We start from the raw sequence: 281,272 nt of genomic DNA on the forward strand, positions 1-281,272 counted from the left end.
TGCTTTGATGCTTCTATCTTGTTCTATTTCATCTGAACAAGCCCCCCAAAAAGGGGTGCTAACCATAGCTGTGTAGCTAGCCACCTTGTAGCACATTATTATATACTAGCTAGCCCAAATTCAGTAGCCCTACAAACACCACTGCTGTTGAGTTTTCTCTCTTCATTTATGTCAGAAGTGCTAACAGAGCTGTACGTTTTAATTTTTGCTGCGGCGATTAAGCTGCTGGATTTTTGGCTTCACGACCCTCCTTCGTGGTTTGTGCATGTCAAAGCCCAGTTTGTTCTTCGTGGTGTTTCAGCCGACGTGTCGTCGTGTCGAAATACCATCATGTGGTGGCCTCGCTGGATCCGCTGTCCACCCGCTGTGTGATGACCCTCCTCCCAAATCCCCCCTCCCAAGGGAAATACACCGTTCTCAAGGCACTGCTGCTGTGGCGCTACTCCCTCTCCAATGCAGAGTGGGCCGAGAAACTCCTCTTTCTCAGGCCTGGGTGATGGTATCGCTCTCGAGCTCATGGAGAGCATGCTGTGATTGCTAGGATCGGATGACAGCGGATTTGTCTTCACTCACCTCTTCCTCTGACAGTTGCTGCTGGCCGCGAAGGATTACCGCTAACTCGCAGAAGAAGCAGATCGCATTCACCTGGCTACCAGAAGCTTTGGCATCCAGGCAATAGTTCACGACTCACTGACGGCATCTTCTTCATCCCCACCGATACTCCCGAGGACCACCAACTCATCGATGGTGCCTGAGATTTTGGTACGGTGGGAAAAAGCTGTGTTTTTTCCATCAGCGTTTTGGCACCTTTGCATACCTCCGCAATGGTATATTATTTAATCTTAAATTTTGGGGGGGAGATTTCCCGCATACCACTACAGGGAGCCCAAGTACCACCAGTGGTATGCATACCACAGTTTGAGAACCACTGCATGTGAACAAAAACCATAAACAATGAAAAGTGGATATTGACCATCAATGATGGAATATTACAATTTTTGCAGCATTCACTGACAAAGTCAGCATACTAGTTGCATGATCACTGCAGCCTCCAGCATTCGTGGCATTACGCTTATGGTTGGTTAGGTGTTAGGATTATGGGTTTAAGGTCAGCATCTTACCTTATGTGAAATCATCACTTTTAATATAAGACTTTACAGGACAGCTTGAATTTTTACAAATATTTTAATTAGCCAAAACTCAGACAGTTTTTCATATAAATGTCCCAAATTACAGAAAAGATTCATTTTCATGCTAAGACCAGGTAGTGATCATTCCAGGCCTTTATCGATCTTGGTTTTTCAGATATTCATGTTAAAAATAATTGCCTCATCCGGTTATCAGTCATTCCATTCACGTTCAGACTTTGCCTCTGTCCACTCAAGTAAAACAGGGTGGAAAGAGGCAATGTTCAAAACTATTTCTTATATAAAACTGAAATCTGCAACAATCATTATATATATTCAGACTTTGGACCATAATAATTTTATGCAAATCAGAGATGGTCAACAAGAGAATGTTCAAAAACGTTGCTGATTGGAGATAGAATGACCCTAATAACTTTTATTTTATTTGTTTGATTAGGATATTGGGGACTGTGCAGCGTTGTATCGCAAAGCAAACTTCTACAAGACCTGGAACGTTGTTCTGTGTGTTACCCAAATTAAATGCGAAATAGCAACAAAACCACTGAGCTAAAATATCTGCAATAATGCATCACAATCTTACATGAACACAAGTTGCTATCAGAAGAAATTCTCTGTAAGCATTTAAGAATTTTTTTTAGCATATTAGTAAATCTTCCAGCTAACATGAAAAAGCATTATTCAGCACATTTATATAAACTGCTGTTTAAAACAAGTTTTGCCCATGTGTGCACGCTGTATTTATCTACAGCAATGCTACAGTAAATTGTTAATTTACATTGCATACAGACTTACAGTGTTTTACATTATTAACACAATATTATACCAGTATGTCTGTTTACACCTCATCTGCTGATGAACACATTAAGAAACACTTGTGCCTGGTAACAATTAAAACTGCAGCTTTAATAACCTGTTTCTTTTAGCAGCCTGTGTACAAAAGGAAAGATGATAAATAGAGAGTCAAAGTCATTATTTATACTTTAGTCAGTATTTTTAACTGTAGAAAATATTTTGGAAGGCTAATAACATATTTCTGGAATATTTATTTAAATTATATAAGACTTCAACTTAACTGGGTTACTGGATAATTTAGAAACGAGCTCAAGCATGTTGGTGAGCATCTGAAGGGATAATAAGTGAATTTTGTGGCTGCTTCCTGTTATTCATTTTAGGCCTGACAGAGTAGCTGCTGTCCATCACGTGTACAGCGCATGATATTATCAGTTTACTTCTTTAAAAGAGTTAGAATATGTTCCTCTAAAAATCATAACTTTTGAAAAACAGTTTCTAAGACAAATGTAAATGTCAGAAACAATCTAAATAAAGAGAGAGCACATCTGCAGAGGGAACTACCTTGGACATATTTAATTAAATATGTCCGTATTTTGTGGTTTAAAACCTATTCTGCCAACCGATTTGAGATCTACTCAATCTGAAGCAGTCTGATAACTCAGGTAAACATGATACTAAGATGCAAACTCAACAATTACAGACAAAAAGTTTTCTACGCAAAAATAAACACAGTAAAACAATTAAGAGTAATAAAAAAGTGATCATTTCACAAGAGGTAGTCTGATACAAGATGCTGACCTTAAATTCATAAGCCTGGAGGCTGCAGTGATCATGCAATCAGTAAGCTGACTGTGTGAATGAATGCTGCAAGAATTGTAATATTCCATCACTGATGGTCTTTAGCTGCTCAATATCCACCTTTCATTGTTCATGGTTTTTGTTCACATGCTCTAGTAACTTCTTGTCCTCCTCTTCAGCTTCGATCACATCACATCTGTGTGTTTGTGTCTTTAATGTAAAATATCCAACATCAAACTAAACTTTGGAACAAACAGCAGTTCTGATCAAAACTCACCACATTAGCATGTTTCCATGAAAGGCTCAAAATAAATTTCCAACATGTAAAATCCCCTTGTCCCCTTATATAGTTGCTCAGCGTTCATTTTCTTGGTAGTCGGACATTGTGAAATTCTACAGAAAAGGGAAACTGAAGTTGTATTTTTGTCACGTAGACTGTCATGGACACAGTTATCCCAAGAACTCCAACGACTACCAGCAGAATACCATTCATCAAATAAATGGAAAGCGTTGATTTACACTTTTTACACGCTAAAATATGATAATTATCATAAATCTTACTTTAAAACTATCATCAGGCTTATAAGTAACAAATTTAAAGAACTTAAATTTTCTAGTAAGAAACTATAAAATAACATTAACTCATTACTGAAGACTACAGGAGCTATGAGTTTGAACTATTAAATTATTAACATCTATTTTGGTGAAGAGAATATTTCATACATCCCTCACCTTTGTCACAATTATGCTGCCCTAACACACTCAGAAATTATTTTTTGAATGTGAAATATACGATTCACTAAATATTCTCAGACACTGTTTTAGTCATTGCATTCACTTTCAAACATTGTCTCTGGCCACCCATTGTTGCCTCGGGGTTAAAATTGGTGGATAGAGGCAGTGTTCAAAAAATGAATCCTAAAAATATTTCATATATGAAACTAAAGTTTCACAGGAGTCAATATATGACTTCAAATGCTCACTCCAAATAATGCTACAACTTGTTTTTTTGGGACACCACCTTGAAGTTGCCCTATGACATTGTCCCAACCCAGATCAGTCAGCCATGGCGTGCTATGTGAAGTCCTCAACTGACCACTGTAGCAGGGTCTATGCTCACAGGTACTGCTGATCAGGCACCAATCAATGTGCCTGATCAGCAGGTCTTCTGCGCTCTTCTGGACAGAGATCTCGGATGTCATTCCTGGGATCTGCTGGAGCCACTCGCCTAGCTTGGGAGTCACTACACCGTGTGCTCCAATTACCACTGAGACCACTGTTACCTTCACTCTCCACATTTTCTCAAGCTCTTCTCTTATATGAATACTTTTTACGTATTGTCTGTTACATTCTACCTCTGGTTATAGCTTTCGACAATTACATTAATCAACAGTTACAGCCAATTACTGCAGAACTGTAGTTTTATCAGTTAAACAGGTAAAAACGATGTATGGATGTTTTATTAAATGCATAATTAGCAACTTTTTTTTTTTTTTAAATTCCAGCGAGCCACAATTTTGCAACTCATAAAAACAAAGTACTAAACAACATGTCATAATGTAACTGGGATTATAGGGGTGATAATTGTGGATTAATAGTTAATTTATAAATTAGATGTTAATTAATTGCATGTATAAGTGGATTTTGTTGTTATCATATAAAGCTGCACTGTCTGTTTCCTGCTTTATAGCTAAGGTAGAGTAATTTATTGTAAGATGTGCTGTCAATTTACTTCTTCAAAAAAAAGAGGATATGTGTTTCTTCGAAAAAATTGCATCATAGTATCTGTTAGTAGTTTCTTAGACAAGTTTTCAGAAGTCAGATCTAGAAAAACAAAACAAAACAAAAAAACATAAGAGCACATTTGCAGAAGGAATGAAAATTTGAATTTGTGTAATAGCTTGTATTTTTATTATTCTACTAAAACAGTGTGATTTGAAAAATATAGTGAAATCTACAGTCTACAGTCTACAGTATGTCTACAGTAATCTACAATCTATACAGTATGTGGTTAACTACATCTGTACAATAGTCATGACAAAAAACTAGCACTGGTTTAAACTTTTGGAAGCATCAGGATAACTGATTTATGAGAAAATGTCATTTCAAGCAAGTCCCTAGACCAGGGTTCACCAACCTTCAACATCAACAGGGACATTTTAGCCCCTCCGACTGTATTCTGGGACAAAAACAGCCGCATGCACACTCGTGCTTATGTGTCTGTAGTGCAGCCGGGGGGAGGGGGGTGTGTGTGTGTGTGTGTGTGTGTGTGTGTGTGTGTGTGTGTGTGAATAGTCCGTTTATACCTAATACAAGAATAATAAGATTTCTTAATAAGATGAAGAGCTTTTTACTTTCAAGAACTGTTTTATAGATGCTATGAAGAGGAGGGAAAAAAATTGGAAATTGGAAAATTCATCAAATAGAAAATAGTCCACTTTCAAATAAATAAAACGCAGCAGTGGCCGAATAGTTATAAAGTAAAAAGAATAATCGTGATAACTATTTGTCTGTAATTATCACTTCAGTTCATTTTAATGTGCTGTCATCTTCTGTTTTTCATCAAGCCGCAGGCAGCAATCAACCGTCCAGCCCTGGGCGTAAAAAAAATACAAAAGCTGATGGTGGAAAATATACATAGATAGTTATTGAAAAACACCAGAATATTCTGTAACAATCCAGCTCACAAAACCTTAAATACATGTGGACGAATCACCGGATACACACAGCTCGCGTTGCATGCCCACGTGATGTTTCGATGCACATTTAAGGCTGCCAGCTTCGCACAGATCCACAAAAGTCCTAGTATGAAACAAGTATGTGCAAATCTTTGCTTGTGGGTCATATCGTAATGGCAGATTTAGTGCAGAGAACTCTGGGAAATGTGCTCTGAGTTTGGCTCGTAGGTGGTAACTAGCTGTCTGGTCTGGGTCAACTTATCGCAAAGTGGAGAGATGGAGAGAGGCATCGGAGGGTTGCACCAGCAGAACTTTATTCCTGGATGCGCTAAACACAGTTTGCAGATTATTGCTAACATTTCGCTCACAACTGGGCCGGTTAGACTCTTTTGGCTGCAGTAGCTCCAACTATAAACATACTTTTCTCACTCTTTAAACTTCGTGCTGCAGATGTAACTCGCACTCACTTGTGCACAGAGAGGCCGTCTCTGTTTTCCCCACAACATTCAACCTGTGGCACGGAATACATTACCATCAGACTGTTTTCTTAAAGCAGGCTATCCCTGTAACATGCAAATTTTTCTTACTTTTATTTTTTCCGCCCAAAACTTGAGGGAGCCACAGCTGAGGACGAAAGAGCCACATGTGGCTGCCGACCTCCATCCTAAATCAAATTACTGGTTTTCACAGAAACACGAACAGATGTCAATGGCCCAGAATTCAAGGCAGAACTGATACACCCACAGCAAGCATTACGTATTCAAAGTCAGTTTTTTGAGGCTATAAAAGAGAAGTCAGACAGATCAGTAGGCATTACAACCAACACTGCAGTCATGGATAATCCACAGAGAAGGCCAAACGAGAACAATGACACACCGTCCAATGATATATTTAGGCAAGGTACGAGTTTCTTCCACAATGACTCGTTTAGCCATCACTTTTTCTCCTCTTTTCTTTCCATTTCATCTTTTTTTTCCAGGTAGTTTCCTGAAGTCAGTGTTGCCTATTTTAGTGGAAGAACATTAGTTGAAATCATTCTTAAATATTTGCTAAACCTGTGTGCTTTTGTAGGATGCTTGCATATGAAGTTGTATTTGTATGAGGTCAGATAAACCTAAATATAGCTACAGTAAATAAGATGTGTTTTCTAATGTAGCTGGTTTGTGGCTTGACCGCAAACTCATTGCAGCTGTGAGGAAATACAGTTCACTTGTTCAAGCATGCCTACAAAGCAGAAGAAGCTAAGAAGGAAAATGTAAGTCAATTGTGTTTTCTGCCAAACATTGAAACATTACAATATTTTTATGTTTATTTACTAAAGGTGGATCAACAAAGTACCCACCGATTATACCGTTCCTTGGATTGCTGAACGCTGTGCTGTTGATAACGGCTGTTGTTATTGGAGTTAACTGTGAGTGTGAAAATTCACATTAAGTTTCGTTTCCCACTTTTTTTAATTTGGAAACTTACTGATAAACTGCTGATAACACACTTTCACTATAAGATTTTAGAGTAATCATGTTAACACAAGCAGTAACACATCTTTTAAATAGAAAATGTTCTAGTTTGTTGATTAAAAAACTATTTTAGTTCCTTCTAAACAAAACTGTGTCAAGATTATTTTCCAGTACTTTGAAATGTGATTCAACTATTGATATTTTGACACAAACATTTTCAGGTGCCAAAGTCAAAGAGGGCTCCTTGCACATTTCCAACCCAGCTGTAACACAGCTCTTCAATGAGCTCGACTATCTCCGAAGCAACCACAGCGATGTGATCGAAGCTGAAGAGGAGGCCAAGAAGGCGTTAGAGAGCGCGATCAACAACCACAAAGAAGTAAAGGTGAAAATTGAGCAGCTGAAGACCGTCAATGATGGTTATCAGAAACAGATGCAAGCACTGCAAGTGGAGAAGGCAAACCTGAAGTCCAATGTATCAGCTTTAGGTGAGAAACTTTTATCCTTATTTATGTTTTCCTGAAATGTGTTAACTGGAAAAGACGATAACTCTTTGTTTCTCTCAGAGGGATCTTGTGGCGGATGCCTCCCTGGTTGGGCTCTTTTCAACTCGTCCTGCTATTTCTTCTCCTACACCGAGTCCTCTACTGTCAAAAAGAACTGGCATGAGAGCAGAGAGGACTGTGTTAGTCGTGGCTCTGACCTGGTTGTGATCGATAACCAGGAAGAGCAGGTGGGTTTAAAACAAACAAGGATGACTGTAAAAAATAGGTGAGATAGACAGAAAGTCTACATGAGAGAGTGATTAACATGGATTTAAATTCTGCTAATCGTAGAGCTGATTATAAAGTTCATATCGAGTATGTTTATCTTCATTTAGATGTTATTACCCAAGAACCAGCTGTTCTTTCTGGGTCACCTTTTAACAGAATAGACATCCAAAACTCAAACTACATGCAGTCAACAAATAAATTTAAAGAGAAATATATGTTATTAAAAAATCAAGTAAACAATTAGCAAAAAACAGCAAACAGTCATGTCAACATGCTATAATCTGCTTCCTGTTAATAAACATAAGGTACAGGTGATGGAAAAATTAAAAAATGTTATGTAGTTTAGTTTATTTATTTATATAGCACATTTAATTACAACAGTGGTGTTGACCAAAGTGCTGTACAAACATACAAATTACACAATAAAATAATGAATATCAATTAACATCAATGCCAAATAACAAATAAATAAGTAAATAACTCTCATGCAGCATTAAAAGCCAATGAGTAGAGCTGTGTTTTAAGATAGCATTTAAAAAGATTGAGGGTAGGAGCCTGTCTGATGTGGAGAGGCAAATTTAGGCAATTTAGGCACTGAAACCTCCCGAGAACAGGGTGACTGTATAGAAATTGCAGCTGAAAAAATACATTATTTTCTAAAATTATTGACAGAAAGGGAAGCTTTGAAAGAGGCCTGAAGCTTGCAAGAACAGAGGAATCGAGATTAGTTTCTTTAATCACAGGCTGCACAACACCTGAGTTAAGACTGCTATTAAAACTGACCACCTTGAGAATCTTTTTTAAGAAATGTGTTGGAACAACATCATTTGGACAAGATGATGTCTTTATGTCATTACAAAGTTTTTCCACCTGATCAAATCACACAGACTCGAACTGCTCAAAAACAGTAGAGCAGGTGAATGTAATGTAGCCACAAACTGGCACTGTACAAGTCAAGCCCTGAAAATGAGTTAATTTCTATATTGGTTGTTATAATTAGGTCATTTGAAAACTTTATTTTAGGTGTTAACTGATTCTTTTTTTCTTTTTTTTCTTTAGAAATATGTGAGTCACATAATCCAAAATATGAAAACCAGTAATAGTAAGTGGGAGAATGGATTCTGGATTGGACTCACTGACATGGAGAACGAGGGGAACTGGACATGGATTAATAATGTCACAGAGGTGCAACAAAGGTGAGAACAGCACCAATCATTTCTTCATACTTTTATGTTAAATAAATTAATTATATTATATATATTATCAATCAAAAGCTTTAGACCATGTCATGGTGCTGGGTTGGTGACCCAGCACCATGTTGTTATTCTTCTTGTTGTGGTTATTATCTGACGATTTGATGTTTTTTATGTATTCTAGTGCAACTGGAGGTTTTCTTCCTGTGCTTCCATTGCTGTGTGCCTAGTTATCTGTCAGTGTGCTCCATCTGTGCTCTGTTTCATTTCCCTGAGTCTGTGTCATGTCCCTATGTCTGTGTCTGTAGTCCAGCCTGTGGGTTCCGGTTTTACTTTTAGGGTCTGTGTCTCTTGTCTCCTCATGTTAATTAGGATCAGCTGTGCCTCCTGTTTGCCATTCCTTGTTGTTCCTCTGTGTGTGTACTTATAGTGTGAGGTTGCCTTTGCTCGTTGTCGGTCCGTCTGCGTTAGTTGCTGTTTCTCAGCATGTCTCTGCTCAACATTCTCCTTGTCATCCCTGCCTGTCTCGCCCCATGTTCCCGTGCCTTTTGTCTCCTCATGCTTCCAGGTATCCCAGTGTTTAACGTTTTGTGTTTCAGTTTGGGTTTGTATGAGGTTAGTTTTCCCAGTTTAGGTTTTGGAGCCCCCCGTTCCATTTTTCCTGTTTTTGTCACTTTGCCATCACTGTAAATAAACGATCACTCGCATCACAGCCTTTGCCTGCATTTTGGGTCCTTCCTTCACAAACACCACATGACTGCCGTAGCAGCCATTTTTTTATTGAAAATTATACAGTTTCATGTGTCATTGCACTCTGAAATGAAAGCATAGTATAAATAAGCCTATCACACAAGCTGTTAACTCTGAGAAACATGTCCTCTGATTCAGTTGTGGCTTTGAGTCTGCCAGACCTCTTCCTGTCAGAGTTTTCCTCAGTTTCTTGCCTTTTGATGGTGAAGCAAACTGTACTCACTGACACCTTGACTTTCTTTGCAGTTTCTCGTTGGGAAAGACCTACATTTTTAAATGTTATGATGATCTGTTTCTCTTCCATTGTTAATTGCCCTCTTCTCACCATTTTTGGAGCAACACTAATTTCTCCAATACAGTACTGTTCAACTGATGCTCACGAGGTAATGATACCACAATGTGATCCAACACTGCTTTTATGCAGACAGAGGTGGTTGTAAGTAATCCAGAAAAGTTGGAACACCTGTAGGAATTAGTAGCACCAGCTTCCAAGGCTTCATCAACCTCTGTTTTGGGTTCCCTGATAAAGGCCTTTCTGTATAATTCTAAAATGTACATTGGGTAACCTTTTTTTCTTTTTTTTACCTCTGACAGTTCACCTGATGTGAACCTTTGTACCAATCCAAGCTATTCATTGGACTTGAATGACTTGAATTGCAATAAATAACTGAAAATATTGGGTGTTTTAAAACTTTTGACCGGTAGTGTGTGGTTTGAAGTTAACAATACATGATGCAATTTTCTTAGGTACTGGATGGATGGAGAACCAAACAACGGCGGAGAGATTGGAGAACATTGTGGGGTTGCAGTTCACTCCGCCTTTAATCCCTGGAAGACCCGCTATGATGGAAATTGTGACTCGAAGCAGTTGCACTGGATGTGTGAAATGTAAATAAGAAAAACTCTTTTCACTCCTGATATGATGCTAAAAAAGCATTTTTAACAAGAAATATTTTATCAGTTTTTGGGTTATTTTTCATATTCAGAGTCTACAACAGTGCAGTTAACATTCTAATTACTTTAGAGGTCTGTGTGAAAATTATTTGTTATTAAAAGAAATTCCACTAAACCTAAAGCCAGCCTGGTTAGTATCAAGAAAAAAACTATTATAATAATAATAATTAACATTATTTTGGAAATTAAAGCATATAGAGTAAATGCTATGCAATAGACAAGTTGACATTAAACTGTAACACGTATACCATATGTTTTTTATGTGGATCTACTTTTTTTGCTATGGTAATTGTTTGATATGCTTGTTCTTGTGTCTTTTAATCGTGTATTTCTGTTATTTTTCTAAATAAATAAGGACAAATGTGGAAACATAAATATGGATGGTTAGGTTCATTGGAATTTGTAGGCAGCACAGAAAACATCTGTGAACTAAATCTGATTTTGCTAAAAAACTTGGCAAGTTGCTCTGAAGTCATGGCAAAGGCAAAAAAGAGAGACTGTTATTAAATGAATTTGATACAATCAATGTACACCCTTCACAAGCTTCCAGTCCATAACTGACATAAAGAGAGAAACAACCCTTCACACTCTGCTGATCTAAACCAGAGTACCTGCAGAACAGGGACCGCTGCACTGTGCTGTACCCAAAGTGGACTATGTATGATCATTGTATTTTATTATAATTATACAGCACAGAAGAAGGATCCTTGCACCATGAAAATGGCCTAGGATTTTATCAAAACTAGGCCACACAGCCATGGCAGCAAGACAGGTGCAGATAGAAATGCTAATTAAGAAAAAGTTTATTAAAGAAACATGAAGAAGAAACTCAAACTCACAATGTAACTGTCAGTGGTGCATGAAGAGTTGGTGGATGCAGTGTTAGGTGCACAAGAGCAAACCAAACAGCAACCAAACTGCAGATGTTGCTCAGGGAGGAGAGAAAACTTAGCGCACGTTTGAATTCATGGCACATGCCAACAATTCATTTTTACATGAACATAATGTACTAACCAGTGCTGAACGTGGGCTTCATTTCTTTTGGACTTACTACATCTTATCTGTAGAAAGTACATTTCGTTTATGCAAAGATATTTTGACTTCTTCCTTTAAAAAATTCTAACTAAAATTTAACTAAAAAGGAATTTATCATTCAGCTCAGCAGTAGTGCCTTATTTTAACTCAGGGAACTTTGTCAAGGTCACTAGAACTCTTGCACTATCTCACCATAAACGTCCTGTTTCCATGAAGATTCATCCCATTTTCTGTATGTCACACTTAAAATCTTTCAAGTGCAGCTGACTGTTAAATCTTAAAAAGCGCAGAGCACTGAGTTTACAGAAGAAGTTTCAAGGCACACAAATAGCCTTTAAATCTAATCATGTATGATAATTATTTTAAATGACTGATCATTGATTATGCAGCACTATAGAATTGACTAGACTTTCAGCACATTCCTTGATTTCTTATAGAAAGTCAGCATATTACGATCTTGTGTATCATCAAATTAAAGGTTACACCAGAGATTACTTTACTTTTATTTTTGATTCACTTTTGTCACTGATAAAAGTTTGAACTGGAATTCAGTGATTAAGAATTAATCAGCAGTGAGTTGTGTCGACACAGCAAAGTGTCTTGCCAGGTATGCATGTGACTGATATCAACTACTGGTTGTAATTTTAATGGTGGATTTGATTCACTCTTTTATCAAGAAGATGTGTGTGCCATCCTCCTTACCTCTTTTTAAAGCCATTGTTGAAAATTTATGGCAGTTACATAAGAACACAATTAAAATCCATCTAATAACATTCATATATTTGACGGTCTGAGGTGTAACCCGGAGCGGTCCTCAGCAGGAAAAGGGTGGAATGCCCACTCCTGGTCAGGAACAAGTCAAAGATCCTCGTCACCTCCAAAGCCCACCAGCAGAGCCTCTGCTTCACAACAGCAGCTGTTATTTTTAATTTTTAATATAATTGTTCTGTCCTGTTTCAAATTAAACATTTTATATGGAGATATTACACTCTGACTTTTCTTCACCCTATACTTCATTCTGCTCAATAAAATGTTAATATTGTCTTAAACAGTAATGATTTTATTTTTTATACTATAAAATAAAGCTATTATCTCTATATGAATACATATTAGCATCATGAAGAGAGCTGTGCTGTGCAACCGATTGAAAGCAGAAAATGTAATGCTAGGTGGTTGTTGCCAGTGTGCCCTCACTCGATGATCTTGTTCTGTATTTAATGATGCGTTTGGCACCAAACTCAGGATGTTGATCCAACCGTCAGTAAAAGTGTTTTCACTTGTTCCCAGCAGAGGGCAGTGCAAGACAGTCAGAGTTTATGTGCCTCTTTCCTCTGTTCCCTTGACTATGATGCTTTAATGCAGATCTTCCCAAAGTGTGGGGCGCAGAGCCATTGCAGGGGGGGGAATGAAATCACGGACAAACAGTATTCCACAGTTGTTTATGTTGTTGTTTATGTTTTTAAGCCCATTTTTCACAGAGAGGTATTTTTTGAAAAATGTATTGACATTGACATTTGCCGTGTTGTGGCGTTAACGTCATTTCAACGAGATTAACGCTGACAGCACTAGTGGGAACACAACGAATATGACTGCACATTTACACCGACATCATCCTAGTGCAAAGACAAGTGGAAGCAGACAAAAACAACAAGCATGCTACAAACTTTACCCGAGTCATTTAGACAGCCGTTAGCACATGATTCTCCTTATGGGGACCTGATATGTTTAATATTGTGGCGAGCTCAGACAACGAGGAGACGGAGGTATCGTTTGGTCTTGCTTCCCGTGAGCTAGCCAGGGAGCACAGCCGTTTATTGACATCTGCAGAAGAACACTGCCGCTAGCTAACTGCTCAGCGCGGCAACCGCACAGCAACAACAACACACAGAGCGCCCTCTGACCCCGGAAGGACACACCGTCTCAGCGAGAAGGCGTCACCTGTCACTATGGCAACATAAACAAAACATAACTGTACAAACAGAACCCTGAACAGCCCTGACCCGCTACATAGCCCCCACCTAAGGGGTCAGTCGTCCCCGACGACCCCATTACCCCACACAAAGTCCTGCAAATGTCCAGGTGCCTTCTTTTGGCGCACCGGCCGGGGTCACTCGGGTCAGAACATGGGGTGCCACCATCATCCCACTTCTGACACCAATGTGGCGAGCTCAGACAAGGAGGAGACGGAGGTGTCGTTTGGTCTTGCTTCCCGTGAGCTAGCCAGGGAGCACAGCCGTTTATTGACATCTGCAGAAGAACACTGCCGCTAGCTAACTGCTCAGCGCGCCAACCGCACAGCAACAACAACAACACACAGGGCGCCCTCTGACCCCGGAAGGACACACCGTCGCAGCGAGAGGGCGTCACCCGTCACTATGGCAACATAAACAAAACATAACTGTACAAACAGAACCCCGAACAGCCCTGACCCGCTACAATATGCTGCTGAGAATATAGCCCAGAAGAAGCGTATAGTATAGCTTTTATTTTGGAAAGAGCCATTTCTCTGTAATAAACTCTCTTTTCCAAAGATGAGTGATTCCTCAATCAGATACAGGTGTTACCGCGCCAGATCCCCGGGCCCGAACCGTAGTAAGAAAACCTCTGGCAGTTACTTGAAGGTTCCGTAACTGACTCGTAGCCGGCAACAGCTTACTATACAGGTCAACTCCGCTAGCAAAAAGATCGAAGGAGGCGTAGGAAACTGCTTCACCGAACTTTATTTCTTCTCTAAGGCACGAACACCGCGTACAGTGGGCTGAAACAGTTTACTCACAGCGAGCATCGCCGACACAACTCTGGCTGTCGAGGGAGTTATTATATTCCTTTTATTTATTTTCTTTTCGTCTCTTCTGTAGCTAACCGTTACTTTTTCCCCTTCTCCGCTCTCTCTCTTCACACACACACCAGGCAGTCCCGCTACACACATCCCGAATACATTTCCCATCAGGCTTCATCCTTAAAGGGCCATGCCTGTAACACAGGGCTTGCAAAATCGCTAGCCCGACGTCCCGGGGCTAGCGATTTTTCCAGTCGTACTACCAAAATCTATCTCTGCCCTGCCCGTCGGGCTATTGTAGGAAGGAAAAATATATGTCAATGCTTTTGCATTCTTTCGGAAATGTAGCTGGGTAATTATGTTATTGGCATCGGTGAGCCACTGTCAATATGTGACATATTGAAATCGCGTTTGAATTTGCGCTTGTTTTTTGCTTCCACTTTGCAAATGTCCAGGTGCCTTCTTTTGGCGCACCGGCCGGGCACGACCGGCGGGGGAAAAGTCACTCGGGTCAGAACATGGGGTGCCACCATCATCCCACTTCTGACACCAATGTGGCGAGCTCAGACAACGAGGAGACGGAGGTGTCGTTTGGTCTTGCTTCCCGTGAGCTAGCCAGGGAGCACAGCCCTTTATTGACATCGGCAGAAGAACACTGCCGCTAGCTAACTGCTCAGCGCGGCAACCGCACAGCAACAACAACAACACACAGAGCGCCCTCTGACCCCGGAAGGACACACCGTCTCAGCGAGAAGGCGTCACCTGTCACTATGGCAACATAAACAAAACATAACTGTACAAACAGAACCCCGAACAGCCCTGACCCGCTACATAGCCCCCACCTAAGGGGTCAGTCGTCCCCGACGACCCCATTACCCCACACAAAGTCCTGCAAATGTCCAGGTGCCTTCTTTTGGCGCACCGGCCGGGGCCACTCGGGTCAGAACATGGGGTGCCACCATCATCCCACTTCTGACACCAATGTGGCGAGCTCAGACAAGGAGGAGACGGAGGTGTCGTTTGGTCTTGCTTCCCGTGAGCTAGCCAGGGAGCACAGCCGTTTATTGACATCTGCAGAAGAACACTGCCGCTAGCTAACTGCTCAGCGCGCCAACCGCACAGCAACAACAACAACACACAAGGCGCCCTCTGACCCCGGAAGGACACACCGTCGCAGCGAGAGGGCGTCACCCGTCACTATGGTAACATAAACAAAACATAACTGTACAAACAGAACCCCGAACAGCCCTGACCCGCTACAATATGCTGCTGAGAATATAGCCCAGAAGAAGCGTATAGTATAGCTTTTATTTTGGAAAGAGCCATTTCTCTGTAATAAACTCTCTTTTCCAAAGATGAGTGATTCCTCAATCAGATACAGGTGTTACCGCGCCAGATCCGCGGGCCCGAACCGTAGTAAGAAAACCTCTGGCAGTTACTTGAAGGTTCCGTAACTGACTCGTAGCCGGCAACAGCTTACTATACAGGTCAACTCCGCTAGCAAAAAGATCGAAGGAGGCGTAGGAAACTGCTTCACCGAACTTTATTTCTTCTCTAAGGCACGAACACCGCGTACAGTGGGCTGAAACAGTTTACTCACAGCGAGCATCGCCGACACAACTCTGGCTGTCGAGGGAGTTATTATATTCCTTTTATTTATTTTCTTTTCGTCTCTTCTGTAGCTAACCGTTACTTTTTCCCCTTCTCCGCTCTCTCTCTTCACACACACCAGGCAGTCCCGCTACACACATCCCGAATACATTTCCCATCAGGCTTCATCCTTAAAGGGCCATGCCTGTAACACAGGGCTTGCAAAATCGCTAGCCCGACGTCCCGGGGCTAGCGATTTTTCCAGTCGTACTACCAAAATCTATCTCTGCCCTGCCCGTCGGGCTATTGTAGGAAGGAAAAATATATGTCAATGCTTTTGCATTCTTTCGGAAATGTAGCTGGGTAATTATGTCATTGGCATCGGTGAGCCACTGTCAATATGTGACATATTGAAATCGCGTTTGAATTTGCGCTTGTTTTTTGCTTCCACTTTGCAAATGTCCAGGTGCCTTCTTTTGGCGCACCGGCCGGGCACGACCGGCGGGGGAAAAGTCACTCGGGTCAGAACATGGGGTGCCACCATCATCCCACTTCTGACACCAATGTGGCGAGCTCAGACAACGAGGAGACGGAGGTGTCGTTTGGTCTTGCTTCCCGTGAGCTAGCCAGGGAGCACAGCCGTTTATTGACATCTGCAGAAGAACACTGCCGCTAGCTAACTGCTCAGCGCGCCAACCGCACAGCAACAACAACAACACACAAGGCGCCCTCTGACCCCGGAAGGACACACCGTCGCAGCGAGAGGGCGTCACCCGTCACTATGGCAACATAAACAAAACATAACTGTACAAACAGAACCCCGAACAGCCCTGACCCGCTACAATATGCTGCTGAGAATATAGCCCAGAAGAAGCATATAGTATAGCTTTTATTTTGGAAAGAGCCATTTCTCTGTAATAAACTCTCTTTTCCAAAGATGAGTGATTCCTCAATCAGATACAGGGCTTGCAAAATCGCTAGAGAGCGACAGCACTGATTGGTGAGTGATGATAATTTGTGCACCAATTCCTCTGACATCGTCTTATCAATCGTTAGCTTACTATGCAAACATGACAAGTGAAATCTCCCGCAGCAAGCTTAAACATATGAGAGGTTGATCGCGCAGAGAATCGCTGAGCGTTATGTGTGTGTGTGTAAAAGCAGCAGGATATATATTTTAGTTCTGCTGAGCCAAATAAGACAGGTCAGGGTGAAGAAGTGACAGCCAAAGAAAAGCTTACCACAAAACGGAAAAGTTATGAGAAATCAGACTATGAGGCAAAAAGAAAGTGCAGCTTTATGGTTTCATGGACAAAAGAATTTCTGTGGCTGCAATATGACGAGCTATATAACCGGGGCTGCACATAAGTGGTCCGCAGGTGCGCATTCGCTGTCCAAAAAAAAAAAAAAAAAACGCGCACAAGATATGAAGTTGCAACGCCTGTTTGCATACATAAGATTTTCTGGAGGAGGACAGACTCTTAAAGTTTAGAACTCTTAAAGATGTCGAAGAAGCTCCTTTAAGCAATTACTTTGGTGTTCCTCTACCTCCAAAGAAATGTCAGAAGGAGTCCGAACCACAAAAGAAGCACGTATTCTCGGAAAAGTGGTTGCAGGAGGTGAGCTGGCTTCAAACAAATGATGAACGCACAGAGATGTGGTGCGGAATGTGCCGTGAAAATCCCACTCTAGCGGACAAAAACACTGCTTTTTATATGGACGCAAACGCGCGTTGCAACTTCTTATCTGGTGCGTCTTTTATTTTGACAGCGAATGCGCACATGCGGACCACTTATGTGGACCCGTGTAAATAACATAATGTTCTGCCGGGTGTGTTGTTGGTTTTCTCTCGATTTCTGAGTCGACAAGCGCCTTTGTTACTGGGACCAGTCACATTAGAACCCATGAGAAATGCATTATTGCTCAGTCTGCAATATCTTTCCCAGAACAAACACCAATTGCAAATAACATACTAAAAATAAACCTGAAAAATCTGTTTAGAACAGCTACTATGTTGCAAAGAGTGAACTACCATGGCAAAATTTAGCAGTCTTTGCAAACTTCAAAAAGCAAACGGCCTCGATCTTGGTTCCACTTGTTTCTTACCCGTGACTTCAGTGGAAATTTCAAATCCAGGGTCTGACACAGACGGATTCATGTCCTACACAGTTCTTACAAGTTCATAGAAATTTCTGTTCAATTAGAACCAAGTATTTGAGTTGATGATTGTAATTTTTATACAATGTTGTAATTTGTTTTTCAACAATTTTTTGATTAATGTTTTGTTTCCTTTACAATATTATACTTTAATGTATAATATTGTAAAGGAGACAAAACATCAATCAAAAAATTGCTCTCTTTTTTATTCGGGCTACTTACATTTATTTTGGGCTACCAAAAACTGAAGAGTCCCTGCCCGAAGGGCTACCAGGGATTTTGAAATTTTGAGAGCCCTGAGATATATTTATTTTTTTTAATTACTTTTGTTTCAGCAACATTAAATTTAAAAACTGTACTTTTGAGTTAAAATATATATTTATAATTTTAATAAATGACAAATTAAAAAGGCATGAACATTTTTTTGTATCGAAAAAATATCGAACCGTGACACCAAAGTATCGAACCGAACCGTGACTCTTGTGTATCGTTGCACCCCTAGTAGTTACATATGGTTAAAATGATTCAAATGCAGTAAGTATACACATTTTTTCATATAAATAAAGTCTATAACTTAATTATTGTCTGTAGCCCACATAATTCAACACTTTAGTTACATAAAACATGTGAGTTTTGATGCTATGTACTGTATAGCCTGTATGATAAAATAAATATGTAGCCCAATAAGTATAAAATCCAGAAAGCTACACAACCCTGGAGCACTTCTGTTGTGTTTTGTACGTGCTTCTGAGTTTTTACGTGTTTTGGAGTTTGTACATGCTTTGTCTGTAGGGGCCACATAAATATACTTTTATTTATTCACTCCACATAAAATGTAATAAATAAATCATATAATACAAAAACTAACTATTCACAGTTCAACTTTTAACTATTTAATTTTTCTGCTTTTTCCTTTTAAACAAATTTAAAGTGAAACTACACAAAACACTGCAAACCACAACACAATTAAATATAAATTAAAATATGAAGATGATGCACATTCTCTGTCATATGGACCTGCATGAATAAACTTTCTGAATCCTTTATCATCCTCAACTGAAAATAGTTGTGGATGATTACTGGACCTTTCTAATGAGACTCTCTTTCTCTCTCTCTCTCTCTCTCCCTCCCGCTCTGTTCCTGTGCTACTGCCAGTGTAACTACCGCCCCTCCCCCCTCTTCCCAGTGCAAAGCACAAGGCTGTGGCTAATATTTTTCAATTTCATCCCTAATTTCTTTAATTTCTGGAAGCAGTGAAGGGTCTTGTGTGGTCTTGTGTTGTTGTTCGGTTAAAAAAAGGTTCTCCTTCTCTTTTTTGTACACCTCCTCTCTGTTGTTTTTTTTAAAATTTACTAAACTTCTTTAGTTCCTCCATATTGGACTTATTATTTAATATTCCCACATTTAGCCTCCATAATGTATTTTTCTCCTGTCCTTTCAAATTAACTATAAGGTGGATTGCACAGTGGTCAGATACATCTGCTTGTTGAATTTCACACTCTTTTACCCTATTTAAATCATTATTATTCATGAAGAAGTAATCGATTCTAGCATAACTATTGTGGGGGGGGAGAATAGTGAATAGTGTGTATAGTCTTTTTTAGAGGGGTGAAACTCCCTCCATATATCAACTATCCCGGAGACAGAGGAGAAAAAGGAACAAGATTAAAAACAAAAATCGTCTCTGCCTGCTTGTCTGACAGGATCTTTGGATGCTCCTCAGTGAGGGGCAGCAACATCTTGGGATCGAAACAAAACAAATGGGTTTTCAGTTACACTTAAAACTGACATATGGATTTATACTGTAATACGGGCAGATTCAATTACTCACTTATCATTTCAGCTTTTCACTGGCTATCCAGTTTTTCCACCTCTTCTGTTTTGGGTGAACAGGAGATCTGCCAATACTGACAAGATACACAGGGCCGGAATTTGAGGTGTGTTGCATCAAGAAAAGAGTAATACTGACAACGAGTAACACTCACACAAAAACTTAACTCATCATCCTCTGTGGGGGCATGAAAGCTAAGAAAGGACAAACAAATAAAACATGAAGAGATAAGCCAATGGAGAAAAAAGGCAGACGGTGAGGGGACAGCAGAGCAGACTGTTGTTAGCTGTTCTAATGTAGGTAACACAAAATACCAGTAAAATTTCCCTGTGACTGTACTCGGGGTAAATTGTGAGTAATCCTTAGGCTGCCATCAGCTTAATGTCTATAGTGACACCATTTGAAATCATGTTTCAGCAATAGTTCTGTTTAATTTGAGTTCACATTGACATAAATGTGTGGAAAGTGCTGAGCACAGGTATAAAACTTCATGATCACTTTATGGTTTGCTATAGAACAAACATTCAAACACATTTTGAATGTAAATCCCCTTATTCAAATCTATTCAAATATCGCTATGCCTTACTGGCAGACACAAGACTATATCTGGTAAACATCTGTTTCTTTCCTTTAGTGACCTTAACATTTCCATATGCAGATAACAGAATGCAAACTCTGCACAGCATCACATGAGTGAAATCTTTTGGTGTGATTTCCAGTTTTAGTTGGATGGGTTTCCATAAAGTTGAGACTGTACTTAAAGAAAACAACAACAAAACGCCCTATTGGTTTTTTGTACAAGTATGTTTTTATGACCAAATTGTGAATGAGCTAAAAAAAAAAAAAAGCCCTGCGTTTTTTTTTTTTGTTTTTTTTAAAGAAATAAACGCTTTTATTTAAAGTAAAATGAAACTAACTAGAAAGGTTGGGATACATCGGTTTGCAAATTTCTTAGTAGACTAGAGTCCTGGAATATCTTAAATCAATGAAACATCTATTCAAACCATAGTTTACATTCTGGTTCTTGTATTATAAACTATTACTTATAAACTATTATAAACATTGTTTCACCTTCTTGACCACATTTCATATTTTGAGCAATAGCGTATTTTCATGTACATAAGTGCAATTTAAATAAAATTGCTTCACGTTTATACTGAAGTACAGTACTTAAGTAAGTGTAGCCTTGAGTGCATTTAGGGCTTCTTGTAGCAGAAGAAGTTCCTTCTCAGCTGGCAGTTTCTCATGCTGAAGGATGCAGTACCGTTCTTCTCAAGGACGCCACAAAAGCTGTGAGATGGGCAGCTTGGAATATTTTCATATTGCATCTGCTCTCCACTCACCCACAACCACTTACCAGCCAGGTTACACAGGCCTGTCCACACCTGCCAACATTAAACAGAGAGGTCCACATACAAAAACTTGTAACAAATAAAGAGTTTCTCAATACAAATACAATGTAGGAAACTGGCCAACCTCATCAGTGGTAGCCTCTTGTGCTCTCTCTCGTGCATAAGTATGTTCAAATGGAGAGATCAGCGTGACCAGGTCGTAGCGGTGGTTCCAGTCTGAAAAGGTTGGATTATTTGTGTTGACTCTATCCAGAGACCTGCAGTGATCCAATGCCTCCTCCCACGTCTTATTCTCCTTCACCAGAACCAAAGGGTCAGTATAACATGTGAAACGTCGCTCCAATCCACAATCTCTGGCTACCCATTTTCCATTTCTCTTAAAAACACAGTTTCTCTGTGCATTTGCTTCTGCAAGAACAAGGAGAAGTAAAGTAGTGAGAATGCACTGAGAAGTTTTCAGAGAAGGTTTGAAGACCAAATTGTATCTGAGATGTTGCATCTGTATGCGCTCAAATATTCATCTTTTATTGTTTGCATCAAAAAGGCCTTGGCATGTTTCATAAATGTACTGTAGATAATAGTATAGGCAAGATATAATAGATACAATAGATATAATAGATTTGAACTTTAAAACAAATAAATGTTAGCCTAACAGAAATACTGTAATACAGTTATACAAATATAATTCAGTTACATGTTCCTTACCAGTTATATGTTCCCACATGGTGAAGGTGGCTATCTCATCATCTTGGGACCATTTCCATGGACTTGCTGCATCTTCTCGGTATAATCCGATCCAGCCGTGCCGAATAAAACGTTCATTTTCTTGCTCGTTTCTGACAGTGACCAAATCAGTGTACTTGTGCCTGCAGTATGCCTGTGCATCTCTCCATGTCATGATGATAGAAGGGGAGTCATATGCAACTTTCAATTCCCCACAAACAGGAGAAAGGAAGAGCAGCAGTTGAATGAAAATGCATGTCTTTGTCATCATGTTTTCCAAAGGAGGATGACACTAGAGCAAGAAAAGCATCCACAGACAGGAAAGAAATTGAGAGAACTCTATAGTGAAGCTCTGCTTTATTCACTATGTAGTTTTACTCATATATACATATGATGTGAAAAGCTGATTATAAACCTGCATTCATGCACTCTACCTAACTTAAAGTAAGAGAACTTACCTTGCATGTGTTAGGAGGGAAGCTCTGAAACTTAGTCTGATGATGACATTTCTTTGTCAAGTCTGGGAATTACTCATTTTACTAAGACATTTTACTAGTAAATTGTCCCTGTTGAAAAGTCTAACTACTTTTCAACAGGAAGCAAAGCAGCAACATTCAAATGCTTTATGATAAATCAAATGTGTCGCACACGTTTACTCCATTTCTTTTTATTGCCTTCAGTTCCCACTTTCTGCAAGTTCTCACCACTTGCAAGCAGCAAACTATCAAAGTGGATGTTTTTTGTGTTTACGTTTATGTGTCCAGGCATGCTATGTATGAACTTGTGTGTTTATGTGTGGCTGATTGGGACCTGATGTATGTAAAAACAAAGAATTACGTGATTAAAAAAACCAAAAAAACAATTTTACCTGATTTTTTTTCTGAGGACATTCGTTTTAAATTTCCATAGAACAGTGGCAGAATAATGTCCTCGTAATATCAGGCCCTTGTAGAACAAAATTTAGTATTTTGGTCTAGAATGAGGCATGCTGTATAAAGCACTTTGAGTAGAAAAGCACTAGATAAGAACCAGTCCATTTACCGTTATAAATACAGCCTTTTTGTGTTGTTATTTGTCTTGTAATATTCGAAACTACCAGACTGCGGCTGCACACAGCAGACAAGAAGAAACGGTTAACTGTTCCACACAGCTGAGACACTATTACCCACAACATTTTAACACAGCAATACAAACAGGCCTAACTGGGCACAGCTAACTACAGTCTATTACATTTTGCATATTTCAGATAGATAGATAGATAACTCTTTATTGTCATTGCACAGTCATACATAGTACAATAGTTCAATGAGATTGGAAAACTGTCCTATGTCGGCACTACATGTAACACAACACGACATGATATGACACATCACAACGCAACACAAACAACACAACACAGTATATTAACTTAGTAATAAAAAGAAGAAGAATAAGTGTATTGCACACTGTCATTATTGCACATTAATTATTATTGCACCTTGTTATAAATATAAATATTATTATTGTTATTGTTTTAAACATTGTTACTCCCCCCCCCCCAAAAAAAAAGTCCAGGGAGGTAGCCAGTCAGGTCAGCTATTTGCATTGATCAGGGCTGTTGCCCTGTTGTAAAAGCTGTCATTGAGTCTGTTTGTCCAGGACCTCAGCAGCCTGAACCTCCTGCCCGACGGCAGCAGCTTAAACACCCGGTGTCCTGGGTGTGTGCAGTCCTGTAGGATGCTGTGTGCCCTCTTGAGACAGCGAGTGCTGTACAGGTCCTTCAGGGAGGGAAGAGGATGTCCAATGATTTTTTGGGCCATATTGATGACCCTCTGGAGTGCCTTTCTGTATGCTGTGGTGCAGCTGGAGAACCACACACCGATATAATATGTCAGCACACTTTCAATGGAGCAGCGGTAGAAGACGGTCAGCAGCTCCTTCTTCAGGTCCATTTTTCTGAGGATTCTCAGAAAGTGCAGACGCTGTTGGGCCTTCTTTAAAACCGCAGAGGTGTCTCCATTGGAGGTCTGTGTCTATGTGCACACCCAGAAACTTGAAACTGGAGACCCTTTCCGCGCACTCCCCGTTGATGCTGACAGGCTGCAGCTCAGACTTCCTCCTTCTGAAGTCAGCTACTAGTTCTTTTGTCTTGGTGGTATTTCACCTGACTCAAAAGGCAGATTTGCAAAACATGCAACGTAGCCAATTGCCCTTCTGCAGAAAGGGCAGTAGTGTTAATACTGCTTAATTCAATGCAACCCTACAGGGACAATTCTAAGAGTTTCCAGGGGGATCAAACCTTTTAATGTGCTGTTCCTCTGTTGTGCTCCGTTTTTAAGCTGGTAGTTAAATAAATATTTAAATAGAAAATAATGTTTTCATATTACTGCCATGGCTTATAGGTAATGGGGTTAGGTCATTTTGAAAAAACTGACTGGGTGCTGTGATGCTTGTCTGGAAGTATTAACTTTTTGTTATCGTTTTTTGGCCATAAAAACTGAAAAAGCATTAAATATGTAGTCTTTAAAAACTGGAATTAGAAGAAATGCAAATGTGTTACACCATAATTTGGAGAGTTTTTGTATTCATATATCAAATAAACAACAATTTTTATTCTATGAATAAAACCTGTGTGAACTTCATCTCACATAAAATTATATTACTTAGTGGAGAATAAATTTGTCTATAGTATCGGGTGTTATTTTGGGGTTTAATGAATATTATGAGTTCTATTGGTCGTTGTGGATCGTTTATGGTTGTTTGTTGATGTGATATGCCCCCGGTCCCTCGTCTTCCTGTGTACGCATTTGAGTGTGTGTGCTGTGGTGTGTTAGTTTTGCTGCCACACCAGGCCTGGAGAGTCTCCCGTCTTTGAGCCAGCCACACCTGGGATTAATCACTCAACTGTTGCCGATCTGAATAATCAAGAAGCCCTACATAAGAGAGTAGTGGCGCGATATTGTTAAACTAGGAACACAGTTAGTGCTCATGCTTGTGTTACTGCGTTCTCAGTTATTCTCCTGTTTGAATGGTGAAGGCATATTTGTCGGCTGGTGGATGGGAATGTAGCATAGCATAGCATAGCATCTTTATTTATAACGCACTTTACATCCAACAATGTTGACCAAAGTGCTACAAATATAAAACAGAGAGGAAACAGTTTAAATTACATATAAAATATCTTAAAATTAAAAATAATATAATTAATAAGAAACGTATTAAGAGACATCAACAAGTCCTGCTGTGCTAAAAGCCAAGGTAAATAAATATGTTTTAAGACGTGATTTAAAAACAGATAAGGAAGGTGCCTGTCTAACATGTAAAGGCAACTCATTCCACAGTTTTGGTGCTGCCACAGCAAACGCCCGATCCCCTCTGAGCTCACGATTAGTCCTGGGCACGCTCAGGAGGAGCTGGTCTGCCGACCTGAGGGACCGGGAAGGTATGTATGGATGAAGAAGCTCAGAGAGGTACACAGGGGCAGCATTGGACAAACATTTAAAAACAAATAAAAGCAGCTTAAAATGGATCCTAAAATGCACGGGCAGCCAATGAAGTGAATATAAAACTGGGGTGATATGCTCGTATCTACGAGTGCCAGTTAAAAGGCGTGCAGCAGCATTCTGGACTAACTGCAGTCGAAAAACAGAAGATCGACTCACCCCAAAATAAAGAGAATTACAGTAATCCAGCCGAACGGTTACAAAAGCGTGGATTACTGTTTCAAATTGCTGTCTCGTAAGAAAGTGCTTAATTTTTGCCAGTTGCCTCAGATGAAAGAAACTAGACCTTACAACCAACCCGATCTGGCTTTCAAGCTTAAACTCAGGATCCATTTTAAAACCCAGATTAACAATCTCTGGTTTACAGAATGATTTCAGGGATTGCAAATCAACACACGGAACAGCAGTGGAGGCAGGTCTGAACACCATTACTTCAGTTTTAGAATCATTAAAACAAAGAAAGTTTAGCGCCAACCACGACTTGACGTCCTCCAGACATGTTTGTAAACGATTTACAGACGACCCATCTTTCTTTTTAAGAGGAACATAAATCTGGCAGTCATCTGCATAATAGTGAAACGAGAGTCTGTGCTTTCTAAAAATTGAGCCCAATGGAAGTAAATAAAGTGAAAACAGGATAGGGCCCAGAATGGAACCCTGTGGTACTCCATGAGACAACGGAGCACGGGAGGACTCACAATTTCCTAAGCGAACTGAAAAGGTTCGGTTTGTTAAGTAAGACCTGAACCATTTCAGAACCTGTTATACCGACACACTGCTCCAAATGCGAGATTAAAATTTCATGGTCTACAGTGTCAAATGCAGCAGTTAAATCGAGTAAAATAAGAATGACACTTTCACCAGAATCACATGATAAAAATATATCATTAAAAATTCTTAAAAGTGCTGATTCAGTGTTATGCATTGCTTTAAAACCAGATTGAAAAATCTCCTGAACATTTTGTGCATTCAAGTATGTGATCAATTGGTCATATACAATTTTTCCAAGACTTTAGATAAAAAAGGGCAGCTTAGATATTGGTCTAAAATGTACTCACTGTTGCGTCTCTTGTTTCCAGGAGGATTGCGGAAACATGTGGAGGACACCAAGGAGGACAAACACAAACACAGGCGCAGGAAGAACACACACACTGTGATCGTTGGCACTGCTTTCTGCTCTCTTCACTGTAAATAAACGCACCATCTTCATCTAAAAGTCCTGCATTTGGGTTCTCTTTCAACCAACCCTGACAGATATTGTGTTACACAGTTAAACCCAGTTCATCTACAGGACGATGCTGTAGTGTGTTTTTTGATATGTCATATACACAAATTTAAAGTGTTTGACATTAACATAATGTTTTACTGTGTTTTTTATACCCCAGCTTCAGTAATATATTTTGACAAATACACTAATGAGGAGTTATATCTGTTTACCATCTACACTGCTGTGTATCTGGAACAGTCCACTTGTTAAAAATGATTTATTAATGTTTTAAGAATCGTATAATTAGCGGTATCAAAGGAATTCTTGGTTTTAATGACCTGATTATTTACCATCCCTGGTACAGATGGAAAGGTTAGTTTATACAGGTTAAGATGAAAATACTAACAAACACATCAAATTTTACTTTGTATTACTAGCTGTAGAAGACATCTTGGAATGACTGATAATAAGCTGTTCTTCACATTTTGTAACTCACAAAAAATACATAAGTGTAGCAAAATGTCATAATGTTATTGGGATTACATGGACTTCCTCTGGACTGGATTAATGATTGAGTTAATTAGTTGCACTGGTAAGTAGACTTTATTACCATCACACAACACTACAGTGTCTATTTCCCTTATTTATTGTTAAAGCATCCTGAGCCACCAGGACAATGGAAAGTTAAATAAAATTAGAGTTTGGTTCACAAGAAACATACTCTTATTATCTGCCCAACTTTAATTTTAATGCAGTTAACATCATTATGTGTGTAAAGTGTAATCAACGTGTTAGCAGTGTTGAGTGGACTATTTCTACTTTCTGTGCTTTGAGGCACTTCTGAAGCTCCACAGCCGAAAGTTACGTCTTTGTTTTAAGATTTAATTGGCTGTGGTTTGATCTTAATGGCCCTGGGCAAATATCTGCTTACAATTAAATCTGCAGTGTTTTAAAAAGTTTGTCTATTGTTAAAATGATTTATGAGTGCTTTATAAAATCTGCACTTTGAAAGAAATTGCTTTGTTTCTAAATTTTATAATCTGAATGCTTAGCAGCCTCTGTCTAGAGGGAAATGAGAGGATTTACAGAGCATGATAAAAAGCCCAAGGAAATTACAGCAAAGCCATTCATTATATTTTAGTCGTGATTTCTAGCTGTAGAAAGTATGTAGGAATCATATAGTATTTTGGATTGATTGATAACCAGATGTTCCTCCCAAATGTTCCTCACAGCATTATTGGGATTGTAAGAAACTGACTGAGCTAATGAATCATTTCTGAATGAGCATTAAGTGGATTTTGTTTAGTCACAGAAAGCTAGGCTGGGTGTTTCCTGTTTTTGTGATAAGCTAGGCTAACTAGCTGCTGTCCATAAATGTGACATATAATATTATAAATGTGCTTCCTCAAAAGAACAAAAGAATATTAGCAAAATTTTAATTAATTGTATATTTAATAATCTAGGAAGATTTTGAACAAAAATGTAATTACCCAGCAGCTTATGCTTCTTCCTGCTCCTTTTTGAACATGGACGTTATTTGGAGTTGTGGTTGCTCGTTTTCCTTTTGTTTGCTTTGTTCATTTGTCTCTTTTAATTCTATTTTTTTTATACTTTTTCAACATGTTCAAAATAAAGATGCAATCAATCAATCAATTACCCAGCAGTCTGAAAACAAGTTTACATGTGCAGCATCAGTCACAGTATTATTACACAGTATGCTAATGTTTTTCAAACGTTAGAGCGATATTATCTCATTCTTGTAAAAGGCATTACCTCAACATGCAGACCAGGGTTCAAACGCACACACACATAGACACACACACCTTATCGCTGGTACAACCAGGAGAGACAAACAGATCAATAAGCGCTACCTGCACCAGTCAAGAACTCACAATTACCGTCGGTGCCTGAGGAGAAGATGACATTTGAAAAGATTTCTCAAGATTTCAGCACAGATGGCCATTCAGTCTCTCACCGTCAAAGATTTCGACAAGGTACAGCTCACTTTACAATCAAATTCCGAGCAGTTTCTTTTCTGCTTTTTTTTATACCACCGCTTTACTCCCTCCTTGTGAAATCTGACCTCGTGGAGCTTTCACTCGTTTACTCATTTTGGTTTCAGATACATGTAAAACATTTGTAATAAGTGTGTTACATTGTTTAAAACTAAACCACATAGCAGATTGCTCTGTCACCTATTAGGAAAGTCCCCATTATAAATTTATTTGATTTACTGAAGACAAAATATTTTATTAGGATTTTTAACTGAGAGGAACATTTTCAAGGTCTGTTTGCAGATGGAAGCAGACCTGCGTTTCCACACCACCGACTGGTTATACTGAGTCTGAGCCTGCTGAATGCTGTTCTGCTGATAGCTGCTGTTGTCACTGGGATCTATTGTAAGTATGAGAGTCAATAAGAAACTCCTTAATCTGAAGTATAATCCTTGTTCTGTATGATATTAATCGCACAAAGTAGTAGAACCAAGTACGAACGATGGTATGAAACTGCAGAAATTCATATAATTTACTTTTACATATATGAATATCTGATTGATTAGAGTTTATTTCTAGACCAGAGTTTCTTAATGTTTTCAGTGTGCCAAATGACACAGAGCCACACTCAAGAATAATACTGTATTTGTAATGTTTCATTTTGGACACATTACAAGCACAGCATTTGCGGTTTATGTTGGTATATGCCATTTTCACTATCATGAAACAGGTATGTGTTGCTTTGCAGTTGCTTTGGTCGCTACATGGTTGCAAGTTTTGCTAGTAGTATGCATGGAAGATGCTAACTTGTCTGCTAACCCTCACTAATTACTTACCGAGCAGTATTAAACTGTGAAAAGTGCAACTAAATGAAAATCGTTTGCCTTCAAATCAAAACTTCTGCCTGGAGAAATGTGTTAGTTGCCGCACAACTTTTACTTTGAAAGCAAATGTCGTCTGTTTCTGCGTTTTGGCACACTGCACCTAGAAGAGTAAATGGTTACTGTTTGTGTGTACAATAGTGTCTTTCATACAAATTAGAGGTAATCAAAGCAATCTGCTGGCAAGGTTTTTCACTCAGCCATAGTCAACAACCTGAGCTCAATTCCAGTCACTGGACCTTTCGGTGAATGTAGTTCTTTGTATAGTTATTTGTATATATTAGCTGGTATCTGTGTCTGTGACAAGCACTCATACTGTCTATAGATGCAATACGCTAACAAATCTACTTTGAAACAAATATGTGGAGCCAACATGACATCTGGAAAACTGAAGATCACAAACCAATGGCTGACATCACGGTGATTAGAGCAATCTTTTATATTGACCCTCTTTTCCTTTCTTATCTTTCAGGTGTCAAAGCCAAAGACTTTCAGGTTTCAGATTCATCTGTTTCACCCTTGTTGATTGAAATGAACCATCTCCGCAACCACAGTGGTATCATCAAAGAGAGGCTGGAGGCCCAGGCAAAACTGGTGAAAGAGCGCACCAACCACGTGCAGCTAAAGCTCCAGGTGAAGCAGTTGAAGGTCGAAAATGATTTGCTTCAGCGACAAATTGAGACACTAAATGCAGCGAAATCAAATCTCCAGACAAATAAAACTCTCTTAGGTAAGTTCAGCCTCCAACCCGTCTTTGTGAACATGCAGCATGCTGTGAATCTGCACGGCTTATTGTGAGATAGTAAATGGTTGTTCGATCTCTCTTGGAACAGAGGAAACCTGCGGCAGATGCCCAACAGGATGGCTCCTTCTTAAAACATCCTGTTATTATTTTTCTCACCATGAAATAAACTCCAGAAAGAACTGGACGGAGAGCAGACAATACTGCATTAATCAGGGCGGTGACTTGCTTGTCATCAATAACTTGGAGGAGCAGGTTGGTCAGAAACGAAGTCTTTTCTGCTTAAATAGTTTATTTTGTAGGCCTCTGTGTCTGGTTTTAAAATGCCAAGAAATTCGAGCCCACCATGTGTGAGAAAGTTATCTTCTGTTAATGATTAAGATTCATTTCAATTTCATAATCTTGGTGCATAAAAAAGTAAAGTCACAATAATATACGTTTAATTTTGGCAATTACTCATTAACTTGTACGTTATTAAGAGCTTTACACTCAAAAACTTTACCATCTCTGCTCGTGTGTGGGTCTGTGTGGGTGGGATTTAATTAGACTGAACTTACTTTAAACTGGCAAAGTAAGAAAAATAGTACTCGTCTAACTTCTTAGAGCAAATATGTGACATCTTGATAAAGGCTAACCACGGGGAGCAAATGTTTTATATTCATGATAGCATTGCTCAGCTATGCCTAAACGAAAGGGCTTTTAAATTCTGTTTGATCACACCATACTTATTAGTCATCATTTAAAAATCAAATTGAATGTCTGCTTTCTCATAGCTCCTCATAACCGACAACTTTCAAAAAGTGAGCAGCTCTGGCGTATGGTGGCAGAATGGATACTGGGTCGGCCTCACTGATGTGGTGACAGAGGGAACGTGGGTCTGGGTTAACAATGTGACCGAGGTGGATTCAATGTAAGCGACTCGTGAAGCGCTATGATTCATTACTGACAAATGTACTGAAAACAAGTTCCTCTCTAAGCGATTGTGCTTTACTCAAGGTACTGGAGAAGTGGGCAGCCCGACAGCTCTGGTGAGGAGAAGAAGAACTGTGCTGCTTTTCTTTTCTTTACCGATAATGTGAAGACGTGGTACAATGTAGAATGTAGCAGCAAACAGCTGAACTGGATCTGCGAGATGGAGCCAAAGCAAACCACAAGGGGACCTCAATGATGATGTTTCAAAATAATAATAGCAATAATGTCATAAAATCTCTCAAATAAATTAGCTGTAACTTGACATGTGAAAAATCGTGTTATACACTACTGTAAGTGACACGTTTTCGGTTTTTTTGTTTTTAAAGTATTTTGACAAAACTCAGCATATTCAGTTGTATATGGGGGGAAAATGTCTGCAGTATCTGGTCTGTAATGATTTTAAGATGTTTAATGCTTAACTTGATAAAATAAAAATTCATCCTTAAAGAATATTTCTGATCCTAATCTTGTTTAGATGATCTGAAAACTCTGCTGTTCCTTTACCTCCTGTAAATGGTTAACAAGTAAACTTGATTTTCTGTTTGCAATGTTACACACACACACATGCGCAAACACCCGCAGGGCAATGTCCTAACAAATACTCTCTCTTTCTCGGGTGATCTTGCTGCACTCTTCTCATCTCGTCGATTAAAATGGAGGACAACGGAAATAATGCTGGCTTTTTTGAGAGTACTTATAACAAACTGACTTATCCTGAGGACATTAGTGAAGATGACCACTCTTTCAACTTGAACCAGGAGAGGCAACAAGGTAAATGACAAGAAGATGAATGATGATTAAGGAAATATGTTTAATGTTTCTTCTCTGCCAGAAACTAGCTTTGCTCTTCACAGCACTTTTTATAACTTGTGATTACACATCCACATTTTCGCCCACCACTTGGGTGTTATTTTGATGTTGCTGTATTGTGCATGGCTCTGATATTTATCCACCACTTATCTGTGTAGTGTCCCTGTCCACAATGGGGCCTGGATCCTGTTTAAATCGTTACAAAGTGCTTGCAGTGAGCCTGGCAGTGCTCGCTGCCTTTCTGCTGGCAGTTGATATTGGCCTGGGAGTCTATTGTAAGTGATTACTGCAAGCTGCAGTTTTTGTTATATTGAGAAATTTTTTAAATCTTAAAAAAAAGGTTCAACAGGAGGGAAAATAATCATCTCTTGTGGGAAAATCGAGGTCAACAAAAAGGGATTTGATTTATTCTCACCTGACTCTTTTTATCTAGTTTTAACTCCCTGGTTTGGTTTTCCACCCTGTAGCTTCACTGCTTATTCACCTGTGTTTGTGTCCTCAATAGGCCGCTAATTTTACTGAAAAGTCTCCAATAAATACTGTTTCACTACCTGCCTGCCACTAAAGAGTAGCTAAAGTTAGCAGGTGAATACAGAAGAAACATTAGCATCTATGAAACCGGATGTTATCCCCTCAAATTCATGGAAACCAAAATAATAAAGCCCAGTCTTTTTTTCATAAACTGTATAAGGTTGTTTTGTGTCAGCTTTCTAAAACGTTTGTTTCTGCTGCCCCCAAGTGATCAAAAAAGAACAAAACAGAAAATGCAGGTTTAATTACTAACATTACAAATGTACCTTAAATAACGGTCACTAAAGTAGCATCAGGGAAATTCAGAGTTTGTATTCCCTTAGAAAAACATATTAGTTGACGCGTTTTTTTCACCTGGTTGCAAACACAGAAAACTTTCTATACATGATTTAAGCTACAAAATATGAGGAGCGCTTGATTATTTGATTAATAAATATGTTAATTTATAAAAATGGTTATATGCTTTTGCATCAGTGACTATTATATCAGGTTTTGCCCACTTTATTGGCTAATATTAGATTACTACAGATCACTCATGCCAAATGCCAGACTAATTTGAGTTTTAATTTAATTGCAGTATTTCTGTTACATAATTTATCCATATAAGAGGACCAACAAGCTGATGACTCAGTTGTAAATACCTGTTACTTCTTTGTTTAGAAAGGGTCACCAGAGCAGGTGGATCAGCAAACGTGGCATATTTAACCAGGATTTTTGTTTCCAACCTTGAACTGGGATCTTTTAGTTGTTAGGCAAATGTATTAACAACTATACTAAAGAGCTATTCACTATGTTATTTAATTATGGGACAATTTAAAAAAAGGAAAATGTGTAAACTGTCTTAGCTGTGACCTAAAAACTGCCTGTGTTCTAGATAATAAATAAATATTTTTAAGTGAGGTTTGTCTGCTACTGCTCTTTTGTTATTTCCGTTAGAGTTCTTTCTTCAGCTGTACCAACACCGTAAAAATTGTACAGTTTTTAAAGTCTTCCTTTTCTCTACTTTCAGACTACAGACTTACTTATGGGAACCATTTAGTAACAGACATCAGCACTGAGATTGCCAAATTGCAGGCTACTTACAACGCTGCACTCCAAAGCAAGACTGAAGCCAAACAGGAGGTGGCGAAAGAGATCAAGTCACAGCAAATTACCAAGTGGGAGCTTGATCATCTGAACAGAAGGAAAAAAGATACCGAAAAACTAATAGACAGAACTGAAACGGAAATAGCGATGTTGGAATCCCACATGCCAATGCTCAGTGAGAGGCTTTTTCTTTATTTATCATGTTAATAAATGCTCTATAATTGTTTTGTCATTCCTTTTTTTTGGTTTTTGTCGACAGAAGAGGGCTGCAGACAGTGTTTGCCAGGCTGGACTGTCATTAATTCCATGTGTTACTTCTTCGCTTTATCTGAGGAACTCTCACGGAGATCGTGGATGGATGCCAGACATTTCTGCAAGAGGCAAGGAAGCGACTTATTGGTCATCAACAGCAGAGAGGAACATGTAAGACTCAACATTTAAACAACACAATGAAACTTACTGACAAACTTACAAGTTCCACTTCTCATGAACAGCACTAGCATATATGAATGTTTGTGTGTGTTTTCACGTACATGTGTATTTCCTATATTGTCAGATGGCCCTTGCTGAAATTGTAAAAATGTCTCGAGACCCCTCGAGATCGCTTGCCCACAGTGGATTCTGGATTGGACTGAGAGATGCAGATGTGGAAGGAAGTTGGACATGGTTGGATGGGACAAGGGTGGAAGAGGGGTATAAATTCTCCTAAAAATCTTAATCCATAATGACAAAGTGAAAGAAGTTTTCTTGCTATTTTTTTTTTCCAAATCAACATTTACATAAGTACTCACAGCCTTTGCCATAGCACTCAAAATTGAGCTCAGATGCATCGTGTTTCCACTGATCACTTGTCAGAGGTTTCTATTAGTTTTTGATTGGAGTTCATTGTGGTAAGGATTGTATCAATGCACAGATCTGGGAAAGGGTACAGAAACATTTCTGCACCCCTGAAAGTCCCGATAATGGCTCCATCATCAGTAGATGTAAGAAGTTTGAAATCACCGGGAATTTTCCTGGAGCTGGACGCCCAGCCAGTCTGAGCAATCAGGGTGTAAGTGCCTTAGTCAGCGAGAACTCGATGGTCACTCTAATAGAACGACTCTCAAAGTTGTTCAGGTCATGTGCAAAATGCTCTGGACTGATGAAACAAAGATTGAACTCTTTGGGCTGAATGCCAAGGATCAGCACCTAGCTAATTCTATTCCTACAGTGAAACATGGTGGTAGCAGCATCATGCTGTGGGGATGTTTTTCAGCAGCAGGAACTACTCAAGACTACTCATGGTCGAGTTGATGATAACTTGCTCCAGAGCACTATGGACCTGGGACTGGGGTGAGGGTCCATCTTCCAACAGGACAACAACCCTAAAGGTGGCAAAAGGTGCTTCAACAAAGTATTGAGTACTGAGCAAGGGCTCCGAATACTTATGTACATGTTGTATTTTTGTTTTTTGCTTTTAATGCGTTTGCAAGAATTTCAAGCAAATCTTTCTGACTTTGTAATTATAGGCTGTTGTGTAAAACTTTGAAGTGAAAAATGAATCAAATCCAGTTTGGAATAAAGTAATGTAATGTGACAAAATGTGGAACAAGACAAGCGATATAAATTCTTTCTGAATGCCCTGTAACCATTATCCACTTGTGATAACGTAATTTAAGTATATGTCAGTTTATTAATTTAAGTATATGGTAATTTCCCATATATCTCTGTCAGAGCACACATAAAAAAACTAAGCAAAGTTACCCATCTCTTGTTTCAGGTACTGGGATAATGGAGAGCCTAACAACCAAAACAATGAAGACTGTGCTGCTATGTATCCCAGAGAAAACCCCTTTCATTCATGGAACGATGCTCCATGCAACTGGAACCTGAAATGGATTTGTGAGAGGACACCAAGACCTTTTAGCTCTAGCTTAAATGTTTAAACAGAGAGTCAAGTCTGGCTTTAAGGCATGGACGTGTCTTCTGAACTTTTTTTTTTCTTTATTGTCATGTCTTTTGCAAGAGACTACAAAATGTCCAAGAAGATTAAAATAAGAAAAATACATCTGAGTTATAAAGGCATCTACAAAATGTATGCAAATTCTGTAACTGTTACAAATAAAACCTTTACTATGTACACATATTTTACCACTGTACAGATTTGTACACTAACATGCCAGTGTTTCAGGAAAACCTTTACATGCCCTCTATAGGTCATGTTAGTTAGAGCCCAAACATTTACCATTTAATGGGCTATGACTGAAACACTTGACCTAGACATTTTAGACCTAGCGTTGCATCAACTACAGCCTTTTGAAACTCTACTGAAATAGAGTTTTACAGAGAACAGTGAAAAAATCAAAGAAACCAATGAGCTTATTCTGTACACAACAATAAGTCTACAACAGCTCAAGCTGGAATCAAATAAGGACAATCACATCACTTTTCAACACTGAAGTGTAGAATTACAGTTAACAATTAACACTTCAAAGGGTCACCACTCATTTTGCTAAAGAGCTTCAATTGTAGATGTATCTAATAAACTGGCAGTTAATAAATAAACACAAGCCAAAACTAATCCCACTTTGTCCATTTCCAAGACTAACCTACCAAATTATGACTTTTTTAAAGACTGGGTTAAAAGAAAACCCGGTTGTTTGCAGTGCTGTGGTCCCTCACAGCACTGCAAAGTGCTGTCGAAGTTGCTTGAGAAGCTGCTGAGTGTCGACGTGTTCTGGGAAAGCGTCCTCAGATTTTTGGGCTGCACTGTAGCTGCTCTGAAGGTCCCCAAGCTGGACACAGGCAAGAAGATGTAAAGATCACACTTTGTCACTTTTAATTGCACTGCATGATTTGGTTGGACCTTGATAGCGATAAATTACCTTTTCAGAGAGAATGGAGAGATTGAAGTGTGGCTCGTACATATGGGGGGCCAGTGATGCAGCAGTCTGAAGGAAGCCTTTAGACTGGATTAAAGGCAGGGAAACAATTAACACCTGTCATGAAAATGTATATGAAAATGCAGTGTTTACAGATTTAAAGTTTTATTTTCTTTAATTGGAGCAATCCTTACATCACGTTGCCATCATCATTATCACTATGAAAAAAGCTGGAAAACCCTGAAAATTTAACCTTTTAAATCATGTTGGCAGCAGAAGTGTTAAGCAGGTGGATTGCTCATGCTCCTCCTGCTACTGGAAAAATAAAATCCCATATATCTCATGACGCTTTGTCTCATATCAAGCTATTATTGCTAAATTGCTTTATTGCCTAGCTCTTTGTTGGAGTAACAGGGGCTTACTGAATATTGGATTTATATTACGCAAGTATAATTTGAGAGATATCTTTTGATAATATGAGCTGGATTACAGTTTATATGACGCTAATAACTACATTTTAGTGATTTTCTTATAATGGGCTGTGTTATATCACATTAGAGGTCGAAAGGATCACCATTATGATTTCATTACTCATATTTTAGCAGCTTAACAAAGACAATGATTCAAAACTATGTCTTTACCTGTTCAATGTGACCTTTTCGCAGCTCCAGCACAGCCAGGTTGTTATAAGCTTCAGCATGGTCATTATTAAATGCCAAAGTCAGTTTAAAGCACTGATAGGCCAGAGTCAAGTCCCCTATTCCCTGTAAACACAGAGCATATTCTAAATTATACAATGTAAGGTTGTCATTTCAATTAACTAAGTGTCAAATTATGTTAACTGTGAACCATATATGGAAGTGAAACATATTAAGTAATTTTCTGTTAACTCACAACAGCCACGTGTCCTATGTTGTACCAGACATCAGCCTGCTCTTCATCATTGGCCACCAGGGCCAGAGCCCTCTCAAACGAGGACAGAGTCATATCGTACTGCTGGGCGTAGAAACAGCACAGGCCCAGGTTGTTGTACAGTTGGCAATTATACACTCCCATCTGGAGCAGCCGTCTAGCAATGGGTGAAACATATTAAATCACAGATGGTAAATAAAATCTCATCAGATAAATTGTAACAACACATTACACAAATTGTACAGAAAGTTTGTCTGACCTATAGAAGCGCAGAGCAATCTCAGGCTGATCTGTATAGAAGTGATTGCTGCCTATGCAGGCTATGGCCTCCACGTGAGTGTTGTCCTGCTTCAGGACGTCTTTATAGTACTCTGTCGCTGATGAAATGTTGTTCATCTCCTGTCAAAATACCATTTTAGAGACAATTAATGAATGGACGGATGGATGGATATCTTTAATGATTCATGCAACTGTTAAGGTTATACTCCATGCAGCTATGGTGGAAAGTTTACATTAGTCCAGTGGTTCCCAAATAGCTTGGAGGCAAGTCGTTAAGATTTTGTGTCAACCAAACACTATTAGTGTAACTGAAAGCCCTTTTGTCTTTAACCTCAGCAATTCAAGTACTAAGGTTAATATTGCAAAGAAGCTGGGAGTGAAGCTGTTGTTAAAGCTGGCTTCCTTTAACTATGACTGCTTGCATTTCTCCACTTCAGTGACTTTGAAAATGTTACTCATTCCTTAATTTCGTCCAGACTTGACCATTAACAGTCTGCTTTCAGGTGTCAGCCTGTCACTGCTTGGCCAACTAAAGCTGGCCAGCTCTTAACTGGCAAGTGTAAGCAAGACCACACATCACTCATATTAGCTTCCTTTATTGGTTGTCAGTAAGTTTTAATTTTTTTTTTCTTTGATTTTAAGTGATTGCAGGGGTTGGCACCTCCTTAGCTCTCTCATTGAGCAGGTCTGCTGAGCAGAGGCTTTTGACTGTCCTGTGGTCCAGATTAAAACAAAGAGGAAATCAGAAACTTAAATGTACCTTCTCCTACATTGTGGAGCAAACTGCCTATTTACATCAGGGGCATTAGACATTTTTGAAAACGGTCTTTGGTTATTACACCAGACTAAGTCCTGATTACTTTGAATTGTGCTTTTACTGTTTTTGTTTTTTCATTTTGTTTTTTGTTTGTTTTGATTGGGGCTGCAGCTGCAGTAATGCGGACGCTGCACCGGTCCGTCGTGGTGAAGAGGGAGCTGAGTGTAAAAGCGAAGCTCTCAATTTACCGGTCGATCTACGTCCCTACCCTCACCTATGGCCACGAGCTGTGGGTAGTGACCGAAAGAACGAGATCGCAGATACAAGCGGCAGAAATGAGCTTCCTCCGAAGGGTGGCTGGCCTCTCCTTTAGAGATAGGGTGAGAAGTTCGGCCATCCGGGAGGGGCTCAGAGTAGAGCAGCTGCTGCTCCACATCGAAAGGAGCCAGCTGAGGTGGTTCGGGCATCTGACAAGGATGCCCCCTGGGCGCCTCCTGGGCGAGGTGTTCCAGGCATGTCCCACCGGGAGGAGGCCCCGGGGCAGACCCAGGACACGCTGGAGAGATTATATATCTCGGCTGGCCTGGGAACGCCTTGGTATTCCCCCGGATAAGCTAGAGGAGGTGGCTGGGGAGAGGGAGGTCTGGGCCTCTTTGCTTAGGCTGCTGCCCCCGCGACCCGGCCCCGGACAAAGCGGATGAAGATGGATGGATGGATGGCATTTTGTTTTCTTTATTTAAGCAGTTTTATTGTCTTATTATTTTATGACATTTATTCTTTTAGCTGTTAAGCACTTTGGGATACATCATAAAAACATTCCACTTGACTTAACGGCACAAAAAACAACAAATTTAATTTAATTTTAATATACCAGAACACATCAGCGTCCCTGACTGAGGAGGATAAAATTTGTGATGATGTAAAACTGAACAATTTCTTCTGAAAGGAAAACCACACAAAACCATCTAAAAGGAAAATAACTGTGAAGAAACTACATCTTTTGGATCCAGCTGAGAGTGCCAAACAAGCTAAAGAGCCACTCTGAAACCCGAAAACACTTCTAAGAGACACTCTGTCTACTGGAAAAGAGCTTTTGAAATGAACCACAGGCAGCTAGAACTTGTCTGAATTGTGTTAAAGTGCCTGATAAGGAGTGGTTATGTGATATTCGACAATGCAATTAAATAAAAAACTGACTATATTCGAGATGATGATGGCATACTGTACCTCATGGATACGAGCTATTCCTGTTAGAAGGGTAACCTCTCCAGGGAAGTGATCCAGGCCTTGCTTGAAAAGACTGAGAGCCGTTATTGGCTGATCCATACGCTGATAAACCTAAAGGAAAATGAAAACAAGAATAGTGATTTCAAGAAAAACATTGCTTTAGAGAGAGAACCTTAAAATGTACAAACCCTTGGCAATAATCACTACCTTTGCGAGATAGAGATACGTATCTACCATCTCTTGGTGGTTGAGAGCTGATCGAAACTGTTTTTCTGCTTCTCTATATAAACCAAGCCTAAGAGGAGAGAAACAGACATTACATAATTTCATATACATAAATGTTAATTTAATCAAACATTGCAGTTGAATAATATGAAGGATGGTGTGTTACTTGCCTGTAGTAGCATTTTCCCAGCTGAACTTTCCACCACCAGTCTTTGAACTGTGCATGTTCAGTAGCTTGAGCAGCTAAATCCAAAGCCTGTACAAGGAATATAATATTTCTTTACATACAGTCCTGTCATCTAATGTGTGGTAGTTTTCTTTACACTGCAGATTTGTGTATCGCTTACATTTTTCACATCATTTTCATGATGGAAGATGTACTCAAATAATGTCTGTGGAGAAAGAAGATTGCTTCACATGCAGGAAAAACACAATAGAAAACAACTGATAAATGTCTGGAAGTCACAGTTTGAGTCTTACCCTGGATAAATTGGGTTTTTGGGAATACTTGGCCAGATTTAGTCTAGACAAGTTTATAAATGGTCCTTCGGGATTTGTTAGCATTGAAGCCTAGAAAAACAATAAAAGAAATAGGTCATGCTAAGAATTTCAGGCTTTCAGTGTAACATAATAAATAATAAAATGACTGTTGCTATCAGTCTTACATTAATATATTGTCTGCTGCATAAATTAACTTGAGAAAATGCAATAGAAACAGGCATGTGTCAAACATGGCCTTTAGTAGGAATACTCACTGTCCCCAGACGAATGAATCTACCAGAAGAAGCGGTGACAGGACGAGCTGTGCTTGCAGTACGTGGGGTTTTGATGGCCTGCTCCATTGTCCCAGGGCGCCCGGACTGTGTGCTGGGTCTCACAAATCCTGTTATAGGGCGTCCTGATTGTGTCATGGGCCTAGATTTCAGGAAATAAAATATATCTGATTAGAGATTAATCACGAAAGCTTCATCAGTTTGGTTTTTTGTTTTCGTTGTCTTGAAAAACCTACCTGACAGCTGGTGTGGGACCTCCACCATGACATGTTCCAGGAAGTCTTAGTGATGTACCAGGTCCTTGCAGAGATCAAGTGTTATAAAAAAAAAATAACTAATTAAGAAAATGTTCAAATTATTAATTTAATGAATTGTGGAATTTGGAGCAAATGCTTAAACTTACGTGCAACTTGAGCAATAGAGCTTTCATCCAGCATCATCTCAGCAATCCCCTCCTGGTCAACCTCGATTTCATCTATGTAAACCATCTCTGTAAGAGCACGGGTTTTCAAGCTCCATGCAGCCTATGACGCAAGTACGCGCGCGCACACACACACACAAGCAAGTTTTAGTCATGTGAAATATTTCACATTTATGTAGAAGAAGGCATAAAACAGTCTGGAGCTACAACACAAATTATCCATAAAAAAGAACAAAATGAGATGGAAAACAGAGACATGTGCAGTCATGGTTACCTCTGAGATTAGCAAAGATGAGTCCTTAAGATAGAGTGCAGACAGTTAGCGAGAGAGTAAAGAGATTTAAGAAAAATGTGAATAAATGGGAAGGAAGCAGAACGAACATAAGACACGATAGAAATGAGACTTGAAAAGAAAAGTAGCGTATAGCAACAGCTACTAAGTTTATAATAAACTGAATAAGTATGATGAAATGCTACGTTAGTGAGATATAAACAACACAGACTCGACTAATCGGGATTATGCAGCAGGTTGTCCAGCTGTCCATCGTTAGCAAGCTAGGCTAACCCTGCTAACTTCACCACAGTACCTGGTCGTATGGGTTGTCTTGTAATATTTTCGTACAAATATCAGAACATTGTTGGAGTTTCCGCCTCCTGAAATAGCTCCACGCCAGAAACAATGGGTCCATCGTCACTTCCATTGCTTTTGCTAATCAGGGAGAAATAGCGTAGATCTAAAAGTCAGTTAGCAAGCTGCTAAGAGAAGCTGACTTGAAGGCGAGACCGAGGCTTCCTCTGTCGCTCGGCAACAGCCTAGGAGGGCGGTCCTTCACTGCCGCAATTTCCTCAAAAGAACTGAATAAAATAAAAGAAAGTTAAATTAAATTAAATTCATGGGACATCACTGTTCTTTTTTAAATTAATTCATTAATTCAAATTTGATTTACAAGAAATATAGATCAAATAAAATAAATAAAAATATAAATCTGTGGAAGCAGTTAATTTAGGTGAGTAAAGAACTTTCTTACTCATAACTCTTTATATAAGTCATGAAACACGCCACACTTAAATAAACACTTCGAATACTTGAATGGACTAAGTAATACATCATTTTTAAACAATTAAAATTTCAATTACCTGCTTTTGGTATTTTTTTAATTATATGGTTGAAAAGAACACATTAAAAGCACAAATGCTGACATTAAATAAAAAATATCCAGAAATAGGGTCTAGCACCCGGACTGCTTGCTTCTTGGTCATGACGGAGTTGTCCTCTCCTGCTTTTTCCTCCTGAGTAAGTCAAAGCATCTGATTGGGTAACGGACTCCTCCGTCATCTTTGTAGGCGGTGCTTGTGGAATAACAGTACAGCTCCATCTTTGTAGGATTTGACAGGAGCTTTGACCCAACTCGAAGAGGACCGCGAGCCCGGGGCTGAAGTACAAGTAGACTGAATGAAAACACAAGCGTAGAAATCAGTTTCTTAAACAGAGGCAGAGGGCTTTCATATTACCAGGCAGCGAGTCTTTTAATTCACATAACCCGCAAAGATGCCCGATTTCAACGCTTGCTCTTGACTCTGGTTGTTTCCAGTGGAACTAGCCTAATGGGACACGCGGGCTTCAAATAAATCCTTTTTGGTGAATGACACTATATCCGAAAGCCTGCGTGATAGCGACAGAGAGACACACACGGAAGTGCGGACATGGCTGACAGGACTGCTCCCAACTGCCACCTGAGACTGGAGTGGGTGTACGGATACCGGGGACATCAGTGCCGCAACAACCTGTACTACACCGCCGCCAAGGAAATTGTCTATTTCGTCGCCGGTGTGGGAGTTGTGTATAACACCCGGGAACACAAGCAGAAATTTTACCTGGGGCACAACGATGACATAATCAGGTAGTAATGACATGTTTATATAAACATATAAATGCATTTCAGCACCGTGGACAGCACCAGACTTGAAACGTGTACTGAAAGTGTAGAGTTGTCATTATTGGAGCTGGTGTCACCTTGTGCAATGTAATGCGATATTTTTCAGCTCCACGGGGAGTGCACCCCTACTTAGCAGCATCCCTAGTTTGCTGTGGGTTCAATATTTTGCTCAAGGGCACTCCAGCAAAGCAAGGGGTCCTTTGAAGACTGCTCTTGCTCCCATGTTGGAAGGAACCACTACACTAACATTAATTACTAAACAGAAACTAATATTTTAAAAATTATTTTGTTGAGTTCATGTTTATGCTTTAAAATTATTTGTCACTGACAATCTACTTTTAAACAATGTCATCCTGGGAAAAGCAGCAACCCATTCGTACAAAAAGGACGAATGGGTTGCTGCTTTAATATAAAATGTGGTTTAATGTAAAATATTTGACATTGATGCTCAACATTTAGTCATTTTTAAAAGAAAGGTTGACAGTGTAGACAGTAAAGTGGGCATATTTACCTCTGTGCAGTCCAATACTAATGTGCAGTATCTGAAAAATGCACTTGAACAAAGCTGTCCTTGAAGGAATCCTTGAATTGGAAAATTGAGGTAATAAGGGATTTAGTAGCTCGACCTCTGCATCTCAGGGAAAATGTTGAAACCTTTTTTTTAATAAAAAGTTATCATTAATCATTATATCACTCATCTTTCTCAGCATGCTGCACAACAATGACCTGTGACCAGTGGTTTAGTGCTTGTGTTGACATATGTGCGTCTGTGTGTGGGTTGGCCTGGAGATGACTAGCTTTATACTGTGTCGGTCGTCAGCTGGACTCCTGCTCCATTATTAATCGGACAGTAGAGATACTAACCCTCCGCTGCCCTGTGAGTAAAGTGCCTGAGTTCAAATGGTGAGCAGGAGGAGTCACAGACTAAACAATAATCTGATATATGATCTGCAAAACTGTTGAAAGTACAAAAGTGGTAAATTGGTGTAAAATCTGCAAATTTGATCAGAGTATTTCAGTGTGAAATGCAGAAACCTCTCATAGCGTGACCATGTGCTTTTTGTGCAGCCAGGTGGTTTGAACTAGCGCTATGTATTTACAGTGCAAGCTAAATAGGTCCCTTAAGCTGTCATTTATTAAATGCCAAGTAAAAGCCATTTTAAAGGCCTCAAAGGAGTGCTTATGAAGCTCTTTTAAATACTGCCTTTGAATATGACTTCTGCGGCACAACCAGGAGCAGTGCTCGCCACATTCAGATCTGAATTATCACGTTGCACAAACTCATGTGGAAGAGAAGTGGCTTCTTTAGAGGGACTTAAAATTCAAATACTGCTTCTCTTCATTTTCTTGATGCACTGTTGCTGTAGATTCGTAAGCAATTTTTACATTAATTTGTACTTTACAGGGTCATTGCAGCACTCGTTTTGGGTAATCCTGTAAAAAGTCAATGAATGCCTCTCACCTGACCCACTCATCATCACCTGATTTTTTTGTACAATGGCGCCATCAAACCCACCATGGCGCCATGGAAAATTTAATGGCATTATTATTATCAAGACTGGGCGTGCTGCTCATATCAAGGTAAAAAAAAAAATATATATGAATTTAAATAAAATCCTGTAGTAGCTTTGTATACATGTTGTATACATGTGCTCACCCACTCAACTTCATCATGGTTTTAATTTCATGATTTTAAATAGAATCTCTAATTTAATATTTCTCAACTGTTTAAAATTACTGTATTACAAATACATTTTTGGCACAGCAGGAATCAGACATTGAAAGATTATACAAGAAGTTTTATCCAGACAAAAATGGATTCATGAAGGTATGTTGTGTCAAAATGCTAAAATATAATAATGTGAATTAAAAAGTGCAAAATTTCAACCTATCCATATATACCTAGGACATTTATAACTCTGAGTATTTTCACAGGTTAAATTTTTCACAGCTCACTTTGACGGGGTCACATGGGAACATTTGTCAGATTAAACTGATTTTACCCATTTCTCCCACTTTTTTATTCACCCTGAAGTCTGTTTTAACTGGTCTCTGAGTAATGTGGAAGAGCTAATTGGCAGGTTTACACATGAATGAAAGACTGAGCAGACAATGATGCAGTAGTCTAGCCTTCTTTTGGTTGGCCTTTTAGGCGGTTTTAATGCTTTGTTAGAAATGTAAATAAACATGTTACTGGGCGATAACAGAATAGACCTGGGAGACAGTTAACGACCTCCAGTTAGAGCAGAGTACTGTGAGGCACATCATTAGAGTCGGTAGCCTTGTTAAAACTGTTTTTTGCTATTCTTTCCTCATATCTGCCGTTGTTCCAAATGGCTTTTATTCAAGTCAGAAACTCTAAGAGCCCGAGGCTCCTGCTAAACCTCAGCAGAAACAGAGTTTTTCCTGCATATAAACAGTCTTGGCTCCCACTCAAGAAAAATCATTAGGACTATGATTAAAAATACTCTTCACTCTTCTTAATATCTTTAATAACCTGGGTTGAAGTTACACATAAATACTTTTTTTCTTTATCAATTGTCCAGAAACATGAGAAAAATGAACAGAATTCTATCAGGAAACTTAATACAGTTAAGTTTGGCTAACTGTATACAGACCAATCATGCTTATGTGTGTAGGAGGCATGATTGGTTGGATTGGTAAGCAAACCCTGAAGAGAGGAAACACCCTGGGAAGGTTGGCTATACTGCTGGAATGCACCACTTTAGAAAACCCTTAGTTTTTTCCTACCAATCATTAACATGGTTAACACATTCACCTTACATGTGAAAGATCCCTGGGAGATCACAAACCCTGCCTCAGGGTCGCAAGCTAATGCACTCCAAGTGTCGGTGCCAAGCCCTGATAAAAAGGAGAGTTGCATCAGGAAGAGCCAGTCGGCATAAAATCGGTGCCAAATCAAATATGCTGATCCATCCACCGTGGTGAACCTTAGGAAAATAAAGCAGCAGCTGAAAGCACCATTAACGGAAAAATAAAGTTTGTGGAAACTCTTTTTGACTTTAGTCTCACCTCATATTTTTCACCTGGTTGTCTGAGCCACAGTTTGAGACCCACTGGTCTATACTACAAAGCTTAAACCCCGACACTCAGAGCACATACTGTCCACGCAAAGACCGATTCACACGAATACATTCAAAGCAAAAGGAACAGCTGGCTACACTTTTAACTCATAGGAGTCTTACTCACTCCATCAGCCTTATGGGAAAAAAGAGGCTGATCTTTATCTGCCGTGTTCAATGGTAGTTCAGTCAGTAGCTGACCGGGAAGGGGGTGGGGGGAGATAAATAATAAAAAATAAACAAACAAAAAATACAATGGTACTGAAACAAGCTAAATTTTTAGTTTTAAAGCACGTGTGCTGGTATTGTTCTAGAATTTCACAGTGGTTTTCCAGTTGAGTTACCCATGACCCAAACCTAACTGCACACTCAATTCAGGGATAAAGAGATTGCTAGGAAAGCACGTATTTGCAGGGTTTTTCCTGTACTTAAAAACCTTGGCCTCCACCAAAGAGGTTTTAGCCTCCTCTACCAAGGAAATTCACAAGGGTTTTAATAAAATAATTTAAAATCAATAATTTTTAAGTGGGGTTGGCCAGAAATAAGAGAGATCTACGCAGATTCTTGCAGACCAGACGTGCTTGCAAAGTCAACTCCAATGGCCAATTTGAGGCAGAAACATCCCTCTTTTGTTACATTTTATTTCATTTGTGGGTGTAAATTCACAAAAGCGTGGGAAGATAGAGGCATGGCGGCCTTCTCCGTGTAGTCATTATTTGATGGTCTAGCCTTGAACGCGAGTTTCATCATCACTGTGACATGAACAGCAAACGCAATAAACAGAATACAAGAAGCTGCCTTAAAATGCAAGCAATAAAATAGGCCTGTAACTTACACAAGCTCTGTATTCATACTGAACATATGTACATGTGACCTCATGTTTCAAACTGAATGTAAATCGAGCAATGAGAGAAAGCACAATTACTCTCTGGCTGGACAATAACAGGCTGATAAGTCATTTTTTGTTTCTGCACTGTGATCTTTTCTGCATGTTTTCTTGTTTTGATCCTGAGAGTTAATGAGTTAACGAGAGGGTTTCATGAACACAGAAATAAAAGGCCATCTCCTGTTACTCAGAATATCATGTTACCTCTATGATGGATCACGGCCAGAATTATGGATTATAGATGCCAGAGTGAGGCTGGTCTTGTCTCGGTGAGCTTGGAGAGATGCTGTGAATACATTTCCATTAATACTGCTGCAGGGTTTGTACAATAACAACGTGTCTGGCTTGCAGAGAAGAGTCTGTCTGTCCACAAACTAATGATATGAACAAAAAAAAGCATTTAAAAAAATAATAAATACAGTATTTTGACTACTATTGAACAAGTTAGAGCTGTGCATGTGAAACAAATCACTGTGATACACTAGAGCAGTGTGTGAGAATGTGCTTTCAGATAGTTTTACTGCTGACAGCAGCTATGAGAGCTGATATGATTTACATATCCATCTTTGCGTCCATCTTCCATTGTCTTAGTGTTGATTAATATGGATGGTTTGTGATGATCTACTTCCTAAGACGTTATCTTTAGCTTATTTTATATGCAGGCGCCAGCCTCAGTATAATATCATTCTCTATGGTAATTGTTCATTTTGCTTTTTCTAGATCGCATGCTGGAAATGTTCAGCCACCATATCCACAAGGAAAAAGCCTTATTGGAACACTAGACTAATCTGTTACCAATAAGACTGCCTGCTTCATATCTTTACATGCATTTCCATATTGCCAATGAGTGTATTTGCATGCCTAAGTATTATTATTCTTCCCAGGTTTTGGGTTAATTTTGTTAATTGTGTTCAGTTATGTTCTATATTTTTCACTATCACAGCAAGCACCTTGCATTTACATAGCTATTATCATGGGGTGGTAATAATAACAAGGTTTTAAATACATGTGTTGTTTCAGTCCTTGTGTTGTCCCAGTGTTGCATTTATTTTGTATATATGTGTCTCCCTCACACATATATACAGAATCATTTATCAGTTCATCCCACTGAGTCACGAAGCAGGTAAAAGTTTCTGCATTTAGTAATAAAAATATTTCTTTGGTTTCAGAGTATCAATAATTGTTGTCACAGTGTATTTTTATATTTATTTTTTGTCCCTAATTCTATTGAAGTATTCCAGGTAGGATATCTAAGTTTCTTAAAACCAGGAAAAGACTTTATCCAGATGGGTGCGTGTGCAACACATAGCCAGGATACTCTTAAAAAGTCCCAGCACAATCACAAATGCACTCACTGTTAGTAGCTGCCAGGGCTACTCTGTAAAAGGAAGCTTGTTCTCTAAAGAGCTCATCTGTCGTACCCAATTAAGATCCTCCAGAGTTTCATACAGTTACTTAGCACAATGGTATGATTCAGCAGTGTTGTCACTGGGGTTAAAAATATATATAACTGACTGTTTTAAGTGGCATTATGAATGTTTTACACTGATGAGGTGGAAGCGGCTACACATGCTCAGATACCCTTATATTATACTTCACCCTTACCATAAACAGCCTAGATGTCAGTGATGCCTTTTTGACTATTATACTACTTTAAGTATTGTTTAATTGATATATGAAGCATATATTGCTTCTGTGAATCCTCACATTCAAAAAAATATCATTTACAAATGATTAGTGGTTTCTTGATAATTAAACCAATTAATTTCTGTTCCTTAACTAATCATTTGAGGAAAAAAATAAAATGACAATTTTGGTTCTATTTTTGTAACGTCACTAAATTTCTGTAAGAGAATCTTTGCCCCGATCATCATCTATCTAATCAAGAAGAGCACTACTCTACATACCTGCTGCTTACTTTATCTTTTCTATTTTTAGTTTTTGGAGCAAGCTGATGGATTAAAAACACTTTGCAGTATCCTGGGAAATATCCTCTACTATATAGACCTTCTGAAATGTCCTAATCCGCTGCTTCTTTTTAATCCAGTGTAGGGAAAATCAGACAAAGAAAACTACTGTTGCATGTGTCTCGGGAGCTTACTTTAAAATGAGGATCAATTGTGGCCTCCTGTACTTTAATGAGCTCTGTTCATGGGGTTTCCTATCTTTCTTGCAAACCAAGCGTGTCGTTCCTGTGCTCTATTTTTGCATTCTCACTGTCAGAAATCAGCTATATCTATAAAAAAACAGGGAGTTAAATCGCTGCTCTGTTTGCCGTATAGCTCGTTTTGTACTACAGCATTATGCAGATGGAGGACAGATGCATCAAACAGCCGTAGCCTATATGAAACAGGAGAACCGTGGAAATGCACTGCAGGCAGAGTCATTAGTGATGGCATTTAACAAGCTCTTCAGCTGACAGGAATGTAAGGGAAACAGTCTGGTTGTAGCTGGCTCGAAGACTGCATTTGATTTTCACGCTGTAAAGGGGACCTACCACATTTTAACTACAGGTTAGGAGTTATAAGTATCAGCACTTCCTTTTTTTGGTGACTCCAAAGATGTTGGAAGTTTTCATCTTCATTAATCATGTTTTACGTCAACACACCAGACAGATTTACCGCAAAGTACCTGGTCATGCCAAAGCAGTTTTCTCTGCTGTCTGTCTGCATCTCAGTATTTCTCTCTTCCTCTGAATGCTATTTTTAGCCGCTTTGCTCAGATTATATAATTCATAAAAAGTAAGATGAGAAATTGTGCCAAGTTGGAAAGAGGTTCAACGAAGTCGGTGGCGTAGCCGGGGCAAAGGGAGAGAAAAAGCAGAGAGGGCTGAAGGATGACAAAGATCAGGCTTGTCACATCAGACCCACCTCAGCTTTCAGAGACGTTACACCACCAAGCTTTATCTGCTCTGTGATGACAGCGCATTACGGATGCAGATAAAGTGTCAGCAGTCAGGCAGAAAGATCCACACTGAAAACTTTGAAGGAGAAAGATGAGACAAAGTAGTTTAGAGAGTCAAAGTGGGCTATTTGTTGGGAGCCGCTTTCACTCAGCAGGTTGATGCTGCTCGGTTCGTGAAGCCTCGCTGGCCCTGCTGTCTGAATACACGCCAGGATTACAAATGCTGGAGAGCAGTTGGCAAAACAGGCAGTCTGATTATAATGGAGGGAGCTCCATCGCAGCGTGAACTATATAGGCCAGGACAAGGTGAGAGGAAGCCTTGCCCAGTAAATCACTCAGGCCTGCCTGGAACGTGACTGGGGTCTGGTGAAAGGATGGGTGGAGCGGGAGAAGAGAGTGACAGCTTTATACAGCAGGCTGTTGCTCAGCTGTAGAGTGGGATAGCTTGTAGGTGGGGGAGGTACGAGTGGAGCGAAGGGGGTGGGGGTGGGGATTATGTAACAGTGTTACAAACATATGCCCAGTGATGCGAGGAAACCCCATATGAATTAAAAAAGGTGAAAAGCGCAAAAAATAATTCAAGGGAGGTTATGAATAAAAGCTGAGAAAGATGAAATTCACAGATTTGCCAGTGTTGCTTTTTATACTTTGATACCACACATGAAGCCAGGCTAAGTGTGTGTGTGTGTGTGTGTGTGTGTGTGTGCACTGAGCATGACTGAGTTAACTGAACCATGTCACTTCATCAAGCTGCCACTCTGTTTCCATTGGAGACTTAATGTGTTCATTTGCTGGGAGGGTGAATCCCTTGTCTGCACACACAACTACACACTCACACATGTACATGCAATCACGCAAAATAGCTATGCTAACCAGGTGTTTTCTCTGCCCGTTTTCTCTCTGCGCAGCTTAGCTCTCCATCCGGAACGAGTGTTGGTGGCCACGGGACAGGTGGGCAAGGAGCCTTACATCTGTGTGTGGGACTCCTACACTGTGCAAACCGTGTCCATCCTCAAGGATGTGCACACACATGGCATTGCTTGCCTGGCCTTTGACCTCGAGGGACAGGTACTGTTCTTGCAGAATAATGCAAATGTTAAAAGACAGTAAGAATCTGTCACATTAAAAGATGAACAGCGCTGCTGTAGTTTTAATCTTTGCAGTCTTTGTCCAGTGCCATAAAATTTGGGGATGTTTCTAGGGAGCCAAAGAGAGCTGGAAGTGTCACCAGATAGCAGATCTGCAGAACTGTATGAGCATTTTGCAGCTGTGAATGCCATATTTCCTATTACTCCAACTGAGATTACTGAGCTACAGTCGTATTGCATCACAGAACTTGTCAGTTTGCAGTGTTAAAGTGAGATAAACTTTCCGTACGTAACAGGCTTGCATCCAGACAATTTAGTTTTTATTCTCTGACACAACCAACTTTCCAGCAACCTCCTTTTTATCTTTTTTTTTGTCATCGTCTCAATCTTTCTCGGACTTGTCACCAGTTAACGTTTACACACTGCAACCTTCAGATATCATATTGATGTGAACTGTGAAAATCAATACAGAACAGGTTTTGTATTTACACGCCTTTCAAAGTGGACTTTAACATCCTATATTTTTCAGGGAAGGAATATGACCCTGTGTTACTTTCCTGCTCGGGTCATGAGCTGGGGACTTAGATGAAAGGTGACAGTTTTTAAAGTCAGAGAAAAATCCATCGCTTATTAGTTTAGCAGCTCTATTTACCCTCCATCGCTCCCCCTTCCTGGATCAGAGGAAGTGAGAGCTGAACTCAGAGCAATCTAGAATAAATCCCTGGTGCCATTACCCTGTCCATCTATTATAGCAATATAAAAAAAGTACACTGATATTTGACACTTCCTTCTCTCCGAGATATTACAGCATTACTGATATTACTGACTCTTTTATTCTGTTTTAGACAATTTCTGCATGCCAGATTATGCAGTGATCAAGGGTTTTTGCGAACAATTATTATGTGGTTTCATCCGTGATTTGAGATTTTAGGTGGTTGCTAGGGGATGTGATGATTTCATAATATATAACACATCATTTTGTGGATATAAATTAGATACTTTTTTGATGAAAAAAAAATCACACAATTAGTTTTTAAGGTTTTATACATAAATGTATAAATGCTATAGATTTTAGGCCTGGGTTAGTGGTTGCTAGACTTTATGATTATGTCATAACATCTGACATGCCTGAGAGACTAAGATGTAACTGTGAGCCAGTTTTAGTTGCTCAACTAAAATAGTGATTTTGTCTCACAGTCACACTATTAGCATTTTGGCATGTTGGAATGTTTTTTGGAGCCAGAAATCACTATATTTAAGGAAGAGGGTGGAGTAGAAAGTTCAGCAAACAAGTTAGCAAGCTGGAGCCATACAATCTAACACAAAGACACTCACTGAATAACAGTATCATTATTAATATTAGTAGGAGTGTCAAATTATTTGATTAAAAATTCTCCACAAGACAAGTCTGTGTCTTTTTATGCAATCTACGTGTGATCACAGCGTTCTTGCAGCAACCATAAAGTTGTTTGGGACAGCATTGTATACCTCCTTGCTACCAGTTTTACCTAGCAACAACCAGCAATCTTTGTATGCTGACATCCTTTCAGTATCAATATGGGGAAATATAGCTGGTATAATGTTAATCATCTTAGCCGTCTTACCTTAGCATGCTAGCATGCTATAACATTTATGAACTTACAGATTCTTTAAAATATCATTAATACCAGATATTTGGGCATAAAGGATTTTGAACTATGTCCCAAAAAAGGGATTGAGTTACAGTATTTAAAAAAAACTAATTTAATTACCGTCCATACCAATAAGAACTATTTTAAAATGATAAAATGTTTGCCTCAGTCCATGTTGTTATGTCTCATTAACCCCAAACCAGCAAAATCTGTGTTAGTGTTGTGAAGGGATCCTTGCCAAAAAGGCTCCAATAGCACCAAAACTTTTGCTTTGCTTTGATGATCAAAAAAACCCAAAATCATTCTAGTTTTTATTGTTATGAATGAATATCTGTACAACTATTCACAGAGATTCATCTAATAACTGCTGAGCGAGACCCGTCGACAGAACATCCCTAGAGCTACGCCACTACCGCTGCTAAAACATTACTTGAGTTTGAATGCACATCTCAGCCGCCTTCATCTGCACGGTTCCACTGGGTTTCAACACTCGGGGCCTCTTTCCTCATCATTAAAACACTGGCTTTTCAAATTCAGTTAAAACTGTGCAAATGCCTCACCAGAGACTTCTGTCCATAGCCAAACACTGATTCAGCACTGCATCGAAGATGTAAACCAAGCAGCAGAGTAGTGAAGGATTTCCATGAGAGTTGCTCTCTTCTCTTCTGCTCCACTGCTGCCGCTGCCTACTCACTCAGTCGGCTATAGGTGGCTCCTCCAGCAAAAGCACTCAAATGTGCTCACTGGAAGCGCCAGAGGCTGGACAACTGTTCTCTTCTGCTCTGTAGCCATTATTAGCCCTTTCACTGTGACCTACCATGCTGCAGTGGAGCTAGCTAAGTTTGTTTTGCAGTGATTAGTGAGAGTCTGTGATGTCTCTGTTTTTCTTTGCTCTCTTTACAGTGTTTGGTGTCTGTGGGTTTGGACTCGAAAAACACAATCTGTGTGTGGGACTGGAGGAGAGGGAAGGTTCTGGCAGCCGCTCCCGGTCATACAGACAGGGTAAACACTTTCCTCCTCCCCTTGCTCCTCTGTCACAAGCTCTGTATTGACCGCCTCAATTAGCTATAAATGCAGGATGGAGCACCTGCCCAACAGGGACATAAACAAGTTAGGCCTGATTGATTGTAAGCCTTCCAGAGCCCATCGGAGAGGAGTATACGTCTAATGAAAAGGAATTTTAAAAAGATGAAACACAGGCAGCTGTTGTTTTCTAATTCAGCCCACACACGTTATAACACAGGCAGGGTAAACACACACAGACACACCACACACTTTTTTTTCCCTTTTAATTTCCTCCTCCTGCAGCGAATGTGATTATTAAAAGTCCAGACTTGAAGGTGGATGTTGTGGTATTTAATGCATTGTGTGTTTTCTCCCTGCAGATATTTGACATATCGTGGGATTTGTACCAGCCGAGCAAGCTCGTAAGCTGCGGTGTCAAACATATCAAGGTACAGCCATTTCCTGGTCGTTTTATGCAGTGTACTATAGATGGCTCAGGCTTGCACAATATATGAAAACAGATTATGATTTTTAGAAGTTTTCATGGCGCCTCGGTTCTCCCCGCTTTATCGTCATGGCCACATCAAAGCCTTAAAATAGATCTATGCAAATTCGTTTTATTTCATGGCTATAAGGCACTTAACATAAGTAGGACAGGCAAAGACTCACTCTCTCTCTTCTCTCAAATTTGTAGTAATCTGCACTGCAGAGAGTAAAATGTTTCTTTTTCTTTTTTTTTTGTTGAAGACCGTGACTCTGCTACTCAGCTCCCCCTTTCAAAATCCCCATTCATCCCCATACTCCGCTCTACAAACTGCAGCTGTGCTCACTTCCCTTTCCAGGCCTATCTCTATCACTCTTTTCAAGAGTGGCGCTCATAAATCTTCAATGAGTTGATGCAGGGTGTCTGTCTTCGCCAAGCCGTCCCTTGGGATGTGTAGTTGTAGTGTTCAGAGGAGGCTCATTTCCAAAACATTGGGAAAAGAATGAATCACGCTCAGATAGGAAATGTACCCTCTGGCTCTGCAAGGCTAAGTATTCAGGCACGCTTAAGTGGGCAATGCAGTCGAGAGGGGGTGTGAGGTCGGGGGGTTAACCTACTGTACGTTTTTCTCGGTGTGTAATGTTCTCTCGTAGTAATTACCCCCTGAACTCTTTCTCAACTGCCTCGATGCAGAAACTGCTGCGCCCAACCCCCCCAGTCTTTGCAGAATCCTTTGGTCCTTCTCCGTCCTCCTCATCTCCTTTCACCCCTTCGGGTTGTCTGATGCCAAGGCAATCCAGCAATTGTCCCACATAATTCCCCAGCCCTTCACCCTGCAGACCATGTGACATCTGCTCCCCTGGCCTGTTTTCGCTCTGTGATTATAGCACTCAGAGCATACAGGAGATTTAGCCCCAGTAATCCACTCACTAGCGGGGAGGAGGAAAACACCACCTCTGTGGTGGGGACGCTTTCCTCCACATGCAGCTACTCATCACTTTGTGTTTTGAATTCACAAACATATACCCCACTTATCCAGCTTTTTCAAAGACTGTTGTACATTTATGTTTTGTGTGTTGTCACCCAGTTTCTCCCAGCTGTTTGACTTCTCACAACAAAGCATTAACTTCCTGTGACGCCAAATGACTGGGTCATTTATGAGGAAAAACATCTTAAAATTAGAATTAGAATTCAACTTTATTTTCATTGCACATGCACAGGTACAGGGCAACGAAATGCAGTTTGCATCCATCCAGAAGTGCTTTAGTGATATAGATATATTACAATATATATTAGCAATAATATAGATATGTGAGTATATTACAGAAATGGGTCTATTATGGTATGTTATAATGTACACGGTATGAAGTATGTTGTGAATATTCTATAACTATAAGTATGTACAGGCTGTAGTGAGTACAAGCTATGTACAGGATATAAATATGAAAAACTATACAGAATATGAAATAAATAACTTTACAGAATCTGAGATATACAGCTATACAGAAATGGGAACTGTGCAAGTTGTAAACAGTTGTAGGATTAAAAATTATCGTATGTACAGAATGATTATTTACACAGAGCTATACAGTAGTGCAGTTAAGATAAGTGAGGGTGTAGATAGTTTCTACAGAGGCTATATAAAGTGCTAGTGGTTGTGAGTGGTGGTTCAGTCCATGTTATTATTGTGTTTGAGGGTACAGTTGTCCATTGTGGGTGTGTGTGTGTTCAGTCCATGAGTTAACGTGGGTCAGATGTCAGGAGGCAGAGTTCAGGAGTCTGACAGCTGTGGGGAAGAAGCTGTTCCGGTACCTGGTGGTCTTAGTCCGGAGGCTCCTGTGGCGCCTCCCAGAGGGCAGGAGGGTGAAGAGTCCATGTGATGGGTGACTGGGGTCTTTGATGATTTTCCCAGCCCTTTTCAGACACCGCTTCCTGTAGATGTCTTTTATGGCAGGAAGTGGTGCTCCGGCGATGCGCTGGGCAGTTTTCACGACCCTCTGCAACGCCTTCCGGTCCGAGGCAGAGCAGTTCCCGTACCAGACTGTTATACAGTTGGTCAGGATGCTCTCGATGGTGCAACGATAGAAGTTCACCAGGATGTCTGAGGACAGGTGGTTCTTCCTCAGAGTCCTCAAGAAGAAGAGGCGCTGGTGAGCCTTCTTGACCAGCTTGGAGCAGTTGGTCGTCCAGGTGAGATCCTCGGAGATGTGGACTGCCAGGAACTTGAAGCTGCTCACACGCTCCACAGCCGTCCCACGATGAGCTCCTTGGTCTTCTCGGTGTTAAGCAGCAGGTTGTTTCTGTCGCACCACTCAGCCAGACGATCCAAAATTAAAAGAAACTCAGAAAAAGTTACCTAATTTTTTCAGATCATTTCCACCAAATCATATAACAAAAGCCCCTGGTTGGGAATCAGAACCACAGGTTGGCCACCAACCTTAAACCTGTGTACATAACATGAGAATTTCATAATTTCAAAGTTTTTATTTGTCTGGAGTTAACTACCAACTCACTTGTGTATTTTAAACCCACATGGTGATCTCACTCACATGGTGTTCATAGCATATAATAATCTCAACACATTATCACACCACTCAGATATAAATAGAAGCAGACTCACGTGCCTAGAACAGCATAAAATATATCCACAACTCACGGTTAGTAAAATGTCATGGGTACATGATGAAAACAGCTAGCGAGAGAGGTGTTGTTTTTGTGTTTTGGTCATCTGAAAGCCACAAAGCCACAGAGGTCGGCTTGAGTTCAGGTCAGTTAGCTGTCCTTACAGCAGGCTGCCAAATAGTTGACCTCTGTTAGTGCAGCAGCAACATTTAGGGTCACTGTATTTGGGCAAGAGGGGGAATTGTGAGTGGGATGCAGGGCGTACAGGGACGATGACTGACCTTTCTATGTTAATTACACTTAAAAGCTTTCCCTTGGGGTGATGGTGGAGGTAACCGAGCTAACGACATACTACTAATCCTGTGCTAAGAGGACGAGCTCGCTCAAAAGTGTCATTGCCAAGACTTGATTTTGACTCAGAGGAGTCTCATTTTCAGGGACCTTTCCTCCATGTTGTCCCTACCCCTGTGTGCCTTCCTCTACTGCTCATGGCCTCATCATAAACCTCTCCAGCATCCAGTGCTCTCTCAGTAATTCTGCAGCGAAGGGATTAGCCAGCGCCTGTGTCTCGCAGCCTTATCAGTTGCGGGCAGGGAGGTCTGTGCAGTCACGCCGCATCCATCCCCACTGCTTCGGCAACAGGCTGTGCGACAAAGCCCCCTCCCACGAACCCTTACCAAACCCAGCACTTGACACACTTTCACCTGTGTGTCCCAGTATTCATCACACATTTATGATTTCCACTATTTAACCTTCACCGAAACCACAAAAGCTCCCTAACTCGCAAATGCTCCCTGAAATCTCAGTGAAGAGCTCAAGACCAGAAAAGTCCTGTTCTGGTACGGTGTGTGCAAGCCTTAAATGACTGATGGCATCTGCGATGCTTGTCTATGATAATCAGTCCCTCCTCTTAGAGCGCAACAGCTCTATCAGTCAGGGCAATGGGTGTTAGCGAGGGTGTGACAAGCTGTCACTTTCAAAGAGCTCATTTGTTTATCCTGTTAGTCCCTATCAAGCTGCTGTGCAATCATTCGTGCATTGTCCGAAACACAAATATCCATTTTGAGTCAAGCTATAGGTTTGAATACGAAGCAGCTGTCAAACACATGATCAGGTGAAGCAGAAAATGGGCTGTCAGCGTGTCATTTTTCTGCCGCCTGCCGGTGATGAGTGTCTCGGTTTCACGTGAGGATGGCTGTGTCTCAGTAGACGCCTTTCCTGAGCTTTGTCCCTGTGATCTCATCTCCATGCAGACAGAGCGTCTCATTTTCACTCTCTCCCCCTCCGTTTGATGGATTTCGCCCTCAGACGAGGCCATGCCTGTGCATCCCAATGACCTTGTTCATAAATCATGAGCATGCGTGTATGTGCGTGTGTCTGTGGATGCTGATCAGGTGATTACAACACAGCCCCCACCCCCCAGCGAGAGTACCCAGTATGGCATACAGAGACTTGGGGTGAGGTGTGGGATTAGGTATTTTGAGTTTGACTTTTCTTTCAAGGTCTGTGTGCGTGTGTGTGTTTTTTAATGGTGGTTGTACGTGCGTGCCAAAACACACGTATTTGGTCCCAAATACTGCGTAATTGTGCCTTTGCCGTTTCAGGACAGGATTACACAGGGGATTATTAGCCACCATACTCTTCCACTCTTTCTGTTTGTGTTTGCAGTTCTGGAGCTTATGCGGTAATGCTCTCACGCCCAAACGTGGTGTTTTTGGCAAAACGGGGGATCTCCAAACAATCCTCTGCCTTGCTTGCGCTAAGGACGAAGTCACCTATTCAGGTGCCTTGAACGGTGACATCTACGTGTGGAAAGGGATTAACCTGATGAGGACGGTGCAGGGTGCTCATGGGGTAAGTGTGTAATCAGGGTGCATTGTGGTCTTTCGCTCAGGCGGGTTTTGCCTGCACACCTGCAGGTACATACAGAGCAGAACTAAAGTAAAAGCAGCTAGTAAACTTAACGGGGTTCATAGCTATGCTCGCTGGATTTATTTGATTCTGCTCTGTAGAAAAGGATCAGCCTTTTCCTCCACAGGATTAAATGATATCTACGGGATCAACAGCTGGGTGAGGGGGGATAGGCGAATGGGGGAGGGGATAATAACTACAGTACATGTCCATTCCTGCTTTTTGGATGACCAAATATCTTACTAGGGGTTGAACAGGGCCAGACCAGACAAACAAGGGCATCAGTAGAGCTTTCCACTTAAGCTATAATAAAAGCAAACATGACAACTTCCTTTTCTCAGTTTGGTTTTATCTCGAGGCCGCTGTAGCCAGTTTGTAATTGCAAAAGCCTTGTTCAACAAATGCCTGGCTGAGGAGCAGCACTATGGAGTTTGTAGCTGAGGCTGGTTCTGTCGTTGCTCATTTCCTGTGCAGATCCTCACTGACAGCCTGTCATTTCCTCCAGTCAGGGATTTTCAGCATGAATGCCTGTGAAGAGGGCTTTGCCACCGGGGGCCGAGACGGCTGCGTCCGGCTGTGGGATCTCAACTTCAAACCAATTACTGTCATTGATCTCAGGGAAACAGACCAAGGATATAAAGGTGATGTCAAATTTGCTCTTTTTTCCCATTAATTTGGGTACAGAAATAATCCAGGTTAAAATTTAAACAACATTGTGAATGAACAAATACATCTGGATTTTTTTAAAAGGCATTCTTTATATTATATATTTTTAATTAATTTTCTAACATTTTCTTCTTGCTCTCTATTTTTCCCCATTTCCTATACTTTTAATCTTGGACCTAACAGTAGCTAGAGGTGAAAATAGCCGAGGTGGGTAATGTCACTGAGGGCGGAGTTAACAACCATGTCAGTCTGTTTGTAGCAGTCTCCACATTTGTTCTACTGTTCCTCTTGTTGTTAGTAAGTTCAAGCACTGTTGCAATTTTTGCTCTGTATACAGACGTCTTCTACAGTTCTGTGCAAACGTTTTAAGCTCGTACAGTAAATCGGTGATGCTACCAATAATAGCCTAGTGAGTGTTTTTATTCAGTTTAGTTCCCAAAGTGTCCAAAAACAACTGAATAACATTCAAATGTCACCATGTGGAGAACTCAACACCTGCTCTCAACCTGCTGATTTTGCAGATTTTAAATATGTGTTTTACAAACTCAGACGCCATCAATTAAACTTTCTCACTCAACTGAATTTATTTCCAAATTTAGGCTGAAATGCCGTTTAAAGGAATATGTTATAATTTATAATTCATGTTTTTCTCTTGCTTGATGATACAGAAACACAATCACCAGCTAATAATGCAGCAGTACATCAGCTGTTCTGTCATAAAAAAAAGCAGAACTGAGAAGAAAGCGCAAGATTTAATTAATGTGTTTAACAAAGCACAGAAGGTTTATTTGAAAAAAGCAATTAATTCATGCAAAATGAAGCAAACAAATAAAAGACTAAATAGGATCAGTCTTTATCTTAAAGTCATCTTCAGTGAGCTGTTCCGAGCATCGTGGAGAAGTCGTCACATTTTTTCCATTCATTCATTCATTCATGTCTCAGTGTCTTCTGTCTAGTTATGTAATCCCAGACTGACTTCAGTATGTTAAGGTCAGGGCTCTGTGTGGGCCTCACCTTTGTGTTGCTGAAGATAGTTCTTGATGATTCTGCCTGTTTGTTTGAGGCCATTGTGATGCTGCAAAATGACTCAAGGACTGCCTCTCTGATGACTAAGACACCAAACATCAAAAGTGGCTGAAACTTTTGTACAGTACTGTATGTAAAGAGCATTTGCATCCTCCATCCTATACTTGCTGTATTACCAAAAGTCAGTTGCAAATCGGCTTGAAAACATGTGCCATCCTTGTATTTCTTGTTAAAAAATCCGTCCTAGCTTGCAGATGGGTATTATCACCTCCTGTTTTTATTATCCCTGTTGCGTCTTTAATAACGGCTGCCTTTTATAAGTGGCAAATGTCTGTCTGCTTTCATGTTTGCGTGTTATTTCGTTTCATTTTTGGTTATGTTTACCATTTGTGTTTCTGACAGGGCTGTCAGTGCGTAGTGTGTGCTGGCGAGGAGATCACATCCTAGTGGGCACACAGGACAGTGAGATCTTTGAGATTGTGGTCCACGATCGCAACAAGCCCTTCCTCATAATGCAGGGTCACTGTGAGGGAGAGCTTTGGGCGCTGGCTGTGCACCCAACGAAGCCTCTAGCTATGACTGGAAGTGACGACCGCTCAGTCAGGTAAAGCCTCAGCTTCCGTTCGTGCAGTATTAACTCGTGCATGCAATTTGTGTGTAAAAAGTTAGTCCCCTCCACTCCAATACAAGTTAGATTTGTAATGATGTTGATCTTTTGGAGTAATTGGAACTGCCTGGGTCCGGTTGTAAAGTTAATGTATCACAGGAAAAAGGCCAAATATCATTGACTCTTCAATTTGCACTTTTTCATTCTTCTCCGGTTGTTTTTACCTCTGCATTTTTCCTGCTGTTATGTCTGTACAGGATATGGAGCCTTATAGATCATGCGCTGATAGCTCGCTGTAACATGGAGGAGCCTATCCGCTGCGCGGCTGTAAGTACTGATGGTATTCACCTGGCACTGGGGATGAAGGATGGCTCATTCACTGTTCTAAGAGTCAGGTGGGTATACAATTCGAAAGTTGGATGGAAAATTTAGATCTAGCTATAAATCTCCTCTAAATGAAGAGGTTGCATTATTTGGTGTCCATTAGCTAATACATTCCTCTGCTTCCCTCCAGAGACATGACTGAGGTGGTGCACATCAAGGACAGGAAGGAGGCCATCCATGAGCTGAAGTACTCCCCCGATGGGGCCCACTTGGCTGTAGGCTCAAATGATAACTCGGTGGATATCTATGGTGTGGTGCAGAGGTACAAGAAAGTGGGTGAGTGCATTGGCTCCACCAGCTTCATCACCCATATGGACTGGTCCACAGATAGCAAGTATCTGCAGACAAATGATGGCAGCGGCAGGAGGCTCTTCTACAGGATGCCAAGTAAGTACAGGAATATAGACTGCAGTATACACTGTGACTTAGGAGATAGAGTAGCTCGTCTGCTTACTGGCAAGTTGGTCTCCAATCGGCATTTTGAAGCATCCTTGAACAAGATTTCAAATTGAGAGTGCATGTGTGTGATCAATAAAACACAAAGAATAAAGTGCATTAAATAAATTTCTGTATGATGTTGATCGGTCAAACAAAATATAGAAAAATCCTACAGAACTACCAGGTTATTTATTAAAGATGCTGCTTTGTGAGATAAAATGTTGCTCTCTTTTGTTGAGGTGGGAAGGAGGTCACCAATAGGGAAGAGCTGAAGTTGGTACAGTGGGCTACGTGGACATGTGTTTTGGGCCCTGAGGTTAATGGACTATGGCCCAAATACTCGGACATCAATGACATCAACTCTGTGGACGCCAACTTTAACAACCAAGTCTTAGTAACTGCTGATGACTATGGATTAGTCAAACTTTTGCGATATCCATGTGTAAAAAAAGGTAAAGACTATCTCATTTTATCACAAAAATGGCATTTAGGTAAAACTTTATACTCTTTTTCTAATGCATTGTCTCTTGATTTCAGGTGCAAAATTTAAAAAGTATTTAGGCCACTCGGCTCACATAACTAATGCTAGATGGTCACATGACTACCAGTGGGTAGTAACTATCGGGGGTGCTGATCACTCAGTGTTCCAGTGGAAGTTTGTTCCCGAAAGAAAGTCTAAAGAAGCTCTGCATATAGCACCTCAAGGTACAGTATTGCCCTCACTCTGGCTTTATTTGCATCACTGTACTTACTGTAATGTGGCGCTTTATGTCCTTCAGAACTGTAGGTTTTACTTCTGATCAATCCATTAAGGAATATTGCAGCGTTACATTTTAATGTAGGTGATGACTTGCATTACGGCTATTACTTATTTCATAAAATCAGTGGCTCCTGCCAACAAGACATCAAATTAGTCTGAGTGTGGAAGCCGGATGTCTACTCAATCTCCTCTTCAAACAGGAGGAATACTGTGTACAGCAAATTCTGTCTTACGTACTGTTCATTTTCATTTTACGGAGAGTTACACAAAAGCCCTTAGTCTCATGACAGACATTTTTAAAAGTTATCGAAGGGAAAGCACGAATATATTATTGATGGCTGAATTCCACTTATGGGAGTTCCTGCTCTTGTACATGCTGTTTTACAGTAATGGCTTACTAGGATACTTAATGGACCTGTGCCATCATTAATTCTGCCTGTGCTTGTCCTACTCCAAATGTCTGCTGTGATAACGGTCTGTGATACCACTTTCTTGTCTTTGTGGTATAATTTTAAAAAATGGAGTCAGGAGGTCATTACTTTGCTTTCAAAAAAACGCTGGGAAAAGAGAGATTATTTGGCTTGGCTCTGTCAAAAAATACTGCTGCAACACTCCTCCCACTGTCTTCCTGTGGTCCTAGCCTGTCTTGGAGGTCAATAGGTTAACTTCCCAAGGTGTTCAGCTAATGCAGCTCACCTGAGTGTTTCGACCCATTACAACTGGCCAATGAATTCATTTGATTCCGTTTGCGTTTATGCCTAACAACTCCATGGCACATGTGCTGATATTACTAGCTTCGAACAACATTTGTTTAATTTTCTGATTTTCCGTCTATGTATTGCGTAGACTACTTGTCATTTGCTTTTCGCCAGTTTGTGGAAAAATTGGGGGCTTGTCCAGGATCTTTTTTTGCTTGCAGACAGCAAAAGGAAACAGCTTAGTTGGGGAGTTTTTGTCTCACAATGTGGTCATGCTACACTTAATTGTAACATAATTGCCTTTACTCTCTGGCTAGCCTCACTCACACTGGATTTATTAATCGGGGCTAAGCACACTTCATTTTGACCTAGCATCTTCAGTTCTCTCTCTCTCTCTTTTATTCACACAAGCTTTTGAAAAACACTCTTGACAAGCACCATGGTCCATGAGTTTATGCATTTTGTGGCTTAATTGGGGAGATTTTGGAAGCATTGTTATTTTGTTCTCTCAAAGTCAAAGTCAACTTTATTTGTCGATTCTGCCACATGTACAGGACATACAGAGAATAGAAATTGCGTTACTCTCAATCCCTAGATAAATAGCAAATGAAATGCGTTATAGAGCCATTAATTACTGATTATAGGGATATTTAGGGATCCAGCTGTTGTTGACTGTGCTGATAGTGCGCAAGTCTAACTGAGCCATGCTTGGGGCCACCTTTGTAAGCCGACTGGGCTTAAGGTTCACCTAATCATGCTAGGATACAGTACCTAGTGCTCACACTAATCAACTGAACTAGATTTTGGAGTTGTTGTGGACATCGTTGGGCACGTAGTTTGTCTAGTGCCTACGCAAGAGCCAGGTTAACTTTCTTTGATCTTCCAGTCTTTATGTTGTCTTTATGTGAACTATTGACCCTCTTGGCTGTGGCTCCATATGCACATACAGTACATGGAAGTGGTATCCATTTTCTCATCTGATTTTCCTAAATGCTTCGGAAAAAAGTGTGAAGCTACGACTGTTTGTCTGACTTAAACATTGCCTTTGCTAAATTCAGAGATTTATCACCATATATGTCATTCCTACCAATAATGGGTTTTTGAATGTAGTTTTTTGTCACACAATTAATATACTCCTCACTCTAACCTCATGAACTTGATGTGCTAACCCACGAGAGAGCAATGTGCTAGATTTCTTTCTTCTTGAACTTTTTTTTTTTTTTAGCAAACCGTCATTTCTATAAAGCTCTGCAAAGGAACGGCTATCACATTAATTAAGACAAATCCAATAAAAGTGAATGAACCTTGGAAAGTATAATTGCATTGTCGTTCCCAAGTCATATTTTTTCCAGAGACAGACTGCCTTGTGCTCTCTGAAATTAAACCACATACTAACTGCCTTTCCTTTTAATTTTCCTAATGGATCTTGTGAGTAGCCGCCCTTAGCTGCCAGTTCTGCTTATTGCCATGTCTTGGCACGGCTTTACTGTGCTGCATCAGCATTATTGTACATTTTTCTTCACTGTTGTCACTGTGAAGCAGGACAGTCTAATAAATAGGAGATGTCGTAGTGTTATTACATGACTGACCCTGACTCCCACTGAAACAGGATGGTTTGTAGTAGGATATTTTTCTGATTTAGAAGCGGGGGGAATTTTCTGGCAAGCTGTAATGTAACCTTGTTTCTACCTACAGAGATACTGGCAGACTCTAACAGCGAAGAGTCAGACTCTGATCAGTCAGACGTACCTGAGATGGACTCGGAAATTGAGCAGGAGACGCAGCTCACATATAGACGACAGGTTTGTGTTAAAATCAAAAGCATCTCCTGGGAAAATATTACTGTGAAACAAGCAGTATGTGAACACTTTTCCACATGCATTCAGGTTTATAAAGAAGATCTACCTCAGCTCAAAGAGCAGTGCAAGGAGAAACATCGAGCAACAGCTATGAAGAAGAGAGAAAGAGCACCAGGGAGTGGAGTAAAGCTGCACTTCATTCATGGGTAGGCTCAGAAATTGCATAATCCCACACCATCCCAGCATTAGAAGAATTTCAGCTAGAGAAGTCTCTTCATGCATAGTGATTAAATAAAGCCCCCTCACCCCCTACCCCTTTTTTTGTTTGCAGCTACAGGGGGTATGATTGCAGGAGCAACCTGTTCTATACCCAGACTGGGGAGATAGTGTACCATGTTGCTGCTGTAGGGGTTGTGTACAACAGACAACAGAATACGCAGCGTTTCTACATGGGCCATGATGATGACATCCTCTGTCTGGCTCTGCACCCCCTAAAGGATTTTGTAGCTACAGGCCAGGTAGCCGTTAGACTCCTAACATAAAATATTCAAGGTTTTGGGGGTTTATGGACCCCTTCAAAGCCTTTAAAAACCTTTCAGCTGAGCTATATCTGATCCAAAGGGGTTCACTTGGTAGATTTGTGATATTTGTATGTTTTTTGTTTACCCAGGTTGGCAGAGATTCCTCGATCCACATATGGGACACAGAAATGTTAAAACCCATGTCTGTTTTGAAGGGGTTCCACCAGCTTGGAGTGTGTGCTTTGGACTTTTCAGGTAACACACAGTCTTGCTTTGTCAAACTACACGTATGTAACCTAGACATGCTTTTAATACTAACAAATTATTTTAGACATCCTGTTTTAACAGGGAAACAAAAAAGTAATTTCACACATAAAAGAAATAGGTAAATTCGCAAGTCACCAGTTTTTCAGGCAGCAGTGAAGAACCTTATTCTGCTGTCTTTTAGTCGCAGCAGTCTGACAGCATCAAGGGGGAACTGTGCATCTGACTATCCCTAATTGGCCACAGATAGAGGCATGGTGGTGATCTGTATGTCATAGTCAGTGAATCACCTGCTGTAGATCAAACCCGCTATGGTGCTTTCATGTTGCTAATAAGAGCCAAACTTCACTCACAGACTGACTTTTCCATCCACAGCGGATGGCAAACGGCTGGCCTCTGTGGGCCTGGATGACAATCACACCATTGTGCTATGGGACTGGAGAAAAGGGGAGAAGCTCTCTGCCATGCGGTTAGTACAGTTTTATTACAGCATTTGCACATCTGCAGGGTGGTCTTTCAGGAGAGCTTTGACAAACCTCCCTGTTAATTCTACAGATTGTTTGAGCACTTTTGCTTTAAATATGGACATTTATAGATGAGAGCTAAATTGAAGCCACTTTGCTTTGCAAGGCTGACAATGTGATTGATAGAACAGAGGAGAAAAAGGGAATTACCTTTTAGATTACATGGCGGCTCCTCTGTAGACGTAAAGCCTGCCTGACTCTGAATGGCTAGAGCATGAGTATGCCCCAGGGCCTTGGCTGTAGATCCATAATCAAAGAGAATTACTTTTAACTCGTATACCAGGAGCTGCGTAGATGAGATCCTGGTGAGTTTGAGCTGCTTGATATGTCAGACGCTATTTGCACAAGGAAACGTGTTTGGAAAATGAATTAGAAGACAGTCTTTTGAGATGTACCCTGTTTCCCAAGGTGCAAAACGTACATAAAAGCAAATGGATTGCTAAAACAATCAAGCAATGAAAAGGAAAAGTGGTAACAAGCAAGCAGCGAAAACAATCATATGTCTTACGATGCCTGAAACAAACTGAACAATAAAGACTACAGTCGACAGACTGAAGTCTGCATTTTAAAAATGCATCCGATAACTGAAGACTTGAGTATCCAAGACAAGCATGATACTCTGGTTTTCATCATTACCGTGGTACAACTAATCCCTATATATGATAATAATAATAATAGATTGCATTTATATAGCGCTTTTCAAGGCACCCAAAGCGCTTTACAATACCACTATTCATTCACTCTCACATTCACACACTGGTGGAGGCAGCTACAGTTGTAGCCACAGCTGCCCTGGGGCAGACTGACAGAAGCGAGGCTGCCATATCGCGCCATCGGCCCCTCTGGCCAACACCAGTAGGCAAGTAGGGTAAAGTGTCTTGCCCAGGGACACAACGACCAGGACAGAGGGATCGAACCGGCGACCTTCCGGTTACAGATGCGATTCCCAACCCCCTGAGCCACGGTCGCCCACGATGTATGTGAACAACACATAATTATTCACTCGCCAGGCTTGATACAAATGAATTAGATTACCAGACCTGAATTATGGGTTTATTTAGAGCATTAAAGGTGTCACTTTCTCCAAAAAGATATGGCAAGATTTCCAGTTCTAAAAAGCCGAAGGCACCAGAAATAACTAACAGGAAAGCATCCGCATCCCGAAATATCTCTGCTTTTGTTTTGTTGCTCATCCTACTTGATGTTCGTATTTAGTATTTACTCCAGTGAAATACCCTGTGGCTACTTGGGAGCGGTGCATTGCGGGTTGCTCTCCTGCGTGCTGCTTGCCAGGCTCTCACTGGAGCTTAGGGACAGCTAGAGCAGCCTAATCTCTTTTATAGACACTGGTGGGAAATACAGTGAGGTGGACAAAGAGAAATGGGGCTTGACAGAGCCTGGCTTGTACAGCACCGCTGGCAGAGGGGGTATGGGATGGAGAGCCTAAAGAGGGTGCTTTTATTAGTTTCACTGTTGGATTTAGCTTTTCTTTATTACAGTGTAACTGTATGGGCGATGTTTGTCAGCAGCGAGATTTAAGAAGTTCAGAGCAGCACAATAATAAGATGCAACAATGGAAACAGTTGGCACACCCTTATGTAATCATCTCTGTCAAAAAACATGCATCACAGCTTCCTCAGGGTAGCTGTGTTGACTAAATTTGATCAAGACTAAAATTAAATACATTTTCTGTGTGTTTTTGTTTTAGTGAGATTTGTAAGTACACAACACTTTTCAGTTAGTTTTTCTTTTTTCTAAATTAGCTCTGTTAAACATATTTTGTCACTCTTGGTTTTCATTTTTACTTTTAATTAAAGATAAAGAGAGCTTTGTTTCTTAGATCGGTAACATTATGGTGTCTTATTTTGCTCATATTTTTAAAGTAGTTGATGTTTCCTCATAAAAATCATAACATCTTTTTCAGAACATATTTTTTAATGGATCCAATAGAGGAATACTGCATCCATCCAATTTTTTAACCACTTATCCAAATTTAGGATCATAGGGGGGCTGCAACCTCCTTCAGCTGTCACAAGACAAAAGGTGGGATACACCCTGGATAGGTCCCCAGTCTCCTGCAGAGCCTCTTGAATTACACTAGACAAAACCACCTTTTAATCTTTGAATTCAAGTGAATAAAATAAACCACCTAGCCATGCAGTCTGCCTTGACTTGTGAGAGAATGGATCGCTCTAAAGAAGTGAATCCATGCCCGACATTGATGTATGTCACTGCTCACTGCAACGAGTCAGTTTGTGAATGTTTTTCGTTTCTTCCACTGTAAGTGGTGTTATTGAGAAGTGTAAGCGTTTAAGAGCCACAGCATCTCATCCACTAACTGGCAGACCTTGTAAAGTTACAGAGCGGGTTCACCGAGTGCTGAGGGGCATACTGCATAGAAGTAGCCGACGTCAGTAACTACAGAGCTCCAAATCTCCTGTTGTATTAACATCAGCACAGAAACTGTGTGTTAGGAGCTTCATGGCATGCTTTCAATGACTGAGCAGCTCCTGTAAGTGGAATATGTATGCAGCCTAAAATGTTTGTCCACATAGTGCATAATGATGTAACACACATTACACGTAACTACACAAATTAAATATTATTTATCTTGTGATCTAGATATAAGCATTTTAATTTTGCAGCAGTGTAAAAAAAACGTGCAAATTAAAAGTTTGTGTTGACATTTTAAAATGTTGTTTTTCAGGGGAAGCAAGGACAAGATATTTGTTGTCAAAATAAATCCCTACCTTCCTGACAAGCTCATCACAGCTGGTGTGAAACATATGAAGTTTTGGCATAAAGCTGGTAAGACCTGCATTTCACTGTTGACTAGCAGAACAGCCTCTAAAAAGCAGAACTGTGGCTCAGCCGTGACACATCTCATCGTGACTGTCTGGGTCTCTTTCAGGTGGTGGTCTAATTGGGCGCAAGGGAAACATGGGGAAGACGGAGACTATGATGTGTGCTGTGTATGGCTGGTCAGAGGAGATGGTGTTTTCAGGCACATGCACAGGGGACATTTGTATCTGGAGGGACATGTTCCTGATGAAGACTGTCAAAGCCCACGACGGACCTGTTTTCAGTATGCACGCTCTAGAAAAGGTATAACACAAATCCAGGAGGAAAGGCTCTTCCCCTTATCAGGCGAAGTTTTGTCTTTAACTTGCAGATCATTAGATATTGTTCTTCTGTCGTCATTTTAAAGGGATCCTGTTGTGCTTTTTCTTATTTTATGGTGAATGTCCATTTTATGTGAAAGTAATCCCTCAGCTCAAACCTCAAGCTTCAGTCTGCTGATATTTGTTGAGATGTCAGTGAGAGCAGATATTTTTAATATGCTCATCTCAGGCACACAGCTCTGGCTCTGAGTATGTGCTGTAGATTAGAAGAAAGTCGCCTTCAATGGTGAGGGAGGGAGTTAAAAGATATGCTTTCATACAATTGAATGGATTTAAGGCCTGGGCCAAGACACCAAGGTAAATTAGGAGTTACTCAGTGTCCAAGAATAAAATCATGCAGTTGGAAGCAAGCACAATAGATCCCCTTTGAAATATGATATTAGAGTTCCCAGTTACATCTGTTTAGATCTCATTTTAGAGATCATTGCACCTTTACATGTTACAATATTTTGGCCCCGTAGGGATTTGTGACTGGTGGAAAGGATGGTATTGTAGCGCTGTGGGATGACACTTTCGAGAGATGCCTCAAAACCTATGCCATCAAGAGAGCAGTCCTAGCTCCAGGCTCCAAAGGTAAAAAAGGTCACCCTGTTCTCAACTGTCTGCTGCTGCCCTTGGATCATGTTTGTCTAGCCATTATGTAATGCAAATCCATTTAAAACATTCAGTGCGTTTAACTGAAATGAAGATTGCATCCTGTAGCCTGGTCCCTGCTAAGGTCTTTGTGACTTCATTCTTTATTTCACTGACTCTGCAGGGTTGCTCTTGGAGGACAATCCCTCCATACGTGCCATATCTCTTGGCCATGGCCACATCCTAGTGGGAACCAAGAACGGCGAGATCTTGGAGGTGGACAAGAGTGGTCCCATCACTCTGCTCGTCCAGGTAAGAAAAAAATCACATAGCGAATAACATACGCAGTCATCAGCTTCAGCCTGTACCAGCCCAGTCAAGATATTCAGGAGGATGCTATTTTCTCTGCAATATGATGAGCTGGAAGTCTTTAACTTGACACAAGTAGTGGAGTCGAACGTCTTCTGAGCCAGTAAAGATTTCAAAGGTGGAATATGTGCTTTATTTCACAGATAGAAAGCGGATGCATGATGAGGATTGTGATGTAATACATTTTCCTTATTGTTGAAGCGTTCTTAACAACATAATACTGGTGCCATAGATTACTCATCTGTGCAGGTTAATTTTCAGCATGGCGCCTAAATTGAATTACTGGACCAAAAATGAAGGGTCTTTTAGGAAGGTGGTGGAAGGATTAGTCTAAGGTAATGTGTGTGAGAACCGATGGCATGTTTCACTCTATCTTAACAGGCATTAAGGTTGATGTGAAAGTGCCTCTTTATGGGTGCAAAAATCTAAATAAAGATCGTCACAATATGTTACACTTTGTAAACTAGTCTGCAGTAATAGATGCATATTATAGTATGGTTAATAGTCTAAAACATGCAAACTTACCAATGCCGATTCACAGAGGAAATAGTTGTAAATGCTGATGAATTACTGGCACTCAGTGGGAGGTTGTTAATTTGGTTAAGTGCTCCTACAATTTCTCCTCATCTGCCTTGATTTTAGGCAGATGGAGCAAATGCTATTGATTGCCCTTTAGATCGCACAAGAAGCGATCAATTGACGAGAACGAACGGGGACGGTTTATTCTACAAGCTAATGAGGTTAACTGTGTTAGATGAGCAGAAACTCCATGAATACTGGTATGTATAGGCCAGGGGTGGGCAATTCCAGGCCTCGAGGGCCGGTGTCCTGCAGGTTTTAGATCTCACCCTGAATCACATGATTAGTTCGTTACCAGGCCTCTGGAGAACTTCAGGACATGTTGAGGAGCTAATTTAGCCATTTAAATCCGCTGTGTTGGTTCAAGGACACATCTAAAACCTGCAGGGACACCGGCCCTCGTGGCCTGGAGTTGCCCACCCCTGGTATAGGCAGTAAAGAAAGAATACAACGATTTATGTGTGTGCAAGTGGTATTCTTGTTTATTGCTGACATCAAATAAACACTGCTCAAAAAAATTAAAGGAACACTTCAAAAACACATCAGATCTCTGGAAAAAAATCATCCTGGATGTCTATACTGATATAGTGTGGATGTTGGGATTTAAAGGAAGCCACATCAATTTACTGCAATGACAATTTTAAACCTACAGAGTGCTGAATGGAAAGATACCCCGAAAATCAAAGCAAAAAAATGTTGCACCAGGCTAGTCCATTTTATCAAAATTTAATTGCAGCAACTCAAAATAATCAGTTGTTTGTATGGCCGCCGCATGCTTTAATGCATGCCTGACAATGTTGGGGCATGGACCAGTCCCTCACAGAGCCCCTGAACAGTCTGAGGTGCAGACCATTCCAGACTGACCCACCACCAAACTGGTCGTGTTGAATGATGTTACAGGCAGCATAACATTCTCCATGGCTCCTCCAGGCTCTTTCACGTCTGTCAAATGTGTTCAGCGTGAACCTGCTCTCTTCTGTGAAAAGCATACTGTATCAGTGGTGGACCTGCTTATTCTGGTATTTTATGGTAAATGCCAGTCGGGCTCCATTGTGCCGTGCAGTGGACATAGGCCCCACTTAGGCCACCCTGATGAAGTCTGTTTCTGATTATTCGGTCAGAGACATTCACACCAGTTGCCTGCTGGTGGTCAGCAGGGCTCTGGCAGTTTTCATCATGTACCTTCAAAGGAGCAGATACTGGTCCTGCTAATAGGTATGTTAAATACTTGCCCGGCTCTCCTAAAGTGACTGCCTGTCTCCTGGAGTCTACTCAGTACACTTGAGACTCTGCTGGGTGACACAGCAAACCTTTGGGCAAGGGCACGAATTGATGTGCCATCCTGGAGGAGCTGGATTACTTGTGCGACCTCTGTAGAGTCCAGGTATTGTCTCATGCTACCAGTAGTGACACTGACCTTGGCCAAATGCAAGACTAGTAAGAAAAAAAAACAGACAGAAAAGATGAGGAGGGGGAAAATATCCGTGGCCTCCACCTGTAAAATCATTCCTGTTTGGAGGGTTGTTAATTTCATTAACACCAAAGCAGCTGATAGTGAACAATAACCCACTCTGTTATTTAACTGACCAGATCAATATCCCAGCAGTTTAACTGACTCGATGCTCTAAATAAAAAGTGTCTCTTTATTTCTCTATGTTTAAGTGTCTCTTTTAACATCATAGGCTTTGATTTTTCACTTCTAATCACTGCATTGTAGTGTTTTGTAGTGAAGCATGGTGCAGGCTTAGAATATCAACATCAAGTCCTAATGTAGATATTGATTCCCACAGGGATATGATGAATTACAATAGAATATTTATCGCACATAATGGAAACTGTAAAGCCATTATAAAAAGTTTTTTTGTGTGTAGTATTTAGTCATAAATGACTAAAATAGTTCATGAGGACCCCTTGTTTAATTGTATAGCCAGTGTACCCATAAGCAGACACAAAATGAGACAGAGTGGACCAATATTAAGTGAAATTATATTTACTGATTCACAGAATACGATAAAGGAAAAGTGCTCCCTTAAGAAAAATCAAGTTTGATCAAATCAGTGCTAAAGAGCTCAGAAGGAATAGGCAGGAGGGAGGTAAGGCAAAAAAGATGTATGAGGTGAGCCTTCAGAATTAAGAAAACGCAAAGAGAAAAATAAATTAAGTCAACACAGAAACAGGGAATAAAAAACACAAAATCAGACACAAACAATATGCATATATATTCATGTTGAATCATTTTTCAACTTTTTTTTCCTCCATCACCTGTTGTAAAAGTGTGTTGATCACTTAAATCAAATATTTCTGCTTTTGTGTATTGGCAGGGTCACATGGAGGGTGAAGTGTGGGGCCTGGCCACTCATCCCCATCTCCCTCTCTGTGCTACCGTCAGCGATGACAAAACCCTGCGCATATGGGACCTGTCCCCGAGCCACTGCATGTTAGCTGTACGCAAACTCAGGAAAGGTGAGTCACTGTTGAAAAGCTAACTGATAACAGGAAGTGGATCGTCCCAGGCATTTAACAGACACCTTGTCCGCCGCAGGCGGCCGTTGCTGCTGCTTCTCCCCTGATGGCAAAGCTTTAGCAGTGGGCCTGAACGACGGCAGTTTCATTATTGTGAACGCAGACACCCTGGAGGACCTGGTGTCCTTCCACCACCGCAAGGACATCATCTCAGATATCAGATTCTCTCCAGGTCTGTCTGCTCACCTCCGCATTTCCTCACCGATACAAAACTCTGAGAATAAAATAGACTTCTAAAAGCCATGTGCCCTCCAAAGCATCTGAGTTTACAGTACGTAGGATGCTGTGCAGTATTTCAGCTGGTGTATATATTTTCCTCCCGCTGTGAGTCGGAGAGATATTGCTGCAGGCATGACCCAAATTAATGGCTTTCTGTAATAAGGCCAGACAGAGAAACAGCAAGAGAGGAATGAGAAACAGTGGGGGTGGACAAAGTGAGAGCAAGAAACTAAACTCTCTTTCTCTTGGACACTTAACCTTAATCTACAATGCAAGGGATCCTGTTTCTCTACCCAACACCCATTCTTTACTGAGAGTGCCTTCCTTAGATTAGAAGGCATTATACAAAGTTGTGTAGTAATATTTATTATTATTATTATTAACCTTTATTTAACCAGGAAAAGTCCCATTGAGATTAAAAACCTCTTTTGCAAGGGAGTCCTGGCCAAGAGGCGACAACACGTTGAAATTACAAAGTTACATACATATTATAAATAACAATTACATTTTAAAAACATTTTTCTCTGGCTCTCTCAATCTGGACTTAAAAGCATTTAATGAAATAAGATCTGCTATCTTCCAGTCTTTTTGCATCATGTTCCATGTGAAAGGGGCAGCATAAGTAAAAGCCCTCTTTCCCAGTTCAGTTCTGGCAAATGGAACATTGAGCAATAAAAGATCGCTTGAACGCAGGCTGTAAGAAACAGTACTTCTCCGTGTGAGCAGATCGCAAATGTAGGTGGGCATTTGTCCAAGCAGGGCCTTATAAATAAAGATGCACCAGTGAGCAAACCTCCTGGAGGACAACGAAGGCCATCCCACTCGAGCGTACAGATCACAACAATGGGTCAAGGCCCTACAGTTTGTAATAAACCGTAAGGAGGCATGATAAACTGAGTCAATCTTATGAAGACACTGGGCGGAAGCATTCATGTACAGCAGATCACCATAATCTAAAACAGATAAAAATGTAGCATTTACAAGACGCTTTTTTGTCTCAAAAGAAAAGCAAAATTTGTTTCGAAAGAAAAATCCCAATTTTAGTTTGAGTTTTTTCACAAGATTGTCTATGTGAGGTTTAAAGGTCAGAGAATCATCAATTAAAAAGCCAAGATATTTATACGTATGCACCACTTCTATGAGGTTTCCCTCAAGAGTGGACACCAAGGGGACAGTTTGAGGAAATCTCTTCATGTTTGAAAACAACATTAGCTTTGTCTTTTCAGCATTGAGAACCAATTTCAGCTCCAGAAGTGTGTGCTGAACCACGTCAAAAGCTTTCTGCAACGATTCTATTGCCTTTTCAAAGTTTGAGCCAAAGGAATAAATAACTGTGTCATCAGCATAAAAATGCATACTAGCATTGGACACATTTTGTCCCAAATCATTTATATACATGATGAACAGCAGAGGTCCTAAAATTGAACCCTGTGGCACCCCAGTGTGAATATTCAAAAGTTCTGAGCACAGATTTTCACATTTAATGCATTGAGTCCTGTCACTCAAATAATTAGTAAACCAGGAGACAACATGTCTAGACAGCCCCAAAGAAAGAAGCCTATGCTTTAAAATGGCGTGATCCACAGTGTCGAAAGCTTTTGACAGGTCAATAAAGAGAGAAGCACAGTGCTGTTTTTTATCAAGAGCAACAAGTATGTCATTTATCACTTTTGTGGCAGCCGTGACAGCACTATGCTGTTTTCTGAACCCAGATTGTAGTTTTGAAAGAACTTCATTAGAGTACAAGAACTCTTTTAATTGCTCACTGACGAGAGACTCAAGGACTTTTGCCAAAACACACAAGTTTGATATTGGCCTGTAATTAGTCAAAATGGCCGGGTCGCCTCCTTTTAATATTGGCGTAACAAAAGTTTGTAGTCCTTAATTATGCTATTATTTTTTCAAGTATGTAGACCTTTCTAAACAGCAAGATGAATAATGAAACATCTGATTACTTCTTGTTAAATTCAGTTGTGTAAATCCACAAAGAGCAGTAAACCTCACAGTAGCAGCTGCTGCAGCAGGTCAGCTGATCATAGCCTGTGCACACAGAAAATCTGCTGGAGCTGTCAATAGAAATGATTGTGAGTGATTTTAATTCCCCACACTGAGTCACTTCGAACAATCTTAGGGTTCATTAGAATTTAGAATTAGAATCTAGAAATGCACAAAAATAACTGGTAGAAATGTTCTCCAAAGAGCTACGTCTTACTTTCTTACTTCTACTACAGGGCCTGTACTTTTTCACTTTTACTTGAGTTAAAGAAGTTGAATCACTACTTCTTTTAGATAGTATTTTTTAACATAAGTATCTGTACTTCTGCTCAAGTAAAGAAGAATTATGGAAATCTAGACTTTGAGGTAATCCAATATTTTCTTTGTGGGACTAGAAGAGAAGACAAGGTAGGGAGACTAAGGGGCCGTGTTATTGTTTATTTATATGCCATATGTACATTATTCACCTGCTTGTGATGCTATATGAAAAGTCAGGTGATCACCTAAGTTAGAGTGATTTGATCACAAGGGGACAACTTTTGCGATAATTCAGTCTGGACTGAAACTAACTTGCCCTTTTATCCTCCTTTCTTATTGGCTCAGGAGCTGGGAAGTACCTTGCAGTGGCATCAGGAGACAGCTTTGTGGATATTTACAATGTAATGAGCAGCAAAAGGGTAGGAGTGTGCAAAGGATGCCTCAACTACATTACCCATCTGGATTGGGATCGGAGGGGTAAGCAGGTTCTTAAAATGCTCACTAAATCTCTACAAATGACTGTTTAGGAACCAGTTATAGATTCAAAATCTCGCTGTTAAAAAAATATTCACCAATATACCCACTGGGCTCTTTAATTAACAGGAAAACTACTTCAAGTCAACACGAGTGCTAAGGAGCAGTTTTTTTTCGAGGCTCCTCGAGGCAAAAGGCAGACCATCCCAGCTACAGAGGTAAGCAGTGAAGAAAAGGCACAACATGGTTATGGTGCTGTTGGCACACATTTTCCCCTCGGGATCACAGGAGGCTTGGGGAAGGGCAGTGAAGCATTAAGACGGCCCAGTTTTCACCAGTATCATTCTAATTTTGGCAGTGGAAGTGGGATAGTGTTTAGGGTCACTTTAAAACATTGTGACATTCACACTGCTTGTGAGGAACACAGAAACAGGGAGCGTTAAGAAAATAAAGGTCAGAGATGAGAGATGTCACTAGGTCACGTCTCAGTGGAGCATTAGACGTCCTCCCTTCTCATTTTACCTCATTGTGATCCATTTGTCTATTATTCCCTAACATTCCTAGTGTTAGTCCGCAGTAGTTATAGGATTGTAATTGAAAGGTTAGGTCTGCTCTTGCCTGGCTTGTGTTTTGGTTGGTTTTTTTTGCCTTTTTCTTTGTTTCTATTGATGAGATAGTTTGTGCTGTGGAGAGCCTCAAGGCTCTGTTCGTGGTCCTATTTTATTTCCTGTTTATTCACTAAATATTTAAATTTGTCATTTTAATACAGCATGTCATCTTTATGCCAAAATCCGATGTTATGATCACATTAATTTGTGCAAAATCAGATCAGAGAAACGTAATAAACGGGAAATACATACAACAGGCAACTATAACTATGAATATAAATATAAAAGAATACAAATATTAAATGTGTCTGGGATATTATAGGTGCACAGGTGTGTAAATACACATCGTGGCTTACAATAAGTAATGGAGTGCAGTGAGGGGTGTTTAGTCCTGTTCAGTATGGGTAGGTCTGACCCAGTTAGAAGAATTAAAGAGTCTGATAGCAGCAGGAAGGAACGACCTCGTGTGTTGTTCCTTCACAAAGCGGGTTGAAGGAATGTGTTGCTGAAACGGTCAGTGTGTCCAGTGTGTTATGAAGGGGGTGGGAGTCGTTGTCCGTGATTGCCAGGACTCTTGCCAGCATTCTGTCACCAACCACCTCCTCCATACTGGAGCCAGCAGAAGTTAGCATAGCTTAGCTTAGCAAATATACTGGGAGCATGTGTAAGCAGCTAACTAGTTGAGCCAGGTCTGTTAAACTATTTTCCAGTTCTTCCTTTAAGGCAAGCTGACCATCTTACAGCTGTAGCCTGACATTTAACAGACATCCAGTGTTATTTACATAGTGGCAGAAGCACAAAATAATAGGGAGTGAATTCCACCAACCATACGATACTCTCTGACCAAACAATGATGATGGTAGGAAACCCATCGTCTGATAGAACTTTTAGCAAAAAAAGGACAATGTCAATGTGTAGTTTAAAGGCAACATGGTGATCCTTTGACGATCCTGCAGTGATGAATGTTCGTATTAAATATGACCCTAGTTTCAAATAATTAGGTAATCGTGTCTCTAAGTGAAACTTACTGTGAGTCTAAAACTCAACCTTCAGACTGCCCTAAATGCTCAGTTTCAGACACTTTTTTCCACTATTAACAATTTATGACATCAGTCAGTGCTGATTTTCCTAATAAGGCTTAAGAAGCCCCACCTGCCTGCTGTTTAAACCTTTTATTTGCAGCGGGCAGTATATCACAGCTTGAGTTTTTACATGGGTAAACTAATGTGCTGCAACAAAGCTTCTCTGCTTGAGTCCTGGAATAAAAATATAAAGCTATAAATGACCATAATAGGTCCACTTTAAGCTGTGCACTAAAAGTCTGTCACATCTGACTCTGGATTTTTCTTTTTACATTAAGAAATTTGTGCAAAAGCTTTTCCAAGCAGCACATAATTATTCATCCAAAAGATATATTCTTATATTTTAAATCATTTCCTTTGGCAGCTGGTGTATTATAAATTATCTTCCTCCAGCCACTGAAGATTACAGATGGTTCCAAACGTTGAATCTTCTAATAAAGGCATGGTGTGGGGTTCTGTAGGGTTTAGAATTCAATATAATATTTTAGTTTTACCTGTGAGGCTTCTTGGAGTAAAACCCTCAGACTGTATTTCTAACCTATGTTAATGTCCTTCCAGTTTGACATTTGTTTTCTTATTTCCTGGCTTTATTCAGGTGGAGAAGATCGATTGGAGCACATGGACGTGTGTCCTGGGAACATTTGTTGAGGGCATCTGGCCTGTGATAAGCGAGGTCACTGAGGTGACCGCTGCCTGCCTTAGTAATGACAGGAAGGTGCTAGCAACAGGAGATGATCTAGGATACATCAAGCTCTTCAGATATCCTGTCAAGGTTCGACACAGTGCATAATTCTCTGTATTATCTTGTTTAAACATCGCATGACTCGAGTTATAAGTTGTGCAAATTTTATGTTAATTATGTGTTAATGTCACAAATGTTAAATAGCGTCCTTCTCCCCCAGGGGAAGTATGCAAAGTTCAAACGCTACGTGGCCCACAGCACACATGTTACTAATGTGCGATGGACCCACGACGACAGCCTCTTGGTGACTGTCGGTGGGGGTGACACGTGCCTCATGATTTGGGCCCACGAGCCCGAGGGCCACCGCGAAATCAGACAGTGTGACAGCGAGGAGTCGGATATTGAGAGCGAGGACGATGGAGGCAAGAAATTGAGTTCTTCTAAGATTTTTATTTGTCAGACGTGATCCTCTTGTCGAATGAAAAATCGAGTTTCCTTTTGCCCCACCAGGTTATGACAGTGATGTGACGAGGGAGAACGAAATCAACTACACCATCAAGGCCTTATCCACCAACATGCGACCAATGACAGGCGTGAAACCCCACTTGCAGCTGAAAGAGCCCTCTGTGGATGAAAGGTATTCCTCACTGAAGCAGTGACGCAATAATAATAACGAGGCTTTTGTGTCAAGCTAAAGCCAAACCTGACTTCTTCACACAGCCCTGTCCTGTCCCTTTCCTTTTGAAATAACTCTGCCTTTTCTGCTCTTCTTTCCTTTAATGGCTGTCCATCTGTCACTATCCTGCTCCATTATTTTATTCCACTTGAAGACAAGGGGTAGTCAGGTAAGTTCTTGTAATTATATAGAGCGATTCTGCTAAAGCAATAAGCATAGGCACATAGGCAAACTGTATGTAACAGCAAAAAAAAGAAAGAAAGTGTGGCCTTGATCCCATTACATGTTTTCACACATGCACCATAACCCTTAGTTTTTGTAGACATTACCCAACTGAGATGCACAATATTAACTTTGCTCATATAGCAGCTCTGAAATAAAGATTATAAACTCTTTGAAACTCACTTTGACAGACAAGCAAAAAGCAGAACACAGTCAATCGTTAAGCCCACAAAATGGTCAAATTAAAAGGTTAATATAAGGAAAAGGGGATGGCAAAATGCACAAATCAAATTTTCATTATAAAAAACACCAACAGTTAAAAAACAAAAACACAAGAAAAGATAGGATTACATAAAAGCTGTGCTACAAAAATATGATTTAAGAAGTGATTCGAGGAAAATCTGCAAACCTTATCTTTCAAGTCAGGTCATGCTATATCCAAGCAAAGCATTATCACCTTTAGAGTTAAGCTTTGAATCTAGAGTGGCTCCTCTTGTGAATCTGAGAATCTCAACATTTCTGCTGTGCAGCCTGGGGTACGACACAGACATGTGTTAAATGTACAAATGTTAAAAATGGAAAGAAGCCAGAGTAGGGGTAATGTGCTAAAACTAGTCAAAAGATTGATTTGATGCTGATTCTGAACTGGTTGTAGGCAGGTGAGTGAGGAGGGAGTCACTACAGTGAAGCCTTAAGAAAATAAAGTGCAAAATAAATAACTTTCCCCAAGTCAGAATTAATGTAAGAAAACAAATGACAAAATCAGTAGGAAAGGATGTGAAACAATCTTACCTACAAGCTCCTGAGTACAGATTGAGTGCAACGCTTTAATGTGAAAAAAAGTGCAGATCTGTCTTGTCTTTGACACACTCCAGTAACAGTTTCCAGTTTCCGCTGGAAACTGAAGTTGTAAAATCTTAGTGAGAAGACCCAAAAGTAGAAGGTGATAAGAACAAGAAACAGGCTTCATATGGTAATATGTTAATGCAAGCAGGGATCAAAACACGGATCAGAAGCACAAAGAGAGAAGCTTGACAAAGATGGATGAAGTAGGACTATATGCACAGGTGATTGACAGACACAGGTAAAGATGATAAGGTGTGGCACACAGTCATAAAAGAGGGAAAAAACAGGAATTAAAAGCAAAAATGATCAATGACTTGGACTTATAAAGTGCTCTTTTACTCTAATTGAACACTTGAGCACTTTTAAGTACAAGCCACAGTACTTACAGCGCTTTCTTCTATGGATTTATGCACTAACACACACACGCACACTCATACAGATGAAGTGAAGCCAACTTGGGTTGGGTATCTTTCCCAAGGACACTGAAGCAGGACATGTGAAAAAAACAGCTATAAGTATTGCTGAGACATGAACATGTACAGAGCCCTGCAGGGGACATTGGAGAAAAAAACTGCAAAGCACTGAGTTAATGTCTTTGTAGTTGATGCCAAGCTCAAAGAAAAATCTCTGAATCTCTCTCGCAGGTGTGTGACAGGTTTCAGTACTGATTTGAAAGTGCATGGACTTAAATGAAAAACTTTTGCGCGATCTTGCAAAAATATATCTTCAATTTTTCCTTCTCCAGTGTCCCTTGTAGAGCTCCTTAAACATGAACACCAAACATGGTAAAAAAAGAAAAAGATGAGGGAATACAGAAGAGTGCGAGAGAAGGGACATGAGCAAGACAGAGAAACACGAGAATTAGAAAGAATCACATTAAAAACAACACATCGACGGATGATTGTGTTCATTTTTCGTTCTTGTCTGGAGTTCATGTTTGAAAAAAGCTGGACAAATTAAATCCCTGTTTTGGGCGTTCTCACTACCAGGAAAAAATGGGGCTTAAAGTTCAATAAGACATTGAATTATTTTGCTGCAGTGTCCTGTCCTCGTTCGTAGTCATCGCAACAGAATCTGAACAAGTACTAAATCTTTTCAACAGTCAGCGACTCGGGGAGAAATGGGAGGATTATAGTGATATCAAGCGATAAGAAATATTAACATTATACATGATCATCCCTTTAAAAGTCTTTTAGACGATCAGTTTCTTATTGTTCCAGATCATGCATTATGAACTTTCCCACAATTATAAAACATCTCGAATGCATCACCGACTGTCGGTGCTTCAGATTTGTTCTTTCACAGATTGATTGATTCATTTATTTTTTTGACATCGACGCAACCAACCACGCAGCATCTTCTGGGTAGCGGTTGTCATAGAAATGGACTTTGGTTGTCATGGTTACACGGCAGCACTGACTCTTGTACTTTATATCCTCAGTGGCTGAGGTGTTGCTTTGCACGTGTCCGCCTGGCAGCAGTGAGCGCTGTGGGAAACCTTTTTTTCTAACTCTTGTTTTTTCTTTGTCATTGCTGCCATGAAGAGGATCGAGGTAAGTTCCTCACTGTGTTTTTCTACTCTTCATTTTCTCCTCGCTATCACTTTTGTGGTCTTTTTCTGACCTGCATTAACTACGGTTTGTTCATATAAAGTTACAGGAGTTGGCTTGTAGAAATCTGCTATTTTTGGATTGTTGGTGGTCCTGCTCTGACCTCTTGCCTCTTACCCTTGACCTCAAACTTGCACAGAATTTCAAGAGAAGCCTAACTTTTAATACACAGCAGGGGTTTCAAATATTTCAATATTGGCTCACCAACAAGTCTAATTCAGCCTATTGGATGGCTTTGCAAAGTGTGAAAACTGCAGTAACATCATTAATTACACCACTGCTCCCTGTGTGGGATGCTAGCTTTACTTTTCCATAGTTTGAACTGTGAATAAATACTGCTATTGTTTAGTCACTAAACCTCAAAAAGGGCACTATTCTAAGATAAATTTTTAAAATAGCTTTTATTTTAATTGCCACATTTCAGACATTAATCTAGTTTAAACAGGAGTCTTTAACCCTGGAGAACCCATGGGGTCAGATCCGACCCCATTGGTTTACTAGGGAAACCATGGGGTTAAATTTGATCCCATGGGTTTTCCAGGGTTAAAGTTTGCAAAAAAATTTATAAATTTTGCCCGAGTGGGGTAAATTGTGTCTTTCATTTGGGTTTGTGTTTCAGCTTTTTTAAACTCTTTGCTGTGATCCAGGTGAACATTATTAGAATTCTGTTACTTATTAAAAACAGAAAATTTGGTGCGACATTGAGATTGAGACTGAATTGAGTTTGACAGCCCTGATTTAAAGAAACACAAGAGCTGAATTGTAAATGAGTAGTTTTCTATTGGAGTTTTGTTTGGTTGTTTTCATCGCCCACAGGGTTGTGCAACATGAATTTGTCTGCCAGGGTGAGGCTATCGTTGCGGTGACATCCTGACCTGAACTGTGCTTTGGTCACGCCAACACAACTTTTCGCCTCGTCAGCCCCATTTCCCAGATTCCAAAGCAACTTTTGTGCACACTGGAGGAGATCCAGCACACTTCGCATGGGAACAAAAGAGGGACAGAACAGGACCTCAGAGAGATCTAAAAATAGCAGCCAAGCTGAAAGCTGTCAAGAGAAGCCTGAAGAGATGATCCTGAAGGGGAAATCATCCAAATTTAAACCAGGAAACGATTTCTGTTTTGTCAAACGCTTACATTAAAAAATGATTCTGTCACCTAAGTGTGCTCGAGGCAAACGAGGCAAGGTTTAACAATTCTTCCTTGTGCTAACTTTTGTATGCACAAAATAATGAAAATGAACAGGTCTAACTGTTGGTTTAGTCCCACATTATGGAAGCATAGTGGTGGCATTCCTATGACTGTTAAAGTAACATCAGTAATATGACCAGTGCACTGAATTGATGTCATGCCACTGCGTTCATATATATTCATGGTTTTTATGGCAGTAGTTACTACTGACCGCACATGTTTATTACTCCTGAAGTCTCTGCTTTATTTGGTGGTGTTCAAGACGTTCATTTGTCCTGGATACTAAACCTGTCGTGATCCTCTTTAACTTAATTTATAGCTTTCATTCTCTTCTTCTTCTTCACACACTACAATAACTTTTGAATTGTGATGGATATTGAGCCAGTTGAGCTACTACGTCATTGATATTCCAGTTTATTTTGTGTTTCAGCTCGAAAACAGTAGAGAGGCAGCTTGCTATTGATATTAACCACTAATTACTTACTAAAATATACTATAAGAAGTGTAGTGAAGTTCTTAGGTGGAACCAGTTGCTGACACAAGTTAATAATTTTAAAAAATGCTTGAGGAAGATGACTCGTCGATCTGACTGAGTACGCACCAGGGAGGAGGCTAATAAGACAGCAGTAAATTAAATCAGACAATAATGAAGGCACGATTGGAAACATAAGCAGGAAACTTACCCTGAAAATTAAACAGGAAGTAACTGAAAGCGATAAAGAAGAGCTCACACAGCCAAATACAGGAGACGCAGAGTGCTGTGAAGAGTAAGCAGTGTTATATTCATGTAACAACGGTAGTGCAATGATCCTTATTATGTTCGTCATCATCATTATTGCTGTCAGCATGAAAAGCAGCTCTACGCCAATTCTCTTATCACAGCTGTCTGTTTCAGGCCTCCTGTCAGCAGAGCGCTGCCACAGCCAGAGAAGCTGCAGACCAACAATGTCGGCAAAAAGAAGAGACCCATCGAGGTAAGGACCTAATGTCATGAGTGCTGGTTTCATTTGAACCCTGGCAGGGGTGCTGTGATCGTCACGTGGAAGATTTTGAGTGTCAGTCACTTCTTTTCTCGTATTGCAGTTCTTTTCCTGCATGGATTCATTGTGAAAATGAATTTATTAAATTAAAAAATGGGCACTCCAGCCTTCTGGACTTTCATACAATTAATCTTATGTAATGTAACACATGTGTAGGTGTGATGCACTCTTTTGTGTTTTATTTTTGCCTGGTTTTAGATTGGAGGGTAAAAGATTAATGAGTTTCCAGTTGTGCCAGATATTTTCCTTTTGCTTGGGGATTTTGATAAGTACGTTTATTTTGATGAAATGTCACAGCCGTTATGTGTTTCTGCGAGATTTCGGCTCGTGCTCTCTGTTCTGGGATGTTTTTAGGAAATGTGTGCACCTCAACTAGCATGCAGGCTGAAAACAAGGTCAGGGAACAATACGTTAAGATTTTCATCAAACTGGCAGCAACACTTTAAAGCTTGGAAAACGCTTTAAAGCAAACAGTACAACGTAATTCAGATATTTTGAGAAAAAAGGCTTTATTGTCACATGATCTCCTGTGACCTTCGTGGTTAACAGTCTGTGTGCCCACAGATTCAGAGAGGTGCCACAACCACTCTTAACTGTTTTATCAGAGGAGACAAATGCATGCATTGTAAATATTGAAGGACACATGTCCCCTGCATCTGCTGAAATCTACACTCATGCCTCATATTCTCACCTGAACACATTAATACAGATACACAAATGATGTATTTATGTAGACCCAAGAAGGCTTGTCTGTCTTAGATTAGCAGATGATTGAGAATGCTGTTTTCTAATGTGATCATTTTAGCCTAAGACACTGCATGCTCGTCCTCAGTCCACATAGCCTCTCTGTGGATGAGGATGATGATGATGCTCTAATCGAATGATGGCGATCTTCAGCGAGCAAGCTGGCCCTGAAGATCTTGGTTGTCATGGCGTTAACCTTTCTGACTTTCAGATCGCCTTTTTTTTCCCCCTGACTCTCCCACAGGACCTGGTGTTAGAGCTGGTGTTTGGTTACCGTGGCAACGACTGCCGCAACAACGTGCACTACCTGAATGAGGGGACTGACATAATCTACCACACGGCCTCCGTCGGTATTGTCCTCAACTTGACGACTTGTAAGTCGGCAGAAGATCGACTAAACCATCAAAGCAAAAAAAAAAATCACGTATTTAATGTAATGTGTGTATGTGTGTATTCACACAGCCTGCCAAAGTTTCTATGTGGAACACAGTGATGACATTTTGTGCCTGACCATCAATCAACACCCCAAATTCCCCAACGTGGTGGCAACTGGCCAAGTAGGTATGTTTGTGAAAAGTCGCCCTCCTGTGTCAGCAGCTGCTTCTTTCTCTAGTCTCTGTCCTGTGTTGGATTACCATACATCTCCCTCTTATAGGCTTATCAGCACAATTAACCAAATCTCCAGATCACCATTTTTAAAACATGAATACAGATGAGGACAACATTATTAGCACTGCTATGAAATTTTACATTTTTGTTGAAGTTTTTCCAATGCCACTTGATGCCAAAATATAAAAGAAATCAGTTTAGACTTGAGAAAACATGTCAAGAAGTGGACTGAGAAGTGTCATCAAGAAATTCAAAGGAAGCCACGTTGTACGTAACAAGCCTGGCAGAGTAAGGAAGAGACAGATTTCAAAGACTCGTGGGAGATGTGCCTAAAGACCCCAGAACAACTGCCAAGATTTGACGTAGCCGAGTCATTCTCCAGAGGACAATCACTAGAGCTCTGCAGAGGAATGGACTGCGAGGTTGGAAAGCAAGAAAACTGCACTTCTGCAGAAGAGACACCTTCAAGTCAAACTGAAGTATCCTAAGGACAACCTGCAGAAAGATTATGGATACTGGAAGTGTGTCCTTTGAGCATATGAGATGAAACTGGAGCTCTTTGGACACAGAAGCTGCTTATGTTTGGAGAAAGAAGGGAGAGGCCTACAACACAAAGAACGCCATCCCCACCGAAGCTGTGCGGACGCTGCAGTGTGTCAGGAACTGGGAATCGGGTCAAGGTGGAAGAAAGTCATGACGAAAGAAGGAAAGTAAAGATTTGGGAAGAAAACAGCAAAAGCGTGTCTGGGTCGTTGCATTGTCTTCCAATACGACAACAACCCAAAACATCCATCACTCCTGGTGATGAACTATCTCCGAAAGGACAAGATGTTATTTACTGGCCTGCACAAAGCCCTGACTTGAATCCCACTGAAAATCTGTGGGGTGAACTGGAAACTACTGTTGACGTCAGCGGATAATAAAAGCGAGATAAGCTGATTTCCAGAAGAAGAATGCGCTCCGATTTCAGGAGACATTTGATTAGGGTTGCCAACTCCCTGAAAAATAAATAAGGGACACCTCGTGGCCAGGGCCGGGCGACCCAGTTGTCTTCACCCTTCCCAGTGTGGTGAATTTTCTAGCTCTTTTTTTGTGTGTGAAATTATTTTTTTAACCCTTTGACTTGAAGTTGATTTAAGTAGATGCATATTCTATTCTTTGTGATATGAACACATGTGAAACAAATGATCATTTAGCCATTTATTTTTAGCTCAAAATGACAACATTAACACAGTAAAACAGGTCTCTTTCTTAAACAGAAGCCTGTCATGCTTAACTTTTGAGAATATAAGTAAATCTTTCTTTAAAAGAACTCTGTCCTGCTTAACTTAAAATAATAGAAAACAATAGAAAGAAAAATATTCTTGTAACAGTGCACATTTAGTGCATTTAGTACAATTGGCTTCAGTTGAGGTATTATTTCAGCTTTTCTAATGCTAATCAGCTGCTCCTGTTTGTAAACCCGCTTGTTCCCATGATTACGCATCATAACTCATCATCATTATTCATCTATGTATTACTTTTATGTATTAGTCATCAATTTGTTGTAATCATCTATCCTTGCAGTTGTTTATTACACAAAATAAATTATATTATCACACTTCTGGCCACATAGCGCTGATATTCACTGCACATGCCCATATTAACTTTTTCCAGCCAGGTGTTTTCCTTTTCCCATTCTTCCCTTTCTCTGAGGGGAACAAACATTGCTGCTCTAATGCTGGGCTCACACTGTGCGGTTTTAGGCCCATTTTGAGCCGATTTTTGAGTGATCGGACCGACTTTGGCCTTCATCGTGCGTCGTGTAGTATACGTGGGGTAACGAGAAGTGATTAACACCTCACGACCAGCTCCCGATCATCAATCGCTCGTGAGGGTGTCACCACAGGCGCTCACACTGCTCACGCGCAAACGTAAACGTTGGTGAAAAAGATGGAGCAGCACGGCAGTGCAGCGTGTGATCTGGACACAAGCGATGGAGGCACAACTTGTAGAACTTTGGAAAGCTCATTGGAGTCTTTTCGATGTGGCCTCACAAAATTATCACGACCACAACAACCGTGAAAATAGTTGGATTTACACTGCTGCTCAATCACAGCTGCCTGATCATGTTTTTCATTAGCAATTTAGCAAAGTTGATGGTGGTGGTGTGTCTGTGTGAGTGAAAGACAGAGAGAGAGCGAGCGACAGATTTTCTGTTATAACCTTCATGTTATGGAGGCACAGTGTGAGCACTCAGGTCGCATCAGAGCATCGGGCGGTATAGTGTGAGACCTGCATCGTGACCTATGAACTTCTAACCCCTGCGAGTCAATCGTGCAGTTTGAGCAGGAGCTGAATAACGTGACTGAAAAAATCGCACAGTGTCTGCCCAGCTTTAGGTGTACTGTCGTCCGAGACTTGCACCGCAGAGTCGGCGTTTGTTTCCCTGTTGGCCATGCTTCTTGTTGTGGTCATCTGTTGTCTTCCGGTATTTTCTCCGCAAGCGACCTTTCCTCGACCAATGAGATGAGCGGTAATCTGAATTGTCATACTCGAATTGTCATAAGTGTGCTGTCAGCTCATTGGTCACAAAGCAGGAGAGGGGCTGGGAATTATGTTTTCAAACAAAGTGTTAATTCCATAAACATTTATAGACTACTTTTGATTCTCACTGTATTACGGGACAAAGTGCGTCCCTTATTAGCTCAATACGGGACGATTCCGTATTTTAAGGGACGGTTGGCAACCCTACATGTGAGACTTGATGAAAACTGCAGCAAACGACCGCAGGCAGCAAAATCCAGCAAAAATGATTCACAAATTGATATTAGCATCAGAGGGGTAATAATTCTGACCCTTGTAGTTTTTAGCTTTTGTAAAAGTAAGTTTGAAAAAGCTGTGTTAAAAACTTAACACTTAGGGAAATGCTTAAAGAAATGACATTTTCAAAGTAAGGCTACTAATTCTGTCCTCATCTGTACCTGTAGGAATTTATTAAAAGTATATTTTTCTCACATTGTAAAAGAGAAGTGACAAAGGAGTTGTGACAGGACAACTGATCTCTTTTTAATTTGCAGATCACTTTTGTTAGCTAGTTTAAAGGCTAATGGTTTTGTTGAAGTTTTGGTTACCACTGCTGCTCAAAAGCCATGTTTTTGTCAATAAAAGTGTTTTTTTATTTTGGTTTACAGGTGATATCGGTGACATGTCAGGTAAGAGTTTAAACATTCAACAACTGTTAAGGATCTGACCACTAAGTATGTGAAGTCACTGCCATCTAGTGGCAATATCTACCTTCAAAAAGTTGCCAAATAAGAATATAAAATTTGTAGAGAGCAGTGTATAAAATAAAACAGAACTTTGAGGAATAGAAAATCATATCTAAAGGCGTAATTAAGAATTAAGAATAACTGTGATAAAATGTCTGTTTGCTTTCCCTTAGCCACGTCTCCATCTATCCATGTGTGGGATGCCATGACCAAGCAGACGCTGTCGGTGCTACGCTGTTTCCACGCGGGTGGAGTTTGTTCTGTTAGTTTCAGTGCCACAGGAAAACTCCTGCTGTCTGTGGGCCTGGATCCCGAACACACTGTCACCATCTGGAAGTGGCAAGAAGGTAGGAAAACAAAAAAGCACTTCCCTGATTTTGCTGCTGGGATTTTCACTGACAGAACAAACACGCTTGCTTTCAGGTGCCAAAGTGGCCAGCTGGATAGGTCACACCCAGAGGATCTTTGTGGCCGAGTTTCGGCCGGACTCAGACACACACTTTGTGTCTGTGGGCATCAAGCACGTGCGTTTCTGGACATTAGCTGGCCGAGCTTTGCTCAGCAAGAAAGGCGTGCTCAGTACCCTGGAGGACGCTCGGATGCAGACCATGCTTTCTGTAGCATTTGGAGCTGTAAGTCAATCCCGTGATGCCTGTTCTGCCTCCAATTTTAACACGCTGTTTGTTTTTACCTCGTGAATCAAGTCTAATAATATTTACAGCTCGACAGATGCCACACTGTATGCTTGAATGTGCTGTGAACTGTTTTTGTGCTGCTTGCTCTGCTCTCTTAGGCCACTAGATTAGTGCAGATTTGTTTTCTTTTCAGAATAACTTGACATTTACAGGTACCATAAGTGGGGATGTGTGTGTGTGGAAGGAACACATTCTAGTAAGAATAGTGGCCAAAGCTCATACGGGCCCCGTGTTCACTATGTACACCACACTGAGGGACGGCCTCATCGTCACCGGAGGCAAAGAAAGACCGTAAGTTCTTCTCTGTTACATTCATATGTTATATTCCATATTAGTAAGATGTCAGGTGTCAGTTTATTATAGGCATGTATAAACACTGTGCCCAGGCAAAATATAGCTTGAGGAAACACCTTGCAGGAAATAATATTAAACCTAATGTTGAAAAATGCATATTAACAGGATTAAATACATGTATTTATTTAAGATATGAATGAAAGAGATTCCCATGGTTATTTTCCACAGGTCAAAGGAGGGCGGTGCTCTGAAGCTCTGGGATCAGGAGCTGAAACGCTGCAGAGCCTTTCGGTTAGAAACCGGACAAATCATAGACTGTGTTCGCTCTGTATGCCGGGGAAAGGTAGGTCACAAATCACACGGTGCTTGATTTAAAAAAATTGTCCAATTTTTTTAGAGTACGCTAGACCAGTCTACAAATAATGTTTGTGGTTTGCCACTGGGACCTTTAGGCCAGCTCTTAATCTAGTCTATTACAGGGATTTCAGATATGAGTCTGAGATATTCTGGTGCTCATTAGCTGATATGCTTTCAGCTGTTCTCTACAAGCTCAGTATAACTCTCTGCTCTGTGATAGCCAAGAGAATACTTCCCATGCTGCTGATTCAGATGACTTTCTTTTTAAATCATCATCAAGACAATCACAACTTTCAAGACCAAAAAAATAAAACCCTCCTTAATTATGCCTTCACTTTTCTCAGGACCGAACTTGTTTCATAAATGCTGAAGTTACCGCTGTTACCGTGGTAATAGTTATCTGATACATCATAACTAAAAAAAAAGATGACAACGGTTTTCAGATTTGGAGTCGGCAGGTGAAACTTTACTAAATGCTGACCAGTGTTATCTCTTTTGATGTTCCAGGGTAAAATCCTGGTGGGGACCAGGAATGCAGAGATCATTGAAGTAGGAGAGAAGAATGCAGCGTGCAACATCCTGGTGAACGGACACATGGACGGACCGATATGGGGTTTGGGCACGCATCCTTCTAGAGACGTGTTTCTGTCAGCCGCAGAGGATGGCACTGTTCGTCTGTGGGACATCCCAGAAAAGGTCAGGTCTTACGTTGAACAGAGCAGCCTCAGATTTATATCAGTTTGTCAAGAAGTTAACAGAAACTCTGTGCTGGTTTTTCATCGCTATGTGGGGGGAACAGAAGATGCTGAATAAGGTGAACCTGGGCCACCCGGCGCACACCATCAGCTACAGTCCTGAGGGAGACATGGTGGCCATCGGCATGAAGAATGGAGAATTCATCATCCTGCTGGTCGCCTCACTCAAAATCTGGGGGAAGAAAAGGGACCGGCGTTCACCTATTCAGGATATTAGGTAATGCACACAAAGCACAGTCAAACTTTCCTTCAGTAAAAACTTTCTGGTGTGTCTAAAAGTCTTTTCTTATTTATAAAAGAACATTTTTGTAATGAGGAAGGACGTTAGTGAGGTGGACCGTCTTGCCAGTTTTGTCATTATTTACACCCTTCAGCAGCCACTGCCAAAAAACAATCAATTTTTGGTTTCAAGCTCCCGACAAAATGTTTGTGTGGATCTCAAAGGATTAGGGCTGAAGTCAGCGAGTGCCAGCTGGATATGGATTAAGAGTAAGACATTTGTCTGGGACACATTATGATTTGCACTGTCCAGAGCAAGGTTAACTAAAACTAAACCAAAAACTATAATTAGATGTGAAAAAAGACATTTTAGTTAACCAAAAACTGAAACCTTGTGAATTAGAAAACTAAAATCAAATATAAGCCTTAGTTTTAGTATCTGTCAAATATTTTCTTACAACTTGCCTCATGAGTCACTGAAAGACACATTTATTGAGACTCTGGATGTCTACAATCGCCACACTATGTGAATAGATTCTATTTTTATTTTATTTTTTATATTTATTGACATTTAATATTTTTTTGATGTGATTTGTCACTGTGATATGTTTAATGAACCATCTAAACTGGAGTATACTCCAACTGTACTTGGCATACTGTTAAACAAATCTGAGGAGAATTGTGATTTCATCTCCTCCTTCGCAGGTTCAGTCCGAATTCTCGCTACCTGGCTGTGGGCTCCAATGAGTGCGCCGTTGACTTCTACGACCTGACGCTCGGCCCGCAGCTGAACCGAATCAACAGCTGCAGGGACATCCCCAGCTTTGTGATGCAGATGGACTTTTCTGCCGACAGCAACTACGTCCAGGTGTGGCGGGCTCATTAACTTGTTGCAGGAGAGAGTGAGACGCTGGCGAGCTGATACTTCTCTAACCTGCCATGTCTTTAAACAGATATCCACGGGTGCTTATAAACGACTCGTGTACGAGGTGCCATCTGGGAAGCAGGTCACAGAACAGTCTTACATTGACAGGATCACCTGGGCCACCTGGACAAGGTGAGGGTCACACTAATAAGAGTAACAGAAGGCATCCTTATTTATTTGGAAACTAAGGAAAATGTCACTGTGTGTGTACCCAGTGTCCTTGGGGACGAGGTCGTAGGGATCTGGTCCCGTAACACTGACAAAGCAGACGTCACCTGTGCCTGCGTGTCCCACTCGGGCCTTAACATCGTCACGGGCGATGATTTTGGGATGGTAAAGCTGTTTGACTTTCTCTGTCCAGAGAAATTTGTAAGTATGATTGCATAATTTTATGATTGCGATTGTGTTTGATGTATTAGGGCAGCACCTGTTTTCTACTACCGGCATTTTTCTGGCAGTTTTAGTAACCCTTTGGACATTTTTAGGTATTTTTTGGCGGTCTGTGCTGCTCATCTTAATTCCAGTCTGTGTCTCCACCGCCCCCTAGTGGCAATAACAAACAAAAAAATAGTAATACATGCAAACCTTAGGTCTGAGGGGATCAGTGAGATAAATGGTCTGAAAGAAGTGCACAGACTCTACTAATACTTGTCAGAACTTGTCAGAACATTTTTCAACAATAAAAACTTTTTATTTGATGCCACAAATCCATGTAAAAGTGACACTTTGCTAGTAGCCTTCAGAGCTGCCTCAGTTCCTGTGGAGGTCACTTGAGTACAGTGAACTAATTGTAATGTTAAACAAACCAGATATGATATGAGCTCTGTGGCATCGTGTGTTATCCTGCTGGAAGCAGCCATCAGAAGATAAAGACACTGTGGTCATAAAGGGATGGACGTGGTCAGCAGCAATACTGCGGCAGGCTGTGGAGTTTAAAAGATTCCCATTTGGTGCTAAGCAGCCCAAAACGTGCCAAGAAAATATCCCCCACACCATTACAGCAGCAGCAGCCTGAACTGTTGATACAGGCAGGGCAGATCCATGCTTTTATGTTGTCTATACTAAATTCTGACCCTACCATCTGACTGTTGGAGCAGAAATCAGGACTCATCAGACCAGGCAACAGTTTTACAATCTCCCATTGTCCTATTTTGGCGATAGAAGCTACCACCAAGTTTGTTTTTCTGTTGATGTGCTGGTTCAGTGTGAAGGTTCAGTGTGTTTTCAGAGATGCTTTTATGCATGTTAGTGAGTTACTGTTAGCTTTCAATCAGTTTGAAGCAGTCTGGCCATTCTCCTCTCACATCAACAAGACATTTCCACCCAGAGAACTGGATATTTTCTTCTTTTCCGACCATTCTGTAATCCCTAGAGATGGATCTGTGAAAAAATCCCAGAGAACTAGACATATATATATATATACTCCTGTCAACATGTGATTTTATGACATATTTGTAATATGAAGCAGCTGAACAGGTATACCTAATAAAGTGGCCATAGAATTTCTTTTTATAATCATTTGTCAGTTAACTGACAAATTGATCACCTAGAAAAATTAACTTTATATAATTGTAATATATAATATAATTTATTCAAGCCTAATAGACAATTTTGTTTATCAAGTGAGCAGAAATAACAGAAAAATGCAGATTTCGGTAAAACACAATGGCACACCCATTGCTTTGCTATAAGCTTACGCATGTGATCCACGTGTAGATAATATATAAATGTGTTACTGCACTTTAAAAACTATCAGTAGCAGTTTATATAAATACTTTCTGTGTTCTGTTTCAGGCCAAACACAAACGATTCCTGGGCCATTCTGCTCATCTGACAAACGTACGCTTCACAAACGGAGATCGCTTCGTTGTCAGCGCCGGCGGGGACGACAGAAGGTATGACCGAGAATCCAAATTACACCATCGCTTACAAGTGTTTCAGTCTCAGTGTTAAGTGATGCAAGCCTTTTCTTTTATGTCCCTTCCAGCCTCTTTGTGTGGAGGTGTGTCCATGCCCCGCATTGAGGATCACACTGGGATCATCCAACATCAGAAAGTCAGGGGTCAGAAAAAAACAGAAAAGAAAACTAAAGGAGACATTTAAACAACGAGGAGGAGGAGGAGGAGGAGGAGGAGGGACCTGGCAGCTTGTAAATGAGATAAACCGGTGATTCGACTTACTGCCTCAAAACTAGGTGCATGCATATGTGCAAGGCTCATCTTCATCACAGTCCTTGATTGTGAAAACAGGCAGAGGGCATACAGCCCTGCTCTCCTAACATCACATCGTCACTGAGGAAGAAAAGAATAAAACACCTAATATGTGCATATCATTTCAGTGATGCATTATTTCTTTTTTTGAAAAACAAGCTTATCTGTGTACGTGTCCCAAATAGCAGTTTTGCCATGTGGCAGGCCTCTGAAATTGTGTTACTGACAATGCCATTTTTCAAAAAAGGAAACAAACATGTAGCAAACTGAATTAGCCTTAATCTGAGCGTTTAGAAGGGTTTGGATTCTTTTTGTATTGTTTCATTTTATTTATTTATTACCTTTTTTTTTATTTATTTTTTTCATCCGTTTATTCTGTTTTTAACTGGTAATTCCAAATCCTGTGGCCTTCCTCCTGAATGTAACATCCACTGTTATGTTCTGGATGTCAGCATGCCAAAGCATACTATGCACTGTACACCTGACCTGCTCACTGTGTCGCCCTGGTGGTTCATTTAAGACGTGATAACGTGGTCGTGCTGTTGACTGATTGACCTCAACCCCCACCCAACCTACCCCACCCGCCCTCTGCAGTGTTCCCCTCATGTCATATTAACGTCCGTGTTTGAGGATTCGTTTGTGATTTATTAAAGGGTGTGTGCATGGCTTACGGGAAGACAATCTGTCTGAACCAAATTCCTCAGAAAACAAAAAGAACAGCTGTAAATTGAGATCTCGTTGCACTCGTTGCAGTTCCAGTGGTCACTTTTTAGTGTGCTGCTACGATATGTTGTTGTTGCATTTTCATGATTATGAGCGGTGTGATGTTTTTTCAACAGTGCGTTGATGTTTCGTGAAATAAGATATTGCTTAAATGGAATGTTTATCAGAGAATATTAAAAAAAGTGCAAAAGATTTCCTCCTTGCATTAAGACTAACTACTAAAAAAAAGTTGCTGCATATTTTGATTTACATTTCATCAGTGTATATACCATTTGTAGATATTCTTTTTGTATATTTTTGTGAGATGTTTCTTAAATTCCACTTTATTAAAAAATAATTAAAATAAAACACAACCATGATCTTTGAAACTTGGACTCATCCGTGTTTATTGAGACTGATGATGCTTGAGAATTGCTCAAATATTCCCTAATGCACTTATTTTTAGAAAAATTATATTGCTACAGTTGTTTTGCAGTTGGGTGAATTCTGACAAACCCATCCCTGGTTCAGGTTGTTTTACAGTAGCCAAAGCAAGAACTGGCTCCACACCAGCATCATGTAGGAACTTAAAATGTGCTTGGCACTTTGTGAGAACCAGGTTTGAGAATTAGTGCGTCTTGTTGAATTTGCACTGTGAAACTCTACTGAACTTTCTTGGTCTCAAACCTGTCCATGTGAAGGTTGGTTCCCAAAAGACAAATAGGAAAAACTGACTGCACTGACACCATGGCAGTAAAAAAAGTTAGATTAGCAGGAAGCTTAAAGATTCCTTTATTTGTGTTGTGATTGTACTATATACAAGGGTATCTCTCAGTTGTCCTTCATTCTACTGCCTGTGACCTGGAAATCAATTTAGCTTACCATGTTAAATGAGATCTCAGTTCATAATATGGGACTGCAGAAGAGGAGACAGAAGGAGATTTTAACCTCCTAGGACCTGGCATCCACATATGTGGACATCACATTTTGGGACGTCTAGACCAAAATACTTAATTATTTTCTACAAGGGCCTGATAGCCACTTACGAGGACATTATACTGCCACAGTTCTATCAAAATTTGAAACAAATGTCCTCATATGTGGATCTCATTTTTCTCAAAAACAAAAATTAGGTTGAAAAAAATAATCTGGTAATTCTTTGTTTCTACATTCTTTAGGTCCCAATCAACCCAAATAGCAAAGAAAAATTCAAAATGCATGCCATGAAAGAGTTCGGGTCTTAGGAGGTTAAAGGAGGATAACCAGGTGAATCCTAACTGGAATATACAAATTGACAAAAGAAAGAAGAAAGGGGGCCATCGTCTTTGTACTTAAGCCTACCATGGTTGATACCTACGAGCGGCCCAACATAACAGATTTCCTGGGATCACTGAAACACTTGAAACACCTCCGCTAAGCAAAGGAGGCTTTTCATGGAGCTGTTGTGTTTCACGAGATTGTGAAAGTAACAAATTAAAAACAACAGAACAGGTGAAAATCTTAAATGTGCTTAATTTATTACATATAAAACAAATATACTTTAGAACTTTATATTTATCGCCTATTTACATATTTTACAAGAACTGAATACTCACATACTTCATGTCAACCTTTTTTAAAGTACTGCTAAATATTGACTGTCAGTGAGCATCATCGTCTCCTATCTTGTACACAATTTGAAATAGAATACTGTTTACATCTGTTGTTCATTCAGTTCAAGTCATTTTCACAGCAAAAAAGACTAATTTTAATCTACTAGTTTTCATGTCGAGCTGTTAAAAGTGAAATGAATTATGAGCGGGTCCAATGTGATAAAATGATCTGACTTCTCAGTTTATTAGGTAAAGTTATATATATATTAGTTATATATTATTATTATATTAGTTATCTTATGCACTCAAATGAGAAATATCTCTTCATATTTTATCGTTTTGCACATGTGCACCCAATAAACTGTGAAATCAGAGTGCTGCATATTACTGCTGCAGGTGTCGGGGAATGAGTTAGGCAGGATCATAGTTTAACAGAAAAGGAACTGCCACAGGAGCAGCCATGATCAGCTTGTGGGTTCTTGAGCACTTGGAAGGCGGAGCGAATAAGCTCCTGACTGAAGTCCACCGTGGATCCTTTCACAAATTCCAGGCTCTCCTGGTCCACAATAACGCCAACTCCTCCTTTCTCAAACACTCTGAAATCACAGCAGTGGCACAGCTGATAAAAAGCCCATAAGGAAACAACAACAAGGAACATGTATCACTAGATTATGCAATAAGGAAATCTTGATTCGGGGTTGTTTACCTGTCGTCCTCGTTCTTCTTTCTGTCAACCGAAAACTTGTACTGAAACCCGGAGCAGCCTCCTCCCTCCACATATATTCTCAGGTACTCGCCCTTTTCCGTGATCTCCCCTAGTCTCTGTATTAAATAAGCATATTAGATATAACACATGAGGTACACATACTCATTTATCAAAACAGAGAGTGAATGATAACCAATTTTAGCCAGCTGGGGTCTTCCTGTGTGGAGCATTTTCCCACTAAACAATTTGGAAATAGAATATTTAGCAGAAAGATCAAAATGATAAAAACACTGATATCTATTTCTGAATTAAAAGGCATCATAAGGAATGTGGTGAAAAAGATGTGGTTGTCTTTCCTGAGCTGCTGCCACTGCTTTTTGTTCTGGGTATTTGTGTATTTTACATTACATTTGCTGTTGCTGCATTTCTGATATGTTAGGTGTTTGTATGGCTGTTAGCTCATAAAAAGGATTAGATCTAAAAGCACATGGGAGTTCCTGGTAGAATAAAAGTAAGTTTGAAGGAAGGAAAACATTTTTAATTAAGCCTCTCAACGTGTAAAAAGTGTCTGCAGTTTTCTGATGCTGGTGTTTGAAAGTTTGAGATCAACTGTATCTCGTTGTCCATGAGCTAATTATTGTATACAGTATATTAGTGTGTAGCTCTGTGTTCAAACATATGTTCTCTGATTGGTACAGACCTGGGCCCGTATCCCTAAAGAATCTTTGTGCAAAAAGTGGCTCCTAGCGGCCAAATTCTAAGAAAATTCTCAGAGTCATGACGTTTTCTTAGAATTTCCCCTAAAAGTGACACGACAATCCCAGTTAATATAAAAGCTATTCCTCAAGATTCCTAGCGCTTAAAAGGGCTCCTAAGGCGAGATCTGCTAAGAGCAGGGAAGAGGACTTTTAGTGGCTTAGGAGTTCCCCTAAGCAGCTGCACAAAATGGCCAACAGAAGAGGCAGGAGAGATGTCCTGCAAACACTGGATGACAGGGAATTATTGAGATGCTACAGATTGGATCGTGCAGGAATCATGTTTGTGGTGGATCTCCTTAGAGATGCAATTACTTCACCAACTCGACGCCACAACGCTATTACACCGGAGACGAAAGTAATCACAACCCCGAGGTATTTGGCAACCGGGAAAATGCAACAATGCAGCAGTGATGACTTGGGTCTGCAATCACAGACATTGCTAAAAGCTGAGCCATGTTACCCTCGTTAAGACCACACTGGACTTGTAACGTTGTGATTTCTACTTCATTAAGGACAGCCTCTTGAGATAGGCCATCTTGTTTTCAACGGGGTCCATATGGGAGTGAAAGTACAAAATATGCCAGCTAGGATATTTATATGAGCAAATAAGACACGAATCATTATTTGAACAGGGTGTAATGAGTTTAAGTTTTCACATATTTTAGATTCTAATGTTAGGCTATAACCCCTACAGCTTACTATTCATTTTCCAGATATTTTCTTGAATGTGAAATATTATTTACAATTACAGTCAGCATAAGATTAGAGTATATAATATGTTTATTGATTTGAGGGTACATCCTTTGCTCATTATCACCAAAAGCTCATTTCCATCAAACTTGTAGGATCAACCAATCACGGCTTTTGAAATGATGACTCATACCTAGCAACGGGGTCAACCACACCTCCTCACTAAGATAGGATTTTCCATCCATTCCTTGCTCAGAGTTCACTGAAAATGTTCTGGAATCACTTCTAAGCTAAAACTCCTGGCAAGGAATTTTTAGGTTAAGTTAGGAGCTCTCTGAGAGGATTCTCAGAATCTTTAGGGATACGGGCCCTGGAGTTTTTCAGGGTGGACCTACAACCTTAGCATACTTTGAAAACTCAAGTTTAAATGCATTTTGATCTGAATAACTTTTCACCTTGATGAACTCTATTGGTAAACTTCAGAATCAGAATCAATCAGAATCAGAATACTTTATTAATCCCGAAGGAAACTTGATTTCTTGATGATTTTTTTTTAAAAATTGTGTGTGTTTTAGTATTTACAAAAATTAAACACTAGAAAAACTGAGTGTCATGGCGTCCCCAAACAACAGGGTTAAATAAGCTCAGTCTAATTGGTCTCTAAAGGAGTCAAACTCTTAGCCTGAATTATGGTGACTTGGTGTTTCAGCTTTTGAGGTTTTAGCAGAAAACAGCAGTTTAAGAGTGTGTCCTAACCTTCACGCATGACTCAGTGAGGTGTACTTCAGATGAACCTGACACCCCTGGCTTCTCCTGGGTGGAGGCGCTGCTGTAGCACCGAAGCCCGGCTACATACAGCGACTGGGAGTTGTGAGGAAGACGGTGTAATTGCTCAGTCACGTTGAGGATGTTTGGGAGAGTGGATGCCCTGCAAAACAACAGATCACACTTGCAGCGTTGCTAACAAGCCTTCTAGCTCGTTAGCATAACGTTACTTATTGGTAGCATTGAAGGCTAACCTGCTAGCTAGCTAGCAGTAGCTACATTTTTTACACAATCAGGACTTTATTAGTTATTACTTTTTTAGAGAGACGTTTAATATGTCCTGCAATTTGTGAGAAATTAACTTTACCTAGCGAGAGTCAATAATCTTGACTTCGACGCAGATATCATTGCTCTTGTCACGAAGGACATCTTCCATAACAGATGTTGCTAAACCCCGCCCCTACATCGACGTATATTATCGTGCCCATGTTAGCCATTTGATTCGTTGTACTAGCTGCCAATCATGACTCATTGGGTATTCGATACCTTAGTCGTGGCTTGCAGGCATATCTCTTCTCAGCTCTTTGCCCTTGTAGGTGGAGCTTAGAGAGAATTTGTGCGTTTCACGTCTGATGTTTTGATCCTCCAATTACAAGGCAGAAGGCGGGGTATTAAGAAGGGGTTAGGTTCCTGACAGGCTCACCGTCGGGTGGAGGATACGCCAGGAACCTTTTAAATACGCGCCGCCTCTCGTAGCTGACAGTGCAGGAAGAAAGGTGGTAGCTCTTACGACGTCGTCAGCTAAAGGTATAATTTATAGAGTTTATATCGTGGTTTTCAACAAAAATTATACGTTTTATTTTGCAATTTTACTAATTTTCCATCAAGTTTAAGTAAATGTCGTTGTTATTAAGCTTTGTACTCAGTGCTGTACTAGGGACGTCCGCGGGACGAGCAAACAAGTCATCTGACTCAAACACTGACTGCGGGGACTGAGTTTGTTTTCCTGTGGAGTAAAGATTTTTTTTGTTCCTTAGGCTCACACACAGCAAAGGGGAAAACATGGACGCCCGGACCAGTTTCATTGTGTTGTGCTTGATTGGATTCAGCTGCGCGGAAACGGTGAAATTTTTAGATTGCGGTAAGTTACGAGTCACGCTGATGGTGATGATTCACTTCTCCATTTAAATGCTAACTAAGAGACTAATTTTAACCCGTGTGATCCGTCGAAACTGTTGAATGTGCGATTAATACACTTGTTTGTTATTAAACTTATTGAATCTCTTTAATCGGTTTCATAGACTAGTTTTCTGTCACTTATAGTCTTGGATATTTTAATTATTTTTGATTTTCGTCCTTCAGTTCAGATTCCAGGATGGGTCTCCATGATTCAGCTTAAGTCATGTGTTTTTGTAATATGAGTGGTATTTGTCAGGAACAAGACTCAAGCCATTCAAAACTGGTATTGGAGTGAAAGTAGATGACTCATAGATGTCTCTAACATGTACCAGTGCTTCCTCATGCTGCTGTATCAAGAAAACAGGAAAGCTGACTGACAGAATTGTGCACTTTGTTTTTTAAGTTCACTATATGCTTTCAAGTTATTCAACCTGTCCTCCTCCACCACGCTTAAACAGAGGTAGCACCGTTCACGCCTAGATCTACATGCGCGCACACACACCCCTACATGTCCATAATATAAACAGCCACACAAGCTCTTCTTATATATTTTGAACAACATTTACCACACAATAGTGAGGCTTTGGTGATCTAACCAGATGCCACCCTGAATATGACCTAGACCTGTATTTGTCTTGCAAAAGCATGAATCTGGTGGTTTAGTTGCACTTTGTGATGAGTTCACTTCAATTTTAAACTTTTTTTTTTTAAGGCAGAACTGTAAGCATGCACACTATGAAATCCCTCCAATCCTGTTTTGTTTTTCTGTCTCTCTTCAGGCTCTGTTTCTGGGAAAGTGGTGACGGTTGAAATCACCCCTTGTCCCAGTCAGCCCTGCAAGCTAAAAAGAGGAGACTCCTACACAGTCAATGTGACATTCACCTCTGGTGAGTGAGCCCCATCTTTTAGAAATGTTTCTCCCAACGTCCAGAATATAAATGCATTTCTTTTACAACTAAAGCTTTAATCACATTGTCATGTTTGCTTCAAGCTGTGCCGAGCCAGGAGAGCACTGCAGTGGTTCACGGCGTCATCGCTGGCGTTCCTATCCCCTTCGCTATTCCGATTGTAGACGGCTGCAAATCTGGAATTGAGTGTCCCATCCAGAATGGGCAGACTTATCACTATGTGGCTACATTACCTGTAAAGGACGAGTATCCAGCTGTAAGTAGTTCATGCCACCCTGGCAACAGTCGTTTGCTCCTCGATACTGGTCATTATCAGTTTCTTTCCTGTCTGCAGGCTGTTGTAATGTGACAAATCTGCATTTAAAGGTCTCTTATGGTTTTATTCTATGGAGATTTAAACAGTAATTGACTCCTTCAGGTCATGGCAAACTGTTAGCTGGGAAAATGTGTGCAAGCATGACTATAGTCTCTAATATTCCATCATGATGATTTTGTTAATGTGTACGACTAGTTTTGCTTTAAGTTTTCAGCCTGTATCAGTAATTCTGGACTCTGCTCTTGTACCCTTTATTTCTCTTTTCATTGACATCGAACATGCACTCTGTTCACTGGCTACTTTTTTCTTTTCTTTTTTTTCCCCTCCAGCTCAAGCTGGTTGTGGAGTGGGAGCTACGAGATGACAACACGAAGGATCTCTTCTGCATCAAGTTTCCAGTTCAGCTTGTGTAGCAAACAAGTAAATGCCTCTGAAAGGGAACTAGTTTTGACAAGTGTTCTACTAACATTGAAAGATCTTGTTTTATATCGATCAAACTGATTTTTAAGTGTTCACTAGTTTGCAAGACTTTATCGCACATCTAAAATTCTGCTGAAATTAGAGGCTTTTGTTTTTTCTCCCCACGGTCTTCCTAATAATCAAATTACGAGTTGTGGATGTGTGATTGACCCTGAACTACATTCCACTGCTGTGGAACTGTCTTGTCTTACTGGCTGCTGTGTAGTCAGAAGGTACATGCTGTACTGATCTTTACTATGAATTTTGTAATATTTCTTGTTGACCGTGTGCAGCAAGATTTAAGGAAGGGAATTGTTAAAGAAAATTCTAATGGAGCTCTAAATGTGTGCCCAAATGGCATTTTTGTTACATGAATGTGTGTTTTCAATAAAACTAACTTTGTCAAACACCTAAGGCCTGTATTTTAATATTCAGGGTATCCTTCCATCATCTGGGTTCACTTACCCGAGCACTGTCACAAAAGCCCAGGATTTACCATAAGTGACTGTAGAAAGCTTGGTTCATATGAAAGGCTTGACACCGGCAGCATCTGACCAATAAAGACTAAAATGTCAAATGCATAACAGCTGATTCTTTAAAAAAAAAAAAAAAAGGAACATGAAACTTTACTATACGGGAACTGAGGTTAAACATAAAAGCAAGAAAACGGTAGTATGAGTGTGTAAGAGGAAGAGCTTTGTAGAGTGTTATAGTTGGATGTTCAAGAATTGATTCATATTTCATTAAATTGTTTGACTTTTTTTTTTATATAAAAATGCTCTGAGTTAAAGAGTAAATATAAAAGTGGGCTCAGTCTAAGTACAAATAAGGCAGGTTTTATAATATACTGGGACTTTATAGAATTTGTTTTTTGCAGCTAACAGAGGGGGGGGGACAAAAAAACAGCAAGGGATAATCACAAACGCTGACATGACACACTACTGAAAAACTGTCAGCCCTCATAATCTGCACGCAGGCCTGAGGAGGAATCTTCAAGGAATGGTGATGCGGTTTTCTGGTGTCATTAGGTGATTTCATACCTGCTGATCTCTATTCTGAGAAACTACCCTGCTCTGCAGAATAAGTTGCCATGGCAAAACAAGAAGTGAGCCAGACTTCTGGATAAGAGAAAAACCTGTTTTGTAGTTCAGGCATCTGGTTACCCGTCGGGGAACTTCCATAACAACTTGTATAATCAAGTTATATAGTCAGACTGGTACGAGGCAATTGCTTTTATTTATTTCCTTTTATTTCTTTTGGCTCAACCTTTTTTGGTGTCATCAGGTCTAATCAGGCAGCTCGGAAAACACGTTCTTCAAATGAGGAATGAAACTACACTAATAAAAAACCAATAAGGGAAAGCTCAATCATCACAGTTTAATGCAGTTAAACTTCCGAGATATCAGTCTGTGCAGTAAGGAAGTGTAAACTGTTGTGACTCCATTTCACCTGCCTTGGTACAAATGAAAGTGACAAAAGGTGCACTGCCGAGGCAACAAGACCACCTTCAAGAAGGGAGCCAGCCAGTGGCAGCCACAGGTCATCGCTCTCTCCTGATTCCTCTTGACAAATTTTCTAGTTTTGCTTCCCCCCCCCCCCATGTCCTTGTCATTGCTGATAACATTAGACCATATCTGCAGCCCTCGCAGGTTACACGCCAAGTTAAGCTTCTCCTGGTTTACCAGGGATTCAAGTACTTCTGATTTGGGCCTTTTTCAGAGGAGCTACAGTATCCAGAGTCATACACAGTGAAGTTGTAATACTATTAACAAGATAATCAATGTCTGTGGGAGGAGGGCTTCTTGTCTGTCCTTGTATGCTGCATGCACATGCTTAAGGCTCTACGCCCCTGGGTTGCTTTGTGTTGTTTTACTGTTCTGTTTTTGAAAGAGCAAATTAAACCATCTTTTTGAGTGGTTGGATGTTTTTAATTGGATCTATAAAAAAAATTACTGCCCGGATAAAGGTTTTTATGCTGGCTTTAAAACTGAAAACCATGACAAGGCAGAGATGTGCGAAGTTTCCCACTAGCTCCTTGGGAATTACCTTGTTGGTGCAAAAACCCTCACTCATGTCTGGCAAAGCAAATTATGTGTTTTTCTGACAGGCTGTAAGTAACAAAGTCCATAAAGATACAATTTAAATTTGGTTCTTTGCCAATGTCTGCTGGGGTAGTTAGTTGCCTTTTTATGGTTGAATGACTCATGTGTAAAAGAATAAATAATTGTAAATAATCCCTCTGAAAATGGTCAAGTAAAAGGACCAGATTAAAAATGAGGGGAAAAAGCAGCCAATGTAAAGAAAAACTTGCCTGGAGCCTTGAGAACTATTGTACAAGACCACTTTAAAAAAAGGAAGAAAGTCTGTCTCCTTGGAAGCACAGTATAAAGAAGAAAGGGGTGACTCAAGAGTTTTGCACAGTTCTATTGTAAAATAAATGTAAAAATAGAAAAAACTAAATCTGTAAACTGCTGGTCATGAGACAAACTCAAAAACTGCATACTTCAGAAATTTTATTGGTCTGAACAAAGGCCAGAAGCAAGGAATGACAGTATGAATGCACAGATGTAAAGAGTCTGTAGATTTGATAATACTGATGAAGAAGTTTAACCAGGTCACATGCAGAGAAAACCAGCGTTTTAAAGCAGCTCTGGAAATCCTCGCTGAGCGTTAACACAGGCTGTGCAGTTTGATAAAAAGACCAAAAGGTTTGAACAGCGAAATATCTTCAAGCCTTTCACTTTTACAGCTAAGTCTGAAATGCAATGAATTGTGCAGTATGCAAGAAAACCCCCCAAAGCAGAATAATAAAACACAACTTGATGAGTTAGTAGATACTCAAATTACAATGTAGTTAGAGCTGTTAAAATAAGTGCTGTCCCTGACCTAGTTAGATATATATATATATGGAAAATGAGATTAAGGCAGTATATGCTTGGAACAAAAACAGTTTCAGCACTTTCACAGCTGAATAAAAGCTAGTTGAGCATATCTGAGCATCAGGTCACAGGTTTAGTGCAAGCAGGGCACGGGGGGTAAACAGGACCAGTATTAACGTAGCTCGCTGCTTCTCTCTCTTGACATTTCAAAGGACCACAAACTTTGCAGAATTCTTAAACAATGTGTGGCGTTACAAATTTTTTGAAAACACAAAAGCTGCAGTCTTTCCACAGTAAAGTCAACAACACTATCGCCACAGAGCCCTATACAGCTAGCCCATATCAGCCACTAAACCTAAGGAAATAACATGAAGTAATTCAATGGCATGAAACTTAGAACAAAAGCAGTCGTAGTTGGGTATCCCTTATTGTATGGGAGCTAAGCAGTTGGATATCACATAACCGGATAAAGTATATGAACAAACTTAGTGTTGGCTCATACTCAAACATTGCCGTCATCATCAACCCCCGTGTCACGTGTACAATGTATGCAGCATCTTGGTCCTTTTCATTGTCCGTTTTGCTTCAGCCTCTCCAGCCGCTGGAGCAAAGCATTCCCAAAGGCTTCTCTGTAACCCGGACTGAGCGTGTCTAGGAGCGAGTAAACAGTCTCGTGATACTGAGTCGTCAAATTCTCGTTCACTTGATCGAATGCATAGCCCACCACCTGTTTGGGAAGAAATCAGTGATTTACTGTAAAACCTCTGCACGGTTTGAAGTCTTAAAAGTGAACGCATGTGGGTAACGTGTCACTGCATCGTCTCACCCTCAGCCCAGCCTCAGTGAGCTCCAGACAGTAACGGTTTCCCTCTCTTGTTTCCACATTTATGTAGGCCACGTCGGACGCGCTGTTGAGACTTTGTGACACGTGCATTTCAGACACAGCAAAGAGGACGTCGTTGACCACTGCTTCAGCCTCTAGTCTCATGTCCTTGACGTCACCGAGCTCAACAGACTCTTCATCAAAAGCAGAGACCATGGACTCCTCAGCCTGGCAGTCTACCTCCATCCCCTATAACACGTTAAAACAACAGCATTGGTTGATTCAAGTGTGATGGGCATAAAAATTGAAAAATGGTGGTTTTTAGAGGTTACATTCAAGATTTTTGAGAAGATTAATTAGTTTCAGACTATGCTAACAAAAAGAAATAAAAAAAGACATTGAATAAAATCAGAATTCTAGAATTAATCATTTGATATCATTGTGAATTGAATATCTTAAGGGCCTTTACTAACCTAAACTGCTAACCAAGATTTTGACCCGTGAGGATCTCTTTTGCATTTCAAAATACCAGATTAGTTTAATTTAAAAAAAAGAAAAAAACTAAACAATCATAATGAACAAAGGAAAAAAAGGCTTTAAAAAAGGAAACGGGATGCTAATTTATAAACAAAAATTCCAGTCACATAAATGGGATGAAATATGCAGTGAAGCATAAACTCAAACTCACGGAGAGAAGTCAAAACGTCCAAGGTATCCGAAATATCTTCTGAAGTAAATGAGGTACACAAACTGGGACTGACTGGTCACCTCCAAAATTAGATACATAGTTCACCAAAAATGTTGTAAAAGGGACAAAGTTTGCATTGCTCAGGTGAATTCCAGCAGGTTTTGAAGGATTAGCTAGTAAACGTCTGTTATGATTATTTTTGACAGCAGCAATTAAACGCATCATGATTATAAAGTTAAAACTAGATCTGCCAACATACCATATGGGGAATCTATCTGATAAAAAAATAACCTTGAGATCCTAGAAAGATTTATTTATCTAATGATAGAGCCATATTTCTATGATATTTAAACAATGAAGTGTTTAGCTGTTAGCATGCAACCTTCATTTCACGTATCCGTCTCTGTGCTTTGGCCCCCAGTTTTTGTGTCTTTATCTGATTATTAAAAACAGTCTGTCATTGGTGGAATCTGTACAAGCTGCTTAGGTGTTAATAAAAAATTAAGTTCTAAAGAAAAACAACCTCTTTATACAGGATATAACTAAACCAAAGCCAAGTCTGATCATGAGCTGGTGGATGTTAAAAGGTTAAGAGATGCCTAGTCTTACAATTCAGTTTGGTTGGTTTTAGACTTTAAGACTTTTTTAGGAAACACAAAGCTGACCATCCACCCATTTTCTTCTACTTATCCAACTCAGGGTCACAATGGGACTGGGGCATGTCCCTGCATAGGGTGAGAGGCAGGTTACACCCTGGACAGGTCACCAGGGCTACAGACAAAAACACATCTGTGTGTGTCACATCTGATCTTCCTGTGACAGTGTATCTCACCATGTCTAAAGCAGAAGTGAAACATGAGGATCTGACGTGTTTGTTTAAAAAAAAATGCAAAGTAGACTATTTTGAATACTTAGCATCCTGTAGGAGCTGACTGTGTGACTAAAGGTTAAACCTGTATTTTTTGGAGCAACCACTGGACAATTTTAAATGTTTGCTTCACTTCCAGAGTTCAATACAGCTCCTCTGAGAAGGAAAACATTGCACCAGACACGTATCTGAAGGGGATTTCTCAATCTGTTGTCAGCTGAGGGAACTTTAAAACACTCCCTCGACACAAGAATGGTTGTGTTGCTCCCGGCAACACAAAACAGCAAATTTTGATTGATGGTGGTGTCAGTGTTTCCCAGTGCTCAACTGGACAGATTTACAAACTTTTACAGGCTTTTATTTTAATTTTCAAATTTGACTGAAAGCTGAAACCGTACCATACGAATCAGTAAAAACTACTCAACGTATCACGTGTTCGACTTGCTCCGTGGCAACAGGTATTTGTTGCGCAAGTTCGGTTTTGTCACACCACGTTTACGTCAAGCTGCATAACATTAGGAGCTTTTTTTCCTGCATATCTTGCCGTCTCGTGGTTCCTAACTGGTTTTTCATCATTCACACGGGTGGCTTGATGCCTGTATGGAAAGCAGCCTTGACCTAATCCATACCTTCGATGTTAAAAACACAGAGAATGATTTTTATGGGATGAGAAAGTAGAATAATGGACATTAAATACCATTCTTGAACCAGGAAGAGTACAGTTTTTTAGTTTTCTGCTAACCAAAGTGTTTTAAGACTAGGTTTTTGGCAAAATATCTTATAAACCTTAGATTATAAGGTTTATCCACCAAACCACTGAGGTAGTAAAAATGCTAGTGATCAAAAATTATTGGAATAAATTCTAATTGTGTACAAACAAATTAGTGTATAGTCCTATTTGCTTATAAAAAAAATGTCAACAGATGTCTACAGCCACTCCTCATTTTTCAACAGTTTGCCAGAAAAATGGGAAGGTGGAGTGATTAATTGAAACATGTGCAAAGACACATGGAAATGCAGTATATAAGGTGAAAACAAGTTTGAAAGTCAATATTTTTTTGTAATTTCTTTAAGTAGTAGAACAGGCTTCTTAAAGGGCATTTAAAGCTTTTCTCTCTATGTTGGCTGCCTTTTGTTCTACTCTCTGTCAAGATGATCCCAAAATGCTTCAATTATGTTGAGCTCCTCTCTGGGGAGGCCAATCCTTCACTGACAGTCTTGTAATCGTATGTTTTTCTATTCAGGTACGCTTTTACTTCATTGGCAGTGTGTTTGGGATCACTGCCATGCTAAAAAAAATGAATCTGTTAAAAAGCTAGTAGACCAAAATCTGCAAGTACTTTTCTGTGTTCATAATTTCATGTATTTTGACAAGATCCACAACACCACTGGCTGAAATGCACCCCCCAAACCATGACAGAGCCTCCACAGTGTTTCACAGATGGCTGTAGATACTCACTGCTGTCCTTCTCTGATTTAAACTATCATACCTCATAGGGCTGAACGATATATCGCATTTGCGATAATATCGCGACATGATCAAGTGCAATTTTCTAACCGCAAAGGCTGCGATTATACTCTGGACATGTCCAAATTCATGGGCTGCATCCTCCTGAGGCCGCATTTGTAGACCGATTACGTCACAGCGACGCGCCGAAGGCTGTCCAAATTACTACCATATCCCAGAATTCATAGCGCGGCCCAGCCAAACTCCAGTTTCCAGCAATGGCGGCCGCTACTAAGTTTTAAAATTACTCATACTAATCTTTCTGGGTCACAAAATAAACTTTTAACATATTTTCAGGCGAGAAAGTAGCTGTGTAAACATCAAATATCTGCTCGGTTTATCAAGATATCCCATATTTGCAAAAGTGCTTCGACGTTTTCAGAGGCGTCTGCTACCCACCAGCTCGACAGCTAGCCGGGAGCTCGAGGGTTACTGATGCGGCCGAGAACGGCACAACTCCCGGCACATCATTTTCAGATCACCGCGGAGTTTCGCTGCTCGGGTTAAACGTAATATATAAGTCACTTAGACAACCTAAAAATGTTATTGTTGGGCTTTTTTCAGTGTTTTGTTTGTTCGTGAGTAAATCGGTTTGGCTGAGATTAAAGTTATTAGATTAGATAAAATAAAACTTTATTAATCCCCCGGGTGGGTTCCTCCTTGGTTTTCACACAGCTGACTAAACGTCAAACAGAAAACTTATTAAACAGAAGTATGAGACAGTCGAGAATTTACACCAGTGTCTGGTTATATTTTAGATAGCAAGAAGCAGACGGCCGAGTTTATTAAACTCCACCGAGACAGCGGTGACGCTGATCAGAACTAGACCGTCCAATTTCACGCCTTTAAATTTTAAAGGCGTGTTTGTGTGTGTGTTTATACAATTGCTATTATGTTTGCACTTTATGTGTAATGTTACTGACTGCAGAGATCAGTAAGATGTGTGTATTTTTTATTTATTAGTTTTATTTATTTAATATTATTTTTTAATTGAATGACTGTCTAGTAGTTCACAGATGTCGAAAAACTGAGTGTGGTAAAGCCACTGATTTTTTTTATGTATATTTCTGCAATCTGCACATTGTACTGACTTTCATTTTAATGTTTACACCAGGGTTCCTTGTCAGCACTTTATGCTCAGATGTTTGTAAGCTAAAAATAAACTATTGTGTATGTTCAAATATACTGTTGTGATTGAAGAAGTTAAATAAAAATGTCAGTCATCAATTCATGCATCACCTCATGTCATCATAACAGAGGTCTGTCTTCCAGGAAAGAACAGTTTAAAATTAATGTAATATAGTATTGGCCATACTATATGATGTATTGCTTGTCTTTGTTTAATAATACAGAAGACAAAGACCTTAAAAAATAATCGCATATCGCATCGCAATCGCAATATTGGGGCAAAAAATCGCAATTAGATTATTTTCCATAATCGTTCAGCCCTAATACCTCAGCAGTTTTCCCTGTTTGCCTTCCTTAAGAATGGCCTCTCGACAGCCACACTTCCACTGAGATAATTTCTGATGACTATGTGTTTTCCTGACAGACTGCTAGCAGCAAAGAGCCTCAAGATACAATTTAAAATTGGTTCTTTGCCAAGTCATTTGTTATGTGCAGCCAGTTATGTCTGCTCTTTAGTTAGTTCATACCTTGAATTATGTGCATTTTTATGGTTGAATGATTTCAGAGTCAGTGTGAAATGGTTAAGTAAAGAAAGAAAGAAAGAAAGAAAGGAAGAGCAGCCAAGTGTCAAAAGAAAAATCTGCCTGCAGACTGAAGATTTTTTGTTCAAGACCACTTTAAAAAAGGAAGAAGGTCTGTCTCCTTGGAATCAAAATATGAGAAAATGAAGGTGACACACGACTTTTGCACACTACTGTAATATAATAAATGTAAAAATAGCATAACATAGAAATGATCAAATACAAGGAACTTAGAAATTTAAGTGGTGGTCATGAGACATACTCGAAAACTGCTTACTTCAGAAATTGTATTGGTCGGAACAAAGGCCAGCAGCAAGGAATGATAGTATGCATGCACCACAAAGACTTTTAGAAAGCCTGGAAAACTGTTGCTCAAGAAAACTTTAGAGAAACACAGAAAACTCTGAATAAAAAGAATCTGAATGAAAATCTACATACTGCCAACGGAGACATGCCAAACTGTGTTTCATTGTTATTGTAACAGTTACAATAAAGATCTATTCTATTCTTTTGCATTAAAAATAATTCACTGTTTAAAGCGAAAGCGCCAACATAAAAGCAAAAAAATAAAACAAAACGTGCACCATCAGCATCTTGTCCTGTTATATAGCCATTATAAAGCGTTCTACTTTCCATTATCTGATAATTACTGTTGCACCACAGTGTGTGGTATCTGATTGTAGTAATAAAAGCAATGTAACAGCGACATCTCGAGGACTGTGAGTAACCTTACCTTATTGCTAGCTGTGCCCTGTCCACAAACAAACATCATAGTCAGTGGTAATGAATAAGTGTGCGAATTTAAAGCAGCTATTATAAATAAAGTCCGATCAGCTGTGGCTAATTTAAACAGCTAACAGTTGCTACATTTTGGGGGAAACTCGTAACTGAACCACTGCCCGCCATACCATACTTCTGCCACTTTCTTTAAAATTATACAGCGAGTTCTAGCTTAGACCCTAACTGATGGGTTTACTCAGATCACGAAAAAAAAAATCATTTCTAACTAAAGTGCGTTTATTTTTCTCACCTCCTCGCAAGCGGTGTTCTTCCGGCTTGTGGAAGCTTCCAGCTCTCCGTGGGCAGGACAGTCCAATCAGCGCCACCTCACGTTAAGCTGCTATCTTTTGTTAGTCTAATTTATTCACAGCCGGATAAAAGCACATAAACCGACGCTATCTTTCTTTTTTCAGCGTATTATATTTATGTTAAAGTATATTAAACCTTGGCCCACTAAGTGCCCGGTGGACTACACAGCTCCGCCATGTTATGACATCACTGCCTAATCCCACCCCGGAGCGTGTAGTTGGTGCGGAGTCATGAAAGTGTTTGTAAACAACTCAGTCAGAAGGTAACTTAACAGCTCTACTAATATCCTCAATTTTTTTTAATTATCCCACGCGTGACTGCTTATAGAATCAGTGTGTATTTAAGCAGCGCTTTGGTCAGTTTGCATCTGACGTGTGAGGGTAGATATCTTTAGTTAGTGTTGGGTTTTAGGGTTAGCACCCATGCTAAATGCCAAGCTTGACGTTAGCCGGCAATGCTAATGCTGCCTCACTCTTCCCACAGAGGTGGTAAGCTAGCTAACGTCATATTTGCTAGCCGGCTAGTTAGCTCAATGACTTGCCTTTGTCTTGCCGACAATAAAAGCGCAGTTCCTGCCGTTGCGTGACAGCTTTGTGTAGGTTAATATAGCCATGGGTAAATGTGTGCCATCAAGTTTGTGACATGCTGACAGGTATTTCCAAGGCCTGCACCGGCTTTAAACGGGGTCAGCGTACGCTTAAACAAAAAAAAAAAATCGACAGTCTAGATTGCACTACATTACAACGCTCATTGCTGCTAGCAAGCAATTTAAAACTACCTTAAACTAAAGCATTAGCATTAATTTAACTTGCTGTTTTCGAGTATTTTATGTTAAGTCACTTGTTGTGTCAAGTGTCAAATTACACAGGGGGGTGGCACCATTTGCATGTTTTTCCTGCAGGCGTAGCAAACTGGAGTCGGACCAATCCCCATACACATCTCCGAGTGTCATCACATCCTCCCAAGTGTACCAGATTGGGGGTGATGAAGGATGTTTGAGGTCACGCTTTCTCGACGGGTCAACGGGATGACACAGCTGTAACGTCACTGACTAATTTGTAGCTGTTGAAGCAGCTGTAGGATTGCACGTGCAGAGCATCAGGGCGCCTTACACTACCTGTGTGTTGTTCACCTGCTGAAGTTAAGATGCCTTGGCCCTTTTCTGAGTCCATTAAAAAGCGGGCCTGCAGGTACCTCCTGCATCGGTACCTGGGCAACTTTCTGCAGGAGAAGCTTAGTCTGGATCAACTCAGTCTAGACCTTTATCAAGGCACTGGGTCTCTTGCACAGGTTCCACTGGATACATGGGTATGTGTAGTGCATGTGTGTTGCTGAAAATACGCCAGATTAAATTATCAGTTAAATAAACTAAGAGGTCCTCTAATGTTTTTTTTATTTTTTTTAAAAAAAAATTAAAATTTTGTTCCTCAGTCACTCAATGAGCTACTGGAGACTGCAGATGCTCCTTTTGAGGTAATCACAGGGTTCATCCAGACCATCTCTCTGACAGTCCCTTGGGCAGCACTGCTGCAGGAGAACTGTGCCCTAGAAATCAAGGGTTTGGAGATGGTTCTCAGACCAAGACCAAGAGTGGGTAAGGATATATATATATATATTTGTCCCTCTACAACACCTGAGAAAAAGCTTAAAATTAGTAAAAGTAAACAGTTTTATTTTATACATATGAGTAGACAAGTAAGGTAATCACTGCTGGTTATACTTCCAGCATCTGGCGTTGAACCCATGTACTGGTCCAGTTTCATGACAAGCAGCATGCAGCTTGCTAAAGAATGCCTGAGCCAGAAACTAACCGATGATATGGGAGAGAGCTTCCAGCCATTTGAAGGACTGGAGAAGTTTGCAGAGACGATAGAAACAGGTAAATTGCTTCTGTGTTTTTTGGCATTCAGCAGGTTTACTTCACAAATACTGTGTAAAGCAATGTCTTTTAAATTTCTTCTCTCACAGTTCTGCGAAGAGTCAAAGTGACATTTTTGGACAGTGTTTTTAGAGTCGAACACATTCCAGAAAATTCTAAAACTGGAATCGCTCTTGAGATTCGAATCAAAAAGTAAGTTTTTGACAGTCAGTGGCACCTCAGTTTCCACAATAAGATAATATACTTCAAATTGGTGTATATATGGTCAAAGATTTGAACACATTGAGCATGGGGAGGTACTGGTGCTGATGTTTAGTGAGAAGTTTGTATTTTAATACTTGATCTCCCCTGACAAATACCGTCTCTCTTCAGGATTGTGTACTGCGATGAAACAGGTGAGGAGAGTTCAAGTGTCAATGTGCATCAGCCAACCACGTTTGCACATAAAAACGTGCAGATGGAGGGAATTACTGTATTCTGGGACGAGTTCTCTGATGCGTCTCGCGCTGCTTGTAAATCGTCACCTACTCCATCGGTTAGTGTAGCAACTTTCACATTGTAAGACTTGTATATATGCATGTGGCCTTTTTAATCAAGTCTTTCTGTATTTTGCAGGAAACTGAGCCAAAACTCTCACCTAGCTGGAATCCAAAAATAATATGCGAGCCGCATCCCCAGTTCACAGAGCCTGTATCCTCTTCAGCGCCTTTTGAACCTGTGCAGGTTGGCAGCCTCTGTGGCAAAATTGAGTTGTCCCTCACTCTCAAAAATAACCTAGCGATGCCTGGTGCAAAGGTAAATTATCTATTTTTGAATCACAAAGATTTACGAGGAAAACAATTTCCCACGTTGTTTATCCAGTATCAGACTTTTGGGGTAATATCCACAAAATTTTGCCAACTTTTCTTCTCAGCTGGATGTTGTTGGACAGATCGATACACTGATTATTCTGCTTTCCCCACGGCAAGTTCACCTTCTTTTGGACTTATTTGGAGCCTTCTCTGGTGGAGGTGAGAACCACTCTCTTTCGAGAACTTTGGGACCAGATGGGGTCTTACGGGGTTATTTAGAAATTGTGAATGTAAGTGTATTTCTAACTCTTCATTTAAGGTGCACAGGAATGGACTAAGGATAGGAAAAATCGCCCAATACAGCAGGAGGATGAGTATCGCCTCCATATGGAACTGAACCGGTGCCTAAAGAAGGATACTGCCGTCCCAGGAGCAGATCCTGACCTCTTTGAAAGCCAAACAACCAGAACTGTGTCGAGTCGAGGTTGAGTTGAAGCACCATCCTGTAATGTCTACATTTTCTTTGATTTTGGTGATTGATTAGCTCTTCTGATGAATATTTTTCTGTTTTTTTGTTTTTGTTTTTATCTTTTTTGTTTTGCTAATGTAGACGACGTGTTTTTCTCCATGGCTGACATGGACATGTCTCATAGCTTGTCATCCCTGCCTCCTCTGGGTGAACCACCCACTGTTGATTTGGACTTGTCACTCACCAGTAACTACTCTGCCTCACCAGGAGAATCTCCCTCTGGAAATGCAACAGTAAGCCTTCATTTGTGTGATCATGCTTACAGAAACGTTCAATATGGTTTAAATCAGGTGAGATTAAGGACTCTGAATGGTCTGGAAACTCAGTAGTTAGTGATCTCATACAGGAAAAATGAGTTATACAAATAAATATTTTGAATAGTAGTGTTTCATTTTCATCTGCGTTTTGTAGGCTCTGTGGGACGAATATATGGACGTACCACGACAAAGAGAGAAGCAGACTTGTGAAACTCCCCTCCAGTCACGGGATTCGCACCTGCCTCAGAAACTGTTGAGGCAAACTTGTAAGCACTACAGTAAATTAATAGATACATAAACATATATTATGCACTCACCCTCAGTTTATCCAGTGTGTGAAACAAACAGTTTCAGCAGTTGTTGAACAGGTTATGTTCAATCAAAAGACTTATGCTGAAATATTCCCAAGATCAGTTCCCCCTTTGTGTTCATGTACATGGTTGTAGCTGGACATTATTTGCTGTTTGTGTTTCAGCCCATTCGTCCAAAACCCACAGTGATGAGTCAAGGCCAGAGTTAGTGCTGAGGTTGACACTGGGCAGTTTGGCTGTCTCAGTCCTCCACATTGACCCGCTGCCGCCACCACATGCTGCTCCCAGTCCTCTTGGCCCCATGGCTGCACACTTCTTCAGCATGGTGGGCCCAGGACAGCTTGAGCCAGCCGCTTTCCTTCAGTCTCGGGTGGTGTTTAATCAGGCTTGTCCTCATGACCACCTCAGGTGCACTTCTAATTTTAACAAATTCCTGTATTCTGAAGGAATGAGCATGTGAATGAATCAGATCACCTGAATCACCTGGGCTTATGTTTGCAGGTTTGTAGGCCAGGGTCTGAAGTTAAACTATGATCACTGGCAGGGATCCAACTTAAGGACTTTTAGCACTGACTTTACCCTGAACCAGATGGAGTTTCTAGAGTGTCTGTTCACCTCTGAGGCTGTTATTGGTGGCTCGCAAAAAGGAGTTCAATATACTGAGGTGAGACCTTCAAGCCTAAGCTTCGTACATCTCTCACTGCATAACGCTTTGGATGTTTGAACACTGCGTATATGTATTTATACAGAACACTTGAAAGGTGCAGCTGTCTTGACATTAGTGTTTCACTTTAGTTTTTCTCTCACACCTCAGCTGCTGACATTTGACACCAAAGCCAGTGCTGATGCGCCGCTTACCACCTGCCTTCACCTGCTTTACAAACAGGCTGAGCGCAGAGGTCCTCAGGTAACTGCATCCGTTAGCTCAATATGAAACCACAACACTCTAACAATCAAATGCCGTTCCTCCACAATGAGTGTCTGGCCTCTACTTCTAACCCTTTGCCTCGCTGTGCAGGGCGGCCAGGTGCGTCTCAGCACCATTCCCAGGAAAGCTGAGATCCAGGTGGAGCTGGGTCCTGTGCACTCTGAGCTGGACATCAGTATTGTAGACCGCCTAAACTCACTACTGCAGCCTCAGAAACTAGCAACCACAGAGGCGATGGCCTCCCACATGTATACATCTTACAATAAACCTGTCAGCTTGGTAAGTGTGGTCCATCATGTAAGCCTATGCTTTTTGTGTATATGTTCTGACATTGAGGTTTTAGTGTAGGCACAAACTGCTTTTCTCCTACAAAAAACAAACAAACAGTAAGTCGGTACATAGAAAATTCACATTTCTTTGTACTTGGCATATATGAAAGTCATCTAATCTACATCTTTGGCTTTCTTCATAAATTTCACAGCACAAGGCTTTTACAGAGGTTTTCCTTGATGACAGCCATACTCCTGCCAACTGTCATGTGTCACTGACAATTAATGCACCAGTGCTGGGCATTGCTGTGCGCTTCCCCATCCCTGATCTGCGTTCAGATCAAGAGAGGGGCCCTTGGTTCAAGAAGTCGCTACAGAAAGAAACGCTGTACTTGGAGCTGGAAGAGCTGGAATTGAAAACCGAATTCATGGGTGGCAATTCACCTGACCAAACCAAAATGGAGCTCACTTTTAAGGAACTCACTGGTGTGTCAAGATTTCAAAAGCTCCTCTGAAGATTTAATTGTCTGTTGACTTGGACTTTAATTGTTTTTACTTTTACCCGTTTGCACAGGGAGGTTCCAGGAAGAGGACGATCAAACAGCTGCCCGGTTCCTCAGAGTGTCACACACGATGGATGGAGACATGACAACATCTGAAAGTGTAAAATTTGATTGGCCAAGGTAAGATCACATAACCAACCAGTATACATATCTCTTTGTTTAGCAGTGTCAGTAATACTACATTTTTCTGGGCAGGGTTGTGCTCAAGATGAACCCAACTGCAGTCCACTCCATCCTTGAGCGTGTGACAGCTGAAGATGAGGGGGCTGAGGACCATTCTCTTGAAGAAGAGGAGGAGGAGGAAGGGGCTGCTCATTCACTGAAGGATGTATGTGACTTTGGGAAGCCAGAGCCATCACCCTTTTCTTCACGTAGGGTTATGTATGAGAATGAAGAGGTAGGTTATGGGTCAACAATGTCCAGTTAACCTATTCTTGACACGACTGTCTCTTTGATTTTAACTGTTCATACTGTAGCATCTCAAATCTGCATTGTAGCCCCTGCACCTGAAAACTACAGTGAATAATTACCAGACAACCTCACACTAAACAGCTGCTTTCTGACGCTTCTGCAGAAAGCTGAACGTTTCTCAGCTCACATCTGTCTTTAAGATTTATATCTCCAGATATTTGTTTGACACACATGTTATCTGGAGGACATTCCTAATCTGATTCAGTTTAATGTAATGTGGAAACTGAAAGCTTGTGACACGTGTATGCTGGAAAGACTCAATTATATCAGACGAGCTGTAACCAGTGGGAAAACCCATTGTGTATTCATAGATTGTGGAACATTGTATCAGAGTTTCCACAGTCATTAGTCACAGATATATATGTATATATACATACACACACACACTTGCATGTGAGGCCACATTTTTGTGCTGCTTTTTGATGTTTCCTTGAAAGAATTGCCAGACTTGAGCAACAGGGAATAACGTTCAACAAGGTAGTTTTGGAATAATTCACTAATGTTTAATTTGAACTATCACTATAGGTCTGTATCACTATAGTTGCAAGAAAGATGCTCAAAGTGATGTTTTGCTGCTGTGCATGTTATTGCAATGCTAAATTATGAGTTTTAGATCTGTTGCTTTAAATCTATTCTTATGACACAGCTACAGTAAACGTGTATATCTTGCCTAACTTTCTCTCAGAGTGATCATCTTACATGTAATATGAAATCACAGCATCACCACTCCTTCCCCCACAGCTAAAGTTTTGAATGTTCACTGTTGAAGCTCCAGTAGCGTACCTTCTGTGCTTCTTGCCCCCCTCCCTCATCTTTTACATGCAAATCTTTTGCTGTTTTTCTCCATTCTGTCTCACTGTGTCACTCTCATCACCTTCACCAGTCAAGCACGTATTTCATTACATTTACTTCTAATCCACAAAGTTGCTTCTCCAAAGGCAGTAAGTGATGTAGGCATTAATACACTGAAAAAATACTATTGAAAGATACATTTGATGTCCAGAGTCCTTCATGTGTTTTGTTTTAAATACTTTTCCAGTTTTCTTTGTCAATTGAAAGGTGTTGCTATTTTGTTAATGGCATTGGTCCAAAGCTGGAGCAAAATGTACAGGTTGATTTATTTGCATTGGGAAGCGAGGATATTTGGTAATATATTTACATGTGTGGCAGGTGCATCTTTATGCAAAGGTGTACAATAGCTCTGCTTTGCGTACCTAACCTGCTGACAAAACAGGTGGTGACAGAGTTGTGTTTACATTTACTATTATAATCTTGTAATTCCAGATGGTCATTCCTGGTGATGTCGGTGAGATGACGGTGTTCCAGGAAAAAACGATGAATAACTCCCGGTTCGTCCTTGAGTTGTGTTTCCCTAATGTGCAGCTAACACTCCCCAGCAAGGCATTTTATGAAAAACTACACAACAGGTAGGTCACTTGGCTTTCACCCAGAGCAACTTCATTGCCTCTTATTTATTTATCTTTAATTTAACTAATTTATCTACAACACACATCTTTAACAGCCTGTTAACATTGCTTATTACTGGACCTGAGGTTCACCAGCTACTGTCATATCAGGGGAAAACTTTTTCAGCTGCATATTCTTCTCTATGCATTTAATAATTCTTATCCATATTCTAAATATTTTAGGATAAACAATGACCTTCTGCTGTGGGAGCCCACTGCTCCATCACCAGTGGAGACTGTAGAGAACATGCCATATGGAGTTGGACTCTCTGTTGCCAGTCAATTGATCAACACTTACTCCAAGGACAGCTTTAGCCAGTTCCGCTCCACTGGTCCTGAGGGTGCGACAGAACAGTGTTTTCACCTAATTCTTTAGTCACTTATGATGTCATGTTTAAATTACAACTTATCTGCTCATAAATGGGTGTTTTGTTGTCTTTGCAGAGGAGACCAGTGGATCAGAGGAGGAGAACATGCACTATTACTCGCCTGCCGCTGACCTGGGCTTCAGATCTCGAAAGAAGAAGAAGCCCAAAGCCCACAGCAAGAACTCCCAGAGCCTTTTCTCTGTCAATCTTAGTGTCAATCATGGCCTTATGTGTCTTCATGCTAATGCCAAGGTAACCTTCAGTATTTTCCACACGCAGGCTTTACTTTGGCTTGCTGGCCAAATATATTTGACGTCAGTTTTATTTTATCGACAACATCCATCACTGATTTAAAAGTGGACAGTCCCCTCACTCCAGCTTTAAAAGTTCAGTTGCTGCTAACCAGCCAGCTGGGCCCCTCCCATTGTGTCTTTCACTAAAGACAGCATGGACAGGTTGCTGCTGTGGTAGTCCTCAATATCTGCAGCGACTTGACCTGACTTAATCTCCCCTGTGTTGCACTTCTAGTGGTCACCCTTGTTCTGCCTGGGGAAAAAATAAAAAGTGCACCAAAAAAACAATGAAATTTGTGGATAGCTTGTTATGTGGACATTGGAGTTGAGTTTGTTGTTTTTACAGAAGGAGGATAAAACCACACTGAAAAACAAACATGGCGAGTTCTGGCTGGAGGTGAAAAATGCAGTTTTGTTCAGCGTCACTCAGTATGAAGGCTTTAAAGATCAGCACTACATCTGCTTTCACACCAGCAGCATCTGCATGTATCACCAAGGTAAGCTGCTTCCTGTTTGTGTGTAATATCACTATTGTCTTAGTCTTATGATGTTATGAGTGATATGTGGTGACAATGGGACCTAAAAATATATAAAAGTATAGGTAACGGTCTAGAACTGTACTAACTGTACGACTGTATGCGTTTTCACTGATGACTCAATCTGTTATTATCCCCAGGACTCATAGATGGAGGCACTTCCGTCTCAGACATCAAATTGCCATGCAGGACACATCCTCATTGGCTAGAGCCAACCATCTACCAGTCAGAAACATCTTCAGAAAAATTGTCAACGCCTTCGGAGGGTATCGGTTTAGAAGCTCGCAGCATGGTTTCTGTCGCTGTCAAAATCTCATCACAGAATGCAGAACGCAACATCAAGGTCAGATACTCAAAACAGTTAGAGGACTGTGTGTGTATTTCACAGATTTGTTGTGAACCACTTCAGCAAGTCCACTACAGACTCAAGTGTCACATTCTGTACATAAAGTACTTATGTTTGAGTTATTTTTAAAGGCTGGCAGGCTTTATTCTGCACTCATATTGTCCATGAGTTTTGGATCTACTTCCCAGTCAAAATTGAGAAATCGCCATGTTTCATTATTGGTGGTTATTACATTTTTAAACCCTTACTGTGGAAGAGAAATGTTGTTTTGTTATGTGTTGCTTATTAAATAAGTCCACTTATGTGGCTGTGTGTATACAGTGGCTTGCAAAAGTATTGGGCCCCCTTGAACTTTTCCACATTTTGTCACATTACAGCCACAAGACCAACACAAAGTGGTGTACATGTGAAAAGTGGAACGAAAATCAGACATGATTCTAAAAAATTTTTACAAATAAATAACTGCAAAGTGGGGTGTGCGTAATTATTCAGCCCCCTTTGGTCTGAGTGCAGTCAGTTGCCCATAGACGTTGCCTGATGAGTGCTAATGACTAAATAGAGTGATTACTGTGTGTAATGTCAGTACAAATACAGCTGCTCTGTGACGGCCTCAGAGGTTGTCTAAGAGAATATTGGGAGCAACAACACCATGAAGTCCAAAGAATACACCAGACAGGTCAGGGATAAAGTTATTGAGAAATACAAAAAGATTTCCCAAGCCATCATTCAGAAATGGAAGGAGTATGGCACAACTGTAAACCTGCCAAGACAAGGCCGTCCACCTAAACTCACAGGCCGAACAAGCAGAGCGCTGATCAGAAATGCAGCCAAGAGGCCCATGGTGACTCTGGACGAGCTGCAGAGATCTACAGCTCAGGTGGGGGAATCTGTCCACAGGACAACTATTAGTCGTGCACTGCACAAAGTTGGCCTTTATGGAAGAGCGGCAAGAAGAAAGCCATTGTTAACAGAAAACCATAAGAAGTCCCGTTTGCAGTTTGCCATAAACCATGTGGGGGACACAGCAAACATGTGGAAGAAGCTGCTCTGGTCAGATGAGACCAAAATGCAAAACGCTATGTGTGGCGGAAAATTAACACTGCACATCACTCTGAACACACCATCCCCACTGTCAGATATGGTGGTGGCAGCATCATGCTCTGGGGGGGCTTCTCTTCAGCAGGGACAGGGAAGCTGGTCAGAGTTGATGGGAAGATGGATGGAGCCAAATACAGGGCAGTCTTGGAAGAAAACTTCTTGGAGTCTGCAGAAGACTTGAGACTGGGGCGGAGGTTCACCTTCCAGCAGGACAACGACCCTGAACATAAAGCCAGGAAACAATGGGACGGTTTAAAACAAAACATATCCATGTGTTAGAACGGCCCAGTCAAAGTCCAGATCTAAATCCAATCAAGAATCTGTGGCAAGATCTGAAAACTGCTGTTCACAAACGCTGTGCATCTAATCTGACTGAGCTGGAGCTGTTTTCAGAAAGATTTCAGTCTGTAGATGTGCAAAGCTGGTAGAGACAGACCCTAAAAGACTGGCAGCTGGAACTGCAGCAAAAGGTGGTTCTACAAAGTGTTGACTCAGGGGGCTGAATAATTACGCACACCCCACTCTGCAGTTATTTATTTGTAAAACATGTTTGGAATCATGTGTGATTTTCATTCCACTTCTCACGTGTGCACCACTTTGTGTTGGTCTTTCAAATCAAATCACTTTTATTGTCACATCACATGTGCAGGTACATTGGTACAGCACATGTGAGTGAAATTCTTGTGTGCGAGCTTCACAAGCAACAGAGTTGTGCAAAATACAATAATGTAAACAAGCAAAATACAAGAATGGCTACATCTGAAACTAATAAATATATGTACAATATATAATAGTATATGCATTTCTGGATGTGTATACTAAATACTTTTCTCTGTGTGTGTGTGTGTGTGTGTGTGTGTGTGTGTGTGCACATATTTTACAAATTAAGTAGAGTAAACAATAAATAAAATATATAAAAATATACAAATACGTTTTCACGTGGAATACTTTCACGTGGAATTCCAATAACATTGATTCATGTTTGTGGCTGTAATGTGACAAAATGTGGAAAAGTTCATGGGGGCCCAATACTTTTGCAAGCCACTGTATGTTTGTATGCAAATTAAAAAAATTCCACGTAATTTAAGAAGTAATGTGCTCGCTGTGATGTCCTCTTTTTTTTTTTTTTTTTTTTTTTTCCCTCCTTTCTAATTTTCCGTCATGCAGGAGTTTCTGGTTGCTGTTGGGGTGAGAGGTGCTACACTCCAGCACAGAGTGGTCCCTCCTAGCTTGGGCTGGTATGACCAGGTAAAACAAACTGCCTTAGGCTGCTGTCATATAAGCTTTATTTGACCTTCATATGATGTGTTTACAAAGCACAGAAGAAATGTGCAATAACATCAGGTATTCATAATCTTACTGATGATTTGTCTACAACAGATTGTTGACTTTCTGAATGTTTCTGATGAACCCGTGTTGGGTTACGCTCCTCCTACGTCTGTCACCACACTACATTTGCACCTATGGAGCTGCTCTCTGGACTACAGGTGAAGTAGAACAAAACACTAAATGGTGGCTGGTTTTATTATCAGAGTGTGTTCTTATGTGACGCTTGATTTTATTTTGTTTTTTGCAGACCCCTGTACTTGCCACTCAGATCGTTGCTGGTTGTGGAAACATTCAGCATCTCCAGTAGCGTCTCTCTAGACAACTCCTCATCAACACTTAGGTGTGAAAAAGCAACTGGATTTCTTCTGAAATACAAAAATGTGTGGAGGTTACATTATTTAGTAAAATATGTTGTTTCCAGGATCATTTTGGACGAAGCTGCTCTGTTCCTCTCAGATAAAAGTAATGCTGTCTCTGTAAATCTAGCTCGTGGTAAGTTGACTTCAGAAACGGTGTTGAATGCGACTTTACATGAAGCTTTGACAAATTTTGACTTTTTCTTTTTGTCACAGATTATGTCCAAGTGGTAGACATGGGAACCTTAGAGCTGAGGATAACAGCAGTCAAACCTGGAGTAGATGGAAAATTGGTAAGTGTTAATTATTCATATTCCCATTTTTAAAAAACAGACAAAACAGGCTTGTACAAACACTTATTTTCGCTGTCTCTTGGGTGATAGTCGGAGCCCAGATTCGAGCTGCGCTGCTCCAGTGATGTGATCCATATCAGAACCTGTTCGGACTCCTGTGCTGCCCTCATGAACCTCATACAGTATGTAGCCAGCTATGGAGACTTGCTGCCCCCAGCTGAACCAGAGACCAAGCACAGCAGCACTGCACAAAAAAGCAAGGTCAGCAGTGTCACTCAGTTAAAGCATAATTGTCAAACTTTACCATATGCACAAGTTTATTCTGAGTGTATTTTTGGACAGATGGAGGCTTCTAGCCGACCACCATCTCAGACTTCGCTCCTCGCTGAGACTGAGCAGCAGATGTTACAGGATCTCATGAGTGACGCTATGGAAGAGACTGATGGGCAGCCTGTACCAGGGCCGCAGCAGAACGGTAAATACTTCGCTCAGTGAGGTAAAAAAGTGTTTCACCCATGAGGAGTCTTTACTTTATGAATTTCACACCACTGCAGGCACACCTGAGGAGCAGATTCAAGACCAAGAACCACCTCGCTCAGACCTGTTCCTGTTCCCAGATGAAAGTGGGAATTGCCAAGATTTAAGCCCCCCGTACCCCATGCTTCCTTCTCCTCTCATCACACCAGCCCCTAATCTGGCCCAAGAGACTGACGACTTTTGTATATTGGAAACTCCGAGCTCCAGAGGAGAGGTTGGGACATACTCATTCTTCAAGTTAAGGCTACATATTTTTGTGTAGCCTTAACTTGAAGAGGCTACATAGCATAGTGATCGACTGTTTTTGCAAAACCTGTTTATGCCTGACTGTAAGAAAAATGTGTGTTCAGGATCGAGATCAGGAGCCGGTGGTGAAGCAGCTATCCTCGGAGCCAGTAGAAGTCAAAGACGATCACTTCAGTCAGCCTCTGGATGGAAGTGATTCCAGCCGTGGAGCCAACTTTCCCATCCCAGAGGTTCGCTACCTCATTAAGGAGATCTCTGTCATCTGGCATCTTTATGGTGGAAAAGACTTTGGGAGTGTGAGCTCCATAGTTTCTCCTGCTAGAAGCCGGGGGTGAGTCATAAACTGGGTTCTCTTTACATTTGTTAAAAGGAAGACATATTTACTTAACTCTGGTCTTTACTCTGTCTTGCAGATGTACACCTCATAGCTCCCCATCTCAAACTCCAGTGAGACAAGCGAAGGCTTCAGGGCGGGTTGGTGGTGGAAAGGGAAGGAATCCTGATGTCCTGATGGAGATTCAACTCAGCAAGGTAAAGTTATGCTGTGCAGAAATACATGTTCATTATTTTGTGAAATGCCATTTGGGGTTTCTTCAGCTTTTCTTTTACTGCTTCTTCAGGTGAGATTCCAGCACGAGGTGTACCCCCAGATCTCAGCGGTGTCGCGTCCAGCAGTGGACCAGCCAGTGTCCCGGCAGGTGTTCTCTGTGCAGGACTTGGAGATTCGAGACAGACTAGCTGCCTCCCAGATGAACAAGTTTCTCTACTTGTACTCTAGCAAGGAAATGCCCCGAAAAGCCCATTCTAACATGGTGAGGAAAGCACCATACTTGTGGTAATCGTGGTAAGTTTTGTCCTGTCGTAACCATGTGTGTGCGCTTTTTGTCTTAGTTGACAGTCAAGGCGATGCACATGTGTCCTGAGTCAGGCCAGGCTCCCCCAGAGTGCTGTTTACGGGTCACTCTAATGCCTCTTCGCCTCAATATTGATCAGGTGAGAGCTGGGTACAAATTATTTCTCTAACCCTGGCAAACAATGAGCATTATCTTTTAAGTGATAGCTTCTTCTTTATTTGAAGGATGCACTGTTCTTCTTGAGAGACTTCTTTACAAGTCTTGCTGCTGAAGTTGAGTTTTTCTCACCACCTATTCACGAAGGTAAGATTGCCACAAAACTGTATAATTATCATGAATCCTACTTTTATCTCATGCATCTTTAACGTTTTGTCTGTTTTAGCGGTTTGTGTTACCACAAAGAAAGTGGCTGCCCCAGAGATCTCTTGCAGCTTCTCCAAGCACGCTGGTGGGAGCCAGGATCCAGCCCCAATCATCTCGGTGCCTGCACAGAGACGACTGAGCCAAAACGGTTTCTCTACATCCGGCAGGGAAGACGCAAATGACAGTGAAGCCTCTGCTTCTCCCTTCACAGACCAACCCATCTTCTTTAGGTTAGAGGTTATTTTTATTGACCACTAAGCCGTTTAACTTTCCAAACTGCTTGTTTGTGTTCAGAAACCCCTTGTCATCTTAACAGGGAGTTTCGATTTACTTCTGAGGTTCCCATTCGCCTGGACTACCATGGGAAACACGTGTCTATGGACCAGGTAACTGTCTAAGAGAGGACTTGATTAACTCCACGTTATGTTATGAGTGCTTCATGAATGATTTTTATGAGTACCTCGTTCCAGGGAACATTTGCAGGGATCATTTTCGGGCTGACACAGCTGAATTGTTCAGAGCTCAAACTGAGGCAGTTGTGCTACAGGCAGGGGTAAGTATACCGCAAAATGTATCTCATGAGACAATAAATTAGCAAAAACATAATTCGCACACAGTGATCCGTATTAAAGTAATACTTGTTTGTGTTTCAGATTATTAGGTGTGGATAAGCTCTTTTCCTATGCAATAAATGAGTGGTTAAATGACATAAAGACAAACCAGCTTCAAGGACTGCTGAGTGGTGTGGCACCTATTCATACTCTGGTAAAACTGGGTAAGTGTAACAGTTCAAGGGATAATCTCAGATGGTTTACTGTATTTGGTAAGAACAGGGCTGTTGCTGTACCTTGTTCTTGTTGGCCAGTTGGGATGTGCTACATGATTAAATGTTGCTTCTCTTGTTAATCAAGACATGAAATACTAGTTATTTAATCCAATTATGCAAATGTTTGTTAATGTACAGTGCACATTAACTGTCAGTTATACCTCAGCAACATTACACACTCTTTCCCGTGAGTGGATATAAACAAGCACAGTGAAAAGGAACACAAGTGACAGCTCTGTGAACAAGTGTAGATTTGCAGTGTTCTTATCTAGACAATAAACAGTTATTAGCAGGCCTTGTAAGATCACACTGATGAATAAGCTGAGCAGTGTGTAACCATAATCTGCTCAGGTCTATAAACATTAACATGTAAGCTAAGCAGTGCTCGTGTTAGCTACTTGCAGCAGAATAAACTGATGTGTATCAGTTGTATTGCAGATGCCAGCAATAAATGAAATTTAAGAATGCACAGGTCCAAATTTTTGTAGTTCTGATCTGACACCTTGGATATCAATAATGGTTCAAACTGCTGGAAATGCGCGAATGAAAGCTGCTGCTGTAGCTAAAGAGAAGCGTCTCCAAGCTGCTGAAGCTCGGATGTTAACTTCCTATACATTGCCTCACTCTCCCATTAGCAATCGAAGCATTGCTCCTGTTGCACAATTATTAACACAGTGTAGAACTGAACTGAATGGATTAGCTGTGGACTGTAGCACTGACGCCTATAACCTTAGCACATCTTTATTACACTTTATTATTATACTTTGTCTAATATGAAAGAATAAGATTTAAAAAATCACAATTTTTCCCAAATTGTATTTGTACAGACATTGTTTAACTTGTCAGTGAACTGTCTGTTATCTTACGTCCAGACTTGTTAACTAGTCTGATTTTTGTTGTTCTCTCATTTTAATTGACTTGTAAAGGAGTTGCCTGGTGCTTGGCCCAACAACTTTCTAATTTCTGAAAAGTTCCTTGAGTCAACATTTCCTTGTTTGACAAAATTTTCTTTATTGTTGCTGACATTTCAGAATCAGCCTTAATCACTTTCTTTTTCTTTAATAAAAAACAATCTGGAACAGAAACTGCTGTGAAAGTCATTTCCAATATGAGAGCTGAGGTCCAGCTTTTGACTTTCAGTTGCTTTACTCCTCTGTCAATGTTGTTTTTTTTTCTTTCATATTCAGTTCACGGACTCAGGGATTTGGTCTGGCTCCCGATTGAACAGTACAGGAAGGATGGCCGGATAGTCCGTGGATTTCAGCGCGGCACGGCTTCCTTTGGAACCTCTACAGCTATGGCTGCCCTGGAGCTCACAAACAGGATGGTGCGGACTATTCAGGTAAACTGGTCCACTGCTGCTAATAAAATATTTGCATGCATTTCCTTCTGTAAAGCACGTAGAAAAATCTATTAATTGTTGTCTTTTATAATTTTTTTTTCTGTTTTTAGGCAGCCGCTGAGACAGCGTATGACATGGTGTCTCCAGTGCCTGATGAGAGGGACACAAAGAGGGTAAAACGGATCTCCCATTATGGACTGGCTCATCAGCCTGTCGACCTCAGAGAAGGTGTAGCCAAAGCCTACACTGTGGTGAAAGAGGTAAAAAAAACAAATAGGAAAACCTTCAGTTCTGTGAAAGAAAAGATGTTTTAAGGACTGCAAAATGTTCCCACAGGGGATCACAGACACTGCACTAACCATCTACGACACAGCCACCCGGGAGCACGAGCAGCGAGGTATGACTGGGGCAGTCGGTGGAGTTCTCCGCCAGCTTCCACCTGCAGTAGTCAAGCCACTCATTATGGCCACTGAGGCGACTTCAAATGTCTTGGGTGGGATGAGAAACCAGATTCACCCCGATGCACGTCAGGAGGAGTCGCAAAAATGGAGGCAGGGCGACGAGTAAGTGTCATTGCCTTATGGAAAACTGAAACAATGACTGTGCAGCAGCTACAGCTTAATAGGTGTGCTTTTGAAGAAGGCAAAAGGTGGACAGTGAGTGCCGGTGTAAATAAAATGGTGTTCATCCTGTGGCAGTTTGAGCTACTGTGATTTTTAGCTTGTGTCAGCTTATCACATGCCTCACAGTGCCTTCATGGTCATCAACATTGTTCAACTGTATGCTTGTAATCAAATGGATGAAGAAGGGTGAGTTTGAGCAGCACTTATAATGTTATTGTGTATGATGCTATGTTGTAGGGTAGACCATACAAATGTAAAATGTAAAGGCTTAAGAATGAAGGAATAGGTCCTTTCATCTGCTTCATTTTCAAACAGCTGTTTACAGATTGTGTGGTTGCGTTCTCTTATCCTACTTTGTGTCAGCAAACACTAATATTCTAGGTGTAATGACCCTTAATTTATATAAGATGTACTGTATGTGGGCCTTGTTATTTACTGTAAATATTCCTAATGAGCAGCATTTCGTGCAAATATGAGAGAACAAATGTAAAAACTGAATGTGTTGCATCTTTGTAAAGCTCTGTAATCTGCACTTTTAACTGAGTCGAAGCGTAACAAGTGAGAGATGGGACGATTATCCAGACTTGTTCTAAGGTTTCACAATTTTAGTGTTGCATAATTTTCACAAAAGCTGCTGTTTAAAAAAAGGAAGCTGCGGTTTAAATTTAAAAACTGCTTTATTCTTACAGTCTCGTGTATCACATTTTTGAATTGTTGATAAAGTGAATTACTCAAGATCCATAAGTAAAGTCTTAATGTACTGATAATCTCATTTGTTTAGTTTTTTTTTTAATTATTATTAAGCTATATGTTTATATATTGATGTCTGATGTGATCAATTGTGTTGCTAAGTCTTGATTTTTATTTTTTTCTTCCTTTTTTGGTTATGTGGTAAGAGTATTATTTCTTGTAAATATATGTACAGGTGACTCATGAATTTGTATTAAAAGCATGATGGAGAAATAAAAACGGTGAAGTTAACACTGGAGTGTGCTTGGTTGGTGTTTATTTACTTAGACTCTAGACATTTTTGTAAACCTTAGGAGTTGTGTTAGCATCATATTTCAACGTTTGCTTTATATATTTTATTCTGAAAACTATACGTCCGTCTGTCAAGTGATTTTTATTTTGAAAGCCTAACCTCGCTAAGTTGGCATGGCAACAGAACTGGTTCCCAAATCTCTATTGAAAAGTGTTAAGAGCGTAGACTTGGACTATTTTAAGGGGTTTAACATTTTAACTGTGTGCTCAAAGAGTGTTGGTGATGGCGGACATAGTCGCCGACCTGAGCACTCTGTGTTTTGAGAGCGGGCTCGCTGACGACGAAAAGAAGTTACTTTACCTCCGGGCGCGCTCGGCTGGACTGACATTTTGCGGGTGCGCGCACGCAGCTTTCGTGTGTGAGCTCATTGACTCGCTAAGGTGAACTCATCCCACACGTATAGTCTTGCAGTCATTTGAGTATATTTTAATCTGTCTGAGCTGCTTCATTCATTTGTATTATAGATGTGCCATCAGAAGGCGCACAGCGAAAATCAGAAAGCCAGTGGCACCAGGAGAGCACGACGACCTCCGCGTGGGTATACTTGGGATGGGCCATCTGGGAAAACAGCTGTGCCAAGCACTTCTTGAAAAGACCAAAATCAAACCCTCACATATTAAGATCTCCACTAGGAGACCAGAGTTAGCAGGTACACACGCACAAAAAGCCCAAATCTGAGAAAAATGCTTGTGATGCAGTGGATTTAAGATAAGCTTTATTAGTCCCACGCATGGGAAATTTGTTTTGTTACAGCAGTGGACAGTGCAAAGTTGCATAGAAAAAACAATGGAATAGTATATCCATAAGATACTGTACACAATAGAATATAATAAAAATAAAATACTATATACAATCGAATAAAATAGAATACAAATGCTGTATACAATATGAGTATAATAATTTCTTGTGACAGGATTTAAATGTCATGAGACACATAATCTTAAAGTGGTGGACCTATTTCCTTTTTATTCTGTTGTGTTTATAGAGCGTTACAGTGGTGGATGCTCATATTAGACATGGTCAAAGCTTCAAATAATTAGATTCTTTCGTTGAAGTAATCTATGTGAGGTGAAAGATCGCTGTTCATGTGGCTATAAATGCTAGCTTTCCTACTGCTGGCTCCTCATGATATCACTCAGAGTGGATACCACTAATATGGTCAAACCTTCTGTTTGCAAGGGGCAGCCAGTCAGAAGAAGGCTGGCTTAAGGGATGAGAAGCTAAAGCTCCTTGTTTCAGATAGTGGGTAATCTGAGGGGTTTCCATACGCTTCCTTAATGACTCTCTTCACTCTTAAATTTTTAAGCTACCCAGATGCATTTTTGAGCAGATTTAAGCTAGGTTGTTGTTGTTTTGTTTTTTCAGTTATGCCCTTTTAAGACTATGAATAGTTATTGGTTGCTTGTTGTGACTCTATGGTATTCTTGAGTTAATCATTAAGCATGTGTTGGTTTAACTAAATTGCACTTGGACCAAACTTCCGTGTGTACTGATAAAAGAAAAAAAGTGTTTGCTAAGATCGTTGTATGTTCTGTGTTTCAGTGGAATTTGTCCATACAGAAGTTGAATGTTTCTTTGACAATCGCAGACTGGCAGCATGGGCGGATGTTCTTTTCCTTTGCTGTCTGCCCTCTCAAATCCCAAAAGTCTGTGTTGATCTCCGCTCTCATCTGGCAAAACACTGCCTTGTGTACAGTTTCACCTCTGCCATTCCCGTCACCAGGTACAGCCATATTCACACACACAAAGGACTGGTCATTTCTTGGGGGGGTTGAGTCAATGAATCGCTTTCTTTTGAATTACTGTCTCAGATTAGCTAAGCTTCTTGGACACGACTACATCCTGAAGCCAAAGTATGACGTTGTCTCTTGTGACACTGTGGATGTTTGGCTGTCCTGCAGTCATGTGGCCTCAGCTTTAGCAGATCCTTTGCTGATAGAAGCATCGTGTCCTCTCACAATGAAAGGTATGTCACTTCAGCATCTTTTCATTTTGTTTCATATGTGACAGAAAGTATTTTGCATGAGCTTCAGTTAAACAAGTTCTTTACAAGTTCTGTTCTTAGTTTGTACATTTTGATTCCACATGTAGGAGGTATTTCTCTGGGTCTGAACTGGGTGTGTGCGGTGCTGTATATCCTGTTGAATATCTGCACCTCTGCCAGTCTGGGATCCAGTGAGGCTCTCCTCTTAATTAAATCAATATTTAAAGAAAAATGTGGAGACACTGTGCAATTAAATGCACACAGTTTCATCAATTCATCCTATGCATCTTCTCTTCTCTCAGATGAGTGAGTAGATCAGTGTTTGTTTGTTTTTTAAACTGTCATATATCTCATTTAAATAGTAATTATATATTTCAACTTTATTCCAAAAAGGCCTTTTCCCTGGATTTCACTTATGGATGCCCAGATCAGGGAGACCCCGCTGCTGCGCTTTCTATCAAGCAGTAAATCTGTGCAACAGTGCCTCTCTGCAGCTTATAAATCCCAGATGGAGACACCAGCAAAGTGACACACTGATCAGCCACAGCATTAAAATCACTGATACGTGAACTCAGTCTCTGTGAACCATGTCTCATTTTGAAAGAATACATAACAATACGAAAAATTAAAAAGTAAATAAAAGTCTGTTTAGCTTTTTGTGACCTGTCTTAAATAATGAGGCTGGTCAGTGTGCTTCCAATTCAAAATTTGTATTACTGTGTTACATTTTCAATTTTGAATGAAAATCATTTTATAACATGAAGGACTCACTAAAGTTTGTGAAATGTAGATAGGTTTACTTCAGATACTTTTATGCAGTACAGTTACAGTGCTGTGCAAAAGTCTCAAGCTTAATATGTTTTTTTATTTTCTCTATTAAGCCACTTAACACTGACCTATGAAACATTAAAGCATCAAAAAATGCACTCATGGATGAACAAGTGTTGTCTCTATACAGCACAGGCGACTTGGGAAAGAACCAATTTTAAGTTGTATCTGTAGCTACTTTGGTGATGGCAGCCTCTTGCAAAAAACCTGGACCTTCATCTACTGTTCACTGCAGCCTTGTCAGTAAAGATCTCAGTGGAAAGACTTCTGTCAAGAAGCCTATCTTAAATAAGGAAAATGGGGAGAAACAGCTGAAGTATACCAAATTACACACCAAATGAACTGAAGACAGGTCCGATGGAGTAATGAATCCAGATGTGACATACAGAGGAGATCAGGGGTGAGGTACAACAGTGAGTGTCTACAGCCATCTGCAAGACACGGTGGAGGCACTGTCATAGTTTGGGTTGGCATTTAAGCCAGTGGTGTTGGGGATCTTGTTGAAATTAATGCAACAACATTAGGTTTGATTGCCAAAAGCTTCATTTTTCAGCATGACGATGATCCCACATGCACTGCCAATGCATTAAGAGCATACTACGCACAGGGGAACACTGTCAGTCATGGATCGCCTCCCCAGATCCTGGACCTCAACAATATTGAAACAGTGTGGGATCATCTTGACAGGGAATGGAACAAAAATACAGCCAACATCTAGAGAAGAGCTTTAAAGACTGCTTAAAGAAATAACAGGAAAGCTTGTCTAAGAGAGCTGTAGTTGTACAAACTCTGCTTTTGTCTTACATGTTGTCTTTCCATTTATGTACACGTTTTAATAAATTTCCTATTTCTTTCCTAGATTTTCCCAATTGAATAAGAAAAGCGGGGGGGGGGGGGCCTCAAGACCTTTGCAGAGTACTGTATCATGAGAAAAAAGACTTAAAACTGAAAAAAAAGATAGTTGTTAGATTTTGTTAAATAATCTGTGTTTATGATTTGGCTTTGGGACGTATACTTTTAGACTGGTTTAAATATTAAGCAGCGGCGTATGTCCTCAGAGGAGCTGCAGTAGGCTCCTGGTAAGGATGCAGATTCGCAGATTTTCCGAGAAAAGACGGAAGTGTCAAAAAATCCGGGTCTGTTTTTTCCTGTTGAGCAGCAGAAGCAGCAGCGGCAGCACTGTGGAGAGGTCCCTCACATGATTGCAGGGATATGGAGGCGGTTTTCCTCATGCCCTGAGCTTGATTAAACTAAAATCACATCATATTTTCGACGCTACGTTGTGGTGAGATAAGTTTTTGGGTGTTGTGTCCGCAGCTTCGGCTGTCCTTTTAACTGCTCGCTGGTTAGCTAGCGTGAGCTATAAGCTAACAGCTAGCCTGGTTAATGAAGCTAGAGTTCCACGCACATGTAAACACAGCTCGTCGCTACTGCTTTAACTGTTAAATCAGAAGGCAATACTGCGGTTGACGGGGTTTATTATGTGAAACGGCAGCTTGTTTAGTTTAAACAGCCTGCTTTAGGAGGCTAGCTTCACCCGTCTCCCTCCCCTGTGGTTGGGAGGGGCGGGGTTTCATCTTTTTGCAGCCACGCAGACTGAGGTGTTTGCCTTCTCAGGACAGCCATGGAGAGATTAGAGGCTACATCACAGCTCCAGTCACGGCTTTCATCACTGTCTTTCTCATCTTTCCCCGGAGTAACAGCCAAACAGTGCGACAACACGCCACCGGACAGGTAACCTGTTGCTGCGGCTTTTAAATGGAGCTGCTATGCAGATGGGTGGTCTGAATGTTATCTTGGTTTAAAAATTCTATTCTTTCTTTACTTAAGGCTGCAGAATACAAATCTTTCAGAGAGCTTTACTCAGTCCAAAGACAGTATGGATGACACCAAGGAGGATTCAGGACGTCTTTCTGAGGTAGGTAATACTGTGTGCTTAGGTGAGCTGTAAACAAGTTGCAGTAAATAGGGAGGCATAGTCTAACAATTTAAGTCTTTACAATAATAACCCCGATGTGTGCGCATATTGAGGGTAATGAAGAGGCCCCTGCTGAGCTGGCCCTGGGGGAAGGAGGCGAGGAGAACAGCAGTGCAGGGAGCTGTCAGCTCTCCGCCGAGATGAAAGGTGAGGACCTGCAGTGTGCCATAGTGACAGCTGCTTTGTTCAGCAGTGATTCTGACTCTGCGGGTTCATAAACGTCCCGCTAATTGCAGTGTGCGTGCACAGTATTTGCTTGAGATTTTGCCATCTTAAAATGAGTTGGATAAAGTGTTGCAGTTGCTGTCACATCTTGTTAAAGTCACTGCCGCGTGTCCCTTCTGATGGCAGCCCAGATGCCGCCCCTGAACCCCCCGACAACTTGGACATCTGCTGCTGTGAAGGAGTTAAAGGTGAAGCTCCGAACAGAGAAGGACAGCATGGTGACCGTGTACCGAGGCGACATCATGACGGTCCACGTGCCCACCGTGCCCGAAGCCAATAAAGTGTGCTGGGAGTTTGCCACAGACGGCTACGACATTGGCTTCGGCATCTATTTTGACTGGACTCCCGTGACGAGTCGGTCCATCACGGTGCATATCAGCGAGTCGAGCGATGACGAGGACGAAGAGGAGGAGCTTGAAGGTCAGGCGCCGACGCCCCTCTTTGCGATGGCAGTTGTACTTTTATATGTTTTCCCCCCACTGGGGTTACGATTCGGTGTGTTGACTTTGTGGATCATGTGATTTCTGCAGGGCCCGTCGGCAACGGGGACGTCGAGAAGGGCTCCAAAACTCACACCAACTCTAACTTGTCTGAAATCCTCCCCGTGTACCGCCAGGACAGCCACCTGTCCGTGCAGGGGGGGAGCCACGAATTTCCAGGTGAAGGCACTTATCTCCTGAAGTTTGACAACTCCTACTCCCTTTGGCGAAATAAAACACTTTACTACAGGGTTTATTATAGTGCCTGAGATGCCAATTTATCGCTTATGAATGTACAATTTACTGAAGAACAATGAACTATTTTTGATTTCACACTTGTTGGGGGAGGGATGGGAGGGAGACATAATTGAAATTCTAAAATAAAATAGAAAAAAAATATATATATATAGGGATATCTATTTTTTAGCACCGTCTGCTTGTGTTGTCTCTTGTTGAATTTAAGTTTGTAATCCCACAGATTTCAAACGCTTCAGTGTCTTGCTAACATGTGTTTGAAGAAGCCTTGCATATGTGCCATTTTTCCCATGTGTGCACCGTGCTATTTGGTCAAGTGCCCATCATAAAATATCTATTGTCTTCACCTGTAACAGATCTATGGTAGCAGTGATCAGGGAAGACCTGCACGGGTATAACTGTGTTAAATCAGCTATGATCTAAAGAAAGAAGCTTTGTTGTTGTGTGCGTGTGTGTGTGTGTGTGTGTGTGTGTGTGTGTGTGCGCGCGCTTGTGCACCTTTTTTTTTTCTTATTATTCTTATTGCTTTGTCTTTGTTACCAACCTAACTTATTTTTTTCTTCTCTGTATTGATCCTAATCACGTGAGATTTCAGATTATGTAAATTCAGAGTATGGCGATGTCTGCTGTCACAGTGGTGTGTTGGTTAAAAAATATATATAAGTCGAATGTACTGAAGCAAGTGGTAATCAGACTGTGCTTTTTATGACACAATTAAAAGCCATCCCTTATCACATGCAGCTCCTTATGTAATAAAAAAATCAATATTTACATTTGACTTGCACACTTTCATTATGTTTGGAGGTAGATTATTTTTTGTGCACAAGTCTAAGAAGTAAGTTACTGTTTTGTTTTTGGTCTTTTAAAAAAAAAAAAAGATTATCTTTCTTTCCTCATTTCAATCACTCTTTGTGCATCTTCCAAAGATTTCACAGATCTGGCTGCTGACGTTGTATACAGCATACTGTAAAGCAACTGATACTGTTACTGTACTAAACCCTCGCTGTAAGTTATGCTGATGGCATCAAATCCTGAAATTTCTAATTCCTCAATAAACAGACCATTGTCTCATTTCCTTTGTGGTTAATTGAGGCGATTAGATAAAACCAGCATGAATCACGGTCGATTACTGGACAGCTTGAGAAAAAAATAAATTAAAAAATGGCCAGCCAAAGCTGCGCATTTCACCCGAGACCCCGTCATTTCATAACAGTCTCGCTGCACATCCAGGATTAGAAAGCACTTCAGGGTGGCCCCTTGTGTTTCCATTAAATTGTGACATAAGGGGATTGATGTAATAGTTGCACAGAGGTGCTGATGAAACCAGGTTTTATTTTCAGTTCTCCCTTAAGGCCTCACACAATCTTACGACGCAGCTAGTCTTGCTTGGGCTTTACTGGATTTTTCTTTTTTTTAAAAAAGAAAAATGGTCAATAATTTATGGAAAGCTACTCTCAGTATCATCAAATTCATTATTTATTCAATTAACTTCACGGAAATATAAAGATGTACTAGATTCTAACATAATCCACATTATCTACAAGCATATGATGGTCGAATGTCAGCTGGCATCCAGAAGCTGTTTAAAAAAAGGGGATAATAAATACAAATGAAGATGAAGTTATATTATTTTGAGAAACCCAAGGTTAGCACAAATGTGAACAGTCATTGAGTTTCTGTTTCGAGGCCTTTGGAACTGTACTGACTAAATAAAAATTTGCAGCACACTCGACTGCTTAAAAAATTGCATAGGACTAACATAATTATTCAGTACTGTGATAAATGCTCCTTTTCTTTCTTTTTTATGGTTTGTCTTGGTTCTGTATGTAAATCGGAGGTTTGGGATCTAATTTTCCTTATGCGGTCATTTTTTGGTCTGGCGTCATGAGCAGGTGTTATATAAGCTGTAGCATCAACCTACACCTGTTTAGTTTGTCATTTGATTTCTTCTTTATTTTTATCACTTAATTTCTTGTGATATAAACAATCAGAATAAAGATGAAGATAAATATATCGATTTACTCTTGTTATTCCAAACTCTACATCAGCTTGGGTCTCATTAAATAAGAACCAGAGTGCATGGTTTCAGACTGCAAGTGGAGATGAACTCTAATAGAAGCTGTTTTTAGCATTGTCGCCTCTTAGATGAAATGTTGCTCCTGAGGGTGGACAGAATAATAAAGTAATATGACACAACCACACTGCATTAACACCACAGAGCCCAAGAACTGACATGATTATATTTTGTTGGCTTATTTTGGGCCCCCTAAGTACCAAGTGCACGCCATCAAAACACCACAGCCTACCTGAATATTTTTCCTGACCATGTCCATCCCTTTACGACCACAGTGCACGATTAGTCTTTTTAATAAAAGTTCATTCACTGTTTGAAAATTTCAGATATCAGCCATTTTCTAGATGGCTGAAACACAAGTCTAATACACTCAGAAGTTTCTTTGTCCCACATATAATCCCCCCCCCAAAACTATAAGTGCTAACATGAGGAAAACAGTGTAGTAGTAGAGATGGTAGCCACAAGCCACATTTCCTGGATGGACCTCGTACCTAAGCGGCCCCACTCTCACCTACTGATGAGAGAAGCTAGAACTCTCATCTGATATTGCTATTAGTGCAGTGGAGGTTCTCACTTGATCACCAATAATACGTGAAGCAAATATGACTGACGAAATTTGATCATGCCAATCAATTGTGTGTCTATAAAACAATGAAATGACTTTGAAAGTCTATTCAGTTAGCCCGCACAGATCCATAATAAATACTGATAGCAGATATTTGGTGTTTAGAGTTTAAATTGTAACTATTTTATTTTTATTTTTGTTATGAGACAAAGATCTTGAATTTGCTAAGCGAATGGATAGATGTTCAGTCATACACTTGACTTCCCTTTATCCAAAGACATATAGAAAGGCAGTGAGGCATCTGGAGTCCAACCAGCAGATCCACTAGGGGGCCTATTACTTAATTACTTTGACCTCTCACCTGTGCGTGTTCACCACGGCCTCGAGCTCCTCTCGGCCAATCAGAGGTTAGCACTGGAGATCTAAGTACCGCCGATGTTTGCTGCTCTCAGAACGTATTGGATCCGTAAAACAACATGGGGAGACTGAATTTTTATGTCCTTTGGTCTTTGCGTGACGTCCCCCGCCAGTTTATTAGGTATGTCGTTTGATAAATACATAATAATAATAATTTAAAAAAACCATGTTGACAGATTATTAAGGACGCGAAGAATCACTACTTGGACTCACTCTTCACAGCAAATCTAACCGGAGGTGCTTTCAAGTCCATGTCCCGCTGCCTCTTCCTAAGCAGCTGGTCATCTTCGGTCTGGGACAGTGGGAATGCAGTTTGACCACAATTTCAGTCGAGGTTCTGGTCAGTGCAGAAGTACCAGCTCAGAAAATTGGGATTCTGTCCTCTCAATTTAGGTTCGTGAAGTAGCCGCAAGGTTGTGAATTTGTAAACTAGAGTTTGCTGACATCTCTTTGTGCTCAGGTGTCTGACTTGGGAAGGTGACTGGAGCCCAGAGATGGTCAAAGTGGCTGCAGAGAGGGGCAGGAGGGGAGTTTATGGCAAGATTTTACTCACAGTCTCTGGAGAGGTACAAAACACAAGTATTTAGCGCGACCAGATCCGAAAAAACTCACGTAGAGCTCATGTTTGTGTGGGGAAAGTCTGGGTTATTTTACTAATGGTTAAATGCAGTGGGGAATTTACATATAGCCTCACTTTAAAACACACAAACTGTTCAGGCTACAGGTTATAGCATGCAAAGGGCAAATATAGCTTATCTGAATGCAATTAATCCAACTCCTGTACTGAGTAGATACAATAAGCCTAAAAGGAAGGTGAAGTTTAACCTAATATCTTATGCTGACTGCTTTTTTTTAATTTTTTTTATAAATAACTCTTGGAAAACAGAATCTGATTCCACCATTTTCACCTTGCTATAAATAGCTTTATGGCATATATTGTCATTTAATATTCATTTCTTTGTGCTAGTTTCCATTACACTCCCTGCTTTCTTTGCGTCAGAGTGCTAGGCATCATGCCTATATGTGGGATTTAAAACAAAAAAGCAGTCTGTAGCTGATATTGCATAGTGGCATTTCACTTATTTCTTGCCAAGACTTGTGACCAGCCACAGGACAACTCCAGCGTCTTCAGCAGTACCCCTTTGGTTCAAAGGAAATGCTTGTTCCCCGAAGGGCACGATGTGACCGATCATTCCACCACATTACACACCCAAGATGCTGAAAGTGAAACGGTGAGATAAACGGGGCCAAAATAGTTCAGTGGGAATGCACACTTTGGTTTTCGAGCGTCATGATTGTTCAATTAATACAAATCCAGGTGACTTCTGAGACCTCACACCTGAGCGACAGGAGCGACAGCGTGTGCTTTGCTGAGGTCCAAGTCAATAAAGTCGACACCAGTGACTCCGCTGTGGGGAATAAACCTCCAGTGTGGCCTACAGTGAGTGTTATCCTTAGGTGTATGTTAGTGTCTGCATGTGAGGGCAGTAACTGACGCAGGTCTGCTGTGCGCTCTGTGTGACTGGAAGGAAAAGACACCCAGACGTACAGTCATTGGTAGGAGAGGCCAACTGAGGTGGAGCTCTGAGGACGTGGACAGCCTCTCAGAGGATGTAGACCAAGCTTCGACCCCTAAGAAGATGAGGTCATCCGGGATAAACGGTCAAGAAGAAATGACTGTGCTCATAAAGAGTGAGAACAGAGGAGGTCAGAGGCAAAAAGGAAAAAAATATTGGGATTACACAGGATTGCACAGAAGTGGCTTTTACAAAGATTTGTGATTAGTTTCAGCGTGTCCGTCAAAGCGTTGGTGCCACACCATGTGTCTGAGTGACCCTGATACTGCCATCCTCATTGGAGGGGAGACTTCAGAACAAAACTACTGCAAAGACTCCCTGTGGAAGCTCGAGTTGGGTCAGTGGACTTTGCTGAATATACATCTGGCCATATATGTATATTAGCTCCCTGTATCTATAAAGCATGTCACTAGAGTGAAGGTGTGCGGCACCGGTGGAGGAAGCATTTGTACTTAATCGTTACCTGACCTCTTTTCAGACGGTGACTTCTGGTTCCCGCTGAACTCCTCTGCTTCTGGACCTGAACCACCCTGTGCCCGAGGACACACTGCAACCTATGACCCAGACTCTAGAGCAGTCTTTGTTTACGGTGGCCTGAGGGAGGGTCGGCGCTACACGGAGCTGTACATCCTTAATACTCTGACCTGGAAGTGGAAGCTTGTCAATGTGGGTTTGTTGTTAACATGCTGCGTTTTCACATTCTTTAAAAGCATGTACGTGTATGTGAAATAGGCTCTTTGTTTTTTCTTTTCTTTTCATTGCTGTATTTGTGGATATTTCCCATCCTTAAGGCAAAAGGCAGCGTTCCAAATTTAGCGTATCACTCTGCAGCCTTTTACAAAAAAGAACTTTTTGTCTTTGGAGGAGTTCAGTCAAGCCTTTCCTCAGGGGATAAATCCTGCAGTAATGCTCTATACATCTTCAACCCAGAGTTTGGACTCTGGTACCAGCCCATTGTGGAAGGGGACAGACCTCTGCCTCGGTTTGGGTCAGTCTTCAGTAAATTTACTGTACCCTAAGTGCTTTCTTAATTCTCAGGAATGCTAATTTCATGCTTTTTAACAGGCACACGACTACGCTTCTGTCTCAGAAGTTGATCATATTCGGTGGACGCAAGACAGCTGCTTACTTTAACGACCTCCATGTGTTAGATCTGGGTAAGATAAAGACCGCCACTGACCGCCTTAGATTGAAACAGAGTGTCCAGGATTGCACTGATTCTTACATTTTCCCTACTGAGTGCAGGATTTATGGAGTACACAGCTGTGAAGAGTGGGAACATGCCACCGCTGCCTCGAGGGTGAGTAAACTAATCAACCTTGATAAATGTCATCCATGTAGCCATCTGGTTGTAGTATCCTTGGGCATCCCAGAAAGAGTCAAGTGCAATTTTAATGTTGTTTAACACAAAATTCATCCTAGTGAGATTATTCTTTTCTTTTAGCTGAACATAATTCATATTTAAGAATATGTAAAGATTGGCCATAACAATGATACAGATAAAACCTCTTTATATATTAATTGACAGGTTTCATGCAGCACTCCCAGTTTCAGACAACAGGATTTTAGTCAGTGGAGGGTGCAGTGCAATTGGAGCCCTGCAGGATGTTCACATCTTTAATACAGGTGAGCAGGTTTTTTTTTTTTTTCCTTCAGTATTATTGCTATTTTGCACGAAGCATCAATATTGATGAAATCAGCTGCTTTTTAATCGAGCTTCATTTCTTTTCTCCCCCAGATACGAATATGTGGACTTCACTGGTGTCTCCCCTGCTTTGCTCCAGGCCTCGTGCTGGACACAGCATGATGCTTTTGGGCAGCGCTATCCTAAGAGACACTGGGACACATGGACAGGGTGAAAATGTTAAAATCCAGTGTGCATTGCTGGTGTTTGGTGGGTCGGACTGCTCTGGTTCCTTTTATGATGACACAATCAAATGCACCGTGGAGATTCCTTTTGACAAATGAGTCCAAATTGGAAACAGTTTTTAGCCACCATGGCCCGTGATGTGATCAGACATGAGAAGAGCGTTTTGTCTGGAAGACTAATTCTTCTGCTTTGTGTTTTGTTGCAATGACTTTCTATTCATGTGTCTCCTGTGTGATTCTTTTACTTTATTATGTGTCTTCGAAAATCACCATCAGGCAACGCGCTGCGAACAGTGAGACGAGAGGTTTTCCACTTTGCATAGCAAATCTGAGCGTTGGGGTTTTTTTTTTTGTTTTTTAAACACATTATTGTCCCGTACCTCCTCTCCACGTATCTGTATGGTGGTTTGTTTGTTTTTTTGTTTGTTTGTTTTTTTTTAAAAAGGCAAATTAAAGTCATAGTTCAATTTCATGCTAAAATACTAATAAATATTTTTTTTTACTTGAACCTTTCTTGTCATTTAAAGTAACTGCAGTGGAACAGAGTCGCTTTTCAGTCATTTTATTTAACACAAACAACTTCTCAGTGGCTTTGTACTAAGCACGCAGATCATCAGGTGTATCTGGTTGGCGTGATGGGTGGCTCACTTGGAAAGCTTCAATCTCAAGTAAAGCCTCATTTAGCCGTTTGATGGTTGGATACTTCCCCACATCCACTTTGAACCTGTAGACATTAAAAACATAGTGGTGATGCTTCCCTGTACAGGCTGTTTCGAGGTTATATCATGTTTTGGGATCTCTGCCTTCTCTTGAATATAATAGAAGTAAATTGTTCTGATTTCTGGAAAGAGATGCTGCTGCTAACCTTCCAAATGTATTATTTGACGCTTTGTGGCACAACTAGTTTCATCTGGTTCCATCATATTTAAAACAAGGCAGATGTTTTTATAGCCACCATCTTAAATGCTGGTCAGCTCGAACAAAACGCACTAGACAGAGAAACAGCACTGCACGCCAGAGGGAAAATATGTAAATTGGATTTTGTGGAAAGCCCATCTCTATTAAAGTAGCGCTTCTATTGCAGTTTTATGAAACTTCTCATAGCATACCTCTCTGCGTTGTAGACCTGTGGGACCAGACAGATGTCTGCCATGGAAATCTAAAAGAGAAGCAGAAAGTAAGAAGTAATCTTTGTGCTGGAAATTGCCCAGATGTTGTCCTGTGATATATTCATGTTCTTACCTCATCGCCTACACAGTATTTCCCCGCTGTTTGCTTCAGAATTGGCTCAAGAGCTGGGGGTAATAACGCATGCATGTAAAACACATTGGCATTTTTCTCATCACTTCATGTTTCTAATGTATAGAGCAGGGGTGTCAAATGTGGGGCAGAACTAGATTATTACTTTGGAAAGTTTGGAAATGTAAATATTGGGAGAACAGAAAAGTTTGTACTTCTGTGTTAAGTTCTCAGGAATGGATCACTGTTGATTTAATCATCATCGTCAGTTTTAAAAGCCTTCCTGCTTGCGACATTAAAGCAAAGCAGGATGGTTAAGCTGATGAGTCACGCTTTGTAATGACAGCAAAAATGTGCACTTATAGAGGCAACTCTGTGTTCATCATCTGCTGTGTAAAACAAAGTGTTTTCAGAGTGCAGTTCTCCGCATTTAAAATTAAAACGAAGCATAGAGGAGTAGATGACAGGCTTCCGCTTACCTTGAAAACCACGATCGATGAAGTGCTGAGACCACTGCATCTTCTCCGCTCCTATTTTCTGGATTACATACAAATTCTGCGAAGTCCAGGAATTAAAAAAAAAAAAGATAAAGTTACTGGTCTTGCAGGTTGACCTTGACATTGCAAGCATGGATTTTTTGTGAACCAGAGTAGAGATTTGAACTGATGGCATTGTGGACTGTGTTCTGCTTACCTGCAGGGGCTGTATACCCGAGGCAATGAGGTCACTTATCATCCTAACCTGGGCACGCGCCTTTGGGTCTGCTGGAAGAAGACGGGGTCCTGGTCTGGTCTCATCGATGTACTGGATCACTGCCAGCTACATAAACAAAAGAATTTTGGTAACGTTTTTTTAATGTTACATGGTGTAATTAAAAATACACCGACTAAAGGTGTAATTAAATGGAATTTTAATGTATTTTATTTGAAATTACAAAGTAACTACCTGCAAATGCTTAAAGGTTAGAAAACAAGTCAGGTTTTTACTAGAACTGTTACCAGTATTACCAAAATATTCAGTAAATGTAATAAGATAACATGACAGTGTTATGGAAGCAGACTCACCGACTGAGAGAGAGTGGTGCCATCAATTTCCACTGCAGGCACTTGTTGCATGGGGTTTAGCGCTTTGTACTCCTCAGTAAGCTTTGGCACAGAGAGAGCCACTGTCAGACTAACACATGACTTTAAAAAAGAAATGCATGGTTTTATTGTTTAAGACAGCACCTTGTTAAGAAACTACATATTGTTTTAGCAGGATTTTGGACTCTTTAATATTCAAGCAATCGTGCAGAAAGTGTCATGTTTGTCTGCACACTGTACCTGCTGCCCTCCATCTTTGATCAGATTGACTGGAAGCTGGTCATATTCAACACCTTTTAGAGCAAAAGCTGGTGCACAAACAAGTTCATTACCTTAGTGATAAAAAAAGTTACACCAAAGCTTAGCTGAACATTCCCAGGGCATGACTTACCAATGCGAACCCTCCAGGAGCAGGAGCTTCTGAAGTATCCGTGAAGTATGGGCTGAACAGAAAACAGAAAATGTTAAGTCAGTTTGGAAACAAAGTCAGTTTTGCTTTGTGGTTTTATGCAGTGGGTTCACCTTAGTCTGAGTTGCCATACTTCTGTAGATTTCCCTCGACTAGACTGGATCAGTTACTGCAAGTACTTTTTCTACAAAAAATCTCATCCACTTTGAGCAGCCAATAGGATGTGTCCCCTAAACTCCCTCCTACCTACTCTTTGGTCCATGACTAAGCACCATTGGGCTTCATATGGTTGAAATTAAGCAGCTGATGCACACATAACACCCGGCGAACAGTGACAGTACCTTAGCGAGGCAGGCTAACGACAAGCGCATTGTCGCTGGCTGCGATAACACTTTAATCTTTTGGATAAGGGCCACTGATCGCTTAAAGATCACACACTTTACAGCAAAGTCCCACTTTGTTCAAAACTGCGTGTGGATACAGCTCAGCTGAGACACACTTCCTGACAGGAGAACTGACTGGTTTAATTAGCCAATAGTTTGTGGCGTTCCATAGCTAGGGCGGGTTTAATCCAAAAGCTGGAGTCGTGATTGGACAGAAGGCAATCTCGAGAACCCAATCACGCTGCGTTATTAGTGAGAGGGCGAATTTGGAGCCTTTAGGAAGCCTCAATTTCCCCAGAGCCCGCCCACAGGTGATTCACATCTGTGGGGTGGAAAGCTGAATGCTGTCTTCTGCTGGCCACCGCGCTACCTGCCTGCACAGTGGGTCAAATCAGTTCGGCGTAGCACATGATATCCCAGAATGGCGTCAACAGCTCTGAGATCAGCGTTCAGGACCAAGGTAAAGTGCAAGTGGCAGCGTGTGGTCAGCTCTGATTGTTGACACAGTGTCCTGCAGAAGTTATGTCCGTGCATTCCTTTACAGGGGAGGAATAACGTTTTTCCTCAGTTAAAAAATCTTAAGAGGATTAAAAGTAATAATAATAATTTTATGCCTTCAAGAGCTGATTTATAACATGAAGAAAGTTTTTCTACTCGTGTTCAGCTGCAGGTGCATTTAAGCGCAAAGAAGTCTACCCGTGCACCTGCAGCCTGGACCGCATTCCTTCTCTCAGTCCGCTTCACTCAGCTTGACTTTGTCCCCATTTTCACAACTCCACACTCAGTAGTTGCACATTAATCTAATCGGCCAACAGGCTGCAGCTGGTTGACAAAATGTGCAAATGAAACAGCACGTTGTACTTCTAGGATGGATAAATACTGCAGTTTTTGCTACTTTTAGCGATTTGACTCCCTGCTGTGCCGCTTTCACAGGTTCCATTTAGAGTCGGCCGACTGTGCTACTCCTCCTCCTCTGTGGTGAGTGCTTATGAGTAACTGTTAATCTGGTAATACATTTCAGAGATAATCAACCCTACGAGTAAATGCTGATATCTTTCCTCACAGCCCACCACCAAACTGTTTATTGATGGGAAGTTTGTTGAATCCAAGTCCTCGGAATGGCTGGATATTCACAATCCTGTAAGTACTTCTAGTATTTCTTGGCAACATCCATTATTAGTTGAGGTGAATGTATACTGATGCCTCACCACACTGTGCTTGTACAGTATGGAGTTGCTTAACCTGGACATACTGGTCCAGACTGGTTTGTGTAGATGGGCATCCCACGTCAACATTTAGATTCAGATTTGGCATTATTGAATGAGCAGGATAAATTAGCACTTATTTTTAGTGTTTAAAAAAAATCCAGCTTAGAGATCATGACTTTTTTCCACTTTCACAGGCTACCAATGAGGTGATCACCCGCGTGCCCAAAGCCACCCAGGAGGAGATGCTGGCTGCTGTAGACTCATGCTCCAGAGCCTTTCGCTCCTGGTCTGAGACCTCCATCTTGGCTCGACAGCAGGTTTTTCTGCGCTATCAGCAGCTTATCAAGGACAATATTGTAAGTCACCGTAAGGTGCTCTGAAAGTAAAAACACATTCAGCCTTGTTTAATTAATGAATCAAACAAGAGCGTGGACTCACCGTTGCCTCACAGAGAGAGGTTCTTAGGTCTCCCTCTTCTCTCTGGGTACTCTGGCTTCCTCCCAAAGTTCAAAGACATGCGTGTTAGGTTAACTGGAGATTTTAGACTGGCTATGTCTCTGCGTTAGCCCTGCAATAGGCTAGTGACTTGTTCAGAGTGCACCCCACCTCTCACCATATGACAGCTCGTATCCAGCCCCACTCCAGCCGTGGGCTTGGATGGATGAATGAACAGATGGACAGACAGCATGTTAGTCCGTCCACAGTAGTTCAGAGCTCTTGTTTGAGTGAAACTTGACTTTAGGCTATATAGCTGATACAGCGTCCTCATGCGTTTCAGAAAGAACTTGCCAAGGCCATCACAGTGGAGCAGGGGAAGACCCTTGCAGATGCAGAGGGAGATGTGTTCAGAGGATTGCGTAAGTGTGTCTGACACACACACATGCACACAGATGTCCTTTTTGTCATTGAGCAACAAGTGGTTAAATATTTGCATTTTGTGTAGGCTCTTAACTCATTTACAGGAATCTGTTAATCTGTTTAATCTTGTATATGGGACAAGCGGGACAGAGGGTGGTTTATTACATGACTGATTCTGTGGAAGATTAAATTTTGATATTTTTAGGCCTTTCTATGATAGTAAATAACATGCAACAATTGGCCTGGGACAGTAAGGAGATGAGTTTTTAGTAATATGTGAACTAACAAAGTTGCTCCTGAAAAAATTATTAGTTCAAATTCAGTGATTTGATGTGGTTTGTTATGTCTGTTATTTCTTTCATGGAGATGGTGTTTTAGATCATCTTCATATGCCCGGTTTTTTTATTGACGTAGTTGTATAAATTGGCTTAGAATAAAAAATAATGTATCTGTGACAGCTGGAGTTGTCATTATAATAAAAATATTTCATGTTTACATCATACTTGAATCATCGTTTTAATAAAATGCAGATCACGATATCTACCTTTGCTAACTTTATCCTGGTGTAGCAGCTGACACACACATGCTTTTGTTTAAATGTCGTGCCTGTGCACATAAATAACCAACTACTGCCAGGGGTGTTGAACATAAGGACAAAATCTCGTGAAATGAAAAGATGCCAGTCATCCTTTAATTGCTAAACCTGACCATACTATGGTTCATACTTCTTTCTGTGCAGAGGTGGTAGAACACACCTGCAGCATCACCTCCCTGATGCTCGGGGAAACCCTGCCCTCCATCTCCAAAGACATGGACACTTACACCTATCGCCTTCCCCTTGGGGTGTGTGCCGGCATTGCCCCCTTCAACTTCCCGGCCATGATCCCCCTGTGGATGTTCCCTATGGGCATGGTATGTGGCAACACGTACCTGCTGAAGCCCTCGGAGCGTGTGCCCACATGCGCCATGCTGCTGGCTAAGATGCTGCAGGATGCTGGCGCTCCAGATGGAACGCTCAACATCATCCACGGCCAACACGACGGTAAGAGCTGGTGGCTGTGTAATGTTACAGTAAGATGTAAAGATGTTCGACAAATAAGCTTAAAGCCTCAAATTACCGCCAATAAATCCTTTTTTTTTTTTTTTTTTTTAAATCCATCATTCAGATAGAAAATGTAGTTATCTTGGCAGAAAAACAATGTGTGTAACAATGAAGATATCTACATTTGCTCTAAATCATAAACCGTAATCACCTGCCATTACTTAAGTCATCTCTGTAACTGTCTTCCTCTTACAGCTGTGAACTTCATCTGTGACCATCCGGCCATCAAGGCTATCAGCTTTGTTGGCTCAAATCAAGCAGGGGAGTATATTTATGAGAGGGGCTCTAAAAATGGCAAAAGGGTGCAGTCCAACATGGTGAGCAACAGTTTTAATGTCTGACATGTGCTTTAAACATCCAGAAGGTGGCAGCATTGGCCAACAGTTTCAAGTGTTTGTGTCGCCCAATGGTACTGAGGAGTGCATGTGCATGGTGCAGCTGTGCATCACATTTAAAAAGGCCCAGATTGCGAACTGGAAATGTTCCATTGCCTCACGTGGACTGAAATGTGGACCAAGTTTACAATGTGAAATTTGTAGGTCGTTTGTTTCTAATCTAATTCCCTGATTTTTATGTCCCTGCTTGTGACTAACCAGTTGCTGTAATGTGGAGATCAAACGGCAAAGGGCTAACCACTTCTTGTGTACTGTAGGGAGCCAAGAACCATGGTGTGGTGATGCCTGATGCCAACAAGGAGAACACTCTGAACCAGCTTGTGGGCGCGGCGTTCGGGGCAGCGGGACAACGCTGCATGGCTCTGTCCACAGCCATACTGGTGGGCGAGGCGCGTAGCTGGCTGCCGGAGCTGGTGGAACGTGCCAAAGCTCTGCGCGTGGATGCAGGTACCACGCCCCTTCACCTCGGCCTCTCCTGTTCTCCTGAGCGCGTTTCCCCCAAGGTCCTTTTTGGTTTTATTCATCTCGGGGCCACCCACACCGCCCTAACCTCACCTCTCGCCTTATGGCCTGTTGTAACTTCACATTGGGAGTCAGCTGGGTTTGTTGAGTCAGCCATGCTGCAAATTTGTGGCCAGATCTGCGGCTCGGGCCTAAATGGCGGTCTAGAGGATCAAATCCTATGAGAAAAGAAGTTGATGTGAAGTAAAATGGAGAATGAGTCTGTGTGTTTACAGCGATATGAAGTTTAATTTGTACATTACACAGGAAACCCGCAAGAATCCATTTTAGAGTGAGTGCCTCAAAGTGCCCCTTGTCCTGGCTTTTGTGGCCAACGAAATGTCAGTGCCCATAGTTTGTTCGCATTAGTCAAGTGACAGAACGTGTAACCTTATAGCTGTTTGTTTTTTGGGGCCCTGCTAGGAGACCAGCCTGGTGCAGATCTGGGGCCTCTGATCTCTCCCCAAGCCAGGAACAGAGTCTGCAGTCTGATCCAGAGCGGCGTGGAGGAGGGAGCAAAGCTGCTACTGGATGGCCGAAATATTAAAGTCAAAGGTTACGAGAACGGCAACTTTGTGGGACCTACCATCCTCGGCAACGTCACAGTATGAGGCTTCATGTGTTAAAAGTACTTGCACGTGAGTGATATTACAAAGATGTCTGCAGTCTGTGAAAGTGCTCCGTTGTGCGCTCTTTCAGCCTCAGATGAAGTGCTACACCGAGGAGATCTTTGGGCCCGTGCTGGTCGTTCTGGAGGCAGACTCCCTGGACAACGCCATCAGTTTGGTTAACAAGAACCCCTATGGCAACGGTACAGCCATCTTCACCACAAACGGTGCCACCGCACGCAAATATACTCACGAGGTGGATGTGGGCCAGGTGAGTGGCCGCTGCGTCCAAATGTGCAGCTCGTTCAAGGGAGAAAGGAGACATTCACGCCGCTCTGTCGTTTCTATGCACCATCTCAAGCGGAGAGAACATCATATTTGTTTGAAAGCCTTCACACATTAAATAAAAACAATTATTTTCCATGTTGAGCATACCCTTATTTGCTCCCTACCCAAAATGCACACCTTAAGCAACCCCCTTTTTCCCCTCCACATCCACACCCAAGAAAGTCGCAAATAGCAACAGCAAATATGCTTCTGTTAAATAAAAATAGGGATGCATAGAAACTTTTCCAGGTAGTATTCAGGGGAAGAGGGGAGTTGGTGGTGAGAATTGTTAAAATTAAATCTCAAAAGGGATTTCTCAAAACATGGCCATCCTGTTTGTTTGCCTGTGGAGCCTAGTTATGCCCTGTGTTTGCTGTTCACATGTCGGGGAATGTTGTGCAGGCCATGTGCCGTACTCGTCTCCAAACCTCCATGCAACAAACATCTACTTTTCTGTTTTTTTTCTTTTCTCCCATGCACCTTTGCCAAAAGGCCCAAGTATGCAAACCTATTCCCGTTGTTTAAAACACACTAAACCAACCATGCCGTGCCTCTTGGTGTTTTCGCAACAAAACTTTATTTTTATATATTTTTTGTTTTCCTCCCTTTTTCGTAAGAGCACGCTTTGTTTTCACACATCAAATAAAAGCCACAGGTTTATCTCTGTTTTGTGCGATCGTGTAAGCCTGCTTTGTAAACAGCACGCACGTACCGCATCTCTCATCAGCTGAGTCTCGCTTGTCCCTAGCAATTTAGGACCTGAGGGAATTGTTTTACAAACCTTACACTTATGGAAATGAAAGGGACAATGCTTGTTTTCTGCAGGTGGGAGTCAATGTTCCAATCCCGGTGCCGCTGCCAATGTTCTCCTTCACTGGATCGAGGGGATCCTTCAGAGGGGACACGAACTTCTACGGAAAACAAGTGAGTGGCAACTAAAACAAACGGATCCTGTCGTTGGGCCTGTGAGAGTAAAAACACAGCAGCTGTCTTAATGTGATGTAAACGCTTTTATTTTTGCTCTTCAGGGCATCCAGTTCTACACACAGATCAAAACCGTCACCGCACAATGGAAAGCTGAAGATGCCACCTTAAAAAGTCCTGCCGTTACCATGCCTACCATGGGACGCTAAATGCTCCATCCAGTCGCTGCTGATTACTCTTGTAAACCAGGAGACGTCAAACGCTCCACTTGCAAAAGCAGATTCATATGTCACCTGTGAATAGCTCATAAATACAAGTTATAAATAAATAATCCCCAGATTAAAAGGCTTTATATTAGATATGTATATGTGGCTATTGTGTGAGGGGACAACACTAAGGCAATCCAAAAGTTCTGTAACATTATTGGGTCAATGTCATTTCCAGAAATACAGCACCTGCTGAAACTCTTATACACTTGCTGTGTTTGTGTTTCACAGAAATGAAAGCTGCCTGGAGTCACACCGGTTGCCTTTGATTATGCTATCTTACACCTCTCCTCCCATGACCCCCTTTTCTCCTCTGCCACAATGAGGCATCTTCCTGTAAACGTGCCTCATGTTTATCCATTCATCAAGTGTCTTAATGTGCAAATGCTGCACCTGCACTGTACTGATACTCATCAAGCTTACGTTCTAGTATTGTGTATATGACTTATCAGATAAGAGAGCGTCAATGTGCTGACACTTTATATCAAATCTATCAATACACAGGCAACACTATAGCTCAGCGGATTGAGCAACTGACCGATAAGATGTAAATTTTACAGGCCTGGGTTTGAAACAGCCCTGAGCCATTTGCTGCTCTCTTCCAGCTTTCCAATCTACTTTCACCTTTTCTATCATAATAAAAGATAAAACCCCTCAAAAATGACTTAAAAAAAACATCTATCCATCCATTCTTTTTAACCACTTACCACACGGGTGAGTGTGGGTGGGGGGTCATTTGTACAGGTGACCCGGCTATTCAGCTTATAAGATGCTACTTCTGTTCCAACTGCTTGTCACATCCTTGCTGGAAGGCGCAAAGAAAGGATGTAAGTGGATGTAAGGTGTGTGGGCAAACTGAAATCCTCATGTCACCTGGTGCATATGTTCTTATCAGCACTCTGTAGTCACAAATAGATTTTCTTTCTTTTCTTTTTTTAAACTGAGGTACAACAGACAGAACGTGCAAAAGCACTCACATGCCACACCGCACATGCGTGCACGGTAAGATATTTTGAACAAGCACAAACAAACATCCTATATTCTAGTTGTGTTAACACTCTTGAGGAAACACGCAAGCACAGTTTAATGTGAGACACAGAGGCCACTCGGAGGTCACGTGATGTGTGTATCTGGCTGGGCGGCTGGCAGCGTGGACTCTGATGGCGCCGGGGTGCTCATGGTCGCCGGGGACAGCTCCTCTCTAATTCTGGAAGAAAGTCATCATCATGCCACTGTGTTGATAAATCACATGTAGGCACTCATGTTCTCACAGCCGCTGCTTTTTTGGCTAAACATGGAATGTGGGGACCAATAAATCTTAAAGGGCTTCTTAATTGCAAGGATGAGGCACAGTTTTTATTCTTGTGCATTCCTTCAGCATCTTACCCGGCTACATCGTTCTCCGTGAAGCTCCTCTTCTCAGTGGAGGCCGGCAGAGCCACCTGTCGGCTGACTTGGCTGTCAGGAAGATGCGGAGTTGCGGTTAAATACAGAACCTCACAGTGAAAAGTCATGTTTTAGCACAGTGGTGTCTTTTCACTGAGGCCTCCAGCCTGTCTAGCGAAGGGGTTACTCCGGGTCAGCACAACGCACATGGATTTGCATGCTGCAAACTTCAGCTGCCAAATGTTCTGTGTTATTCTGCTGGTCTAACTGCCAGACCGAGGTTAACCTGAATATACTTCTCCTCATGCCTGCCTTGCCCCTATACATCCAGCTCTCCTGCACACTCCTTCCTGAAAATCATGTTACCAGCTGCTCTCTGACCACAAGTGTTCAAAGAACAAAATAAGCTGCGAGTGCACGTGAAGAGAGGCCAATAGGGTGAAAGCAAATCGACGTGACCAGATGTTTGTTTCCAAGCACACGACTCTGCGGCCTGGGCCTATTTTTACTATTGTGCCCAGACTCTTTCTTCATTCTTTTTAAGCAGCTGCATGGAAAAGAAAATTGCTTGAAGCCTAACTGATGTTTTATGGTATCCTCTTCTGCTGAGAAAATGGCTGTTTAAAACATTAAAAAGAGGGAGGAGTCATCAGAAGCTGTGACTGAACCTCTGCACAGTGTCACTGCACTTTGTTCTTCAGAGTTAATTGCCGCAGCAGTGTCAGTTCATTCTGGGGGATTACAAAAGGATTCGAATGTATTAAAATCGGGATGAAGTCAATGAGCGAACAAAGCGTCCAGCACGACTTTTGCTAAGTCAAACATAAACAAATAATTGCAGCGTTTCATTACCTTTCTCTGCATCCATTCATTTTAGCAAAGAGAAGCCGGAGCACTTGTTCCTTTTGCTCCCAAGTGAGATCAGAGATTTCAACTTCGCTCCCCGGTTGATCCGTCCTTCAAGACAAGCAGATGAAATCACATTTCAGTGTCACTTTTGTTGTGTAAATTCTTTTACTCAATGAATATGAACCACAAAGATGTTTGCTGACCACTGAACAAGCTGGGAATCAGCACTAGTAAACATAAGGAATTAAAAATATCAGGAAGATACACACAGCGTATGGAAATGATGAGAAGGGCAGGACACCTACCATGTCGCAGCCGCCTCCATGTCTGAATAGACAGAGTTGGTACTGTGGGCAGTTTTATGGAAGGTGCGGATGGGTGGGAACTTTATCTTTCCTGCTGTGGCTTCTCTAAACCTCCTACGATAACTCTGCAGTGCCTCCTGTCTGTATTGGAGCCTGCTGTCCTTGATCTCCTTCCTCACATGACCCAGTGCTTCATGGAAGAACTCCTCCAGCTCTTGGCGCTTTGCTACAATGGTGCTCGCCAGTTGCTTCACATGCTTCATTTCCTTTTCTCGCATCGCGAGCACTTTCTGCAGCTTGTCCAGCTCCACCTGGCTGGCCTGGATGGTGACCAGGTTCGCCTCCTCTTTCTTCTCCTGCTGCTCAATCTCCACGGCTTTGAGCTGCAGGGCCTCCTCCAGGGAAGCCACCTCGGCCCTCAGTTCAGTTAGCTTCTGTTTTTGAGTCCCCATCTGTGCTGCGTTGTCCTTTACCGTCAACTCCAGCATGCTCTAGGTGAGCAGGAAACGGATAACACAGAGTTAATTTTAGAAAATCCTCTCACTTTTATTCCAGTGTAGAACAAGGAACAGATATTGACTTGTGTTCCAGCCTGTTCTGCTCAGTGAGTGGTCAAAGTTTCAGTAAGCCAGGTTTCCTCTACTGATTAGCTGTCATCATCAGAGGTAAGATTAATGTGCCCAGCATTTATTTATGTTTAAGAATCACAGCCAGAAAACGGCCAAGGATAAGCTACTTTATTTGAACCCAGACACCAGTGGAAACTCGCCACAACCACTGACCGCTGAGAGGCTGGATAGTAGTCAGAAGATGAGGGGGGTGGGAGTGGGACCACAAGCAAAATACACAGGATCAGCACAAGTAAACAACACAAGGGAAAAACCACCTGAAATATATTCTGCACAGATCTGACAAGTGTTTCATAACTGAAAGTGATTTAAAATGTCTTTATGGAGATGAATGGCCTCTGTCCAGGGACTGCTGGTGCCTAATAGCTACTCTGGTGTTTGCTGTCCTTTGGTTTAAACATACCTTGTCCAATGCCAGTGAGGTGTTTTCCTCAGTCAGTAACTTTGCTAACTTCTGCAGATCCTCTGCCTCCTTTATGTGATATTTCAGCTTGTCAATGAGGCAATCGCGCTCCTTGATCACAGAGTGCAAAGCATCTTTCAATCGCCTAAACAGTTTACAGCATAAAAGAGAGACACTGAAAAATGAATCAACAGTTATGAACACGCACCAGTCTTGATATTGTGTTCAGCAGTATTTGCAGTCAATTCCTAGCCTGCTGCAAAAAAAATATTAATTTATTTATTTGTGAAATACAGTCCAAAAAATGAAAATAAAAGTATAAACCCTGTCAGTTCTAAGATTTTGTGCATCAGTGTTTAGTCTTTATGAGCACTTAAAATTAGATAAACACAACCTCAGATGATCTATAAAACATGGCATATTATACTGAGTCAAGAACAACTTGGCTGATGAAGCAGTGTATGGGGAAAACTAAGTACTAGTTACACAGAGATCATGAGAGCAACTATCAGTCAGATGCTGCTACTCAAATGATATGAAATGTGACCATGTTCACAGAAGCAAAGGTTTTGGCAGTTTGTTCATCTGGTGCATTCAGATGTGTGTAGACACAATTCCAATTAGGAAAAATATCGGCAATGATCTCAGAGAATCTGGGAACGGTTATTAGCTCATTTTAAACAATCTGAAGTCCTTCTACAGTGAAGGATTGTTCACAAGTGGAAAACACTCAAGGAAGTTGCCAATCTTTGCAAAAGTAGATGTTCCAGCTAAGAGAAATTAAAAAAAGACTACTAAGGCCCCAGTTAGCATGTAACTTCTGTACAAAAACAAACAAACAAACAAAGTATTGCATCTTTGCCTCGTCTTTCTAAAAAAAGACATGTCAGTATGACTTCGGTTTGCAAAGATGCATCTTAGACAAACCACAAAACCTCTAGAACAATATCCTTTGGAGAAACAAGACCAAAATTGAGTTGTTGCCCATAATTTATAGTGCCACATTTCATGACAAGCAAACACAAGATATCAGCACAAATACCTCAAACCGACTGCCAAGCACGGTGGTGGAGGAGTGATGGTTTGGGCACCTTGCAGTCATTGAGTCGACCACGAACTCCTCTGTACACCAAAGTATTCTAGAATCAAAATGAGAGGCCATCTGTCTGATAGCTAAGGCTTGACTCGGTCATGCCAGTGGTCAGGACAATGATCCCGAGCACAGCATCAAATCTACAACAGAATGGCCAAAAAAAAGAAAAAGACTAACAATGACCTGGTCAAAGCGCCACCTTTAACCCGAGTGAAATGATCTTAAGCTGCGCATGAATAATTGCTGCAAACCTCAATAAACTGAAGCAAAATTGTAAAGAAAAGTGGGTCAGAATTCCTCCACAATGATATAAGAGGCACACGGTCACACAGTAACGTTATTTCTGCTAAATGACGATGGCAATTTTATTCATACAGCACATTTCATTATACTTCAGCTCAGTGTATTTTAAACAGACAATAAAGGTGGTGTGGATGTACTTAGTTTTTCACACACTGCTTCTTTGTTCTGGCTTAGTTTTTGTTCATTAAAGGATGTCCTTGACGAATATGTCATCTGTTGATGTCCTGATACACAAAACTTGAATGTAATTCAAAGAAAATATTATTTTTACCATGACTGCATATTTCAAAGTTATTAAGTAGTGCATATTACAATAATATAATAAGGACATTTTCTTTTGTAAGCCTCGTAAAGTGAATTAACTGAATGACTGCACTTGACTTTTTAAGATCACCCACATGTGTCCAAAATTAAATCAATTACCGACACCAAGAGCAAACCGACAGGACCACACCAGTATCAATGTAAATGTTTTATGAGCTGTAAAAAATAACTAAACACAGCAGAGGCAGTGCACATCTTATGGCCTCAAAAGTAATAAACTATGGTCTTCCACACACACACTTTACTTTTTCCTCGCTGCAGCATGGCTGAGGATGTGTTCCTTGGAACATGACGAGCCGGCGTGGTCAAAAAATAACATCAGTTCTAGCGAAATCTATTTTTATACATAATCACTCATATGAGTAAATTATTTTCTCTTTGCACTTTGCATGACAGTGCAATTTATAGAGCAAAATTAGACTGTAAAGTGACAGCAAAACAAACAAACAAACAAACAAAGGACTCACACAATGGCTTCACGGTGGTCCTCCGCCATCTTGGCCATTGTTTGACTACATGCCTTTGTTTCTTTCTCCAAGCGTTCCTGAAGGGAAATTTACAGCTTTTTCACTCTTTCAACTTTCAATATTAAAGCTTCTTTTTCACCAACATCTTTTGCACTTAGACATTTGTACCTGGTCAAACCGAGCATCAGATGGGAAAAAGGTCATTTAAGTGACTTTGACCATTTGGTACCAAATGGTTCTGAGTGTTTCAGAAATTGCTGCTCTGCTCAGGATTTTTCACTCTAGAGTTTACAGACAGCAGCCAAAAAACGAGAGAATTTGCAGTGAGCAGCGGTTCTGTTGGAGAAAATGTCTTGTTGATACCAGACATGAGAGAAGAATGGCCAGACTGCTTTAAGCCGATAGGAAGAGCACTTTTGGGACAAGGTGGAACGGAAGATTCACATCACAGATCTGCAGAAACTGTGTTGCTGTCATGTCAGCACCTTGTTAAATCTATGCCGTGAAGAATGAAGACATTTCTAAAACCAAAAGGGGGTCCAAGCTGGTCCTAGCAAGACATAGCTAACAAAGTTGACCAGTAAGTGTAGTTCCAAACCCGGGGGAGAATTTTTGGATTATATTCCTGACTTCCTACCATTTCTTTTAAGAACTGATCCTCCTTCTCTCTTAGGTGTTGCATTAGCTTCTTGTAAGCATCATCGCTGCTTTGTTTCATCTGGAATATGAAAAACCATGGTTACTGGTCACATTTTAATATCCTTACATGTAATAAGTATTTTTTTTGTGGGTTTTTTTTTGTGTGTCCTCACGTGAACGATATCCTGCTCCCTTTGGACTTCTATTTCTTTCATCTTTCTCATTTCTTCCTGGATCATGTTAAGCTCACTGACCTTTTGAATTAGACAAACACACACAGACACAAAAACAGAATCCTGGGTATTAAATGCCATGTCTCAACTGTACGCATAAATCCACTTAGACTGGATCTGGTGCAAACATCCCACAAGTGCAGCTTGTAATACTTAGGAAGATTTCATCGTGGAGTTCAAATGGCCAATGCTCTTTTGCAAACTGACTTCAGCACAGATCACTCGTGCTAAATACCTCAAGATGCTACTGTGGAGAAGCCAGTCTGAGCAAAATGTGACAAAATGACCAAAGTCATGAGAAACTAGGAAAACACGCACCCACAAACATGTACATGACGAGTAAATGAGAGGCTATCAACCATCTGATTACAACGTTAGGCCTAATCGTTATTCTGCAGATAACTCCGTTCGCATTCGTCGACTTCAGAGAGCCACTCGACAGTATTTACACAAGCTGGTTTGCGTCATCTGCAATTTTCACTGTGTGGGATCTATCAAGTGGTCAAGCCTTCCAAAAATACCTTCCAGTTTAAAGTTCACAGCGATTAGTACAGCCTAAATATGTCTTTTCCTGATGCTGCAAATTGAACATATGCAGGACAGTTATAAAAATAACTGTTTTAAAACACAGCTTATCACTATTGGAATAGTTTGGATAGTCATCAAAACATACATTACACAGAGATAAGCAGTCATACTGACATAGAAGCTATGGAATGAATGTTTATGTAAACAATAACCTACAAAAATTAGCTTTTAGCAAAAACTACTGAATCAGCCAACCTGATGGAAGGGGAAAGGCTGTTCCACAGTTTGGTTGCTAAAACATCAAAAGCGTGGTCACCTCTTGGTTTTAAGAACAGTTAAAAAACACTGATAACATAATTAAAGAGGCTGCAGGCCTGTAGTATAAGCCAGACCATGTAGAGTCCACGAAAAAATGAATTCTACATTTCACTGAAAGCCAAGAGAGGGTGGCAAAAATAGGCCCTATATGCCAACGCTGCATCCTAGGCCAACTCGATGTCTTCCAGGAAGGATTAAGCATTCAGCTCATGTGACCTTACAGTAAGAAAAGGGCTGTAAACAGCATGTTTTGGGTCACATCTCTGGAGTTAGCCACAGAATTTTCCACTGACTGATCGTATGTGAGAGGTCCATACATTTATGTAACAGGCTTGTTTTAAGTTGGTCCAAACCAGGCTTCTTTTTTCATCCATCATGTAAAAAGAGCTGGAGGATGGAAAACAGCTGCTAGCAAAAGGCTTTCTGTACATTTTTTTTTGTCTCCACTTGTCAAGCAAGCAATGCAAAATTTCTTTATTTTAATTATAAGAAGCTGAGTGCAGGGATGGAAGAGTCAAAAGTTCCTTTGCATTTTAGCGTAAGGATATGTGTGATATGTGAGGTATGGTTAACACATCAAGACCAGCAACGAGACTGCTTTTCTCCAACCAAGCACTTTTAAATTATGCTTTTCCCCCCTGTAGCCACTGACGTGGATTTAAATAACATTGGACCATGTAACTTGGAATGTGTGGGGTTTGTTTTTTGCTTTATGGTCACTTTGTTTGGTTGTTTTCTTACATAATAAATATCCACATAATTGCACACAAGACAGCTGTTGAGACACAGCGCAGCACATTTTTGTGATGCTACAGGTTTAACATGAGTACAGTAAATCACAAGCTCTACTGGAGTTTTCTGCCATGTACATACTAGGCATGTGGAGCATGTTTCGTGGACCAGATGTGAAAGTGCCTGTCTTTCTTTTAGTGTGGCTGAGTTTTATATGAACTCACCAATTTGTCCTTCTCTTCTCGGGCAAGTGCCTGCTGAGTTTGTAAGGCCTTCTCCAGCACACAAATCTGTAAAGTAACAGTTTAAATCATCCAAGAAAACACCACATTGATCACTTACATGAGGGCTGTCAACCTAATTTTACATATTCATGGGCCACACACTGCACACTTTGAGCTTTTTTAAACAGAGAGTGTTTTACTGTGAAAGATTACGACGGAATATTAGGGCCACATTAAGAAAGAAAAAATATTGTTGATCATATTGAGGGGCGATCGTGGCTCAAGAGTTGGGAGTTTGCCTTGTAATCGGAAGGTTGCCGGTTCGAGCCCCGGCTCGGACAGTCTCGGTCGTTGTGTCCTTGCAAGACACTTCACCCGTTGCACTGGTGGTGGTCAGAGGGCCCGGTGGCGCCAGTGTCCGGCAGCCTCGCCTCTGTCAGTGCGCCCCAGGGTGGCTGTGGCTACAATGTAGCTGCCATCACCAGTGTGTGTGAATGTGTGGATGACTGGATGTGTAAAGCGCTTTGGGGTCTTAGGGACTAGTAAGGCGCTATAAATACAGACCATTTACAGGCCATATTAAAAAATAAAGTCAAAAATCAATTTTGAGAAAAATGTGGAAATTACTGATGTTTTTCCATATGTGAATATATGTGATATCAAAAAATCACAACAACAACAATTATAATAATATAATTAGTAATAACATTAGTAATAACACCACTCCCACCATCACTACTGCTGCTACAATTTCTACTACTTCTTGATAGCAATAAGAATGCTGAAAAGGAGAGGTAATTAATGAAATACAAATAGAAATAATGATAAAACGGGGGTGCTAAGATGGGAACTAGGAATTAGGCACTGGTGATTGTACAGGGTGATCCTCGTTAGGACTACCAAGGTTTTTGGGAGAGAGGTTGGTGTCATTATAGGGCAGGTCGGCAGTATTTTTGTTCTTTATTCAATAAATTATTTTTGTCTTTTATGGTGTTGTATATAGAAAGTAGAAATGATCCTAATCTACCAACTTTGATCTTAAATGGGCCAGTCCAGTAAATCTCCCCTTTCTGTTGGTGGAAAGAACTTTAAGTACACATTTAATCCTTGAGATATCTTCATAAATGAAAAGAAGTGCAATTTCAGCAGTAAGTCTCAGTTTTCTACATATAAAGAAATGCTACAGTAGTAAATGACAGAAATCTGTCAGCACAACTGATAATTTAAATGTTGGTTTAAATTATAAGAAATTAATGTGTAATATTACTCAAAACGTTCTGGTAGCACATTGCCTAAACTATTATAAAACATAAAGGTTTGCTTAATTTACTTTAAATTTCTTATTCATTTTTTTTCCACTGTGGATATAAAGCATACATTTTTGTAGTAAATAGTGAAAAAACAGAAACTTTTCCATCATTTGATTGTTTATCTATGACTTGATTAATTTTGGCTTCATCTTTGGTCTGAAGTCTATATCAGTAGAAAAATCCTACATTTATGCCCTCCTTTCCAAAGTCATAGAGGGCCAGATTGGAGTCTTTGTTGGGCCGATTCTGGCCCTCCAGCCTTATGTTTGACACCCCTGATTTACACCTAACATATGAAAGTTTGACAATTTTGTATTAGCTTTTATTGTACTTTCGGTTGGCACTGCTTTAAAATATTCAGTTGAGTTATTCCGGGACCTTTTCCTCTTTAGCTGCCAGCTGTCTCTCCCAGTGGCCTGCTATATGGATCGCGTCTTTCTCCGCGTGGTACAGCTGATTGGTGAGATGCTCGTTTGCGCGTGCCACCTTCTGACAAGACTCGGTGTAGTCCCTCAGGGACTGCTCGGTGGCCTTTAACCTCAGCTCCCACAGGACGGCGTTGGCCTTGGCCTTCTCCACGTCCGACTCTTTGTCCGTTTTCGAGTCCCGTTTGCCTTCCTTCTTTTCTTTCCTGAAACAAAACCCAAAGAGGAGTTCAAGTTTCCGTTTGTACTTCAGCTCGGCTAACAACAACAAAACGCACACTTACCCGCCTTTGGTCTTTTTAGGGTTGGAGGCTTTATTCGTCGGCATCGCTGCTACAATTACTGCTACAACAACCGAGTGCTAGAACAAAGAGGAAAAGCTGAGGGCAAATAATAACACTGAAAGATGAGTAGCTCCAGTAACCTGCTGGGAATGTTTGGGTCAAAGGTTGTTGCCAAGGGCACGATGTAGACTTTTTTTTTGTATAAACTTTATTGATATGCAACAAATAGCTCGTTACAATGGTTGTGCTAGCCGTCTCCATCAATTCCGTTGTTTTTTATTCAATAGTAACAGCTGTTTAGTTTTTTTTTCTTTAAGAGAACCGAGTCCACAGATCTCCCGCCCACAGGGAAAGCGTTCCTGAGTCTGGGGTGGAGGTGGCACTGTTAAAAAAGCGCTGTATCCGTAGTTTTCAGCCTTTTATGATGAACAACCAGCAGACACTATAGTCACATAACTTCAGGGACCTACTTGGGACATGTGCATGTAATCTCCAATGTATGATGGTGCTTGTCTATGACTGCGGTCAAGTGAGCCCTCACTTACGAAGTCGCAGTCAAGCTAGCCGCCCCGCCAGCCGCACCTAAAATGTTGTTGCACTACTCTTACGCATATTACGGTATAGGTGCCGACTGGCTTAGAAACGCAGTGTTTTCTGTCCTGACACTATTTTACTTCACAATCCACTCCCAGTTTTGGTTAATCTCCACTTTCACCCCTGTGATCCACAGCCCAAATTACTGTATGATTCAGAGAAAATTAACAATAAAATTTACCCAATTTACTCAACTATACTTTTAATGTCCTCATCTTTGAGCTCAGATTACAGGAAAACTGAAAGAGGTGACGCAGATATCTCACTGGATTATGACTCTGGGTGACCCCCACTCTGCATGCTGTGATCCACAGCCAAAATTACTGTACAGTTTTTGAGAAAATTCATGGTAAAATCTTCCCATTTTGCTTTACTGTACTCTACATATTGACATCTTTGATCTCCGATTACAGGAAAACTGTAAGAGGTGACGCAGATATTTCACTGGATTATGAATCTAGGCCATCTCCACTCTTCACCCTGTGATCCACAGCCAAAATTACTGTACGGATTTTGAGAAAATTGATAGTAAACTTTGCACAATTTACTCTACTGTACTCTATATATTCTCATCTTTGAGCTTAGATTACAGGAAAACTGTAAGAGGTGACGCAGATATCTCACTGGATTATGACTCTGGGTGACCCCCACTCTGCACCCTGTGATCCACAGCAAAAATTACTGTACGGATTTCTGATAAAATTAAATCCTATTCCATTACCAAACAAAATGAGTTCATTGAAGTATTTGCTTAGCTACAAGAAATGTCTTTCCACACACAATTTAAATTTTTCAAAATGTCATTCACACACCACCTCAAGTATCAACTTCAGTTTTAGACATTATTTATTCAGTGCTTAATCACAACAATAGTCAACTTAAGGCACTTACATAATAAGTTAAACCTTACAATAATACATACAGAGAAAAACCCAACAATCATATGACCCCCTATGAGCAACAGTGGGAAGGAAAAACTCCCTTTTAACAGGAAGAAACCTCCGGCAGAACCAGGCTCAGGGAGGGGCGGCCATCTGCCTCAACCGGTCAGGGTGAGAAATTACATTTCTCAGATTACTGATTTCTCATATTACTACTACACAGTTTAGATACACTCAACAAAAATATAAACGCAACACCTTTGTTACTGCTCCCATTCCCCATGGGATGGACGTAGAGACCGAAAATTCATTCCAGATACACAATATAACCATCCCTCCCAAACAGTGGTCACAAATCAGTCCAAATGTGTGGTAGTGGGCACATCTGCCATATTGAGATAATCCATCCCACCTCACAGGTGTGCCACATCAGGATGCTGATCTGACATCATGAGTAGTGCACAGGTGTACCTCAGACTGCCCACAACAAAAGGCCACCCTGGAATGTGCAGTTTTGTCTCACAGCAAAATGCCACAGATGCCACAAGCAATGAGGGAGCGTGCAATTGGCATGCTGACAGCAGGAATGTCAACCAGATCTGTCGCCTGTGCATTGAATGTTCATTTCTCAACCATAAGCCGTCTCCACAGGCGTTTCAGAGAATATGGCAGCACATCCAACCGGCCTCACAACCGCAGACCTCGTGTAACCACACCAGCCCAGGACCTCCACATCCAGCAGGTTCACCTCCAAGATCGTCTGAGACCAGCCACCCAGACAGCTGCTGGAAAAATTGGTTTGCACAACCAAACAATTTCTGCACAAACTGTCAGAAACCGTCTCAGGGACGCTCAACTGCATGCCCGTCGTCCTCATCGGGGTCTTGACCTGACTCCAGCTCGTCGCCGTAACAGACTTGTGTGGGAAAATGCTCACATTCGATGGCGTCTGGCACGTTGGAGAGGTGTGCGCTTCACGGATGAATCATGGTTCACATTGTTCAGGGCAGATGGCAGCTGAGAATGTCCCAGTTCTTGCATGGCCAGCATACTCACCGGACATGTCACCCATTGAGCATGTTCGGGATGTGCTTGACCGGCGTATACGACAGCGTGTACCAGTTCCCACGAATATCCAACAACCTCGCACAGCCATTGAAGTGGAGTGGACCAACATTCCAAAGGCCACAATTGACAATCTGATAGACTCCATGCGACGATGTGTTGCACTGCATGAGGCAAATGGTGGTCACACCAGATACTGACCGGTTCTGGGTCCCCAGACCCCCAATAGCGCAAAAAACTGCACATTCCAGGGTGGCCTTTTGTTGTGGGCAGTCTGAGGTACACCTGTGCACTACTCATGATGTCAGATCAGCATCCTGATGTGGCACACCTGTGAGGTGGGATGGATTATCTCAATATGGCAGATGTGCCCACTACCACACATTTGGACTGATTTGTGACCACTGTTTGGGAGGGATGGTTATATTGTGTATCTGGAATGAATTTTCGGTCTCTACGTCCATCCCATGGGGAATGGGAGCAGTAACAAAGGTGTTGCGTTTATATTTTTGTTGAGTGTATCTAAACTGTGTAGTAGTAATATGAGAAATCAGTAATCTGAGAAATGTAATTTCTCACCCTGACCGGTTGAGGCAGATGGCCGCCCCTCCCTGAGCCTGGTTCTGCCGGAGGTTTCTTCCTGTTAAAAGGGAGTTTTTCCTTCCCACTGTTGCTCATAGGGGGTCATATGATTGTTGGGTTTTTCTCTGTATGTATTATTGTAAGGTTTAACTTATTATGTAAGTGCCTTAAGTTGACTATTGTTGTGATTAAGCACTGAATAAATAATGTCTAAAACTGAAGTTGATACTTGAGGTGGTGTGTGAATGACATTTTGAAAAATTTAAATTGTGTGTGGAAAGACATTTCTTGTAGCTAAGCAAATACTTCAATGAACTCATTTTGTTTGGTAATGGAATAGGATTTAATTTTATCAGAAATCCGTACAGTAATTTTTGCTGTGGATCACAGGGTGCAGAGTGGGGGTCACCCAGAGTCATAATCCAGTGAGATATCTGCGTCACCTCTTACAGTTTTCCTGTAATCTAAGCTCAAAGATGAGAATATATAGAGTACAGTAGAGTAAATTGTGCAAAGTTTACTATCAATTTTCTCAAAATCCGTACAGTAATTTTGGCTGTGGATCACAGGGTGAAGAGTGGAGATGGCCTAGATTCATAATCCAGTGAAATATCTGCGTCACCTCTTACAGTTTTCCTGTAATCGGAGCTCAAAGATGTCAATATGTAGAGTACAGTAAAGCAAAATGGGAAGATTTTACTATCAATTTTCTCAAAAACTGTACAGTAATTTTGGCTGTGGATGACAGGGTGAAGAGTGGCGACAGCCTAGATTCAGAAACCAGTGAAATATCTGCGTCACCTCTTATAGTTTTCCTGTAATCTGAGCTCAAAGATGTCAATATGTAGAGTACAGTAAAGCAAAATGGGAAGATTTTACTATCAATTTTCTCAAAAACTGTACAGTAATTTTTGCTGTGGATCACAGGGTGCAGAGTGGGGGTCACCCAGAGTCATAATCCAGTGAGATATCTGCGTCACCTCTTACAGTTTTCCTGTAATCTAAGCTCAAAGATGAGAATATATAGAGTACAGTAGAGTAAATTGTGCAAAGTTTACTATCAATTTTCTCAAAATCCGTACAGTAATTTTGGCTGTGGATGACAGGGTGAAGAGTGGCGACAGCCTAGATTCATAATCCAGTGAAATATCTGCGTCACCTCTTACAGTTTTCCTGTAATCGGAGATCAAAGATGTCAATATGTAGAGTACAGTAAAGCAAAATGGGAAGATTTTACTATCAATTTTCTCAAAAACTGTACAGTAATTTTGGCTGTGGATCACAGCATGCAGAGTGGGGGTCACCCAGAGTCATAATCCAGTGAGATATCTGCGTCACCTCTTTCAGTTTTCCTGTAATCTGAGCTCAAAGATGAGGACATTAAAAGTATAGTTGAGTAAATTGGGTAAATTTTATTGTTAATTTTCTCTGAATCATACAGTAATTTGGGCTGTGGATCACAGGGGTGAAAGTGGAGATTAACCAAAACTGGGAGTGGATTGTGAAGTAAAATAGTGTCAGGACAGAAAACACTGCGTTTCTAAGCCAGTCGGCACCTATACCGTAATATGCGTAAGAGTAGTGCAACAACATTTTAGGTGCGGCTGGCGGGGCGGCTAGCTTGACTGCGACTTCGTAAGTGAGGGCTCACTTGACCGCAGTTTGTCTATGCACAGCTCTAAAAGTCAAAGGCCAAATCTTAAGATGGACCGTGAACATAATGGGGAGCCAGTGCATCTGGGTCAGCAACACTCAGAAGAGTCAGAAATCCTGCAGCTGGGTTCTAAACAACCTTGGGTGGTTCCAAGGAGGTTTTGCTTAGACAAAATAAAATGAATGCATGAATAACAATTTCCAGTTCACAGCCTGATACAGTGGCACTTAACTTGGCAATATTGCTTAAGTAATAAAAACAAGAGCAAACCAGAGATTTGAATGTGAAATCGGAGTCACAAGTTATTCCAAAGTTCCTGATAGAAGATTTAACAAATGTGGCAAGGGGTGCTAGAGTTTCCATTACCTTAGACACAAATCTGTCAGGGCTACAAACCAGGATGTTGGGAGCCTTCCAACTTTTAATGGAGTCTAAGCACCTATGTGAGAGCTGTTGCTCAGAAAGATTTTGGGGCTTAAAACATAACCTTGTGGCAAACCGTAGGCAAGAGAAGTGGAAGAGGATGTGTATTTAGAAGCAGCTACAGAAAGGGATAGTTCATGTTCAGTATCTTTAACTGCTATTCAAAGGAGATTGTTGGCTTGTTAGAGATTTTTCTTTATCTTGCACTTACCTGCAATTTTATTAAGTATTCCTTGTTAGAAATAGGTGAACAAATATTATCCTGCTGGTGCAGTCATCAGAAGATGGTTACACTGTGATCATAAAGGCATGGACATGGGCAGCCAAGGAAATATCCCCCACACCATTAAACTGCCAGCAGCTGCTGGAGGAGAAAAGAAAGGAAAAGACAGAAAGAAAAAAGAAAACATAGACAAATTAAATGACAAGTTTTGTGCCATGTATTTTCCAAGAAAATTGAAATTCAGTCACTTCTGACCTAGTTTGATAGTATGATAGATAGATTATTATAAGTGTATTGCTACATTTTATGATAGTAAGGTGCAGATAAGATGAACATTGGCTCAAATGGCTTAAGCCGTGATGGTGAGCCAACATATACAAGAGATGACCATGAAAACAAAGTACTTAGATGCCCCAGCAGTAACTTATTTATTTGTAATTAATATTCTTACATTACTCAAACCTGTGCCTGTATGAACTGCATGCTGGTCTGGTTTCACCCCTATAGAAAAATTTTATGTAGTTTACATGTAGTACTGTTCCTTTTCCTTTGGCTGCAAACATTATACAAGTTATTTATTGGCTGATTATTTTTTTTAAAAAAGAGTTTTTGCAATGAAGTGTCATAAAGGTGCTGTGTTTTGCTGTCGTTTGATAAATTAAAGCCAAAAGTTACAGATTCTTTTTCATTTTTGTGTTTGCAGTTTTGTATTTTGTATCTCCAACTGCAGAAGAGCACTTCCGACCTTGTTCTTTACAGGTAAAGTGTTCAGTTAGCTACTCGATGACTCAATCAATCACTGTCAGAGATGATGTGCAAATGTCTGTTCTGCTGAACAACGTGCAAGGCTGACATAGGACTGTCTGTATTTGTCACTTGTCTTGTAATTATAGTAGTCTCAAGCTGGGCACTATCAAACAGGATCTGTTTTCACATGATCTCCTCCCACATGATGACATGAGACACATTTGGCTCCTGTCAGCAGTATTGTTCATGTTGTCCTGAAAAGAACTGTGTTTTTTTCTTTGCTATCCCCACAGTTGTTTTTTGCCGAGGTTATGGGAAAACCACTATGATCAACATAAATGCAGTTGGCTTACATCTTCGAAGAAGCTCATCCAATAGAAACAATGTAAAGTTAGTGCAGGTCGTAATTCAAGCTCAAAACCACTGAATTCTCTCATATCATCTTGTTCAGCTTTCTGCAGGCAGGAGCCTGAGTGTCCAGTGCAAATTATTCATCAAATTGGAAAAAAAAGAAGAAAAAAAGAAAAGTAGATATCGCAATACGAGTTGTGTGTGGCTATACTGTAAGTTGAACCATATAGGGGCGTTCAGTGCTCTGGCATCGTGAACAGAGCTTGAAGACTAAATTTAAAGGTAATTACTATGACAGTGAAGAGAGCAAACTGAAATAACCCTGAACTTTTCAAAGCTGTCATTATCATTGGAATTGTAATGACAAGGTTTGGGTCTCTTCAATGGACTTGTTGGGGTAGGACACCCACAAACATGGCATTCCTGAGGGTAACATTGCAGCATATTAATGATATATTGCACAGTGTAGATTACAAAGCTGGGGTCCCTTCTCATGCTTTACGGTTTCAGTTAACTTGAACAAAATACCAAACGCCGAATTGAAACTACCTCTTGTTTAACACAGCGTGTTTGTGCTGTGTCATGCCATACAAGCACTGCACAGCAGGCGTATACAGCAGCAGTTCACTCTTGAACTCAGAATATAGCAAAAGATTATTTTTAATTATTTATTTTTTTAAACTTTATTCTGCAATAATATAGTAATTTGTTTCTTAAATACCTGTTTTACATATTCGGTTAACGTGACATTTTACACGGAGGAAAATTCCAGTTGCACAACTTTAGTGGCAACATAAATATAGGTGTGTTGAAAACTAAATTGTCCTGTGATTCATGGCAGAAGCACTAAATGTCCCAAGGTGGAGTTGTCCAAACATTGCACATTATACATATCAATTGCAACAGTAGCCCCAGGATGTGTCTGAACATAAGCACCAATGATTTAAGAATAAACTCACTCAGCAAATAAAACAAAAATTGCTTCTTTATTATTTCTAATAGAAAATCTTTACTCAGGATTTGTTGACGTCATCTCATACAATTGCAACTTGCAGCCATGTTATAAGTGCGATATCAATGTGACATGTATGATCACATAGATGTAGTGAGAGGTCCTGCACATGTACGCTTTGATAGGGGCGAACGACCATTCTAGTTCGCCACAGGATTGAAAAAAGTAGCCACAGTATTTAGAAAAAAGGAAGGAGGAAAGAAAGTCCATTATTTTTAGTCCAAATTACAGTGTTGGAACAGTGCTTTGCACAGTTGAGTGTCCTGGGAGGGGAATGGCATGATGGGTGCACTCTGGTGCCAAGCCCCACCCTCCCCACATTGTCCTTTCCGTGGACATCCTGCACTTTCTTGTGCCCACTGATGGGACCTCTGCCCCCCCGTACCCTCCTGGCTGGGCAGGCCCATAGCTCGGTTTCTGCCTTGGTTGTTGCGTGAGTCAAAACAGGGTGGTTGAGATGGGGTCACTTCTCCAGGGATGCCTTAGTTGCTAGACTACCAGTGCCTTTTTTTCACATCTCTGTCCTCTTTCTGTTGATTCAAAGTGGGTGAAAAATATCACAGCTTGGTTCAAATCTCAGTTCACGTAAGGTCTCCGAGTTGCCTCTGCACTCCACTGATGTGGGATATCCTCTGCATACTCAACATTAACCAGGAAACACGTAACGCGAGAAAGCTTTAGATGATTCTCTACAGCATGGCTTATGATGGCATGCCAGCCGCCCACCTAAATTGGAGAAACAGCTACTCATGCATTCTCTCATGAAACGTGCCTTGCAGCCCAAATATTTTTTCCCTTGGAAAGCCTGTGGTTAACACAGAGATGAGTGGGAGTGAGATGATTGCTAACATTCTTTCAACTTTTATTCCAGCTGGATTGCAGGTCACATTTGCATTTTTTAAGGTTGGTGAAACAGCTGCAGCGGATTTCATATGGTGATCATAGTAGGATTGTGAAGAGACGGTCGAGGAGAGAAAATCTTTTACATTTTGTATATAAATACATATATAACTGCACAATTCACTCTGTCAGCTAAACATAATTTTGTAGATGTTGTACATAATGATAATACAATATAGCTATAATCATGTCCAGCTGTCAATCTGAAATAAAATGTTGCTTTCAAAGTAATTTGCTGTTCTTCCTAACAAAAATCGGGAATACTTACTTGGTAGAGGTTAATCCCCAAATTAGTGCAAATACGATCCTATAACAAAGACATTCAAAATGTTTCAAACTACAGTAACTGGTGTGAAACTCTGCAGATGTGCCAAATATAAACTTGCATCACTCCTAATTTAAGCAGCAGCAGCAGCATTTGAGCTCCTGTGAAGTAGTGAAAGTCCAGAGTTGTAGGATGGAGACATTTCTGAGGCAAAGTTACTATACAAGTCCTAAATGCACTCATAAAAGTATTTTGGGACCATTTCTTTGGAACTTTTCAGTGTGAGCCATTCATTTGACTTCTTTATAAACCCCTTTCTCCTTTCCTGAGGGATTTTTTTTTCTAGGGCTTTGGAATAACCAGTAAAGATGAGGAGGGGAAAAACACTGCCAAAAATAATCCTGATCATATACATATAAAAAAAAGAAAAGAAAAGAAAAGAGGCAATTCTGTTGGTAGGCAGGTAGTCAGTCAGCTTAGCTCAGCTCACGGGAGGAGGGTGATGGTGGGGAGGGGGGGGACTCCTGATGGAGTTGGGATGGACCGCCACAGGATTGGTGGATGACTGCTCTGGATATGGCCCCGTGCCAAGGCCTTATGTCTTTATATACTGTAAACAGATGACCGGACAGTCCTGAGTGAGCATCGCATCCACTCTGCCTCTCCTCATCTCCACTTCTCTCTCTTTCCAGGGCCCCTGCAAGCCTTCCTTTGCCTCAGCATCCACAGGCTTCTCTTCTTTAATCCAGCTGACTTTTCACTCTGGCTGTGAAAACAATGGCCACGCCGAGCCTGCTCCTCTCTCTATACGTGTGGCTTCTGTCCGGGAACCTCTTAGCGGAGGCGACCTACTACCGCCACCATCGCTACATCCCCCACTTCTACCGCTACCGGGAGCACTCCGCCAACACGGAGAACCTCCTCCCCGAGGTATCCAACCCGATGTCTGAAGTCTCGCCACCCCGTGTGCCGACCTACCCGGAGGTCCCCGAGGTCTTCCACCCGGCACCTGAAGTCACCCACACCATACCAGAAGCTTTCCACCCGGTGCCCGAAGTCGTGCACCCTGCACCTGAGCGGTACCACCCGCATCCTGCGCGTGATCACGCGCCTGAGCGGTCCTCTCCTTTCAACACGAGTCGCGTTTTCTATGGGATCATGTTTGACGCTGGGAGCACAGGCACCAGGATCCATATCTACAAGTTCATTCAGAAAGACCCCGGTAAGTGCACGGTTCCCTCTCCCTCCCTCCCTCTCTCGCTCTGTCTCTGAAGCAGTAGTAGGGATTTTGCACATGCTGCTGACTCCCACTCTGTTTGCTGTTAGGTCATTCGCTGTGTGGTGTAAGGACAGACATGCACCGACAGAGTGCACAGCCAATGCAGCTTCTAAAAGTAGATGAGACTTTTAATTTACCCGTCTGACTCAACTGTGTAGGAAGCAGACTTTTAAAATTCATGCTGGATGTAGGTCAAAACTCCAGCCTAAATATCCACAGTAATTAAAAGTTAAAAAACGAAACAAAACAAAACAAATAAAGCTTTTCAGTCACCCTTTATTTTTTTTTATTACAATATGTCACATTTTACAGTCTGTCTGTTTTATGATCTGTTCACTGACTTTTTTCTTTTCTCTCTCTCTTTTTTAGTTGAGCTTCCAGTTCTGGACAATGAAATGTACCACGCAGTCAAACCTGGACTGTCTTCTTACAAGGACAACCCTGAAGAGGTATGGATGCCTATTTACACCAAAGCTCTGTATTAATTACCAGGTACAATGGGGAGGCACCCCCCAACACAAACACATACCTTTAAGTCGTGAATTTTCATTGGGTTGGGTTCATGTGATGTAAACACTGTGTAATTATAAAAATATCTGCTGCTTTTACCTTACCTTTGAGCTGTTTTTAAACACTGATCTCTAAAGAAATGTCCACAGAGTTTGAACGTAGGATTTTTTAATATATATTTTTACAAATATTTTTCAATATTTTCCTTGTTCTCTCTTCCATAGGGTGGCAACACCATCCGCCAGTTACTGAGGATTGCCAAGAAGACAGTGCCAGAGGAGGACTGGAGAAGAACCCCGGTGGTCCTAAAGGCCACGGCAGGTCTGCGCTTGCTGCCTGAAGACAAGGCCAGGGCTCTTCTGAAGGAGGTGAGGCACGTTTTCTCTCTGCCCTCAGACAGTTTGGCACAAACACCACCCGTCCCGCCAAGGAACGGGATGAGAAACCACTAAGTGCTTACAAGTGTCACAGAAAAAAAGGCAGCATGTCTGCCCGTTTGGTGGCTCTCATGTTGCAAAGAACAGCTGTTGTGGGGTTGTGTGGAGTAACCATATTTGTCATTTTAAGTATTATCCAGACTACTGTTCCAGCCGTGCATGTGGTTTACTTATCTGTCACTCTAAAGCAAGAGCGCACATTTTGTCTTCTGGGGGTTGAGAAGACTTTTATGACAAAGAGTGACACGCTTGATCATGCAGTCTACTATGATTGTACAGCTGAAGACATATTGAGTAGAATAAATCTTTTCCACAGGTACAAGAGGTGTTTGGAGAATCCCCTTTCTATGTGCCAAGGAACAGTGTTACCATCATGAATGGCAAAAATGAAGGTGGGTCATTTTTTTTCATTGCATCATTACCATTTGGACTGTTTATAGTATGCAAAACATTTTTATTTTCTTAAAAATTACGATTTTTGAATTGAGGTATTGTTTGACCAGGTGCTTTAACAGCCCCATTTACTGAGGACAAACAATGCTGCTCTTGTAATTCTTTTTATGAGAGTTCTGTTACTACCTCATTTAAGACAAATAAATATGGCAGTGTGAGCGCAAGCTGCCCCACGCCCTTTAATTTAGCGTGAGCCTCCACATCACTCATTAAGACACCCTCACTATGTTATGTTTCATCATAGAGTATGCGCTATTTGTTATCCTCACTTTATGAGTGCAATAACTTTTACATCTGAGACAACTGTAATTACCTGGATTGCTCAGCAGTCGTGCAAGTTAGACCGAAAGCTGCTATTTATGTTATTCTGCGGGTTTAAAGTTGTTTAAATGGGCACATTTATCATAACTCAGCTGTAATCACTTCTCAGGGATTGACTCATGCTGACATTTTCACCCATGTGCTGTTTTAGGAGTCCTCGCCTGGGTCACAGTGAACTTCCTTACAGGTAAGACATTGCTTGTGTTTTGCTATGGTGGTGTTAGTGGTCAGCAGGCTCATATCTGAGGCTCCAGTGTACACAGAAGCCCTTCAGTGAAAGACTCTTGTCTCCTCTCTGAGGTTATGAGCTTGAATCATTGGTCCAAAACAGACTGCAAAAACAAGCAATATTTCCTCACGTTTTTCACACCGCTGTGATACCATCAAATGTATTTCACACGACACAGGAAATTCTAACTACAGCTTAGGAAATTAGTAGATTTATAACAATATGTACTTTTTATTACACCGACGATGGACTTAATCGTTCTTATCCCGTGTCCTGTGTTCAACTTGCTGCTTATTTGCCATTAGGTCACCTTTACTCCAACACAAGGAGGACGGTCGGGATTCTGGATTTGGGCGGAGGATCTACACAGATCACGTTCCTCCCGAAGTCAAAGGTGAATAAACATTTTTACATGTTAAATATACATTTTTTTTTTTTTCACCAAAAGTCCACGACAAAACTAAACGTGCTGTTGATCCAACAGAAAACTGTTCAGTCTGCTCCAACTAATTACATCGCCAACTTTGACCTCTTCAATCAAACATATCAGCTCTACACACACAGGTAAATCCAGGAGTGAGATATTTTTAGTATAATGCAAAGCAGGACATGCATATATGTCTTTAAATTGATCCTAACTGTATGTCATCATTATACAGCTACCTTGGAAATGGACTATTTGCAGCTCGCTTTGCAACTCTTGGAGCACTGGGAGCTGATGGTAGGGTGTCTTATAACTTTAATCATCTTTCTTGTTATTCTTTCATAAATGTATTGATTTCAAGACAAAAAAGCCTTTTTTTAATGTTTGTTTTCCCAGGTCTGGATTGGAAAGTCTTCTCTAGCTCATGCCTCCCGAAAAAGTTCAGGGAAAATGTGACTTTTTCAGGAACCACCTATAAAGTTAGCGGGATTCCAGACGGTAAGATAAAAGCAGTCTGAGGTTTCGATTGTATTCCCACTGCCTTGGATCCAACAATCCAAGCATTCCATTCCAAACTCTGGAACACAATAGCGTACAGTATAATACAGTCTCACATGAGAACATTTTAAAGTTTAACCTTGGCGCCGAACGCATGTTTTGTCATCCTCTCTCCCTCTCCGTCTTCCCTCTTGAACAATTATATTGCAGTCAACCTTGTATTTAAACGAAAAGAAAACTGTCAGTTAAGTTCACAAATAAGGCAGTCACTCCCATACCACAGTCGAGTAGCCAAAAGATGCTGGGCTTGTCCCTGAATTGTTATTTTTTTGTGTAACGAGCAGCTTGATCTGGCTTGCTCACAATTATGTGGTAAAAATAGACAGCACAACAGGGCTGTGCAAGCTGCCGCTCTTGTCAGCACATGGTTTTGCCGGCACAAGTGAGCCAACCATACCTATGGGGCTGTGTGAAACTTGCCCTTCTGGGGCTTCCCTGGTATATTATCTGGTAAGCCCCTAGCTTCAACCGCTGACTGACCTCAGAGTGAGGCTCCCAGTGTTCTGAACTGCATTCCTTCCATTGCTTCCTCTATGCAACATTAAGTCACAAATCTTCTTCCTCCTCCTGCTCTTTTCTTTCCTCAGGATACGCCGGCTATAAGTTGTGCTACTACGAGGTCATGAAGGTGATCAAAGGAATAATTCACCAGCCATATGAAGTGAGAGGCAGCAGCATCTTCTATGCTTTCTCCTACTACTTCGACAGAGCTGTGGAGTCTGGTCTCATCGGTGCGTAGGCACAGGCCAGCAACTCTTTCCATTATCTTTCATGTCAATTACCATGTTTTGCACAAAGTAGGTATTCAGGTTGCACATTTGTTTTTGTATTTGTTCCACAGATGGCAGTCGAGGTGGTACGGTTGAAGTCAGGGATTTCAAGAAGAGAGCCAAAGAAGGTATGAGTTACACACGCTATCTTCTCTGGGGTTGGATAAAGTGAGTGAAACCGACAATCTTACAAGTTATATATATATTCTAACCGCTGAAACTTCATGCTGTAGAGTCAAGCAAAGGCTTGTTCGTGCCCAGAAGCTTGGCACACCAAACTGGCACAACTTATCCTGTCAAAAAAAAAAGTGTTACAACAGTAAAATGTAACAGATTATTTTCCTAAGCGCATTATGGAGACAAATTACAGGTCAAATGTAGTTTATTATAGAGTAAATATATGTTAACATTCCATTAAAATGCACAAGTATATTCAATTGACACATGCCATTCCTATCATTTTCAGTAAGTGACAGCTGTAATGTCCATGCTGAACCACATTTATAGCGAGCGGGAATGAGCTGGTGTGTTATGTAAGGCTGTTTGTATTGTGAGAACGCTGTCACGTGGTCTGGAGGAACAAGTCTAGCTCAAGCTGGGCTGGCAGCTGAGCTGAGGATGTCTGTCTGGCCCTGGCAGGAGGGCACCTGACAGCCACACACCACCTGGGGGCTGACACATACTGAAACACACACACACACACACACACACTGTGCTCGGCTGTTTAACACCACCACCCACCCACAGCCTTGTGCTGACCTTGAGCCGTATTAATCGCACCTCCGTGATTATTCAGCCAACCAAAACAGAAAGGCTATCTTTTAATCATGCTGCACACAAGTTAGAAATGGTGGTATTTTTATGCTGTTGCGTAACATGTGAATCTTCTGTTCATGCCACATATAAAAACTGTGTTTCGATGTTTTTTTCATGTGTGTGTGTTTGCAGTGTGCAACAAGATGACCAAATACCGGGCAATTAATCCCTTCCTGTGCATGGATATGACATACATCACCTGCCTGTTAAAAGAGGGCTTTGGCTTTAAAGACAGCACGGTGCTTCATGTGAGTGAAATTAATTACAGACAGGTTTTTTACTGTAGCTATTTATAAAAACGGATTACAAAAACCTTCACATCCTGTCACTCTGTATTTTTAAAATCATTGTAAAACTAAATGGTTTTGATGGAGATCCCTCCTCTCTTTTGCTTCGACAGCTTGCCAAAAAGGTGAACAATGTGGAGACAAGCTGGGCCCTGGGGGCGACCTTTGACTACTTCAGAAACTTTAACATCCACTAAGGCGGGTCGCTGTTGCTGCAGCTGGCACTGAGAGGGACCGTCACTGTGGGGCTTCCCTTCCTCCATCAGCCCATCACCAACACACACCCACTCACACCATGCTTCCTCGCTCACCATGCCCCTCATCTCCTCAACCTCAGCACACTTCAAGAACTGTTGAAAAAGAAATCACTATTTTTTTACAAGGCCAGCTATTTCTACTGTATGTTGAGCTCATAACTGGCGGGCTGACTTTTATTTTTGTAAAACGTTTACCTTTTCTAATTCCCTCCGAGTGTCTAATCTGAAACAGCTTCTCCACCTACCTATAAAGTGCCTGACAGGTCATTTAGAAGCAATACAACAGGTCGTGGTACTTTGGTGCTCACTGTGGTCCCAGCGTACACTGTATAGTACAGTGGAACATTTAGAGACTAGTTGCTGGAGCAGCAACCATTGTTGTCTTTGTAGATGCTTGGAAATCCATTTCCTTTTCATGCTAGATGCAAATCATCTTCTAGGACCCCAGTTAATTTTCTCTAGTCTTAGACAAACTCAAAACAGAGCAGCTGACCATCATATAGCTTCCATTTACTTTGCAAGTAACACTTTAACTGCAGATAATGTAGCCAAGGTCACTCACCTTGATGTATTCTACAGCTGTACATATTCATCATTAGTGGTGGATTCACCATGACCCTGGGGCAGAGAGATGTGGAGAGATGCCTCTGACAGAGTGGGTTATAGATGCTGCTACTTAAATGAGGTTAAATTCCATATTCTTTTAGCGTGCAGTCATTACTGTGACATTAAAATATCTTATGAAGCAGGGCTCAATTACCTGGGGCCTTTGTGATGAACTGTACTACCAAAGGAAAAGAAAGCCTCATCCAGGGTAGACCATGCATGCAGATTCCTAATCCACAGCCAAACAAATACAGCAAAATGTTTTTGTAATAACATCTTTGAGAACTCCTTGTTGGTTGCTCAGAGTCATTTGTATTTCTTGTGAACTGTACAAATATTTAAATAACTGAAAGTTTATGTAAGAGTATTTTAATTATCCTCATCCAATATTAATGTTTAAACTCTTTGTGTAACCGTTTCGTAAGCCATGCCTCTACTGTCCTTTTAATATTCAACATACTCCAATAACTACTGCTGTATATACATAATGTAAACTTAGTGAAACGTATTTGGTAAGAAGTGCTTTTACATTGCAAAAACTTTATGCCGCACAACTGCTGCCAAATGCCTCTGTACTCATACTCATCAGTATCAGAGTACACTCATGCGTGACAATATGTACATTTGAAGTAAATCCAGTGAGATCATGTATGTGTCAATAAAACATGAAAAAACAAGCTTTGTGTATGTTTCAATATATTAAAAGAAAAAAGATTTAAATAATTTAATGTTAGACAGGCAAAGAGAAAAATAAAATTTTTATTATTTTATTGTATTTTTACATTACAACATTTAGAGCTGAAAGTCGCTGGAGATCCACAAACGGCCGCTGCATGAGAGACGCATCATTTGCTCGCAAATGCCACGATTTGCTCCTGTGAAGTGAAAACAGACATGAACTTAAAAACTCTCCAACCCTCTGTTTCATGCTCAGAAAAAGCCTGTTATAAGCGAGCGGCACTGCAAACTCTCTACACAAGAACTGTAAAGCAGTGAACTCACAGCATTTAATGTGGAAAAAAAGAAAGTGACTTTAACTTTGTGCCTCCGCAGCGAGATGCCTTTACAACCCGTTACAGTTGTGTTGGTTTGAATCGCTTAGTATGGAATAAAGCCATTTCACATGAGTGGTCGGTAATAAAAGGGGTGTGAAAACACAAGCCACTGTCCGCTGCCTCAGGACCAGCCGTGCACCCCACCCACACACTTTTGGTAACACTAAATTTGAGGCTAAACTTAGATGCCATAGTAGTAGGTTGAGAACCAGTAAAATTATAGATGCTGCTAAAGTAAAGCTCCGTGTAATCAGAAAAGTGGGCGGAAGGTGGGGTCAAGGTGGAGGCGGGGTTTGTGCTTGACAGGTGGTTGATGTTATCTGAGCGATTTCCAGGTTCGCTAACATCTAAAACTAGAACAGACGGAGAGGCTTACTTTCAGCGTTGGGAGCATGTTGGTGGCCTGCAGACCGAAGGTGCGTAGGAGAACCACAGGCGCGGCGTTGGTGGAGTACAGCCGCTTCATGAGGTCGATGGCAGCCATCATAGGCAGATTATGCCGCTGACGTTCGGTTTCATATTCTAGCAGGTGCTGAATTGCTCCTGCACAAACACACGTGAACCGGGAGGTTAAAAAACTGAGAATAAATTCTAAGCCGAATAAGTCCGTCATGTGTTTTCTACATTAGCTCAAAGCACTGGCGCTACGTTAACTTTAGAACATCACATACCAGCATTTTTGTGTTTTTTCTATGAAAAGCGACTACATAGAGCTCCAGGAAAGAATGGGAAAAAAATAAAACATCAAATGAATGTTGCCGGAAAAGCTGATGCTTTTTATAGTTCACATCGACGGCGTGCGTTTGAGCTGGGGCAATGGAAAAGAGCTTAGTGAAAACCGCCGTGCTATGTCTGTTTAGAGTTCTCACTGACCCAGGTCTTTCCCGTTAAAGGCCGCCTGACTTAGGATCTGCGTGAGGCAGGCCACATCACCAAATCCCAGGTTAACTCCCTGACCAGCCAGAGGATGGACACGATGGGCCGCATCCCTGAAATAGAAACAAAAGACGAGTTGAGTAGTTCTAGACAGTACAAGTTCAAATCACCATCCCTTTATTAGCTGACTAAGCAAACAGTTAAAAGCTTTAAAGAGCAATTTTTTTCCAGGACCTTGTAATACACATTCTCCTTTATAAAAGGCATTAACATGCTTGAGCTGTTACTTTTAGTTTTTATTATCTTACCCAATGAGTGCAACTCTGTGTCTGATGTACTCAGATGCATGGCCCATTCCGAGCGGGAACATGACCCGTGACTTTGGGCCGATCCCCGCCACACTCGGGGGAAGCTGTCGAGGTGAACCTGCGGACGGCATGATGGCTGACAGAGCGCCTCGAAACAGCGAGCCAGCCGTCTCAATTAGGTCCGACTGGTTCTCATTACTCCACTGCCAGCGAGCAGACAGACAGGAAAGAAGACAAGAGAATGAAAAGCAGCCAGAAAAGAGAGAAAACAGACACCGTCCCCTTAGTGGACAAAGAAATTAGCTGACACAGGAGCAAAGCTGAACTCCAGGCCAGCGAAAGGGCTTTCTTTCCCCCCCCCCCTCCCTAACTAACTGGTTTGGCAAGGCTTCGGGAGCTGGGCTAATTAAAAGAAGATGACGGTCAGGCTATGGAGTTGAATTAGCTCTGTTTGAAAAACATTCCATGCAGTAATGGTCGACACTGGGAGACCACAGGTTTAATTAGCAAACCAGGCCTAAAACCAAACGTGACTCAACCGTGGTGACCCCGTCCATAAGCAGGCCCAGTAAAAATAGCCAGCTTGGGAAAAAGGAGTTTCTCCAAACAGAAAAAATAGAAAGGTGCATCATTCCTGCAATGAAATATTAGTATTGTGTATACTTTGGGCTAAACAATGACCGTATTGTTTGCGTGAGCCACTTAAAACTGCTCATCGTGGAAGTGTATGGAGAACCTCGTGCCACATATGGCACACTGCATACAAATACAGACACTTTGCAAAATCTTACTGACAGACAGGCAACCTGAGTGTAAATACGACATTGGCAGTTTATGTATGAACCGAGACTTACAAAGGCAGAGTTGATGGCGTCAACAAAGCGCTCCTCATCCAGCTCGAGGAGCTCCTCTGCGAGTGAATGGCTGGTTGACCACACGAGAGAGCTGTGTGTGTCGGACAGCTGCATAGGAACAAAACGCAACAGCTGAAGTTTCATTAAATGCTCCTGTGACAGAATGAAAATACTGCAGCAGCAAAAAAAAATCCAGATATTACCGGTAACATTGCAATGGGTCCTGTTGGGAGGAACCTCTGCCATGCGACATTGTTCTCCGTGGGCTGTCCGACACATAAATTAAAACGTATTAAACAGCTGCATTGTTTTGTACAGCTATATTTGAATATCATAAACTGTGCATAAAAACAATATCATAAAGGTCGGGTGTATTGTTCTCCGACTGCTGACAGATGTGACATTAAAATTACTATTATAACAAAATCATTGAGCAAATCTACCAAGGAATTTACAATAAGGTTTGCTTAAATATTTAGGAGACTTATGCTCATTTCCAGCTCAATATTTTTTATTTTTGGACTATAGTAGAGTAGCTTTGCATGATTCACACTTCAGAGTACTTGGCCTTCACACAACCCCTCAGTTCACTCTCTGCCTGAGTGTTTAGAGCAGCTGCAAGGTTTAATATGAGCATCTGTTACTCTAACAGTATATATGTACATATACACCCACCAGCCACATTGTTAGGTACACCTGTTAGACTACTCATTAGCACAAATATCTAATCAGCCAATCACAGGGCAGCAGCTCAGTGTCTTTAGGCACGTGGACATGATTGAGACGACCTGGTGAAGTTCAAAGCGAGCATCAGAATAGGATAAAAGGTGTTTTAAGTGACTTTGCTCTGAATGTGGTATGTTTGTTGGTGCCAGACTGGCTGGTCTGAGTATTTCAGAAACTGCTGATCTGCTGGGAATTTCCAACACAAGCATCTTTACAGAGATCAGGCTGAAAAAGAGAAAATATCCACTGAGTGCCAGTTCTCTGTGTCAAAATGCCTGGTTGAGGAGAATGGTCAGACAGCTTTAAACTAATAGGAATGCAACTGTGCCTCAAATTTTTATTATTTAATTATCCTTTATTTATCCGGGTAAAGGTCTCGTTGAGATTACAAACTCTTTTTCAAGAGAGACGTGGCTAAGAGAGCAGAAGAAGAAAAAAACGTTCATTTCAACCAAATTATGCAGAAGACCATCTCTGAAAAGGTAACACATCGAATATTGAAGCTATTGAGGACCTAATAAAACGTCCCTTGAATGTACATATGAGACATAAAATAAGAACAAAACAAAAGAGCCTTCAAATTACGAGGATTTACATTGTGTAAATAGTAACGCTCACCTCTGATAGGTGCAGTGCAGCAACCACAGCAGACTGGTCATAATTCCACTTGACTGTGGGTATTCCTAATTCCCGCCTCACCATTGAGTTCGGTCCATCTGCACCAATCTGCAAAACAGATGAGTGGGAGGAAATTAATGGATTAAAAATGACACAACAACAACCACAGATTGCGTGATAAAATTAAACTGACCAGCAGCTTAGTCTGAAGAGTCTCTCCGTTAGCCAGCGTGACGCACACCCATGGGATGTAGTCTGTTTCCTGGGAAGGCATGGGCCATGTGTATTTCACCACCTTGGACCTGTACTTCACTTGTACATTTTCTAATAAAGCACCAGATAAACACACACAAAAATGGTGACTACTGTTCAAAGAAAAGAAAAACTGTGTTTCTCAAAAGAAATGAGCAGCTGGTGTGACTTTCTCACAAGAAAGAGATCAATCTTGGTCCTGTGAATATATCATCATCAGACACTTTTTCCTTTAAGGAAAGAAAGGATGGTTTTTGCCTGCAGCAAAAGCAGTGGAAGATCTATAAACCACCTCATAAAACACCACTGGTTTTCCTCGGTGGCATATAGAAGCTGCCAAAGTTCACATTTGACAGTCCTCTTAATGGTCTTGGCACGCCGCATTGCACTGACTAATAGTGTTTCTCTACAAGCACACCAATCCACACTTCAGACACGCTGCCAGCTTGTTAGATTTTGCACTAAAACTGCTCCTCATCCTAAAATATCCACAGCTGGACATCGCAAAACATGTAAGGATCCAGATCGTATTCTGGCTCACGCTGACTTGGAGTGGTACCCATCCACAGACCAGTTTCTGCAACACTAAAGTCAAAAATTGGGTTTTTTTTCAGTGACTGGTGAGCAGGGCTTACATTGAAAACAGCTGGTGAGGAGTAGATTTTTCGAGTACATGTGCATCTTGAGCATAACAATCCCAAATGCTAAAAATGAGACAGCTGGTGGCACATGAGGCACAAACGTGATGTAACCGCACGCCCCTTTTGTTTGGCGCACAACGCCGAAAAGTGTTTATAAATATGCCACTTTAACTGTGGAGCACATAGCAGAGCTCAGTTTTATTTGTGAACCTCACAAAAGTTGGGACGCTGTCAAAGGCAATGCGGCGCTATACCCTGTCAGCGATTTAGCGTCTTGAGAGGTGGCACAGCCCGGGAGCACATGGCGGCTTTAAATAGGTCACTGGACCATTTCACGTGTCCTCGCAGGGTGCTGGAGCACTGGCAGTGAGGTTTAGATTGAAATTGCATGAAAAACAAGGATGGCTCCAAGAGCTTGTCTTTAAAAACAGTCACAGGGACAGAGAGAGAGAGTACAAATAAACAAAACCTGGGGACGGGATGGAATAAAAGTGGTGGCTTTAGCTGCCCGAGTCTGGCAGCAGGGAGATGGAATAGAAATCAAACTACTGTGTGTTTGTGTGTGTTCTGGGTGGGGGATGCTTCATGTTTTAATCATAATCTTACCAGACAGACTGTCCAGCTGTCTAGTGAGCGCGGCCACGACCAGGTCGTTCTCCACGATGTACGCCATCTCGTCCTCCACGTTCTCCTTATCGAATGTGATCAGGGCATCTGAGCAGGCATCCCAAACCTAAATGAGAGACTCATTACGCCTGCGGTCTACAAGTCTATCCTTAAACGCATCTCCGTTTCCTATATATAGTAAGCAGAGAAATGGCGCTTCGCTTAGGCTGAACACATCAAAGTTGTTAACTGCCGCCGAAGGACGGCACAGCCTACATGCATCAAATGCAGAGCGGCAAGTGTCACGGGCAGCGCTCTGTGGGGACAGCTGACTTCAGCTTTAATGGAGCTCTGTGAGGCGCAGGACCAAATAATATTTTTGTGATGTGGATTTTTTTTCTCTCTCTCAAACACTTTCTGGGAAACACAAATAACAAATGTCATGTTTGAGAACATTACAGAGTGAGAGTCAATATTTATCTGCGACCAAAAGTGGCAGAGTGAGATATAGTTTTAGGCTACTGTAATTCTAACCCTGAAAGCACCGCTTTAGCTAAACGGGATTTTGGGGGGGGGGGGTTGAAAAGTGTTTGTACAAGGTTGATCCTTTCCTGGATGACAGAACCCGTCATTCTGCAGTAATATGCTGCTGCGCTACTTTTTTCCAACTTGCCATAAAGTAGGAAGATATACCCATGAGAAAACCACTAATGGCAGTGAGTTTGCAGCTTGTGATAAGTGGTTGGGAAGAAAGATTTACTGAGACCAGCCCAAAAATTGTTTTGGTTTTGTTTAATGCAGGGTGAAATGATGCAGCTCCGGGGCAGAGTGAGTTCCTACTTCTTTTGCAAGACTTAAACAAGATGCGTGAATAAAAATTTATAGGGAAAATGCGCCGGGGGGGGGGTAACGCCTCGTTAGCAAAAAGAGACAGAAAGGAAGAAAAAGAAACAAACGGTTTGCTCGTGTTTCAAATCTAAACCCTCGTCGCCTACTTTAATGCAGGGAAAGCCTGCTTTCTACAGTTGACCTGCAGAACATACTTTCCAGTGCTATGACTGGGATGTATATGACTGAAATTCAGTGGGCAAACAAGCCAAAACAGTGGTAGCAGAGTGAAGGTATAATGGGTGAGGTACACTACCATAATCACTGTGAGGCACTGCATGATGACATCTTAGGCCCAGAGAGAAACCCTGCGGTCGAGTGTTTGGTACACACCGACCACATCTTACAAGAGGGACCGAGGCTGCACCCACAGCTGTAAAGCGGGCTCGACTTTGCAGCAAACAACTACTCTCCTAATCTTTCATCTTCTTCCCGTTGTTCACATGAATCTTCATAATTAGAGGATTTTTTTGGGGGGGTATACCAATTTGAAAATGTCAAAATAATGTATTCCTCATAGGAAACATAGTTTTAATAAATAGAACTAGCATGGTCAGAGAGCCATCCTGTACTTTTAAATATGCCTTGTGTTCTTTGATGTTTTGGGGTGCTATAGATTGCACGGTGATACCGAAGGGGCATAAACTGCACAAAGGAATGAAGGAAATGCATGTCACGCGAAACCACCGCTTGGCATTTTAATGGGAACAATTACATTGAGTATTGTGTTGCTTGGTTATTAAGAATGACTGAGCGGAGGCTGAGCGTCACAGATTTTTCTCTCCACAAATTGCACAGTGTCGAGATTGATGGATGACAGAAATACATCCAGTATGCCAGTAAATTACAAAGTCTGGAGGACGTGAGAAGGAAAAGCCGAACGGTGCAACAGGACGACTCGGGGAGATGCGCCGTGTTAAAGAAGGCTCAAGGTATACTCACAGTTAACAATGTTAACTTTAAGATTGACCTACCTGCATCTTTTTATAGGGCTTGAACCTCATCTTTGTGATGTGCTCCCATGCTCCGATACCTGACAAAAGAAAGAGGTCAGATTGGACAAATGTGGTTTGTGAAGTCATTCAGAGATCCACAGATGACTCACACAGACTGATTCAGGGAAGTTTGGATTTTTCTGCGCCTCAGTGTTTTTCTCTGCACGTTTCAGAGCAATTAACAGTAATGGGAAAAAAAAGTATGTGTGTGGATAAATAATCATAGTGATACTTTGGAAGTAAATATAACAAAAATGAATGCACATGTTTGCATAATGTGCAGAATGTTGTGACTAGGGTTAAGGACTGACACTTTTGGCAGCTCCAGGATCAACAATCAGGTGCAGATGTTGGATTGCGGGTGCATTTTTCCTTTGTTCAGGAGTATTAATTAAAGTAGAGGCATCAAACATAACATTATAAAGTGCTTAAAGGATGGCACAGATCATTCATTGAGCTCTCATCAGTCACTGTTTGTTTTTAGTAACCTTTTAATTTTTTGTGCAGGTGTCAGTTGCGGCCAATGATGTCAAAGCCAAACTTGACGTCTCACATTTACCCTTTCAAATCGCACCGCCGCATTCAACATTTTTATTGACACTACAGTCAAAATAAAAGTCTGTGATTGGAGAGGAAAAGTTTATTAATGGATCACTGTGACTGAAAACACAAATAAGATATGTGAAGGGCTTAATTTGAGATGCTAAGACAAACTTTAGGGTTTGTCTCTGGCACCTGCAAAAATAATGTTTATCACACATGCTCATACACTGGACTGCATAGTCTACCAGGCAGACAGGTAGGAGGTTGGCATGTGTAGACCTCAACCTGGATAAATACGGTTTAACTTACAGACATGTCACATATTGAAAGAAAAACTAACAAACTACCTTAATAAGCTGTTGGACCACATTAAATCTAGAACATCTTAAATGCAGCTTTTGACTGATTCTAAAAAAGAAAGTCACTGGAAATTTACTGCAGGGGTGAAACACCATACTTTCAAAACATATACCCTCATTCAGTGTTTTGATGACAGTGGCTGAGCATGCTGCCTAACACGCTAGTCTAAAATCTTCCATAGGTGTGTAATTAAGCTGAGATCTTGTGGCCGCAAAGCCCACATTATATTATTTATGTCAATGCCATCTTCACTAAGCAATTCAGTGACCCTTCCTGCCCTATGGGTGGCGGCATTGTCATTCTGGAAGAAACAACTCCACTGGGACTAAAAACGCTTAGTTATAATAAAAAGGTGATCACTCAGAACAACTTTGCATTGATTTGCAGGGCCTCTTCCCTGGATGTGTGATTTGTGACATCCTAACACATATTATCCCCCAACCACCAGTCGATCGCAGCAGATGGCTGTCCCACCTCGAGCCTGGTTCTGCCAGAGGTTTCTTCCTGTTAAAAGGGTGTTTATTGTTCCCGCCATTGCCAAGTTCTTGCTCATAGTGGGTCGCTTGATTGTTGGGGGATTGTTTCTCCAGAAGGTTTACAAGGTGGTAGTGAAACCTGCTATGATGTATGATTTGGAAATGGTGGCGAAAAAATAGGTAGCTGAACTAGAGGTGATAGCGCTGAAGATGTTAAGATTTCTATTGGTAGTGATCTGGATGGACAGGATCAGAATTGATTATATCAGAGAGACAGCTAAGGTTGAGCGGTCTGGAGACAAAGTTAGACAGGCAAGGATGTTTTGGATAGGTGAAAACCATTAATAGAGGAACTCCCAGGCAGAAGAAAAAAAAGAAAGATCACAAAAATGATTCATGGATGTAGTGTAGTAGGACATGCAGAGGGTTGCTGTGACAAAAACGGATGTTAGGAATAGGGTGGGATGCTGCCACGACCCCTAAAGGGACCAGTCGAAAGAAGAAGAAAAAGTTCTGATGACCACCTTCAGCTATTTTTAATGGATTCAAGACCTGAAGTGGTAATTTAGGACAAAGACTATGTTTAAAAAACAAGCCCATCAAGCCCAACTGCAATTACAGTGTCAAATCCCTGACTCTCCTTTTCCTTGGCTTTTGACTTCTTTAAGCTCAGGAGACATATTTAAACTGCAGTTTGGGCTGGACCAAACCTCACATTCTTAGCTGTACTACAGGGAAAAAAACACTGCTAGGAAAAACCTCAGGTGATCCATTACAAAAGGAACAACTGTGGTTAAATACGATCCCTGCTAAAAATGGGTGACCAGCCAGTGTCTGATCCCTGGCTTACCTTGTGGGAGCCATTTAGTAGTCAAGGACAACAAACTTGTCACAGAAAGGAAATTACTCAGGATTATATTTTGCTGCATTTTTCAAGCAGATTCTGTTCAGATTTGGTTGTATACTGTACCACTGAGAAGTGTGGCGGAGCCTGGACTGATGGAGCTAACTCTGGTGCTATAGGTGTCCGGGACTTTGTCCATTAGTTTCTTGTTGCCGGCTTCAAGCAGCAGAATCTTCTTACCCTCCAAGTTTGGATCCAAACCTGTGGATGGAAAGTAAATGCATACAATATATAATATAGTTTAAATATGAGAGCACATGTGTAAGATTAAACATGTGTAATGAACCTGCAATTGGATTCGTTGTCCTGTGAAACGGATGCAATCATTTGATTTAGAGCTCTGACTGCATGTTTTAATACTCCAGCACATTTTAGAGATATCTTTTCCAGTATAGTAGAAAGTGACATTCCCTCTCTGTGAGAGAAAGAGTGCACTGCTACTTTGCACACCAACTTTAATCTGGATTTGGACAAGTTAACAGCAAAGTCTTGCAACACTAGTCGAGCACTCACCCAAGGAACATGCCATTGCAGATCCAACCATCCCTCCCCCGGATATAATTATATCATAAACATCATTCCCGTGATCTGCACATACTAATCCTCGCCTGGTGATTTTTATAGCAGATAAATGCTTTTCTGTTACAAAACACCGGCTGAGTCCGTTTAAGGCCAGCGACGCCCTCGTGAGCTTCTGCATGTTTCAGTCTGTCTTCGCATGAGAGAGAAGCCTCTGGATAAACAAAGGAAACAGTCCTGGGTCGGGCTTTGAAGAGTGTCATACAACAATTAAAGAGACAGACGTTTCCCCTTGAATGTGTCCTTCTAAGACCAACTGCGACTCTTCTGTGACACAACAACCATGTTGTGTTGACAAACGCTGCAAGAGGAAGTACTTCCGGTTTTACGACCAATCACAGAAGGCAATTTCCGCGGGTGGCGTTTCTGCCTCTGACCACAAACAGCGCTAAAGCTACCAGCACTGACAACTGGCTAAAAACTCTAAAACCTCTCTTCTGGTGGGATACAAAGAACTGTACCAACTTCGGGAGTCATTAGCTAAACAAACAAACTGTACTGCAACTACTGAGCGCTTGGAGGAATCTTCGACGCCGTGAAATACTTGTTAAAACTCGTCTGCTCCCAGGTTGGCAGCTCATTAGTACTCTCAGGTTGATTTTTCTGTGATTATATTGGTATTTAACGGGAACTTAAGTAGCAGAAGATGAAAAGGAAGTTTGTTTGTATAGAAAAAAAAGTATAAATCTTATTTAAACAAGCGCTATTAATCCTAAACACATACAACCATGTCGATGTTCCGCTGAGAGCGTGGTTGCCATAGTGACCAATTTACACAGCTCATACGCTGAGAGCAGAGCGCATGTGCAATGTAGTCCGTGGATGCAGGAATTTTTATTTGCGTTGATTAGAGTTATTTGATTGTATTTTCCCCTTCTCAGTTTATAGTACGAACAAATCCTAATTCCCTTATTGTTTATTTCATGAATTTTGTGGGATTACTAAAAAGAAAGACCTTAGAGAAACGTGTTCAGCAGAGTTTTTTAGCAGCAAGAGAAATAGTTTTTAATTGCAATGAAGAAATACACATTGCTCTCATACACATTATTCACATACATATTGTTTACTATTTATGTAGTAATTTGTCTATGTGTAATGTGTAGCTGTCTCAGTACTTTTGTCCTTATAGTGTATCACATTATTTCAGTAAAGTATTTCACTTTTTTCCAACTAACCATCTTCCAGTTTGGGTTCAGGAGACAGACACACTAGGTACTAAGTCCTGTAGTGTTTTTTTGGTCTTGTTTGTGGTCTCTCTAGGTTCTATTCCCTTCTCTTCCCCCTCATCCATTAACCAGTCTTTGCAAATGTTGGCCCCTTCCTGTGTTTGGTTCTGCTGGATATCTTTCCCTGTTAAAAGAGAGTTTCTCCTCCCACCAGTGACCAAGTGCTTGCTCACAGGGGCTGATCTTATTGTTGGGGTTTTCTCTCTAATATTGAAAGGTCTTCACCTTACAGTATAAAACACCTTGAAACAAATATTGTTTTAAAGCGTGGCTATACAAATAAAGTTGAATTGAATTTCCTGACAGTTGACATCTACTATGAGTCAATTATCAAAATGATTGTCATAGGTTTTATCAATAGACAAATAAAATATTAAATTAAGCATATCAGCTCCTAGTCAACATAGATATTCACAAGATTTTAAAAAATCTCTTTTTTCTCTTTTTTTTCTTTTCAATATCACAGGTATGAACGATAAGTTAAAGCTGGATACTTTGCTGGAGGATGGACTGCAATCAGAGTTAATGCTCCAGCTGCATCTTAAGGCTCTTAGAGAAGCCCTGAAACAGCAGCTGCAGGAGACAGAAAGGATACAGACGGAGGAGCTGGAAAAGAGGATTCAGCAGAACGCTCACCTGTCAGCTGATTCAAGTGAAAACCCAACAGAGTATGTTACCTCATATTATTATTTTATTTTTTTGCTTTCGTCCACTTAAAATTGACCTATTTCAAAGAGCTGTACTGTTTTACAGGATGACAAGATCTTCTTCAGAAATCCTAAACACTTCCCACAAACCCCTACAATCAGAGAGGCCCGACACCTCATCCTCTCCAGCCTGGTTATCTTTAACAGATGGGAAGCTTTGTTCTGTCAGGACTGAGCGGTTTCCTTTAGCTAAAACTTCACAGCTGATCAAAGAGGAGGAAGCCGAGGCTGAGTGTCAGAAGAAGTTCTCTGCTCTTCCTGTCCCCAGCCACATCATTCAGCCCATCTACCAGGACATGATGGAGCATAGAGAAAAGGAGAGGAAGGAGGCCCATGAACAGAGGAAGCAGTTCTTGCTTTCCATTCAAAAGCCTTTCAGCTTCCTGCAGAGAGAAAAGGAGAAAAGGGAGAAACTGCTTGCGAGGTTAAACCAAGTCGAGCAAGATATGAAAAACGGTGTTCGAGTTAGAAAACCATCTCCGAAAGAAATAAAAGACTCCCCAGACCCTGAGACAAAAGGTTGGTTTTCCTTTTCTGACTTGGTTTGGTTTTATGAACAGATGAATTAGAAAGGGTACTTAGTATTCATGTAACTGGGCTGTGGTCTTTGGAACCAGGTAAAGCATTCCTGTGACTTCTTGTCTTAGGCTGCATATAAGTAAGTTTTAAACAGCCAGAGTAATTACTATAAAAGCTTGAACTGGCAAAATTCTGAGATCAAATAATGAATTAAGACCAAAATCATGAAGAAATAGTAATGAAGCCCACAAATCTGAAAGAAGCCATGCTACACTTTAATAAACATTAGACATTGTGAATTTTTTAAGGAATCAAATTGAATTAAAATCCCCAAATTTAGTGTAAAAACCCTTTAACACAGTGGTGTCTAATGTTTTCTTTTTCTTTTGACATTCATGTAAAACCTTAAACAAAAAACCTAGTTGATTCAGATAAGTTTTGAGTAGTTTGTTAGCAGCATTTGATAGAACACCACAAAAGTAGCAGTGCTTATGTGCGAAGCTGTTCGAAAGTGAAGATTTTCTTTGTCCTCACTGGAAGCAAACTGGGTGATTGGCTGATTTTGATCTGTGTTTCTTCAAACTTTCATTAAGAGTTTTTAAATGGAAGATTTCAACTGTTATTGTATCATATTTGTGCATGCATACAGTACACTCCAGGCAGTGAATTGGCTACAGTGTATACCCTGTCTAACTTTATTTAGACCAGGAGGAAGTCTGCAGGAAAGTCCACTCTCAGGCGACTGCGAGGGAGGAGAATCCTACTCGGAATGGCCCGAAACTTCGCACAGCAGAGCGCACCAGGAAAGAAAAGCTGAGATTTTTGGATGAGAAGCCTAGTTTCCATCCAAAAATCATTCACGAGATCCCTGATTTCAGCATGTTGCACAAGGCCTTGCAGACAGAGACGCTGAAGAAAATGCAGAGTAAAGATGTGACAAAGTGTCAGCCATTTGTCCTGAGAACTTCATCTCGCCCACCAAGGCAAAGCAGGACGAGTCCGGTACACTTGCAGGTAAAACATGTTCATTGCTTCTTATTGGTATTTATTTCTTTAGCTGCTTTTGGACTTCAGTTGTGATATTACGTGCTCGTTTTAGTTTATGTTCTCTGAACATTTATGTAGTAGAGTTCATGTTTTAACTCAGATTTTTAGAAATATTTTTATTAGCCAGGAAAGAAATCATATTAAACTCAGTTTTAATGGACAATCTCTGTATTGAACCAGATGCACATTTCAGAAGTTTTTTTGAAGTGTCTCACCCCTGCTCTGCTTCATGGATAGTTTGAGACTTATCCACCCACTTTTTTTTTTCTATCAAATCAGTACCCTTCTCTTTTTCTTAAGGAGATTTGCTCTGAGCCACTTACCTTCTTTAAAGCCTCTACTGTTCAGGATGTTATTCTGTTTCATTTTAATCTGTTCTTCTTTGACTCTGCAGTTTTTGGCAGCTCTGCAATCCAACATATTCCCGTGGTCCCACAGCACAGTGTTTATTTCACAAAATGTAACAAGGGAATCTGACCAGGTCACATTTTTGTTTCTGTGACTTTGAAAACAGCTTGTTTCATGAAATGAGATTTATTGTATGGTTTGAGGCCTTGTGTGTTATTTTTTTCGTGGCTTTGCAAACAAGTCTCCTCAGTTGTGGAATCGTATTGCTATTTTAAAATACCTTCAGCAATCCATCTTCAAAGAGGAATTATTCTTCTCGTGTTTCAAAGTTTTTCCGACTCATGATTTGTAACCTTTAATTCAAGTCGTGCTTCTACAGAGCCGGATCTTTTTTTAATGAGACATACTTCACGAGAAGATGTATATATACACTACCAGTCAAAAGTTTGGACACACCTTCTCATTTAATGGTTTTCTTTATTTTAATGGCTGTTTACATTGTAGATTCTCACTGAAGGCATCAAAACTATGAATGAAAACATACGCAATTATGTAATAAACAAAAAGTGTGAAGTAACTCAGCTGTTTTATATTTTAGATTCTTCAAAGTAATTGATTTGATTACTGCTTTGCACACTCTTGAAATTCTCTTGATGAGCATCATGAGGTCGTCACCTGAAATGGTTTTCCAACAGGCTTAAAGGACTTCCCAGAGATGCTGAGCACTTGTTGGCCCTTTTGCCTTCACTTTGCCATCCCTCTCATTCGAAACCATCTCTATTGGGTTTAGGTCAGGTGACTAATCTATCAATCTATCCTTCTTGGTCAAATAGCCCTTACACAGCCTGGAGGTGTATTCGGGGTCATTGTCCTGTTGAAAAATAAATGATGGTCCAACTAAACTGGATGGCATGTCACTGCAGGATGCTGTGGTAGCCGTGTTAGTTCACTGCCTTCAATTTTGAATAAATCCCCAACTCTGTCACCAGCAAACCACCCTCACACCAACACACCTCCTCCTCCATGCTTCATGGTGGGAACCATGCATGCACCAAAGATCTCAAATTTGGACTCATCAGACCAAAACACAGATTTCCACTGCTCTAATGTCCATTCCTTTTGTTTCTTCCCCCAACCAAATATCTCCCGCTTCTGTTGCTTTTCCTTAGTAGTGGTTTCTTAGCTGCTATTTGACCATAAAGACCTGATTTGTGCAGTCTCCTCTTAACAGTTGATGTAGAGATGAGTCTGCTACTGGAACTCTGTGTGGCATTTATCTGGGCTCTAATCTGAGGCGATGTTAACCTGCGATTCCTGAGGGTGGCGACTCGGATGAATTTATCCTCAGCAGCAGCGGTGACTCCTGGTCTTCCTTTCCTGAGGCCGTCCTCATGTGAGCCAGTTTGATGGTGCTTGATGGTTTTTACGACTGCGTTTGGGGACACATTCAGAATCTTTTGCAATTTTCTGGACTGACTGACCTTTAGTTCTTAAAGTAATGATGGACTGTCGTTTCTTTTTACTTAGCTGATTGGTTCTTGCCATAATATGAATTCTAACAGTTGTCAAATAGGGCTGTCATCTGTGTACCAACCTGACTTCTGCACAACACAACTGATGGTCCCAACCTCATTAGAAGGCAAGAAAGTCCACAAATGAACCCTGAGAAGGCACATCTGTGAAGTGAAAACCATTTCAGGTGACTCCATCATGATGCTCATTGGGAGAAGGCAGCACTGTCAACAAAGCAAAGGGTGGCATGCAAAGACATGTTTAGAGTTATTTATCAGTTTTTCATTTGCTACATAGTTCCATATATCTTGCTTCACATATTTGATGTCTTCAGTGAGACTCTGCAATGTAGAGAGTAGTAAAAATGAAGAAAAACATTGCATGAGAAGTTGTGTCCAAACTTTTGACTGGTAGTGTATGTTCACTGAAATTTGTCTGGGCGGATGATTCACATGAGAGCATTAAAGGCTAAAAATAATTATACCAGTAATTAGGTAAGAATAACAGTAATTTTCTCTAATCCAAACTTTGTGATCAGTGAAAGTTTCGTCACGTCTTCCTTTCATGTGTCTTGTGGCTTTTGTAATTATCCAATTACCACAGTTCTGTTTTATGACGCTTGTCAGAAAGGTTAAGGCAGATTTTTAAATATTTTACTGACGTTGCAAATATCTACTGTACATTTAGCTTAACTGTTACCACATGTCTAGAATAATCACATGTAATTGTACTAAATTACCTTTTACTGTGTGATATTTCCGGAAGATCCTTTAGGATTTTTGTAAGTGATATGAAATTATTCCTGAAGCTGTTATTGCCATTAATCTTTTTATTTTTATTTTTCTGTAACTGTTTAGTAAGAGGTTCTGGAAGCGGTTGTTCTCACAGTAATTGTAGTTACACATAAAAACTAAACTACCAGTTTACACTTGTTGATGGCAAATGATGGTCTTCCTTAGTTCATTTAATCTTGCATTAAAATGTCAGTCATTGTTTTAGTTAGGCTTGGACTCTAATATATGGAAATATACACTCATTGCCCACTTTGTTAGGCACACATATTAGACTGCTTGTCAGTATAAATATTAAAGCCACATTTGCCATCACATGGCAGTAATTCAGTGCATTTAAACATATATAGACATGGGCAAGATAGCCTGAAGTTCAAATCAAGCATCTGAATAGAGAAGAAAGGTGATTTAAGTGACTTTGAACGTGGCATGGTTGTTTTTGCCACACAGGCTGGTTTGAATATTTCAGAAACTGCTGATCTACTAGGATATTCCTACACAACTATCTAGAGGTTTTACAGAGAGTGGCCTGAACAAAAGAAGATATCCAGTGAGCCACAGTTCTCTGTGTGAAAATGACTTGTTGATGCCAGAGGTCAGAGGAGGATGGCCAGACTACTTTGAGCTGATAGGAAGGGTTGAAGAGCATCTCTGAATGCACAACACATTAAACCTTGAAGGCGATGATACTGAGGCCAAGAATATAGCCTAGAGAACATGAAAGCATGAATCCATCTTGCCTTGTGTCAACAGTTTAGCCTGCTGGTGGTGTAACAGTGTGGGGAATATTTTCTGGTCAAACTCTGGGCAACCTTAGTAACAAATGAGCATCATCGTTTAAACTTCACAGCCTGCCTGAGTATTGTTGCTGACCCTGTCCATCCTGTTATGACCAGAGTGGTTTCTTTACATGACAATGAGTTCACCTCCAATCACCAGAGCTCAGTCCAATAGAACACCTTTGTTTTGCAGTGCAACGGGAGGTTTGCATCATAGATGTGCAGCGGATAAATCTGAAGCAGCTGTGTGATGCTATCATGTCTCGTGTCAATATGGATCAACATTTTTTAGAAATGTTTCCAGCACCTTGTTGAATCTCTGCCATGATTAATTGAGTCCGTTCTGAGGATGAAAAACGAGTTCCAACCCAGTGCTGATAAAGTGTCCGTTGTGTCAACAGTGATACATTTTCAAAAAACATTTGAACTAATGAAGCTAGTCATGCTATGTTTGATGGAGAAAAGCTATTACATTTGCTCTCACACACATCTTTATGCTACTATTTTCTTCATGTTATTCAAATTCTTGAAAAAATGCCACATGATGGCCAACAGTTTGGTTTTGATTTCAGTTTTTTTTGTCTCTTCATCCACAGGCACCAAAAATGAGTAATCTCAGTAGAAGCAAGTCACTCGGGGCTTTAACGTTAATATCCACTGACACACTGCCCACATACATCACAGACGCTGTGAGGAAGCGCTCATTGGCCATCAGGTGAGTTGGAATATTTATGGATGACAGCAGATCTTGTCTCAGTGTATCCTAAAAGGAAAAAAAAGACTTCATTATTGACGTATTCATGTGCAATAAATTTGTTTTTTCAGTAAGGATAAATGAGATTAATGAGGCTAATCTGTCCTTCAGTTAGTAATGCTGGTGTTCACTCCGGTGCTATTAAGCTTTTAACAATATAATGTCAGACACTTTGAAATAACCAAATAGAAAGTGGTTTGAGTTACATAATAACCGTGTAATCAGTATACACCACATTAATATACGAAGCTGATAGAAACACTATTTAAGTCTCAGGCCGTGTGTATGAAAAAATAGCCTATTTTGATATAATCTGTTGTCTATGAGATTAATGGAGGATTTTTGGAGCTGTTCAGTGAAAAGCCCTTTACTTACTTTCGCTAATGTCATGGTAAGCTGTGTGGCAGGCTAGGTTAGGACCCAAACGCAGGACTCAGAAACCAAAAGCTTAACTTCATAAATCTTTATTGCTGGAAAATACAAATGAAAACTAAGCACATGAACGCTGAAAGAAAGAAACAAAAGATGAACTAAACATGACAACAAACAACTAGAACCTGGAGCTTATGCAAGAACACACAGCAAGTGTGGAGAACGCGACAGCTAACAGAAGGTGACTGAGGACTTAAAAACACAGGCAGGATAACGGGAGGATTTGCAACAAGCGGGAGACACAGCTGGACCTAATCTGACATGACGAGACAAAGAAAAGGAAAACTCAATACACTGAACACGGAACAAAGATTATCAAAATAAAAGAGGAAGCGTGACAAATGTGTAGACGAAGATACGCGAGCGTCACAGTGTGACTGGGGGGAATGAAAACAGAGACAAGACTAAGAAAACACAGGATGAGACTAGACACTGAGGGAGACAGAATATAATCCCAAAGAACTGAAGGAAAACAGAAACACACCCCAAACATGTTGAAAGAATAACTAAGAACCTAAGAGCTACAACCTAACAGAAACAAAATGATCAAAAGAGAGCACTAAAGTACAAGAAAACCAAACATAGATCACTCAAAGAGAATAACTCAACTATTACAACCAAAACAGAACGCTCCAAAGCATAAACCCTGGATCACTGACAGCTAAGACCTGATTTAGACATCTCTATGTAAGTGCCCGACATCGTTGCTGGCACTTATGCTGGGACCTTTATGGGTCTCCACTCTTAGCTGTGGTCAGTTTGTTTGGGGAGGACAAACGTATGTCCCTCTAGTTTTTCCACTTCTTTGTGCATTCCCTCACATCCATTCCGATTTCTGCAGTCTTCCTCCAGGAGTTTGTGACATTTGTGAGTCCTTGTGTTGATGCTTCAATTATTGTTCCTCATAGTGGGACAGTGATCGTTATTCTCTCAGGGATAAATTGAAAAACTTTGGCGGAAAAGTAGCTGGAAGTGCACCAGAGGACCCGAGGGTGCTGAACAGGACAGTCACAGTTGACCTGATGTGTACTGATGTTCACCTTCTGGGGAGGTGAACACCGGGTTGCTCTTAGAGTTTCAGAGTGGTTTATGATTACCACGTAGCTACGGTGACTCAGTAAGTCAGCATGGACCACTGGGGAAAAAATTAACTTGGCTCTATATAGTTTCAACACCTAAACCATGAAATGATCTGAAATGCAGACAATTTTTGCCTGAACAGAACATCAATGGAGATGAGGGATAGTCAGAATCAAGAGAGTTTGAACTGGTTGAGGAACTACCAAATGAGATCCCAAGCAATGAAGGAGAAAGTAACCCTCCATGCAAAGTTACTGGACCCACGCAGCAGCTTGAAAGAAGTGCATGACGAGAAACTACAGAACTATCGGTGAGTTCTGTATAAGTACGGCTATTTATTCTGCAGTTTTACATTTCATGTCACAAGAACCACACATGCCTGCTACAATAGTTAAAACTATCATCTCCTCTTACGTGAAGGGAGGCTGATCAACAAAGAATGAGGGATTACATGAGAGAATTACGGGAAATGAAGGCCCGAGTTAGTGAACGCCCTTATCTGTTTGAACAGGTGAAACAGGTAAGGAATGCCTGAACATTACTACATGCGTTAGGCGACATACGTTCAGGAATCTAAGTCTGAGTTTTCACTGGCAGAGAAATGCGAAAGCTCACGCAGAGCAGACATACAGAAGCAAACTGAAGAAAGCCGGGCTGAAGGAGCAGTTCATTGAAGAAAATGGAGACGGGCTCATATCCGAGGATGACCGCAGCACTGAAGACGACATTCGAAGCAGGTATGCAGCGTGAGAAATTGTAGCAAGTTTTGTTCATCCTGTGAGTAATACCACTGTGTCCGGTAAAAATATGAATAGCACTGCTGCTGGGAGAGCCAAGGACTTCATGTGGTTTGGTCATGTTGCATTACATAATTTTCTGAGCTTGCTCTACAGTCTTTAGAGAAAAAAAAAGACCATTTCCGTAGCCAAGTAAAAGTTCGATGTAATTACAATATAGTCATTTTCTAACCCAACATGTCTGATTTAGGGAAGAAAATGGAGGAGACGGGGAGAAAATTAAAGATGTGGGAGAGAAGAGCGTGAAGTCCAAAGGGGAAGAAATGCCATGATCAAAAAGGTTCAGGCGGCACAGAGTTTTGTGGCCTCGCCACTAGAAAACAACACCGTCCTCAAAAATGATTCATGTCGCTGCTGACTGTCCGCACCAAATGTTTGATAGTTTAAGATGAGCGGCTATAAATCACGAAATCGCAAAACAGCTGGAATTTGCAATCACAAATGGAAAAACTTTATAAAAATGTACATAAGTGATTGCTGTTGGTTTTACAACACTTTCCCCAAGGAATATGTAAGCTGTAGTTTTGAAGATGATGAGCATGTTGTTGCCAGAATAAATGGTTCAAAAATAAACTGAGAAAACCAGTTGAGCCCAGTTTGTCTGTAGCATTAATCAGTCTCCGTGTTAAAGAGACAATACTTAAATTTGCTTTAATGTAAATGCTTATATTCTAATGCTTACAGTTGCATTTTACTTTATTATTATTATTTTTTAATTCATGTTTTTACATGTTTCTAATGGCCCGTAAGAACACAGGGCATCTGACATTGGCTTTTCTTAGATTGTCGAGTTAAAGTTCCCAGTTATTTCTACAGCCACAGTGCCACCTAAATAAACAGTCCTTACCATGCATCTGCATTCACACAAACCATCTCAGTGGTCTGCCTGCACATCCACATCAAATACTCTTACACACTGGCCTCGCTGTATCTTGTGCTTTGACAGCTGACTGCCAGGAATTCGAGACATCGAGACATTTTTACTTACCAACCACATGGGAGCGTTTGAATATTTTTACAAGCATAATCAATGGAGATCAGTGCACGCCCTTATGGTTTTGTTGGCTGTTGTGCCGTGCTTTGGAGTCAGTGTAGTAAATTCACATTAGAAAATATTAAAATTCATTAAGTGGTATCACTAAGCATGGTTTAAAACATAACACTTAGATAGGAGTTAACATAGTCTATGCATCTAGCGTGCATATTTATGCTGCACGAACTGCATGCAGCCAGCTGAATATTACTACAGTGAGCTGTAGTAATATTCAGCTGGCTGTCTTCAGATTTAAATATATTTGCATAATTGCAGTAAAGATATACCATGGCGACGAGGCTCGTGACCTCTAAAATACTACATGGTGCTTTTTTCTTAGCAGCGTTGCCTCCACATTAGCCATGGAATCTTGATAAGTTTTCAAGATTTCCGTCTGATTAATTTGCTTTCTAACCTCTATCTAACTCAGACCCACGAACTGCCAAACAAGTCCAGGCCCTTTTGGACTCCTTATATGGTCAAGTTCCTGGGCCAGTGTGAAAGAAGGGGAGTCTTGTGTGATGTTTGATGGATGCATTGATTTAACGCAATTAATGAACAGGTACATTTTCTAAATACATCTTTATTTATTTTACCACTACTAACTTATTAACATTTCTTTAAATGCTAGATTGAGCACTTGTATAAATTAATGTAACAGTTAATTAGTGTTTAATTGTTATTTCCTTAAGTGGGAGGAGCGACTACCTACTAGAGATGGCACGATACCACTTTTTTATGTCCGATACCGATATCATAAATTTGGTTATCTGCCGATACCGATATGAATCCGATATAGTGTTTTTTAATCAACAAAACTGTTTTTTAAATATCTTGCCGCATTTTGTATAAGTTCATACTCAAGTTTAAAACAACAACTACACTAAAGCTATTCTGTTATACCTGTATGCAAAAAAAATTATTTCATAGTTCAGCAATACTGATCAATCTAATAAACTTAAACCTACACCATCCTCCCTATTCTGGTATTTGAAAGAGTACTTAGCATAAATATTAAGCAACCTAACTAATAGGGTTCCAACTCCCAGCAACAACAAAAATAAATAAATAAAAAATGGGGAACCACCCCTCACGCTCCACCTCATGATGCTTAATCGACGTAATCAACCTTAATTTGATGCAGTGTGAAAAAAATGCACAGAAATCAATTATTTTTCAAGAAATATTAAATAGATTCAACATCTTTCTTCAACAGAATTGCAGACTGCACAGATGGTACCTTCCCAAAGGAAAAAGTACTATAGCTTACTAGGGTATATATATTAGACTTAATAGTCACTATATACAGTAATTGACTTCTATTCATTTTGCATCAAATTAAAACTTTGGGTGTCAGATAATTATTTATTAAAAGCTCGACATTTTAAATGAGAATAAGAAAGAAAAGTATGTCTTTGTGCCCCCTTTTCCCTGTTCATGCCCTATCGGCCCCCCTGGCTAAACTTTGCTAGATCCGCCCCTGCACAGTTACCAGCGTCAGCTACGTAGAAAAAGATCCTCGAGTAGAAAGTAATATTAAATACATTCTAACAACAGCTGATCAAGCTTAAACGTGCTTCTGTTGTTCAGCCGCTGGTTTCCTCTTTCTGGTGCAAAGTGGGCCAAAAACAAACCAGAGAGACGGACTCGCGACAGAAAAGCCGATCAGCTGATCGTTAAGCAGTTTCATGATTGAAGTAGCAGCAAGAAGAAGCAGTCGCTCCATATATCGCTTGTTAAGCTTAACGCAGGAATGCTTTACAAACATTCAGAGATGGACTTACACACGTGCTTTACTTCTCTCGGGATAACTTTGTCGGAGATGAAATGCGGGGTTGCTAGCAAAGCTCCAAATGCTATCCAGACCACCGACAGGTCCCGCATGCCACAGCCGCTCTATCACGTGATGCATACTGCTCCGACGTGCTAACGTTCTGAGGTGAGTTACGGCGTGTTGCAAGTTTTGTGAGGTGCTTTCGTGATATTTAATGGATCGGATTACATTTTTTATTTTTCTCCGATATCCGATCCAGTAATTTAGGTCAGTATTGGACCGATACCGATACGTAATATCGGATCGGTCCATCTCTACTACCTATATAGGCGCAAGAGCCCAGCGCAAAATTGTTTCTCAGCGGTTTGATTTAGTTTTGGATCATCATCTTTAAGGTGGGGCTATTTTTCATTTTGTTTTCTATTAAATGTTTTTATCTTCAGTTTGACTGATCAGTCTGCACTATAAATATGGCGCAAAAATCCACTGCTGTGAAGAAAAAATGGGGAATAATAAGAGACCAGCCTGTGGAGCTGTCGGCAAGCCTGTTGTTTGTGCCTCTGCCGCTCAGCCATCCCTCACAAATACAGAGAAGGAGAAAAATCCAAAATGTTGTCACATAATATGTAATAAATAATAATCAGACAGTCGCTTCTTTGAAAGCTCAAATATCACAGGATCAAGCTTCAAGGGCTACATCCTGTCAGGTTGTCATGGGAACCATGTATCCCTCCTCACTCTGCCACTGTAGTCCATTTAGGAGAAAGCTGCGCACCTCTGATTCCCCGATGCAAAGCTCAAAGCAAAACAAATTGCTTTCAACCTGTTAGATAATGTCTGAGCGGGAACCTGCATCGGTGAAACGCGATGGAGCAGGCGGCTGTGACATCTATTTAAACAAACTGCAGCCTCAGATATGTGTGGAGGCTGAAAAAGAAAGAAACACATCCCATTTAAATTAATGAGAGGCTGCACGCTTGGCCGCTGAATGTTATGATCGCGCTGTTTAAGGAGTGGCTCTGCTCAGCAGATGAACAATATAATTTCACCGAAGTGGTGTGTGCAGGTCTCTTATTACTCTAGCCGCTGTGCAGTATTAAAATTCCCACACATTTCATTTTTCAAATGCATGTGCTGCAAAATTTAGGCAGTTGGGGACACATCCGAAAATAGATAATGTGGGCCTTAAATGGATTTTACCTGCTTTACCCAGCAATTGCACTGCACAGTATTTTTGCTGTTGCTGTTTTCTTGCTTATTTTCACTTGATTACAACTTAAAAATCCAGTGGCTAATTTTTTTTGGGTTAAATGCAGTGCATGTTATGCGTGCAAGCAGCATCTCTGCATGTCTCAGTCCTCGGTTCACCTGCAGGAGGAGCTGTGTCTCGCTGCAGCTTATCTGGAGCAGCAGAGAGATATCCCTCTTTTTCTCCTTCAGCGGCATGAATAATATCCCCTGAGCTGGAGAGAGAGCATATCAAGAGGCAAACAGGAAGGGGAGAGAGAGAGATAGAAGCCTGTGTGACAGATAAGATTGTGGCACAACTTGTCTTCCTGACTGCACCGTGAGCTGGGGAAAGAGAGGAACAAGTGCACCAGAGTGTCAGGCAAGGCTTCTGCCTGCACACATAAACACTCACAGACACACACACACACACAGAAAAAGACAGACCCCACAGCACAGAAGCACCAGAAGGAGTTCAGAGAGAAGACTGACCTCAAAAAGGTACAGTATGACTGTGTGTCTCGAGCTGTGCTGAGCTGAGCGTCTCTCCTGCACCAGTGTCCCCACCCTTACACTATGTTAGCAAATTGCTCACCTGATGCTCAACTTTGTTTTGCAGGTGGATTGGCAGAAGTTTTGTCTGTGCGTTCCCTCGGATGCTATGGCCGTCCTCCAACTGATCGTTTAGAGGAGTTGAAGAACTTGTCTTGTTATTGCAGCCTGAGGTAGCATGGAGGAGCTGTCGACGAAAGACAAGGAGCTGATACGAGACAGCTGGGAGAGCCTGGGCAAGAACAAAGTTCCTCATGGTGTCGTCATGTTCTCCAGGTAATTTTCTATCATGATCAGCACGACATAAAAGGAGGCTGTTGTTTAATTCTTTGCGCTGGAAGAAAAGATCAAATATAAAAGCACTCAAAGCATAAGTGATAGGATTGTGTATTGTTGTTACCTAATAGCAGCAGTGTAAATAAATGTAGCACAGGTGTATATCCTTTCCTGCACACTTTCCACATGAACCACGGACCGGAGGCTTGACTTGTTGCTTGGCGACAGACTGCAATAATCCTGCAATTTACTCTGAGACAGCTGCTGCTAAATCAGACAGGGGATATGTGTAGATGTTTGCTTTGTAGACTGATTTTTATCCCTCTGTGAATATTTGAGGCTACACCATGTGTGCACACCTATAGAACAGCGTTGTATTTGTCTGTGTTAGACTGTTTGAGCTGGACCCTGCGCTCCTCAATCTTTTCCACTACGGTACAAACTGCGATTCCACACAGGACCGCCTCGCCAGCCCCGAGTTTCTGGAACATGTCACCAAGGTGAGCTCTGTTCACCGCATTAACCACCACAAGTACACAGACACGTTAAAGTTTCGTTTGTGGACAGTTGCGATGGCTCTCTGTTTCTCTTGTGGCCGTGGCCTCAGGTGATGCTTGTGATCGACGCGGCCGTCAGCCACCTGGATGACCTTCACTCCTTGGAGGACTTTCTGCTCAACCTCGGGAAGAAGCATCAGGCAGTGGGAGTCAGAACGCAGTCATTTGCCGTAGGACCAACATCTTATCGCACAACTCTGCCAAAGCAATTTCACGAGCGAATGAGCCGTGAACACTTTCTTCTTCTCTTTTTTTTTTTCCTGTGTGTTTTGCAGGCGGTGGGTGAGTCCCTTCTCTACATGCTGCAGTGCAGTCTGGGCCCGGCCTACACGGCACCGCTGCGTCAAGCCTGGCTCAACATGTACAGCATTGTGGTAGCAATGATGAGCCGAGGGTATGCCGAAAATGGCGAAGACAAGGCCGACTGAGGCGCCAGTAGTTGTCAAATCATCAAGTTGGTTGCCATGGAATAAGGTTGTGTAACTTGCAGCATTGTGGCTTCAGCTGCTGTACATTTGCTCTGTGAGTGGGGTCGCATAGCGTAGCGAACGTGTGATATAGTTACACATTTTTCAGTCGGACCAGCGAGTCACAGAGCGTGTTTTCTTTGCTGTGGATGTTTAGCTACCAGGCAGTGCTGTTTGTACAGTTTCAGAGTGTAAGCGGACTGTAATCTGAATGCCTCACACTGAGAAGAAACACTCGGGAAACTGTGGAAGGGTTTTATTTTGTATATAATGGCTTTGATATATTTACTCAAATGATAACAGTGACTGTAGTGGTGTTTGTGGTGTATCTTAAAAGAGTTGCACACTTGTGAAACACTAGCTGTTATTATGATTAGACATCACACACTGCTCAAACTGTGATGGTTACTGTGGCCAGCAAGGGCAGCTCTTTATCTAACTGGAACACAGTGATACTTAACAGAACGTGTGGGACAATGCAATGTGATTTTTCAGAAGAATATCAAAACTGTGTGTTTTTTTAAAATCGATATTACATTTCATGTCTTTTGAGTGACTTTGTCGTTTAACTTTTAAGCTGCTAGGATGAAGAAAAAACAGTTTTTTAACATTTTATTCAATAGATTCTTGACAAGAACTGTTTTACTCTCTCTGATAGCTTTCTTTAGTTATCCACGACTGTTAAGGCGTCCAAGTGCACCTTCCCCGACGTGGCGTGCGATGCGCTCCTCAGTCGAGGGTGTGAGTATTTCAGTAAGCTTCTGATGACTGTTAAACTAAACTTTAACTAAAAGACTGTTATATGACTTTAAGAGACTGAAAGTAAAATGGCATCTTGGAGGACTTGTAACATCTTTGTTCCTTGGCTATCAGTTTCCAGTTAATCTTAGTGTAAAGTAGTAATGGTGTATCGTAGTTGCTTAACTTATCAATGCTTATTAACTGCGATGATGTGGGTACTATTACCTCAGCTTTACAGGTGACAGGGATCAGTGGCCTGTTTTTCTCCAACTTAAGAGGTTCTGTGAGGAAGTGAAGCTGGAAATAAATATTTGTTTTGACTTCAGAAACCAAACCAACTTAAGTGATGACAATTTTACATTTAAATTATTGACACAAAACAGATGATACAGAGAAACTGTGCTTGACTGTATGTATGTGTGTAGTATTTATGCTGCCATAACGCTGTATGTATCATCAGTTATTTACATCTATAGCCAAGTAACTTAGCAACAGTGTGCCAAGTATAAGATAATAACACCACACAACTGTAAATCCAAGCTGCTGATATGTGTTTTTCCTCGCTTCAGTTTATATTTACAAAGTTTATTTTTATATTCTGAATTGTATGTGCAGTGAAAGAGCATTGATTTTTTTCTTGTCATCTACAATATGACCTTCAGATACATTGTACTGTGTAGATTTCAGATAATGAACCCAATACAAGAAAACAATGTGGCAAATCTGTTACTTTTAATCAGGTTTCAGTTCAAAGAATAGCAGATATATAACCGCTATATTAAAAAAGATGTGTAGTTATTATAGAAGAGTATAAGAACAGGGCTTTTTTATTAATATTATGTGTTTAGTCTGTACTTTCCAGGCTGCAGGTATAATGTTTGTACCCTGGTTGTGTAGGTGCTGTGTCTATTGTCTTTCTTTTCTTAGTCTCAGTACGCAGCCCTATGCAGGTTGTTGTTCTCCGTGTTTTTAATTACCCGACAGTAAGTATTTTCAGCTGGCACAGCTGGCGTCTTTTTAACATCCAGATGTGTATATATTGGCTGTCTCGCTGTCTACCTCATCATTATCAGCTGCTACGCAACAGCGATGACTTCACCTAGTTATCCTTCAACCAAAAATTATTATTACAGTTAATACAAGCGCACACTCTTTGTAAACTGGATTCCATCTTAAACTTTAAATATGTCATGTGCTTACTTGAGGCTAAATAAAGTGATCTGTGGGTATTTTACTGCTTATTGAAGTCAGTGTGTTTTCCTCCTTGTCTTAAATGTGTTGTCACGGACTGATTACGATCGCAACACAGCGGTCAGGTTTTGAAATCAGTCACACAATGCCTGATTTGCTTCCCACTGACAGCCCATCTCTCAGTGTTACATAAGATCCAAGCGTCGAATGGCTCATCGCCCCCCTGGCTTCCGAGACGAGGGCGACTTCAGCCCACTTACTCATGCAACTGCACAATGTCACCTCAAGTATGTTTTCAGAAATTCACAGTATCCATTGTGTTCTTCACAATTTGGATCACTTTATCTTTATTTTCCTTTATGCTTTCCTTCAAAAACGAGCAGAACTGTGCAGATTTTGGATGCGTTTCTACTTGAATATCATCTAAAGCCAGAGTGATCAGATGAGTGGGGGCAGGCAGGAAGGTTATGATGAGTTACACACATATCAGCTCATTTCTCTTTTTTCTGTTGTGTCACTGTGAAAGTCGCTGTCTGCTCGGCTGATGGTGGAGCATCTGACTTGGAACTTACCCGTCTGTCTGCACTGCCAACAATATCCTTACCCTCTCTGCAAGAGTCTGCTGGATTTGTGTTGGCCTCTTGCTCTTGCAATATAAAAACCAAAACTGAACTTCATGCTCTCTCTCATCCCCTGGTAATGGATTGCAACAAATTTCAATAAACTCACATTGACTATATGTTTATTTCCTTCATGTTTTTTTTTGTTCCTCTACTGCTACAGACTGACCTTGTAGCTTTTTGCTCTGAAGGCTGTCATCTGGGGAAAAAAAAGTCTGCGAGAAAAGACAACATACATATTTTTAGAAAGTCTGCAATGTGTTTTGGAACAAAAAAAGAGGGGGGGGGGGGGGGTATTCATTGTTGTCATGGCAACTGTAAGGTGATGGTTGTATATATGTGCGTTTTTGATGAAGGAGAAAAACGTTGCATTGCTCAATCACTCACTCATCGTAAATCCTACAGTGGAGAGGTGTTCACAGTGACTGTGCATGTGAGCTCGGGCTAATAAGATTTGCTCCGATGGCTCTCTGGGAGACTGCAGCACAAGTCTGCCAAGCAGCCATCACAAGCATGAGAATGAGCTATCTGTCAGCAGCTGCTGAACAGCTACTCCTACTAAGAAGTAGTCTTTGAATTCCCTTTTCTGCCTGTCTATGGATCAGGCTCATTCCTGTGAAAGATGTAGCGAGAGATAATCTAAACAGTCAAACCTATAGTGTGACTAGAAAACAGATGGGTACTGTAGTTTCTCAAACAGGATAGTGGATTTATTTGGGATCGTGTGTAGCTGGTGAACAGTACAACTTGGGTGTACTACATCCTATTTACACACGATTGATCAACATCAGCAATTGAATTTCTGATGTCTTCTACAATTGGTAGTCCAGAAATATGACAAAGGGTATATTCTGAAATGGCAACCTCCATGGGTGATCAAACCAACTGTCACTAATGGTCTTTTGAGTTGCCTCCAAATTCAGTCCCCGCAGACCCATATATTTAATGTTATAGACTGTATATAAAAGATGGACTTGGCCATCAACCATTTAGCACTTTGGCTGGTGCCATGTTGGCTCTTTCTATCCAGAAATGGCCACATTGGGAAAAAGGGTGGAGTGCTGAGTCAGCAACTGTTGCTGGGAAGTTTGGTTAGCACAATCATCTCTACGGTTTACAGAAAATGGTCTGACAAAGGAAAAAATATCCAGTGAGCGGCCATTCCCTGAGCCTTGTTGATGTCAGAGGTCAGAGGAGAATGGTCTTACTCCTTTTAGATGATAAGAACCGCTGAACCACTTGTCACAACCAAGATGAATGCACATTTGCAAACCTTGAAGCAGATGGGAAACAGCAGCAGAAGATCACAGTGGGTGCTACTCCTGTTAGCTAGGAACAGCGAACTAAGGCTACAATTCACAGCAGCTCACCAAAATTGGATAACCAAAGACTGGAAAAGCATTTTCTGGTCTGATGAGTCTTTCTGCTGTAACACTTGGTTGCTTGCCTTGTATCTTCTATATATCTGTATGTTTTCTTGGCATATTTTGGGCCATGTATGTCAACTGAGCATGATTTCCCTGTTAACGCCTAGTGTATCATATTTAAGACAGACTGTTTTTTGTGAGTTTTTGAGACTTCTGCATTATCAGTGTGATTTCCCCCCCCTTGAAAAAGATAAATAAAGAAATAGACAGGCATAGTAAATATGGCACAAATTAAAAGTCATATGGAAATTCAAATTGAATTAACCATCTGACGAATTTGTCAGATGGTTCAATAAACTCTTCAAAACAATTGAATTTTCAGGCCATCATTTAATATTTTGGGCTTTAAAGAGTTAAACCTATCTTTTTCTGACCATGTCCATCCCTTTGTGACCACAGTGTGCCCATCTTCTAATCGCTGCTTTCAGCAGGTGAATGTGCCATGTCACAAAGCTCAGATCATCTCAAACTGGTTTCATGAAGATGAGAACAAGTTCACTGTATTCTAAAGGCCTTGGTAAATACCTGGATCTCAATCCACCTTTGGGGTGTAGTGGAACGGGAGCTTCACATCATCGCTGTGCAGATTTTGTGTGATGTTATTATGTGAAAGGTATATTACCCATTTAGACTATATGAAAGTGTAACCCCATTAGTTTACAAGTGTTTTTGTGAGTTTCTTCTTCTTCTACATCATTAATGTAGAACACACCTTAAGTCCTAAAAATAAATTGATCAATACATTTTTAAATGGAGCAAATAGGATACAAATTTAAACGTATATATGCAAATGAATATTTAATTATTTCTTTAATTTGTCACAAAATCTTTTGAAAATTTGAATTCTCTGGCAAAGAATTTATTATATAGGGCGTGACCTCTTTTTGTGACATCAAGTCACTTGACATTACTGCTGCAAGATACTTCAAATTTGATACCAAGTAAATACAGGGCCAGTATTGCAGATACCAATATTGATATTGTTAACCAAAAGAGGCAGGGGAGGGCAGTGTGTCATGATTTATGAAATAAATCATCATCAATTTGCAAATTCTGAACACATTCTGAACAAATCACTGTGATTTTTACCATACTTAATTTACCATACTTTCAGCTATTCATGTTTTTTAGAAACTGTTTTTTCTTTTGGAGATCTGGAATTTAAATGCACCTGTTTCCAAAGCACTTTGGTTCAGTTTCTGTTGTTTAAATGGGCTATAAATAAAACACAGTTTGCTGTCAACACAAAAACATTCAGACATTTTTCTTAGTGCGTATTTAACACAGTTCAGTGGGATGCATACTGAACTTAAAGGATAGAAAAATGTAATGTAATTATTACATATTATATCAATATTTGGATCGATCCGCCCACCTCTGCTTCACATTTGTTTGGCTTCCTCAGCTTAGATGTCTCGATCTGTGAACTGGGCTCCCTTACTGTGTTGGTGTTGTTGCATTATAATGCCAAATTCAAAATGCGTGCTCCAGTTGTGGTAAAGATTGAATAAAAAAAAAATGCTAATTAGCAGTCTTTGAGCACATCTATAAAACCAGGTTTGGCAGCAGCTATTCCCAGGCTCCGACACAATCTGTGTATGCCCTGAAACCCTGAGTGATTAGCATCTTTGATGCCAACAAATGTTATGTAAAAGAAATGTATTGTAGACCTCTTCAGCCATGTAAGGCTTTCCCTGTTTCCCTGAAACATTGCCTCAGATAGAAAAACAGTCAGCAGAGGGTTTAATCTGAAAGTCGAGAAAGACGCTGTGATGTAACTGAATATTGAGCTGCTGCTAACAGGTCCTTGGTGGTGGTGGTGGTGGGGGGGGGGATTGTTCTCTGAAAAAGGTTCACCCTTAAACCAACATGGAAAACAAAAGGTCTCTACGGTGCTATTAAATTTGAAACTTAATACTGGACAAAAACCATGTTTAGAAGAAGATTGTGAGAAGAGCTGGAAAGTACAGCCACTAAATCGACATTGTGGTAATTGTGTTTTGCCAAGGGGAACAATGAACGTTCTTATATAAGTCAGTTGGATACTATAATATACTCTAGGGGACTTAAAATACTAACTTTTTGAGCTGCGTTTGTATGTTGACTCAAAGCCATATGGGAGTGACAATATGGTTGCAGCAGGAGGCAGAGACATTTTCTATTCTAAGCATCTGGACAGGGGAAAGCAGATGGCAGACCACAGACCCAGAGGAATTCACCTTTCTCTGAGAATCATGCCATCAGCAGTTGCCACAGGTGACGACGGAAATGTCATCCGTGGCATTTCCTCTCTCTGTCTTCTTTTGTGACTGTGCAATGAAGGAGTATCGTGCACGGTGGAAGTCTGGTATTTTTCCACTCTGCAAACTGTTTCATACAGAGAAATTCAACCAATCCAGTCAGTGCAAGATGGTTCATACATTTTCATTATTTTGATAGAAAAACATCTTTAAACAGCACAAGAATTTCCACTGTGGTTCGATTATGAAATTTACTCCTATATCCACACTCTGATGTGGTTTCAGGGCAAGTGAGCTCTCTAGTATGTACAGGTAACTGTCCAAAAAGTCATTTGTGTGAAGACCTTCAGTATGGGTAATAAGCCTGGAAATGAGAAGAAACACTGTTATCAGCTGGTAGATTTTAAATGAGTAGCTTAACTTTTTACACAGTTTCCTCCCAAGAATTAGATGGGATACTGGATGTGTCCATTAAAGCTGCCCTTACCTTAGCTTAAGAGAATAAGAGCAGATGATATCCACATTATTTTCTAACATAAATAAAAATATTTCTTAAATATCAAATGAACATTTGAAAGTACTGTGCAAAACATGTTTTTGCACATTTCCTAAAGGAATCGTATTCTTATACCAGCGCACTCACAGCGGCTCTTCTATTTTCCACATGAAGTCTGACTCACTGTGTCTGAAAAAGCTTCCATCACAGACCACAGCAGAGAGTAACAAGAAGTTCATGGCACAAGATGAGTGGATTGAGCTGAATTCATTTTAATCTCAGATCACAGCACTTCACTTATAACAGATGAAAACTCATTAGCCTGACAGAGATCAATCTTGAACACAGCCTGTCCCTAAACCTCAGACTTCTTGGAGATAATAACAGCCCACTTTTACAGCAGAATAAAATCTGAAATAATGTACTTATGATACACATATTTTATAAACGAAGAGCAAAAAGCATCGGGCACGTCTGGAAACCCAATAGACCTCGGTTGGCCAAGCTGACTGCACATGAACAGACATGTCCGGATGCAATAAAACTAGTAAAGCATGGGAACGGACAATCCCTCTTCGCATGGCCATTAGAGCTAAGAATACCCTATTAGCTTTTATTTTGTATTTTTCAAAGGAAAGCACATTTAATGATCTGTGAAACGGGCTTCTGGAAGAGAAAGCCATGGGACATGTTTGCAGTTTGGAGACTGAAATTTTGAGATGCTCTTTGATGTTCTGTTTTTTTAAACTTCATGATCCTCTGCAGTGGCCACTTCATCTGCGCTCTGCTGCTAGCTTTCATCTACTTTATACAGCATAAGCTACTACAATTAGAGTCCCTGTAAAACGAGCAAAATACATGTCACTTTATAACAAAAGGTGCCATTAATGTTATATAAAGCATGACTATAAGTATATCATGATACACTCTCTCAGACAGAACAGAAAACCGATTATAACTTACTCTACTTAACAACAAGGAGCTACCTAACCCATAGCAGTCACTGTTAATCAAAGACAAACATTTAGAGAACCCCGTCATACATACGTATGATCCAAAAATAAGGTAACCGAGGAATAAAAAGGGCTTGATTGAAATCAGTGACAAGGCACAAACAAGTACACAATACAAAATATTGATACAACTACAAGCCACGCGCTCATTCTTAACCTCGCAATTAACCATTTTTATGACATTCACTTGCTTTCCTATTCTACAGCTTTTGATCCCATCACTTGGTCTTCAAGAACAGATGAGGTTTGCGCACTGGTCAGTGATCTGTTCGTCTTTAGGACTTCCTGTCCCACGAGTACGCAGGATGGTGTAAGCTTTGAATGAATGGATGACAGCTGAGCCAGTTAATATGCTGATGAAGATCGTGTGATATATTCAAAAGCTCTAGATAAAGATAAAGGTAGAGGACCTCGTGTGCAGATTGACTGTTAATATCTTAGTAGAATAAGCTCACATTGTATGTTTGTTTTATTCTGAATGAAGGACGCACTGGCTGTTAAAAAATTGAGTTTTGGGTTTGTTACAATTTTTATCTCTTGGTTGTTTCGTCCATGCAGCATATTTCAGGCCATGCTGGATTGTCACACAATAAGGGCGTTTTTTTTCCCCAAGGCACAGCAAAAGACATGAGTAAGAAATTAACATTCAGTCACATGAGAAAATCTTTGACCCGCTGTAAAGAGGATTTAAAAGAAAAACAAAAAGAACAAAAAAACCAACAGATTGACACAAAAAACATGAAGTTTAGCACATATGAAATGCATACCTCATTTAGACGATATATAATTAACATGCAGTGACGTGTTACATAGCATATGTCAACTGAAAACAGCATGATAGTGCTTTATTTTACTGTTTGTCTTTGCAACATAACAAAACCTAATTTCAGCAATGACCTATTTGACCAACATCAAAAAAACTGGAAAATTTTATAAAAGCTTTTGAGTTTAGCAAACTTAGCAAAACCGAAAAACTTCTTCTGGAGATTTCCATGTTGTTCTCCTGCAGTGGCACAAAACAGACTCCATGGCATATTTGGAAAATGATGTAATTTTAGGATGCGCTTCTATTATACTCCATTTCTTCACAACTTAAAGGAACAGCTTCACATTTTACAAAACACTTTCTTGCCTGCACTTTGATGTATATATTAGTACCATAGCAAGTTAGCTTAGCTTAGCAGCAACACACCATAAAGCAAAGTCTCTGCTACTTTTAAACCAGTCTCTGGTTTAAAACCAGAAACTAGCTGTTTCCCCTCCTTTCAGGTCTGTATGCTAAGCCAAAGATATTGTAATTTTGTTATGGGCTAAACGAACAGACTGCTAGCTATGCACAATGCTATACGGTCATGGTGAAAACCTTAAATGATCTACAACACATGGCATATTACACTCAGTCGTTACTGATTAACATAAGCAATGCCAAAATGCAGAAGCAGTGTAAGAAAGTACACCCTTACTGCTTCCTTAGGAATTAAAAGAGAAAGTAGCAGTCAGGTCTTGCTAATCAATGCACTTGATTAACTGATCGTCAGTAAGTCTGACCAACTCGGTAAAAGCAGAGATTTTGACAGTTTGCTGGTCTGGAGCATTCAGATGTGTGCTAATGCAATGCCAAGGAGGAAAGGCATCAGCAATGACTTTCGAGAAAGAACTATTGCTGCCCGTCAATCTGGGAAACGTTAGAAGTTTTTCCAAGCAATTTAAAGTCCATTATTCTACAGTGAGAAGTGAAAAACATTTAAGACAGTTGCCAATCTTCCCAGAAATGGACATCACAGCAAATTCAACCAAAGGTCAGACCATTCAATCAGAGAAACTGAAAAAAAAACCGCAAGAGCTACATCTCAGAGTGACCAAGTAGTGTTTGGGAAGTGTTGCCAGGGGAAAGTCTCTTGTTTCTAACAAGAACATGGCAGCACAGCTTAGATTTGCCACATTGCTTCTGAACAAACTGTGAGACCCCTGGATCGATGTCCTTTGAACAGATGAGACTAAAGTGGAGATGTCTGGCCTCAATCCACAGTGAAAACCAACCACCTCAACTAATTGTAATGGAGGGATGAGGATTTGGGTTTGCTTTGCAGCTAAAGGGATCTGGGTATGTTAGAGTCACATATGAGGCCATCTGGTCGACAGCTAAAGCTTGACCAAAAATGATTTGCATAATAGGCCAATGATCCAATACAAAGCAACAAATCTACAACAGAATGGCTGAAAACGAAAGCAATCAGTGTTGGCCCAGTCAAAGACCAGACCTCAACCTGAATGAAATGGTGTGCATAAATGAATACCTCAATAAACTGAAACAACTCTGTAAAGAAGAGTGAGCTATTATTTCTCCAGAATAATATGAGAGACTGATGCCATCGCACAGAAAAGAATGACTGGGCTCCTACAAGCTACTGAATCATGACATGGATTTAGTTTTCCAGAGGACTGCTTCTGCATTTTTGGCTTAGATTTTTTTTAAATAAATAATGACTTGCTGTAATATGTCATGTGTTGTTCATCCTCGGTTGTATTTATCCAATTTTGTTACCTTATAAAGACACAACTTTTTTATTATGTCCTGATAAATAAAACCTCAGAACTGAAAGACATTTAGTTTGTTTTTGCCATGACTCTGTACTTAACCAGTGTATACAAATGTCTCCCTGGGGCCAAGAGATCTAAATTTCAGAAGGTAAACTACAGGTTTTGTAAAGAAAACCAAGTGCCTGCCTATTTTCTGTGTAGACTAATCCAGACGCTACTCTACAGTGCAGCTACTGCACATGCATTCTTTAGGTGGACTTGAAAAAAAGTATTATAGAAATAACTACTTACCAGGGTGCCCGTGTGTCTACAAGTGAAGACAAGATTCTTGGCATCAACACCCCACAAAGTTACTGGTTCTGCCTGTAGGCTAGCCCTTTCTCCATGTTTCGAGTCCCCAAGTTTCAGTAACGTTACACAAAGACGTAACAATGCTAACAGTAAAGTGAGTTTGACGTTTAAAAGTACTTTCCAAACTATACCCTATATAATGCCCTCAGAGTATCTCGCTACGCCTACCAGAAAATTAGTGCACAATCAGTGGTCATTAGTTCCAACCTGTGCTAAGCTAAGCTAACAGGCTACATGCTTTATTTTCTTACCAAACTGTGAGCAAGAAAATAGATAGCAGATTTCCAAAAAGCTCAAGCTATTCCACTTTGACCATATGTACAGTCGAAACATAATTAGGTAAGGTTTTGATTAAGATGAGACATCTCTGCAAATCATTGTACATCCTCGATTCCTCCCGCCCCCAACCCAAAGCACAATATCAATGACACCAAAAATACTGTAGCAAAAATATCAACCTTATATTGATAATAGTTACAAGCTTCAGGTTGAGTCAAGCTGTTTGCGCCTCCGTTTAGAGCGTACATATATTACGGTACATCTCTGAGTTACATTTGGCCCTCCGTCCGTCTGTCTGCTGTCTCACTGCAGATGGCTTCACAACTAGCTGCCCTCACCCTCAGCCTTGCCGAGCTCTGCTACAGAGGAACCAGATATCACCTATGCCCAAACCCCTCTGTCAGTCTGTCGGGGCAAGCCTGTTCACACCACCCACTCTGATGGGAACTTTCGCCTCCACTCATTTCCAAGCGACACAGCATGGATAGAGTATCTCTGACTGAAACCATAATGCATTTCTATTACAGTCTGCATCACTTGTAACCTTTTTAATTTGCAAATTAAGCCATAGAAGAAGACAGAGTCCGTATCAGCATCTGATCATTTAGCTAAAAGAATCTGTACATTTAGCTTGGTGTTATGTTCTGTTGAGCTGTGTCTGATGGGTTCGGCAGATTGTTTAGGCAAATGGCTTTCTTCTGCAACTGTGATGTTTAAGAGCATTTAGCTCCTGTATTCTCAGGCTCCGTTACTCTTCAGGCTCTTCAGCCTTACTAGCAAGCACAGTCTAGTCTCAGAGTCCGAGGCAGCAGCGTAGTTGGAGTCTGAGGTCAGTGGTGAAAACGCAGCATTGCGGCATTTAGTAATCTGTGTTCTTCAGCTGAAGGACACGTAGAAGTCAGTTTTGGGTGGAGATTTGGTGTTACTGGTAGCCCATGGAGCTGTCCATGAGCGTGGTGGAGCAATAGAGGTCTGGTGGGTCTTGGAGCTCAGTCTCATGGGTCTGGGTGTGTTCCCCCTCTCCTTCTTCTTCCTCCGCTGGCCCACGGTTTGAACTCTGAGAGCTGGCCATGGCGCCATAGCTGTGGTGGGCTGGGGAGGGCATCGGAGTCAAAGCCAGCTCTGGCTCCAGCAACACAGATGCCACAAAAAGCTGAGGGAAGCAGATCAATGCACATTTTGGAATTGTGTCATCCAGTAAATCACTTTATTCACAGGCAGTGTGTGCCTGGTTTAAAATGGAGATAAACAAGAGACCTTTCACATGCTATAACTTGCTTTGACCACTTATCTATCCCACATGGAGATGGTTCATCAAAAAGCTCTTTCAACTTCTTTCTCCTGTGAATTAACAGTTCAAACATCCTGAGCTTGTTACTATTCCCATGTCATGGATATTATATTGGTTGAGTTTTTGTTATGTCCCAATTAAGAGAAAAAGAGAAAAACTATGTTGTTATAAAGTCAAGATGGAACTTTTTAGTGATATATTTGATTTTATTTGGAATAACCCCAGTGCTTGTCTTCTGAGGTTGATTCTTTCACAACCTTAAGAGCATAAGAGCATATACTTCCTGCCATAAAAGACATCTACAGGAAGCGGTGTCTGAAAAGGGCTGGGAAAATCATCAAAGACCCCAGTCACCCATCACATGGACTCTTCACCCTCCTGCCCTCTGGGAGGCGCCACAGGAGCCTCCGGACTAAGACCACCAGGTACCGGAACAGCTTCTTCCCCACAGCTGTCAGACTCCTGAACTCTGCCTCCTGACATCTGACCCACGTTAAACTCATGGACTGAACATACACACACCCACAATGGACAACTGTACCCTCAAACACACAATAATAACATGGACTGAACCACCACTCACAACCACCAGCACTTTATATACCTCTGTAGAAACTATCTACACCCTCACTTATCTTAACTGCACTACTGTATAGCTCTGTGTAAATAATCATTCTGTACATTCAATAATCTTTAATCCTACAACTGTTTACAACTTGCATAGTTCCCATTTCTGTATAGCTGTATATCTCAGATTCTGTAAAGTTATTTATTTCATATTCTGTATAGTTTTTCATATTTATATCCTGTTCATAGCCTGTACATAGCTTGTACTCACTACAGCCTGTACATACTTATAGTTATAGAATATTCACAACATACTTCATACCGTGTACATTATAACATACCATAATAGACCCATTTCTGTAATATACTCACATATCTATATTATTGCTAATATATATTGTAATATATCTATATCACTAAAGCACTTCTGGATGGATGCAAACTGCATTTCGTTGCCCTGTACCTGTGCATGTGCAATGACAATAAAGTTGAATTCTATTCTATTCTATTCTATTCTATATGGCTCTCAGATCTCATGGAAAACTAAACAATTAAATCTCATTCAGTGGAAATCTCATCCAGCACACAATCCACTGATATATTAACTTAAATAACGTAAGCCTTCTCTGTCACATTTAGGCCTCTCTCCAATAATATGCTTTGGTTGTGTATTGGCCAACAGAGAAAGAAATGGTACTGTACACTGGAGGCGGTGGTGGATGTTACGGTACTCCTGTCTGCATCAGTGAGCGTCCCGTCTGGCTGATCAGACATCTGAAACAAAAGAGACAATGCATGGGAAAAATATTAGTTCAAATTCAGTATAAGTCATCTTCAGCTGATTTTGTCTCTGTGACACTTGGTGGCGCTGACCTGGTAGCTTGTTGACTTGTCTGGTTGCTTCCTAAGGCACAAGCGGAGGAGGTAACAGACAATGCAGAAGATGTGGGACACTAAAGTGAAGAGGGTGATCGGATGCATTGGACCTGTGACAGTGAAGGGGAAAAACATGAAAAATTACAATATTACAGCATCCTGACAATCCACCGATCTTTATGAATTTTTATGGCAGGGATATTTACCTAATCGGAGCACGGAGAAGAAGAGCAACCAGAACATGCAGAGAATGGGAGCTACAATGACCTGGCTAATGGCTGCTCTGTGGATTCGCTGGTTGAGTTTGGTGGGAACATAAGCATAGTAGATGTTGTATCGATCGACCATGTGCTTCAGGATCGCGTAGAGCAGACCTGGAAGAAAAAAGTTAAACAAAAATGCACTGATGATGATGTCTGCAACATGAAAGAGAGACAAAGTTATCTGATCGATGTCAACATCACACACAGGGTTTGATCAATCTAATGAGGATTGTGATGTACAAAAAGCAGAGTGTTTGTTTCCTGAGTCCAAAATGGGACTTGATGGGATTAAATAGCTGAAGGCTCGGGCTCCCATTCTACTTTTGGAAACTCTAAGAAAAACAAATAAACCTGCAGTAAGTGATTTGTTGTATTTTATGATACTAAAAGGTCTGACAGATGTAATGGGATGTGAGCACTCAAGACTTTGTATGTCAGGACTAGGATTTTAAATTAAATTATGGATTTAAGAGAGGAAATTAAAAGATACTAATACGGGATAAATATGACCTCAAACTCATTTACATCATAAAACTTTGAACTCAGACCAGACCAGTGACAGATATTTAACTAAGCATCTAATCCCTGGGATATCCTTTAATAGAAGAAAAGAAATGCAACTTCAACAGTGTGTCTTGTTTTTTTCTACGTGTTAAATGTACAAATTTACAGGAAAAGAAAATTTTTGTTAATTCACAGAAAATTATTCTTATTTATTTTATAGTTTTAAAGTTAGAAGATAGAAATTTATGCATTCATTCAAATTTTTCCAAAGCCTTTTGGTGAGTCAGATTTTTGTTTTTGCCAAACAGGTTCTTGCCCCCGGGCCTTATTTTTTACACCCTGTTCTAGTCCCTGTTTTTGATCAATTGGAAGCTAATTTTACATTTTTTGCCTTTAAATTAAAAAAAAAAAATCTGTTGTCTTGGTCTTCTTTATCAAATGAAAACTGAAATCTAGAAGAAAGAAAAAAAGCAGGTGAAATGCAAGCAGACACAGAGTTTGGTGTATTAAAGGCGGCCTGTTTTTGACTGACGATTAGATTGCAGAAGTAAATAGAAGCTCGGTGAGCGCCGGGCAGAGACAGGAGCAGAGTGGGCGTCTGGCTCACAGCTCGCTGTGTCTGAGTGTCTGGGACTACAGCAGCAAATTCACACAGTCTGCATCGGACTGGCAGGCAGCAGAGGAGAGTGAGGTTACAGTACGAGGAGACACAGCCTTACACAAACACGACTGAGACGGGACGTGTTGGGATGCAGATGGCTGAGCAGAGAGGGTGAGAAGAAGAGGTAGATGGCTTTACAAGAGTGTAGTTGTGTGCTGCTCACCAAAGGGTGTAATGATGGGACACGTGATGCTGTAGGTCATACTGACAGCAAAGATACACATGGTCCAGGCGTACTCAAGGCCAAACTGGAACTCATAAGCTTGACTCTGCAGAGACAAAATAAACACAGCTGGCTTCTTAAAGTTTAAACCAAACAGCGTGTTAAGATGCCAAGATAAGCACCAAGGCTCTGCTTACCCGTTTGACATGAATCCGCTCAGCTTGGGATTTTGCAAAGCAGAGGCGCAGTGCGTACACCGTCAGTGCAGGGATACGTAGCAATTCCATAGCCGTGCCAATCAAACTGGATGTAATTACGTAGTTTACAAAAAATGCACCGTTGTCAGGAAGAAACACACACCTGCATTAAGACACAGACAAGAAGTGGGCTGCTGGAGATTCTTTCTGAGACTCAGTTTTAACCAAATAATTTCCAAATAACAAATAAAATAATAATAAAAAAATATACATCAGATTTCACTTTGGCTCAAAGTCATCTTCTTGTGCATCTGTGCGGTGCTTTCCTGTTTTTAGCTCGCTCTCAAGTGAAGGGACTCTGATGAAGCTGAAAGCCCCATTATCAACACTAATGTCCTACAGTTGGACAAAGGACCGCAAACTATTACTGCAGCAAAAATCAACTTTTTTACCTGCAACCCCAGTAAAAACCAGAATGCAATGATTTAAAAATCTCCTAAAGCCATAATTTATTCACAATAGAAAAAAAACATATTGAAATGTTTAAACTGGGAAAACGTCCCAATTTGAAAAAAATATTAGCTCATTTTGAATTTGATGAAAGCAACACATCTCAAAACTACTAAAAAGAAACAGCTAGAAAAATGCTTTGCAACTAATTAAGTCAATGGCAACAAGTCAGTAAAAGAAGAAGGTGTAAGAAGATTTTTTGACATACGTTGCCGCCATCAAATTCAAATGAATTCATATTTTCTGAGGTTAAACATTTTTTTATGTTCTATTGTGAGTAAAATATGAGTTTGTGAAAATTGTAAATCATTTCATTCTGTTATTATTTATTTATTTACTTCCACAGAGTGATCTAAAAAATAGCACCTGAGCAGATAGCAGTGTGTAGCTGCACAAGAAGATAATCGTGGAGTGGAAATAATGTGTTTGATTGCACTTCTCATTACATTTTTTGATCTTACTGAAATTTTAAATCCTTCTCTTCCAGGAAGTTGACATCAAAGAGCCAGGTGAACAAGAGGTCAAGGCTAGAGCAGAAATAAAATAGAAAAAGTGCATAAACATTACAAAAAAGCCACAAAAACCCAGGAATAATTCAAAAGAAGTAGATCAAAAAGGGAAATCACTGTAGATGTACCTGGACAGACCAAGTGAAGGCAGGATGATGACCATGAAGACCAGCAAGAAAAAACACTTGTGCATCGTCACTTGATTCTCACCAGATCTGAGACATGAAATGATCCAATAAGATGAGAACATGCGATACATATTTTGCAACATATATCTAAAAAAACCACACACACACACACACACACACAAAAAAAAAAAAAAACCACAAAAAGAAAAAAACAACATAATAAATTCATGAATTAAAAGCCCAAAATGGAAAAAACAGTTGACTCTTTGTACCCATTAGCACAAACTACATTTTTCACTACAGTAAACAGTTGATTTGCATTCGGTCCTTCACACATCACGCCTGCACAACACGTTTGTGGGGGTGGTTATGTAAAGAAAGGGTGCTTATAGGTTGTTCTTATGCACACTTGTTCTTCCTCCTGCTAGTCACCGCACATAGAGGAAACGGTGCACGGTGACTACTGTTCATATCATTATCCTCGCACGGAGATCTCTATGACAACCTGCCCAGAATAACAGTGCAGGGAGAGTGGCAGAGAGAAGGAGGGAGAGAGAGGGAGAGAGTAAAAAGAGCAAGAGGGTGAAAAAGAAATAAATTAGATGGAAAAAAAAAGAGGAACGCTGATAGTTGAGAGGAAGAAAAACCGCTGCAAGTAAACGAAGCAAAATATCCACATTTCTATTTCAGATGGCTGAGGAGAGCAGTAGTTGATGACTACCCAGTACCTGGTCCAGTGGGACTCAAAGAAGGCGGAGTAGTAGACAACAAAGGGCAGGAGCACTGAAAACGCCCACAGCAGAAGGGTCGGGAAGAACTCTGTAACGACTGGGCTCTGCATTGGACAGCAAAATGGCGATTGATGAAAGTGAGGAGGTTCACAATGGAGCACAGACGTCAGTAAGTTTAAACTGCTCTGAAACTCTAACCCTCAGACTCTCCACGGGCCTTGTGACGTTGAACTTGTCCATGGTGTTGACGATGATGGCAGGAGTGGTGAAGAAGAAGAGCAGCAAGAAGAGGAGGATGTTGAGGAGGACGCAGCGGAGCCACCACCGAGATCCACACACTGACAGGTTTTCCCTATCGATGGGAAAAATGACGAGCCTCAGTTACCAATCATCCAGCAAGATGAACACAGTTAACATATTACCCTTCTCTGATGTACATGTACTTTATGTTTTGACATATGCCTGAAATAGCCGGATGAGTGGTCTCTTCTAAGAGCGGTCCAGCGTACTGGGTAGAAGAGCAAGTTTAAACCAGCTCACTTCAGCTCCCAGTCCCTGCTCGACCTCTCAGCCTGTGACTGCCACAGTTCATGCGTAGACACAAACACACTGCAGTCAGTCAGATGTGAAGCTCAAACTGTGAGCCTCCTTTGATTAATCCCCATACATATGCAGCACTCACTTGTTACATAATCTCTGCATTTGCTTTCTGAGATAAGAAACATGCACCGCAGCTAATCCAATCGTGGATGCTGATTATGCTTTAGACGGTGTTTGAGATCTGCTACTTACAGCAAACAACATACCGATAATCTTAAATGTCTTTGAAGTTGAAACTTATGAAAAAGAAGCAGGAATAGCGATGCTAATGCAGGCACCGATCGCTGAAACATCCACATTTTGTGTTATTTACATAGTGCCTTTCAAGAGATGGTGGATAACTAAAAAGCAAACACAACAGGAGAATTTAAACACTGACAGTCAGATAAAACCAGGAGGATTTAAAAATAGAAGAACTAAAACAAATGAACAAAAGCAAATTTAAACTAATGATTCTTTCAGAGTCCAGTTGATTCCAGTGGGGTCCACAGCCAAAGAAGCATCGAGTCCTTTTGCCTTGAGCCTTGTGTGGAAACAGCTATCAAGGCCTGATCCAAGGCCCTCACATTCCCACTGGTATTATGTGTCTGCAACAGGTCTTTAATATGAGTGAGTGCCTGTCCATGCAAGGCTCAAAACATCATCACAAGAACCAAATTTTGAGTCTGATCAGAAGCCAGTGTAAAGAAATCAGCATCAGCTGTCCAGTGGCCCACACACATAAGCTCAACATGTAACACACAATGAGAGAGCGAGCGAGAAACCTTATTTACTGGAAGAAAAAAAAGGTCTGGTGAGTCTGCTGGAGTACACGTTACGTTGCTGTCTGATTGCAGTTATAACACCAACAAGGAAAATGTTGTACAGACTTAATTTTAGCCATGTTTCATAGCTGGTAGTAAAGGGAGTGACTCAAAGCTTCACTAAGTACTACACAGGGTACAGATTCAGAACCAAAGTTTAACATAATACCATAAAGAGCCAAGCCTTTCATCACCTGTGGGATGGATATAACCTCTGTTTGTCACTATTCAGCTGTAGAAAAGTATTCAGCAGAACAGAAACTTTTGGAACATTCAGAAACTTAAACAAACACATCATACATATGACACTGACGGTAGACTTTAAAAGTGACTTTATATTTGGTTGATAGACACAAAGTACAATTAGCATGGGGCCCGCAACAGAAACTTGGGGAACACCACAAGACAGAAATACAGCTATACAGAGTTATTACAACCACTAAGCAACAAAGGTCTGCCTGAGAGTTATGAGAAGAACCACATCAAAGCTGTTCCACCAACTGCCCGAGCTTCTAAAACCAAAATTACGGTGATCAAAAGTATCAAAAGCAACACTGGGATCAAATAGTCTCAATAAGCAACATTTGCATGATGCATACCTCAGCTCTAAATTGGACCCTTTAGGTCCAACTTCACAAGCTAAAGCTGCGCAAACAAGCATGACTAAAACCCACAGAATGTTGATCTGAAGTCTAGTCTTGATCCACAGGTTACCAGAGATACCAAATATGTCAGGCATAATTACAGGGAAATGTGTCTAAATGATGCACAAGTCATGTAAAATTGGACATTGTGCTCAAAATGTGTTTCTGTGTGATTTCCTTTGGCTGCTCCAGCTTCCTACCACAGTCAGTAGACAAGCAGGTTAGATTAATACATTTCTCATGGTGTAGATGTGAATGGGTGTCTGCCCAGGGTGTACCCAGCGTGTGTGCTGGAATAGGTCACCATGGCGATATGAAGAGATCAGAATGACTCACACAGCTGTCAATTTGGAAAACAGACTTCAAAGACAATCAGGAGAAAATCCAAGAGTAGCTTGAGCTTTTAAAAGACATTAGGGCACAAACAAACGTGACAGTTCTCACCATATAATATCACTTGGAGCAGGTGCGTAGCTGACGTCCCATTTGTGCGACTGCACCACGGTGCTGATGCTGGACTGCTGGGGCCTGCGACGACAGTTCACGCGACCGTAGTCCTTCACAATGCTGGAAACCAAAACAAGATGTTCAAAAGGCATTGCATCACTACTCAGCAACGTTACCATGAATTATGTGGTCACTCTCTGCCGTGACTGCATCTGTATGATGAGAGAACCTATCAAACACAGACCTCAGTGTCACGCTCTTGTTTACTCACACAGCAGTCATCCGCTCATCGCGAAAGGTCACAAAGGCGATGCCCAACCTCTTCATGGTGATGCGGTTCTTCTCAGCATTAAACTCATCTGTCCGCTTCTCTTCTAATTCACTGTAGTATTGCTCTGCATCCACCTGCAGAAAAAAAAAAAGAGTTAAAGGATATGTTGCTCACTTCATCTTTCACTCTCAGATTTACACTGGCAAAAATATCACATTGCTGCTTGTGTTTACCTATTTTTGCATCGCAGTGCCATCCAGTGGTGATTCTCTTCCCATGCAGTGCAATTAAGTTGCAACTGTACACAGAAGGATATGAACAAATCTTACCTTTTCAAAGCCGCAGACGTCACAGCAGAAGATCTGAGCACACGGATGAGTCTTGATCATGATTTTTCCCTCCTTCTGGGCCTTTGTGGCAAAATACAGCCTGCCTTTCATTGCCTTGCGCCTGAAAAACGACAGTGTCCTCAGACAAGAGCCATATGATCAAAAACTGTGATGCTCCAGTCCGTAAAAGCCGCCGTACCTCTCCAAGTCCAGCCTCATTAGCTTGTGGACGTCAAAGCAGAACCGGATGTCGGTGACAGTGCAGCTTGGGTAGGCCTCACTGGTGAAAACAAGAAAAAATGTTCATTATAAGGAATTTTCTAAGTGTGGATGTGCATGAATAAAATGATAGACAGCTCTCCAATCAAACACAGGAAGATTATTTAATCTAATGAAGAAAACATGTGTACTGGAAATGTTTGGTGATGAGTCCTGGGTCAGAGATCTCCTTGGGTATGGAGGTAATCATCAGTGTCCGAGCCACCTGTAATAAATAACACAATATAAATAAATCCGTTATACTTTCTTTTAACGGCTCTAGGGAAGCCAATGCCAGGTTGTTGCCTATATAGTAGTAAACTTCTCTGATCCACAGAGATCAATCGCAGTTTCATTGTTAAGGTTTACATGTTAAGGAAGGAAAAGTTTCATTAACTTTCAGATGGACTGCCATAGGACTTTGACTTAAAACTTCTCAGGATGATCCATAAATCGATTTCTTTTAATACAAGAGTACTTATTCCTTTTTCCATTTCTTTAGTTTCTGATGAAATGTTAATAGTAATGACAAACCCATCAGTCCTAACTGCACTAATCAGAGAACGCAGGCATGCTAACATGCCAAACTAAGTGGGTGAATAGTTGGTGGTTTGCAGAATCCTTTTATAGATCTTTATAGTCTTATTCTCTGAAGACAAATGAATAATAAAAAACAATGATATCATTATTGATCACCAATGGAACGCCCTATTCTCTGCATTTAACAGATGAATGCAGCACCTAGGGAGAAGCCAGAAATCCAGAGCACGTCGGTCTTTACATTTAATTTTGTTTTAAAATATTTTTGCTGTGTTATTTTTTCTTGTATTTGATTTTTGAAACAATAAAAAAGACCTTTTGGTTAGAATCTCAATAATTTGACTTTATCTTTTGCTGGATGGACCTTGATGGTATAAAGTGTGACTGGATGATGACAGACCTTCTCATCTTCTCTGTATTCCAGCTGCAGCGAATGGTGAGCCATACACAGCAACGTGATAATGAAGTAAACCAGAGCCAAGACGCTGTGCAGCCACAGAAAGCTGTCCCTTCAAGGAACATAAACAGAGCAATTACAGATTTGCCCAGGTTTGCTCGCGGCTCTGGGATGCTTCATGAGATCTGATGTCATGCCTGCATTGCTGGACTTACTTTGCACTAACATTCGCCAGGGTTGTTCTTCCAAAGTTTTCAGGACTGTCTCCTGTAGAGATAATAAAACGTGACACAAAGCGAGACGTTTTAATTTCTGTAATGACTTAAAAGGAAGCCCCTCCCCTCTTTTGTCTGGGAGAGGCCAAGAAATGAAGCAATACTAAAATGTTTTCCATCCAGTCAAATGAAATATCAGCCATCTCAATGAAGTTCAAGTTCAAACATGCCTAACTGCGCTGTTTTAACTTGGGAACCCTTTGTTTGCCGTCACCATGGCAGCCTGCCTATGGGTGTTGGCCATTTTATTTAATGATGGTGACAACCACCAGTAATAAAAACATTACTGTGGACAGCCCCACTCCTCATAGACTTCATCCTGTAGTGGAAAGGCTTCCTCAACACTTCCTACAAAATAAGCACACAACTGCCAAAAAGGCATTTCTGTTGCTATTTAGCAGCCTGTTTAGTGTGTCGCCCCACCCCTGGCACCTACATGTGTATGTTAAGAGGAAATTAAGCACTTTCTATTTCTATAATCAGACTTGGGCAAGTGCTTGATGACTTGCCACTGGTGTGCCAGTGACTCCCTTTAGATGAAGTGCAGCCTTTGTGCATGTAATCAGTGTTTATTTTGGTTTCACTGACCTTTTGACTTGTTCCAAGTTTTGAAAGAGATCGGGTTGTTTTAAACTCAGCTGTACCATGAATTGTTAAAAGATAAAGTTTATGTGCATTTAACCGAACTTCTCTTTTTATGAAGAGTCCGGTGTGTTGTTATCGGAGGTTAAGGATATCCCTTGACTTTTCAGTGAGCTAGCTAGACCATCACTTCAAGACCAAAATACCCAGGAGGTTCCCGGAAATGTTGACCGGCAGGATTACAGCCAAAGACAGCAGGGTAACCACTGTCATGAGCAGGATGATGTGGCGCTGGAAGGACAAATATGTCACGGCATCAATGCCACATTTACTTCGGATCTCCTCATCCCTGCAACAGAACAAAGAAGATGCATTCTCAGAATCTCAGAGGTTTTCCACGCAGCGTGATAAACATGCACATTTTTCTTCATGTGGCAGTGGCTCCATACAGGCCGAACCTGGATAAAAATGACCCTCACAGCTTCTACCTCATCCTGAGTAAAAAACTGTGGCACCACTACTTTGGTGTCAGAATCTGTGGTTACCAGATCAGGGAGGTTCAGGAAACCCAGTGTCATAAAATAGAAAAAAAGGCATGAAAGAAAAGAAATGCACGTTGGTCTCATGGTAGCCCACACATCGAGAACTCACAGGGTGGGTTTGCACTTCGCCTGGGATCCCAGGGTGAGCCACTGGCAAAGGAGAGCTAAAAACAGAAGCACCCAAACTCCACCATAATACTATGGAAACCATGGATACCACCGAAATTGCTTTTTTATAGCTCTAAATCTGTTGTGTGGAGTCGAGACCCGAGCAAGTGCAAATATTCAACAGGAAACCGTGGCACCAGCGGTCGCATGAGCCTAGACTCTTTTGTTTTTTTTAAACATTTTCTTTGCTAAGTGAGATATAAGACCAGACTTTCACGTTCAATGGTGACATCAGCTTTGAAGACAACAGGCTGGCGAAGGGTTGGAAGCCAAGATGAGAGGAGGATGAAACAATTATAGGAGCAGCTGCTTTAGGTTTACTTACTTCATATGGTAAAGCGATGACAGCCATGAGCAGAAGCCCTGAAAAAAAGAATCATAAAACAGCCAGTGAACTGGTTATTGAAGACATATTACACGTTTCGGCAGTTATATATCTGGTGACTTGTACTCAACCTCCATTTGAATAGTAACACGGTCTGCAAAGTGACACAGAGATGGAGATTTAATAGGTCTGGAGCTGTAATCAGTTTACTGCAGTCTCAGCTGTGTGCAGGCACAGCACGATGACTCCAGTCTGACTCTTTGACTTACACTGCTATAAACATGCAGGGAATGACCTCAGTCTATCACTCAGGTGCCATGGAGTCAGAGACAGACCCGCTGAGTAATGATCCAAACTTTCCTCTTACAACTGTTGACTTGGTGCCATCTTGGTGGTGACGACTTGAGGACTTATTATGGAAGCTCAGGATGGAGCTTTTTTAGACATCAGTATATCACTGGGAAATTAACTGTGACACCTTGGTATAATTAGTGTAAATACACAAGAACATAATCAGGAAGACTGGCAGACTGTCTAACATCAATGTTATTGGTAATGATAGTGTTTCTTTAAAATGAGGCCCTCTCCTTCATAATTTGCAGTGTAACGATGACTGGAATCTGCCCTTTTCCTCCTCAAACACGGTGCCTCTTTGCCCTAATTACACTATTATAGTGCATAAAAATATGCTGTGGTATTTTTAACCACTAGTGGCACTGTAGAGCCATTCGGTGAGCAGACTGATGTTTTTGTTTGGATGTGTTTTGCCGCCAAATGCATGAGAATACACATGCACGCCACAAACATAAAGCTGAACATGGGTCACTGATCAAGAGAGAGACACGTGGAAAGGGTCAGCTGCAGCTTTTCAGTGCAGTTGTGAACTGGAACTAAGTGCATTTAGTCAAGCAGCTTTCTGTGCTTAAGTACAAATTTTAGCCTCTTTTGATTCTTCTCTGCTATATGTCACTTCAATGACTTTTTTCCTGCTACAGTTATCTGACTCTTTTAGTTACTAGATACTTTTTAAATCATGATTTTTGCACGCAAACACATAAAAAGCTTAAAATGTTAATGTTTTGTTATGAATTCAGCTGCTCAACAATTTATACAAGCACATATGAACTCATTCATCTGTTAGCCAGTAAGTCAAGTGAATCAATTACCAAAACATTTGCAATAATTGTTTAGCGTGCCTAATGACATCTCGCAAAAATAAAATAATTGGCAGATTAATCCACAGTGAAAACATTCATTCGGTGCAGCTGGATACGAAACATTCGAAATGAGCACCAGTTGATTTGCTGCTAATAATAAACGCCTACTTATACATTAATGCATGAGTGACAATATTCAGATGATATAGTATCTAATTCTACGACAGTCACACAGCACATTCATTCATGTTAAGCATCCAGATCTTTGTTGATAATACTTAAATGCTTTTTGCATTAGTGGGGTTTCTGATGCAGAGTACTCCGATACTATTGTATTGATTGTATTGATTATCCCATTATGAGCCCCCTTCCTGGTTTCCAGTGCTTTGCAGAAAAAAAATTCACAGTGAAAAATTAAGTACACCATCTGATTTAGTAGCTTTAGTTCAACAACATGACTTCATCAGTATTTCACATCATCCTGTATGGACTTTTGCCCTCTTTTTTTCTTACAATGTTGCTTCAGTTGATTGACGTTTGTGGGCATTCTTTTATTTGCAGCTCTCTGAAGATCCCACCACAGGATTTCAGTCGGGTTGAGGTCTCGAGTTCGAGTGGACGACTTTCACTCTTTTCTTTTTCACTCATTCTTTTGCAGATTTGCTGCTGTGCTTGGGATCATTGTCTTGTCACGTGTTTTGTCACAATTTGGGCCAAGCTATAGCTGTCAAACAGACGTCCTGACATTTGACTCTAGTACTCTGGTATACAGAGAAGTTCATGGTTGAGTCAATAACAGCGAGGTGCCCAGGTCCTGAGGTTGCAAAACAAACCCAAATCATCACCCCTCCACCACCATGTTTGACAGCTGGTAAGAGGCATTTGTATTTTTCTCTAAATGTGGCACCGTGCATTATTTCCAAACATCTCCATTTTGGCCTCATTTGTTCAAAGGACATTGTTCCAAAAGTCTTGCGGTTTCATCGGATGCAATTTTGCAAACCTAACCCAGGCTGTTTACGTTCTTTTTACAGAAGAGGGGCTTTCTCCTGGCAAACCGTCTGAACGAGACAGACTTGCTCAGCTTTGTGTCTAATTGTACTGTCATGTACTCTGCTGTACTCTGACCTTGGGTTTAATTTGTTGGGATGTCCACTCCTGAGAAGTTAGCTCACATCTTCCTTTTTCCCCACCACATGACTGCATGTATTTTGACCTAGATTGTCCAGAGAAAAAATTCCATGGCAAAGCTTCTTCGTGGTCAGAACAGAAGATTAAGGGGAGCTTCTTTCAACAAAGATGAGGCACTGCTCTTTTCTGGGCCGGTAATCCAGTTTACTAGCTCAGAGTCAGCAAAAACTGCTTATTTAAAAGCATGAAATAACCAAAGAACTGACCAACGTTTGGCAAGTGTGTTTTACACATTCACCAGCTTTAATTTATCACATGTGACTGCTGACTGCTAACTCTCCAAACCCCTAATAAGCACATAAAATATTTTACTGCTAGTTTTTCCACTATGTTCAACAGCTCATCTCTTATTTGGTACATGAGTATGCGGTGTGTTCGTCATAACTTCTGCCAGAAACTGAAAACAACTGTCTGCTGTGGCTTTAAACTAGTCTGATGATGTGAAATAAAAACACACCTGAAATGCAGAAGCAGAAGAAGAAGAAGCAGGAGCAGAAGAACAACAAGAATGTTGCAACACGGGAAATAAATTATGAGGTATCCTTTGAAAAATGTAAGATAAGGTTTGAGCATACCATGTCCTTGGTCTCAGAGTCAGAGGGACTGGATTCTGAAGGCGACTTCTCTTTCTCACTTGGTTCTCCATAAAACAGGGATGTGAGACTGCATAAGGAAGAATACACACAAAGAAACAGAATCCTGGTGATCATAGCCGGACATGGCTTTATTAATACACCAAGATGTACCGTAATTGCTGCAGTCCCTGTACCCATCTGGGATCAATCTGTGCATACACAGAAGACATTAAAATAATATAACATGTGGTCCAGTTCACATGGTGAAACAAGTGCAGCAGTTGAATTTGTGGATTGTCTCTGTGGGCTATAACACTGACAGTTCAACAGGATGTCAAATTAAGCAGGGTAATTGAATTACAATGAGAGACGACCGCTTGGCAAAGAGAACAGATGCTGCTTGCCCTCAAGTGCTACGAGGGCATCGTCGGTCAGGCAGGACTAATCGAGCCCACATTCCCCTGAAGAGGAGATTCGGAGCGAGCACAAAGAAAACTGCTGCAGAGTGTTGCATGAACCTGGATGGAAAACATTAACAGTGTTAAGTGAGCTGGTTATTCTAAATTGACCATAGGTGTGGATATAAGATAGATAACATGCTTAAATGTCCAATTCAGTGTTTACATTCAATAGAGAATTAAGCGAAGAATAAATTCTGACCATCCCATGAAATTTTACTTTCACTGTTAATATAAAACAAATACAGTAAAGTATTATCAGTGTTTCAAGTATAGCAAGGCAGTTTGCCACCACTTACATGCAGCAGAGGGAGCTAGAGCATCAATTCTCTCTCTCCACTGAGGCTTCTTACTACATGTTAAAAGTTGCCATAGCTGTCAGAGTTTAACTGATATTGTTGAGTGAGAGATTTACCTGTCATTCTCCATCAGCAGAGCCAGGCGGCCGTAGTCCCAAGCAGCTTTCCTCAGACATGAGAAGATCAGCAGTAAAAACTACAAACACAGAAAAACAATTTTACACAGTCTCTGTCCTCATTATACTCTAGATAAAATATCTCCTTGATTCTGTCTAAAATCACTCGAAAAAGCAGTCTACAACAACAGATTCAAAATGCCACAGCATTAATGAAGCATTTTTTGTCTGTATGCTATGTGGTCCAGAAATAGATCAGCGAGCACACACGGACATATGCTGTTCAGTGAGGAAAAAAATGAGCGCGGTCAAGCTGAATACCTCCCATTTTCCACAAATGGAGAGCAAACTGAGCACAACAATGAGGTCCAAAATAAAACCCTATTCAATCCTGTACAATAGTGGATTTGTGCTGAGCTTCCCTGATGAAATATCATTGAGCATAACTGGACCGTGATGGATGAAGGTTGACAAACGCAGTAAAAGTGGTGATTAGAGCAGGGCGATATGGCCAAAAATATTTATCACGATATATATTTGAAAATTTGCGATAACGATATAACTGACGATATAATTGATGCGAGACAAAATACAACTCCACAACATTACTAGCGCAAAAAGACAACCTATCATTTATTTTCACTTAAAAATTAAACAAGAAGCTGGTTTTTATGTACATTAAAGCTTTATAAAATGTAACAGTGCAAATGCAAATTCCTTGCTGAAAGTTTAACCAAAAGGCATTTCCAGTAGAAATGGGCTGACATATCCTGAGCATAACCATGTATAATATCCACTGAAGTTAAAAAGAGGTGCTTTGCAACATTAAACTGCAGTGTGCAGTACGTATTTTTCGGACCATAAGGTGCACGGGATTATAAGGCACATTAAGCGAAACAAAGCAGTCAGATAAATCAAACTTTATTAAACTCATTCTTCTTGCTTCCTCCACTTCTGTACCATTAATTCATTAATGTTGAATTCTCTGGCAGCTGCTCTATTCCCATGTTGTTGCAGTATATTAATGACTAACCTCGTATTGTGGATGGATTATCTCAGTTGTTCTCCTGACTGAAGTTTGGTCCGTTTACAGCATCCTGCCATGCGATTGCATTTGTCTCTAACCATGAAGAACCTTCACGTTAACTTTTATAAGTGGAAAAGTGTTAGTGTTCGTCCTCCAGCTTCACTGTTTATGTTATGCTAACATAGCTGTGTTGCTAGCGATCACGTAGCACATCATTATATACCAGCTAGCCCAACTTCAGTAACCCTACAAACGTCACTGCTGTTTAGTTTCCTGTCTTCATTTATGTTGGAAGTGATAGCAGAGCTGTACGTTTGATTTTTTTCAGAAATCTCTCAGTCAGAACATGCTATATCATGTTTAGGTAACTAGCGAAACTAGCGAGCTAACTTCCGCTAGCTTCCTGCTAGCTTCTAACTCCGTTAAATGTAATAACTTTTGTTTTCATGGATGCCTGGAAGTTAAACTTTATAGTTACACCTGGTAAAGCAGCAATGCTGATCGGTTTATTAAAGATGAAAGAATTTAGACAGTTTTTAACTCTAAGTGATGCTGCAGTGTTCGTTTGACCTGAAAAATACGGAGTTTAGGACCCAGATTACTCCCAGATTTAAGAGCATCTTAGTCCGACAAATACGACAATAACAACGGCCGCTTGCATGTTCTGCAAAAAAATGTGCTTTGTCGTGTATCTGACGGACAAACACCAAACCAGTTCCACATCACTGAAGTTGCACCATTTTTACAAACCAATTCTGGTTCATCTGTTTCACTCAACAATCGGCCATGTGCGTATGAAAACAAAGGCACTGCGCATGCGCGTTTTGCTCATATTCTATCGCGATATTTCATTTTCCTATCGTTGCCTAACATTATACCGGTATTACCGTGAACGGTATAATATGGCCCAGCCCTAGTGGTGATGACTGTTTGATTTTAATTGCAGCAATTAAATTATTACCTCATTTGAACTGAAAAGACATTAGGTTTAGTGGATAAGGGGTGACAGCTGTGCTAATAGGAAGAAAGCGCCCATGAATGTCGAATGATTCACTCTAAAGCCATGCAATGACAATCAAGAGGACTTGACTGGGGCTTGTAGATGAATAAACAGCCTGTGTTTACATTAGCAGTCAGGGCACAATAAGAATCTCTCCATTATCTCGTTTTGGCCCAGCTCTTCCCAGTTGTTTCGGTTTATTCTGTCTTTATGCGTGGGCACGCTCTCCTCAAGTCCCACTGATGATTTATTCTGTATGATGATGGAATTGATGCAGAGGCGTGCTCCCGTCACCTGGGGGGGAAGCACGCTTTGACTCATGCTCGTCATTAAGAGACAGCACTCAACCTTCGCTGTTGGCTTGACAACCAGGCATTGATAAAAATGAGCCAATTAAAACATGGAGGTGGCAGATGGAGAAGTCCTATCAGCGCAGAGATCAAGCCTGACGAGGCCTGACAGTGGAACTGAGTTAGCTGACAGCTGAAAATGGAAGCCTATTATTATCTGGAACACGGGAGGAAAAGAAATGCATCTGTGTTTGTAAACAGCGCGCACGCTGTATTATTCTTTGCAAAAAAGGACGTTAAAATGTGCAGATTTAACTTGACGTCTATGACATGTACATAATGTGTTTGTATTTCTCTCTGTTCTTGTACATAATTATGCAAAACCCAGACAATGAGGAGACAAACAGAAAGCATTGAGCTTTTGTTTTGTTTTTTGCAAGGCGCTGGTTTAGTTTGGGTTTATTTTTCCAGCCTTTTCCTGAAGAGAACTACAAATTAAAAATCCTTTAAGCCATTATCACTGACATTCACGCCTACACCACATTTTGACTGTCCTAATAAATAACTTGAATGGTGATTCTGCATGTATATCCCGGGAACAACATCGGAGATCTCTATTCAGAAGAGCGCAGTCCTGGGAACAGCTAAGACACTGCGCAGGACCCTGAAGCTCCCAGGCCTCTGGTAGAGGACCCGAGCTTGAAGGATAAACCGCCCGCAGGGGCGTGCTGGGTGTGTGTGTGTGTGTGTGTGTGTATATATATATATATATATATATATATATATATATATATATATATATATATATATATATATATATATATATATATATATATATATATATATATATATATATATATATATATATGAAGAAATCCATGCATCTAAGAACACAGGAACCCCTCACAGAAAAGTCTCTGTCCTTGGGCGTCAATTACTGCTGTTCTGTAAGATGCTGCTGGTGCCGCAGATATGCGCACAGGATGACCTTTTGGTTCAGGCCCCTCACGCACGCACTGTAGCAATATTAGACACACAGAAAAGGTTTTCCTTTGTTTTTTTTTTAAAGTTCTATTTTTGGCATTTAGCCTTTAGTTGATAGGACAGCGCAGTTTGCCCCAGCCTTTGGTTTATTTCAGACAAGTGGGCTGTAGTGCAAATTCAATTTTTAAAGAGTAACAAAGTCTACAGAAGGAGGTTGGAGTGGTGGTAACAAAACAAGTCACGACTCTTTGACGTTACATGCAATTGTAAGAGTTTTGGTTTGAAATTTGCATAATCAATGGGATGTCATGCAATTAGTAAAAAACATGAAGCTTTCTGTGTGTTTCTAGCTTTTCCAGGACACATGAATCAGTGTTTGATATCCTCCTGATGCTCCTTGTTTGTTGAATGATCATGCGGAACAAGTGGGAGTCAAGCTTTGGATCACAAGTTTGTCACCAGGGAGACTGGTTTATATCCTGTTTAAGAGCTTTTTAAAAAGAAAAAACAAAACTAATGGAGTTGGGTCCCTGATGTGTGACCCAGGATTTTGAGTTTTGGTAGTTTCCTTGTGATTTTTATTATTTGTATTCTGTTATTTTCTTATTGTTAATGGTTCCCTATTTGTGTCTCTAGGCTAGTTATAGATGACTTTTGGTTCACTGGTTCCCTGTCTGTTCCCTTTCTGTTCCCTTAGTTTCTTCTCTGGGTTTTGTCCTGTTGTGTCTCCTTTGTGAAGTCAGTCGTGTCTCTGTGTTTGTTTACCTTTTTGTCTGTGTCAATTTTGTGTTGAGAGACTGTCTCGGTGTTAGTTAGATTTCCTGTTTTATTGTGAAAGTTTCTCCTCTCATGCGTGTTATATGTTGAGTGTTACTTCCCTTGTTTTGTTATTACTTATTTGCTTTTGAAATTCCCACCTGTTTTTTCTGCCCTCATTAGTTATTGTCTCCCTTTGTCCTTTGTCAAGTTTTCCTTGTGGCCGTGTCTTTCCTAGTATCATGTTCTCCTTGAAGATTATCTGTTTTTGGATTTTTTACTCCTGTCCTGCATTTCTTTTGTATCTTTGTAGGAGTTCAACATTGAAGCTGCCTTTTGAGTTAACCTTTTATCTTTGGAGTCCTGCGTTTGGGTCAACCTCCGTACACGGTGGATAGGTTTGAAAAGCTATGGTAGGTTGAGTAAAGGTAGTGGTGTTATCCTGGTCCTGCAGCAATTGAAGGTTTTTATTTTTTCAGTGCTTTTACTTCCATTTGGATTATAGATTGTGCATGCACAGATCACAATAATTATGCAAAAGACTCCATATGCAAAGTGTTATACAGGATATAGTAATTCCCACAACTTGCTACTGACCTTGTCAGAGTTGTAAGATTAGGTAGTTTAGTGCAGATGTTACGGATTTTGGCTCTAAATATACAAAAGGGGAAGGTGACACAAATATTATAAACTGGAAGATGTTTATGTGCTTTTACCAAAGCTGAAGGATTTATAATTTGGGAAAGAATAACTTTCAAGAATCTCATTTTTATTTTCATACAAAACTCCACTGTTTCAGTTTCTCGAATATAAAGATATTCTGTTTTTTTCACGCTCAGAGAAAAAGTCTCTGAACAATATTAGCTGTGAGACAAATCACTGTTTACTTTCTGCTGGACAAAAAGGGAATAGTGAGTAGATTAATCAATATAGGAATAGATAATATCAACATAGGACTTGAAATAAGTTTATCTCTCAATTTGCCATGATGCTACAGAGTTACAGTATTGTGCAAAAACCTTGGGATTTCCTAATGTCTTTATACTTTGCATGAAAATTGGAAATAGGTGTATTTACAGAAACTTGCGCAAACATATGTGGAAATAAAGTATATTTTTGTTTCATTCTCTGTCAAAATGATCTCACACTGTTCAGTAATGTTGATGCCCAGGCTGTGGGGAGGCTAATCCATGACTGACAGTTTTCCATTGTGTGTTCTTGTATCCAAGTATGGCCCCTGGCAGTGTGTTTGGGATCAGTGTCATGCTGAAAAAAGAAGGTGTTGCCGTATTGTCTGACAATACTTTTCTATGTTCATAAATCCGTCCCTATCACCACCGGCTAAAATAGACCCTCAATCCATGACCGAGCCTCCTCTACATTTTATAGGTGGCTGTAGACATTAACTCTCTTCTGAACACCACCTTAACCTCCTAGGACCTGGTGTCCACATATGTGGACATCACATTTTGGGTTGTCTAGAAGAAAATACTACATTTTGCTCTACAAGGGCCTGATATCCACTTACGAGGACATATACTGCAACTGTTCTATCGAAATTTAAAGTGAATGTCCTCATGTGTGGATCTAACTTTAATCAGAAACAAAAATTAGGTAAAAGAAAATAGCAAAGACAAATTTAAAATGCATGCCATGAAAGAGTTAGGAGGTCAACTATTCACAGTGATTTGAACTAAATTGGGATTCATCAATCCAGGCCTGTTATCACTGATTTTTTTAGTCTAGTTCTTGTATAATTTGGCATATTTCAGCCTTTTCTCCCTGATTCCCTTCCACAAGAATGGCTTCTTCACAGCCACCCTTTCACTGAGACCATTTAGCAAACAGTAGATGGATCAACTCAAGGGCCAGATGCATCTCAGTGAACGCTATTCATCTGCTACCTGTTCTTTTTTCCTCCACTTGCCCAGTTTTATCAGATTTTATAAGGACACACTGGACACCACGCTGATTCATGTCAGGTTTTCCAGCTAATAACTCTTTGGGAATAACCTTGTTGATGCAAAAATAAGATTTAATGCCTGTCAAACTGTATTATCTTTGGCATTTTTCATAAATTCAGATAAAGAAATGGGAACAAATTCTGTTGTTGCCTAAAGATACCATTTAAAATTGCTTCCTTGCTAAGCTATCTGTAATATCTAGACACAACACTGGCTCATCTATTGAGTTAGGTGCCTTTTCTATGCTTTGAATGACTCATAGGTTACTGTTAAGTGGTTTAGCAAACAAAAAAAAAACATGAGTTGGAAAATGATTGGGTACAAAATGGGACTAATAATGAGTGAAAAATCAGCCAAAAAAGCCCAGAGACCTTCACAAAGCTCAGGTAACTATTACTCAGGACCAACGTAATAAAAATGACGAAAAGTCTGGCTCCTTGGAAAGAAAATGCAATGACATGAAGGGTGGCTCAAGACTTTTGCATGCTACTGTGACTTTGTTGTATGATTGCAGCGGTTCCCAAACTTTTTTTGCTGGGCCCTCTTTGTTTTACAAGAAAAATGTTCGCGGCCCCCCGGGTGCGCGCGCACGCACAAATACATCCTCCAACCACACACGCCCATATTTTGCTCCATTGCAGTTTATTTCACACCTCAAACATTTAGTAAACAATTAAGCAAATACAAGTAATCTGCAGGTAGTAATAAAATAAACTACTAACTCTTTTACGCTACGTCCGCACCTACACGGGTATTTTTGAAAACGCAGCTGTTTCGTCCACACGTAAACGGCGTTTTGAATCACCGATAACTGAGATTTTTTTAAATCCTTTTTTTGCGTTAACGTGTGGACGAGGAATACAGAGTTCGTCACGCAACGTCAAAGGTATGTGCCTTTTTTCACGTCAGCTGTGCGCCACGTTATTGTTTACATGAGAGGAATTGCAGAATGGCAGATAGAAACAAAATACTGTTAATCTGACTATCTTCAGGTTTTACACGCAGTTACTGTCCCTCCATTTAGAAAGGCAGAGGCGTCACGGTGTCATTATTTTACATGTAGTTGTTTTTTCCTGTGTAATAATATTCAACATTGCTATCAATACATTTTTCCAAAAAAAAAAAAAAGCCTCTCTGTGCAAAATGGGTTCAAAAACATAAACAGCTGTGGGATACTGTTTGTCCGTGATTTGAACCGGGGGATTAAATCGTGGCAGGATGAGCCTGATATTATTTGTATCCCACTGTAACTTTACTGTATAAAGAGCTAACATCTCCAAAATGTAGGAGTAGTTAGTAGTTGTTTTGGAAACATATTCAGCATATTCGGGCGCCCTGTGCTAGCAGTGTCCAAGCATTTTTTTTTTCCCCCTTTTCATACCGCGCCCCCGATGCAATGGCTCTGCGCCCCCCCTAGGGGGCGGGCCCCACACTTTGGGAAGCTCTGTATTATTGTGTAGTAATATTGAGTGTTAGTTAGTTTGGTTGAGTCTTTACCATCCAGATTACGACATTGATGACGAGGACCGTGGGAACCCCACCAAATGGCAGACCCTGGAGGACGCTGCTGTGGGAGTGCGAGCGGTAGCATCTCTCAGCTGTGCTGTTTTCATCCCCAAAACGTTGCAGGAACCCCAGAACATCTAGCTCCACGGGCCTCGCCTCCACAGGGGAAGCTCTCGTCACGAACAGCTCAGACTGAGCCATCAGCAATGGACCATATCTAATGGGAAATACAGATGAGCATCACTTACAATGTGTCAGCCATAGTATTTAAACTAATGCTAATTTAGCATTATCTTAACATGTTAATATTTAGCATTTAGCTAAAAACTCCATTGTAAAAGCACATTTTATTACATGTAAACTTCATCTGCTTAACAAATAAGTTTCCTCATTTTTGAAGATGAAAGGCTTTAAAAGAGTCACAGGTGGTATATAAACTACACTTACACAGCAGTGTTATATACCTAAAGTGTGCTAATATTAGCTAACAAGAACCACCTTCATACTTCAAGTTAGGCGGTAGCACCCAATCCAGCTAAATGAGGAGTTTTACTTCACGGTTTATGAGCCAACCTTTTCATTTTGTGTGATAAATAATGTGGCAATTCATCTCTCAAAGAATACACGGGTCACTCTAAACAGCTTTAGTCTTTGTTGTTATTGCACCCATCTTTTGAATACCCAGCCTCTGCCTGTAAAGAATCAGAATGACACTGTTAGTTAGCAATAATCTGTGAAACTGGAAGTTCATTCACTGCTGTGACTCACTTTCATCAGACAAGTGCCACACACACTCTAAGTGCAGTTATGATTGCATTTGCAAGGATCAGTTTAATGAGCATCACGGTCCATTAGCTACAATTGATCCGTTTGCTCCTTTTCTTTATCAGACAAATGGAAGTAGAGATGCTACATGAAAGTGACAAACTGGATAACAGATTTACCGGATGCTCTTTAGAAAAAATACAAACAAGCCCAACAAGAGTTAACAACAAACCCAACTGCAAGCTCGAACAGATTGTGAAGCGTGCACAGGATATGATCACTCACACTGCCATGACCACAGAATGAAGGCCTGAACCATCTGTCCTCCAGCACACACCATCCTCATTTTCAATCAATACAGTCCCCACTCCCAGCTGCTCGACTTGTGTACACTCCTTACTAAATAAACATTCGGAGGAAATGGAGCCGAAACGCAGTGCTGACAAAGTTCCGCGTCAGTGCTGCAGATTCACATAAACGACCAGATTTCATGGTGAAAATAATATTCCACGAGATGTTGTTGCTGTCACAGAACGGCATGCTCTGTAGTAAATACGCTGCGTGAGTCGCAGTTGGAAACGGCAGCCAAGAAATGAAAAGGTACCAGAGTGAGAAAAAAGGAAAGGAGGCTAAAAGCCATCAAATTGGCAACGATTACTGAACCTAATCTAGGGATGATTTATCGCTGCACCAATGATGTCACTTCTTGAGAAGCTCCATCACAGCTTTCTGAAGCATTTACCAAACACCTCATGTTGTGCACAGCAAGATTTCTCGTGTAGGAGGCGAGCAGATCAATGGTAGTGCTGCCCGAGTGTTGTACGTCACACTCGGAAAAGGTCTGAGGAGCAGAAAGTTAAAAATATAACCCAGGAAGGGCTTGTGAAACTGTATAGCTTACAGTCAATATTCAGATGCTGTCAGATACAGCAGCATCCTCCCTGTGGAGATGACTTGGAAGGAGATTCCCTGAGGACTGGTCACAAATTGAATCCATAACATACACACTCTGTTTCATAGATCACCTTTTCTCCCTTTGCCAGTGATGAATTTGAGCCATTAGTATAAACAAAGGGATTGTTTTAGCGCTAAAAATGGACGAGTAAACAAATACATTTATGGCACAAAGAGCGAACGCTGTGCTCTGACTAAACAAACACAGAAACTCCTACTGCCATTAAGTAGTTTGTCACATAAATTATAAGAAATGAGTGTAGTTTATACCTGCAGCTACTGGATGATGAATTTTTGGAGATTATTTTTGTCCAAGTTGTCTGATTAACAGACTAAATCTAAGTGGTTTATTTCTACAACAGCTCTATCCCTTTTGCAATCTTCCTAACAGAAATGATGACCGCAAGGTAAGTATAAACTGAAAACATGCTACGTTTTACTTTGACTTGCAGAAGCTTATACACACCTCTACTGACCCACTGAGCTCTCCCCCCTTCCTTTACCAGACAAGTCACTTACTTCTGTTGCTGCCGGCTGCTGATGCAAACAGTGAAACTCTTCTTCTGCACCTCAAGGACCGGGCAGGATGCTGAAGGATACAGGCTGACTGTGGAGTGGTTTTGCACAACATTTGGACAAACGTCACAGCATGACTCAGCAGTTTAATGCTGCGACTCCATGGTTATTCTTTTCTGTCCTAACCCTCGTGCTTAAACGCTCAGACATGCTAATGCTGATCCCAAGGTATCCATTTCTCCTCCAGCTTATTTGACTCTGCAAATCCGGAGTCTTTTTAAGCCTCTCCCTCTGCTCCCACATCTCTCCTCCTCCGAATCAAGCTTCCAAGCCAACGCAGCAGATTACAAACTGATGTTTGGCTTGTGAAGCAGTGTTGTGCTTCCCGCTGGCAGAATGAGTGGTATCTTTCCTCTGTGCTCAGTGAGACTATTATCATCACAGATGCTGAAGTCAATACAGGAGCCGTGAGCTTCTGATGAGCTACACCTAAGTTTGAGTCGGGCAAGCAGAAAAAATGGCAAGCTGTAAAGAAGAAAAACCTAGCTCAAGTCATCTAATCTGCTCAGTGCACCAGAAAAACAGCTGATGGATGTTTGTGTTTGTCTGTGCCAACCCTAACCACACTTTGGGAGAGCAGCAATATCAAACTAAGGCAAACACCTGAACCCAAATATCTACTGAGATGATCTAAAACATAACACTAAATGTGATTCGGAACATTTTTGCTTTTGTAACTGTTATTTTTACATAGTTTAAGAGCAACACTGTCACATTATTAAATATCTGAAATGCTTCTGTAGTGTTGTTTACAGTAAAATGTGTCCACAACATGGGAAACATAGGCATGGTTATTTTGCTGGCTTCAGTCTGTTTTTGTGAGGTAGGACTGCATTAAACTGCCAATAAAATTCACATAACTGCACTGTTAAGATTAAAAAGTCTGCACTTTCCACACAAGTTGAGACAGAGACTCAGCGAGGCTGCGTCTTATTGCTACGCCATCTTAAACTGGTCATGTGATTTGGACACACCAGCGGGTTCGTTGACTCCAGAGGATTAGAGAGGAAAGAAAAAAAGACTGACCAGTTCAGCAACACCAAAAGGCCTGAAATTCACAGAAGACAACTAAAGTGGATGATGGTAGAATTGTTTCCATAGTTAAGAAAAACAACTTCTCAACATCAACCCAAGTCATTAACACTTGAGAGACAAAGTGTGTCAGTCTACAATCAATTAATGCCTTCATAAATATAAATATAGAGGTGCAAACCACCGGTTACACTCAAGAACGCTGGATTAGACTTCGCCAAAAAAAACCTTCTAAAAAAGTCTGAAAATTCATATCAGAATTCAGAAGCATAGAGAAGGAGAGAAACAGCTAATGATCTGAAGATTATCACATCATCTGTCAAACATGGTAGAGATAATGTTATGGCATGAGCATGCATGGTGGAACTGTGTCACTGGTGTTTATTGTGGATGTGACTGCTGTTAGAAGCAGTCGGATGAATTGTAAAGTGTCCGTGGCTGTATTCTCTGATCAGATTGAGCCAAATACAAAACTGATCAAATAGGGCTTCACAGTACAAATGGACAATGGTAAATGGTAAATGGCCTGTATTTATATAGCGCTTTACTAGTCCCTAAGGACCCCAAAGCGCTTTACATATCCAGTCATCCACCCATTCACACACACATTCACACACTGGTGATGGCAAGCAATGACCCAAAGCATAGTGCAAAAGCAACCCAAGACAAGGAAGCAAAGAAATTGGATATTCTTCTGATCTCAGCCCAACAGAGCATGCTGTTCAGTTACTAAGTACAAAACTGAAGGCAGAAATATAAAAAAAAAAACAAGCACCAACTGAAGGTCTGGTAGAGCATCTCGAGGGCGAAAACACTGCAATTAGTTTTGTCTGTTGATTCTACACTTGATGTACTTGACTGCAAAGGATTTTAATCCAAGTATCTTTAAAAAAAATCCTTATATCTAAAATTATGCTAGTTTGTCCAATTGCTTTTGAACATTGAAAAATGAGGCACTGTCTGTAAAATGTGATTCATAAACAGTGCAATTTATTTTTTTTAATCTCCTTGAATTAAAGGTAAAAACTCTGCATTTCAAACACACGTTGGCTATCTGATTTAACATCTGCTGTGGTGACGTTCGTGATAAAAACTACATAATCTCAGTCCAACACATTATGGACCTAACAGTATTTTTCACTGTGATATTTTTTGTGTTTTAGAAGTAGTGAAGGTTAAAGGAGGCTCCTAAGAATGAATATAACTCAGTGTGATGTTTTCTCAAGTCATGAATGTACAAGTGTGTGTGTGTGTGTGTGTGTGTGTGTCAGACAAAACAATTTCACTGTTCATCAACAAATCAATCACTTGCGGTAAACTGCGATTCAATCCAGACATATTTCATGCCCTTACTAATATTATTTTGATGAAACCAGCTTCTGGATTTTTTTCAAAAGACTATTTTTGTTGTGTCATTACCTACAAATTATTTGTTAAAACACAAAGAAAAAGAACCTCATATTGAAACACTGATGGTAGTATTATAAGCAAAAAGCTAATATTTACATGTCAACAAGCTCAATGATGGTGACAATGCAAAAATGTGCTAATTAGCACTAACCCTTTCACTGGCACTTTATTAGGTACACCTGTTCGACTGCTTGCTAATGCAAATATCTAATCAGCCCAACAATACGACCTCTTGAAGTTCACACCGAGTATCAGAATATTGAAGAATAATGATTTGAATAACCTTGAATGCAACGTGTTTTGTGCACCAGACATGCACCAATAACAATGAGTATGTCAGACTGCTGATCTTCTCAGGATTTTCACACACAACCATTTCTAGGGTTTACAGATCACGGTCAGAAAAAGAAAAAGCCAGTGAGCTGCAGTTTTCTGGTTGAAAATACCTTGTTAAAGTGAGTGATCAGAGGATAATAGCCACTTTGAGCTACTAGGAAGCAGTGTTGGGCAAGTTACTTTGAAAAAGTAATTAATTATAGTTACGAGCGCGCGCAGCTGCTTAAAGCTGTAGCGTCCAGATTACTTACAGCTACTTCTGTGCAACTGATATAAGATGCGGTAAGCTGAAGACAGCTTCAACCGTCTGTTTGTTGAAAAATAGTAACGGACCGCATTTTCTTGTTAGTAACTGTAACGGCGTTGTAACGATAGGAATAGTAATTAGTTAGATTACTCGTTACTGAAAAAAGTAACGCCGTTATTCCCATCACTGCTAGGAAGGTAACAGTAACTCAAACATCCACAACAAATGTACGCAGAAGAGCATCTCTGAACGCACAACACAAACTTTAAAGGACTTGGGCTACAGGAACAGAAGAGCACACTGTAGTCCACTCCTGTCAGATAATAACAGGAAACTGAGGCTACAATTCGCACAACATCAGAAAAATAGGCCAATGGAAGACTTAGCCTACCTGAGTATTGCTGCTGACCCTGTCCATCCCTTATGACCACAGTGTACCATCTTCTGATGACTGTTTCCTGCACTATAACACACTATGTTGCAAAACTCAAATCATCCCAAGCTGGTTTCCTGAAGATATGTCAACGAGTTCACTGTACTCAAAAGGCCTCCCCAGTCACCAGATCTCAATTCAGTTTGGCACCTTTCTGATGTGGTGCAACGGCAGATCTGCATCTGACAAATCTGCAGCAATTGTGTGATTCTATCAAATCAATATGGACCAAAATCCAGCACCTTGTTGAATCTTTGCTATTAAGAATTAGTCCTGAAGGCAAAACCTGTCCAACCAATTGAGGGTTGATGGGAATCCCACTAGCTCGAAGACACTTGATTATACTCTTGTTGATCTCTCGATGGCACTAGAGGAGAAGTCAGTGGGTTCACCTAAGTGAGTGGAATCCATGTTGACAGGGACATGAATGTGTGAAGCAAATTTGGCATCAATAACTATTAAACAATCACACCAAAAACAAAAATAACAGGTGGTGCTAAGAAAAACAACAGGGAGGCTTCCAAAGTCATTAGGATCCATTTTCTGTGCCATGAATCTGGGCCAAACAAACTTGCATTGTCTTCCACCATATAGCGCCATATCAAAGACACTGGATATGCTGGGCTGTGAAAGCAAGATAAAGAAATAAATATTCAAACCAAGTGTTGGCATCCACTATTAGCTTTTACTATCCTTTAAATAACTGTGCCATATCTCTTCACAGATGATTTGTCATGCTGAAATAAGAAGCTGCTATGATATAAAATCCATGTCAGGGAAAACCGTAATCTCTACATATAAATTTGCTTCAGAGAGGCTGGATTCTAATTCCCAGCTGCACCACAGGCTAATAAATACCATAAAGTATTTGGTGGACAGTCTCTGTATAACTTCCCATTCCTTCGTAAAACATTCAGCTGGATCGAGATATATCCCCTGCCTGAGAGAACGAGAGAGCGATGGGCCCGTTTTTCCTGAGAAATGAACTATATATAAAATGTAAACTTCTGGTGACTTCCAAACCTCTGCACCCAATCAACTTACTGTCACCATAACTATGATATAACCCCGAGTACAATTTGCAATCGCCATAAATAAAACATTCACGACTTCAGAGGCGCGCTTCTCCTCTTGACTGCACTGACTGCAGCCTTGTTAAACATTTTCCCCCTGCCGCTGTTCTGTTTGTGTTTGCAAAATATGCCCTCTCTGCGCGAGACGGCCGCACCTGCACAGACAGGAAAGATTTGACATTTCCCTTATCGTTTGCTTTTGTGACGGCTCGGAGCTGGTAGAATATGCATGAACTTTTCTTTTTGTCAGCCGTGCCCTGCAGGGTTTTCTGAAGGTGAGACCCTAATTAGCAAAATCCTAGTTTTTCAAAAGTGTTTTGCATAAAGAATCTCTCTTTATTTGACTTTTAAAAAGCCAATGAAACTGCATGAGAGAACACATAGTGGGAGATCTCCTCCGACCTTTCGTGCTGAGATGTATGGGATAAAGTCAGTGGAGGTAGACAAAAAAATTTAACAGATAACTGCCACTTGACTCTGATGAAAACCTTAAAGCTACAATGGAGAAAATTCGTAGCTTAATAATGGTATCACCTAAAAGACTGTAAAAAGAGAGGGTTATGTAGAGAGAGCTAGGTTACCATGATAACCAGACTCTTTCCTTTTGTAATGCTTTGTACTTCAAGATGAGATGGGGAGTCAGTGCAACCTCCAGTCTGGCCTCATCAAACTTCAAAGGAGGATCATATTTTTCTTTTATATAATCTATGCGTTTGCTCTCCTGTCAATCATGTTGAAGGGCAGACAGTGAAACAAACCTCAGTGGCTGAAGCACTTATCGAGAATCCATTCAAGCTGAGAAGCTTTGGCTTCTGTTTCTCTGTACACTGCTTACAGTGACCCTTGGCCACTGGCATCAGATACAGATGACTCGAAGCCTGCTTCCTGCAGCAGTCCAAGTCCATGCAGCTTCTCTAGTATCTTATTATTATTATTAGCAGCTTCTCTAGACGATTTATATGCTGTTGCGATATCCAGCAAGGCTAGAGCCAAACACTATTCTCTGATGTAAATAAGCCTTAAAAATTTAACAAATTAGGAAAGGCTGATGATAAAAAATTCAGCTTTAGAGCAATCTGCTCTGTAAGGAATACCAAAGTTTTATCGCAGGGTCTGTAGTGAGTAGAGATGGCACGATACCACTTTTTTATGTCCGATACCGATACCGATATCATAAATTTGGTTATCTGCCGATACCGATATGAATCCGATATAGTGTTTTTTAATCAACAAAACTGTTTTTTAAATATCTTGCCGCATTTTGTATAAGTTCATACTCAAGTTTAAAACAACAACTACACTAAAGCTATTCTGTTATACCTGTATGCAAAAAAAATTATTTCATAGTTCAGCAATACTGATCAATCTAATAAACTTAAACCTACACCATCCTCCCTATTCTGGTATTTGAAAGAGTACTTAGCATAAATATTAAGCAACCTAACTAATAGGGTTCCAACTCCCAGCAACAACAAAAATAAATAAATAAAAAATGGGGAACCACCCCTCACGCTCCACCTCATGATGCTTAATCGACGTAATCAACCTTAATTTGATGCAGTGTGAAAAAAATGCACAGAAATCAATTATTTTTCAAGAAATATTAAATAGATTCAACATCTTTCTTCAACAGAATTGCAGACTGCACAGATGGTACCTTCCCAAAGGAAAAAGTACTATAGCTTACTAGGGTATATATATTAGACTTAATAGTTACTATATACAGTAATGGACTTCTATTCATTTTGCATCAAATTAAAACTTTGGGTGTCAGATAATTATTTATTAAAAGCTCGACATTTTAAATGAGAATAAGAAAGAAAAGTATGTCTTTGTGCCCCCTTTTCCCTGTTAATGCCCTATCGGCCCCCCTGGCTAAACTTTGCTAGATCCGCCCCTGCACAGTTACCAGCGTCAGCTACGTAGAAAAAGATCCTGGAGTAGAAAGTAATATTAAATACATTCTAACAACAGCTGATCAAGCTTAAACGTGCTGCTGTTGTTCAGCCGCTGGTTTCCTCTTTCTGGTGCAAAGTGGGCCAAAAGCAAACCAGAGAGACGGACTCGCGACAGAAAAGCCGATCAGCTGATCGTTAAGCAGTTTCATGATTGAAGTAGCAGCAAGAAGAGGCAGTCGCTTGTTAAGCTTAACGCAGGAATGCTTTACAAACATTCAGAGATGGACTTACACACTTGCTTTACTTCTCTCGGGATAACTTTGTCGGAGATGAAATGCCGGGTTGCTAGCAAAGCTCCAAATGCTATCCAGACCACCGACAGGTCCCGCATGCCACAGCCGCTCTATCACGTGATGCATACTGCTCCGACGTGCTAACGTTCTGAGGTGAGTTACGGCGTGTTGCAAGTTTTGTGAGGTGCTTTCGTGATATTTAATGGATCGGATTACATTTTTTATTTTTCTCCGATATCCGATCCAGTAATTTAGGTCAGTATCGGACCGATACCGATACGTAATATCGGATCGGTCCATCTCTAGTAGTGAGTGATGTAGTGAAGACTGCATTTTGCTAATTTTACTAATTAACATACAGTCAAAGACCAGAAGCTTTGGAATAATGTTCACTGGACAGATGCAGCATTCATATTTGGTGCCGAGCAAGGACAGCTGTTCAATAGAAGAACACGATGCCAAGTTTGAAGTGTGATGGTGGGAATCTTTTGGTTTAGGGTTAACCAGTAGCCTTGAAGACTGACCTTGCAGTCATTAACTGAACTACAATTTCTGCATCATGTCAATGCCTGCTTTAGCTGTTGGCTGAAAATGAACAAGAAATAAAAATTTCAACAGTGCAACAATTAACAAAAAGCAAAAACAAATGGAGCACGGCAGTAATTATGTTCATAATTTCAGGTTTTAGCCTGTACAGTTATATTTTCGTCTATTACCTGCATAATTCCCAGTAACATACATGTATTTTTTCCACCTCACACTGGCATTTGACAATCATTGCAGCATTTGTAATTGTGTGACTTTACACCTTGAGTCAGTTTATATTATTCTGTCTAACCCCCTGTAGTAGACAGGGGTTAAAACTGAATGCCCCCTGTAGATTTCCCCCCGGTAGTTTTCCACCAACACACTCAAAAGCAGCTGTGGTACTTTTCCTGCAGGACATGGTTAAGCCCTCAAATAATCCAACAGAAGATCAATAATAGCTTAATAATTTCTTATCAAAGCAAAGTCCAGGGATGAAAGTGCATTTACAAAATCAGGAGCATAATAATGTGAGCTCTTCGGCTTATCGGCTACATTTATAGATGGCAAGTTCTGCCTGAACAATCGAAAATTAAACACATTCTGATTGTCCATCTCAGTGCAAGACATGCAAGACATTCTTCATTAACTTCACACTGAGCTAGTGAGTTGGGGACATTTCCATTATTATGTGGTGCATCTGATTGGTAGACTGTTGCTGTTGTGACAGGGATGTCATGTGTGAATGCATCTTATTCCTAACTCTGCAGGAGCTACATCCTCTGCTGTGAAGGGTTTTGGGCGGAGGATGTGTGGATGGGCAGCCCTTGTCAGACTCAGCCTGAGGCTGAGGAGGATTGGGGCGGAGGTTTTAATGCAATCTGCTCACCACCTGCTCAGTGGAGGGAAAGGGAGGGGGCTTTATTCTTTTCACAACTTGCTCGTTATCACATCAGACACACAAACACAGATCACTGAGGTGTGTCTGCTCAGAGTTCACAGTTAACGCACCGTCCCCTCCCCACCCAGCCTCCTTCCGAAGGCTGAATGAGCCTTTGCATGACTGGAGCGATGACTGCACACACAGGCTATCCTCAACAAACCTAACACCTGCTTCCTGTCTGGCTGCACATGCTCAGAAGGCCCCGAGAGATTGTGGTTGTGTGTCTGCCTTGCTGTTGCTGTGTGGACTGGGCCAGTCCTTATTAGGACCAATGTAGCATCTGTGATTCTTGGCTCTAAGATATGAATGCTTGATTACACTGTACCTGACCTATTCAGTAACCACAGAACCTCTCTGAGCTGCATTTTCTCTGCACACCACACAGGATGTGGACGATTCCACCCACAGCTTCTTACACTGCAAATTCTCCTGTAGATGATCCTAAAACTGGGCCTGTGAGAAAACCTGAGCCCCAATCAATATAAACCTCACCTCCACGTCAACCATAAAATCCTGTCTGTTGGAAAATATTATTCTGGACAAACGTCTCTGTCACTATCTAAACCATATTTACATAAAAAAGTAGCATTTAATTACTTGGCACACAAAAAATTGCCAGGCAAACAATCAGCAATGGTTTAATCAAAGAGAGACTTACGGAAACAGATATAATTATCAGCATTACACACTATATAACCTATACATGTACAGTCTATTTATTTTAAACACCACAGCTGCTTGAAAATAAAGCTGAGTGCAATATATGCACATATTACTGTGGAAAACATTAATAAAGAACTTTAATGGACTTTAATTTGTTGCAGATATCCAGATCATTTTAATAAACATACCTGCGGAGAATAACATATTGTACTGTGTGACCAGCAGTTCATAACAAAAAAGGAAAATATTCACATTTAAAAACACTGCAATGAATATATAGCATAGTTGCTTCGAAATATTTGATTAATACGTACAGATTCATCTGATAACTAGAAATTGAAAATTACAGCATCTGATGCTGTTTCTTGCTGCTGTGACCTCTCTGAATGTCTAAGGAGGTTTATCTGATATGAATGCTAGCCCACAAAAGGCACTGTCAGTATGAAGTATCAAAAGACAGTCTGACATTTATGTATGACTGTGAATATCTGATACTCCTCATTGTATGGTAAGTTTATGGCGGGGTGCTTCTTTGTGAAAGTCTGTGCACAATACATCAGTGACAGCGCTGCATGCATCAGCATCACTGTGATAGACCTCGGAGGAACAGCAGTAAAAATTCACAGCTTGAATCTCAAATAGCAGGGCGCCTACTTTCTGCTAAAGACTTCAAAAGAACAAAGCCCGAGCCAACAAATGCTGTGGTTAGATGACAGGTGGAATACAAATGGAGTTTTCGCAGCTAACTGTGGTATCATCAGCCTTTGCTTTGTTCTGATATTCTGTTTGTGTTCAATGGTCTGTTAAAAGGACAGCAAAGGTTTTCTGACATTCTTATTTCCATCTGGCAGTCTGGTATGTGGGGTGGTGGGGCTGAGGAGATGACCTGCAGAAAAACATCAAATATGTGGTGCAGTCATGAATGTCTGGTGCACACAAGCCATACCTGCACTGCATTTCTCACTGTGAGAAACTGCATGACTACCACCATCATCAGCATTACTACCAGAACAGAAAGAGGGATGGTTCACTGGATGACCCGTGTTTTGTGCTACACAGTAGCAATCTGTCTGCAACATGAGCTATTTCTCTCCGATCCCTGACTCAAATATGCATGTAACTCCCATTCATCACTGTATTAAAGGTGGCACGTCAGCACAGTCATCTCTTTTTATTATGGCCTGACATACATAAGGATCTACTTGGTTTTTGTTGTTTGTTTGTTTTTTAACCATGGCTTTATATTAACTGGTTAAATAATAGATATTCAATTCAATTCAACTTTATTTATAAAGCACCAAATCATAACATAACAACTGCCTCAAGGCACTTTATATTGTAAGGTAAAGACCCTACAATAACATCACAATAATGTGATAGGATACAGTTAATCCTGTAGGGGCCATGAGATGTAAAATACATTAGCCAGGTCTTTCAAAACACAGTGTTTGGTTTTGGTGTAGCACACCAAGAGGCATCACATAATTTGTCTTCTATTTACTCCACCTGATTTTGGTACATTTAACATTTGCAATATTTAAAACTTGTGCAAATTATTGCATGCATGGTATTAATCTTCACAGATTATGCTATGCTTTTCACTTCTGTCTAATCTCAAAACTGCAAAGAATCTCATCTCATCTACTTGCCCAGCTGGAGCTGTCCTCCTGCTCGTGGTGCTGAAACAAACACAAAGAAACAGCCAAACACAAAGTATGCGGAGAAAATGAACACGAGGCTTAATGTGGTTTAAGACTTGCTCTAACATACGTCTCAATATTGTCCATCCCTTTTGCACCTGCTCAGTGCTACACAAGTGCACCATATCCGTATCACTACTAAAAGCCCTTGTTCAATCTCAGCTTAGAGCCTTTTGAAATATTAATGCCTGTGAGACACTTACTGTGCACTCGTATGGATCAAATTTTAAAGAAACAGGATAAAACCCTGCAACTAATTTACAGCACTTTGGTAAGAAACTATGAAATATATACATATTTTATACTGAAGCAATTGATCAGCTGCAAATTTAGTCAATGTTCTTGTCATCTAGGTATGAATTCGATCACACAAATACCTACTATCTGTTTGTCTAAAACACTGAGGTAAAAACATATAGTTTCTTCCCTTCATTTAAAGCATCTGCAGTGATTCTGAAGTCCTTGATTTTCAAAAACGACCTTTTCACACCCGCAAGGCTTTGTTTAATCCAACCTGTGACACTAATTCTGACCCTTCTTGATATTTCTGAGATCTCTCTGAAAGCGCAATACCTCTATTTATAGAACACGCATAATTGGGAACCTGGAAACAGGATAGGCCTCCTCTCTAATTAAGGAATAAACAACACTAATTGCCATCATTACTATCATTCATCTGGTGTTATCAAACGTGATGAGATGTGCATATATTGAGTCCTGTAAGATTACGCTCTACATCTTGGCTAAAATCTGAATATCACCATTCTAAATGTATTTTCCTCCCAGGCTCTCATTAGGGTTTGACATATTGTATTCCACTAAAGTGTCAAAAGTCCATAGCAAATCTGGCATTTTCAAGGCCACCTGCTTTCAGCACAGTCGGGTGGAAATGTTACCAGATGTCAGTTTAGTACTCTGCCCAATTTCCGAAAACAGAAAAAACACAGTCAGAAAAGGCTAGCTTTACTTACTGTCAAAGCTCAATGTACCTCAAGAATCACATTTATTTTACAGGGTAACCCTTGTGTTAAAACCCACATCACATGTAGTAGGATAAGCATCGAATCAACAAGTCACAAGAAGTTGACCGGTATCATTTTTTTCTGTGCGAATCCAACAGAGTCCAGATTGAACAGCATCAGGCTACACAGACAGAGGGTGGCAGCATGAATGGAAGTCTGAGGGGCTCCTTATTTTATTAAAAACGGGCTCCCCAAGTTACACATAACGATGCTCACTCAAGGTTTGCCACGCAGCTAAGTCCACGAGGAACAATCGGGAACAATAGGTGTGACAGAGAGGAGAAATGATGCACCTGGTTTGGGTGTAGGAGTCTGACACGTTGCCAGAGACAGGCTCGTCCTCACCACCACCACCACCAACACCACCACCACCACACTGTACCGTGAACTTTAAGATATTTATAAATAAAGGAAAAGGTATTGCTCTCCGTAATCAGACATTTTTATCGACTCTCGGTTCCCCCGCTTACTGCAGCACTCACAGCAGCCTGCACACCCACCTTCCTTCAGCTCCGTAACTTGATGAAAACGATTGCGCCACTAATAGCGCAGTAAAGCCTTCCGGTTTGCATTTCTATCACTACAGGCACGCACGGCTTTAATATTTACCTCACTCACCTTATAAAACTCCCTTGTCGCTGAGGTCCGGCGGTGATAGAGATGCTGCTGATCTTTCTTTAACGCCAAGAAACAAGAGGAACTCCCACCTTCGCAGGGGCCGTCTAACAATTAAACACCTGCTTTGGAGGCGTTAAGGGACCATCAAGCAATGGTGATGCCAACAAAATTTCATTCGTTTTATTCGAAGTTACATAAAAATATATTTGACCAGACATCCACCTTAAAGTTAGCTAGGTCGATTTAAGTGGTTAAATGAATTATATATATTTTTAATGTTAATTTTGAACACCAAATGCACAGTAATCTGAAACTGAATTTTACGTACTCCAGTTTACATCCCACAAATACAAAGGCTTATTCCATTTAAGACAGAAAAATATGTATATTTTACTTAAAAAATACATGTTTTTAAATATATTAAGGAAAAATATTTGAAAACAATTAAGCATTATTAAATTAAAGCTACTTTGTTTTTTTAAAATAAACATTTATCATTATTTCTATATTTTGCATTCTTTATAAAAAAAAATCTACAAAAACTTTAGAATATATCACAAGTGTAGATACAAAACAACAACTTTTATATACAGCATTGTTTTGTGGGTACAACTACTCAGTCACTATTCATCTGTCAGTGGGTTGTTGCTCTTACCACACACCATTTAGTAAACCGTTTAAATAGTTTTATTGTTCTTGATGATGATGATATTTTTGAAGATATTTGACTTGTTTATGTTTTATATTATATTATATTATATTATATTATATTATATTATATTATATTATATTATAATGTTGCATGTTGCGTATTATGTTTAGTTTAATTTCTGATCACAGGATATTTCACTGTTGGCTTTGCCTCTTGTTCACAATGAAATTGGAAAAAAATATTTGTAAATACTTTGGTTCCTATGAAGGAATGAGGTACAAAAGATTTTAAAGCTACAATCTAATATTTCACAGGAAAATTTTAAAAAGGTTATATTTATTTACCTGTGCTCCCTATTGCACATGCTTTTATTACTTTATGAACACATATAATATCTCCTGTTTATAATGTTGTATGTGTTTTTACAGACAGGTGTCTTTTCAAAAAGAAATCTCAATATCAGTGAGACAGGATTTAATATTAACAATAATCTTATGTTACCTTAAAGGAGAGGTCTCTAGACTAAAGTAATGAAATGAAAGCTCTTTAGAGACATTACTCTAAGGATACTGAGGATCTATCTCAGACTTAACCTGGTAACAGATATGATGCAAAATGTATTAGTGCTCAAGTTAATTGTACTTTAAATAAAGACAAAATAATAAAAAGAATATTTGTTTGTAACAGGGAGAGGCCAATACCTGACTGATAGTGGTCCATTGGGTGATGGGTAAACATGTAGACTTGCCAATGGAGTTATAATTTCCTGTTATATTGTGAGATGTTGAAAATTGATGCCTTTATGACTCCTGCACAACAAGATGTGTTTTAGTATGGAGTGTTTGTGAGAGTCAAGTCATGTTAACAAAAGAAATCAAATGCATTGAGCTGCCTTACATCCTGTGAGTAAAGCTTATTTTATTGAAATTGCTAAAATTAGCTTATGGACCTCTACGCTAACAGCATGGGACGTCAGATAACTGAGGATACATTGCCACCTACTGAATTCTTTCTTTCCTGCATTGACCCTAAACACTGCAGACTGTTCACATGCTGTAATAATAATAGTTGTTCACATGGAAAGAAAGTGAAGGATTAATCTTATAAAAATGTACTATTATATAAATATATACTTTTTGAATGGATGTATATGGACTTAAATATGGGGAATTAACCATGTGAAAATAATAATACTTGTTTTGCTTTGTTGAAATTTCTTTTTTGTCTTGTTAACAGGGACACGTGAAGAAAAAGAGGAACACAGACGCATCCGGACCAGCAGGCGGCGGTAGACAAAGGAGTTAATGTGGTGATGTAAAAACGACGTCAGTGCCTCTCAAAGAAACCTTCTTGTGTGCGTTTGAAGAAGCTCCTGAGCTCCGAGGCTCCGTAGTGCTGAAAGGACAGCTCCTCCGCTCTCTGACATCTGCAGGTAGGCAGATGCGTCGCGCCATGGAGATGAAATTATGGGCAAATAACATTACTGGCGCAATCATTAACATACTGGAAACGATATAATGTAATTCTGAAAGAAAACAGAACACGAAGGAGATGGATAACTACAGTTATATTATAAATGCTTTCTGTTTTCTGTAGCATCCACAGTGTCGATGCCCTCTAATGAGGGACGTAAAGACCAACTTTTAAATTTGGTCTGCGAGACCGCCCTCTTTCCTTTTCGTCGTTTGCTATCTTGTGATTTGCAAATCCTTCAGTGCTGCAGGTTATGCGATGAAAGAGGGAGGGATAAGACATTACTGCTATTCTCAGTGGCCCCTGGGAGTCCCCCACCCCCACTTTGCTCAGAAATTAGTTTTTAACTCTAAGCGGCAGGCTTACATTCTCTCTTCTATTCACATTTCTGCACTGTGCTCTTTGTAAATGGTTTGGATTCAGTGTGATTTATTTCAGGGTTTCAAATTGTCAGGTAAAGAGCATTCAGTAGTAGACATAGAACTAAACAGTTATCCCCTGTGAACAAGCACTTGGACACAATAGAAAGGAAGAACTACCTGATCTCTCCTCAGACCAAACTGTGTCCTTGGAAGGGTCATTCCCTCCAATTTGCTACTATTTAATTCAAGTATCTTAATGTAATAATCTCCCTACAAGTAAATGACTTTACTGCTGGATTAAGACTATTGATGCCCCTTAAATTGCAAACAGCACTGCCAATTCTTTAGGTACTTAGCAATCCTCATAAGCTGAGAATTTGTTTTGTCTATTTGCTAAAACTGTACTATAGTATCTTCTGTTTTGGCTGCACGTTTGTGTTTGCATCTAACATGAAATTGGTAAAAAGTGTTGAGAGTGATTCATCATGAATACCTGTGTTTGCATACAGAGACCTATTTTCAGCAAATGTGTGTTTGATGGCACCTCGTGTTTCCTAATGCAAGTTTCTTATATTAAAAGCCTGATTAGTCATTAGAAAAACCATTTTCCAATTATGTCAGTACAACTGAAAATAGTGTGCTGATTGGAGAAGCAATAAGTGCGGCTAAATAAGTGCCTGGATTGGCTGTCTCAGTCTGATTATAGTCTCTAAATTTAAAAAAAGGACTGGAAAATCATCACTTTGTCCTTGCTTTAAGGAATAAAAGTTAATCCATGCAGTAAATTTAAAAAAAAAAAAACAAAAGAGAGAGAGAGAGAGCAAGAACAGATTTTATAAAACAGGAAGTACTGCTCCCTCCACAAAACTGTGCAAGCATCAGGGCCTTTACCTAAAAAAGGATAAACACCCATACAAGCCAACGTGAGGTGGTTTGTAAAGGGAGTATGATGCCCATGATGAGTGAATCTAAACCTTTGACCACAACTGTGTTCAGCTCTCTACGCATGCTCAGTTAGACTTTTAGCACAATAAACTTGAACTAAGTAACATAATGTGCACAGAAAGAGCGGTGGTTGATGTAAACAGGCCATTTCATTCAATTTATTATCATGTTCCATTTAAAATGATAAATCATTTATGATTCCACAGACCATTAGTTGTGATTTAGACCATTTTGGGTCATTGTTCTTGTTATATTAGATACAAACAAACGTGCTTTGCTTTCAGAAGAAAGAACATTTCAAACTGACCAGAAACTTCTGCGCAGTTACGTTTACAGTTACTTGCACTTGCACTGCTAACTGTGTTCTTTGCTCCCACACAGATATGTTCACCCGGATGTTAAAACTGAGACTTCTCAACGCTGTAGCACCTGCATACTTTTTTACGGCTACAGCAGTCACCTTCATTTTTCACTTTGGCTTCTTCATTCCAACAATTTTCCCAAGTCAGGGTACATCACTGGACGGGTCCAAAGTTTTACATACAGTTATTTTCCTTTTCTTGATGTTCAATGCGTTAGGGAACTACATAATGACTATTAAATACCCAGCTGAGAGTGCCAACGAGACTGTGATTCCAGTGTGTTCACCTCACTGCTCAGATAAAGTGGACGCGCACTACCTCCTAAACGGCCGTCACTTCTGCAAACTTTGCAAGAAGGTTATCCTTAAGAGGGACCACCACTGTTTCTTCACTGGAAACTGCATCGGCAACAAAAACATGCGCTACTTCATCATGTTCTGCATCTACACATCCTGCACATGTTTATACTCTTTGGTTCTTGGCGTGGCCTTTCTAACAGTGGAGTACTCTATCTCTTTTGAGAACCCCCTGACCTTTTTGACTCTTCTCCCGTTCTCCACTGGTTACTTCTTCATGGGTGAGTTTTCCATTAAAGCTGATATCGCAGAGGGGACACCAATTAACAACTCAATATTTTTATTGTTGGAGTCTGCTAGAGTTTGCATGATTCACAAACTGGATCTTGGCGCAGCCTCTCAGTTCATGCACGTTCAGCTAACTTTGTCCTGATTAGATGCCCTTTGCAAACAGAAGGTTAAAACAGCACGGCGGCAGGGCTTTTGCAAAGCTAGGCCACACTAATGATATTTGCTTTCACTGAGATCAAAATGGTCTTAAACTAAGCATTTAGGTCAGTCTGCCTGAGCTTCAGGCTAACAGGTATTACTTGTATATACACTGACCTCATTTAATACTCTTTTCTTTACTACAACCATCCACCATTCTAACAATAATATATGCGACAGTAATTTCTCCTCCTCAATATCTCCTCACAGGAACAATCTCAGGCCTGCAGTTGTTCCTGGTGCTGATGCTGTACGTGTGGCTGGGCATCGGTTTGGTGTGTGCAGGTTTCTGTTGTCAGCAGGTGCTGCTGGTGGCCCGGGGGCAGACATGGTGTCAGATGCAGAGAGGGCAACTTGCAGAGAATTGCAACCCCTGGAGAGCTAACCTCAAGGACGTCTTTGGCACCCGCTGGATGCTTGGTCTTATACTGCCTGTGCAGACAGTAGAGACGTGCTCTGAAGACGCAGATGCCCATAAAGAGGACTGAAGAAAAACCTCATATCGTAACAATAGCTCCTCACAGGTCAAAAAAGTGACACATGTTGTAGAAAATGCTGTCTAAAGACCCATGTGGGGAACGATTTTGAACACAGAGAGGATGCTTTTTGACGTTTCAAATAGTCTGTGAAATAGCTGTTAGCACACATTCCTTTAAGGACAGGAGCCATACAAGCAATGTGAAATAAGCGTGTAGTCTAAGTGTATCCTTTAGGTAGCTTTTTAAAAAGGCAATATTAAGACAAATAAGTTGGTCATTTTTGGGAATCCAGCAGTTTTACTTACGCTACTATAAACGCTTGCATCAAAATATAAAGATGGCTTTGCATGCCTTCACAGCTTTGCAATTTTGTATTATTTGACAGCCTGTGCCATGCGGTGCTCTGAGATTATCAAAGTGCAATATTCTTCCACACATCCTATTAAGATGCTACAAAGCGCCGTTCAGGAAACTCCGGGTAGTTTTCGTGACAATGACTCTTGTTTGTCGTTAAGGGCTATCAGACAAAGAAGCCGTTTGTCTGCAGCATAAACTGCCGGGCTTGACAATACTGTTGTGACAATTACATGTTTAGCCTGATGTACTCTACTCAAAGTAATGTGACTCAGGCAGTGTGAAGAGGGAATGCTCCTTTGGAAAATGGGTGGGGAAGATGATTAATATTCGATTATCCAGGGTTATTATTCACAATGTGCCATAAAGTCATTTCTTATTTGCTTATAGCTGACCCCAAAGATGAGGTATTCACTACACTGCTAATAATAAGGCGCTCTGCATAATAATATTATTATTAAGGACTTTTCACTGTTATTCTGTGACTCCAGCTACAAATACACTGCTCATGTCGAACAGGTTTTGGGTTTCAATAAGTATACTTTCTAGAGATATTTTGTCTATTCCTGTTATACCAATAAAAGTATTCAAATCACAGCAAGTGATTAATTATTGTCTTTAATAATGACACACTGGTCTTCCAACAGTTTTACACAAAGCACACTTGACAATATCAGAAAAAAAAAAAAAGTATCCAAACTGTAATAATTTGCCACCCTCCTTTTGCCCTTTTAAAACCAAGACTGCTTTTGATTCATTTTTAATATTCAGGTTAATTACTAATGTTGGGGTATGCAAATCGTGGTCCTGAAAACAAATCAAAGTGAACCTAGACTTAATATTTAACTTGTGCTTATGATTTCTATACTGTAACTTTGAATGCATTATCTAACCACACTGTGGGTGGTTATACAACTTCAAAGAAGAATAAATCTTTGGAAACCCTTAAGTATATTAAACTTTCTCCCAAATTAAGCTCAAAAAGAAATAAAGAAATCTTAGCTGCTCAAGCATCGACATAACATACAACATTAACTTACCGGTAAAAAAAAAAGAAAGAGGTGCAGGGCTTCTGATAAACATTTATATTCACATTATCTTATGCTTATGTTTAGAGGCAACTCAGAAATCTGAGAAATGAAACAAAACAAGCCCACTTCATTGTTTTAAAGTTTAAATTAATACTAAATAATAAGCAAAAATTAAAGCAGGAATGAACATGAGAGCAACAAATCCAAAGGCAACACAGTTATATAGCTACAGCACATCACCTGCTACAAGCTGTAGGTATGAAGTTTCTATTTAATAATAATAAAAAAAGAAGCTTACTTTACCAGAACTGGCCAAATCCGTGCAATAATCTCTGTTTACAGTATTCACACAACTTTAGTCTTGGTCAGAAACATCATTACAAATAAATAATACTGACACCAAATAAACTTCCATTAAACGAAAAACAAACTGTTACGATTTAGCAAGCCATCTGAACTCTCTGTGAATCAGACACCGTTTGAAAAGACACTTCCTACAAAAGATGCATCAGCTCTATCAGTTTGATTTACCAGTTTAGAAATAAAGGATAAAGAAAAACAAAGATCACAGGAACCTGCTGACTAAAGATGAAAGATGGATTTGATCTAAGAAGTAAATAACCCTCATACTTTCTCCACACTAGCAACATTCATGCCACGTATAAGGAGTAAACCCCATGTGTCTTTGTATGTGCTGTAAGGCATGCATTAATGCAATCAAGTAGGGATGCACCGATATATTGACCGAACATCATTACGAACTGAAATCAATCATGTGGATGACCACTGGCTTCTCAGCACGTAAGACAACACTTATCAAAGTGAGAGGCCAGTGTTTATCTACAGTGTGCCATCAATTTTGAGCTGGTTTTAATGAGAAAAGGTAGCGTGACAAAGTATGAAAGAATTTTAAACATTTGCAACTTTTCAACAAAACAAAGAGAAAAATAAAAACGTATCAGCCTGGGCTATCGGCTAAACACTGGTGTCAGTACTTCACAATCAGTGCATCCCTACACTTAGGAGTTTGACACAGAAGCCATAGCCCTATTGCAAGTGATACTTGCTATTTTGAAACAGAAGAGGCAAGAAAATTCATTATAGGCAAGGGTTCGAAATACAAGCATGCTTCCTAACTCCCATCTCATAAGAACGGCTGCTTCGACCTCAGCACGATCTGATGTCAGCGTTTTAGTGTCTGTGGACCGATCACATTATTGCGTCACGACTGTGCAACTAAGAGAAAAAGAGCAAATGACTCTGCCCTTTTCTAACATGCAGTTAAAACTACAACTGCAACCCCCCTTTTCCCCATAAATGTAGCTATGTAGTTTCATTGCCTAAGCTTAAACCAGCAGTGCAAATTTTTGCCTTCCTCTTCTGGGACTGAGAGCAAAAACACAAACGCTTGTTAAGCATGCCAATGATATCTTCTGCTCTACTAGCCCAGTCACTGTTGACACTGCTAAGGGTAAGAAGTATAGGAAATGTCACCACAAGCAGCAAATATAATTACTGCTATCCTGTGAAGATGTTTGGCTGGGCAGATCAGCACTATATGACTGAATATAACCTATTCATCTACCCTGATATGTCATCTATACAGACTTTCTTGCTCTTTATGTCACATTTTCTGAATTCCCATTCTCCAACTCCGTAATGATATTTAGGTTGGAGACAGAAATCCCCTTTAGGGTTGCATCTGGAATAATAACTCTGCCAAATCAAACATGTGGAACTACCCACTGTGGGGACCCTTGTGACAATGGAGCGGCTGAAAATAGCTTTTGACTTCCCATATCACTTCTGCTGGTTTTTCACAATCCTTTATCACGAAGTTGCAGAGCTACTGCATCCCAACAATGTGACCGGTCGTTTGAAGTGACGGTCCTGGAGTAATATCAATTCTGATGTCGTCGGAACAACAACATGCAATATGAGACAGACCTTTAGTTTTATATCCAACCAGCTGCTCCAAAACTGTCTAATTTCTTAACTTTGCTGCAGAAAGTGATTAATACCTACAGCCTACTGATAAAGGTCTGAAAGCTTAAAGTTTAGTTCAAGAGTATATTTAACACAATTTATCCACATTTATTAAATCCCCCTGTGGCCTCCTGATTAATCCTCGTCTCCAGATTCAGGACTACTGATTATGTCCGTACATATTTTAAGCTAGGATGCTCTGCGGTTTCGCCCCCCACTGTTCCTTTTCTGTGTCCTGGAGAGAAAGCTGGAGTTTAGTCCAGAGTTGTGGGTTTCCACTGCTCAGAGCCTCCAGCAGCAGAGTCGTCTGCTCCTGAAGCTGCTGCAGCTGGTCTTGGGTGCGCTTATTCTCTTTGATCAGCTGCTTTGTGCGCATGGTGATCCCCAGCAAGCCGGACTTGTTGAGTATGTTGTAGGTATTGCTGAAGCGCTTCTCCTTATTAGTGCGCATCGAGTCCTCATCCTCGAATTCGTCATCAAGCATCCTGTTGTCTCCTGCTAGAGTCCTAAATTCATCTGTGTAGGAGGGCAGGGAGCTGGTTCCTACCTGTGAGGAAAAAGACTTGATAAGCTGCTCTTGACTCTGTGCTTGGTTTGTTGGTGCTTCAAAGTTGGATGTGGTTTGGGCTGTCATCTGCAGTGCTGACAGGGGGCTGGGGGTGCTGTACACCCTGTGGCCATGATGATGCCTCCTCTGTCGCTGGTTATATCCTGCTGCTGTACTCCCCCTCACCCTTGAGGATCCTACCCTCTTAGTGGGTGTGTCCATGGGATGCGGGGCAATTTTGGGATATGATTTGAGGATGGGCATGTAGCTTTTTGACTGACGTGTGTTTTCAGAGCCAGTCTTAGGAGAGCTGTTGTTGTCATTTGATAGCATGGGTTGAAGAAGAACCACTTGTGACTGAGGCATTATTTCCAATGGTGAAGGAAAGTTCCACTGTTTTTCTGCTGGAGCTGTGGATGATTGCTAGAAAATAAGAAAACAAACAAACAAACAGACCTTTAATGTTATAAAACATTTCTTATACTATCTATAATATGGTAGCTGTTAAACATAAAGTGCATGACAGAGTTACAGGGTTATAGTCGATGATCTCAGGGATTGTCAAGCTTCCATTTATATTACATTTAATGTGTCTGGTTAGTTCTGCTGTTGGCATCTCTGCATTATAATAAGATACTTGAGAGGCCTCTCTTCCACTTTGAAATGGATGAATGACTTAAGTGTGTCTGTGTGTTAGGGGGAGGACCTGCTACACTGAACCATCATCATAATATCAAAGTGAGACAAAACAGAGGGTGTTTATATATGTTGGTTTTATTTAAACGAGAGCTCCATGTGAGTGCTTGCCGGGTTCGCTGTTTATCTCACGCTTTCAACTTTTGTGGGTGTATGTGTGTGTTTGTCGGTGAAAGAGGCCACTGTGTGTGGTGAGAGCTTTGTGTAGAGTGGTGAGAGATTTTACACAAGTAAACACAGACTGAACAACTTAGGAGGATTGTAGCCCCCCCCCCAAAAGTTTTTTTTTTTTTTTTAAAGGAGAGGCAGCTATAGGTAATGATGTAATAATGTTTTCACTGTTCAGCTAATAACTGTTCTATTATAAACTCTAATTATGGAAGGCTGAATCATCATCAAACAGTAGCATTATTGCTTTTGGTGTGTTTGGGGTACAAAGTATGACTTACTGGGAGTGGATATTATTACCTCAGTGAGTGCACATTAACCCACCACCAATTCAGCAGCATTGATATCACTTTTGCTGATCTCAGAGGATAGCACAATTGAATTATAAAGAAAACTGCCCAGCCCCAGATCATACACAGTCTAAGGAAAGTGTTAAAACACAACATTACCCACAACATGCACAGACAGATCTGAATGCTCAATTTGAGTTAATAAACTCCATCCAAAATTAAGCTTTTAACTAATTTCTCTAAAAGTTCAGAGTACAAAACACTCTGAGCCAAACAATGCTCCATTGAGCACTAAAGCTCAAAGACAATATAGCAATAAAACATTCTAAGAGTAATGAAATACACAGTAGTCTGTTCAGACAAATATTGAAATATTTTACCTGCTTTAACACGAAGTTGTTCATGATGATCATTGGAGACAGTCCAGTGTATGGACCTCCCATCACAGCCACCTGTGGACCAGTTGGCTCCTGGCTGACTATTGACCCATTTCTTGCTGCATCTTCAGAGTCAGTCACTTCGACTGTGCTGAGGTACTCCGAGCTAGCATCTGAGAGGACAACACGACACATATATGAGGCTCATCATGTTTAAAAGAAAGGCTTCTGCTCTGTGTGGAAAAACATTAGCTGTATGAAAACAGTGGCAGATGTAGATAAATATCTGTAGCGTGTCTGAAAAAGGATACTATCATCTTAATGTGAAGGGCTAAATCAAATTCAGGTCAACCCCCATACTGTAAATAACCTACATAGAAAATGTGACCTAGATCTCCACATTTGATTAGGGTCGACCTTGTTCATGAACTGATAGACATTATTTGTAATTATATAAAGGCTAATTATATCCCAGGTCAAGACACGTGTTCTTTCAGACAAAATCAAGAATATTTAGCACAATCACAAGACTTAAAAAGCATGCTAGTTTTTTTTTTGAATGTAAGCAAATCAAACCTGAGAAGCCTGAATCTCTTTCCAGGTCTTGTTTGCATGTTCCAAGGTGCGATGTCCGGGTGAACGGCAGAGTCCTGTGACTGCCTGGTTGATTAAACCGGTTCATGATGGTCTATCCAGGAGAAAAACAAAAGAAAAAAACAAAAACACATGGACAGACGAAGTTAAATAACTGCAACTTAATCTCTCCAGGACAGTCTTATGCAAGTTTGTGATACAGTTTGATGACATTTTTTCTTTATTTTTAAATCCATTCTGTGACTTGGGAAGGAGAGAATATTAAATATCTATGAGTAGCATGTCCATTTTAAAACAGTAATATTCCATTTCTTTGGATTTTTTTCATGACAGGTGACACATTATCCTATTTGGCTATGGAAGACATTGAGACTTTTTAAAGATCTTTGGCTACAGACAGATGGGTCACAATGATTGTTTTTGCTAATAATTTACACATTTTAAAAACCTTTATAAACTACAATATTTAGGCCTTAGCAAACCTACCTGTTTCACATGTCATATCTTACGTGACAATCTAGTTATATAAAATATAAATTAGGAACAAATAAATAAACAGCAGCCAATTATAATTGTAAACAATCACAAGATAAAGGTGGCCACTCAGACACAGCAGGGCCAAGGCTTCAGGTTGTTCCCTTAATTTGTCCTTGTCTATAATTTTTTCATAGTAACTCATTACTATATACGATTTACAGTGTATAATGACTAAAAGCACAACAGTCACAGTATAAACACTCACCTCTAGTTAATACGTAATCTGTCTTTTTAGAGCTTCTACTTTGAATTGTTTACAAGACTGATCATCACTTCACGTTTAAGGCCTGTACTTTGCATTCATACTGTACATGACTGTATTTATTTTTCAACATACTGAAAAGAGCAGGCGCACACCCACAAACGGGATTACGTAATGTTTTAAGCTGCATAATAAACAGATTAAAACATCATAAAAGCGTATTATTATCTGCCTTACGTCTCCCATTTTACAAACTCGAGCTGAACGATTGGATGAAGGGCCTGTGACCCTCCCACAACCACTCACTGCGATGGCTAGTCATGGCAAGACACACTTTAAAAAAACAAAACAAAACAATGTCGTACTTACCCAGCAAAAACAACAAATAAAGAAGTCAGTGCAGACAATCATTGTTATAAAGCTGGGATGCTGACCAGTCCAGCGTTTATAACTTCTTAACTAGCTACAGCTAGCATTGTTTTGCTATACACGCAACTTTGTCAACATTGGCCGTTAACGTCAAACAACGTACGCGACACAAACACACACACACAGCTTTAGGATTACACAAATGTGCTTCTGCAATAACAAAATATGGAAAGCAACATTAGCTGCTGTCTGTATCATCGACAGTATGTTTTATCTGTTTACTATTCATTTAGCTGGGTAACGCTAGCTGCTAGCTACCTTAGCTTTAGATCAGAACTCTTGCTATCACGAGATCGATAAGCAATATGAGTACCAGCATAATTTCGACAAACCTTACCAAGACGTCGTTTGCTTCAAAGCGAAAATCCGACTTTAGTAGCTTGAAAATATGTGGCTAGTTAAAGCCACCCAACTCCCGTGTTGCTAACGCCAGCTCTACTTATGTGCTCTACAAAATAAACGCCCTCCACGCGGTCTTACAGGTAAACACAATTACGTGCGCGCATTCACGCAGATATGGTTTTAAACAAATCGGTGACAGAAAATCATTTGCATTTAAGTATTCATGCTGTGAATTAGTTTGTTATGGAATACATTTCTGAAAGTATTAAATAATAATCATATTTTTTTAAATCTTTTTTTTTAACAAAAAAGCACAAAACACATTTGCAACTTTATTGTCTGTTACGGCAACCTCCTGGATAAGTTTCTAAAAGTAAGTAAGGGTTTTCAGATGATGGGGTTATAAGTCCAGTTTTTAGTGGTTGTAATTTAGGTGGTTTTAAGAAGTGTACTTTTAAGAGCTGTGACGGGAACAACAACTCCCTGTGAGACACTATTAAGGGCTTTAATAACCTGATACATAAAGGTTGCTACGGAAACGGGTGAAGTACATGTTTTATTCTTGGGGTTGGCGAAAGAGGAGCTTGTTTTGAGACTTATGCTCTGATGGGGTTACGCTATGGTGTGCGTAACCCCATCAGACTAGTTGTTTAGGCTGAAAAACGTCTTTTTAAAAAAATCTACCGTGTTTGATATTTTAGCCTACAAATGTAAACGGCCTATCATATAGTTTGCTATTATTTGTGATAATGTGAAACAGATTAAGACTGCCAGCAGTTGGTACATCTATTAGGATTGCCTACTGGTATATAATTATTGAATACAACTGGAATTACTAAACAATTACACAAGACAAGCCGACAATCATAACAGTTTTATTACAAAATAAATATTTAAATGAAATAAAACACTACGTCAGTCAAAATGCTATTTTTACATTTTCATAGATTTTCTTTATGTGATACATGAAACAAACAAACAAACAAACAAACGCCATTTAACATATCTACGAAACTTCATCCCTTCCATGTTGCAGTGTTTCTAGAAACAGAGGATGACACCTGTGGTGTGGGATTATGGGATTGTTGAGTCACCAGTTGGACACAAGGTTGTGCTGTTCAGCTGCACACAGCATATGGGATGAACATTTGAGACCGTAACTAATGCTTTTACATGTGGGAGCTCAAGCTTGGAATCTAATAAAAAAAGATTTTGAGGGCTTACATGATGTTTTAACGGCTATAAAAAGCAAAAATAATTTGTATTCAAGCTTTCCCCTGTTGCTGCAGCACTCCATACAGTGCAATTATTTTTAACCTGTCATAGCACTGTTTTTAAATTTCAACTTTAAGAATTTTTATTCCGTAGACACGCCGGTGAGCTGTCTGGAGTGTACCCTCTTTCCTGTCCAAGGTCAGGGACAGGCAGGCTCGAGCCTCCTCCACAACCATTACTTTGACAAGTAGATAAGACAATGTATACTGGATATATCCCACTGGAATACTTAAATCTGAATTCACATTTCACTTATTTGCTTACACGACAGTAAGAAACATGCCACACCAAATATTCCACGGCATTCAAAGGAAGCCTTGTGGGTATTAGTTGTATGGTCCTTGATATGTTTCAAGTACAGGCACAGGCAGAGTGAAGTAGTGTATCATTGAACGTGCACCGTATGTTATGTCCTTGTGACTGACACTCGAGAAAAAATGAGTGGTTTGCCAAAAACTGGGTCCAACCCTCTGATGTGCACTGCCCCTCTGTACAGTATTTAATTCAATCTGCATACCTCAAATACCCTCCTGAAGGCTCATGTATTGTCATAGAACTGCAACCTGTTTACTGTGAGCGACTAAACAAGCAACGCATGGGTATTTGGTCCTGAGTTGGAAATGCATGATGGGCGAGCTGAAATATCCGAGGATGTTTTGATCAAAATTATAAATGAAAAAATTGAAACGAGGAATTTCTACTCTTGCAAAAACATGTGTGCTACTCAAACATAAGTGTATTCATTATTTTAACACGAATGTGCCGGTTGCCGTTGATCTCGCCACACCCACATGTTCATTTCAGATGAATGGGCCAGATAATCAAGATTAGCCTCTTGTTAGGAGAACATCTGTATGCTGGATTCCATAAATATGGAAAGTTTGAAGTTTTGGGAAAATCTTCGCTTTATGAACATTTCTGCTAAATGTTGTTTTCCCATTCAGGTCACATGATGCTGTTAAAGAGTTTGATTTATACACAACAAGCAATTATGCAACAATGGCTTTTGGAACAGATCTCAGATATGATGATGATCTGATTGCAAAATACTTTAATATAGAGGTTTAAAAACACTTTCCATAAACACTAGAGGGAGACATTTCCTTATCGCATGTACAAAGAAGTTGCACATCAAGTCCACAAGGTGTTCTCTGGTCCAACTATATTAATAAATATAGACTTTTCTTCTTTTTTACCTGTGTAACCTTCTTTTAAATACCAAAGGATTTGACAAATAATAACCGATACAGTAATACCTAGCATAAAAAGAAGACATCAGTCTGTTTGGTTCTACATTGCACTGGCTCCCAGGGATGTCCATTGTTTCAGGCTTGTAACAGCAGTGTTTCCACCAGTCAAAACGCACTTCCTGTTAAACCTTGTCGTTACAAAAACACCCTGCCCATCAGCATAAGGGCATGTCAGCAAATCAACCCAGCTGTTTGAGTCTCTTGCTGCAGACACAGTATTGATAGATGAGTGAAGGAGACTTTTGATGCTCCCACTGGGCTGGAAACAAATAGTGAGCCACACTGCAACAGGGGGTTGGGTCGCCACTGCAGTTACCTGCGAGGAATCTGGCACCTGTAGAACACAAGTGATAACGTAGCCTCTGTTAAAAGCTGTAATAAGATAAAATGGTGGATATGTGAACGTTTTCTCCCCCCCGTGTGCCCCTCACCTGTCACATTCCTTCTTTTTTTGTCTCTCCTTCCTCTTCCTTCCTCTTCGCCTTTTCCTGAACCAAGAACCAAATTATAAAAAAAAGCTTGCGTTTTTTGACAAATAGCAAAATTGATATTGTAAGAATATTCCCTTACTTTGGAACCTTCACAACAGGTTTCCTGATTCTGAGGGTAAAGGTTTCGATAAATTAACATGAATGTCCAGGTACAACATTTAAAAGTCTGTGAGAGTCACCCAGTCTTCTAGAAGTTACGTTTATGCTGCCTGCTATTAATGACCAAACTCGATTAGCAGATAGTGTGTCGACAGTGCAGGAATCTTTAGGAAAACAACTTTATTTTCTGTTAGGTATTCAATTCAAGTTTTTGGAGATGAATCTATGAGAAACATAAACATGACTTCCAGGAGACGGGGTTTATATTTTTCATACTTATCAATAACTTATGTCACAACACCCTTCTTTTTTTCTTACCTACATTCACATGTTTGATGCTCCACAAACGTCATCTCAACATATTCTTGACCTTGTTCTGATGGCCTGATTTTCAAAAGCTGGGAATGGAGGAGGGGTGGAGGTGAAACGGAGATTTGTCAAAACGATCTCATGAAGCGCTCACAGCTACGAGTTATAACTCACACTTATGTTGCACAACACTTAGGTCTTACCTGCATGGTAACGTTTGTGGTTTGAGTGGGATGACACTCCAGGTTCTCATCTCCGCAACAGCCAGCGCACCTCACCAGGGGAACGCAGGAGGGGCTGTAGATGTGCTCCACCTCCGATGGGTATTCCTGCACCACCTCCACCAGCTTCTCAATGGTGCGGCAAAAGCTGCGACCCCAAACTTTTTCAAACACAAGCACTGTGAATAAGAGTAGGCAAAGTATAAAGCAGTGCCATCTTTTTTCTGGGACTTCTCTGCATTTTTATTTGGTTAGCGATCAGTTTTTCGTCTTACTGTGACAACATCGATCGTATTTGACAGCTAAAAAAGCTCAACTTAAAGATGATACAGTTCTACACAAACAGTACTGGTAATTAGCTCAGTAATCCAGCAATGATATGCTTTCATGCCCTGTACACAGAAACCTATACACCAGTATGTATCCTGTTTTCATTTTCAGGGGGAAAGAAACATTTGTTTAATGTACAGTGTGCTTTCCTGTGGGAGTACATGTGTGAAAGTGTCCTAGTTGCTTTGGGGAGACTGTGGAGGAAGAACAGGGACAACTATGGCCAAACAGAGAAGTAAGAGAAAACAAACACTGGGAACATGGCCATGAACAGAACCCTGCTGGATCTGGAACTGGAGTTGCCCCGCAGGCACCTCTGGGACTGTGGTGACCCTCAGAGGTCACCAAATGGAGCCTTACACTACAACAGCTGTTTATAAAAGCAGACAGGCTGGGAGGAGACGGCTGGGGAAGCATCCATGGTAAGGAGATGAGGCCACGAACTGTAATGTAGTACAGTGCAAAGGGACAGTTCAATGGCCAGTTAGTGCCTCTTGAGTGGACTGCATGCCTTCTGCTGATCTGGCTCTTAGACGTCCATGCAGTCATTTCTGCCTGCAAGTTCTACCAGTGCATTCCTCTTTAATTAGCATTAATGTATAGCAATGTAAGGGAGCAAAAGGATATGAAGAGAGAAGGTCAGCAGTTGAGTAATCGTTGCTAGCCTAGACATGCTCTGCTGCGCTCTATATTCAGATGAAATTCGATGACTAACCAGCATGCAAGAGTAAAGAACTAAGTGTGACGAGCACAACGAGGGAATATATTTTTGTTAAACTCTAGTCTCCCCCTTTTGTTTTCTCTAAACCACAAACACTGTAGAAAATACAGCGTAACAAAAGAGTCAGAGCTACTCTCTCGAAGAAAGTTTTATTAACTCATTTTATCCAGGACATGCAGACTTAAAAGCTTAAAACTTGAAGAACTCCTTACCTTCCATTGTACTGTTTATACTTGCCAAGGGAAGACTCTGAAAAACACAAAACGTGGGGATCCAGAATTATTATTTGTGGTCTGACAGGATGTGACAGCGAGCCTCAAGACTGACAATGAAAGTGAAACAGGTACTGGCAATAAGCCAGAAACATTAAATACATACCTAAACATGAACAACATTATATAAAACTAATCCAAACTGTTAACCCACCCACTCAAATATAAACACTATTGCCTACAACCTTTATACACATAGAGAGGTCAGCCTGCCTTTACACTAACGTCTGACACCAGTGTTTTCATCCTCTGGTGGCGATAGCTGGAACAACAGTACACCAAAGTGGAAGGTCATTCCCACTCTGTTGGGGATGAGTCTTTTGGACAGGCAGCAGATAGAGGTCTTCATATATATCTACAGTGTGCCCAACTGTTTAGGTTCAAAACCTGTTTCCTGTGGTGTAACATTCAGCTCTCTATTTATTTTCCCATTGATTGTTTCCTCCTCCGTCTTGATTTTTTCCCATAATCCCATGATAAACAGAGTGAATTTTTCATTCGCCTGGGAAAACACAAAACCTCTGGTTGACTCCATCTCAGGAAGGGAAATCTATGTTTGATAAAATACCCTCCGGCAGAAGTGCAGGACAGGCGGCAGACAACCTGCTTCCGCAGATTCTCCTCGTCACTGGTGTTGGACTTGAGTTTCTCTATGACACATGCCGGATCACATTCATAGTGTAACAATGTTTTTGTAGACAATAGCAGTGGGACAAATGATACTGGAGCAAAAAGTCTTCATGCAACAGCAACCAGCCTGACAAGGACTTCCTCGAGTGATGGCAATAAAGACTGTTGCTTTATGCACCATCTGTGCTTTGTTGAAATCCATCCTTTTCCTGTTATGAACCAAAATTAGTTTCAGGATGAGGATAGTATCTGTCAGCATACTGCTGTATTCATCCTTCCCTCCCCCCTCCAAACAGTGTGATTTAAGAGGAATGTCCCGATTTAATGATGATGATGATGATGCATTTACACTTGCAAACATTTCAGCAGTTCCCGTAAAACTGTCACTGACATGAGTGTCAGAAACTGACCTGTCCTCTGAGCTGCACAGCGTTCTGTATTAAAGACTACAAATATCACTCAAGAGTCCTTTCTGGGCAAAGGGAGCTGTTGAGGCATCTTCCCTGTTTTTCAACACAGTTGTTCTTGTTCTTCTGGCTAAAATCTACAGCTGTTGCTATGATTGCCGAGTTGTTCTATAGTGTAGCATCCATCGGGCTGTGTCAGCCTCACTGAAACACAGCAGGATATAAGCTCTACTTGCAGAATATTCTTTAAGCACAGCATGGGAAAGTCACAGTTCAGTTCCAGTTATTGTCAAAAGTTGCTTTCATTTTCAGGCCCATTGAGTGTATTTTATATTCAATGGCAGGCTGATAAAATGAATCTCGTGTCCAACGTTAACTGGCATAAGATCAGCTTCCCCTTTTCCACCCTTTTGCGTGTCGTGGCTTCTCCACATCACAAGGGTTTTTTGGCTCTGGCCTCACTTGCCTCTCTGAACGTTTTGAGGTTTTGGAGGATTTTCTAACCTTGGTCATGGGTTAAGCCTCGACATGATGAGGAAACATCTTTGGTACCCTTTGCGGTGGAGAGCAGAGGAATGAGCTGCCCAAAAGAATCCACCAGATTCTTAAAAAGGCTTCATGAGGATCCTCACGTAGCAATTCCCTCCGTCTTATGCACTTAGAGTGTTAACTGTATGATTCATGGTGACAGGGGGTGATTAGGCTCTTGTGGAAAGGGGGACTGTTTCACATTAATAAATGTGTTCAATGTGTCATTAATCCTAAAAGCATGCTCGCTTTCTGTGCAGTCCTGAATGTTTCTTACATTTTGTTCCCTGGTGACCTTTTTCAGGGAGTTTACTTGTCCTCAATCAGAGTGTAACGTTACCATGTGTCATTATCATTTATTGGTTTCATAATGTGGGTGTTAGGACCTTTGAGACTAAGTGTGATTAAAGGCTATAGAAATAAACTAGACATGACTAGACTAAATTCATCTGTTCTTGGTTTATAACCCAATACTTCTCCTCTTTGTCAATTGTATTGGAATTTTCACTTGTATGTACAACATCTGGGTTTTTGCAATTGACAGAAAGTGCTGAAATATCAAGAAGGAATTAAGAGCAGAAAATCCCTCTTTTTACCATTACACACAAGCAGAAACATCCATTCTGTCTTTCCAGTAAATGAGTTTTACAGACTGTTTCTGTCTAACACAAAAAAAGCTATGCTTCATAAAATGGATTAAATATTCTGGGCTGTAGTCTGACACAAAGATTAAAATTATAGTCTTATATTTTATAGATACATAAAAACTAGCAACAGCTTTGGAGGGTCAATTCATATACAGGTACATATGTGAATGTATCAAACAGGTAAAGAAAAGTCCATGGATTACATTTGATTTGATTAATAACGGCCCATCGCGTCCTTACTTTTAATCCTAATCTTAATCCACCATATAAAGAATGAATGAATGCAAATGTGTACTGTATGTTAATAGAGGAATCAAAGATCAGGACCTAACAATTACCATCATTATCAACAAACGATTAGTTTATTTTGAAAATTTCAGAAAAAAGACCAATATAAAATTATATATGTTATAAAAAATTGTACTGATTGGATTGGAAACAACATGGCAGTGCAGTGGCTTGGACTCTACAGGTGTGGTGACTTTACATGGTCTACATATGCATGTGTTATTTTCCTCCATGTTCCAAAGATAATGGATGCGAAGATCATTTGTGATCCTACATTAGCTGTAGGTGAATAGTTGCTTCTCTCAGTGTTAGCTCTGTAAAGCTGGTGTACTCCATCTCTCAACTAATGTTTGATGGGACACGCGTAAGCAAATCTTTGATCCTAGCAAGATAAAAAAAAATATTGGGATGCCACATCTCCTTTAAGCTTTATGTAACTGGTAATTGACATTTTATTTAAACATAACTTGGACCTTTCAGTGATTAAGTGCCTAAACTTTCCAGCTATTCCTGTGCCAGAGAAACCTTTCTTACTGCATCTACAAGGTTCCATAAGTAACACACCCTTGTTTGGCTACTGTAGTTGTACAAAATGCTTTCAGGTCTTGACATTTAGTACTTTACGGTGGCGCAGTGTGCTTCAGTATTTCAGTAATCAGCTGAAGAAAGCGAGTATGGATTGAGTTGTCTGTAGTAGTTGTAGCTGAAATAAAACATTGTTTATAAGGTTCTGTTCCTACTACTGCTGGTTAAGAGTTTGTGCTGTACTCTAGGTCAAATCAGAGGACCTGTTGCGTCCCTGGGCTCCTGCCATTTGGCCGCAGAGGCCCCAAGCCTCATTACTCTGCAGTCCCACACAGCTGAAATGCGTCATCTTTAACCTCCTTGCTTATTCCATCTGTCAGAGGAAGGGCAGCGTGGATAGGGAGCAAACCTAAAACATGATGGGGACCCAGCATAATTGTCAGAAGATGTTTCAGCTTTGAGGGTCAAGTGGGGGAGGAGGTAAACAGCAGGTACCCATGGCCCTCTGCCAGAAAAATCTGGAGTCCAGCCAGCTTATTCCACAATGTATTTTTCATAAGGAAAGAACAGGATGGCAGATCAAATACAAAGGTTCCCAAACCAATTTAGGGTTATTAGATAGAAAAGCCTATTCTGAAGGCTTGGAGAAACTGATGCAGACTGGAGGTTAGGTTCGTCTTCTCCAGTGGATTGCATAAGAGTAAGGGTGGGGCATGCTTTTGTTTTCCAGCAGAGTGAAATGGAAGTTTTCTAAAGGCGGCTATAAACCACAATTAAATGCTTTCACGTCATTCCAGTATTCCAGTATAAAACAGTAATAATTAATCATTATCAGTAACCAGCGTCCCATACATAGATTGTTCAGATTTCACAAAGTAATAGACGGCTATCTTAAAGCCTGCAGTAAGATTTTCTTTTCACATGCTGGTAGGGCGTTTTAGGTTATATCTCTTGTGGTTGACAATACAATAGGATTTAATTCATACTATTCACAATGGAGCCAAGACACTGAAAGGAATGAGTGTTTCACAACATGCTTGTATTTCCACCATTAGAAAGCCGACCACATTCTACAGTTTTCGGCTGAAAAACAACTTTTCATGTGTTATTCTGCAAAAAATGTTGCCATATTACATGCAGTTTTAATGCTGACTCATTGCTTCTGTTGACTAAAGATTAGGTCATCTGATTAGCACACATGTATCGTTGGATCTCCTGCTTTGATGGTATTCAGGCTGTAGTAGTAAACTGTAGTCCTCTAGGCAGTCCCCTTAATCTTTGACCATCTGACAAACTGTAATTGCTTTTACATTAATTAGTTCAGTCAAGCTGGATAACTTGACTGACTGGGTTTGCTAAATGAGGTAAAGAATGACAGTAAACTAAATGAAATGAGTAAATATAAGTAGTCTGGCAGTTGGGTGATTCTGAAGACGCATAACAAGGGAATTTTTAAGTGGACTTATCTTGTGTTTCTTTATTTTCTCTCACATATTTTGGTACAGTGGTAGAAGTTTGCATAAATCATAACAAAGGTTTTAAATTTTAAATGGTCAAGAATACGTACAAGTAATCACTGTAAGCCAAAGTCTCAGACTGCAGACAGCTTTAAATGCTCATTTTCTTTGGACAAATTTTGTCTACTCTTGTATCTGTATTATGTCACAGAGGACGTGGAGCCCTAACTTGGTTTTCTCAGGGAGGCAGCCAATCAGAAGGGGGGACAGTGGATACTCAATAAGTTAGAAATGATGCTTTACTGATCTTCCTCATGTGCCCTTTATTGCTAACCAGATTCCACGTCATCAGCGCCATGGCCACAACATTAACTCATGGCCTTCTCGTGGAGCATGAAGTCACTCTCTCCACCACTACAAAAAAGACCGGTTCTCTTTTGTACACACATGGCGGGTCAGCTTTTGACAGCGGTGCTATTACAGGACTGAGAAGTACCCAGTCTCTAGGTGGTCACTGGATATAGCCAAAAGACTGAAAAACTTCATTGGAGCATGCGGTAAACATTCCACAGCAATGCCTTGAATCATCAGAGAGACTTTGAAATCACGAGTTATTCCACATGTAAGTACACAAACACACATAGATCACACAGATTCAAACAAAAAAGTAGCATAAATAGGCATGCATAACTGCCAGATTTCAGAATAAATGCATTTTAATTGATATTATGCATACAGCTAAGCTAAGTGTTCTTGCTGGGAGATAGATGAGACTCACTGACATCGTCATGTCTGCCCTTTACATTAAATATGGTGGATCCATGTGCAGGCAGACCCATTCTCAATTTGGAGCCACATGCACTGGATCCTGCTGCTGAGATACGGCAGAAAAAGAGATTTGTTGTATGAAAGCTGACAAAAAGAATAGGTATCGTTTGTGCAACAACCAAACCAACCCTTTTCAAGCCTAAGTGCTGAAGTTTGAAAACAATCCTGCTTTTTTTGGCATTGCCGTCTAGTCAAAAAACAACAAGAAGTAAAATAGGATCAAGTGATGAGGGAGAGGTAAGGGTCGGCATAAATTTTAATTTAGATAACCACGATTTCCCCAGTATAAGTCCATTAATGCATGCATAAATGTCTCCCCAAGGACGCACACAAAAACACACAACCACTGTGTAAACTGTGCACCCTGTCCGCAAACATACACACACGACAAGTCTTGAGATAAGCTGACCGGTGGTAATTGTGGTCTCCATTACAGTAAACGCTGTTCTGTAAACCACAGTAAATTACATCCAGATGGGAGATTAAAGCTAGCTGAGTAGACAGCTGCCCTGAGCACAACCACTCCTCCTCCTCTGTTGGAGGAAGGAGAACTCCATATTTCCTGATTGCGATTGCAACTCTCCCCTGGGCTAGGACATTACAACCAGGGAGAAGTACCACAACAACACAGAGGGGCAGTCAGCAGGTCACCACCACTGCAGGGACTCCCGTGCAGACATCTGATCTACACAGGAAGATGTGCTAAGCGTAAGACAGAGTAAGCCACGGCGGGAAGGGAGCAGTCGACTTAATGTTTGATTATACATTTGCTCTTTGCTCTGACTTGAACACAAACACATGCGTGCGGTACAGATGGCCAGTCTCAAGTATTGTTTTGGTGCGGAGGGTGATTTAAAGGAAACACCTGTGTGGCGTCATGTCCTTATGAATACAAAAGCAGAAGCTGAGGCTCACTGCCTTTAGAGGCACAGAAACACGGTGTACCGATGAAGTGATGATCTTCATCAGAACTCTGGCAATAACACATGGGTTAGGCATAATTTCCCCATATCTGTTATACAATTTAAAAAGTCACTCAAAGAATTTCATAATTGCATTTCAGTGAGGCATATAATCCTCAACCTTTGCTATTTTTTTCCACAGCTTCATCATAACATAATCACAAAAATATTTTTTCAGAAGTTGACCAAAATTGCGAGCTGTGCACATGTCCAAATCTTCAGGACATGAGTTATTTCACCTGGAAATGCTGCCAAATGCCATTCAGGTTTGGTTCTGTTTATGCAAGCATGAAATACAATCACTACGATCACTAAGAGATCGGCTTTGTACGGAGAGCATTCCAGTGGTTTTGATCTAACTCAGGGATAGCTGTCAAATGAGCAGGAGGCAACAGGTATTTAAAAGCAATGTATAGGCAGGTTTCACAGTAGTCCTACTACTGTAACTTCAGGTTAAAACACACACTGTACTGTACATGCAGGTCTGCCAATAATACAGTAAATAGACGACTGCTTTGTCCCAAGAAATACACTGTACAAAATAACAAGAGATTTGGCTAAAACCAATAATCTTTTCCATATACAGTACTTCCCATAAAGTAATATTAGGTTTACTGAACTCTGTTTGTAGTTCATGTGTAAAACACCTGGTGGATGGCATGGAGCTTGTACTGTATTTCATAAAAGGGTGACAAAGCGGCCACTATTGTTGAGAAGGGAAACCCAGGTGCTTCCACCCTCAGTGACAAGCCACAAAGCTTGGAAGTTTGACCTGCTCATTTCAATGGGAATCAACATCAGCAGAATACACCTACTGTTACAGTGTTGATTTATGATAAAAAAAAATACTATTTACATACATCTTTTTATACTACGCTGTTTCCGTTTTCTCCGATGACACCATGTCACCATGCTTCTAACATAACACACCAGTGTTAGTGATAAAAGTTATCACACCACTGATTTGCAGCATGGGATTACTACAAGGAATAGCGAGAGGTGGAGAGATGGGTGTAGCTAGGCTTTCGCTGCGAATCACAGCCATCTGTCTTTAGTCATCTTATCCCTTTTTATGGAACATAGCGAGATAGCAGAACACAGCCTTTAATCCAGCCAATCTTTTCCTCTTCACTGGTTCTTTATATCTCTTCTGTCTTATAACAATTACCCAAGAACACTGGGGAAAACACTCCTTCTTTTAACTTTCTGTGAACTACTGATATATGCAGTAATGATAGACTCGCCCTCTGTATGTGACACACATTCACACACACTACACTATGAAATCTCATGCAGGACGGTATTAAACAGTTGAAGTCAACTCCAGCTTCTCTGCTGTCCACAGCTGTAATTGACCACATGATTCACAGCTGTGACAGTTAGGAAAGCTAATCATTATTAAATTATTGGTCTGCGATTCCCAGACACATGTCTAGTGTCTGTATTTCCAGACATAACTTGGTGTGTGAACTTGTGAAAAGAGCTGCTGGTTTGAGTTGAATTGTATTGAAGCAGGAAAACAAAGAAAACGTTTAAATTTACAAATGATCAGTAAATGCAAATAAGTTTTCAGCAACTGCAGGGATCCCGAGGTCAAATCTTCACATACTGTATGACATCTAATTGGTCAGGTTAGATGTTTGATCTGTTACATTGGCCATCAGTCTTTGGGTGCAGCAGAGGGCATCTAACCTGCTACACACTGAGGCCCCTGGATTTTGTCACTCCTGTTTTGACTAACCGGGCCATGAGCTGATTATGAGGATTAGAGGAAATGTGGTAAACTCATGCCTCTCCCACTCACTCTCAACTTAAGCAACAGCTGCAAAGTCTCTGGGTTTGGGAATCTGGTGGGACATGGAGTTTTTTTCCAACCCTGAGAGCCTGACTGAGTCAGCGAGTAGTACCTCTATGTGAGGCCTGCAGCTTTGCAAAGGGGAAGGGGGTGTTACTTGATTCAACAGGAAAGCAGCAGAGTATGAAGTGTGACACTGGCAGTGAATGGACAAGGGAATTGCCTGGTTTTGCATTAAACATAAAAGCCATCAGAGACAGCTGAAAGTCCCCAGCCACCTTGGAAGGAAATCAGAGACTGAATAGGTTCAAGGGCTGAAGCATACGGTGGCACAAGTCCGAATGTTCAATGACACATCTTCTTACAGGTATTTCTGGCACAACACAGGCCTCTGAATGACTCCTCACTCCAATTTCACCGTTTCCCCTGTTCTGACAGACTTTCATTAAGAGAATAACAGGCGACGCCAGACAACAGAACAGACCAGCTTTGTAGGCCGATTTAACTCCTGACACTGATACGGCTTCCCTGAAATTATGCTTTTAATTGAATTCCACATGCTCACACTGGTTCATCTTCATTACTGTTATTCTTGGCATAAAGCAGTTAAAGAATGCTGCCTTCTCTTCGTGTTCTTCTAAGAAAGCACAAGAAGGGAAAGCTGCAGGTGCCTGCAAGCTTAACATGATCCAGTTTTACTAAATACACTTTCAGACTATAAGCAGCTCCAGGATCTGCTACATCTACTACCTGGAAAGAAACACAGCAATCTCCCATTTAGAGAACATATCACCAACATGACGACCAGAGTGCTCCCCTTGATGGAAATTTATACCGAAAAAAAGATCCCACCATAGCCTACAAGAGTGGGAATATAACATAATCCATGTCTGTGAACCTAGCTTTTAAAGTATGATGCGGCTGTAATTATGAGCTTAGCAAGCTTTGCAAAGTATAACAGTGAGTCACCTTGCATCATTTGCTCCACAGAGAGAGTGATGCAGTTTGTCACGTTTCATCTTATGAATGAGGGGTGCCCGATGGCGCTCATTCAAAGCAGCATGAGAAAGAACAATAGATCATTATCACTTGACTGGCTTCTGATGACTCGAGCGTTTCATATGTAGGTTACACTTTGAACTTAAACGAGGCTATTAGCAGACCTAACAATAGGCGCTTTATTTATCATTCTATAACGAGGTGCATTATTTGCTACTTTGCTGGGTTACTGGTGGACAAAGCAGACACAAAATAAACCGAGCAGCGTGTGAAAATCTCAACCCAAAGTCTCTGTGGTTTCAGTGCAAAGTAGGAGAGGAGGGGGGAGAGTGGGGGAAACAAGCAATCCCCTCATTTTGCTTCTGAGTGTAAAGTTTCACCGAAGCGTGCAACGTCCTACCTGTGCAGGTGAGAACTGCAGATAAAGCGCCACCACAGTCCCGATGACAAAACCCAGTAACATTTCGTGACGTCTGTGCGTGGAGAGTGGCGATGGCTCCCGATGGAGATAGTGGCGGAAAAAAAAAATCCAACAAAAGTCCCAAAATACTCAGAAACAGAAGCAAACAGAAAAAAACTCGCTGCCAGGGATTTTCCAAGTCATCTGCTCCCGGTTTAGTAGCGCGGAGAATGAGTGGAGTCACGTAGCTCCGCGCGTGTAACCTGATGAAGTAGATTGTGCTCACTAATGAATAAGGCCCCTCAGGAGAAAGTGGAGGTGACGAGGAGGCAACACAATAATACTTTAACAAAAAAAGGAGAAACTGATAAATATTCACATTTACACACTTTTTGTGTCTCGTTTTCCTTTAATATGAGCTTAAAAACGGATTCTGTGGAAATAAAAGCGTGAACGCCAGATGTGACGACGCATATTCAGTGAGCAGCTTTCAGTCCAAGATCTCCAAGTAAGGAATCCGCTTCAAAAAATCACGCATGAAGTTGTGCCAACAACTTTCAGTTTCCAGTCCTCCTCTG

At 40.7% G+C, this 281,272-nt stretch overlaps 23 protein-coding genes and 1 long non-coding RNA gene across 43 annotated transcripts in view; 15 read left to right on the forward strand and 9 right to left on the reverse strand.

Annotated features, from left to right (window-relative positions):
• The first annotated feature begins 5,800 nt into the window (after positions 1-5,800).
• LOC309695621 (uncharacterized protein) lies at positions 5,801-10,918 on the forward strand. Its single transcript, XM_082516362.1, has 6 exons — positions 5,801-6,316; positions 6,738-6,827; positions 7,095-7,361; positions 7,440-7,606; positions 8,706-8,842; positions 10,337-10,918. The coding sequence occupies exons 1-6, from the start codon at positions 6,250-6,252 to the stop codon at positions 10,479-10,481; spliced, it is 873 nt and encodes a 290-aa protein (XP_082372488.1). The 5' UTR covers positions 5,801-6,249; the 3' UTR covers positions 10,482-10,918.
• Positions 10,919-28,218: 17,300 nt separating this feature from the next.
• On the forward strand, positions 28,219-31,844 carry LOC309695890 (uncharacterized protein). The gene is made up of 6 exons (XM_082516870.1): positions 28,219-28,693; positions 28,985-29,098; positions 30,047-30,304; positions 30,408-30,571; positions 31,090-31,226; positions 31,313-31,844. Exons 1-6 carry the CDS (start codon positions 28,618-28,620, stop codon positions 31,482-31,484), a joined length of 921 nt encoding a protein of 306 aa, XP_082372996.1. The 5' UTR covers positions 28,219-28,617; the 3' UTR covers positions 31,485-31,844.
• On the forward strand, positions 31,840-35,640 carry LOC309695889 (uncharacterized protein; the record flags this gene model as incomplete). Its single annotated transcript, XM_082516869.1, has 6 exons — positions 31,840-32,059; positions 32,257-32,373; positions 33,639-33,890; positions 33,975-34,138; positions 34,272-34,408; positions 35,475-35,640. The coding sequence occupies exons 1-6, from the start codon at positions 31,942-31,944 to the stop codon at positions 35,638-35,640; spliced, it is 954 nt and encodes a 317-aa protein (XP_082372995.1). The 5' UTR covers positions 31,840-31,941.
• Positions 35,641-35,707: 67 nt separating this feature from the next.
• Positions 35,708-42,004, reverse strand: ttc8 (tetratricopeptide repeat domain 8). Of its 2 annotated transcripts, XM_082516866.1 has the most exons (15): positions 41,758-42,004; positions 41,445-41,468; positions 41,153-41,273; positions 40,986-41,049; positions 40,732-40,891; positions 40,457-40,546; positions 40,324-40,368; positions 40,147-40,232; positions 39,959-40,046; positions 39,752-39,862; positions 37,748-37,887; positions 37,471-37,645; positions 37,218-37,340; positions 36,580-36,663; positions 35,708-36,489 (listed from the first exon to the last, which is right to left on the reverse strand). In XM_082516866.1, exons 1-15 carry the CDS (start codon positions 41,869-41,871, stop codon positions 36,373-36,375), a joined length of 1,542 nt encoding a protein of 513 aa, XP_082372992.1. In that variant the 5' UTR covers positions 41,872-42,004; the 3' UTR covers positions 35,708-36,372. The 2 variants fall into 2 exon arrangements, with proteins under 2 accessions (XP_082372992.1, XP_082372993.1); XM_082516867.1 differs by lacking the exon at positions 41,445-41,468.
• A 448-nt stretch (positions 42,005-42,452) lies between these two features.
• Positions 42,453-95,687, forward strand: eml5 (EMAP like 5). The gene is made up of 42 exons (XM_082516871.1): positions 42,453-43,071; positions 50,889-51,048; positions 53,603-53,701; positions 54,085-54,153; positions 58,479-58,664; positions 59,227-59,362; positions 60,816-61,017; positions 61,278-61,415; positions 61,535-61,791; positions 62,082-62,294; positions 62,380-62,547; positions 64,996-65,102; positions 65,187-65,305; positions 65,431-65,617; positions 65,770-65,875; positions 66,260-66,353; positions 69,116-69,216; positions 69,320-69,513; positions 70,052-70,163; positions 70,348-70,475; positions 73,433-73,574; positions 73,654-73,806; positions 76,452-76,583; positions 76,710-76,798; positions 78,866-79,042; positions 79,173-79,374; positions 79,463-79,589; positions 84,393-84,471; positions 85,526-85,655; positions 85,744-85,842; positions 89,064-89,084; positions 89,315-89,488; positions 89,565-89,773; positions 89,970-90,127; positions 90,359-90,473; positions 90,995-91,183; positions 91,287-91,459; positions 92,167-92,329; positions 92,415-92,518; positions 92,602-92,755; positions 94,181-94,281; positions 94,374-95,687. The coding sequence occupies exons 1-42, from the start codon at positions 42,875-42,877 to the stop codon at positions 94,408-94,410; spliced, it is 5,901 nt and encodes a 1,966-aa protein (XP_082372997.1). The 5' UTR covers positions 42,453-42,874; the 3' UTR covers positions 94,411-95,687.
• A 1,018-nt stretch (positions 95,688-96,705) lies between these two features.
• LOC309696005 lies at positions 96,706-97,315 on the forward strand. The gene is made up of 2 exons (XR_014273289.1): positions 96,706-97,099; positions 97,132-97,315. It is a non-coding gene; the product is annotated as an uncharacterized lncRNA (long non-coding RNA).
• Positions 97,201-100,288, reverse strand: isca2 (iron-sulfur cluster assembly 2). The gene is made up of 4 exons (XM_082517034.1): positions 100,177-100,288; positions 99,801-99,972; positions 97,597-97,712; positions 97,201-97,486 (listed from the first exon to the last, which is right to left on the reverse strand). Exons 1-4 carry the CDS (start codon positions 100,236-100,238, stop codon positions 97,312-97,314), a joined length of 525 nt encoding a protein of 174 aa, XP_082373160.1. The 5' UTR covers positions 100,239-100,288; the 3' UTR covers positions 97,201-97,311.
• A 197-nt stretch (positions 100,289-100,485) lies between these two features.
• Positions 100,486-103,080, forward strand: LOC309696004 (NPC intracellular cholesterol transporter 2-like). The gene is made up of 5 exons (XM_082517035.1): positions 100,486-100,616; positions 100,847-100,950; positions 101,768-101,875; positions 101,980-102,152; positions 102,542-103,080. The coding sequence occupies exons 2-5, from the start codon at positions 100,872-100,874 to the stop codon at positions 102,623-102,625; spliced, it is 444 nt and encodes a 147-aa protein (XP_082373161.1). The 5' UTR covers positions 100,486-100,616; positions 100,847-100,871; the 3' UTR covers positions 102,626-103,080.
• Positions 103,081-105,167: 2,087 nt separating this feature from the next.
• gskip (gsk3b interacting protein) lies at positions 105,168-112,419 on the reverse strand. 2 transcript variants are annotated; one of them, XM_082517302.1, is made up of 3 exons: positions 112,176-112,419; positions 106,377-106,622; positions 105,168-106,277 (listed from the first exon to the last, which is right to left on the reverse strand). In XM_082517302.1, the coding sequence occupies exons 2-3, from the start codon at positions 106,617-106,619 to the stop codon at positions 106,119-106,121; spliced, it is 402 nt and encodes a 133-aa protein (XP_082373428.1). In that variant the 5' UTR covers positions 106,620-106,622; positions 112,176-112,419; the 3' UTR covers positions 105,168-106,118. The 2 variants fall into 2 exon arrangements, with proteins under 2 accessions (XP_082373428.1, XP_082373427.1); XM_082517301.1 differs by lacking the exon at positions 112,176-112,419 and adding an exon at positions 111,879-112,133.
• Positions 112,405-130,089, forward strand: atg2b (autophagy related 2B). Of its 2 annotated transcripts, XM_082517299.1 has the most exons (43): positions 112,405-112,496; positions 113,136-113,542; positions 113,666-113,828; positions 113,961-114,113; positions 114,203-114,305; positions 114,486-114,648; positions 114,729-114,908; positions 115,027-115,123; positions 115,224-115,388; positions 115,515-115,666; positions 115,845-115,956; positions 116,166-116,409; positions 116,503-116,665; positions 116,816-116,908; positions 117,020-117,208; positions 117,411-117,684; positions 117,773-117,881; positions 117,957-118,158; positions 119,517-119,659; positions 119,882-120,039; positions 120,143-120,318; positions 120,706-120,856; positions 121,036-121,238; positions 123,507-123,587; positions 123,720-123,826; positions 123,916-124,008; positions 124,090-124,160; positions 124,241-124,317; positions 124,408-124,578; positions 124,660-124,792; positions 124,872-125,068; positions 125,205-125,431; positions 125,514-125,631; positions 125,721-125,912; positions 125,992-126,093; positions 126,179-126,257; positions 126,337-126,547; positions 126,634-126,703; positions 126,788-126,870; positions 126,971-127,092; positions 128,331-128,485; positions 128,596-128,745; positions 128,822-130,089. In XM_082517299.1, exons 2-43 carry the CDS (start codon positions 113,381-113,383, stop codon positions 129,050-129,052), a joined length of 6,225 nt encoding a protein of 2,074 aa, XP_082373425.1. In that variant the 5' UTR covers positions 112,405-112,496; positions 113,136-113,380; the 3' UTR covers positions 129,053-130,089. The 2 variants fall into 2 exon arrangements, with proteins under 2 accessions (XP_082373425.1, XP_082373426.1); XM_082517300.1 differs by lacking the exon at positions 113,136-113,542 and having other exon boundaries at positions 112,445-112,496.
• Positions 130,090-130,228: 139 nt separating this feature from the next.
• On the forward strand, positions 130,229-132,663 carry noxred1 (NADP-dependent oxidoreductase domain containing 1; the record flags this gene model as incomplete). Its single annotated transcript, XM_082516994.1, has 6 exons — positions 130,229-130,530; positions 130,615-130,799; positions 131,693-131,873; positions 131,962-132,116; positions 132,242-132,440; positions 132,528-132,663. The coding sequence occupies exons 1-6, from the start codon at positions 130,373-130,375 to the stop codon at positions 132,661-132,663; spliced, it is 1,014 nt and encodes a 337-aa protein (XP_082373120.1). The 5' UTR covers positions 130,229-130,372.
• Positions 132,664-134,131: 1,468 nt separating this feature from the next.
• tmed8 (transmembrane p24 trafficking protein 8) lies at positions 134,132-136,970 on the forward strand. Of its 3 annotated transcripts, none has more exons than XM_082515407.1 (6): positions 134,132-134,247; positions 134,585-134,696; positions 134,793-134,880; positions 134,994-135,087; positions 135,292-135,585; positions 135,696-136,970. In XM_082515407.1, the coding sequence occupies exons 2-6, from the start codon at positions 134,587-134,589 to the stop codon at positions 135,911-135,913; spliced, it is 804 nt and encodes a 267-aa protein (XP_082371533.1). In that variant the 5' UTR covers positions 134,132-134,247; positions 134,585-134,586; the 3' UTR covers positions 135,914-136,970. The 3 variants fall into 3 exon arrangements, with proteins under 3 accessions (XP_082371533.1, XP_082371532.1, XP_082371534.1); XM_082515406.1 differs by having other exon boundaries at positions 134,134-134,247; positions 134,580-134,696; XM_082515408.1 differs by having other exon boundaries at positions 134,148-134,247; positions 134,550-134,696.
• Positions 136,971-138,892: 1,922 nt separating this feature from the next.
• LOC309695624 (uncharacterized protein) lies at positions 138,893-142,909 on the forward strand. Its single transcript, XM_082516364.1, has 13 exons — positions 138,893-139,076; positions 139,178-139,348; positions 139,416-139,521; positions 140,050-140,187; positions 140,274-140,396; positions 140,485-140,662; positions 140,741-140,869; positions 141,011-141,198; positions 141,324-141,520; positions 141,598-141,689; positions 141,778-141,832; positions 142,061-142,158; positions 142,271-142,909. The coding sequence occupies exons 1-13, from the start codon at positions 139,015-139,017 to the stop codon at positions 142,498-142,500; spliced, it is 1,767 nt and encodes a 588-aa protein (XP_082372490.1). The 5' UTR covers positions 138,893-139,014; the 3' UTR covers positions 142,501-142,909.
• Positions 142,910-142,947: 38 nt separating this feature from the next.
• On the reverse strand, positions 142,948-145,723 carry gstz1 (glutathione S-transferase zeta 1). 3 transcript variants are annotated; one of them, XM_082516371.1, is made up of 9 exons: positions 145,473-145,723; positions 145,114-145,165; positions 144,963-145,030; positions 144,705-144,785; positions 144,334-144,459; positions 144,120-144,195; positions 143,644-143,696; positions 143,511-143,560; positions 142,948-143,125 (listed from the first exon to the last, which is right to left on the reverse strand). In XM_082516371.1, exons 1-9 carry the CDS (start codon positions 145,500-145,502, stop codon positions 142,999-143,001), a joined length of 663 nt encoding a protein of 220 aa, XP_082372497.1. In that variant the 5' UTR covers positions 145,503-145,723; the 3' UTR covers positions 142,948-142,998. The 3 variants fall into 3 exon arrangements, with proteins under 3 accessions (XP_082372497.1, XP_082372495.1, XP_082372496.1); XM_082516369.1 differs by having other exon boundaries at positions 144,705-144,824; XM_082516370.1 differs by lacking the exon at positions 145,473-145,723 and adding an exon at positions 145,245-145,465 and having other exon boundaries at positions 144,705-144,824.
• Positions 145,724-145,820: 97 nt separating this feature from the next.
• aldh6a1 (aldehyde dehydrogenase 6 family, member A1) lies at positions 145,821-151,785 on the forward strand. The gene is made up of 12 exons (XM_082516365.1): positions 145,821-145,974; positions 146,448-146,492; positions 146,580-146,654; positions 146,917-147,078; positions 147,501-147,579; positions 148,320-148,622; positions 148,878-148,999; positions 149,335-149,524; positions 150,002-150,183; positions 150,278-150,457; positions 151,339-151,437; positions 151,542-151,785. Exons 1-12 carry the CDS (start codon positions 145,936-145,938, stop codon positions 151,644-151,646), a joined length of 1,581 nt encoding a protein of 526 aa, XP_082372491.1. The 5' UTR covers positions 145,821-145,935; the 3' UTR covers positions 151,647-151,785.
• Positions 151,786-151,900: 115 nt separating this feature from the next.
• On the reverse strand, positions 151,901-163,415 carry bbof1a (basal body orientation factor 1a). Its single transcript, XM_082516366.1, has 12 exons — positions 162,626-163,415; positions 162,156-162,232; positions 161,825-162,077; positions 160,137-160,202; positions 158,275-158,355; positions 158,100-158,180; positions 157,463-157,539; positions 155,276-155,420; positions 154,244-154,734; positions 153,942-154,046; positions 153,090-153,161; positions 151,901-152,910 (listed from the first exon to the last, which is right to left on the reverse strand). The coding sequence occupies exons 1-12, from the start codon at positions 162,638-162,640 to the stop codon at positions 152,817-152,819; spliced, it is 1,557 nt and encodes a 518-aa protein (XP_082372492.1). The 5' UTR covers positions 162,641-163,415; the 3' UTR covers positions 151,901-152,816.
• Positions 163,416-168,146: 4,731 nt separating this feature from the next.
• On the forward strand, positions 168,147-178,476 carry entpd5a (ectonucleoside triphosphate diphosphohydrolase 5a). Of its 2 annotated transcripts, XM_082516368.1 has the most exons (14): positions 168,147-168,336; positions 171,545-172,074; positions 172,501-172,580; positions 172,866-173,009; positions 173,395-173,470; positions 174,004-174,039; positions 174,387-174,475; positions 174,566-174,645; positions 174,741-174,802; positions 174,902-175,003; positions 175,651-175,794; positions 175,905-175,961; positions 176,782-176,897; positions 177,050-178,476. In XM_082516368.1, exons 2-14 carry the CDS (start codon positions 171,630-171,632, stop codon positions 177,131-177,133), a joined length of 1,515 nt encoding a protein of 504 aa, XP_082372494.1. In that variant the 5' UTR covers positions 168,147-168,336; positions 171,545-171,629; the 3' UTR covers positions 177,134-178,476. The 2 variants fall into 2 exon arrangements, with proteins under 2 accessions (XP_082372494.1, XP_082372493.1); XM_082516367.1 differs by lacking the exon at positions 168,147-168,336 and having other exon boundaries at positions 170,994-172,074.
• Positions 178,477-178,539: 63 nt separating this feature from the next.
• On the reverse strand, positions 178,540-188,796 carry coq6 (coenzyme Q6 monooxygenase). Of its 2 annotated transcripts, none has more exons than XM_082516641.1 (12): positions 188,415-188,796; positions 187,968-188,102; positions 185,598-185,656; positions 183,736-183,862; positions 182,430-182,560; positions 182,237-182,344; positions 181,096-181,158; positions 180,893-181,000; positions 180,039-180,241; positions 179,728-179,843; positions 179,231-179,397; positions 178,540-178,674 (listed from the first exon to the last, which is right to left on the reverse strand). In XM_082516641.1, the coding sequence occupies exons 1-12, from the start codon at positions 188,599-188,601 to the stop codon at positions 178,645-178,647; spliced, it is 1,434 nt and encodes a 477-aa protein (XP_082372767.1). In that variant the 5' UTR covers positions 188,602-188,796; the 3' UTR covers positions 178,540-178,644. The 2 variants fall into 2 exon arrangements, with proteins under 2 accessions (XP_082372767.1, XP_082372768.1); XM_082516642.1 differs by lacking the exon at positions 188,415-188,796 and adding an exon at positions 188,188-188,392.
• A 135-nt stretch (positions 188,797-188,931) lies between these two features.
• Positions 188,932-199,852, forward strand: fam161b (FAM161 centrosomal protein B). Its single transcript, XM_082516640.1, has 9 exons — positions 188,932-189,048; positions 190,173-190,374; positions 190,460-190,932; positions 191,636-191,946; positions 196,006-196,124; positions 197,818-197,985; positions 198,096-198,195; positions 198,273-198,412; positions 198,663-199,852. Exons 2-9 carry the CDS (start codon positions 190,175-190,177, stop codon positions 198,742-198,744), a joined length of 1,593 nt encoding a protein of 530 aa, XP_082372766.1. The 5' UTR covers positions 188,932-189,048; positions 190,173-190,174; the 3' UTR covers positions 198,745-199,852.
• A 303-nt stretch (positions 199,853-200,155) lies between these two features.
• Positions 200,156-206,669, forward strand: ngb (neuroglobin). 2 transcript variants are annotated; one of them, XM_082516643.1, is made up of 6 exons: positions 201,381-201,444; positions 202,654-203,007; positions 203,126-203,334; positions 203,726-203,834; positions 203,942-204,061; positions 204,167-206,669. In XM_082516643.1, exons 3-6 carry the CDS (start codon positions 203,237-203,239, stop codon positions 204,317-204,319), a joined length of 480 nt encoding a protein of 159 aa, XP_082372769.1. In that variant the 5' UTR covers positions 201,381-201,444; positions 202,654-203,007; positions 203,126-203,236; the 3' UTR covers positions 204,320-206,669. The 2 variants fall into 2 exon arrangements, with proteins under 2 accessions (XP_082372770.1, XP_082372769.1); XM_082516644.1 differs by lacking the exon at positions 202,654-203,007 and having other exon boundaries at positions 200,156-201,444; positions 203,226-203,334.
• Positions 206,670-211,329: 4,660 nt separating this feature from the next.
• Positions 211,330-253,734, reverse strand: tmem63c (transmembrane protein 63C). Of its 7 annotated transcripts, none has more exons than XM_082516567.1 (24): positions 253,650-253,724; positions 241,400-241,487; positions 239,153-239,378; positions 231,635-231,714; positions 230,762-230,849; positions 227,839-227,876; positions 227,010-227,152; positions 226,162-226,213; positions 225,950-226,058; positions 225,162-225,235; positions 224,951-225,031; positions 224,752-224,872; positions 224,423-224,556; positions 224,149-224,271; positions 221,856-222,009; positions 221,655-221,761; positions 220,927-221,013; positions 220,751-220,816; positions 219,780-219,942; positions 219,583-219,688; positions 218,198-218,365; positions 217,989-218,101; positions 217,818-217,889; positions 211,330-216,410 (listed from the first exon to the last, which is right to left on the reverse strand). In XM_082516567.1, the coding sequence occupies exons 3-24, from the start codon at positions 239,360-239,362 to the stop codon at positions 216,180-216,182; spliced, it is 2,520 nt and encodes an 839-aa protein (XP_082372693.1). In that variant the 5' UTR covers positions 239,363-239,378; positions 241,400-241,487; positions 253,650-253,724; the 3' UTR covers positions 211,330-216,179. The 7 variants fall into 7 exon arrangements, with proteins under 7 accessions (XP_082372693.1, XP_082372689.1, XP_082372690.1 ...); XM_082516563.1 differs by lacking the exon at positions 253,650-253,724 and adding an exon at positions 248,177-248,519; XM_082516564.1 differs by lacking the exon at positions 253,650-253,724 and adding an exon at positions 239,735-239,853 and having other exon boundaries at positions 241,400-241,447.
• Positions 248,270-260,384, forward strand: zdhhc22 (zDHHC palmitoyltransferase 22). 2 transcript variants are annotated; one of them, XM_082516571.1, is made up of 4 exons: positions 248,270-248,331; positions 255,538-255,733; positions 257,463-258,020; positions 258,439-260,384. In XM_082516571.1, the coding sequence occupies exons 3-4, from the start codon at positions 257,465-257,467 to the stop codon at positions 258,714-258,716; spliced, it is 834 nt and encodes a 277-aa protein (XP_082372697.1). In that variant the 5' UTR covers positions 248,270-248,331; positions 255,538-255,733; positions 257,463-257,464; the 3' UTR covers positions 258,717-260,384. The 2 variants fall into 2 exon arrangements, with proteins under 2 accessions (XP_082372697.1, XP_082372698.1); XM_082516572.1 differs by lacking the exon at positions 248,270-248,331 and adding an exon at positions 253,757-253,803.
• cipca (CLOCK-interacting pacemaker a) lies at positions 259,664-266,405 on the reverse strand. Of its 2 annotated transcripts, none has more exons than XM_082516570.1 (4): positions 266,251-266,405; positions 264,733-264,844; positions 264,160-264,329; positions 259,664-263,048 (listed from the first exon to the last, which is right to left on the reverse strand). In XM_082516570.1, the coding sequence occupies exons 2-4, from the start codon at positions 264,836-264,838 to the stop codon at positions 262,263-262,265; spliced, it is 1,062 nt and encodes a 353-aa protein (XP_082372696.1). In that variant the 5' UTR covers positions 264,839-264,844; positions 266,251-266,405; the 3' UTR covers positions 259,664-262,262. The 2 variants fall into 2 exon arrangements, with proteins under 2 accessions (XP_082372696.1, XP_082372695.1); XM_082516569.1 differs by having other exon boundaries at positions 266,256-266,402.
• Positions 266,406-268,571: 2,166 nt separating this feature from the next.
• The window catches only part of pgfb (placental growth factor b), a 12,757-nt gene continuing 56 nt past the window's right edge, over positions 268,572-281,272 (reverse strand). Inside the window, exons 1-7 of one of the 2 annotated variants that reach the window (XM_082515269.1) lie at positions 280,695-281,272; positions 271,169-271,205; positions 269,888-270,084; positions 269,694-269,773; positions 269,356-269,385; positions 269,217-269,273; positions 268,572-269,119 (exon numbers count right to left, since the gene is read on the reverse strand). The exon at positions 280,695-281,272 is cut by the window's right edge and continues 53 nt beyond it. In XM_082515269.1, coding sequence (XP_082371395.1) covers positions 269,098-269,119; positions 269,217-269,273; positions 269,356-269,385; positions 269,694-269,773; positions 269,888-270,084; positions 271,169-271,205; positions 280,695-280,757 — 486 coding nt within the window. In that variant the 5' untranslated portion in view covers positions 280,758-281,272 and the 3' untranslated portion in view covers positions 268,572-269,097. The remainder of the gene's footprint in view (positions 269,120-269,216; positions 269,274-269,355; positions 269,386-269,693; positions 269,774-269,887; positions 270,085-271,168; positions 271,206-280,694) is intronic. The other variant, XM_082515270.1, reaches the window with a different exon arrangement.

Source organism: Aulonocara stuartgranti (genome assembly GCF_965226115.1).
Source record: "Aulonocara stuartgranti genome assembly, chromosome: 19".
Lineage (NCBI taxonomy): Eukaryota > Metazoa > Chordata > Actinopteri > Cichliformes > Cichlidae > Aulonocara > Aulonocara stuartgranti.

Excerpts from the sequence above, each read along its gene's own strand:
- bbof1a (XM_082516366.1), bottom strand. Across the intron at positions 153,162-153,941 it reads ATGAATGGATGCAGAGAAAG|CCAAGTCAGCCGACAGGTGG; the intron begins GTAATGAAACGC and ends TCTTCCTGACAG. Across the intron at positions 152,911-153,089 it reads ACGGAGAACGATGTAGCCGG|AATTAGAGAGGAGCTGTCCC; the intron begins GTAAGATGCTGA and ends ACTTTCTTCCAG.
- cipca (XM_082516570.1), bottom strand. The coding sequence starts at position 264,838 with ATGAACCGGTTTAATCAACCAGGCAGTCACAGGACTCTGCCGTTCACC. Across the intron at positions 264,330-264,732 it reads AAGAGATTCAGGCTTCTCAG|ATGCTAGCTCGGAGTACCTC; the intron begins GTTTGATTTGCT and ends TTGTCCTCTCAG. Across the intron at positions 263,049-264,159 it reads ACAACTTCGTGTTAAAGCAG|CAATCATCCACAGCTCCAGC; the intron begins GTAAAATATTTC and ends CTTATTTTCTAG.
- LOC309695890 (XM_082516870.1), top strand. The coding sequence starts at position 28,618 with ATGACATTTGAAAAGATTTCTCAAGATTTCAGCACAGATGGCCATTCA. Across the intron at positions 30,305-30,407 it reads GACAAATAAAACTCTCTTAG|AGGAAACCTGCGGCAGATGC; the intron begins GTAAGTTCAGCC and ends CTCTTGGAACAG. Across the intron at positions 31,227-31,312 it reads GTGACCGAGGTGGATTCAAT|GTACTGGAGAAGTGGGCAGC; the intron begins GTAAGCGACTCG and ends GCTTTACTCAAG.
- tmem63c (XM_082516562.1), bottom strand. The coding sequence starts at position 248,511 with ATGCAGTCTTCACTACATCACTCACTACTAGAGATGGACCGATCCGAT. Across the intron at positions 230,850-231,634 it reads CTGCTGATGGAGAATGACAG|TCTCACATCCCTGTTTTATG; the intron begins GTAAATCTCTCA and ends TTCCTTATGCAG. Across the intron at positions 218,366-219,582 it reads TCCCATCATTACACCCTTTG|GTCTGCTCTACGCGATCCTG; the intron begins GTGAGCAGCACA and ends TTTTTCTTCCAG.
- gstz1 (XM_082516369.1), bottom strand. The coding sequence starts at position 145,502 with ATGCGCTTGTCGTTAGCCTGCCTCGCTAAG. Across the intron at positions 145,166-145,472 it reads CGTTAGCCTGCCTCGCTAAG|CCCATACTTCACGGATACTT; the intron begins GTACTGTCACTG and ends TTTTCTGTTCAG. Across the intron at positions 145,031-145,113 it reads CTCCTGGAGGGTTCGCATTG|CTTTTGCTCTAAAAGGTGTT; the intron begins GTAAGTCATGCC and ends TTTGTGCACCAG.
- tmed8 (XM_082515407.1), top strand. The coding sequence starts at position 134,587 with ATGGAGAGATTAGAGGCTACATCACAGCTCCAGTCACGGCTTTCATCA. Across the intron at positions 134,697-134,792 it reads GACAACACGCCACCGGACAG|GCTGCAGAATACAAATCTTT; the intron begins GTAACCTGTTGC and ends TCTTTACTTAAG. Across the intron at positions 135,586-135,695 it reads CGAAGAGGAGGAGCTTGAAG|GGCCCGTCGGCAACGGGGAC; the intron begins GTCAGGCGCCGA and ends TGATTTCTGCAG.
- LOC309695621 (XM_082516362.1), top strand. The coding sequence starts at position 6,250 with ATGGATAATCCACAGAGAAGGCCAAACGAGAACAATGACACACCGTCC. Across the intron at positions 7,607-8,705 it reads TCGATAACCAGGAAGAGCAG|AAATATGTGAGTCACATAAT; the intron begins GTGGGTTTAAAA and ends TTTTTTCTTTAG. Across the intron at positions 8,843-10,336 it reads GTCACAGAGGTGCAACAAAG|GTACTGGATGGATGGAGAAC; the intron begins GTGAGAACAGCA and ends CAATTTTCTTAG.
- LOC309695624 (XM_082516364.1), top strand. The coding sequence starts at position 139,015 with ATGGGGAGACTGAATTTTTATGTCCTTTGGTCTTTGCGTGACGTCCCC. Across the intron at positions 139,077-139,177 it reads GTCCCCCGCCAGTTTATTAG|CAAATCTAACCGGAGGTGCT; the intron begins GTATGTCGTTTG and ends CACTCTTCACAG. Across the intron at positions 141,690-141,777 it reads CCTCCATGTGTTAGATCTGG|GATTTATGGAGTACACAGCT; the intron begins GTAAGATAAAGA and ends TACTGAGTGCAG.
- coq6 (XM_082516641.1), bottom strand. The coding sequence starts at position 188,601 with ATGCAGAAGCTCACGAGGGCGTCGCTGGCCTTAAACGGACTCAGCCGG. Across the intron at positions 183,863-185,597 it reads AGCCCTATAAAAAGATGCAG|GTTTGGGATGCCTGCTCAGA; the intron begins GTAGGTCAATCT and ends TCTCTCATTTAG. Across the intron at positions 180,242-180,892 it reads ACGCCATCAACTCTGCCTTT|TGGAGTAATGAGAACCAGTC; the intron begins GTAAGTCTCGGT and ends GCTCGCTGGCAG.
- ngb (XM_082516644.1), top strand. The coding sequence starts at position 203,237 with ATGGAGGAGCTGTCGACGAAAGACAAGGAGCTGATACGAGACAGCTGG. Across the intron at positions 203,335-203,725 it reads GGTGTCGTCATGTTCTCCAG|ACTGTTTGAGCTGGACCCTG; the intron begins GTAATTTTCTAT and ends TGTCTGTGTTAG. Across the intron at positions 203,835-203,941 it reads TTCTGGAACATGTCACCAAG|GTGATGCTTGTGATCGACGC; the intron begins GTGAGCTCTGTT and ends CCGTGGCCTCAG.
- aldh6a1 (XM_082516365.1), top strand. The coding sequence starts at position 145,936 with ATGGCGTCAACAGCTCTGAGATCAGCGTTCAGGACCAAG. Across the intron at positions 145,975-146,447 it reads GATCAGCGTTCAGGACCAAG|GTTCCATTTAGAGTCGGCCG; the intron begins GTAAAGTGCAAG and ends CCGCTTTCACAG. Across the intron at positions 147,580-148,319 it reads AGATGTGTTCAGAGGATTGC|AGGTGGTAGAACACACCTGC; the intron begins GTAAGTGTGTCT and ends CTTTCTGTGCAG.
- isca2 (XM_082517034.1), bottom strand. The coding sequence starts at position 100,238 with ATGTCCTTCGTGACAAGAGCAATGATATCTGCGTCGAAGTCAAGATTA. Across the intron at positions 99,973-100,176 it reads AGATTATTGACTCTCGCTAG|GGCATCCACTCTCCCAAACA; the intron begins GTAAAGTTAATT and ends GTTGTTTTGCAG. Across the intron at positions 97,487-97,596 it reads AAGAAGAACGAGGACGACAG|AGTGTTTGAGAAAGGAGGAG; the intron begins GTAAACAACCCC and ends CTGTGATTTCAG.
- fam161b (XM_082516640.1), top strand. The coding sequence starts at position 190,175 with ATGAACGATAAGTTAAAGCTGGATACTTTGCTGGAGGATGGACTGCAA. Across the intron at positions 190,933-191,635 it reads CCCAGACCCTGAGACAAAAG|ACCAGGAGGAAGTCTGCAGG; the intron begins GTTGGTTTTCCT and ends AACTTTATTTAG. Across the intron at positions 198,413-198,662 it reads GAAGACGACATTCGAAGCAG|GGAAGAAAATGGAGGAGACG; the intron begins GTATGCAGCGTG and ends TGTCTGATTTAG.
- entpd5a (XM_082516368.1), top strand. The coding sequence starts at position 171,630 with ATGGCCACGCCGAGCCTGCTCCTCTCTCTATACGTGTGGCTTCTGTCC. Across the intron at positions 174,646-174,740 it reads TATCAGCTCTACACACACAG|CTACCTTGGAAATGGACTAT; the intron begins GTAAATCCAGGA and ends ATCATTATACAG. Across the intron at positions 175,795-175,904 it reads TGTGGAGTCTGGTCTCATCG|ATGGCAGTCGAGGTGGTACG; the intron begins GTGCGTAGGCAC and ends TTTGTTCCACAG.
- LOC309696004 (XM_082517035.1), top strand. The coding sequence starts at position 100,872 with ATGGACGCCCGGACCAGTTTCATTGTGTTGTGCTTGATTGGATTCAGC. Across the intron at positions 101,876-101,979 it reads CAATGTGACATTCACCTCTG|CTGTGCCGAGCCAGGAGAGC; the intron begins GTGAGTGAGCCC and ends GTTTGCTTCAAG. Across the intron at positions 102,153-102,541 it reads TAAAGGACGAGTATCCAGCT|CTCAAGCTGGTTGTGGAGTG; the intron begins GTAAGTAGTTCA and ends TTTCCCCTCCAG.
- ttc8 (XM_082516866.1), bottom strand. The coding sequence starts at position 41,871 with ATGGAAGTGACGATGGACCCATTGTTTCTGGCGTGGAGCTATTTCAGG. Across the intron at positions 41,050-41,152 it reads CTCTATTGCTCAAGTTGCAC|GACCTGGTACATCACTAAGA; the intron begins GTAAGTTTAAGC and ends GATCTCTGCAAG. Across the intron at positions 37,646-37,747 it reads ATTGCTCTGCGCTTCTATAG|ACGGCTGCTCCAGATGGGAG; the intron begins GTCAGACAAACT and ends ACCCATTGCTAG.
- atg2b (XM_082517299.1), top strand. The coding sequence starts at position 113,381 with ATGCCTTGGCCCTTTTCTGAGTCCATTAAAAAGCGGGCCTGCAGGTAC. Across the intron at positions 120,319-120,705 it reads GTCTTCATGCTAATGCCAAG|AAGGAGGATAAAACCACACT; the intron begins GTAACCTTCAGT and ends TTGTTTTTACAG. Across the intron at positions 128,746-128,821 it reads CCTACACTGTGGTGAAAGAG|GGGATCACAGACACTGCACT; the intron begins GTAAAAAAAACA and ends ATGTTCCCACAG.
- zdhhc22 (XM_082516571.1), top strand. The coding sequence starts at position 257,465 with ATGTTCACCCGGATGTTAAAACTGAGACTTCTCAACGCTGTAGCACCT. Across the intron at positions 258,021-258,438 it reads CACTGGTTACTTCTTCATGG|GAACAATCTCAGGCCTGCAG; the intron begins GTGAGTTTTCCA and ends ATCTCCTCACAG.
- eml5 (XM_082516871.1), top strand. The coding sequence starts at position 42,875 with ATGGCTGACAGGACTGCTCCCAACTGCCACCTGAGACTGGAGTGGGTG. Across the intron at positions 65,306-65,430 it reads AAGCTGCACTTCATTCATGG|CTACAGGGGGTATGATTGCA; the intron begins GTAGGCTCAGAA and ends TTTTGTTTGCAG. Across the intron at positions 79,375-79,462 it reads TGAGAGCGAGGACGATGGAG|GTTATGACAGTGATGTGACG; the intron begins GCAAGAAATTGA and ends TTGCCCCACCAG.
- gskip (XM_082517301.1), bottom strand. The coding sequence starts at position 111,917 with ATGATGTTTGTTTGTGGACAGGGCACAGCTAGCAATAAG. Across the intron at positions 106,623-111,878 it reads AGGGCACAGCTAGCAATAAG|GGGATGGAGGTAGACTGCCA; the intron begins GTAAGGTTACTC and ends AACGTGTTATAG. Across the intron at positions 106,278-106,376 it reads TCACTGAGGCTGGGCTGAGG|GTGGTGGGCTATGCATTCGA; the intron begins GTGAGACGATGC and ends CTTCCCAAACAG.